Source organism: Crotalus tigris, unplaced genomic scaffold (assembly GCF_016545835.1).
Source record: "Crotalus tigris isolate CLP2741 ecotype Arizona unplaced genomic scaffold, ASM1654583v1 scf7180000023637.1517150, whole genome shotgun sequence".
Classification (NCBI taxonomy): Eukaryota; Metazoa; Chordata; class Lepidosauria; order Squamata; family Viperidae; genus Crotalus; species Crotalus tigris.
The window spans coordinates 160,831-368,207 of NW_024100094.1; the positions used below are offsets into that span (position 1 = coordinate 160,831).

A 207,377-nucleotide genomic window follows, 5' to 3' on the forward strand; every position below is an offset into this window, starting at 1 on the left:
ATCCTAGAGTACTCCATTCTGTGAGCTCTGCTTCTGCTGCAAGAGTGAAGCAAGCTTTGGCTGTCCTCTTCTATTGGAAAGTATACAGACCTGACCCAAACCTTAATCAATTTCTGTTATGATAGACATTCAGAAGCTGTTCCCATCTTGCAGCAAATATGTACCATTTTTAAGCTACCGAATGATAACAATTTTTGAGGTGGAGGCCCATCTGCACTCAGTTTTCCTTTGAACATAAATCACTTGCTATATGGCATTTCCACAAGGTTAAGCAGAGGTAAATACATGCAAATATAGCATGGCAGAAAGAAAAATAGTTTTACATTCCTACTAGCAGCAAGCTTACATCAAATCCCCATCAAGAATAACCTGGATCCCAGTATGTTTTCTGAGTTGCTTCCTGGCTCAGAACACATTCTTTATTTTATTTTTACCCTGTAGAAACTATTTTAGTCAAAAGCTATTAGTAAACTTATTTAGTCAAAAGGTATTCTTTGATTTTGATCTGGTCCTGTGCTTTGCTCCTCACACAAGTGTCTAATCAAACCACAGAAGATTAATGCAAGACGAGCAAAATGAACTCCTAGAAATTAACCAATCAAGCCAAGATTGTTCTGCTCATCTGTTAAGCTGGTATTAGCACACCTTCAACAGACAGCGCGTATCTAGAATTAACCATGGCTTGGTGAAATTTTGAAGTAGGTCATTCTCTACATTTGCTTATTTATAGTCAGGGACAGTGGGGTAATCTAGTAGTTTCTTATAATTTCCTTCTTTCCTTTAAAATATCTTCACCACTGTTTCTTTCTTAAGGAAGAATCCCATTGTCAGCTGTCACCTTATGCTTGCTGTGCTTTGCTGTTATGTGGTGAAAGACTGCCATGAGCTGTGGGAAGGGGGGATGAGAAGGGGGATCCTTGGGGAATCGATCGTAGAGACTGTACCCCCTTGAGACGCTGCCCCAAGATCATCCAGCTAGAAGAAGGAGGGAGCCGTATACAAAGCTGTGTTTGGACTGACTGTTGTGAAAACATATTGCATGGATTTGGTTGGTTACAATGGGGTGGGCAGCAAGGAACAGTTGGGCAAAAAAGTAGAACTTAGGGATTTTGGCACGCAATTCTCAGTTCTGGCTTTGCAATACTGCAATACACTTGATCTCTAATAAAACAATACCTTTCTCAACAAATGGAGCCAAGGATCATTTCTATTTAGAGATTTAGGTTGTGGCCAGCCTGACATGCATGTGTCATGGCCCCCTCAGAGGCTGGTTTGGAGGAGGAGGAGGAGGAAGAGGAGGAGGGGAAGGAGGGGGAGGGGACGTTGGAGCTGGGACCATCCGAGAGGGAAGGCACGCCAGGGGCTGAGGACGATACTGTCCTAGGCCCCTCAGACATTGGGAAAGGTGGTCAACCAGATGGAGAGCTGCCTGCCCAGACACAGGGGAGAATTGGATACTGACCAGCAGTAGTGCTGATAGGCAGCCAATCTCCTCTGATGAGGAACAAGGGCAAGGAGAGTGGAGCATAGGCAAGCCCAAGGAAGGGCTGGAAGGCCACTCCGGAGGAGGTCACCCCATCCCTCCTCACAAGGAACATATTGTGTAGTGAGCTTCAGTAGGCAAGGAGCAGACCAGCATAGTTAACATTATTTATTGACTCAAATTAGAACTGGAGAACTGCAGACAATTGCCTGTAATTTATACTCTGAGCCCACAGGGCCTTAACCAATCACAATACTTAAAAAACCCGCCCAGATATGAATGTTCAAAGTTTCCCTCCAAAACAGTTGGAGTTAACAGTCAGGGTCATCTAAAGGTTAGTTTCATTTTAGCAGGGATTAACACAACTTTATATATATTCAATACATAACAGAACACATGGAGGGGAGTAACTTAAGGAGAAGCCGGGCGGAGTTAGTCTTTGCCAGGAACAATTGTTTGCTTTGGCTTACACCACCCTGGCTTTTATTCATGCCTGTTGCTGTTTGCCTTGCCTCACTTGGAAGGTTGCTCTTTGCATTTTGTTTTGGACCTTGCCCTTCTCTTGTGGCCTTTGCTTCATTGGAGTTTTGGAACTGCTTTTTTTTTGGGACCTGTTTCTTGTCCTGAGGACTGCCCTGGTCTTGTGCCTGGACCCTGCTTGGTGGATTGGACTTGGAACCCTGGGCCTTGCCCTATGAGCATGCTCCTACTCTGTGGACTTTCTTGGCACTGTAGGGGTTGTTTGGGGGGACTGTTGTTGTTTGAGGGACAACTGTTGTTGTTTGGGGGACTGAGGGTGGCTGCCTTCAGGGTAGCCTGAGGGTGGAGCCTCACTGCTTAGCAACGTGCAATCTTTAGCTGAAAGCTTTCTTAAAAAATTTGATGAACTCATAAAGATGCTGGAAAATATTCAGAGGAAACTGACAGTAAATCAATTAAATCCACAAAAGGAATGTGATCTCAAAGCAATAGATTTATTAGGAAGAAATATGGACTCAGAAATAACTGAGTTGAGTTCATACACCTTCCTGAAGTTCAAGTCAGTATTTCTATACAGCATAATAGCAGAAAACTGTCTAGATCAGTGGTGGCGAACCTATGGCACGGGTGCCAGAGGCGGCACTCAGAGCCTTCTCTGTGGGCACGCACGCCATCGCCCCAGTCCTAGGCCTTCAGCTGGGTTTTATAAAACCTTTTCACTTTAGACCTCCACCGCCGTGTGCAAAAAAAAAAAAGGTTCAATCAATCAATCAATTTCAACTTCTCGTGGGAAAAAAAAGATCTTGCAAAGTTGGAATTGATTGATCGAACTTTTTAGTCCCACCTAGTCTGCTGTTACCACCCAGCCATGCTCACCCAATGGACCACATCCACCCAATAGGCCATACCTACCCAGCACCTGACAATGCATAAGTTGGTTTTGGGTTGCAGTTTGGGCACTCGGTCTCTGAAAGGTTTGCCATCACTGGTCTAGATGGTAAGTGGTAAATTGATCTTTGTTAAGTGGATTGAAGAGGATTGGGGAATGGTTTTTATTGCCTTTAACCGGGGGACAATTTCATCTGGACTTTTTTGGGAAGATAGTGTGGCTTTGGAGATTGGATTTACTGAATTCAATCAAACAAATAATTGATAAGAGATGGCATTAAGAAATAAATGTGGATATTCGGTTGGGGACTAATCGGGCTTAATTTGGGAGATGATTTGGGATAGTTAAGAAGCTGCGATAAATTTGCTATGAGTTGTTTACAATAACAGTTTGTTAAGAGAGGGTTTTGGAATTTTAATCTTGTCTTTTTGAATTATTACTGTTCTTCCTGTTAACTATTTTGTTACTGATATACTATATAGATGACAGGTTAACAATTTGTAAAATAGAATTAGTAGTTTAGTAACTTAAAATTCTTTGGGCCTGTTTCGCAAGGGATGGGAAACTAATATTGTTGTAATATATTAATCAGCATTCAACTAGGGACGACAATATGCGTCTATGTGTTGGTCTATTTTTTTTTAATGCACCTTTTTCTTTTCAATGTTTGTTGCTTTTTTCTTTGTTTTTTTCTAAAATATTTTGGTGTTTTGCATTTTAACTTTTTTTTTTTGCATAAAATAAAAATAGTTAAAAAACAACAACTGCAGTGATTCACTTAATTGTGGCAAGAAATGTCATACAAAGGGCAAAACTCACCTAAATACTGCTTCGCCTAGAAATTCTAGCCTCCATCATCGTTATATGTTGAGGATTACCTATATTCTCAAATGGATTCTGCCCAGGATTAGACTGCTGGGGCTCGTTCTTATTCTTGCAACAATAGTGTGCAAGCATCGCTGAAGTAATGACTAAGAGCAGGACTAATCCAGTAGTCTGAAACAGGTAAGAAGAAAGTCTACATTAACAATATAAGTCTGGTAATATATTCCAGAATTTGAAAGCAAAAGCAACCCTGTCTTTGATATCCCAAGTGCCCAATATTCACATAGTTCCTAATTTAATTTAATTTAATTTAATTTATGGGTTAAGGTCATCAAGAAAGCTAAGGCTTTCCTAAAAATATGTGCAACAATAAATTTACCAAGTTAATATTTATTTCAACAGGCTGTTTTTAGTGTACATTTGGGAAGCAACTTTTCATGCCAGCCTTTCAAATCAGGACAAAAAGAAAAACAAACCACCATAAAGAATCTAATGAAAACCAGGCTATTACATAACAGTTGTGCGCAGAAATCGATCTGCTTGTATCAGAATTATTGAAGTTCCATAAGGGCTAAATTGTGATATAAGATTCAATGGAATACAAACCACTTTGTGATAAATACATCATGGACTAGAATACTGGTAGCTATAATCTGAAGAAGTTTATTGCTAAAGACCAATCTGTTGGTTGTGTGAAAAAGCTAAAAACAAAAAAGTTGAACAGGTTTCCAATTCCTTTCTTGACCTGAGATGAATACTCATCTATGTGCTTTTCCTCTGCACCCCCATATTTATCCATTTGAATATCTAATAAATTAATGTTTCCCACTTTCCAGTTACAACAGAACGGGAAAGCATCTAGAAGAGAAAGGATTAAATTTCTTTTTCTTTCTCTCAAATCTAAAATATCCTGAAAAACAGCTTCTTTTCACAATATCAAGCATCTATTAGTTCAATATGAGCTCCAGGTTATGCAGCTTAGCTTTTCTTTCCTCCTGAGTGAACATACAAACAAATGTTATAGTTTCAAACCAAATTTCAAATTTATGAGAATTTTATCAGGATTTTATGGCAAGTGTCAGATGACATATAAGAAAAAAAAACCACAACAGCTTACCTTAGATATTGCTGACATTTCAAAATTAGTTAGCCTTATTGATGCATCGTGATCTGTACTCATTGCACACTGAAAATACCTTCCATCCAAAAAAACAATCACAAGCCACATGCAGGGGGGGAAGGAACTCTGCCATAGCCTGCAGCACCATAGCCTGCAGCACCTGCAGCACCATAGCCTGCAGCACCATAGCCTGCAGCACCGTAGGCTGCAGGAACTGTAGCACCATAGCCTGCAGCACCTGTCGTCTTTTTTAACATCAAACGAATTTAACATATACATCTGAATAATAAAATTCAGGATGAAGAAAATGAAAAATGGCAACACTAACAATACTATAAAATAAATTAGATTCCATGGCGGTGGGGCGCAGGTATATTCAAGTTCCGTAATTTCTTCAATCACTGCCAAGATAATTGTGGCAATGAAATTTAGTGCTATTCTGTTCCGGAAAAACTCCCCAATAATGTATTTAAACTTCATTTTGAAAGTTTTGCTCCAGCTGCCTGAAGGTTTCTGAAAAGTTCTCACACAGATATCAAGCACAACGGAAAATGAAAGGAAAAAATAGCTGTGCTACATCATGTCATGGGAGAGAAATCTTCTACAAAACTCCCACAGGAAGTCAAACACAGCAGCACACAAAGTGCTGCCTCTTTCAGCAGCCACTTTCTGAGGTGGTTGCAGTCCTCCTCCAGAAAAAAAGTCACATCTCTTAGGTCCTGTTTTTCCTTCAGGAGCTCAGAGCAGGACACATAGTGCTCCTTTTCCATTTTTCCTGCAGTGACAGCCCTATCAGGTAGGTTGGACCGAGAGAGAATGAATTGCCCAAAGTCACCAAGGCAGCTTCCCTGCCTGAAGAGAGGCCGAAAGCTGAGTGTGTCACTGCTGAGCCAACACCTCGATCACTAGCTCACATTGGCTGCATCCTTTATGAGCAGCTTGATTGTAAGTCAAAGTAACAGCCAAGGCTTCTTTCTCAGATCAATTCACCAAGGGAACAAGTCTAATTCACTCCTTTTATCAATCAGGGACAAAGGTTCACAGAAACTAAACTTCCATATGACTTGTATGAAGGTAGTAAAGGAAATTACAAAGGTAGAGCACTTATGGGACTTGATTCTAAGTTCAGTTTGGCAAAGCAGGCATCAAACCACATTCCTTACTCTCAATTCTCTAAATTTCTGGGGAAAAAAGCATGTAATGCTTTAACAAAGGCCCCAGACTGGTGAGTGGGTTAGGCTATTGAAACTTTAATTGTGGCTTGGAGAAGGTTTGTGCAGGATTCTGGTGAGAAAAATTAGTCCTGCATAATGTGTGTGGCTAGCCTTCGATGTCACCCACACAGCTGCTTCGCTGGGCTCCCCTCCCATTTCAGAGCCAGCAGGAAATCCTGCTGCCTGATATCACGTTGAAGCTTTATGCTTTCACGAGGATAGGAAGGGAAGGAATTTCCTGCCAGGCAAGCTAAAGAAACAGAACAGGAGAATCCTTTCAATTACACTTCTAATTAACCATGATAACCAATAAAGGAAAATGTTTGTAGCTCAGGGTTGACATGAGAGGTCATTGGTGTTCTCTGAGCTTGTTTGTTTTCTTGCAAACATTTCATTACCCCAATGATGTTATCTGGTTAGAGTAATGAAATGCTTGCAAGTATTCCTGAAACTTGGTTGGATCCCAAAGAGGGCATTCCCCTCTTGGAAATGTACCCACCTGGCATCAATTGAGCGGGGGTGAAAGTGTAGTACTTACCTGGGAGGCTGTAATGATTTTCAAGGGCATTGCTCTGCATGTTACAGGATGTGAATTGCTTTTCTTTAAGTTGGGATCTAGGAATAAGTTAGGATTGTCCCCACTGTACCAGTCTTCCTGCTGCATTGCAATCTCCCAGCCTAAGCTACTTGACTTCAATCCTGGATTGGCAGAGGAGTTTTCCAGACTAATGGTCCTCCTAGAAGAGTGGTTCTCAACCTTTTTAATGCTGTGACCCCCAACCGGTCATAAGTCAAGGACTACTCAACTGGTCGTAAGTCGAGGACTACTCAACTGGTGCAGCAGCGTTTGCAGAATGGGACTTTTGGCGGGCTCAGCAGGGCAGAGACAGCCTGGATAATTCCTATTGGCTTTTGAAAGCCAATAGAATTAGACTCTATTCAAGAGAGTCTATTCTATTGGCTTTCAAAAGCCAATAGAATAAAAGGGAGTAGCACAGCTAAGGAAAAGGGGGAAAAAATGGCAGACTGCATTGTTTGGTGACCCCCGTGAAATGGTCATTCGACCCCAAATGGGGTCCCGACCCACAGGTTGAGAACCACTGTCCTAGAAGATTTCAATTTGCCTTCTCTGGGAGTGAGATCTGAGTCTGCTTGGGAGTTCCTGGCCATCATGACAGCCATTGGGCCATCCCAGATCATCTAGGGCCCAATATGAGGCAGGAGGCTCTATCTACCAAGGAATGTCATCTGATATGGCTCAGGAGAAGAGCCTTAGGGAGAGCAAACAATGATTTTGCCTGTGTTGTTAGAAAGGGGAAAGTGTTGTTTGACTACCCCAAAATAACTCACAGGTTATTTCCTCCTTAGTGATTTATGGTGTCATGCAAACATACCGTAGTTGCAATGTTATAAAAGCCTGACTTCAGTATGGATCTAACCATGTAGGCATAACTTGATGATAGTAGAAGATGTATCCAATCATAAATGAGTTTTGTTCTTGCTTTTCTTGTGCTTTGATTTATCCCTGAGAATTGCTAGTTGCTAATCTTGACTGTACAAATAACTATTAACTAAACAGTTTTATAAAGTGATGATGAGCTGAGTGATAAGCTTCTTAACCCTTTTTTGTTTTTGATTCATGGAGCATAATAACTAAACTTGTGGGAAAATAGCCTCTGGTGGCAGGAAGGGAGCAAGCAGTGCGATGGGCAAGCTGCTGCAGAAAGAGCAGCCATTGAGTTTCTTGCTTCTCTGGGTTTAGCAAATGGCAGCTCAGGAGGAGCAGTGACCACTAGGCTGGGCTCTCTTCAAGCTGAACACTTCATTGTGTACGAAGAATACTGTTCAGATGGATGCTAAATGCCTTTCAGAAACATGAGAGAAGAATATAACTTGGGAAAAATACAGCTTAGCTTCGCTGCAAATTTTGTCCACTGAAGTGAGGATGTTGCGTGGCACAGCTCTAGAATTATCATCCACAGCCAGTGGTACAGAAAGGCCATTGGTTTTGTAAGGAGACAAGAGCAGTCTCTGACTAGCTATCTCAACCCCCGTGGACCAGGATTTTATTAGAACCAGGAGCATCAAAAACATCAATATAGTGGCTTCAATCATGCAGCCATGGTTGCCATCTGGACTATTTGTACCTCCTTATGGATAACTACAACTGGAACATGTTTCTCCAAGTTATCTGAGGAAAGGAAAAGGGGGGGGGAGAGAGAGAGATTAATTGAGCAACTATGGAAATGAAGCCAAAGGATATTTTACATTCCCTGGGCCATATCTCAGGTACTATGCTGGTTCTGGGATTTCTGGATCTTCATGCATCATTCTAAGCTGCTTTTAATAAAGTTATTGTAAGAAACCAGGGTACTTTGAATTCTATGGGTTTGTTGTAGCAGTGAATGTGTGCTAGAAATGTGTTAGAATGTGTGATAGCCACTACTTTTATGAGGTTTATTGAACAACATTGTGCTTTATAATATCAAAATTAAAACTGAAAAAGCACAGTTTTAAAAAATTGCCTGACTTGCTCTAAAGGGCTCTTCATGTTCCTTTGACAAAAACACATCCAAATTTGAACACAAATCTCACAAATCAGATGTAATTTCTCCTTCCAATGTTCTGACTTTGGAGAAATTGAAAGCCTGGCTAGTATATGTGAAGGAAAAGTAAGGCTTGTGTCAGTTCTTGGGGTAGCATTAGTCTTCTTCCAGTGGTGGGATTCAGCCAGTTTGCACCACTTTGGCAGAACTGGTAGCTAATTTTTTTTTGCCCAGGTCCAGAATGGACTTCCAGAAGCAGCATCCACACAGAGAACCGGTTGTTCACCACTGCCTTCTTCACACTGTCAGTGTGTCCAAAAATCAGAGTACAGGTTCCTCCAATGGGTCCTCCTTTTGCCTCCTTACGAACTCAGCATTTTGATATCAAAAAACAAACAAAAAAAATACCCCTAAGTTTGAAAATTGCCAAGGATGCTTCCTAATCTGGGACTCAATCTCATACCTCAAGAGGTGGAAAAAAACTCAGGTTTGCAAACCACAAAAGACCACAGGATTGCAACACGAAACAAACAGGCACAAGAAACAATAGCAAAGCAAAGAAAGGGTATTTTCATGTAACCATCAGTTTAGTGTTTATTTGCTTTTTCTAATGTAGGAATGCTTGACACATTAAGCCTAGCCCTACTTTTCTTCAGTTTCAGTTTTCCTTTTCTCCCCAGCTGCTTTCCTGTGAAACAATGCGTGCTATTTATATAAGAAGGGAAGTTCAATAATGTATTTCATTACATTTTAATTACATTATGAATCCATTAGATGTGTAACCCTGACAATTAGATGTAACCCTGACAATTAAGCCCTTGTTAAAACTCATCTAAAAACAAACAGTTCTTTTCCCTCATAACTAATTTCCTTCTCCCACCCAGACTTCTAAAGCTGTTAGATTGCATTGATTAAAAAAATGAACATTCAGAGAGAAGAACATGAGGAAACACTTTCTTAATTTAAGAAAAAGAATTTATTGGACAGCCTTTTCCTCAGTAAATGTTCCATTTCTCAGAACAATGTTTCTCTACTTTGGTGACTTTAAAATAGATGGACTCAACTCCCAGAATTCCCCAGCCAGCACCAGGACTGAGAAACACTATCTCAGGACATTTTTCTGAAAATGTAGGTCTGTGTTCAGGCTGACTGGATCGCAGCAAAGGAAGTTAAATATGTCAGGCTTGCTCACTTACCGTTTTTCCTGTGTTAGCCTTTCTTCGCCTGTTTTTGTTTGAGTTAGCAGATTTGTTCAGAAAAAAAGTCCATGTTTTCAACATTGATTCTTACATATGCATTTTAATTGCAATCTTCCCAATATACAGAGCAAATCTAGTGTATGTTTTTAAAAATTCGGCACCCTATTTATGTTGCCTAAAATCATAGTGTAACCATATGAATGGGGTATTCCTATTAGCAAGTACGTTTTTGTGCATATTTCCTTGATCTGCAGAGATCCAGATTCAAAGGTCAAAATGTGATTCACACACACACACACCAACCCATCAAGAATACTTTAAAGCAGATGCACCTTTTCTTGGCACCCATATGGGCCATTCTAGAAAAAGTCACATTTAATTTAAGGTGTTCCCAAAACACCTAGATAACTGCTTGCTCTCAATGCTCCCAGTCACATTTTGACTATTGACTTTGGCCTTCTGCATAAGCCTATAACATACATTGCTTTGTTCACAACTGCAAGTCAAGTGATGTTTTTATAAAGGGAGATTTTTCTTTTCTGCTGCCTCATGAACTAAGCTGTGAGAAAGATCCCAAATATAACATTTTACCTATTGGTGCTCAATTCACTATAGAAAGCATATCCATGCCTCATCTGCACTGCCAATCATAGCAAACAATGGCCTGCGATATTTCATGTGGGGCCATTGTGGAAAAACCTCAGGGGCAAGGCTAGACTTGTATTCTCTTCACAACTTTGTTGATCCGGAAGTAGGAGAAAGCATAGGAAGTATCAATTGTGAATGTGTGCAGATGGCCCTGCTGTCTTTGGGCACTTGCAGAGTCATGGATTCAGGGTTATGAAAGGACAGCAAGGAAAACACCCAATGTCCTAACCCACCCGGGAATGTACAATGTCTTTAGGGAAACACCGAAAAGGGAACATTTTTAGTTACTTCTGCTTTCTCCCTTCTTATCTACAGTGTGCCAGACTTACTGGGTGAAATCTTTATCTTATGTGTGTCAGCTTTGCTGGGTGGACTGCTTATGTAATCAGAAAAATAAATACAAGGATTTCTTGTCATTCGGGGCTTCTCTCTTTTAGAGGAGCCCGTCTTTGTTCAGCTGAATAAAAATGTAAAGCTTAAAGGCAACTTCTGGTTTCCTGTATTTTTTTATATATATATATACCTCAGAACCTGCACAGCAACTTACTCTATTCCCAGACTTTACAATCTAGGTAATGGACAAATTTTGCATTGGTGTCTCACCCCATGACTCATACAATATGATTCCTTCCACTAGCTAAAGGTTTTCAGGACCATCAGAAGAAAGGTGGAGAATTCTGGTGGATGTCTAAACTTCACAAGACTCTTTTAACTAGATGAGGATAAAAACAGAGTGTTTTTGGTGTTCTGGAGGAAGCAGCATTCACTGAGCTAGGATTACAACATCACATAAATTCCCAGAAACAGTGCTGGCAGGATGGTGAGCCTAAAGGAGAAGAAATTGCAGGATGGGATTCCTTTATTTCACAGTAGATAAGCAGCAAATAAGTCAGATATAAGATTGCTGAAATAGACTTAAAGGAATCCAAATAAAATTAAAGAAAAACAGAAACCGGTGGAAAACTGGAATTGGTGGGAAAACCTAAAATAGGGAGGGTTACTGGATGGGGAGAAAATATAAACAACGCAGTGTGGGAGGACAGCACCCCCCCCCTCAGAAAAAGACATATTTGGGGAATATTTAAAAGGCAGAATATAATATTTCCCCAAAGGATCTTAAAGGTAGAAACCAACCGCTCCACTCCAAGTCTCTCTGCCCCAAACAGAAACCAGATCTGCATAAATGCCAGGGAAGCAGGATATGACCTTTGGGACATAATAGGATTAACCCACCACCATCAGAATACCAGAAAAGCGCACTCAGACTCAGGTCAAAGTTCATGCCACAGGAACAACTCAAAACAACCCCAAGAAGGTATAAAAACCCACCACTCCCTATTACATGTGGTCAACTTTCCCAGAGCCATCTTTCTCTCTGGCTCTATTCTTCAATAAACTACAACTTTCTTTCTAAAGCAGTCCCCATTTTAATTATTCCCAGCTTGAACTGGACTCTGATGAAGATTTTTCTTTCAACAGCAGTATGATTACTGGAAATCAGGATAGCTGCTGGAAGCAAACAATAAGTCAACAAAAATAAAATCAGGCTGAGTTCACCCACTGTTCAGGCTACAATTTGCTTAAGCATGATTTAATATTGGCTGAATCTACATATTATTATCAACTGCAAAAATGCTTGACAGAAACAAACAAATGTGTTATGGTGTAGAACAGACTAAATCCAACCAAAGTGTAACCTAACAAGAAGGTGGAAAAATGGAAGACCCAAAGGAAAAACAGAGCTATTGTGTATACCCCAAAACTTCCATAGTGTGGAAGACTTCCGGGGAATGTATTCAGTGGCTAGTGGGCTGAGTAATCAAAATGTAAAATTCCCCTGTGGAGCTCAGGACTTGTTTTCTTAGTAACAAGACAATTTACTGCGGGTTGCTGGGGAGGAGAGCACTCCATATCTGCAAATGCATATTTCCCAGCCTAGCCCTGCACTGTTTGTTGTTCTTAGGAAAGGCAGAAAAATGGAAGTGTCTTGGGTCCCCAGAGCTATTGTTTGTGCTATTGAATTGGTTCTCTTCCCAGCAGAGTTGGCTGGAATATGAGGTTTGATGACCTCGTTCTGGGTTCCTACCTTTTAACTCTAGAATGCCCAAAGTTCCTGTAATACTCAAACGCCTGCAAGTTACATGCTATATGGCATGTCCTTTTATGGATATTCTATCTATTTCCTAGCAATGAACCGATAGACCGTGTGTTTCTTTTGTCAGCTTCTCCCAATTCATGCCCTCCTGTATCTTGCCAGGTTGCATTTTTTTTCAATAAATATTTATTTTTTACTCAAAAAATAAAATACAAATTGTAAAAAAGGGGGGAAATACAAAACAAAGAAAGAAAATGAATTTGCATTAAAAGTAAAAACAAGAACAAAACATAATTCCCCCCCCCCAGTTTGAATACAGATAAATATATTTTGAAAATAATAGTTTCCCTCTTCTCAGGTAAGTCACCTGAGGGTTATGTTGAGTCATTCCTAGGAGCTTCTGTTCAAATTTAGGGAACATGCCACCAGAGAACCAGCTGTGGTGGCAAAATTAGCTTTTTGCCAGCAGGAGAGAAAAATGGCCCTGTCACTTAGCATGCCATCTTCGAAGGACCACCCACCCCGGTTGCATTTTCTACAACAGGGGTCTTCAAACCTGGTCCATTTAAGACTGGTGGACTTCAACTCCCAGAATTCCTCAGCCAGGCACATTGGCTGAGGAATTCTGGGAGTTGAAGTCTACTAGTCTTAAATGGGCCAGGTTTAAAGACCCCTGTTCTACAATATATATTTACATGTGAATGTTCCAATAATCTCCTCTGTCTTACTGATAATTCCCCAGTTTATAATAATCTCCCAAGCAGCCAATGTCTGCCTTGCCTACCATGTAAAAGACATTTAGGCAATTCTGGCCCTAATAAATCACATAAAATTCTGTTGAATAACATTGCTATATAAATATCACAATGTTTTCTTGCTCAGCCCCTCGGTCATTGCCAATTGTTTGCGACTGTTTGTCTTGGGACTGCCATGTAACATGGGTGAACTAAAAATTGCTATTGACATTTGTGAAAATCAAGGAGCAATATTTGTAAAGGTGTTCAGCATGATTACATTATGTGCCATACCAGGCACCGCAAATAAAACATAGTTTTAGAAGCCAGAATAAAGTAATGTCTACATCTGCTACTCTGACGAAAGATTATAGACAGTAGGAGAAATTTGATGAATACAATTTTGACTTCTCAGGTTTTATTTCCATGGTGTTATTTTTCTTCAGATCATGATGGAAACTAGTAAAAAAAAAATCAACCATAAAAGAAGTTGCAGAATATCCTATCATAGAAAGCCATGCCGTCGTTACATTTTATTGAAATCTGTCCCTGAATGAGTGCTTTTTTTAACCATACCTGTGATAATAGCAGCTGCAAAGAGGTCATCCTTTAAATTTAAAGCTTGAAAAATCACACATCCCAAAGCAACATCCCAAATGTTGGTGCTGCCAATGGAGAATGAGCTGCCACAAAACTGTTTATTCTAAAGTTAATCACTCTATCTGCAGATCAAAAGGGAGAAAAGAGAGAAAAAATGAATCACCCTTTACAACTCCTTCCCACCTATATACAACCAAGATAACTCCTGTCAGGCCCCAAACCTGATCATCCAGCAGTCAAAAGGGATACAGGTAGTCCTCGACTTCCAACAGTTCATGTAGTGATGTTCAAAGTTACAACAGCACTGAAAAATGTGACCTATGACCGATTTTCAGACTTACGACCTTTGCAGCATCCCCACGATCACGTGATCAAAATTCAGCTGCTTAGCAACTGGCTCATACTTATGACCGTTGCTGTGTCCCAAGGTCATGTGATCCCCTTTTGCAAGCTTTTGAGCAGCAAAGTCAATGGGGATGCCAGATTCACTTAACAACCAGGTTACTAACTTAACAACGGCAGCAATTCACTGAACAACTGGGGCAAGAAAAGTCATAACATGGAGCACAACTCACTTAACAAATGTCTCACTTAACAACAGAAAAGTTGGGCTCAATTGTGGTCGTAAGTCAAGGACTACCTGTATATGATTCTTAGGTTGCGCAACGTTTCAGGCGTCGCAATGGACACTGCTCTGGTTAGCAGGCTCAACAGCTTAGAGTAGACAGAAGAAAAGAAAAGGGAGAGGGGAAGAAGTGCCTTCCAAAAAGGAAGCTATTGCCATTTTTAGTTTGTAAAAATTTGGTTTTCTTTGATCTGACATGTCATTTATTATTATTGTGCTATATGCAGTCTCTTAGATTCAGTCAGCTTTTTAAAGGCATTTAGTTTGGTTTGATTCATAATTCTTCCAGTTGAGAAGGTTGGTCGACATTGTGAACAGAGACCCAGGGAAGCAATACATGACATTGTTGGGTTGGGTTGGGTTGGGGTTGGGGATGGGTTGGGGTTTGGTTGAATAAGAGCATTGTTTGATACTGTGCTCTGTGCATGCTTTTAACCTCAGTCTACATGATATGAGGGGCCCATCTTGCTGTCTTTATCAAAGGCCCTTTCTATCTTAAATACATTCCTGGTCAGGTGGTGAGGGGTCCTTGGTGCTCTCTGAGCTTGGTTGTTTTCTTGCAGACGTTCCATTATCCAAACTAGGCAGCAGCATCAGTGCAATGATCAGCACTGATGATCTTACCTAGTTTGGGTAATGAAACATCTGCAAGAAAACAACCAAGCTCAGAGAGCACCAAGGACCCTTCATTTCAACCCCAAGCTACAAATATGCTCCTTTATCCGATCAGGTATTGGGGGATGTCTGTTCATTTGCTTGCTTTGTGTTAAAGGATTTACCAAAGTCCCTTTTTTGTAATACACATGGGCAATTGACAAAGTTGCCGAAGTGTAGCCCTGGAAGTGTAGCCCTGGATCCACTTTACGGGATAGACTCCTTCAGCAACTCCAGAGCGTTAGCCATTTGTTTTAGCACTGCAGGGACACCCACTTTTAGGTCTCTTGTACCCTTAACAACTGGTCAGGTGTCAGGTTTTCAAGCCCCAGTGGCACTATGAGTGATGCCACAATCAGCACCTGCCACAATTCCTCTTCTCCATAATTCTTCCAGTTGAGAAGGTTGGTCGACATTGTGAACCCAGGGAAGCAATTGTGACATTGTTTTGAAGAATGTGTAGGATGTTTGAGTATTCAGTGAGGGAAAAAATCCTTTCCTGGGGGTAGAGGAATACTGGCACATAATCCTACTATGTGGGGCAGCTGGGCAGCTCCATCTCCTCCCTGCAGCATATAAAGAACCGTGTTATGTTTCCCCAATCATCATTGCAGTGTTGAAATGAAGACTCCCTACTTAGTTCTTCTTTTTCTCATTGTTGCAGGGGCAATGAGGAGCAATGCTATCATCTTTGACAGATGCAACCTCTCAGCCATCCTGAAGGACAATGGATTGGAGGGATTTTCAGGCACCACAATAGCAGAGTGTAAGTGCTCCTCATTTTGTTCTGCTTGTAGCCTCCTCAGTTATGCTGAAATATCCTGATTCCCCACATCAGCTTTTCATTTTATGCCTTTGGTGTATTTGTAACACTACTTGTCTATTTTCGAAATGCAATCTGTTAACATTTGGTGATCCTTAAATGATGCTTTTTATGAAATGTCTTTAATGCAGCTATGTAGCTCCATTCAGCCCAACTGTCTTGGTAGTAGATAACTAAATTTCAGCCATGGAATTCTGGACGCTCTAGAGAACTCATTCATTCTTTGGGCTACAAGTAGCTCTCTCCTTCCATAACTGGTTCCTGCTATCACTCTTTGATGGGAAATGGTGAGTCAGACCATCATATGATTTTTTTTTTGAGCCTGCTTTCCTCTACCTCCAGGGATTTGTTTGGTGTTTCATAGCAGTGGCTTTGATACCTCAGCCCTCAATGTGGGACCAAGGGCTACCAATCATGGGATCTTCTTGCTAAGTGCAAAGTGGTGGTGTGACGATTTCAAGACACCACATGCACGCAACTATTGCAACTTAAGTTGTGAAGGTAAGAAATCATGACTTTCCATGATCCCCTTACCTACTTTAGCTTCTCCTTACCTACTTTATCCACATCTTGTGTATTTTTATACACCTGAATCATGTCCTCTCTTATTCACCTCCTTTCTAGATGAAAAAGGCCCAAATGTCACAACCTTTTCTGATAAGGAAGTTGTGCCAGTCCCTTGATTACCTTAATTATCCTCTTCTGAAACCTCTTTAATTCCACTGTATCCTCTGTGAGGTTGACAATGACCAGAAAAAATCCAGATGAGATGCCCCTTTGATTAATATAAGAGCACTATAATATTGGCATCTCGTTTTGCTTTGTTTTCTTTAGTTTTCCTATATTCTTTCAAGGGCTACCTCTTTCAAAATATTCACTCAGAAGCACTTCTCTTATTTTTTTCTTATCTTCTTCTCAAAACTAACAATATCCAGGGCTCACAGAGTCAAATGCATTGAGTTTCATAGTGCTGTAGCAGACAACAAGGACTGAATAGGCTTTCAAAAGGAGAATATACCTCACTGCAAGTCTGGAGGCATTGGAATACTCTAGTATGAGTATGCAACAGTCCAACATTGTAACCCGACTTTGAGTTGGGTTTACACATTAATGTTTACACATTGATGAGTTTATACATTGATTTAAGTCTGGCTTGTTATTACCATGATGGTTTGCTCAATAAGTCATTGGCTAGGTTCATACTATAATGGGTTAGAAACTTTGATTGCCAGACCAGAGTGGCTGTGTCTGGAGTCACACAACCTACATTAAGCCACTAAACTAACCACATATTGGCACAGACAAAATATGAACTTATTCAAGAATCAACTTACTTTACCTTTCTCAATTTATTACTTCCTCTGACTTTAACAATAACTATGCTCAAGTAGACTTTTTAATTCTCCCATCCTTTTCTTCTTCAGCCCTGCGGGATGATAACATTACTGATGATATTCAATGTGCCAAGAGAGTTGTCCAAAAAAGCATGGGCTTTGCAGCATGGTAAATGGATTATTATATTCTTATTTATTTTGTTATCAAGCACATATACCAAAAGGAAAGTAAGGTAGTTCTGGAACAAAACTGTCATGAATTTACTGGAGAGGTCTATATGTTGCCTGAATAGCTCCACAAAGGGCTAAAGTGTGGGGTGATTATTTGTAGTTGCCATTGCTCCTGTTCTCCAAAGAAGGCAGGAAAGCAAAAATAGAAGTCATTTCTAAAGCTAGGAATTGTGCTTGCCTCTCCTCTAAATGTTGCATTTTTGATGCTTTGCCTATGCCTAAAGTGAAATAAAGCAAGAAGGCCAAATTCAGTTCAGGAAAGCTCACCAAAGGAGAAGGAAGGTATTATCACCAGACTGATCTTGAGCAGAACATTAATGTAGTTTTTCTAGTCTGGCTTTCTCTAGAAATGTTTGAGATGCAACTCACAGAACTGAAAGTTGTCCAACATACCTGAATCTGAGACTAGAGTCATTTGTTCACCTGCCCCAGCAGGCAAAATGTCATCAGTGAAAAAAACTTAAGGGGGAGAAGTCCTGTCCTCTGTGTGAAGGCCTTTTTCTTGGAATCCAGTTTTTCGTGGAATCCAGTTCTCTGTGCAGAACCCAGGAAATCATTACATTGCTTTTTCTCCTGTGATGAACAAAGCAATCTGTGCAGGACAACAGAGGACACCATTACTTTATCCAGAATTGCGCATTTTCATGGTGGAACAAGAAACGACACTTTTGGCTACCAAAGTCAGCATTTCAAGGGGAAAATTATTTTTAAAAGTCTATTGATATGCTTATTTTAGGACTTACACTGCAATTATCAGGTGCTTCTCACCTCAGAACAGGAAATTGTGCTATCAGTTTTCAGCAGTCATGACCATGGGGACTGTAAAGACTTGAACACTGGACACTATCTAACAAAATGAAATTCAATGGTGAAAAAGTAAGGTTCTACATTTAAGCAAGAAAAACCAAATGTTCAGGTATAGTATAGGGCAGGGCTTTTCAACCAGTGATACGGGTACCCCCTGTGGTACATTGGCACCTGGCAGGTGGTACGCAACTATCCTAAAAAAGTGATAGTAGGGGAGGGAAATGAGCTGAACCGGTGGCAGTACCGCACAAGGCTGAGTGAGAGATGGCTGGAGCTGCAGGGCTGTCAGAGCTCAGCAGAAGTGTGAGGATCAGCACCAGGCTCCAGCTGGAGCTCAGGCACCAATCAGCTGGAAAGCAGCACTGATCCTGGCGCTTCTGCTGAGCCCAGAAGAAGCGCCGATCAGCTGGAATGTTGCAGCATCTCCAGGGTCTTGTGACTTACATTCAGATGCTTGGCAACTGATTCATATTTATGACAGTCACAGTGTCCCAGGATCATGTGAAGTGATCAAAACCTGCTGCAACCACCCAGCAGACAGGGGAATTAAAACCAAACACCCCCCCACCCCACCCCCACTGCCAATCCTCAACAGAAATGCTCATAACAATAAAAACCTCGGACAGGAGGAAGAGCACAACCAGGCGGGCAGGCAGGTGTCTTGCTCAGCTGTGGCTTGGGGGGCACTTTTTTCAGTGCCATTGTAACTTTGAACAGTCACTAAGCGAACTGTTGTAAGTTGAGGACTACCTGTACTTTATCACTTTTTTCCTTTTTTTTTTTTTTGATCATCACGTTTTTGACCCCTTGCTAGGCGACTGATGGTACTTGGATATTGCCATGTCCTAAAAGTGGTACAATGGGTGAAAATGTTGAAAATCCCTGGTATAGGGGGTACCTTGCTCAATAGTAGTAACTGTGAGAGACATCTCAGAATCCTAGTGGACAATCACTTAAATATGAGCCAGCAGTGTGCTGCAGCTGCCAAAAAAGCCAACATAGTGCTAGGCTGCATTAACAGAGGGATAGACTCAAGATCACGTGAAATATTAATACCACTTTACAATGCCTTGGTAAGGCCATACTTGGAATACTGCATCCAGTTTTGGTCACCACAATGTAAAAAAGATGTTGAGACTCTAGAAAGAGTACAGAGAAGAGCAACAAAGATGATTAGGGGACTGGAGGGTAAAACATATAAGGAACGGCTGCTGGAATTGGGTATGTCTAGTTTAATGAAGAGAAGGATGAGGGGGGACATGATAGCAGTGTTCCAATATCTCAGGGGCTGCCACAAAGAAGAGGGAGTCACCTAAAGGCAGGACAAGAAGCAACAGGTCCCTTCCAATTTTATTATTATTATTATTATTATTACTATTATTACTATTACTACTACTATTACTACTATTATTATTATTATTATTATTATTATTATTATTATGGGATTGAGAGATTGTTTGAGGCCCTGGGGCTATAGGCTGGCTACCCTTTCTGCATATCATATTCAGTGACGATGGAACAGAAAGATTTGTTAAGGGAACGATATGAATTATGGAGGGATGAAACATGATGCCTTGATTATTAGTACAATAATTTGGCAGTTATTTGGGGGCTCAGGCTTCCATGTGGCAACATTCATACCTTGGTCTTCCCAGGTACATGTCTAGTCAACTGAATGGCAGCAATATTCTGACCAAGAATTGTTCATTACAGGACTTCCTGGAGCATACACTGTAAAGGACAAGATCTGAGGAAATATATTGCAGGCTGTGACTTGGAAGAAGTCACCTCTTCACCGCCAGTCTCAGAAAAAGTCTTTACTGGTGACCAGAGGCCAAAGACTACCCATCCAGGAGTAGATCTTCTGACTACTCCTTTCCAAGACATATACCCTGAAGAATCTACTCTCCCATTAAAAAAATGGCCTAATTCTGAGCTTCCAGCCATGGGTTCTTCAAAGCCTACAGTTTCTATAAGAAAGTTCCCAAATACCACCTTTCTATCTGAGAATCTTCCAAAATCCAATATTTCCGTCAAAGAGCCTCCAGGATTCACCCTCTCGACACATAGTCCCTTAAAGCCCTCTGTTACATTAGGGGAAGCCCCAAATTCCGTCCCACCCAAGATTCCTCCAGAACCTATAGCCTCCATCAATGAGACTTCAAATTCCACCCTCCAAGCAGTTGATCCCAAAAAGTATTCGGTCCCATCGCCTAACCCAGCATTTTTTAACAACGCATAGAAGAACAAATGGTAAAACTAGGGGTTTTTTTTTTAAAAAAAATCATATTGTATCAAAGTTGCCATGAATGTGCAGTGAAATTGCAGCATCTTTTCCTAGCATGGAGCCATAACACTCTTCTTTGGGGATAGTGGTGTCATTTATTTATTACATTCTTCATTTATAAATGATATTCTATACATGAAAATAATGTTCTCAATAGCATTAGATAAACTGATATGGTTAGAAAAAGCAAGGTTTGTGTGTATAATATGAAAACGTATGACATTGCTTTAAATAAAAAAAATGCAAAACTCTGAAAACTGTTGAATCATCAGTGATCTAACATGACTATTACATTTTCAATTATCCCAACATTGACAGATCTTGGTGATGTGTGTATAAATATACCAATTAAAATTCTTTCATATTTAATTGGTATAAGTATGTTGTCGCTAAAATTAATTCAAACCACAGAAGAGATGTCCTCTGTTAATGGCATCTATCCACCCTACAAAATAGGAAGTGTTACTGCTGTAAAATAAATCAAATTCATCCTGGAAACAGTTACAGGGCAGTTAAGGCCAACTTTAGAAGACTTGACAAAATCTGCTTGTCTTCTTAGAGCTGAACTACATGATTTGTTACTAGTTTGCCTTTGGTTTGTTTTATCATAAAACCTAATTGTCTGAGTGCACATTCTTTAAAGGCAGTATTCCTCAAAGTGTGCTCATATATGGAAAGTTTTCAGAAAGTACTTTCTTCACATTCTTTTCTGAATAGTCATATCAGTGTTCTGATTGCAAACCTAGGGAAGAATTCCAGAGATCCAGATGAAGCTTCAGCTATCTTCTCTTTTTTTCAACACAAGTGCTTGCCTTTTGAAGGAGAAGAAACCACAGTGGGAGTTTATGCAGCTTCTATGCAAAGAAGCTGCATAAGAGAGTTATGACGGGGGGGGGGGGGACAGAAAGAAGGTGGTCCCTAAGTTGCCTCGCGGAAAAAAAAAAGCATCTTTGGGATAACTATGACCTGGATGACTGAGAATCTCCACAGACAGAAAGAAGGTGGGTTGCCATAGTAACATCACAATGCCTGGTAACTTTTCCCACATTAAAACTCTGAAGGGGAAAAAATGGCTTCTTTGAAAATCCGTGTCAAAAATTGATATTTAGTAGAACTACCCTTTTATCATGTGGCATTAAGACCACACCTTATAATTGGGCTTTTAGTCAAGTTTTTATATTATTTTACTGTTTGTAAACTGCTCGGAGTCGGATGAGATGGATGGTGTAGACATTTTATGAATAAAATGAAATAAAATTATAGACTCTTTCCGAGATAAATACCTGGTTTACTCATCCCTAACTGAAGGATAATTTCTCAGCCTCAGGGAAGCGCCATCTCCTTTTACTATGTCATTTACCAGTTCATAGACCTTGCCAACTATCAGAGCAGAAAAAGGTACTTCATTTTGTAAGATGCAATCCAAACCAGAACTTTTGGTTTGCAAATGGATGGCTTTGTGGTGAAATTAAACAGTTATATAATATGCCTCTATCCTTATCTTTTAAAAATATAGATTAGATCTTTTTGCAGTTTTATGGTAAAATTTATATAATGCAATTTTTTTCTACCTCCAGAACTAATATGGTCACTTTTCCCACACTAAAATTCTGAAGAAAAAAATTGCTCGGTTGAAAATCAAAATTCCAAAACCTGATATTTAGTAGAACTACCTTTGATCATCATAATAGTAATCAATGTTAATTATTCATAAATTAGCAACACCAACAGGCATCAAATACCCTGCAAAATTTCTTTTGCAAATTGATCTTACCTGTATTTGGTAGAATACTATCAAAAATCTTAGTTTCGGAGAAACTCATTTCTAGCTTTTCATCATGGCAAACAAAATATTGCCAGAGTTTAGAGATTTTGCTAAAGGCCATTTGCAATCCAGGAGAGAAAGATGGCGCCATCAGCACAGGAGAAGATAGTAACAGAATAAATGATGTGAGTCTGTGAAACTGACATTGGAAACAATATGTTCCATGGATTTAGCGTAAAAACTAAAAGCAAGCAAGTCCACTCTCTAACTCCAGCGGTGAAAGACATCCCTTGGGATGCATATAGTATTTTTAGGCAGCATCATACAGCAATCTAGTGGAGGAAGTGAATATTTAGATTACCAGTTATCAGTTTCCTAAGTGACTAACTACATCTCTACCTAGAGTTGCTCTGTGAAGGCAATGGATGGTTGGTCTTTGATCTTTATTAAAATAACCCATTTCCTTCATCATTTCACAAATGTTTCTATAAAGTTTCCTTCTGTTCCACCTTACTTCAAATGAGCATGCAGAACCAGCCAAAGTATTCTAGATGAGCTTTAAATCATGCAGAATAAAAAGTGATTCCTTCCAGCAGCTTGGAAACATTGGAATCAATGCTTAAATTATCCTCCCATGCAATTTCCACGATCATAACCCTTCATCCCATACCTGTGTAAATGTTTTGCATAAAATAAGCGTGAATGTGTCTCACTTAATATTTTTAATTATTTCAATTCATTTTAAGATCTCTCCCTCAATTTTCCCTGGTATTGTTATCAGAGGAACTTGTCCATAATATTCTGGATCCTCTAGATGGCAGCATTTGAACGTCTCCAATCTTATACTGGGTGTCCCCAGTAATTACAACAGTTCCACTTCGGTTCAGACAGATTTCTAAAATATGTTGGATACTTTGTATTTTTTTTTTGGTAGAGTAAAAGGCCAATACTATTTAGTATCACCATTATCAAACAAAAATGTGCATTAATCTAAGACTGTTAGATACTTCTGGCAATATAATAGTAGTAGTAGTAGTAGTAGTAGTAGTAGTAGTAGTAGTAGTAGTAGTTGGATAGAGTCTAATTCTATTGGCTTTCAAAAGCCAATAGGAATTGTCCAGGCTATCTCTGCCCTGCTGAGCCTGCCAAAAGTCCCATTCTGCAAACGGTGCTGCACCAGTTGAGTAGTCCTCGACTTACGACCGGTTGGGGGGTCGCGGCATTAAAAAGGTTGAGAACCACTGTTCTAGAGTCTCAACATCTTTTTTACATTGCGGTGACCAAAATTGGATGCAGTGTTCCAAGTGTGGCCTTACCAAGGCATTGTAAAGTGGTATTAATCTTGATCTTTCACTATTCAAATTATTTTTGCAAGTTTGGATTTAATTTCCCTTTTAAGAGAAAAATAGGGAAAATCCACTCACATATACATTCATATTAGAAAGAATCTATGCAGCAGCTGGTTTAAACAACACTGCCTTCTAAACAGTAGTGATGTGCATCAACATAGCATACATCTGGGTTTGTGAAACCTGAAAACGGATACATATTTTTAACCTCTGAAACTTGGAAATGCAACGTATCACAATGATGAGGTTAAGAATGTTAAGGGAGGGAACACTAGGAAACTTCTAGAACCTGGAGGTTGCCATGGAAGATAAATGGATGTTATCAGAACAAAACATCAGAAGACAAAAGGCTTTGTGTACAGAATGTTCTGTTTCTGGGGAAGGCAGAGACTGGATGTCATCTGAGAGCTAAGGTGCGTGCAAAACCATAATAGAGCCAGAAGTCAGGTGCAGTTGAGAGAACAGTCCTGAGAAAATCCATAGAGTTTTCTAGAAGAAAAAAGAATCTATGTAATATATATTCTTGTATTAGATTGGGGGGGAATAGAATCAAACCTGGGATGGCACAAAAAGAGCATTGATTGCACTGTTGGATGATATCTGGCATGAATGTTGTGTATTCATCCTTCCCTTTTTTGATCTCTCAGTTGCTTTCAACATCATCAACCATTATATCCTTCCAGATCAATGCTGGATGGGGAGCAATAGGCTTCACCTAAACCCTGGCAAGATTGAGAACCCTGGCAAGATTGAGAAGCTTTGGGCTTTGGAGTTCTCTGGTTCTGGAAATTCTCTTTGGTGTTGGGTGGGATTGCATTGCCCCAAACAAACTCTGTGAGCAATCTGAGAGTCCTGGTCTCACAACCTCTGCCTGATGAACAGATGGCAGTAGTGGCTAGGAAGGTCTCTGCACAACTTCATATTGGGTGCCAGTTGTGCCTTTTCCTATATTGAGACCCATACTCACAGTCACTCACACACTGGTCACCTCCTGGTTGGGCCATTGTAATGTGCTCTGCATGGGGCTGCCCTTGAAGAGTATCCGGAAACTTCACTGTTGCAAAATGCAGCAGTACAAAGTTATGTGTGTTTCTGATAGAACATGTTACACTTCTAAGTTGCATGGGTTACCTATTTGTTTTGGAGTCCAATTCAAGTTACCGATGTTGGATCTTTAAACCCCTATATGGCATGAGGCCAGGTTCTCTGGAGGAGGATTACCTCTCCCCAATCACATCTGCCCATCCCTCCAGATCCAGCATAGACAGCATGTAACAGGTTGTCATCTAAGGAATTACATATGTTGGACGGATGTAAGGCCACTGGGCCTTTCTGCTGTGGCATCGCTTTGTGGATCACTGCTGACCTTCCAAAGGTCCCTCAAGACCTGATTGTGCCATCAGACCTGGGTACCCCAAAGTCCTAGTGAACCAGTGAAGTGGCCTCTTTATTATTAACATCCTTTTGCCCACTACATAATTTATCTTTGCTTTTATAGTTTTTAATTTTTTTAATCAAAAACTATTATTTTAAGTATTTATTAACTGTTCTAACCATTGTTATATGCCCCCCAAGTCACCTGTTTTGTGAAATGGCCAGCTACATAAATTTGACAAATAAATAAACTCCCAAGACAAACGAAGAACTTCTATATAAGAAAAGACCAAGAACTGTAACCAGTCATGAAAACATGATCTTGTGAGACCCCACAGCTTCATTTGAGATGCCACCACTTTATGTAAGCTAAAAACACTCTCACTACAATTCTGAGCCCATGTGCATTCAGTAGGGAATTTGTGAGTTGATGGTCAGTGGGTCACCCTTGCATACATATTGAACAGTCACAAAAAAATGAAGCTATCAAGACTTAGGAGAAATTTACATAGCAGTCTTAGCTACTCTTCTCCCATGTTCTCGCAAACCAGTTTGAGGATTCTCACTTTGAACAGAAATAAGAACAACCAAAGACCATTTGCTCTGTCAAATTTTTAATATGTTAAAAAAAATAGAAGCCAGTTCTGATTTTGTTATTTCTTTGAGGATAGTTTCATTCTTTTCTTCTGAAAGAAAAATATCATACATCATGAGAGTCAGACAGACTGCAAAAAGGCATAGGGGAGGGGCAGAAGATAGAGGTTGCTGTGACCGCTGCCGCCAACTACATTGAAGGAAGACATGAAACAAAACCACAATTTAGCAAGTGACAAACAGCTATGGCTTCTGTAGAACTTCCCTGAACAGAACATGCTGGAATCTCTCAGCATATAGAATGGCAGCTCACCAACTTCCTCTCAGGCACCATTTGTAGGACCTTTCCTGCTCCCCAGAGCAAAATTCTTGCAGATCCTCAAACATAATTCCCCCATCCAAACCCCACAACACGAAGCAAAGGAAAACATGTTTGAGGCAACAATTCAAATTCTAAACAAATCAGGGGAAATGTCTAGCCCGTAGGGATTCGTTTGAAGAAGGAGATTCTACTGTAAAATCCCATTTTTCCTGGGTTTGGTGAAGATCATACTGTAGGAGTGCGCTAGATACGACAGAGTGGGACTAGGCAAGCAAAAACAATGGAAACAGGATCCCAAATGGATGCATAGCCCATCTCCACATGCCTATCGTATCAACCTGTAATACTACATTGCCAAACACATAAAAAAGCTTTAAAAGTGCACAAAACTGGTGGTCAGCCCAGGCTGCTGTGATACACACTGTCCACCAGGTACCTTTCTAGCAGGAAATGAGTAAATGACTAAAGCAAGACTGGAATTTAGTCGCCAAAAGAAACCTCTCTGAACACCAGAAGTGCAGAAGCAGATTATCGGGGGGGGGGGTGGTCAATACAAGAAGGGATATATATATATGTTTTCGCAGGTGTTTGTATGTAAGTCTTTGGTTATTCGGGTTTTCTCCCGCGTAAAATTGGAAGTGTCTTGGCGACATTTTGACGAAGTCCCATTCGTCATCTTCAGGCTGGTGTTTTAGGCTTCATGCTCCTAGAAGCACGAAGCCGAAAACACCAGCCTGAAGATGACGAATGGGACTTTGTCGAAACGTCACCAAGACACTTCCAGTTTTATGCAGGAGAAAACCCAAATAACCAAGCCAGGTCCAGTGTCAAAATTAAACTTAGATTAACTGCCCATTCATAGATCAGGGGGAGCTGAATCTGCCTCCAAATTCCTTGCCCAGCTTGGTTCTCAGTGAGTGCTGCTTCCTGATGGCCAGGGGTTGAGCCGGCAATGTGGGCAGCAACCTGAATGAACAAGAACATCACAGGCCTCAGACCGTTCTCCAGCAGGCCACCCTGCAGGCCAACCCGAACAAAGTTGGTAGGCCTCCAGATCGCAGATCAGTTCCACCACCTCATCCACCGTGGTCAGGCGGGCAGGGTGGCTGGCATAAAGTTCATGTTCCTGAGGCACCAGCAGACCTTGCACTACCACATGGAAAAAAAGGCCTGGGCGGATGTGAATGACTGCGGCAGACATGGTGGAATGTTTCGAGTGCTGGACGAGACGCAGGTCTGGGCTGCCAAGTGGAGGCAACACTTCCCAATGAGCAGGGAGAGGGATCTCATTCAGCTCAGCTAAAAACTCTCGCAAGACGCTGTCCAACTGAGAGAGGGGCTGCACACCGCCCAGGCTGTAGACCTCCATAATCTAGAGAGAGAAAGAGCAAAAAAGTCCAGTTTAAGTATCCTTTTGGTACAGGTAGTCCTCGACTTACAACCACAATTGAGCCCAAATTTCGGTTGCTAAATGAGGCATTTAAGTGAGTTTTGCCCCATTTTACAACCTTTCTGTCATAGTTGTTAAGTGAATCTGGCTTCCCCATTGACTTTCCTTGTCAGAAGGTTACAAAAGGTGATTAACATGAACCCAGGACACTGCAACCACATAAATATGAGTCAGCTGCCAAACATTTGAATTTTGATCACATGACCACAGGGATGCTGTGATGGTTGTTAAGTGTGAAAAATGGTCATAAGTCACCTTATTCAGTGCTGCTGTAACTTCGGACAGTCACTAGTGGACTGTTATAAGTCAAGGCCAGTGATAATCAAATAACTTTAGATAAGCTGCCATTTTCTCCAGTTTGGCTTAAATAGGACACAGGAGCCTCTATTTCAAAGCTATTCCTTGTCATTAAGACAATGACTCAAGGTTTCAACTAATGTAGCAGTTCAGTCTCAGATATGTGTAAACCACAAGTAATCTTAGGTCTGGGGTGACCTAATTTAAGAATCTGTCCAGAAAAATCACATTTTACATATTCTGAATGTAATGACATTTGCAGTAAAGAACCAGTTTGGCATTCTGAGGATTCATCCAGTCTCCGTTGGGCTTCTGGACATTCACATGGCAGGAAATGTCTCTCGGCAACAAATGAAGGTCAGAGACAATTCTATCTTGACAAAGCGAGTCAAAGCATGGGTAACCTCCAGGTTAGATTACTACAATTCGCCATAGAAGACCCCTTGTTTGAAAGCTGCCCCAAAACTGCCATCTGTAATCAAGTACAGGCAGTCCCTTGGTTAACAACAATAACTGGGACCAGCGACTCTATTACTAAGTGGCACAGTCATAAAGCGTGATATCCCGTGACTGGCTCAACTGAGAATGAGTTGTGGCAATTCCAGGTATCATCATTAGATAAATTCTGGATGATCGCAGCATCACACAATCAAAGTTTTGAGACCTCCAGATCGTTTCCCTATTTATTCTGCTTATTGGAAGCCAGTAGTGAAGGTTGCATAATGGCGAAGTTCACTCAAATGGTGAACTTCAAATGGCAAAACTAATGCAGACAAGATTCAGTCGATTTGACTGAGGAGTACAAGAGCTCACAGAAGAAGCTAATATTTTGAGAACTTGCCTGTGACAAATTCATCATCAAATAAAAATTGATGGGCTTTTTTTTTTTTTACTAAAGGAAACAGCAGGTACAGGTAATCTTCGATTTACAAACCACAAGTGGGACCAAAATTTCCATCGGTAAGTTGGTGTGGTCATAAAGTGAACCTGGCTTCTCCAATTGACTGCTGCCAAAAGTCAGCTGGGGAGGTCACAAATTGTGTTCATAGGACCCACAAGATGCAGCAACCACCGCAAATAAAAGCCAGTTGCAAAGTGTCTGGATTGCAATCACATGATTATGGGGGGCGTGGCGTGGTACAACAGTTATGATTTCAAGGACAGTTCATAAGTCACTTTTCCCAAGATTATCAATAACTTCGAGCTGTCATTAAACAAAGAGTTGTGAATCAAGTGAACTAGAAGACCTCCAAGGTCCTGTCCAACTCTATTATTCTGCTTTCTGTATTCAAGAACTACCTGTAATTTAAATCCTTCTCTAGCTTGGACAGATGTGTAGAAAACAGGGAATTATTTTCAATCACAAATGACTTTTGTATTTAAAGAAGAACTAGCCCCCAAAAATGAGAGAACAGATGATGTTATCTTGAGAGAACCTCTATCTGTGATTTGTGTGAGGAAAATGCTTCCCCAAAAGGTTTTAGGTATTTTATCGCTATAAGTATTTCTTCACACTGAGACACTAATTGCTATGTTTGATCAATCCATGGTAGTTAGAAAAATATATGGGTGAATTAAAAGATATCCACTGCATTGTTTGACAGAAATACCCAAGACTTCCTCTATAAAAGTAGAGCCTTTGGGCTGATACTAGCCAGCCTTGAGATGAGCTAGATCAGTGATGGTGAACCTTTTAGAGATCGAGTGCCCAAACTGCAAACCAAAACCCACTTATTTATCACCGGGTGCCAGGTGGGCGTGGCCCAATGGGTGGGCGTGGCTGTGGTGGTCATGGCAGATTGGGTGATGTGGCCAAGGTGGCCGTGATCACCTCAATGTTGCTCGTGGGGAGGGGCATCTATGGGGGCTGGGCAGGGTTGGGGGAGATACAGGGGGTCTCTGGCAGGTGGGGCAGTGGGCAGGAGGCTCGTCCTGCGGGGTGAGGTGAGGCAGGCGGGGGTGACGTTGTCACAGGGCAAGATGAGACGGGCTGGGGCGGCTGCTGACTGACACCATCAGCCCCTGCACACAGAGGCCAGCGAGCGCATGGGTGCTGGGATGCATCTGGCCATGTGGGACTTCAGTGAGTTAGCAGGCGGCTGGTTGAAGAGGGACAGTTGCCATCTCCGGGGCATGGCGCGCGTGCCCACAGAGAGGGCTCAGAGTGCCACCTCTGGCATGCGTGCCATAGGTTCGCCACCACTGAGCTCAATAACAGATTCAGTCTGTGCCTAAGCAGGAACCAAACAAAAAACCTAGACAAGAAAACATTATTCACTCATTCAAATGTAACCAGATTATAATTCTGGTTACACTCAAAAGAGTTAATAGAGGACAGTGTTCTAGAAATATAACTGCATATTCACTGAATCAGTTTTCCCATGAACATTTTGAACACAGTGATCTGATTCTAGTGGTGTGTTTGTCAAGCTCAACAGGAAAGAAGAGAATTTTGCTAATACTTAATCATACTTAGTTACAAAGCAATACCACTACTACTGTTAAAAGTTGAAATCAGTGCTATTTGCCTTTCAAAATTTTTTAATATGGGGTTCAGGAAAAGGAAATACTCTCTATGTTCTAGATCAGAGATCCCAACCTTTTGGATACCAGGGACCGGTTATGTGGAGAGGTTTTTCCGCGGACTGAAGGGGGCGTGGCTTTGTGTGCTGCCTGCGTCCTGTGGATGGGGTTTTCCTTGTTTGTGCGGACCAGCTGCTGGCATGCCACAGCCCGGTACTGGTCCACGGCCCAGGGGTTGGGGACCCCTGTTCTAGATAGCACTAAATTGGCTTTTAGATATCAAATGTGGGAGTCTGAATTTTAGAGAGATGATATATGGTACATGGTATCTTCAAAAAGTCATAGCCAGAGACAAAGAGCTTCAGCTCTATTGCTCTCTTACAGAAATTTGCATTTCATAGATGTTACCTGAGCACATACATACAAGAAGCTGGAGAAAACTCAAATAAAACCATCAGGACAGCCAAGCACAGAAAAGCAACCAAAGCAGCAGGCAAATGGGAGGAAGCAAGGAGACGGAAAGCAGATTTCCCACAAGCAGCAAGGAAAGACAATAAAGCTAACACTTACAAGCAAGTGTAAGATGACTGCTTGAAAGGCTACCCCTGCGAAGTATTTCCACCAAAGGATTTGAATAACATTTATTGCTCATAAAAGCATAGTCAAAAACAAAGAACTGTCTGACCGATAAGGTGTGAAGAACAGAGGGTGAGAATAAACAGAAGAGCTGTATACCAGCAACAAAGAGGCCCGACTTCCTCAGGATGATGAGGAAAGGAAAGTAGAAACAGCACCATCCATCCATCAGGAAGACGTTGTGTAGGCAATGAGCCAACTGCCCTCCAAAAATTACAAGGCTTAAGGGGTTGAAACCATCGCTGCAGAATTTCTTAGGCCTGTATCACCCATAACCACCATAGCCTTGTACTGGAAAATTTGGGAAACAAATACAAATAGCCACAGGATTGGAAATGAGCAGTGTTTATTATACTAACAAAAAAAGAGCAACTCCAGGGATCGCTCCAATTAATTGTACAACTGTTCCTCATCCCATGTGCTAGCACGTTTCTCCTTAAGATTGTACAGTTTATTTTGAAACACACACCCCCCCCCAATTTAAACCACACCAGAAAATTCCCTAAGTGAGAAGAAATCCCATGGAAAATATCTCTGTACCTCCGTTTTCATTTACACTGCTCATTGCTGACCACCAGTAACATTTATTGCTGGACAGACCTTGTCTCCATTAACAAGGTACATTGTTTCATTGCTCAACTAAGGCAGAGATACAATGTGACCTCAAAAAGCCACGGAATGGCAATAAACTCAAAGCTGTGGGATCACTCAAAGCAACTGAGACCATAGACAGACAGAGACTGATCACAGAAAGAGAACCAGATCAAAAGGCATGAGAATTTCACACCTATCCTCAAACGTCTTACATCCAAGAAGGACAGTGAAGAGAACCATATGCTCCAGAGGAAAATCTCTACTGATAAGGAAGAACAAGCAAGATAACAAGCAAGATGGTTCTTGTCCCTGTCCTCCTTGGATGTAAGAGATTTGGCGATAGGTGTGAAATTCTCATGCTTTTTAATCTGGTTCGCTTTCTGTAATCAGTCTCTCTCCCTGTCTATGGTCATAAAATCATACTTCACACTCACATTTCCTTCACAAACATAACACAAAGGGCCTCAAATCCCACAAATATCTCACTAAAGTACCAGTTAATAGCCAGCTACCCCAAAAAACAAACTTTGTTATTGTTTTTGGAATAAAAAGAGAGACTGCTTTGCCAGCAGTTCATCTTGCATCTTGATCGCTGGTACTTTTTTCCAGCTCGGAAGAAAAAGGGACCCAGGGAAATTCACCCAACAAGATCATACAATAGCGTCTGGTGCCATCCATCAAAAAATAAATTATTAGATATTCAAGCTGGTTTCAGAAGGGATCATGGCACTAGTGACTATATTACAAATTATTCTGGATCATGGAAAAATCTCAACAATATCAAAAGAACGTCTATATCTGCTTTATTTACTACAAGAAAGCCTTCCATTATGTCAATAATGATGTGCTTTGGAAAGTCCTAGGATAGACCCCCTGTCTATGGACTGGCACCGGTCTGTGGCATGCCAGAAACTGGCCTACGCAAACAAGCGAAGCCCCATCTGCGGGATGCAGGCAGCATCACAAGACTATGCCTCCTCCGGTCCACAGAAAAACCTCTCTCCATAGAACCGGTTCCTGGATGGATTGGGGGCCGCTGTCCTAGAAGACCTGGGGGTGCCAGCACATCTGGTCAAATTGATGCAGCCTCTTCTACACAGATCAGGAAACTATTGTGTAAACACCATAGAGAGACACTGATTGGTTCAAGACAGAGAAAAGAGTGCAGCAAGGTTGCATTCCTTCAATTTTCTTATTCAACCTGTATGCTGAAGGGATTATAAGGAAGCTGGAATTTGAAGAATCAAAAATTGGGGTAAAGATTGGAGGAAGGAATATCAACAATCTTTGATATGCTGACAACACAACTCTCCTTTCAGAAACCAAAGAGGGTTTGAAAGAAGATCCAAAGGATTAAAGAAGAGAGCAAGGAATTTTGCCTCTTCCTGACCACTGTGAGGAACGAACATTTTCAAAATAATATCTGACAATGAAAAGATTGAAAGTCCGCAAGTACACTTCTCCAGGATCACAGATTGATCAAAGCAGAGAGAGCAGTCCAGAAATAAAAAGTTAAATTGCACTGGGTCACACAGCAATGAGCATGAATCGCCTAGTAACTAAATACAGATTAGTCTGTGCTATCTGGTTTCCCACAGCTACCTACAATTGTGAAAGTTGGATTATAAAAAAAAAAAAAAACTAGACAGGAGGAAGATTAACTTGTTTGAACTGTGCTGCTGGAGAAGGCTCCTCACATTCCTTGGACAGCCAAAGTGACAATCAATCAAGTACTGTGGAGAATATAAAACCAGGCATATTGCTGGAAGGCAAAATCACCAAATCCCACCTTACTTATTTCAGCCATGTCATGCAATCAAACTGATTGGAAAAGGCAGTTTTGCTCGGAATGGTCAGTGATAAAAGGAAATAGGATTGCCAAAAAACACAGTTGCTAGGCATAATCAAAGCCGACACCAGCCAGAGCATAAAACAACTGAAAGAAGCTGTACAAAAATGGAAAACTGGAGACAGCTGGTTCATAGAATATCTGAGAATTGGATATGATTGAATGAATAGCATCATTGTTTAACAAAGATGGCTGGCAAGCTGGGACAATAATATGTATCTTTTCTCTTATCAGGTATTTATTTTTAGGGTTGGTCAAGGACCATAATAAATTTTTCAAAGCAAGGTTTCCATGCTATTATCCCACAATCCATCTCTCTCCCAAATCTCTTATTGTTGAAAAAAACCTAGTCGAAAATTTCTCCTTCACCTCACAGATCTCAGTATCTGTTGCTGTGTAACCATCACCTTCTGCTGGCCATATGTATTGTGATTCTCATCCCCACTATCAGGAACAAAGTTGCCCAGGATCAACAATCAATAAAAATAATAATAAATAATAACCTCTAAAGAGTTATTATCACAGTGCCCAAAATTATCCCATTTCTTACCACTGGAGGCTGGATTTGCTGCAATGGTCCCACTTCATTGTCTTCTGAATCATCAAGAATTACCACTTCTGTGCTTGATGTTCCTGACAGTTTCTTAAATTGGGGGAATCCTGCTGATATCTGCAGCAATAAAAATAGGCTCAAGGTTTAATTTGGAAAAGTCAACAAATAGGTCTTTCTCAGATTTCTCAGCGCCCAAACCCTCAGACAACAAATCTGACATCAGAAGGGAACTGTACATACAGAGACACCTACAAGTGATATTTCAAAGGAAGCTGAAGCACAGATTATACAGACAAATAAAAATAGATGGGATTACAAGGCAACCTACAAGAGACCTCATTGAAACACCTCTTAAAAGCACAGGCCTGGAAATATTTCTTGTATGATTGGGAATCCATGAAACTAAAGCCATAAGAACATAATATAAATAATTCCTTGCTGAATTGGATCCTTTATCCATCTAGTCGAGTAGTCTGTTCTCACAGTGACCAACCAACTGCACCAAAAAAAAAAAAAAAAAAAAAAACACCCACTTGTCTCCCAGGAGATTGTCCTTCAAAGGCAGTCACACTGTCATCAAGTCTAAGAGTCACTGACCTCTAAGAATTGGTCCAAGTGTTTTTTGAAACCAGCCAAACATGGGTGGAATAATACAAAAGCAAAGGATTGAGAAATTAAAATTTTTCCCCAGGTCAAAACTTGGCAAGCACTCAACTGTAATTCAAATTTGTTCAGTTCTGAATGGGAAGGCTTGCTAAGTTTCTACAAAGTCTGTTTCAATTAAGTGGGTGACATCCTTTCCTTTTGTCCTCCATTTCCATATTCATTCTAGTAGGGAGCAGAAGAAACTGAAAATCATTTCACCAAGCCACCGCATTCCCTTAAGACAGTGTTTCTCAACCTTGACAATTTTAAGGCATTGCTGGCTGTGGAATTCTGGGAGTTGAAGTCCACATGCCTTAAAATTGTCAAGGTTGAGAAACACTGCCTTAAGACTTAATGATGCTAGAACCGCTGGCCAGAAATGGTATTGCACTTTGGTGGTTCGAGCCTGGCTCTGTGAGATGGAGGGAGCTCCCATCGCTTGATCCCTAGCTTCTGCCCATCCAGCAGTTCGACAGCATGCAATATTGCAAGTAGACAAATAGGTGGGGGAAAAAACCTCACTGCATTCATGTGTGCAGAGAGCAGAAGCTGGCACTGGACCTGGCCAGAAGCGAGGCATCACGACACAAGACGAGGCAAGGCAAGACCGGTGGAGGAGCCTGAAAGAGCCAGCAACCTGAGCACTGCTACTTAATTGGTATAAAGCAAGTTCTCCACCCCCCTCCCCATAGTACCCCAAGGATAGCCAGCAAGCACCAAACAGAATGAATTAGCAATCTAGGCTGTCAGGACCGCACTGTGTCTAGCATGTGTAGATTTCCCTGATATTGTATGCCATATGCTAAGTAAACGAATAAAAATTTCAGCAAGCAACCAGAACACTAAGGTGATTTGGCAAGGAAAGACACCTTAAACTAGAACTTACCAGAGAGTCATTGGATGCCTGACAATTCCCACCTGGTTCTGCATATTCTTGCCTGATTTGGGGAGAGGTGGCAATAAGGAGATTGACTGCAGGCAATTGGGTATCTGGATCCTATGAGATACATTATACCAAAATATTAGAGCCTATAAATGCAGATTTTAAACCTAAAGTTTCAAGCTACATACAAGGTGCAGTTTTTAAAAAAGAGACATAAGTGCCACAAGCAGTATGTCATTGCTGCTCTTTCTCAAGTCTAATCATGCCATGTCAACATGTTCATTCAATAATTTGTTACTGGAGGGGGGAACCTTGCTCAGGAAACAAACCCCTCTGTGTGAGATCACTCTCTGCTTGACTTTTGAAAACTTGAGGCGATGCACAGAAGAATAAAAAAAAGGTAAAACATACTTCAAATAGGCTACTGAGTGGGAGTGAATGTCAACATTCACTTGCAGTTTCAAAGAAATACATGTGTGCCGAATGTACACTTTTTCTTTCTGTATATTACAAAAAAAAAAAAAGGAAGATGCTTGAAAAATGCAAGTTTGTTTGCAATTTGAAAACAGTATTGGCACAGCCAACAAATTTAGGATGGGACTAAATGTGTGGCTTCTATATGTCCATCCTCAATTTTTAAAGGAAGAAAATCAGTAAATATTAAGGTAGAAAGCATTTTGCAATGCAGTATTTTCAAGAAAAATCAAAACCAAACAAGCTAAGCAAAAGCAGCTTATGTAAACTATATGAACAAAAATGCCAGGTCCAAATCCCTGTCTTAGCCAAAATATACACTGTTAAAAGATGAAAAGCTACTGACTAGTCCATCCAGAAATGCCTTTGTTGTTTAAGTCAAACAACAAAATTTCAGGAAGCTTCTAAAATCTACAAAGCATTAAACTTTCAGGATGTTGTAACCCCTTTTCCAATGTCCTCCCCCCCCCTCTCTCTCTCACACACACACACACACAAACACTTTACCAAACCAGTGATTTTTTATTTAAGTCTATTTCAGTGATATAATGAATTTTGTTTAACCTCTATTACTTTTATTTTTTTCAGCACATATCTATACAGCAGGGGTGTCAAACTGCCAGCTCACGGGCCGGTTTCATCATACTGGAGCCGCGCCCACCCCACTGCCGGCAAGGGCAAAAAAGCTCCGATATGTTGCGCGACATCACGTGACGTCGCGAGTTTGACATGTCTGCTATAAAGTAACATTCTGTTTTTATTTCATTGTTACTCTGTTTTTTGGGCAGTACAAACAAAGTCTAACAAACATAGCAACTCCTCCCGCCCTAAGCATGCAGGCCCAATATTTGACATTTCAGTTGGCAAAACAGGAGAAAGAGTTTAGGGGAGGAACAGTCATACGTGACTTAAAAGGTACCAGCTTTTACCCACCGTTCCTATAACCCAGGTGGATTTAATGGGGTGGTAGTGTATATCTTGCTCTGGCTGGATATATGGTGGCAAGATGGAACACTCCTTTGTAGGTTCGTGGGAGGCAGAGGGTATGGTTTCCTTCCTCAGCGTCACTGATGATGGTGGCTGTGGATGCAGATGTGGCTGCTCCTGCTTAGGCATCTGTAAGCTCAGAGATTTGGGCACTTCAGTCCACTCACTGGTCAAAGAAGATTCCTTCAGTGCCACAGGAAAGGAAAGGAAGAGATATAAGCAACCTTATACTGGCTCAGCCTATTTATCTATCTAATTCAGAATTACACGGGACAATTACTGGAATAACTCTACCACAGTAGTAATGGAGAACTTTTACTACCCTGACATCCACTGGGAAACAAATTCTGCAACAAATTCCGAAGGATAAGACAAGAAGCAAGAGTGGACGTTTGTCAGAGGGAGACCCAACCTGAAAATAAGAAGGAATTTCTTGACAGTGAAAACCATTAAGCAGTGGAACAGCTTTATTTTGTTTTATTTTTTCAAACTTCTTAACCGCCCATCAGCCTCATAAAAGGGTTCTTACCTTCTGGAGTTGTGGGTGCTCCGTTCCTGGAGGTTTTTAAGAAAAAAAACTGGACAACAATTCGTCCAAGATCGTGTGAGGATTCCTACCTTAGGCAGAGGGTTTGACTAGGTCCCCAATCTTTTGGGCACCAGGGACCAGTTCCGTGGAGAAAGGTTTTTCCATGGACTGGAGAGTACATAGTTTTTTGTACTGCCTGCATCCTATGGATGGGGCTTTGCTTGTTTGTGCGGACCGGTTGCTGGCATGCCGTGGCCCAGTACATGGACCAGAGGTTGGGGACCCCTGGACTACCAGACCTCTGAAGATCCCTGGTTCAGCCTTGTGATTCTATGAATCTATGAACTAACAGAGTGTACCAGGTTAGGAAGAAATCACCCCAGTTAAGGGTTGAAAATACAAAAGGCTGAACCTGGAACTGTTCCACAAGCAACTGTATACTGCCCCTCCCTGGACATTTTTTTAAACAGATGATCCTCACTTACCAATGGTAATTGGAACTGGGTAGTCCTTTGCTAAGCAATGTGGTCATTAAGGCACAGTGTGTCATATGACCATGCCAGTTTATGACAGTAGCTCTGGCAGTCCCAGTTGCTGTCAACAGATAAATTCCACAGTCACAACATCCCATGATGGCCATTTACAGCCTCCTGCTGGCTTCCCCATCGACTTTGCTTGTTAGAAGTAAGCAATGAAGGCTGCAGATGGGATCACATGGCAGCAGGACACTGCAATGTCATAACTGAGAGCTGGCTGCCAAACACCTGAACCATGATTCCATAATGATGGGATTGCCTTTTCCTCCATATACAAAACCAAAATTTAGTGCTGGGTGGCAGCATTAGCAACAAGCTGCTTCAGCCATTGAAATTTTAAGCCTAGAAAATCTCCAAAGCCAAAAGCTTGTCACTGAATGGGAAGAGGGGGAAAGGATGGACAAACATCTCTCTTTTTTAATTATTTTACCTCTATAGAGCAAGTATCAGCAAGCTTTTGGAGTGCTATTTTCATGTGATGTCCCAGACATCCCTCTCATCTTATTTCTAAAAATCATCTGGAATCTAACAAGCTTTTGATTAATTCATAAAAATGTGGTGAAATCTTTCAACATTCCAACCGTTAAAAGAAAAAATGCCAAATGAGGAACATGATAAATTGATGCAAACAATGTTTTATTACTCAGATTCCTGTTGCAAATATTAAGCGGAAAATATAGAAACTATAGCCACATTTTTGTTGTCAGTTTAAACTAGAACCGTCTTTTTTCTTTCCCAACCTCCAACTTGCATGATACTTGTGTAGTCCAAGTCAGTTTATTTATTTTAATTTTTTTGCACCAAAGGATTGTGTTACAAATCTTAGTACAAGTATTTTAATTAATTCCAAGTGGCTTTCATGCAATTGAGAGTTTCTTGATGTCTTAGGAAGAGTCAGAAAATATTATCACTTCAAATTAAGGGAAGCAGTTAAGGATTATTTACCGATGAGAAACGCATCTACGCTGTTATTTATTTACTTATATTTAATTAGCCTCCAATCTCATGGAAAAGTGACACTAAATCGTGCACAATAAAAAGAATAAAATCACAATATTAAAACAACTGCAATTAAAAGACAACAACAGTAACAAAATAGCCAAGAAAAATGATGTTAAAAACAATAAAGCCATCTCATTAGATCGCCATTTCCTTGAAATCCCCAAGCCTAATTTTTAATTTAATGTTTAAATTAACTGATCTCCATCTGTATATACCAGATATTCTAACACATATTCCCACCTACCCTTCAGGCAGAACAGAAAGGGAATGAAAAGTGAAATGGGTGGATGGATGGATGGATGGATGGATGGGGAAGGAGGAAGGATCTCCATTTATTGTTACAGAAAGAGTAAAATTCGGCAAACAAGTAGGTATTCAAAGCATCAAGATTAATCTTCAATGATATCCAGGCTTTTCATCTCTCTGTGCTTATTTTTATTTCTGCCCATTTCTCTTGTTTTCAACAGCCTCTTTTATTCTTTTTTTTTAAAGAATGACTGAGAAGCCAGTGCAATATTTCAATTCCATGCAATTTTAACACAATTAACAATTTCCTAATCAGCTAATATCTTTTATATTTGTTGGGGGGGGGAGACAAAATCATCATGAATGGACACCCATATAGAGACAGACAGGAGCATCTTGCAGCTACACAAGCCTGAAAAAAGACGCAGCTACTTTAATGATTTGATGAGAGGAGCTGCTTCGTGCCTTGTACAGTATGCTGCATATGGTATAGAGCTAATACAGAGACTACTTAGCCTGGCCAGTAAGTACATGGAAGATGCACAGATAGAGCAAGTTAAGGTTGGCTAGTTTTAAACTACCTTTGGATTTTTGTTCAGAGCTTAAATTAATGTTTACTTTATGGTTCAGCATATTTTGTGAATCCAGAAAACAATGAAGCCTGTTTTCGACTTTTTAGTTTGAGAAACTAAGAGACATGTAATTTTGACTCTGGGATTGGACGATTAGAGTTGTATGCGATTATAGGCGTCATGTGGACTATTGTTAATTTTAGAATACAAGTTGGATGTATGTTTTATCTACACATGTACCAAAAATGGGAAGCTGTTTTTTTTCTTTCCTTTTTCTCGCATTCTTATCTTGCTTTTTCTCTGATTCTTTTTGTTTCTTTTTTTCTTGCTTGTTTACTTTTTATTCATGTTTTTTAAAATTTAATCACATTAAAAAAACAGGTTAATTCAATAACCAGGTTGTGCTGAGCGAAGGCAGGCGCGCAGTTACTTCAAAAACTGAAATCTAAGCATCTAAGCGTAACATCTTGTAGATACACAAATTGCGGAGCCCTCTTTATGCACGACTGTGAGCACTCCTGTTCTCGGCTGTGTACTTCAAGACTCATCAAGAAGCTTTCCTGATCTTGCAAAGCTCCTCCCTTGCAATTCTGTAAACACTTGCTTTGCCACTCCAATTTTCAGATACAACAACGATCAAGAAATCCAGAAAACTCTCTAAAAACATATTCCTAGCGAGAAAAGTTGCGAGCTTCTTTGTAAGTGGCTGCAGAGGCAGGGATGCATTCCAGAGGCTGGTATTTGGATACAAATTTTCCAGAGCGTGAAACCATTATACAAGCAACACGTTAAAATACAGATTCTCAAACTCTGTGGATTTGGAGTCTGCTAAAATAATGCATAACGCCAATCTGCCATGAAGTATACTTACCGATATATTAGATGCTGGGCTGGTAAGCAAGGCTTTTACCGGAAATCACAGCTGGTATAGCATTACAGGTAGTCCTCACTTTGTTTTGTGACTGTTCAAAACTACAACAGCACTGAAAAAAGTGACTCTTATGACCGTTTTTCACACTAATGAACATTGCCGCATCTCCACGATCACATGATGAAAATTCGGATGGTCGACCACGGACATATTTGTGACAGTTGCAGTGTCTGGGGTCATGTGATCCCCTTTTGAGATCTTCTGACAAAGTCAATGGGGAAGCCAGATTCACTTAACAACTGTGCCACTAACTTAACAACTGGAGTGATTCACTTAACCATTGTGGCAAGAAAGGTGGAGCAAAACTCAATTAACAAATGTCTCACTTAACAACAGAAATTATTCAATTGTGGTTGTAAGCTGAGGACTACCTGTAGTAAATTTAAGATAATCCCTCCTAAAAAGAAAAGAGTTGATAGAAAAAACACACTGACAAAATTCCTATGAAGTTTCCAACTCCCGTGCCTGATCACCCTATGATTGCCCAAGATCAACTGAAATCAGTCCTTGACATTTCCTCCTTTCCTGTAATTACAGAATCTCTATCCGAGAAAAGGGAAAAGGGCCCAGACCATCAATTCCTTCCATTCAGCTCTGGGGAAACTGTAGCTCAAATGACAAAATGGAAAATTTATTATCTGTGGGGCTTAGTTTGTCCACCAGGGACAACAACACAAAAACAATGCCAAAGTAACAATGGGTCTTTACACAGATGAAAAATGTGTAGTAGTTTATCAGAGCCAGCTTGGAGGAGAGGAGGAGGAGGAGGAGGAGGAGGAGGAGGAGGAGGAGGAGGAGGAGGAGGAGGAGGAGGAGGAGGAGGAGGAGGAGGAGGAGGAAAGAAATACTAATAAAAATACGAAAAGGAGACAATGGGCATGAAAGAGAAAAAACTAAGTGTAGATTATTCAGCTCATTCTTTATTGTTCATGCAAACTTGAGAATGAAGACATATCAGCCCACTAGCCCTTACATACCTCCAGGCAGAGCTTAGCTAAAGGTTTAATTTGAGGGGGGAAAGGACAACTGCTGTTTCTTTTTTTAACCTTACTCTTAAGACCTTGCTGGATTGTTATGTTTTGTGAATCATCACCATCACAATCATCACCATTGTCTTCCTTTCAAGATATTGGTTGAAATGAACCATGAGGAAATTCCTATAACAAGTCAAGCAGGCAAAAGGCCTGGCATCTCTTCAACAGCTCTTGTTCTTAAATTTACCTTTCAGCTATTCCAAAGCACATGGAAAATGTTTTCGTTTCCTCACCCATTTGTCTCTGCTTAAAGGCCCTTTGAGGTAGCTCTAACATTGGAAATTTCAACATGAAAAAAGTCAGCCTTGCCTACCAGCCCAGGGAAGAATAAGGCCCCGGTTACCTCTCTGAACTCAGAGAGTAAAAACCAAAGGATCCTATTGGCTCGGATGCTATCCTAAGCAGCATGTAACAGGTTATGTCTTAATTATTTCAAGTCCCAAGCAATAATATATCATCTCACAATAACATATTCAATTAAGATACACTAAAATCTACCTTTACAAATTGTTTCAATGGCCATGAAAAATATATTAAGATGAATGTCATTTACAGTCCTTGGCCTCATATTCTTGCCTATATACCCATAGGAAAGTGTATTGGTTTGTATGTCTTTTGACTGAAAATCACTATTTTTTCTATTTTTAAAAAGTACAAAATGCTGAGCTGAAAACTATATCATTATTATACTTGTCCATTCCAAATTGTCTGCAAGGAAAGCTACACATTTCAAGTTGGAAAGCAGGATTCAGACTGGTAATTTGGATTAGAATTCACAAATAGTTCAAACTAGTAAAGCAATCACTAATGTCTCTTTTCTAAATGGGCAATCAAGACCCTAATCTTACAATAAAGACAGTAAATGCCCAGAAAATTGAAATCTAGCCATTTTGTAGCACCAAATTAAAACCCAGAAAGAATTCCGTGCAATACACTCCAGTCCTGCTTCTTCGATTCAGGCTTTCTAGCAGGGCAGCACACAAGACTACAAAGTAATAGACAGCAGGAAGGAGGGAGGTACCTCATGGAGACAATTCTGGAGAAGAAGGAGGTCATCATAAAGGTAATTAAAGTTATGAAGGAATTGCCTGGAAAAAAGCAGCCTGGGAATCTCCAATTGTTCAGAGTCAGATCATGATCCTGTCAAGACCCTCATGGAAAAAGTTAGCTTATGCTCATTGCCAAATTCAAGCTGGAATAAAGCTGTGCTTGAAGGGAACTTGGTGGAATAACAAGGAAGATATCATTGAGAAATCATGTATTAGTAGCTAGTTCCCATATTCAATGGATATTCAACGGCAGAAGAATCACAAGCAGCAACATTTGGATTGAGTGGGTGGGTAATTGCCTCTGGCTGGAAGCTGACTTTTGCCCACTTGCTTCTGGCCACACCCCTTAGCTCCCTACTGCCCCACCTGCTTGATCCTGGCTGATTTGTGGCTGTGGCCACCGAAGCTGTTCCTCCTCCTCCTCCTCCTGACTTTCCTGCCCGCTGCCACTGTCCCCACTCCATCTGGGCTCCTCTATTCCTTAGAAAGCAGCTGCTTCTAGGGAAAGGAAGGGAAGAGATGAATTAATGAAGAAAAGCAAACTGTGGAGATGACAAGTAGCAGCTACCCACAAAGGAGCCCTATTACAAAAGCAAGCAGTGCACTAGAATGGCCTGCGTCTTCCTGAAGCCACAGACCCAACACAAAACCTTCCACTTCCTTGGTCTGTTCCCAAGAGGCGCATTTTCCCTCAAGCACACTCAAGACATCACAAAACAACATAAATCATGAGAAAGCATATCTTTTCCCTACCATCCTCCTGCCCCACAAAAGAAACTGCAAGGCAGAATAGGGGCACAGCTAGGACAGATCAAGCTGGAGATGTTAAGGCAACTAGGGTATATAAGAAATCTGAACACAAAATGGCAGGATTTTAAAGCTGGTATACACGAATATTTAGATCAGTGGTTCTCAACCTGTGGGTCGGGACCCCATTTGGGGTCGAACGACCATTTCACGGAGGTCGCCAAACAACGCAGTCCGCCATTTTTCCCCCTTTTCCTTAGCTGTGCTACTCCTTTTATTCTATTGGCTTTTGAAAGACAATAGAATAGACTCTCTTGAATAGAGTCTAATTCTATTGGCTTTCAAAAGCCAATAGGAATTGTCCAGGCTGTCTCTGCCCTGCTGAGCCCGCCAAAAATCCCATTCTGCAAACGGTGCTGCACCAGTTGAGTAGTCCTCGACTTACGACCGGTTGCGTAGTCCTCGACTTACGACCGGTTGGGGGTCGCGGCATTAAAAAGGTTGAGAACCACTGATCTAGATCTTAGAACAGTGAAACCACATTTTTTACTAAAAGGCATCAAAAAAATAGCAGTCAAAATAGAGCTGTTTTAACTCATTCAAATATGAGCCATTCACTGTAGCAGACAATCCATATTCCTCTGCTCTCAACAGAGCTACCATAATTTTTCTTAGTTAATACATCTATTTCTAGAAGAAAATCTTTCCAAAGACTCACAACACAAAAAACTCACAAATCTTTCCAAAGGCTCTGTGAAGGAACTTATATGCGAGTTTTTTAATTTGCAAGGTTTATGTCACTCTTAGATCAAAGTTGTGGAATAGAAGTTCTCAGTTTCTGTTGCTGCAGATAAGAATCCCATAATTATATATATCGTGTTTCCCTGAAAATAAGACCAGGTCTTATATTAATTTTTGCTCCAAAAGACGCATTAGGGCTTATTTTACAGTTAGTTTTATTTTCAGGGAAATACGGTACTAAATGCATCCGTCTGGCTGACGATCTTAACTGGGACTTATTTTTGGGGTGAGGCTTATATTACGAGCATCCTGAAAAATCATGCTAGGGCTTATTTTCCGGTTGGGTCTTATTTTTGGGGAAACATGGTAAGAATAGTAAAAGACTAGTTTTGTTTTTTTATACAAAGGCCAGAAGTAGTCTTCCAAGATATATTTCATTTACAATTCTTGTCTTTTTCTGTAAAATACTTAGCTAGCATGCACATTTTCTTTCTTCCAACTCATCTATCTTCCAAAACACTTTTTAAATATTTTTCTTTATCTTTGCTATGGATTGGAGCAGGTCTCTTATTTATATGTCCAGACAGGATAGCAAGTGAGATAATAAAGTCAGGAATAGTGATCAAAGATAGGTCAATGCAAGCCACCCAGGGCAAAGTTTATAGAATATCAAACACAGCTAGGGCATTAGAACAATAGAGTGTTTAGGAATATATGTCCTTGCTCGAGTACTTTTCTGGGTCTCTCCATCTTTATGGTTGAAGAAAAAGACGACAGTATCCAATTCATCTTAGTAGATACCTAAGAGTCCATGCATCTCTTTTTGCATTCCCTCTATGTTGCCGCTTACTTATTTCATCTATAAGAATAGATGTAGCTTATAATGCTTAGTCGTGCATGCAAACATCCGTTCCAAAGTCATGCCAAGTGTAGATATTTCATTATGTAAAGAATTTATCATTTTGAGAATCTCAGCCTTCTATATTCAGCAGATTAAAACTGCTTAGTAAGTGTGCATAAAGAAACACTTCTAAGTAGCTAATCCAAGTTATAATCCAAGCCACTAACGCTGTATGATCAGCTTGCTCAAAAAAAAAAACCATGTAAATCGTATGTGGTCTAAGTTAGGCCAACACAAAATCAAGAGTTTGTTCCTTTCTGCTGTTCTTGTTCTCTCCTGCTGGCTCTTCCTTAGTTTTTACAAATTTTACACTAGTGTACAGCTATTCAGCTCAGAGTTAAAACCCACCATTGCAGTCAAATAAATGGGTGATGAATTCATTTCTCCATAAGGAAGTAAAGAAACTGGAGTTAGTCTTGGTAAGCAATAAAATCCTGCTTGAATTCCTACTTTCTCCAAATCTAAATATTGGCTACATTCAGGAATAAGTACTGAGCTGAAACAACTGGTCAAGCTGATTTTTTCATAATATTTATGCCACTTAAAATAATGTTCCTTGAAAAATGGAAAAACAAAGAAACTCCCACAGAGGAAGAAATACTATGCAAAATACTATCTTGTGCTGAAATGGACAGGCTTACGATGGAACTGAAGGATAAAAGTGGATCTGAATACTTTGAAATCTGGGATAAATTTTACTATTGGTGGGAGTCGAGGAGGACTGTTGGGTTATAGATTAGCATCAATATGGAAATGTACATAATTTTAGGCTAGCAAATAGAGAAATGAATTCAGTATTGTATAAAAAACCTATATGTATCTATAGAGATATAGAACTAAATGTAAGAAGAGAAATAACTTGACACAAATGTTTATACTGGAATGTTACATCATGTCCAATGTTTTCTTTTTTAACTGTATTGTAAATAAAAAAACTTTTAAAAAAATAATGTTCCTTGGCTAATCCTGTGAAGATTGGACTGTATTATGATTTTGCCAGTTCCAGAGCAAGGTATTTAACCTAATCTTGTTAATCTCAATACAAGATTAAAATATAGCAAAAAATCATCCAGATATGATAAACCGTTGGGAAAAGATAATATAAGGTTTATTAAACAAACAGTACTGAGACAGGGAAATATTTTATTGTCTGTCCAAGGTCAGATTTAAGACACCTGGAGATAGAGTCAAAACATGTAAACGCAAGTAGGCTTTATATAACATCAGATAAATCTGCACAAAATCTTCTAGAGAAATCATACATGGCTGGGTTTATACAGTAACAGATCATTAAAAAAAAACACCCCAAATTTTGACATAGCACAATATGGTAATCGTAACTGTGTTTAATGAATGAAATTCATTAATATATATGGCATTGATAATAGTTTACTGAAAAGGCTTTAAAGTCCACTTGGACCAATACTTCCTTACTCTGTTTTACTGAAAACAAAACTAACTTCCAAAAGAAATAACTCTTTCGAGACCAATGGTTTGTTATTTTGTTTTACCGAAAACAAACTTAACTTCCAAAACAAGCATAATCCTTTGAGGCATCCATTTATATCCTTTAGCTGAAGAATGGAATTTTGTCCATCAAAGTGTAAACTCTGGATAGAAGCTGGAATGACCGGTTGCCACACAAATATCTCCTTTTCCTTGTTTATTGAACCAAACCTTATTAGTCAGGCAACCTATCAAAAAGTTTATTTAAAGCTTTCCAACTTAATTTTTTTAAGTTTGTATTCATATAACCGAATTAAGGAATAAAATGTAAAAAAAGACATCAAGAATATAAATCATAGTTCCTGATTAATGATGAAGTTGGTACCCCACTGGGCCGTAATATATATCTGAACACCAAGATCTGAATGACAAGCATAATTCTAAACTGAACTAGGCAGCACTTATTGACTGCAGAAACTATTAATTTCAATCTTTCAATAGTTACAGCATCAATAAAAGGAAAAGTGGACTCTTTCAAAAGTCATTTTATGTATTCATTCAATCATACCATGCCAAATCAGCAGGGACTGCTTCAGAGCAGGAAGTCCTGGATCTAAAAGGAGCAAAGCTTGTTATCTCTAAAGAAAGATCCTATAAATCCAATCCAGATAAATGTGACCAAACTCAGAGAGAGTCCCCAGCATTGCAGGGCAAAGAGTGAGGCTGGAAGTAAAAAAAACGATACCCTCCAAAACTACAGTGTTCCTTTACAGATCATTATTTTTAAAATATATTAAACATAACTGTAAAAATACAAACTAAACAATATAAAAGGAAAAAAATAGAAGGTTCAGAAAAGAAAAAAATAGAAAGAAAAATAGAAAAGAAAAAACAATACAGTATAAAGGGAAAAAAAGCATTTCCCCTTCTTCCTAAGTATAAACAATTTTAATAACTTGTCACTTTCTCTTGAAATACAACAAATAAGCTTCCTATCTCCCATTTCTTATCTATAAACAAATACTTAGTCTCATTTCCATCCTGATGTCATTAAAAGTCCATTAAGAGATAACAATGTATCTATTTCAACCTTGACCAAACAGACCAACATTTTATTCCTTACTTTTACTTCTAACAATCTTGATCTGAAGTCCCTTAGTGTCTAGATTGATTTCCTTTTATTTTTTCTTTGCCTTTTCTCACAAAATTCTTCAGAGTTTTAACAAACCTCTTCAATAAATCCATTGAAGGAAAATTATCCAGGTCACTTCCTTGGTTTGGTATTTATATACCTCATATAATCATTAAGGAATCAGTTTCTTTTGTATAGTATATCCAGTGCAATATCTTTTTCCACGTCATTCTTGTAGCCTGTATTTTTTAAAAATCCACTTCAAATTAATCTCATCTTGCCAAGTAAAATTTGTTCTCCTCCCACAATAGCTTTTAGACCAGTGGTTCTCAACCTGTGGGTCGGGACCCCATTTGGGGGTCGAACGACCATTTCACGGGGGTCACCAAACAAGGCTGTCCGCCATTTTTTTCTCCTTTTCTTTGGCCACGCCCCTGGCACCCGGTGATGTATAAGTGGTTGGGGGTCACCACAACATGGGGAACTGTATTATGGGGTTGCGGCATTAGAAAGGTTGAGAACCACTGTTTTAGACACAGTCTATCTAGAGAGGCACACACCCTTAAATATATTGATCCAAAGAATTACACTGGATGTGTTTGCTTTTAGATCCTATTCAAGGTGTTGAGTGTGACCTATAAAGCCCTACACGGCATGGGGCTCTCAGGCTACTTATGGAACAATTTTTGTCCCATTGTGGTTGGTGCCTTGAGAGTTCTCCCTTTGTCTTTTTAATTAATTTCTAACAGAGTTTAATAATCTTTGGCTCCTTTTAAATTCTACATTTTCTAAATTCGTAATTGTTATGTGGTGTTTTTATATTTTAACAGTTTATTATACACCGCCCAGAGCCTCTCCCCAAGAGAGATGGGCACTTCAAAAATGTGAATAAAAATAAAATAAAATAAATAAATCCCTATTTCCTTCAAACTCGTGTGATCAATCTATATAAACCAAAGGAAGTGCATATAGTGGCAGTATTGCTTGAATTTAATGAGTCTACCATCGTTAATTAATGTATATATTCCCCCTTTGTGCATGTGATCAGAGATAGTTTGTTTAGGCTAAAACAGGAGCACATATAGAGGAGTTACTGACTGCATTCCCTATTACACCTTTAATATTGTCTGGCAATTTTAATGCAGGAATTGATCTAACGAAAAGGGAAAATGAATTATTATTTTTCCTATAGTGTTATTTTGTCACTGCAACCAGATCAATCTTAAAGGAAAAGATTTCAAACGCAAATCAATTAGAATTTGCTATTCACCTCCAGGAGGTATTTATAAACAATTCAATTTCAGGCCGCCCATCTCTGGAATAAAGAAACGCAAGCTGATCAATCCTGACAATATACAGACTTTAGATCTGACAATTCGACAACATGCTTTTGAACAAAATGCACGTACTGCAACAAGACCTACAACATGCAAGGCTTTGTTAGTATGAGCTCTTGATACCCACACTTAGCACAGAGAAGCATGAAATGGCTTACAAAATACTACAATCTACAAGTAGCAAAGTGGAGATAGAGAGCACAATAAAACAGATGAGAGGGTGCACCAACCATTGCAAACTGCAGGCATTGCCTCCAGCGGCACTTCTGGTGCTTGAGGTTCTTCCCTCCAAATTTGGGCTTGTCACAACAGAAATCACAACGGCCACAGTCTGTTTTCAGCAGACAGGCTTCACATTCACCACACGTCCGGTTTTGCTGATTTTTGGAGGAATGCTACAAGGAGAAAAAGGGAGCTATCAAGCCAGGAAGACTATGCTGCCAAGCCTAGGACAATATCTAAATAATCCAGTTATTTCTAAAAGGCGCAAAGTTCATAAACTCTGTACTATGTGAGAATTAGGAAATGAATCTCCCTCAAATGCAATTGAAGCATAAACAATTCAACCAACTTGCACAGCTAAATGTCTATGGGGATTCTTAGTCATCTGGATCATGGTTGTCCCAAAGGTGCTTTTTCAAGAGGCAACTGGACTTTCTTTGTTTTTCCTTGAAGACATTTCGCTTCTCATTCAAGAAGCCCAGAACTAAAGAAGCTTCTTGGATGAGAAGCAAAACATCTTCAAAGAAAAATAAAAAAAGTCCAGTTGCCTCTTGAAAAAGCACCTTTGGGACATCCATGACCGGAATGACTGAGAAGCTCCATAGACAATTCAACCAACTCTATTCTTTTTCAGAAACCTTAGAACCGCTGCATGTTGCAGGAATTTTTAAACAATGAAGCCAATTGTAATTTTTTTAGAAAACCAAGAAAATGAAAATTGTTCCCTGGACCCAGGATGACCAATGTAGCTCTTACAGTCTAATAAGAAAGAGAGATTCAAATCTATACTTCTGAAGAAGATAGCTGCAACATTCCTTCTGAAGAAGATAGCCTTACTATAGCTATACCAGTGATCACTGAGATAAGGACACAGACCTTCATATCAAGTTTTAGCTGCTCAGAGTTATGTAAATTCAACTTGTACAACATGCTGGTTTGGTCTACTATAACTACAGGATGCTGCCTAGAAAATTCACCTAAGTATTAGGATGAAAAGTGACAATCTCCAAAGATTGTAGTAGTCTACACCCTACACTCATATCTTCTTTTTCTTTCTTACGTCATGTATTTGTCAAGAATTACTGTTCAAAAGATTATTGGAATTAGATCAGTTATTTTATTGCTGTCTCTGCCTCTCTGGGGAGTGACAGACTTACGAAACTCTTCAAAGTAACTTCTATAGCTACTCATTTTCCTTCCTCCCACTTTGGATACTCATAGCCCTCTGGATCCCAACATAACAGACATGTCAAACGTCGCGCAACGTATCGGAACTTTTTCGCCATTGCTGGCAATGGGGTGGGCGCAGCTCCGGTGTCATGAAACCGGCCCGCAGGCCGGCAGTTTGACACCCCTGCAATACAAAATCTGTTTTGTGCTTCACCTGGGAGTAGATTCGCTTTGTAATGGATTCAACTAGTCCTGATGAGTTCACCTATTTAACCTGCTTGCCCGACCTGTTAACTCAAAATTGGCCATGTTCCAGATAAATCAGAAAACCAAAAAAAAAAAAAACAAACACTTTTTACCACACTGTTCTTGAGTTTAGCCACAGGATGCTTGGGAGGACAGCCCATTTTCTTCCTCTCTTTCGCCACTCCCAATTGCTTCTTCTGTTGGGAGGAACCCAACATAAGTTAGTGGCTGGGAGGTCTTGGAATTCTTACTTGTTCCCCAAGACATTTTTAATTCAGAAAGTTGGAAAACATTGTGGCATTCTTCTCCCACTGAAAGACTCTTTGCAGTTTGTTTGGTGTACTTTGAAGTACAAAAAAGACCCAGCATTACATGCCTTGTATTACAGCATAGCCAAATGAAATGAGTAAAGGACTAATTAGGGGAGAGGATTCCAAGAAGAGTTATAGAGCAGCACAGTGATTTTGACACATTTTATTGATACCAACTAGATTTTAAACATGTACACTTAATCCTCTATTTACAACCACAATGGAGCCCAAAATTTCTGTTGCTAAGCAAGGCGGTTTCTAAGCAGATTTTGCCCCAATTTATGACCTTTCTTGCCACAGTTGTTAAGTGAACCATCACAGTTGTTCAGTTAGTAACAGTTGATAAGCAAATCTGGGTTCCCCATGGGGATGCTGCAATGGTCAAAAGTGTGAAAGTGTGAAAAACAGTCACAAATCACTTTTTTCAGTGCTGCTATAACTTCAGCCGCTAAACGAATGGTTGTAAGTTGAGGACTACCTGCATACGGTAATCGGTTTTGAAGAACAAAGCCTTGCTTATAGTTATATTTTTGTTTTGAATCAACAACGAAAGGGTTTTCTTCTAGGAAGAATTACTCTCAAGAGAACAAGAGAGAAGTAATTCTAACAGCGAGCTAAATTAAAGGCCAGCTGAATATGGTTTCCAAGAAAGAATTTTGGATTGAAACTGAAATAATGCTTCATGGGAAAGAAATGAACAAGCTCACAATTTAAGTAACACCTTATCAAATTCTATTTGTGAGAGCCCACTGCTCACAACTCAGATTCAACGATTCTGAACAAAAAACCCTTTTTGTTGCCCTCAAACTTCCTCTATGAAAAATAGAAACAATACAGGTATGGTAAAGGGAAGGGTAAAAGGAAAGGGGAAGGGGAAGGAAATAAGGAATTGGGGTAAAATAAGGATAGGTACAATCACATATTTCAACAAACAAGCAACCGTCCGGATCATAATAGTGAGTAAAAATCATATTCAACCATTGTTAACAAAGCTTAAACTGTAACATATTAAAAACAATTAGTAAAGAAATATGTTGATCTATTAAGTAAACACTACTAATAAAGCTCTATGACCTTTTTAATCTCTTATAGTTTAAAACCCTGCTTTATCACATACTATTTTATTTATTTTATGTTCAGATAAAATAAGTCAGTGGGAAACAGGCATAGTGCAAAGCAAATTGCTAGATTATAGCATTGCCTTTGTTTCTAAAGAATGGCTCCAAATTCCACAATTCCACTGAGAAGAGGGGGGAGAAAGGCCGCCATGTCCCCCCTCCATAAAAAGGCATACAGAGTATGTCCTGGGGATGATAAGTTCCCTCTCCACCTTTAATATACATTTTAAATAGAAGCTGTTTTACATTCAGGTACAGTACACTGGGATGCTTTTTCCTCCTACTGCTGCAAGACCCACCCAGACTACTCTTATCAGTTCCTAGCACTGTTGTTCCTAAAACTTGTTAGAGCCCCAAAGTGTTCCAGTGTACAATCCCAACTACTTGGTTGGGCTGTTAAGTAGATGCAGAGAAGTCTGTCCTTTGGGTCCTTAGTGTAGTAGACCCCTGCTTCTATTGATATGGTGTTTTAGTGTCTGTTCTTGTGCTGCTAATACTGCTATGTTTCACTCCAGCCCTTTCCAGCCACTGGAAGAATTTCCCAATGTCTGCCATCTCACTGTCAATGGTACATCCCATGCAGGGTCTTGTTTTGCCCTGGCACTTCCTGTTTGATCTTCCTCTCATGTCTGCTTCTGCTTCAGGCATTTTCTTAGTAGCTTATCTTTGGTGCACTATTAAGGATGTATTCCTGGATGCTCTGAGTTTTATCCAAGATAGTGGACTACTAGACCTAGCCCACCCTCTTTCCTTCTGATATACAGTCCCTGGGTGTTGGGATGGAAACCTCCATACATAGAAGTTTCCAGGTCTCGACATGGGCAGCTTCCATACCCTCTTTTGACCAATTCATCACATTGGCAGGGTTGACCATAAGGTTGACCATCAGGTTGTATCTGTTGATGATATGGATCTTGTTCTTCACATTGAGCTGGCTCTTCATAACCTGTCTTATCTTTGGTGGTATTTGGACGTTGTTATTTTTCTTGCCTCCTCATTGTGATTCCCATGTCACTATGGGATACCAATGTATGTGTAGCTGATCTGTATGTCTGCTATGTGGCTCACTGGTAGTCCCACTGCACAATCTTAACTATCTTCCCTCTCTTTAGTACGATCTAGCCACTTCTCTGAATGACCTCCCAACGTCCTCCCTGTAGATCAATGTCAGGTGGATCTGTGAGTTGATGTCTTATTCATTCGTAGCATACAGCTTTATGTCATCCATATAGAGATTGTAGTTTCATTCTTGAATTGGTAAAATTTGGAACTCTGATTTTATATATATTGACGGCAGCAAGACTACTCTACACACAAAAATGGAAAAATTTCTTGATTCCCACCATGGATGATTGGTTACAAAACCTGATAGAGTTAACAGAGATGTTTAAATTGACTGTGCTGATAAAAGAAAAGAATATAAGTACTTTTGTTTCTACTTGGAAGCTGCTTCTGGACTTTGTGCTTCAGGTGGGGAAAAAATGATACTTTGATTTTGGGTTTTACTGATTAATCTCTGAGTTGCCATGATTTTAGCCATTAACCTCATTTTATGGGAGGTCTGTGACTATGATAGTGGTTATATACTGCTGTTCTTGATCATATAGCCAAGCATCTCTAGGATTACAGTGGCTGTAAGGTATATCAGTTCATTGCTTTGTTATGGTGGTAGTAGGGTGCTAGTGGGAGGTCTATTAGCATCTTCTTATGTACTATTTGATGGTACTTCTCCACTAAGCCTTGGTAATCAGCCGAGAGCTGACCGTAGTTAGTTTATCCATGATCTTGTGCCTCATATTAGCTGCTCTGAGCCATGGTGGAGCAGTGGTTAGAATGCCATATTGCAGGCTAACTCTGCCCATAGCCAGGAGTTCGACCCTGACCGTCTCAAGGTTGATTCAGCCTTCCATCCTTCCATGGTCTGAAAAATGAGAACACAGATTGTTGGGGGCAATATGCTGACACTGTAAACAGCTCAGAAAGTGCTATAAAGCACTAGGACACCATATATAAGTCTAGGTGCTCTTGCTCTTGCTCCTGAGCTTTGTAATGGAGGGGATGACAGTGTCATTCCAGCTACAGGTTGGTTGCATATCCAATTGTTCTTCAAAGTGTTCTTGAGTCTTGGATGTAATGTGTAGTTGGTCTACCTCAAGTTGTGAGAGCAGTTTCCTCTTCACTATGTTGAAGCACTGGGTAACTGTTTCTCAGTTAGAGTGGATACAGGTCTTTTATCTATAGTTCCTTCATACGCTACTGCTGTTGTATTCCATCAGTTCCTGGTTCTCTGGTCTCATCCATATATGGTTTGTTCCAGTAGCCCACTTAATTATCAGATTGTCCTCGTTCCTTAGCATCTGACACAGATTGTATTAATTCAGACAACATCCAAGTCAGCATAACTCTTCTAATTCACGTAGCTCTCATGTCTGAGGTAGGAAGATGAAGCATTAAGGGGTCTTTTTCCAGAGACTACCAGTAATGTAGGGATTAACCAGGATTCAAACCCCAGTCTCCCACATCCGAAGCGGCACTCTAACCACTACGTTATCCAGCCACACTAGAGATATCTGAAGTTCCATCAATTACTCTATGAAACTACTTGGATCCTACTACAATACGAACTTTTGTCAATTTCAGCCAGTTTTAAGAACACAAAAAATTCAAATGAGAGAGAGTTAGTTGGAGCTGAAGCAATACTTGTCATGCAAGAGTAGTCCTTCCTTAAACCTGAATCAAATATACATCTAAGTAATGAGAGAGCTAACCAGATCAAATGTTATTTCATGCTTCATATGAATATCATATTACTTTCCCTCCAAACCTATCAAAAAAGAATTCAGTCTCAGATCCCAGATTATGCTGTACTGAAATGCTGACTTCTCTTTGCTTCAGAATTCTCCACTGAAGACCACTAATACTTTCTTCTCTTTTTCTCCTTCCCATTTTGGGGAAACGTATTATGTTCTGGTATTATTGGTTCAGAAATTCCAATATTTCCCATAATTTCTAAGGGACCAAACTGAAATATACTTTCAACATTTTGAACTGAAGTAACTTCAGTCTTTGCCAAACTAGAAAAGGCCAGAACATTTCATCACTGTTCAAAGGAGCAGAAATATATAGTACAAGTAGGATTAATGTGGGGATGGTTCTAGTTTATAATTCCTTCACTAGAAAGCATTCAAGATTCCTGTGTCCAAGGGGATCTGGTTTCCCTAAACACTATGCTACAGGAATATTTACTGTTCAATTTGCAAGAGAAACCAGCCTATTTGATATATATTTTACCCTATTGCATACATACCCTATGCCTTACAAGAGGATTGCCTCCTGGATCCCTTTGTATGGTAGGTTTCCATTTCTAGAATAAGAAGTAGGACAGAACAAGTGGTAGAATTAGCAAACAGAAATTACAATTTAAGTGGAAACATAGGAGACATCCAAAAATGAGCAAAAAAAGAAGTGGACAGAAAGAAAGCATTGAAGCTGGCTTCCCCAACTCCTGTAAGTTAACCGAATGCATTTTCTTTTAAAGTTAATGAAAGAGAGTTTTTCAAAATTTTATGCATGAGTAAAGAGAAAAACTTAATTTCTAAATGAGGAATAAAAATAATAAAAAACTGCTTTATAATTATATAAAAATTACCCCATCTATTGCACTTAGTTCAGGAAAAAAAAGCAAGTATTTTCAAATGCTCTTCCATTGATATTTGTTCTGCCCAATTTCCAGATTTAACAACTGAACATTTTGAAGAACATTGGGAAAAAAATGATTCTGAATTATTTTATCTTTTAGAATGATTACAGCGTATGTTGTGATTCAATTTTGTTCAACCCACATACATAAATTATAAGTTTTAGTTAAGGCAATTTATATTATAGTACTAATCTAATATCCAAATATGATGGTAAGCTTGTAATACTGTGGTCATATTTTTCTAAATTACACACACACACACACATACACAGAGAAAGAGCATTTTTTTCTTCCTTCTTGAATGGCAATAGCAAAAATGCATGTACTTATGTAGCACAGATGCTACTACATACAACCAGGTACTACCACAATTCTGTTTATCCTTTTTATTCACTTGCAAGGAAACAGCCATATGGCTTAGTTCTTTATGGTGTATAGATAGCAAGGCATTTGTGCCTTTGAAGAGATAATCTTTGATATCTGGGAGTAACCTGTTTCTGCATGTACCAGCCTTTGTCTCTATAGATTGGGGCTTTACCCCAAAGAAGTTCAATGTGAACTTTAATTATCTTCAATCCCCAGTCCATTATGCAAATTTCCCTGAAAGAACAGATATGCAGACCACCTACTGCAGTAGCAGAGTGCCTCCGGTGGGGGTGACCTGGGGCCAACTGAGCCTTTGGAAATTGCCCACCCTGACAGCCAAAGAAATGAAGACAGCAAAGAAAATGAGAATGAAGATAGTCAGTGTGCTCAAAGATATTGGAAAGATCCTTGCTTGAAACTTCTTTATAAGAAAGCTCTTCAATTTTTTCATTAGGTTAATAGTGTGCTGATGGAAATGTTCTATAAAGCACTTTCAAAAAATATATAATATATTGCATTCCATACTGACCTAGAAGAATGACAATGTGAGACCCATTTTCCTAACTCTAGCAGCCTTAGAAAGAGAGTTTATAAAGAACTAGAAACCCATGCTGTTTGGGCCATCATTTCAGAGATATTTCCTTACCTAAACAAACAAAAAACAGAAAGGCAAAAAACCAGTAGGAATAGGAACAACTTCCATGCTCCTACCAGCTTCCCCATTGTGTTTCGTTGTGGGAATATGGCAGGAAGCATGAAAATTTCCCTTCCTTCCTTCCGTCCCTTCCCTTCCCAGCAGGCATCAGGATGAGACTTATTCTAACAGACCGAGGAAGAAAAACAAGGGATGAATAAAGACACACAAAGCTGAAGGAGCAACAAGAACTTCTAACTCCAAGTTCATTATTAGTCAGACTCAATATAATTGTTTCCCAAGAACTTTGTGCTATCCAATATTAGACTAAAGAAATGTGCCTGACTTAAGGCAGAGAAGGACACAGAAACCAAGCTCCTGTTGGTCCAAATACTACAATTTTGCACTAGCTTCCAGTGTTTATCATCCTTGAAATTAATTCCACCTCATAACCTGGTCTGCTTCTAGGATTAACATATATAACTAAGGGCAGGGTGGGAGTGGAGATTCAGATCCCTGTAGAATATTAACTGTCATTTTTATTTGCATGAAGAAGTAGAGCCACTCACTGTGCTTAAAGTTGGCTTTTTCTGCCCACACTGTTTTGGAGTGAAGCCATTCTTTGCTGAAGATTCCTGGGATCAACCAAGAAACACAGGGCCAAGTTGTAGCAAATTAAGGAGGAAATCTATGCATAGACGCACACACCGCACAGGCTTCTTCCCAAAAACAAAGATGGAAAGCCATGCACAAAAGCCACTTTCTGACTCACTACGTGCCACATTCCAATTTGCACAGGCACTATGAACTAAGAAGCAATCCACAATGAAAAGGGATGTTGTTGCTTGGGAGAAAAGAGTTCCCTCTGTAATCCCGCTTGGCAGGCTGTAGCTTTGCCACTCTCTTGCTGCCAATGCATTCAAAAATCATGTTGGAGCTAGAAAACCATGCAAGCAGGAGCAAAAGAGCCAAACAGAATGAAGTGGAATGAAAATGAGCAAATGCCAAAGCCAAGGAAGGTCACATAGCAGGTACTTACTGCTGTAAGTTTCTTCGAGTTGCAGCTGTCCTTCTTGGGTGGGATTTTTTTCTGGAAGGATCAAGAGCCATTTAGTGCTAGAATGACAGGGTTAACATGCACCTCAGATACATTTCATATTTAGGAATCACTCCTGTGGAATCTGTGTTCATTGAAGTCTTTGACCAGGGATCTCAAATTCAGGATAAAAGCATGCTGTGATGATTTCCAGTTAATGCAGCCACGCATTATTAAATTGAATTCTTACATTTCCTGATCGTTTCCATACAGAGCAAAGATTTTTACAGACCCAGAAGGACATTTGAGCACACAAAGGTCTAATCGTTAGACTGGAATCCACAGGCACCCTCAAAATTCACATCAAACGCACCAAAAATTCAAAATGACTTTTATATATCCTGAGGGAATGTTCCTTACATAATTCTTCCTTAGGGATTATATAGCCCAAGATTCTTTTTATGCCTGCATGTTTCCGAGAGAAGGGAATCGGCCAGCATATGGAAACTTTATCTTCATCTTGGTATTCTTTACAAGCAAGTCTAGTTTCTCCTTGGATGTCCATAAAGTCCATGATGACTGTTTTTATGTAGCTTTGGATCATTTTGCTCAGTATTTATTTATTTATTTTATTTATTTATATGCCGCCCAATCCCAAAGGACTCAGGGCGGCGTACAAAATTAAAACAATCATCGAGAATAAAACAATAAAATAATACAATCATACCGCAAGTCCGATCATGTCCCCCCCCCCCCTCGGGGACATCAGCCCCAGGCCTGCCGGAACAGGAGAGTTTTAACGGCTTTCTTAAAGGCTGGCAGGGTGGGAGTTGTTCGAACCTCGGGGGGAAGTTGATTCCATCAGGTCGGAGCCACCACAGAAAAGGCCCTTCCCCGAGGGCCCGCCAGCCGACATTGTCTAGCCGACGGGACCTGAAGGAGGCCCAATCTATGGGACCTCACCGGTCTCTGGGAACTGTGCGGCAGTATGCTGTCCTGTAAGTAACCTGGCCCTATGCCATGAAGGGCTTTAAAGGTGATAACCAACACCTTGAATTGCGTCCGGAGACCCACAGGAAGCCAGTGCAGCTCGCGGAGGATAGGTGACACGTGGGCGTACCTTGGCGCGCCCACAATCGCTCTCGCGGCTGCATTCTGAACCAACTGCAGCCTCCGAACGCTCTTCAAAGGTAGCCCCATGTAGAGCGCATTACAGTAATCCAGTCTTGAGGTGACGAGGGCATGAGTGACTGTGAGTAAAGCCTCTCGGTCCAGATAAGGCCGCAACTGGTGCACCAGGCGAACCTGGGCAAAGGTCCCCCTGGCCACAGCCGATAGATGTTGTTCCAAATTTAGCTGTGAGTCCAGGAGGACACCCAGGTTGCATGCCTGCACTGAGGGAGGTAAATTTGCCCCCCCCCAGGACTAATGATGGACCATCCAGTTGACCTTTGGGAGGCAAGACCCAGAGCCACTTGGTCTTGTCAGGGTTGAGTCTAAGCCTATTCACCCCCATCCAGACCCTCACATCTTCCAGGCACCGGCACATCACATCGACTGCTTCACTGAAAGGACATGGGGTGGAGATATATAATTGGGTATCATCCGCGTACTGATGATACCTCACCCCATGTCGCCGAATGATCTCACCCAGCGGTTTCATGTAGATGTTAAAAAGGAGGGGGGACAGGACCGAGCCCTGAGGCACCCCATGATCGAGGTGTACTGTTTTTCATTCATTTTGTTTAATTGAATTCTCTTTATTTAATTTTAGGACATGTGGAGAACAGGTCACATTTTAGGTTATATTTACGCAGAAATAATTGGAAATTCAAAAGGGTTCACAAACATTTAAGCACTACCTTATTTATAATGCTCTAGTTACTAAAAAATGATGCACCAGGTATCAATAGCTTATCCTCAGCCTCTACAAATCATAACTGAGGTTGCTGTTATAGTGCTACTTACTTGAAAATCAGTTCTATTAAGTCAAATAGGCCTTGTATACAAAATAATCATGAATAATTAGGTTCTTCTCTGACTTCCTTCATGCTTTTCAGTGTAAGTTAGGCTAGAAGCTCATATCTTTATAAATAAAAGCAAAGAGTTTCAGGAGGCTAACATCTTATTTTAGCACCATACACTTTTGTTCCCCTTCAGAATAGCAATATAATTGAGCATACCCCATCTGGTTTATACTAACAGTATTCTTAAACTAGAGGACCCAATAATGGTTCATTCCAAACTAACAAAAAAAGTCACAATTAGGAATAACAGTATGTACAACAATATTGAAAGAAAATGCCTCAATGCCTACGTAGTCCAGAAATAAGTCTGGAAAGAACAGCATAAATTCTGAAAGGCAAAAAGCATTGAACAAAGAATCATACAAGTCATAATAAAGGTGAACTAAAATGTTTTTAGAAATATTCTTGTGTCACCTGGCCCTCTCACAACTGTCTCCCTATTCATGAAAATGCCAGCTACAAGGATTTTGGGGCATGGCAAGATTCTATCTTATCTGGATTCTCAGCTTTCACCTCTTTGCTAAGCTACTCTACCAAGCTACTAAAGACTCTGATTGGGAACCCTTTGAATGGATGCGGGAGTGCCAGATTGACCTGTGAGTCAAGAAAGTCCTTGTGCAGGCTCCTGTATCGGGCATTCCCAAGGTTACTAAGCTGTTTACATTGTATGTGTCTGAAAACAAAGGAATGGCTGCGGGACTGTTGTCCCAGACCTTTTGAAGCTGGGAATACCCTGTAATATATTCTTCCAAGCAACTTGACCCTCTTGCCAAGGCTGCCCAGGGTGCCTCCGGATAGCTGGTTCCATTGTCTGGGGCTGAACAACTGACATTTGGACCCCCCCATAACGGTTGAAACTCCTTACTCTGTACGGAAATTGTTAAATTAAATGGGGGGGGGACATTGGCTAGCAGCAAGTTGATTGGTGAAGTATTAAATTGCTCTTCTCAACAATCCTCATGTTCAATTAAAGAGGAACAGGTAGGGGAAACAGCAGCTCTCCCTATTGGGACTTCAGCCCAAAAGGCTGCATTTATTGCCTTGACTAGAGCCGTGGAGTTATCAAATTGTGTGGCTGTCAATATTTATACTAATAGCAAATTTGCTTATGGTGGGGTACAGTGATGGCGAACCTTTCAGAGACCGAGCGCCCAAACTGCAACCCAAAACCCACTCATGCATCATTGGGTGCCAGGTGGGTGAGGCCCATTGGGAGTGTTTGGTCCCATTGGGTGGGCATGGCTGCGGTGGTAACGGCAGACTGGGTGGGACTAAAAAGTTCAATCAATCAATTCCAACTTTGCAAGATCTTTTTTTTCCCGCGAGAAGTTGAAATTGACTGATTGATTGAACCTTTTTTTTTTTTTTTGCACACGGCAGTGGAGGCCTAAAGCGAAAAGGTTTTATAAAATCCAGCTGAAGGCCTAGGACTTGGCCGATGGCGCGTGTGCCCACAGAGAGGGCTCTGAATGCCGCCTCTGGCACCCATGCCATAGGTTCGCCACCACTGGTGTAGTACATAACAGAATAACAAAATAACAGAACCTTGGAGATCTTCTAGTCTAACCCCAGGCTCAAGCAGGAGACCCTATAGCATTTCAGACAAATGGTTGTCCAATCTCTTCTTAAAAACCTCCAGTGTTGGAGCATCCACAACTCCTGAAGGCAAGTTGTGATACCGATTAATTGTTCTGTCAAGAAATTTCTCCTTCTAACCGTCAGGAAATTTCTCCAACATGCTCATGATACTTTATGGAAGGAGTGTGGTTTGTTAATTGTGCAGGGGAGCCCAGTTAAATATGAATCTGATATGCTATGCCTTTTGGATGCCAATCTGCTTCCAAGCAAGATGCTTGTAAGGGCCCATGGTAAAGATAGTAAACATGGCAGAGGTAATGCTCTTGCTGATCACATTGCAAGGTCTGCTGCTTCGGGTCCCCCTTTCCCCTTGGTACTCATTCCTTTCCAATTACCTGTGCCACACCCTTCATATACTACTCAAAATAGGCACAGTGCTCATAAAATGGGTGCTGCTTTACAAGGGAATTGGTGGGAGAAGGATGGTATGAAACTCATCGCAGTTCACGAGCTATTGGTCCTCTTTAAAAAATTACATGCAAGTAATATATTGGGGTTCCCAGGCCATGGCTGAATTTTTGTTAAAAGATTATATTTATCCTGGGATTTTTGTAAAGCTCAGTGGTCAGGCAATGCGCTGTTTGTCAAACGAACAATCCAGGAAAAACACAGAAGCACCAGCTGGGTAAGCTTAGATATGGTTATGCTCCGGACAGTTTTTGGAAAATTGATTTTACTGAACTGCCCCACAAACAAGGTTTCTGGTATTTGATAGTTTTGGTTGATGCCTTTTCTAGATGGGTTTGGACTCCACCTCTCGCTCTCTTGCAGATGCGGACTAGGCCCAAACAGTCAGTGGGTCTGTCCCCTTTTAAAATTATGTATGGCAGGCCATCTGTTTATCATATCAGTTCTATATCTACCTCCCTTCCTACCTTCAGGGACCATGTCCTTCGAGAATATGTTCATTTTCTGATTAACAATGTTTCTTCCATTTCTGAAGCTGTTTAATACTGTTCGTCCTCCTGATCTAGGTCACTTGGTGCATTCATTCTGCCCCAGAGATTAGGTTCTTGTCAAATTCTGGCATTCTGGCGATCCTTTGACTGAAAAGTGGAAGGGACCTTATACTGCTCTTCTCACCATCCATACTGTGGTCAAGGTTACTGGAATCCAGACCTGGATTCATCACACCTATCTAAAGGCATCTTCTCTCCCTGCTGATGATGAACTTTGGATTGTGACCTTGGTACTGAGGTTGACCTTGGGCTGAAGCTCATATTTAAACATATACGCCCCTCTGTATTGTGTCCAAACACCACCGTGGTTGTTGTTTCACTTCAGGACACTCTGTGACATGAGCGGAATCCTCTATATTGTTTCCATATCAGCCCTGGGACTTTTTGTGCTTCCGGTTCTTTTTCTTCTCTTGCTACAGATTTGTTTGCTCTTCACTGCCATTTACTTCCATGCTGACTCAGGAATTCTGGGAGTTGAAGTCCACAAGTCATAAAAGAGCCAAGGCTGCCTACCTCTTACCTAGATGAACATGATCATCCTCAAAGGGGTAAACACAATACCCGATACCATCATTGGGATTGTGGAGTGCCAATATGCATATCCAGAAGCTGGGTAAAAATCTTAAATGTTACTGGGTGCTGGATTTGCACCCACATTCCCATTGTACAGGTAGTCCTCAATTTACGACCACAATTCAGCCCAAAACGTACGTGGCCAAGTGAGAAATTTGTTAAGTGAGTTTTGCCCCATTTTTACAACTTGACATTTGATAAGTGAATCACTGCAGTTGTTAAATTAGTAACCCGGTTGTTAAGTGAATCTAGCTTCCCCCTTGACTTCGCTTGTCACAAGGTTGCAAAAAGTGATCACATGACCCCGGGGCACTCCAACCGTCATAAATGTGAGTCAGTTGTCAAGCAGCCGAATGTAAATCACGTGACCATAGGGATGCTGCAACGATCCTAACTGAAAAAAGGTCATTTAAGTCATTTTTTTCAGTACTGTGGTAATTTCAAAACGGTCACTAAATGAATGGTGGTAAGTTGAAGACTACCTGTATTTGACCCAAAGAAACAGACTATTATTAAACTTGGAGCACGAATCCAAGATCATGCCACTGTCTGCTTGAAACATTCCAATCCTAGCTCAAAGGCAAAGTTGGAAGCTTATGAGCAGTGTGATTGTACAGTGTCTGGGTGGTCAATATTACCAGTTATTAGACTGACTGAATAAAATGGCATAAGGCCTTTGGGAAGAACACTGATCCCCACCCTTCTGTTTTATGCAATTTCATTAGCACTATGGAAGTAGTTGCATATGAAAATATACATGCCGAGGACCACAACTTGCTGGGCAGCTCACACCCCAATTGGTGGTTCTTATGTGGTAAGTTTGCTTATAAATATTTGCCACCTTTCTGGTCTGGACTTTGCACAGTGGGCACAGTTATCCCTTCCCTTTGAGTAATAAACCAGAAAGAGTAAAACTACTGGATAAGCAATAAGTGTGCCTTGGTGCAGGATTCAGTTCAGGAAAACTCAGTCAATTACAAAACACATGATACTAGAACCGTAGTCGGCCGAGGTAGGATTTAATTATGGATCTATTGTAAAACTGGGAAACTGGGCAGAAAGTACAGTATGTTTAATTTGACTATAAAGAGTATGTCCCAACTAAATAAAGAAGAAGGTGAGATTAGGGAGGTTGTTCTCCAGAACCAGCATGCTCTAGACCAAACATGTCAAACTCGCAACGTCACGCAACATATCGGGACGGTTTTGCCATTGCCAGCAATGGGGTGGGTGCAGCTTCCAGATGACATGTCCAGCCCATGGGCTGGCAGTTTGACACCCCTGCTCTAGACGTGTTAGCAGCAAAAGGAGAGGGAGTTGTGCACTTATACATGCTTATTGTTGTCACTATATTTCAAATTATCAAGTTGATATTAATCATATTATTCACTTCATGGAAAAGATTACAAATAGATTCATGGATGCTGACCTCTCACGATGTTCTTGGGGATATTTTCTTGGCTCACAATTGGCTGCCTGGTTAAGGAAATATTCTTAGCTTTACTCTTCATAGTCTTCTGGATTCTCTCTCTCTCCCTCTCTCTCTCTTTGTTATTATATACATCTTTAAACCAGTATACATGCAGGCTTGTCCTAAGAAATTCTACAGGGCGACTGCACTTCCTATTTTCCGCATTGCTCAAAGTATCGAATGGGGGGATTAAGATGATCAAGATTTCTTGCATTGAAATGGCTGAATAAAATGAGTTGTAATAACATGTACTTGTCCTTAGCTCAGGGGAGGCATGACAAGAAATCAGATAGGGTGCGGTAGACTTGCTAAGTACGGTTCTTTCTAAATGTACTTGGCGAGCAATGACATTGTAGTAGCTTCTGCTTTTTATCTACTTTTGTCTACTTTTGTGCAAACAGCTGTATTTCCTGCTTGTGTAACCAAGTAAACTATAAAGGCATGCTTTGTCCAGATCTGAATAATCATAGGACTTGGAGAGAAGTAGACTCTACCTCTTTGTTTGTGCCAGGCCAGAACTAGGAATCTTGCTTAAGAAGAACTAAACATTAAATGTGTCCTTCAGATTTGGCTTTCTTGCTTTAAGCCAAGCCTCTATGGTTCATTAGAAGTACACACTTTGAAAATTTCCTCTAGAATAATGTTGATTTTTTAAAAAAACTTCAGTTTGCAAAGGACTGCTCCCTAAATGAAATAGGCTGGTACTGCTTTCTCTTTCTTTTATATCCGTTCTAGAAGCCAAGGTGGTGCAGTGGTTAGAATGCAGTACTGCAGGTTAATTCAGCTCACCGCCAGGAGTTCGATCCTGACCGGCTCAAGCTTAACTCAGCCTTCCATCCTTCTGAGGTCGGTAAAATGAGGAGCCAGATTGTTGAGGGCAATATGCTGTAAAGCACTATGGTAGTCTAAGTGCTATTGCTACTTCAACCATTCCTTTTAAAGAAGTTCAAAACTAGTTGGATCAAGCACACACCTTGCGTTTGAGACAACGGCGCTTGAGACATTTCCACTGACGTTTCATGCCAGGTCTCTGCTTCCGCAAACAGATTGCACAGGTCCCACAGTCCTCAGTTATCTTGCAAGCCTGACACATGCCACACTCAAGGCCCTGCAAACCAGAATTGAGAATGGAGGAGAGGTAACTGTTAAAGCTTAAGACCGTCGGTAAGCCTACGTGCAGCTGGGAAGAAGCAGCAGAAAAAAAAGAAAAGCACAAACCATGGAAAAAGGGAAGGGAAGGAAAAGCAGGAAGCAGCCTATGGTACCTTTTTGACAATCTTCAAGCATCGGCGTAGCAAGCATTTGATGCCAGTGTGGAACCTGGGGCTTTGGGCTCGCAGAACACATACACTGCAGATGCCGCAGTCCTGAGACATCTGGCAGGCCTGGCACACACCACAGCCAATTTGCTGCAAGGGCAGAGGGGTAGGGATAAACAAGGTTCCAGGGAAAGCAATCACCTCAGTGGCCCCATCACCTCAAAAGCAGCACAGCTCACCTATCTGACTGACCACATCAAAAGCATTACACAGCAAACCTTTAACTGCCACTTATCAACCTCCATCTCTAAAGACATCAGGTGTTTCTTACTATTGTAAACTACTCGCTGTCACTACGAGATAGGTGGCATGTGAATTTAATAAATTATTATTGTTATATACACAAAAATGCTAAGGCAGTTGCCAGCTCCTTAATTGATATTGGCCTTTATCGGCATTAAGTTATTCCCAGGAACTTAGGATGTTGTAATGTATCAACATAACATATGAGCAGATCCAAGCTGTTATAGCCTTTTATAACTGACAGATGAAAATTTGGTCAATACATAGATTTTCTGGGTGCTGTCCAAAGTCTTTTGGTATGGCACCCAGTATGGTGATAACCACTGGGACTACTACAACTGGTTTATGCCATGATCTTTCAGTTTTGATTTTCAGATCTTGATACTTTGTGATCTTCTCCAATGTTTTGTCTTCTATTGTACTGTACTCTGGTATTGCCACATCAATTGTCCATACTTTCTTCTTTTCAACCACAGTTGTGGTCATTAACCCATGGTCCTCTATCATCTTGGGCCAAGGTTCTCTGCAATAACACAGTACTTAGGACATTTTGGCTGGAGATGGGGGCAACTATAATGCACCACCTGCCAGACTATTTTGTATTATAGCTCTATATTATATTCTGTCATGGTCCCAGGAGTTTTCTTCCTCCAAGAGGCAAACAAAATTTTAATCTTTTCATCTTAAAATCCAATCTTCAGCCCTACTGTTATCAATAAAGTACATGCTTCTGTACCTCTGCAATACTCTAATACAGGTAGTCCTCGACTTACAACAGTTTGCCTAGTGACTGTTCAAAGTTACAATGGCACCGGAAAATGTGACATATGACCGTTTTTCACAGTTACGGCCTTTGCAGCATCCCCACGGTCACGTGATCAAAATTCAGATGTTTGGCAACTGGTTCCTATTTATGACGCTTACAGTGTTCTGGAGTCATGTGTTCCACTTTTGTGACCTTCTTCTATATAAGTTTTTTTATTCTTTTTTTCCATACATACAGTAGTAATTTTTCAACCAACCCCTTTTGCGACCTTCTGACAAGCAAAATCAACGGGGAAGCCAGACTCACTTAACAACCATGTTACTAAATAAACTGCAATGTTTCACTTAACAATTATGGCAAGAAAGGTCATAAAATGGGGCAAAACTCACTTAACAAATGTTTCATTTAGCAATGTAAATTCTGGGCTCAACTGTAGTTGTAAGCCAAGGACTACCTGTACTCTAAATCCAAAATAGAACAACCTTCTAGTTGGGCTGGACAAGCTGGCTACAGATTATAGAAAATGAAGGGGCAAAAACATCTAAGAGTCTCTCACTGGGGGAGCCTCTTCTAATACATTCCAGTATACAGCCAAGTTGTGCTTCAATTACAAACAATCAATTTCAAATTTGAGATGAAATGGTAGCTTTTCAGCTCTTCCATTTTCCAGCTCTATCCTTCTGTCTATCTGGAGCAAAACCATTCTTCCATCAGTTGCAAAGCTGATAGCAAACAGAGGTGCAATCATAAAAAGGCAGCCTAATAATTACATGCATACTTGTATCTTACAGTGTTATAGTAGCATTTCTATTTAAGTACAGACGTATATCTAAGCACAGTACCTTTTCTACTCATATACTTCAATATACTTTCTAAACAAAACAGAAAGTGTATCTGTGTCTTAGATCAGAGTTCCCCAAGCTTTCCAGCTTTGCGAACCACCTGGGGTGGGGAAGAGGGGATGGTTCCGTGTGAGTGGTGGGCGAGCACATGCAGGTGTGTAGCTCCATTTGCATGAGCGGTGGGCACGCCTGCACGTTGCTTGCGCAAATGGAGCATGCTTGCCGAAGCTTGCCTGCTGCTCACGCAAGTGGGGATGCATGCACACATGCTTGCCCACCACTTCTGCGGACCGGCTCCGAAGGGATCGAGGCCAGGTAATGGGCAGCCCAGGGCTTGGGGACTTCTGTCTTAGATCTTACCTTATAATATCTTTGCTCCCTGTTAAAAGCTCTTCTCTGAGCTGAAAAGAGGCAAAACAAGTAAGTAAGTAAAGCTGGCACACAAAAACATTGTCTTAGTGTCTACTAACAAATTCAGCAGTGTAGAAAAGAAGACGATCAATCAAAAGGTTATTAGGCACAATAATCAGACATCTGACAGACTGCCCTGCTTCTCAGGCCGAGCAGAAGATGAGTAAATATTTGGACTAGAACAGCGGTTTTCAACCTGTGGGTCGGGACCCCATTTGGGGTCGAACGACCATTTCACGGGGGTCGCCAAACAATGCAGTCCACCATTTTTTCCCCTTTTTCTCAGCTGTGCTACTCCCTTTTATTCTATTGGCTTTTGAAAGCCAATAGAATAGACTCTCTTGAATAGAGTCTAATTCTATTGGCTTTCAAAAGCCAATAGGAATTGTCCAGGCTGTCTCTGCTCTGCTGAGCCCACCAAAAGTCCCATTCTGCAAACTGTGCTGCACCAGTTGAGTAGTCCTCGACTTACGACCGGTTGAGTAGTCCTCGACTTACGACCGGTTGGGGGTTGCGGCATTAAAAAGGTTGAGAACCACTGGACTAGAAGAAAACAAAGCAAGGTCTCCAGCAGTCTTTCTGATTTACCAAATTGTTGTCTCTGAAACAGACCTAGAGATGTTCAAATAAAGAAAGCAAGGGAGATGGATGCTCTGACACACTTATGGTCAAAAAAAGGCCTTGCAGATTCATACCTTGCCTTCAAATATAAAGTCAGTAATGTTTTATTGAAGAAAGGAAGGAAGAGAATTTATCTTTCCTATTGGCATTTAATTACTTAGATGACTTGACAAGCAGGATAAATTGATAGCCTTGAAAACCGTGTTCTCTTCCTTAAGACCAAGAGGCTCAAACCCTGGGGAGGGTGGCAGGGGATTCCCCTGGACTTGCGTACTTCAAGTCCACCTCAGAGCATCTTTGGTTACATTCACTCTCTTTTTCTCTAGCAAAAGGGAAAGAGGAAACCAAGGGATTCTCCAAGGAACTGCAAGTTGGGAGAGGCCTCCAAGGTACAATCGATTCTAAGGTCATTCCGAGCAATGACCAGAAGCCTGGGTTGAATGATATCCCAGAGCCTCCAGGTGTACCCCAAGTTCCCTCTGGAACCCAACAGGGTCCCTGTGGCAGGAAGCGCCTTTGGAAAACTCTAAAGCAATCAAAGGGTCATCTGATCACGACAAAAAAAACCTGATGTCAATTATTCTCATATCCAAATCATGTCACTATTCTCCCGAGACCAAAACCAGATCCAACATAACCTCCTCTGTGCATCAGGCCATCAGTGATTTGAGTAAGGTCCATGGGTGTCATCGTGCCTGGCAGCATCTTCAATTCCACTTCCAGAAAAAAACAGGTTGAAGGAAATTCCATCACTAACTCAGAGCTGAACAGCAGAGCTCCTATGCAGCAAGAAAGCTAATTTAGTAATAGCAACCCCAACTGATCCCTAATACCCAAATTCAGAAACTTGATCTCATATCCAGTCATCTGTGGCACAGCACACCTGAAACCACATCACTGTTGATAACATAAAAGCAAAGCGTCCATCCTTACAAAAGCTTTCAAGAGATGGTTTTGCAGTCTTTGTCTACAACAGTTATATCATTCATTGTCAAGGGTGGCATTTTCACCTTTGTCACAGCATAGCCCTTGACTTACGACCATTGGTTTAACAATGGTTGTAAGTTACAACAGCCTTGGGAAAAAAGTGACTTTCGATCTGTACTTGCACTTACAACTGTCACACCTCCCCCATGTTCACATGATTGCAATTATTTGGGCACTTGGCAACTGGCTCGCATTTATGACCATTTGCAGCATCCTGTGGCCACTTGATCATAATTTGCAACCTTTTATGCTTATTTTCTGTAAAAAAAAAAGAGAGCAAAAATGCTCTTTGAGAAGCTTAACAACTGTGTGACTCGCTTAACGACTTCCATAAAAATTATCATAAAATTAGGTCTGACCTGATTTACAACCGCACCAATTTACAGCAGAAATTCCAATTGCAATTGCAGTTTTTGAGAACTATATGTATCACCCCTTTCCTTTGAGATATTAATTAGCAGTATGACACTCATTCAGTCACATACGAAAAAAAGAGGTGCTCTGGAGGGAAACTTGCAAAGCAGGAGAGGGAGACATCACACTGGGAGCAATGAAGTCCAAACACTCAGCCACCTGCCTTCTCCAAGGAGTGACTAGGGCTTTGGTCAACCACCCATCAGATCCTCATAGAAAAAAATTTCCTTTCTGGAAATCCATTGGATCCATCAGTGGCCGGATGCAGGTTAAGCAAATAGTTCACATCCCCTTGCCAGGAAGGGTGACAAAAGCAAACCTGAAAGCAATCAGGGTGAGCTCTGCATGACAACAGACTGATGTTACAATCATTCACTACCAGATCATGTCACAATTGCCCTAAGACAAAAACCAGATCATTTAGTCACCAGTGTGTGTCAGATCAGTGGAGACCTGGGACAAGTTTATGGTTGCCATCAACTCCTGAGATGCTCTGGACACAACATTGCCAGAGGGCAAATTGAACCAATAACCTCAGAGACTTCAACATCAGCTCAGTGATAGAATCCCATAGCTCCAAAATAAAAGCAGCTCAGCAGCAGAGAGGGCAGTACAACAGCTATTCCCTATTCCCTAGATCCCAACATCAACCAGAGCACCTCATATTCAATTATCTGCAGAGAATAGCCTCTGAGAGCTTTCAAAAACTCAGAGATGACAACAGCCCTGAATCCATCCTCTCCTGGTTAATACAAAACCCAAAACCACACATCTCTCTGAGCCCACCCACACAATTCAGGCATGCCAGGTCGACACTCTTAGCCTTGGTCAAATCATGAATGAGGACAGCCTTGTCACATACTGATCTGGGGGTTCAACAGCAGTAGCCAGAGCAAAGAGTTATTGAGGATCCAACGACCAGGCATCTAGAGTAGAAACCAAAGGCCAGATAGTGAGAACACTTTCAAATATTGGATCTGGTATCCCCAAGTATGGCCCATCTCCAGATTCTCATCATACCTTCCTCTGCCTGTTACCATTGTAATGTTCCTCCCCACCTTCTCAACTCTCCAACTGCTTCTACAGTAGCTTCCCCTCCCCCCCTTCACACTTCCAAATGAAGAAATGGCCAGTTAATCCTTTAATTGCTTTAGTGGAACATAAGTAAGTAATCTACCATTCTAGCACAGCATCAATGAAACAAATCCTTGTTTCTCATCACTTGAAGTACCAACCTCTGCAGTCTGGGCAGAGCCACCGACAACGTCTCTGAGATGGTAGCATCACTTCTGGGAACTGTCCCTGACAGCTGGCACAGCGCCTGGAAGAAGAGATGGACTGAATCATTCCTTTTCACCCACATCATAATTCTTTGATATTCAGTGCTTATTGCAACCTGCTTTATCATTCCAAGAGATTTTCAAAACTGCTCTCCAAAGATTTCCATTGCGTAACCATGTTCAGCTGTATTAATCAGTAATAACACAGCAATCATATGGTGCCAGTGATTAACTTGGCAACATTTTTATCCAATGTTTGATTTGCTTTGTCATCATTCTCTGGCTGTTACTGGCTAAACAGCACAACTCACCGAAGATCTCCAGGTCAGGGGAATATGGCTTAGCTTATCTGCAGTAAGTGTGACACCATGTTATGAACATGTCATGCTATCAAAAAATACTACAAGCTAAGCCTTGAACACTGAGATTTATGTTCTGAATTTGTTCAAAAGATGCACATTCACATACATAACGTCACTCTGCTAAACAACTAATTCTTACAACACTGTCAAACTACTTAGTAAAGCTGTATTACTATTATTCTCATCTTTTCTATTACCTATCCTTATATTCTTATGACTATAGCTTTGTTGCTTGCATCTTACAATTTATAGTTTTATTAGTAATCCTAGTATGATGTTGTTTGCTTAGCTAGTATCCTATGACTCACTAAGTATTGCATCTTATGATTTGTTATGAATGTGTTATATTTTATGATTCATGATGAATGTATTTTTATGTTGATTATGATCATGATTTATTACTATTGCTTGTATATACACTGAGAGCTTATGCACCGGAGACAAATTCCTTGTGTGTCCAACCACACTTGGCCAATAAAGAATTCTAATAACAAAAGAACGTGACAGGCTGCTGACATAGGATTCAAAGTATGGTTACCCAATTTTTAGCGGAAAAAAGCTTCCAAACTTCAAAGGTCTATGAGTGTCCTATCCTAATGAAAATCAGGTTGTCTGTTTTTAAAACATACATATCTCAAGAACTGACTATTTATTGGAGATTATCCAACTCGAACACTGATCTTCTTAGTCACAACATTCCTTGCCTAGACTATATCCTTTCTGCTTTCATTCTGTTCTAATGTATGATAGAATTTAGTCTAGCATGCACTTCTGATATTCTGTATTCGTCTCAAAGGTGCTATGTTTCTTCAAGATCTACCAAAACAAACATCCAAGATCAAACACAGCGATTGCAATCTCCTGCCCTCTCTTAAAACCAATACTTGAGAATGATATTGCTAATAAGAAAAAGAGAAAAGAAAAATAACGTACATTTCTGAAACAACATACAAAGTATGTTTGTGCTTTATTTTTTAAAAAAGTGTATCAAAGATTCAATGTCCTGTATCCTTCCTACAAGGAGGCTCATTGAAAAGAGATTGATAAGGAAAAAGACAAGCAGCCTACAAAGTTCTGAAGCTTTTAATGAGAGTCAAGGCATAGGCACAGGTGCTTGTAAACTCTTTACAAAGGGAGAGAAAATAGTTATATTCAGAGATTCACTTAAGTACACCCAAGTATTAGGGTCCAGAATTACATAATTCTGTGCTCATCTTCAGCACTGGATAAGCAGACAATTGTTGAGAGGCTGTTTAAGATGGCAAACACACTGTCTGCTCAGGTAAGTATAAAGTAACTATTGTTATCAGAATGAAAGATGAAGATAAAATTATTACCTGCAGGATATTCAAGATTATACATACAAATGTCTTATTCCCTTAAAATGAATAGAACATTGCTTTGAAAACAATGATACTTACTTTGATTTTAAATTGAGATTATTAAATGCTTTGTATTTGTATTTTGTTTTATTTATTTGTATGTGTATGCCTGCTTTGTATTTAATAGACATCTCACTGGGGTAACTAAGGGCTTCCAGCTTTTAGGTGGAAGCTTGAAAATACAGTCCCAAAGTCTGACTTTACCATATGCTTCCATTGCATTCAGAAATTCATGGCGTTGTCAATAAGATGCTATAGATGTTCTTTTTAACATTGTTCATGTTTTCCTTGGTTATACAAGTAATCCTTGAATTACAATGCAATGGAGTCTGCCCGTCATGGCCAGAACTTGTGATGGTTGTAAAACGGGTCATCCCTCTGATCGACCTGATTTTACAGCCTTTTTAAATGAATCGCTGTAGGTGTTAAGCAAATCCATGGTCACTAAGCAAACCTATGGTTCCCTATGGCACGGTTTTGTCAAAAACCAAAAGTAAATATGGCCTGGTTGCTGAGTGTTTGAAATGCAGGTAAGTGATGGGGTGGGAGGATGGGCAATCCTCACAACTTCAAATCTGCGTTGTAAGCATTCCCCAGATAGCTCCGTAGGAACTTCAAACAGTCACTAAGTGACCACTCATATGGCAAGGACTACCTGCATATGAGTATACAGGTAGCATATGGAACTCGTTATCAGACCCACAATTACGCAGCTAAAAGAACTGTTGTATAATTTTGAAAGATTTCACTCCTGATCTGCATATATAAAGGTTACTGTTACCTCTAGAGATGCTTGAAATGGGAATGTTTATTGACAGGGAGGGAAGAAAAAGGTTTTAATTTAATTTCACTAAGCTCTTTGCACTGCAATTACTTATTTTCTCTTCCATCTTTTTTCTTTCCTTTTCAGGCTTTGCTTTCATCATTTGGATTAATTAATTTAATAATTATAATGAACTGTAACAAAGAAAGTAGCATTTGATTTGAAAGAGATCTCACTAAGTCGTAAGGATGTAATTGTACACAGTGGTTAAAGTTCTGGCCTAGAAATCAGGAGACCATGAGTTCTAGTCGTGCCTTAGGCATGAAAGCCAGCTGGTGACTTCAGGCCAGTCATTCCCTCTTAGCCCAACTCACTTAACAGGGTTGTTGTTGCCAGGAAAACAGGAGGAGGAAGAAGTATTATGTATGTTCACTGCCTTGAGTTACTTATAAAGTAATAAAGGCAGGATAAAAGACTTTAAGCGCCAGTTTGGGTTCGTAGTTAAAGTACCAGGTTAGAAACTAGGAGACTGAATTCACTTTAGGCATGAAATCCAGTTGTGTTACCTTGGGCCAGTCTCTCAATTCAATTTACCTCACAGGGTTGTGATTATGGGGAAAAGAGGAAGCAGAAGGAGTATTATGTATGTTTGTTGCTTGAGTTATTTATAAAAATAATAAAGGTGAGAAAAATAGACAAACAAGGTAGTATTTTGTCACATAGATTAAATACGTACAGAAAGAGCTTCCAAGAAAGTAGTGACTCTACATAATCTTAATAAACTCTTCTATATTGCATTATTTAATGTCTGGTGTTACTGCCACTGTTAGGAAAGACCATTAATATATTCAAAGTTATTAATTTGTAATTTATTTCCTAAATAGCAGCCCTACAAAAAAAAAAAAACAGAAATCATTTAAAAATGATGGGAAACAATGTACAGAAGTTTCAAAGTTCGGGCAGTATGCTTTTACCAACATTAATCTAATTCAAGAATGTATACATTGATTTTTTTTTTAGTGACAAAAAATTTACATTATTTGGGAAAGAAGACATTATATCATTTTATCTGTCATACGCAGGGAATTAATTATGAATAATTTGATCAGAAAAAATATGAAATGTATGCAGAAACTATTTGAGCTGTTTGAATTACTAGAGAGTATATGCCTTCTTGCCTATAGGTCAGGCATGTCAAACTCGCGACGTCACTTAACCGGTTGTGCCATTGCCGGCAATGAGGTAGGCGTGGCTTCCACGCAATGGGTCCGGCCCACGGGCCGGCAGTTTGACACCCCTGCTACAAGTAGTCCTCGGGCTTTTATTTCTTGTTTAGTGACTGTTACAGGGGCACTGAACAAGGGGGACTCATAACCTGTCTGCAAAGTTGCAGCCATCTCAGCATGCCCATAGTCAAATGGCTGCAATTCAAGCACTTAGCAAGAAGCTCACAATTACAATGGTTGCAGCCTCCCATAATCACATGGCTGCCATTTGCTTCCTTTCCTGCCAGCTTCCCACAAGCAAAGTCAATGGGGAAGCCAGAAGGACATTGTAAATCATTCATACTACTTTTTCACCCGCCTGCATAATCAAGGCCCCTACCCCTAGCACTGACCCTCAACAACTGCTACACTCCATAGCACTCGCCTGTGGCACCTGTGCATCCATTTACACTCCATACTGCTTGCCAATAGCAACTGCCTAGCCATTCATACGCAGCATCTGCTGCTGGCACCTGCCTGCCATACTCCATTGTGCCTGCCTGAAGCATCCATTCATCCATTGCCTGTTTGCCTGGGACTCCCCCCTTTTCCCATATCATGGTCACATGAGAGCCTCAGTTAATGAACTGTATAGTCCTGAGGTTACAATGGCAGGTGAGACTTCAGGACTGCTGTTACCAAGTGATATGGCCATGTGACACTGCGCTTTATGACTTCACTGCTTAATGATGGAAATTCCAATCCCAACTGTGGTAACTCAGAGACTACCTTTACTTCATATAAACCTGGTAAGAATATTTTTTTAAGCTCTGATACAGGAATGTCAGTTCTGATCAAATTATTGGCTTTATTGACACAATTTTGTAATTATCTAAATTCAATTTTAGTCTGTTTTAATCTGCAACAGAGTTGTCTTTGGGTAAAAGAGAGAAGGAGACCGTACATTTAAAACCCAAGAGATACTTATTCCAGGGAAGTTTGATAATGCATTTCAGAAACTTGAGTTTAGCATTTGGCTGGTTAATGGCTTAGCTAGAATGGAATCACTCTATCAAAATTTATATCTGAATTTAGGAGTTTTGTGTGTGTAAATTTAAGAAAAAAAACATAATCAATTGGTAACCTTTCAGATTAACTATAACTGTCCATGATTTGAGGGCTTCCATGAGGAAGCTAAGAGAGTACAACAATCTGTTGGTAATGGGTCAAGGGAACTACTCACGCTATAGCTTCCTTTGGATTGCTCTCCTGCAATGTCACATCTTCTATATTTCCTGGAGAAGGAATGGGTGGAAGATGCTGCTGATAACGTCGCTTGCGGGGCTTTGATACTGGTTGATCCAAAGTAACAGGAAGCTCTGACTGTTGACTCTGCATATTGACTTGGTTCTCTCCCAGAAACTCTAATTCCAGGTCTGAAGGTTTCTGGTATAGAAGCCCCTGTCCTGGAGAAGGCTGAGGCTCTAGAAACATCTGCAAATAAGGTGGTTTCTTGGAGGGTAAGGTGGTTGTTGCCAGATGCAATAGGTGCTTTTTGCCACTCTTTTTGACCTGTTGGAGGAAGAAACAGAATGTGGTCTCTGCCCTATGACTGCAAATAAAAGCTTACTTCAAGGTTAATGGCTATAGAAGATCCATGCTTCACCGTCACCCAAGTGCCATTTCTGAATCCAAAGACAGGATTCCTATATATCAATTAGTAACCAAACTCTTCCATCCGTGAAAATGTTTGACCAAGGACTAAAAACCAGGGAAATTAATCAATTGTACAAGCCAAGCCATGACTTCTCCAGACCATTTGCTTTTACATTGCTTCACCCAGGCAAAGGACACCTATTAAGTACTTTCTCATTCAAACACTGAAATAAAACATCGTAGGACACAACTTGAAAAACCACGGGTTAGAATCTTCCCTTTGCATAGAAAGAGTGGTAAACAAGTATCCTTATAGTATTTTTAATCACATGGATTTCCATTTGTAACGGTATGTGGGAATGACTTCGGGAGATAGGAGGAAGAGACACAGCCTAGACCAGCGATAGTGAACCTTTTAGAGACCGAGTGCCCAAACTGCAACCCAAAACCCACTTATGTATCATCGGGTGCCAGGTGAGCGTGGCCCATTGGGTGGGTGTGGCCCATTGGGTGGGCGTGGCTGTGGTGGTAACAGCAGACTCAGTTCAATCAATTCCAACTTTGTGAGATCTTCCCCCCCCCCCGAGAAGTTGAAATTGATTGATTGATTGAACTTTTTTTTTTGCACACGGTGGCGGAGGCGTGCCACAGGTTCGCCACCACAGGCCTAGACAAGGGGCTGATAAAACAAAATTTGAGTTGGAAGGAGGAAGAGTGGTGAAGGGGCGTTGTCTTACCTGAACGCCTTTTCTCAGCATGATGATATAGCATCCACCGGTGGGTAATCTCAGCCTTCCTGCTCAGTTGAGACTAAGACAGAACTTTAACCACAGTGCCTTTCCCAGTTTTTGACAAGGCAAAGTATCCATGACGAAGTCTGACGCAACAGATCCTCCTGAAACACCTCTGCCTAGACTGCCCGCTTAAGGGTGGGTGTGGATGCTACATCATCATGCTGAGAAAAGGCGTTCAGGTAAGACAACGCCCCTTCTCCAGCATGATGAATGTAGCATTTGCCGGTTGGACATACCAAAGGCACCCAGACAACATGATGCAGGCCTTCATGAGTAACGACCTGAACAGGGAGGGATCAAATAGACTCGATGTCAGAGTCGGATCTGGAGCCACCTCCTCATCCTCTGACATAGGGATGTCTGTTGTCTCCAAGTCCATAAACTCCCCTTCATCTAACTGAGATGAAGTCTCAGAAATACCAGAGCCTGCTAACTGGACATGTCCAGTTTGACCTGTGGCCAAGGGTGGAGGGGGTGGAATCTGTGAAGACCTCTGACCCATGAAAGAGGCCATAAATTGGTCAAATGCCTGGTGCATGAATGCCTGGAACTGCTGTGACCATAGGTTTTGTTCTGCAGAACTAATACCAGCTGCAGTGGGATTATACGTGACTTCAGGAGCTTGTGGAGTGATGGAAGCAGAAGAAACAGAGGGAGTAGGAAGAGGAGGTGGGAGAATAGGAAGAGGGGAATCAACCTGTTCAGTTCCCCCTTGAGGAGACCAAGCTCTGGGGGCTTGATAAGACAGCACTAATGGGGGCTCGGATGGTGAGCTATCCAGCGAAACAGGGGGAACCACTTCAGCTTCACTGGACCTGAGCCTTTGAACTCTGGAGAATTCTCTCTCCAGTGCCTGATGTCTCCTCGAGGCCTCTCTCTCAGCAGCTTTGGAGGTTTCTTTGGGGGTTAAATGCTTAGTTTTGGCCTTTTTCTTCCCCCCCGCGTCCAATTCAGAAGATCTGCGTTTCGATTGTGCAGGGGGAACATCAGAACCCTGCAATGTCTGAGGAGTTTCACTATCTGCCATTGCGCACTGGATATTCCAGATAGGAGATGTCCAGGAATGGGGGGAAAAGGCATGCAGATCTTGTTGTCAGGGAGGGATGCTTCCCACGCCCTAAACAATCGCAATGGTAAACAGCCAGACAGTCCACTAGAACTGCCCGTTTAGGCCCTGCTGGCACAGCACCGCGAGCTAATAGGAACAGGTAGTTCAAATTCTCCCTCAAATTAATGCAGAAAATCAGATTGTGTATGGGTGATCAAATAATGATCTTTCAATGAGGATCACACCTCCTTCCTTTAGATCCTTACAGGATAAGAATATGCAAGGCATGTAGTATAAACCCCCCACAAGAGCCTAACACAGCAGGCTATAGTTGAAAGAAATGGCCTGATAGCAGACTTAAATCCAAAGGTCCTTCAAAATGGCGGCCACACCCAGTACTGCCACCAAAATGGCGGCCGTGAGTCTCCTTGCCACTGAAAATGGCGATGCCCCAGGGAAAATCCCAAGAATAAATAGTTCTGTTAAGGAAGCCACGAGGGAACTTAGATCAATTTAGACCTCTCTTTCCCCCCTTATTTATAAGGCATAAACTCGCGGTTGTGCTGCGCAGCCCACGCTGCGATCCAATCGTTGCATCAACCTCGTGGCCACGAGGTAGGAACGAGGTAGTAAGGTCATCTAGCCAAATAGCACTTCGAGACCCTGACAATCCAGCCGCGCTTTAATGCTCAAGAGAATCTCCATTTTCACGCAAAACAGCTGATGGAAGCTGAATTCCTCAGCTCCCTGGCGTGGCTTTGACCAGTCCACGGAGGCCTGCAAGGCCCCTAGAAAATGACGACCCTAAGCTGCTCTGAAAAAAATTCTTCTAAGCTTAAACTAACAACAGCTGAATTTAACTAGAAAGCAAAGACTAAATTAAAGAATCCGGCTTCTCTAACTGTCCTAAATGCAACTATTTTAATTATCCTAACTGAGGAGCTACAAAATTTGTGTCTTACTGAGCTGAGACTAAGACAAAAACTGGGAAAGGCACCGCCCAGGAGAGGCGTGGTTAAAGTTCTGTCTTAGTCTCAACTGAGCAGGAAGGCTGAGATTACCCACCGGTGGATGCTACATTCATCATGCTGGAGAAAGTATCTCAAACAGGATCTTCCTTAGTTTTTGGGAAGAGTGAAAGTGAAGAATGGGAGGGGTATTTTCAGGCTTGCAAGAATGTAACCCCACTATAAAGAGAGAGCTAGTACTCCTGGTTATGGTTGTTGTCTGGATAACCTCACAAGGCTAATATCCATGGAGAATAGGAGGCAATTAAGACTGTTAAATGATCCAGAGAACACAACTAATTTACCACTTGAGCAGGACATGTTTTGAAGGTACTTTTTGGAGGCTTCATCAAGTAGCTTTCCAAATTGCTCACTAATTAATTTCTATTCAGCCAAACAAATAAACCAATCATTCTGATGACTTTCCACCTCTTCTGCTATATCATATTTTTCCAGTTGGCAACCAAACTACCAATCTAGATATCATAATGTTCTGGCTTGAGAAGACTATGTACACTCACCCTCTGAGGACTTCCTTCAGTAGGTGAGAGGGGTGCTGACGGCAGGGCCTGCAAGAGGAGATAAGAGGCAGAGGAGACAGTTAACCTTAATATATACTATCACTGCTACTAGGCATTATAGTCTAGTTATTTATTCCTAGTCTAGGAAGTCAACCAATATATAAAATAGAAATTCATGCATCCTTCAGCCGATGGATCACCTCAACTATAGACTTTCTAGCAAAACTAATTAAGCATGGTCTTTCCCCCATAAGACAAGGATAACAGATGCTCACAGAAAAGGATCATCTTGTACAAGTGGAAAAAGCTCACCAGTTAATCATAGATCAACTACTATAGGTAGTCCCGACTTACAACCATCCATTTAAAAACCATTTACAATGGAAATTCTGTTCCAAATGTAATCATAAATTGAGGATTATCTGTATATCTCAGATTAAATTATCTCACAAAGTAATTATGAGGATAAAATAAAGGAAGGGCCGGTACAAACAAAATAAACATAAATAAAAAAAATCTACTCTGGAAAAATAAACAACAAAAATACTTAAAAATCTGGGATTAATTGGAAGGTGGCAGCCATATGACTCTGACCAGAATTCACAGCAACTAATTAGGCTATCACAGCCAGTGTTACCTATAATAATACCTCTGTGTTTGGCTCAACAAAAATTCCTCTCCTGTAATCAAAATCAGTCAGATCCCGTGAGCATCCCAGCAATCTCAATAACTCCACTCTGCTGCGGATCTTCTCTCCTCTGGGGCTGGAGAATAAGTGAAGCTATTATTAGAAACTTTCAGAAAAAAAAATACAATGAAAATAAGAACACCTGATCTGAATAAATAGGAGGCAATGGGAATTCAAAAGCCACCTTATATCAAATTTCCATTTTGTAATAAGTTCTATTAGAAGACCAACGTGGATGCTAAAAATGAATCAAGGTCTTTGTTAGTATATGTAATTTCAAGCTTTATGGGAAGCAGGTCACCTAATATCTTAGCAACAGTAACCAAGAGTTCTGCCTTATTGTTCCCAAAGAAATAATACTAGGAACCATCTGCTAACTTTACCTATTTTCAGAATTCATTTGATCTTGAAGAACCATCTCCTATCCTCACAGCCTTTAAGAATCTTTAGTTGGGGGAAAGGACAAAATTATAGACCCTTTCTCTATGCCCACCTCTTCTGCTCCCCATCCATCCCTGGCTAGAAATCTCTTATTTGGTCTTCATATCCAATTATAATTATATCTAGTTGACCTCATCTGGGCTCAGAAACTGAATTGGATTGGTTGATTGCTACATGGATGGGAGACCAACAAATACAATGGATGGAGATTAGACTGGGAGGTTAGAAGGTATACCCATACTGTTTCTAAAAAGCTTGACATGTTCATAAAGTGTTCAGGAGTCAAGATAAACTTAAGGTAATGCTTAACCTTAATGTAATGTGTATATATTTCCCCCTTGGATCTATCTTTATATAGTTATTTTTCTCAGTGGTGATGATGGGCATAAAGACAGAAGAGAGTTGATTTCCAAATTGGTGTTTTTCACTAACATTTTGACTCTCTAGTAGGAGAAGCTGACCTAGGCTGTATCACTGAATGCCAAGAACCAGGATAAATTAATACATTCTTAATTATGCTGTATGTGGACTTCCAGAGGAAGAAATGGCAGACTTAAGATGGCTCCATGAAAAATGGACTGTGGTGAGCAACAAAGAGCTGGTGAGTAGACCCAGTCTTTGAAACTCTCTAAACAAATAGAGGATGAGAAATCACCCACAAGTACTCCAGACATTTGCTCCTCCCAAGGAGACTGCAAGTGATCAAAGACCTAATTACACTCGCCACATATTGCCTGTAGATGTAGACTTTATATTTATTTATACACAATAAAGTAGCTTAAAATAAACCATGATAATTATATGTGTATTAGAAGTAAATGTATACATATTTGCATATTTGCATCATATAAAATCAAAACTGTTTATCATTATAATACATTATATTTTGATTCCTTTTTCCTTTTTTATTGTATTTTTTTCACCTTTTAAAAGCTCGTTATGCATTTTTTTCCTTTTGGTGATGTGGTGATTTTCTTTGTGTTTTGTTTCTTTTTTTCTGTTATTATTTTTTAAAATAAATAAATAAATAAAATTTTAAAACCTGGAAACTAGAATACATAAACCTGATTAACAGCTATAGAAAGATGCAAAATATTATAATGTTGGAGGATACTGAAGGATACTTAATATGAACAATGTCAAAAACAATGTTGGGTTCTATGGATAAACTATTATATGTCCAAAAGATGTTTTGGAAAAAAGTTTTATCTGAGAAGACAGTGATTAGGTTAGCAGTGAAAGGAGATCTACAAGTGACAGGCTACATGAATGATATGGAAAAAAAATGTTTTGGTTGGACATACAAAAGAAATCAGTTGATTTTTTAAAAAAAAAATCAAAAGGCAATTATAAATAATAAACTAAGTGAGTAACCTAGATAATTCTTTTACATTAGATTTACCAAAAAGGGTTTGTTAAAGCTTGGATGAATCTTGGGGTAAAAAAAAAAAAAAAATCAAAGTAAACCAAGTTCTGTGACAATTTGAATCAATTAAAGATTACAATTGTTAGAAATGAAAGGAAGAAATATAAAGTTGCTTTTTGATCAAAATTAATATAAATGTGTTATTTCTGGCAATATTTAATGAACTGTTGCTGAGAGCACAACGGCCATGACAATGCTTTATTTGTTTATTGATTTTTATATTTGAAATAAAGGTTGGAAGTGACTTCTGTATAGTTATTTTCTTCTTTACTACATTCTTACTTTTCTTTCTTTTTTCTTTCTGTTCTTTACTTTTTTCTTTTTTAATACTTTTTATTCTTTTTTCTACTCTTCATTTAGTTTGCATTAACCTTATTTAAAAAAATTGTGATATACTTTTGTCTTTAATATGCCCGGCGTTCTTTGCAGATATGGCATATAATAATTATAATGGAACCTCTATAAAACATTTACATGCAATCTCTCAATAATCATTACAACAATTCTCTAGATAAGCATATCTGTCATATAGAGTAGGGAAACAAGGTAGAATAATAATTATCAAGGGACAATCTAGTACATTCTAAGTCAAAAAGATACAGGAGTTTAAGTTTGCTGATGCAATATTCATTGTTCCAATTAATTGTTTGTAGAATTTATGCAACTCTCATACATACGACCTTAGATGAAGTAGAAAAAACAAGAGCAACAATTCATGGTAACAAATGACAACAGTATTTCTCTGAATGGAGTAAACAAATGTTTGGAAACAGACCAGTTGACAATTGTTGCCCTGGATAAATTGAGCAACCATGAAACTCCAGAATGCTTCTCCCCCTCAAAGTTTACCAAATAAATGGTTTGGAAAAGATTGAACGCTTTTGCCTAGGAATGAGAAACTTGTATCAGTATCCTTTTTCCAATATGATCCCAAACAGAATTACCTTATATAATAGGTGTCTGAGTGTCCACTCCTTGTTCCACTTTTGCGCAAGACTTCACGACGTTTCCAGCCAGGGCCCAAGGAGGGACAATCTACCCAGCCGTCTGTCATGTTTTCTGCTGGGATGGAAAAACCATTGAAAAGGCCCTAAAATAATAGAGAAATTGAAGGGTCATAACAATGGCGTTGAAGGAGAACTTACAACAAAAATTTACAAATATGCAAATTACAGGAAAAGGAAGGATATACGGATATGCAAATTATAGGGAAAGAAGGAGGAGAAACAAGATGGAGGAAGAGGAAGGGTGATATATGGATTTGCAAATTATAGGGTGGGAGGAGGAGGAGGAGGAGAAGGGGAGGAGGAAGAGGAGGAGGAGGAACAGCAGCAGAAGCAGCAGCAAAAACAGAAGATTCATTACCAGCAATAAAGTATTCAGTGATGCAGAACTGGAAGAGATTTAGGAAAATTGTGAAAATGGAAGACCCCAAAGCAACCTCCTAGGACACATCATAGAGGACCTCTAGTGACTGTTTTTAAAAAGCAGGGCTGTAACTCCACCATCAAGCAACACATCACTGAACTCATATACAGCAGGGGTCCCCAACCCTAGTCTGTGGACTGGTACCGGTCCACACAAACAAGCAAAGCCCCATCCGTGGGATGCAGGCAGCATACAAAACCACACACCCTCCAGTCCATGGAAAAACCTCTCTCCACGGAACTGGTCCCTGATGCCCAAAAAGTTGGGGACCTCTGATATGTAGCACAAGGTTTCAGGCAATCTCAGAATGTGTCAAGAAAGACCATTTGTAAATACATAATTGTTAATTTGTAAGGTAATTATAATCTGCCTTGTATGTAACCTGCATCTGCACAACTAACTAATCTTCCTTTCCCTTTGCTCCCTCATATCACCCCAATTTGAGCTCTATATCAGTCTACCGCTCTATGCATCCGATGAAGTGACCTGAAGCTCACAAAACGTATTCCTTTTAATAAGATGTATTAGTCAGAAACAGTACAGGCAGTCCTCAACTTACAACTGTTCATTTAGTGGAACATTCAAAGTTACACTACCACTAAAAAAAAGTGACGTATGACCGTTTTTCACCCTTACAACCGTTGCAGTGTCCCTGAGGTCATGTGATCAAAATTTGGACTCTTGGCAACTGGTTCATATTTATGACGGTTGCAATGTCCCGGGATCATGTGATCACTTTTTGTGACCTTCTGACAAGCAAAGTTAAAGGGGAAGCCAGATACGAATCTTGCAAGTTTATCAGACGGATGGCATAGGGAAGAAAGCTATTACAGAATCGGGTAGTCCTGCTAGAAATACTTCGAAACCTCCTCCCAGAGGCGAGCAACAGAAACAGACCATAGAGTGGGTCTGTGAGGGTCTCTAACAATGCTCTGAGCTCTAAGCACATAGCGCTTATAAGCAGCATCCTGAATACCAGGGAGTGAGCTTCCTATGATTTTCCCAGCTATCCTTACCACTGTCTGTATGGACCTTCTATCTGAGGCACTGCTGCCACCAAACCAGACAGCGATGCAGTTTGTTAAAGTGCTTTCAAGCGTGCCTCTATAAAAAGTGGCCAGGACAGAAGGAGAGAAATGCGTTCTCCCCGTCCGACGCAGGAAATGCAGGCGGTGGTTTGCATGCTTCACTAAGGATGACGTGTGGAGAGACCAGATTGTTGGTTATCTGCACCCCCAGATATCAGGTTATATTTGTCTAAATCACTTTATATAGATGCATCAGGTATCCAAGAAATTAATATGAAAAAGTCCCTCAATAAGTAAAGCAAGATCAGCAAGTTGTCACTCGAGGCACTTATAGTCTGCTTTATCGCCAATTTTATTCTAACGTTTGCAATATATTGTAAGCTGTTCCAAGTACTGTTTGGACTAGAGTTACATATAAACTGTGGTAAATAAACATATAAATAAAAAGACAAGGTCAATGAATAAAATGTTCATGCAAAAGACAGGAGTGTAAAATAAACTGGAAAGTGAAAGTAGGAAAATATTTCTGCCACATAGAAATTTTAAGAAATAAATTCCTGGTCCAGCTGTATACAAAACAAACCTAATCATAGCAGTTGCTCATAAAAGATAGACTATACTTAAATGAATAACTGTCTGTACTTCTCGGTAAGAAAAAGGTGTGAAAATGCAAAATACAAATAAAATGCAAGATGTGGTTGCTCAATATATACTATTATTGGAACTGCTGCTTTAGCTTTAAAGAAGTTGAATGGAACATGACTAAATATGCTGATTATGTCATATAGGTCAGGGATCCCCAACCTCTGGGCCTCGGCCCCCTACTGGGCCATGGCCTATTCGCAACCAGGCCATGTGAGCAGTGGGTTAGCGCATGTGCGCATGTGCACACAGCTCAGCTTGCACAAGCCAAACTGCACTCACATGTGTGCTAGTCCACTGCTCATGCGAATTTAGCTGCACATGCCCTGGACAGCTGCTCACGCAGTTTGGTTGCCCTCTCCTCCCCCAGCTGGCCTACCTACCAAGCCGCAAATGTTGGGGACTGCTAATATAGGTAGTCCTCAACTTATTGCCAAAATTGGGAGCAAATCTTGGTTGCTGAGCAGACACATGACTACTTTGCTCAACAACCGCATTTCTGGCTCTCCCAGCTATAGTCTTTAAGCAGATGGAATCTCAGATTACGAGTCCAGGGTACCTCAGCATGTTTGTGGGAGACCCTGGGAGGCTGCACTCAGCGGCTAAAAGTTCTCCGTGCTGAAATCCAATAAGGATTTTCAATCTTGAACGGAAAGCCATTTGCATGTGTCAACCCTTCCAGGATTCCATCACCACCACCCAAGCATCTTTGGCTCCTTACCTTGCTGTGTTGCCTCTCTACTCTCTGCTTGAGAGGGATGATGAGGAAAAATCCAGAAGAATTAGCATACAGATATAGCTGTCATTCAGTATGCCTCTTAACAACAACAAGAACAACGAAGAGTGATTCAGTCACAAAGATGACTGTCACAGACGTGGTAAAGTCCTTTCACAAGCATTTTTGTCAAATCTCACACAGCTGGCAAATCCAATTAGTGAGAACTACACAGATTTCAGAAAGGCATATTTAATATTAGTCCCCAGTTCAAATGGGTATAAAGATTTATTGCAAGTTTAAGCTCTCTACAAGAATCTGAACTATTAACAGTTAAGGAAAATAGGTGGTAGATAAGAGTCAATGGAATTCAAGGTGGGCTGAACTTAGAATTCTTGTGGGCTCATATGCTTTTGACCCCTTCCCCTCAGGGTCAGCTTGGTCATCTCATACAATATCATTTCAAAAACTGTAAAAGTAAATTCCCAGAGGGGCATATTGCAAGCCAATGAAGACAAAATCTCTTTGAAACATTCCTTTCCTACAGCTCCCACATTTGGGCTCTCCTGCCTCTTCTCACATCAATTAAACTGCTCCCATGTCTGCTTCCCATATCTCACAATGCTGCAATAATTGCAACAGAGAACCAGGTGAAAAATCAAATTTGACTCTCCCACAAGATTCCTGATGGAAAAAGTTAGCAGAATATCTGTGGTGTTATCAAAAACTATTTTATTCTATTCTGATGGCAGCAATCAAAAAGAAACAGATGGAACTTTTAGGATTCAAGTTCTTAAGTTGGGGCTAAAGAGAAAATGAACTTTAGCTAGTAGTCTAACGAACAGCCTATTTCTGTGGCCTTGAACAAAGTTCAGAGAAACAATTTTCATGCTGCTAAAATTTGGAACTGAGTATAAATTTGAAAAAGAGAACTGTTGACAAATACTGCCTTCAGCTCACCTTCTTGCCATTATTCTCAATAATCCATATTAGGATCAGTCTTTAACTGCAGAAAAAGAAGCTATAACATGGGCATCTAGCAATCAATCATTCATCCATATAACACCAACTATAATAAATGTAAAGGGAACTGTTGATCCATTCAAGACATATAGGATGGAAGTCAGGCCCCACAGGCCAATCACAGTAAGTTTTACTAATTTTTTCAGGGTAAGTGTTATTTAGAAATATTCAAAAGACGTGTAAGTAAGGAAGTATTTAGAAATGGCAACCAATTCAAACATTTAAGATAGTTTATGTAACAAATTGTCTATCTGGCTGACTTTGTCTACATGGGTTGACTTTTGACACACCTTAAATGCTTTAAAAAATCATGTAAACATCAAAATTCAGAGATAAATGAAGCAGAAATTTAGAATTTAATAGCAACAGATGCTTCTGCTGCTGTAGAAAAATATTTTTCTTTCAAGTTATTTATTCAAAACTGAAAACAATTTGGTAACAAAAAACATGAAAATATGTGTATCTTTTACAATGATGCACCATCATCATCCAATTGTTCTGACTTGAACTGCCCATTTTAAAAAAAATGTTTAATTAAATAGTTGGTAAAAATGCATGTGATTGATTTTTCTTAAAACAATTTATACATATTTGCTTGCTGAAGAAATATCCAAAATAAACAAGAAGAGTTTGATTATTCTACTACCTGTGTTGGAAACTAAATCTAGCTTAGTTCCTTCTTATAATTTCATAATTGTATCTGTTTGGTATGAAACATCACTGAACATTTTAAATTGAAAATTAATTAATATTTATCCAATGTAATGAAACCTGCATCAAACTTTATCTCAAGCAGCTTACACAGTTTCATTTGAAACATCATCATCTTCCAAGGTAGTGAAAAAAATTACAATTTAAACAATTAATATGGCTTTTCCCAAATAGTGTTTTAATCAACTTTACTTTAATTAATTGATTTAAAACACATTCACTCTAATTCCACAATAGGAATTTAATCTACGCATACCCACCCATGGAATTTCAGGTTGACCAAACCTGAAAGATCAATGAATGTTCTTGGAAGTCTAGTTAAAGATGAGTTTGGAAGATGCAAATATATGCCAACCCCCAAAAATCCAATGAATGTTTTTACCAAACATAATCCTTTTCTATGCTGTTCTTTGAAGTCTGGTTTTGGCTATATCTCACAAGTTCAGAGCCAACATGTAACTGTATATGCTATCTTTTCCATTTCTCCTGCATGGTATTCCTGATATTGGGCAGCTTGTTGGAACTGTTTACCATATCAGATTTTCCATAAGTGTTGATTCTAGGTCTTGGTTACCTCCAGCTCCCACCACATCTGACATTTAACATAACTTTTCTTGGAAACTTCCTTTTCCATGCTAGGGCTCCTGACCTCTTTCTTGAAAGATGTCATTCTTGGAACTTACTCCTTATCTCATCTCTATATGTTTGACTGCCTATCTATTAAGACCAGAGGAAAGAGGCCACCAAACTAGAAGAGGCCTCCAAATTCAAAGGCAAGAGTGAGGTAAATCTTTAATGAAAGTTTAGATGTCTCAATATATTAAGCATAAGGAATACGTGCAACTATTGTATCAGAAAGATGCAATACAATGCAAACGAACAGACAACCATAGTGTTCATTAAAAAAGAGAAAGCTGTGCATTGAACAAGCTGTCAGAATCTATTTATCACACTATTTCTTCTCCATTCCAGGTGGATTCAAGCGTATTGTTGCTCCTAAACACACAGTGGTCAAGTCAGCTTACCCAGCATTTCATTTTAAATGTTTATGGACAGTTGACAGAAGTGAAAGAAGAAAGCTTGGGAAAACCTAGGTCTGGAGTAGGCAACCTTGGCTCTTTTATGACTCATGGACTTCAACTCCCAGAATTCCTGAGACAGTCCACAAGTCATAAAAGAGCCAAGGTTGCCTAACCCTGACCTAGGTGGAAGGAGGAATCCCGTTTGAATCCTAAATATTTCTTTGCTTTGTAGAGAAGTCACCCAGTGAATAGGTTCAAGCAGCAGAGCATTTTCCAAAGAAATGAAGCAGAAACAGATTTCTCATCTCTTCTCAGTCCTACCACAATCAATATATTAGATAATCAGCAGCCTCACTTAAAAGGAGCTACATTTCAATGTGCCATGTATTACTGAGAGTTCTTCCTGATCACCAACATCCCTTGTTTTATACTGTGCTCACTTGAGTTCCACCAAACACTGTTCCAAAGATTTTTGGCTTGCTTCCATAATGATAAAAAGTAGATTTGTGATCATTTCTCCATGAAAATTCTTGATTGGTGATTGGAGCTGACAAAGAGATTAACTACATTAATCTGAGTGCAGCATATGACACCAGCATATGCACCTAGTAGAAACCAACAGGATTATCATTCAATGGCCACAAAACATTCCTGTCAGGCTGTAGTGGCTAGAAAATTCTAGCCTAATTTGATAGACTTGTTTGAACAGGAGAGCAAGAATAAAGAGATAAAAGGAGTTTCAAGTCTCCTGTTTTGGGATGCAAAAGAACATGAAACGTCATCAGATCCAACTTGGTACATTGTGCATTCTTACACCTACTTGCTCAAAAACCGTCAACTATTTTCTTTGATTACCATTTCCTGGAATATAATAAAGCAGTAATTTCTAGTTCTATCTCTGAATGTGGGAACCTGGCAACTAAACTGTACAAAAACCAGAAAGAGAAAAAATTCAGAGAATATTCCCATATGGTAGCAATGCTCCAACGGACCACCAAGTATATCATGTATACAGACCAAATAAAATTCAGGCATAGCCTTGATAATATTTAATAGTATTGTCTAATATAAATAATAGTTATTACATTCTTTCTAAAACACAATGCCCAGAATTATATGCAATATTCAACATGAAATCTGACCAACAGTAAAATATATTGGTTGAACAATTACAGGCAGTCCTCCATTTACAACAATTCATTTGGTGACCATTTGGAGTTATAACAGCACTGAAAAAAGTGACTTACGACCGTTTTTCACACGACTGTTGCACTGTTGCAGCATCCCCATGGTCACGTGATCAAAATTCAAATGCTTGGCAGCCGACTTATATTTATGACTTCAAAGGATTTTGTACTTCAAAGCACACCAAACAAACTGCAGCTCTGCTTTGGAAGTCTTTCAGGGGGAGAAGAATGCCGCAATGTTCTTCTGTTGTTTAGCAACAGAAAATTTTGGCTCAATTGTGATCATATTTCTTTTCATCTAGTCACAGCTTATTACAAGGAATCCTTGCTTAAGAACCCCAATTGAGACCAGCAACTCAGTCACAACTGTGCTTATGATCTTATTTCAACTTTCCTTTGCTTTCTTTATCTTTACTTTCCTTTGCTTTCCTTAACCTTGATTGCCTTGTGTTAATTGTTGCTGTGATGAAATCCATTTAACAGTTCATATTTGGGGAGAAGACTAAAGCAGGGCTTTTCAACCTTTTCACCAATTGTGCCACTTTTAGGATATGGCAATATTCGAGTACCACCAGTTGCCTAGCAAGGTGTCAAAAACTTGATGACCCCCCCCCCAAAAAAAAACAATGGAAAAAAGTGATAAAGTACAGGTAATCCTTGACTTACAACAGTTTGCTTAGTGACTGTTCAAAGTTACAACAGCACTGAAAAAAGTGACTTATGACTATCTTTCACACTTACGACCGTTGCAGCATCCCCAGGGTCTTGTGATTTACATTTGGATGCTTGGCAACCGATTCATATTTATTAAGGTCACATTGTCCAAGGTCATGTGATCCTCTTTTACAACCTTCTGACAAGCAAAGTCAATGGGGAAATCAGATTCACTTAACAACTATGTTACTAATTTAACAACTGCAGTGATTCACTTAACTGTGGCAAGAAAAGTCATAAAATGGGGCAAAACTCATTTAACAAATTTCTCTCCCCTCTTTATATCCTCTTCTCTCCCCCCCTTTATATCCTCTTCTCTCCCCCCTTTATATCTTCTCTCCCCTTTATGTCCTCTTCTCTCCCCCTTTATATCCTCTTCTCTTCCCACCTTTATATCCTCTCTTCTCTCTCCTTTTATATCCTCTTTTCTCCCCCCCCCCCGCTTTTATATCCTCTCTTCTCTCCCCCTCAACAGGACCAAGGCAGGAAATGCCTCATGCAGCTCCAGCTGAATCTCCAGGAGCTGTGAATGCTCCAACATTGGAAGTTTTTATGAAGAGACTGGAGAACCATTTGTCTGAAATGGTATAGGGTTTCCTGCCTGAGCAGGGGGTTGGACTAGAAGACCTCCAAGATTCCTTCCAACTCTATTATTGTTGTTGTTATTGTTATTATTATAAGAAATCACAATAAGCGGTGTAAAACAATCTATAAAATAATCATTTGATAGACAATTTATACAAAAAAGAAAATAGACTATCCACTGAAAACAGATTATAAGCATGTGACTAAAATACTCAAGTCTTTAATACTTTCTGAATTAGTACATGACATGGAGCAAGAAGTTCTCAGACAGATTTGTAAAAAGCACTGGAAATTATTATTTTTATTTCTGCATTCACTTTTTTTCCAAAGATTGCCTGTAAAATGTATGGAGCATAGAAGTGGGGAAAAATCTACATACCATGAGATCACAAAGTTACAACTAAGCTGTCTTTGAATATTTAAAAGGTATAAGATGCTCATAAAACACAGGGACAAGTGAAACTCTTACTTTTATTAGGGAACAAATTTTCATACTTTTAGATATGTACCTGTTACGACACTTTCAAACTGGAGTTGGTTTCTGATGACTGCAGCTATGCCATTTTTGGCAGATATTATGGATGTATTTTGTCACCATTTCCTTTCAGAATGTTCTTCTGGTTCTCCAGTATAGCCAACAGAACTGCAATAGCCTGTTCCATCATCTAAATAGTAACTAGATATGATCTCATTTAGCTTCAGAGATCAGCCAAGGTAAACTATAGGTAGGCAATAAGCATATTCACAGGCAAAGAGTGGACTGCGGGTTTTTTTTTAAAGAACACCTCCAAACCATTATGCTAGATTCCTGAACATTCTTGAAAATAAAAATAAAAGTTGGGAGGTTGGTGCTTTGTTTAGCAGTATATCAGCCTCTTATTTAAAGCTGTTTAAAATTAGAAAATTTTTAAACATTTTTAAATATAAAGAAGGTGGAGCTCATAGTTAAAATGTCTATGGCAGGGGTCCTCAAACTTTTTAAAAAGAGGCCAGTTCATTGTCCCTCAGACTGTTGGGGGGCTGGGCTATAGTTTGAAAAAAAATAATGATTATAGATTTGTAATTAGCAGGAAAAAATAAATCTAGTACTTCTGAATTCTTTCCCCAAGGGGGAAAGGAAAGTTCACAGCCTGCAGGTTGCTAGCGAAGTCGTCAATGAACGTAGTTATTGCTGCTAAAGGTAAGAATAAATAACAAATTAATTTTGCAGCTCTCTCCTGTTACTACATCATCTTACCTCCAGAATGTGGCCTGGGATTGCACAAAAGGCTAGGCTAAAATCCGTTTGAGTAGTTTGCAGCCAGGTGTTCAGTACAGACCTTGCCAATGTGATTTTAATAGCCCAGGAAGGGATAGCAAAACCCGAGGAAAACTTTGCAATCAATAAACCATGGTGGATTACACTTGTTTTGCCCTATTTTGATTCTCCTCCCCAGCAGCAGCCCATCGATTTTAGAACTGCAGGGCCACAAAGATTTCCCTTCAGCCTCCCAATCCCTGTTTAGAGAGAGATTTGCATTTTGGTGAGGGTCAGGCCATATGCCCCCAATCAAAGGAAAAACCCCGAATTCAGTGGGCCAGAAGGCAGCCCAGCCACCGGTTCCTTCTCCTCACCACCTGGGCCCAGACGCAGTCACTGCTCATTGCCATAACTGAGGCGGGACTTGCACGTACATCCACCTGCCGGCATAGCAGCGGGCAGAAGCACTGGGTGAGCTCTTCTTTGTAGGACGAAGCAGGTGGATCTATTGGCAACAGGCCCGTTGGCATCAGGAAGATTCTGAAGGAGGTAGCTGCCGGGGGGGGGGGGGGGGGAAGAGGAAGAAAAGCAAGAGGCTTTCCAGCAGGTGCTGCCAGGCCTCCAAACGCGGCCCTACCCCTCCATTTTCCAACCCCAACATTCCAGAGTAAAGTTGGGCAGCCTTTGAGTGCTGCTGACAAGCTGCAGATCTGCTATAGCCTCGGCTGCCATCCCCTTCCTTGGCAAGGTGAGGCTGGAACATGCAGCCTTTAGTCGGCGCTGCCAGCATGGCAGCAGGCAGGAGCGCCACTTTGCAGGACGCAGCGGTGGTTTTTTTTTTTTTCATGGAAAAGTATACAATTAAAAATAACTTGTTTTTCAAAATAAGCCTGAGTTTCAGTTTTGTTGTCCATATTTCCTATCCTAGACTTTAAAGAGCAGCCATCTGTTGAAGCTATTACGCGTAGTCTTCAACTTACAACCATTAAAAGTTAGAACAGTCCTGAGAAAAGTGACATGTGACTGTTTTTCACGCTTATAACCACTGCAGCAATCCCATGGTGATGTGATCAAAATTCAGCCACTTGGCAACTGGCATGTATTTATGACAATTACACTGTCCCGGGGGTCAGGCGATCACCATTTGTAACCTTCCCAGCTGGTTTCCGACAAGCAAAGTCAAAAGGGGGGGGGGGAATGGAGCCAAATTCACTTAATCATATTACTAATTTAATAACTGCAGTGATTCACTTAACAACTGTGGCAAGAAAGGTGGAGCAAAATTCACTTAACAACTATTTTGCTTAACAATGGAAATTTTGGGCTCAAATGCGGTCGTAAGTCGAGGACTACCTGTATTGTCAATAATGAAAATAGAAGAGTATGAATTATTATGCATTATTCCTGTAAAATCTTAGCAACATTTTAAAAAAAAAGTTTTTTAGATTAAAGTCTGCTATGAGCAGTTCCAAGTTAAGGTCAAATGGTAGAAATAAGCAACAGAATACAAAGATACCCTTCCATTTCAAGCCTGCTAATTAAACATCATTTCACTTCAAACAGAAACTGAAAAATGCTGCAGTAGTTATTCATTACTTTATATAGAATTTTAGAGTTTATCGCTAGTATGTGTGTATGTGTGTGTGTATTTGCTTTGTTATGCAAATACTAGTCTTTTCAGGGTCAAAATGACACCAATCAAACAATCGTGTACATTATTCTGAAATCCTTGAACAAAGATGTAAGTATTAAGAAATAAAGAAACCTGGGTGAGAAAGAAGGAGATGTGATATATTTTATCTAAAGATTTCTATCTTTTCTCAAAGTCTAATAAAAACAAGAAAGCAAAATGGCTGTCTGAGGAAGCTTTGCAAATAGCTGAGGAAAGAAGGGAAGCGAAAGGCAAAGGAGAAAGAGAAAGATACACCCAATTGAATGCAGAATTCCAAAGAGTAGCTAGAAGAGATAAGAATGCCTTCTTAAATGAACAGTGCAAAGAAATAGAAGAAAACAACAGAATAGGGAGGACCAGAGATCTCTTCAAGAAAATTGGAGATATGAAGGGAACGTTTCATGCAAAGATGGGCATGATAAAGGACCAAAATGGCAGAGACCTAACAGAGGCAGAAGAGATTAAGAAGAGATGGCAAAACTACACAGAAGAACTATACAAGAATGAGCTTAACATCCCAGATAACCACAATGAGATGGTCATTGACCTCGAACCAGACATCCTAGAATGTGAAGTGAAATGGGCCTTAGAAAATCTGAGCAACAACAAAGCTAGTGGAGGTGACAGTATTCCAGCTGAGCTATTCAAAATCTTAAAAGACGATGCAGTAAAAGTGCTACACTCAATTTGCCAGCAAATTTGGAAAACTCAACAGTGGCCACAGGATTGGAAAAGGTCAGTTTACATTCCAATTCCAAAGAAAGGCAATGCCAAAGAATGTTCAAACTATCGCACCATTGCACTCATTTCACATGCTAGTAAAGTTATGCTTAAAATCCTACAAGCTAGACTCCAGCAGTATGTGGATCGAGAACTACCAGAAGTACAGGCAGGATTTCGAAGAGGCAGAGGAACTAGAGATCAAATTGCCAACATACGCTGGATCATGGAGAAAGCTAGGGAGTTCCAGAAAAACATCTACTTCTGCTTCATTGACTATGCAAAAGCCTTTGATTGTGTGGATCACAACAAATTGTGGCAAGTCCTTAAAGAGATGGGAGTACCAGACCATCTCATTTGTCTCTTGAGAAACCTATATGGGGTCAAGAAGCAACAGTGAGAACCGAACACGGAACCACTGATTGGTTCAAAATTGGAAAAGGAGTCCGGCAAGGCTGTATACTGTCGCCCTGCCTATTTAACTTATATGCAGAGCACATCATGAGAAAGGCAGGGCTAGATGAATCAAAAGTTGGAATTAAGATTGCCGGGAGAAATATTAACAACCTAAGATATGCAGATGATACCACTCTGATGGCAGAAAGCGAAGAGGAACTAAAGAGCCTCTTGATGCGGGTGAAGAAGGAGAGTGCAAAAGTTGGCTTGAAACTCAACATTAAGAAAACCAAAATCATGGCATCCGGCCCTCTCAATTCCTGGCAAATAGATGGGGAAGAAATAGTGACAGATTTTATTTTTCTGGGCTCCAAGATCACCTCAGATGGGGACTGCAGCCAAGAAATTAAAGACGCTTGCTCCTGGGGAGGAAAGCTATGGCAAATCTAGCAGCATACTAAAAAGCAGAGACATCACCCTGCCAACAAAAGTGCGTATAGTCCAGGCCATGGTTTTCCCAGTTGCAATGTATGGCTGTGAAAGTTGGACCATAGACATGAGGCCTTTGAACTATGGTGCTGGAGAAGACTCCTGCGAGTCCCTTGGACTGCAAGGCGTTCAAACCGGTCAGTCCTAGAAGAGATCAACCCCGACTGCTCTTTAGAAGGCCAGATCCTGAAGTTGAAACTCAAATACTTTGGCCACCTAATGAGAAGGAAGGATTCACTGGAGAAGAGCCTAATGCTGGGAAAGATTGAGGGCAATAGAAGAAGGGGACGACAGAGAATGAGATGGCTGGATGGAGTCACTGAAGCAGTAGGTGTGAATTTAAATGGACTCCAGAAGATGGTAGAGGACAGGAAGACCTGGAGGAACGTTGTCCATGGGGTCGCGATGGGTCGGACACGACTTCGCAATTAACAACAACAATAAAAACAAACAAAATCTTTATTGCACATCAATGACTGTCGCTTTCTAATATATCTGACATACATCAAATGTTTTGTACCTCATATAAAGACTAGACCTCCACTCCATAAAGACTAGACCTCCACTCCTTTAATAAAAAAAATTTTTTTTTTGCTTTGCTTGAAGTCCTTGTAGTTCATATTATTGGGGAACAAAACGGCCATTTTGCAAAGGTATTGGGTGTTTCTCAAATTCAAAGACTAGGTTCTTTCCAACTCCACATTAACTTGGATACCCAACATTGGAGCAACAATTGAAGTTCTGAGGAAAATCATTAAAGCGAAGCTAATCACTAAAATGGAGCATTCAACTAAAAGACTAGGATTTTGCCACTTCTCTGCTGGCTGAACAAGACAATTTAGGAAAATGTATTCTATGCTGAAGATAGGTTCACCTTCCTAAAGCTTTAAAGCTTTAATACTTTTCCTTGAATGCAAACATTACAGTTCAAATAATGTCTAGCAAATAATTCCTGACACAAACTTTAAATGTTATTTAAATATTAAAAAATTTCCAAGCTTTACCTTATATCTTGTTTCCTCACTGCTCTAATTTCCCCTATAAACAGGAGTGTACACATAGGCATAAAGTTGAAGGAACTTTCTCTACAGAAAATATAATACTAGATTCAACTGTTTTAACAATTAGTTAAGCATGGACTACTACCAAAGAAGTTCCTTAATTAGTTTGACTCATGGATGGAAGTTGCCTTAAAACTGTGGTATATACAATAACAACACCAGTATCATTTCAAAATCAGACCAGAGATTCCTTTGCCACTAAGAATTATATCGTTCCCCTACAATTAGATCCTGAGGGTTACTGTGAAGGTATTCTTCTAGGAAATGAAAGTCAGATTCATATAGCAGATGACCAAACTTATGACAACACTGAATGAATGATACATGTGACTATTCCTCAAACTTACGGTTGCAGCATCTTGCAGTTACATGATTACCACCAGCGACCTTCACTGGAGGTTTCTGATAAGCAAAATCAATGGAAAACACAGCAGCAGATTGCAAATGATGATCACATGATGTCATGCTTAATAACAGCATGGAATTCACTTAACAATAATAATCAAAAGAGCCAGAATTACTACTATTATGCAGTCCCATGATGTTGCATCTTATGACCATGTCACTCAGTAATAGAAATTCCAATTACTGTTGTTTAATAAGGACTTCCGATATAAATATGAAGCAATATAAATATGGTCCAGTCAAACAGACACCAATTGTTGCATAATTATCAATTAAAAATCATGTAATCCACATATACACCATTAAGACCCATAAAAATCCCAAGTATTCGTATCCAAGGATGAAATATATTTTAACAATATTAATACTAAATAAAACAGAAAACCTAAATATTATCCATCCTCTCTGTTGCAGAATTGCTATACAACAATTTATGCTGTTCTGACTTCAACCTTGATACAATATTATGGATACTCATAAAAAACAAATGTAACTTACAAAAACACTCTTAATGCAATGTTTCTATATTTTCTAATAATCCAGAAACATTGTCAAATTAAAAGGTGGTATTCCCATGTTTACATTCCGGCTGTTGCTGTCTAACTGGGAAGCAGTAAAATAATTAAATAATTAGGATTCAATAGAAAGCTACAGTTAAAACACAAACAAAACCAAATATTTCACTATTAGTTCTAGTAAACAGAGACAGAAGAACAGTATGGAGCAATATTAAGGTACTGTGCCCTATAAGGAGCCTTCTGCTATTATTCAGTGTACAAATAATGGTTTAAGACACAAAGACAGGACATAAAAATTAAATCTGAGATCTGATGGTCAGCCACAATTAAAAATGCATTAGAATCAGTGTTTCAGAAACAAGGTTTTTCACTGTGACATGAACAATTTCTGATTGTATAGTTCATTCCATGCAAACTGACTGCATCTATGAATTTCACTGTAATTTCAGGAGTATAGTATTCCATTTAAAAAAAAAAACCCAGGCATTACTTTTCAATAGCTGTAGTGCTGCCACAGTGCAAAATTATAGCTCTGAGAATGTAGCACTATGACCTTCATTTCATATTGGTTTCACCTAAAAATTATGAAGACCCACGAAGAGTTTTTACCCAAGGTGAAGCCGATATACACACACATTTTTAAGACAACACAGTGCCACTTCTGAAAGTAGTTAACTCACATTGGAGAGATTAGATACATGTTAACAATGACTGCCAACAGCTCGCAAATTAAACAGCAGGGGAACATACAGGCAGTCCTCAACTTACAATCACAATTGAGCCCAACGTTTAGGTTGCTAAGAGAGAAATTTGTTAAGTGAGTTTTTCCCCATTTTACAACTTTTCTTGCCACATTTGTTAAGTGAATACTGCAGTTGTTAAATTAGTAACACAGTTGTTAAGTGAATCTGGTTTCCCCATTGACTTTGCTTGTCAGAAGATCGCAAAAGGGGATCACGTGGACCCCGGGACACTGCAATCGTGGTGTGAGCCAGTTGTCAAGCATCCGAATGTATATCACGTGACCATGAGGGATGCTGAAACAGTCGTTAAGTGTGGAAAAAATGGTCCTAAGTCACTTTTTTTCAGTGCCATTGTAACTTCAAAGGGTCAATAAGCGAACTGTTGGAAGTCGAGGACCACCTGTATAAAAATCAGAATAGCACCTTTTCCAACCCGCACCAGCCTTAAGGTGGCCACATTTCTCAACCCCTTGGTTGTGGTGCACCTCTTAGTTTTGAAGGGTCAGATGAAAGAATATATGTGCACATGAGGCCCTGGGGATCAGAAGAAGTTGTTTAATTGTCTAAGAGTAATGTGGAGATAGGACCCAGGTGTGGGTGTGATGGGCATGAGAGTGGGGAAGATGAATTGTGAGAGAAACATTTACTCTTAAACAATTAAACAACTTTTTTTTTCTGCTCACTAGAGCATTTGCAGTACAAGATTGCTAACAGTTGATAGCATTGTGAGGACAGCTGCAGGGGGTGGGGGATGAGGGAGGGGGGCTACAGGAGCAAAGAAGCAGACAGATTCACAGGTTCATCTATCAGAAACCACTGTGAATAGCTCACTTACAAGAAAACCCAAAACCTCATAGCTGGCACAGAAAACTAGAAGCTTTGCAAGATACCCATGACCTGAGGTGGGCACTAGGTGGCGTGACATTTAGCTATTTTGCATAGCAAGCAAGCAAGCTTTAGGGCGCTGCAATCCAGGTAACCAATCAATATTATATATTATGCATATAGTATTGGGGGGAGGGCAAAGGGGTGTATGTGAATCACCTCTGATTATAAAAACTGCTGTAAAACTGTAATTAGGGCCTTGGTAGCTTTCAAAGCCGGAGCCACTTATATCTTGGTACCAAAATAAAAGTCCTTTTGTTTCATATCTTGTGTTTGGTGATCAATTGGCTTCGACATCAAGCTAAGGCCCAGTTTTGGAACAACAGTTTCAGCAGCGCCATCAGGGCAATACCCTGGACGAAAAGCCTAGGGCTCCATCTCGTGCAGAGCAGGCTATCAATGGCCTCCCAAGGCACCCCGGGCGCACAACGTTTTCAAGTACGTAACAGACGCCTCTCTACCCGGAGCCATCTAGAGCCCCAGCTCTGCCCCATTTTCTTTCCTGAGCCCGCCCACCCGCATCTTAAAGGCCCAACGGCAGCCACACTCACCGACCTCTTTCTTTCGGCCGTTGCCCTCGGAATGGCAGGGATCTAGGCGAGCTCCGGGCAAGGAGTTCCGTCGCCCGCGATGCACCGATGCCCCGTTCCTGCCTCGCCAAACGGACGAGGAGAAAGGGAGAAAACACACACCACCGCCAAGAAAAACAACCGTCCGCAGAAAACCCGGAAGCGGAAGTACCTTCTAAGGCCGCAGCAGATGGGGAAGAGGGGTAACGGCCTTCCGTTGCACGTGATGAAGAGAGGCGGAAAGAATGGAGCGTGGAGCGTGAGCTGGACTCCGAAGTAGTAGAAGCGCAGCTTGCTTGACGAAGCAACGGGATCCTCTTTGCTGTGGACGGCGCGCGATTCAAAAGGCAACGCGGGAGCGCGCCTGCGCATCTCCGTATCACCTTATAACATCTGTCACCTTTCCGGGCTCCACAGGTCCACCAAAATCCCTGATCAGCGGTTGCGCGTCCAAGAAAGAGTCCTCACTGTGCCCCACGAAAATTGGCGTTATAACGATACACGCAGCGCTTCTTGGAATGGAAAAGTCGGTTCCACGCCAGGGTTTTGCCCGGGCGCGTCTTCACGTAGGAACCCCTAGCCTAGAAGAAGTTCCGATGCCGGAGCGTGCTTGGTCTGAGTTGTAGGTGTATTGGCCAAGTGCCAACCCTGGCTTTGTTTATGGGCCAATTAATCAAACAGAGTGGAGGAAAGTGGAATCCAAATACAGGTAGTCCTCGATTTACAACAGTTCGTTTAGTGACCGTTCAAAGTTACAATGGCACTGAAATATGTGATTTTTTACAGTTAACAACCTTTGCAGCATCTCCATGATTATGTGATCAAAAATTCAGATGCTTGGCAATTGATTCAGATTTATGAGGTTGCTGTGTCCCAAGATCATGTGGATCACCTTTTGCGACCTCACAAGCAAAGTCAATGGGGAAGCCAGTGTCATTGAACAAATGGGCTACTAACTTATCAACTGCAGTGATTCACTTAACAAACTTTAGCAAGAAAAGTCCTCAAATGGGGAAAACTCACATAACAAATTTCTCACTTAGCAACAGAATTTTTGGGCTCAGTTGTGGTCGTAAGTGGAGGACTACCTATACTTTATTTCTACACAGAAGCAAAGGGCATTTTGCTGATGGCTTCAGCAAAAGCGAAGCCTTGAATCACGTTTACATCAAGCTTTTTATAGTATTTGCACAAATAAGCGTAAAGTTATAATTTCATTTCACTTCGTAGTTCTACTTATGCCTGCATTCCAAGCAGCTGTCTGCTACTTTTAGATCACCACAGTTATTCCAGTTTATTTGATGTACTAGATATGTTTCAGCAACAGTTCCATGTTTTCATATGTTTCATGTATCAATATAGCCAAGTTACTGTAAGGTGTGGAGGGGAGAGTATCCTCACCATGAATGCTCAAATCTGAGGCTGTCAATGATGGCATTGCTTCTGTGGTTGGACCCTCAGCAAGTCCTCCCTTCCAGATCTTTATGGACAGATTCAACATGAAGGTGGTCAATCCAGACCTTGAGCCATATATCTGACAATCAGCATCTTGAATTTCTCCCATAAAGTAACAAAAGCATCTCCCATAGTAGTGGGAATCACAAGACATCCATAACTAACTATCTAGGCTACTGCATGTTGCATCAGAAGCTTCTCAACAGTCCTCAAAAGCAGCCATACGTAAAGCACATTTCAGTAACCTATCCTTAAAGTGTGCTTGAATGACAGTAAATAAAACCCCTTATCCAAAAAGGCTGCAACTACCAGTATGTAAAAATTCTCCTTTCCTCCTTCCCACACACCTCCCAGTTACGGACCACCTTTATCAGAACCACTATCCTATCCAGAGTCAAAGATGGATTATGTCTGGACTCACTTGGCTTCAGAATCCACAACTACTCATCTTGTTAGGGTTTAAACTAAAGCTACTTTTATTGACATTAGCTATAATAAGAGACTCTTGCAAGTCTGATTGTGCTGTACTGATTGTATTCCTTTCTACAGTTCAGTGTTATGGAGTTTCACCTGCTTTTGAATGTTATTGGGATATTCTGGACTTTAAAAAAAAGTGTTAGCCCCTTCTGGCTTGGCAAGTTTTTATCTTCACCAATGTTATCTCCCTTCCGTTTTCTTCCATAGGCTCAAACAGATCCAATATAACTCCTATTAATATTTATTAAATGGGCCTACAGCCTTTTCTACTATTCAGGTTCCATCCACAATTTCACATGGCTATAAACTAGTTTTTTAAAAAAAAATCATGTCATTTTTTAATTAAAAAAAATGATCAAAATCTCATCATGTGAGAACAAAGAATCCTATGAGTTTGGGCTGCTGTATATATACTTTTTAAACACATTTTTCTTTGGTTGTTGGATGCCGCCTAATGGCGTTATTTGCGGCATACTGGCTCCCAAAATATAGTTAATGGTTATGCCAACACTTTAATTATATCAAAATGTAGCATACGGTATATATTTTCTAAATAATGTAATTAAGTAAATGGTGGTGCTGAAAAACGTAAGTACTGTATGCATGTCCTTCACTTTGGATCCAAAGCTAAAAAGGCACTGAAAGATCAAAAGGAGTTAAAAAAAATCCTGGTTATGCAGACAGTTTAAGTAGCCTTCACTATATATCTCACTACTTCACCCACATGGCTTTATGCTAAGCAGTACCAACATAGCTAAAATGCCAGCCAACTGGGGGGAAAAAGGAAGCAAGAAGTTAGGAAATATGTAACTGAAAATAAGAAAACTAAGTTGCTAGAGTATACATTTCTGTACTAATAATAGCGTTAGAAGAGCAGGTGGCTTTTCTGTTTTTTACACATCCTGCTGTTGTACCTAAAATAATAGAAACTAACAGGAAATCTACTAGTACATATAAATTATGAAACTGATTGCCTTCTCTCTATTGAGGCTTTTCTTTGTTACACTGAGTTTTACCCAACAACCATTTTCTAATAAACCCTTTTTAAGTAGTCCTCATAGAGGGTTCACATGGGACTCTTTTCCTAAACAGTGGCTCAGAGTGAGTGTGGAAATGCATATCCCACCTGTAAGAGGCCCCTTAAAGAAGCTGTATCTCCAAGCTCAGAAAAATAGCTATTTAATTTTAGGATGCACCAATATGGTCTAGAGCAGAGGTCCCTAATCTATGGGCCATGGCCCACTACCGGGCTGTGGCCTCTTGGCCACTGAGCTACGTGAATGGCTGGCCAGTGTGCACATACATATGTGCATGCTCACGCCTCCTTCCAAGCTGCGAGTCACGCTGGTGCTACCAGCCCCATTTGTGAAATGCGCCTGCTTGTGGCCCCGACTGCATGCACCCACACGCAGTCACATTAACATGTGTGCACATGCGTACATAAAGGTGCCTGCCCCTCCCTTTCCCACAGGGTCAACCCAGAAAGGTTGGGGACCCCTGGTCTAGAGCTCTTGGGAGGATGCCTTCAGCCCTTTAATTCATACTGTCAAAGTTGACTCTACTCCATAGTTGCCTGCACCTGCTTTCACTCACAGCTTTGCCAAACAGTGATGGGAGGAGGGGGATGAATTCCTAAGGGTAGTGGGGGAGGCTATGGAATGCAAGTGAACCTTCGGTTGCTGGAGAAACATTATCTGCCAAAGCCAACTGAATAATGTTTGATCGGAGCAGATAGTTTTTTTCCCAAAGCAAAAGAACTGAACTCACTGGGTGAACTATGAACTGTGGGTACCACAGAGGGAAAGAGGGGAAGTTACCTGTGTGGTTTTTGTGGGAAAATCCCAGAACTGATTTTGCTTCTGCCATGCCTAGATGGATTGAAAGAGCCGAGGTGGCGCAGCAGTTAGAGTGCAGTACTGCAGGCCACTTTAGCTGTGTTCAGCAGGTCAGCGGTTCAAATCTCACCAGCTCAAGGTTGACTCAGCCTTCCATCCTTCCGGGGTAGGTAAAATGAGGACCCAGATTGTTGGGGGCAATGTAAATATATATATATATACATTGCTTACTGGTGTACACCGCTTAGAGAGTGCTTGCACTTAAAGCGGTATATAAGTCTCATAAATAAATAAATTTCTCAGTAAAACTACACTCCTGGTTAATCTAAAGAGCCGGGAGTTTCTTTGGTTGAAAGTGCCGAAAAGACATATACTTTCATAGGATCGCTTCCTTAAGAGGACATTATCAGAGCCAAAGGAACTTTTTAAATTCCAATCTGAAGGCACAGCACATCTCCCATCGATACTTCCATAAACAGCCAGGCTATCAAAGTGGGAAATAGTTACTCTGACTATTCATATCCAGTGAAGAGCTCGTTACGTATAAAGGCTAGCTGAATAACATGAAGATTGGGTTTTTCATTTCTGTGCTTTGCATAGAACGATGGGCATATGCATACAGGTAACATAATTATGATTTTAAATATAAAAAGTAAATGGATCGAGAATGTTTTTTTAGATGTTGCAGCGGGAACTCAGATCAGGTTTACAAACTGCTACATTGTGATTTATTTAATCATGAACAGTTGAATAAACACAACTGAGTTCATGTTAAACTAATTTGGCTACCAAATTAAACCATACCATGATTTAGCAAATAAATGAACCAAGTCATAAGCCATGTTTATCCAGTCTCACATGAGCACAATTACGTAGTGATCCACATTGCTTTCATATTTTTAAGATGCAGAAGTTTTTCCAGAAGGGAGCAAAGAAGAGAAGTTAAAATATGGGAAGCCGTCCATGTAGAAAAAAATGGAGCTATCAGTGCTTGATGAGACTGGCTTTCTGCAAATTAGTAATTAGGATTGCAGGGATAACTAAATTTGTCTTACATGTAGAACAAAATGGAGAATGGACAGTTGTGAAGTTATGCAAAGATAGGATGAAGGAGTAAAGCAAAGAATTAGTACGATTTTCTTTTTAAAAAAATTACAGTCTCCATCCACAGTAAAACAAACAAAAAGAATATTTCTGGGTATTTTATTAGTTTTTAATTTTTCAAGTCCAGGCAGTAGCACACACAATAGCTAGTAAATCTGTGCAAGGCTGCCTCCTTTACTCTGATTTAACAGCCTCCAATCGCTACTTCCAGGTTCTCAACAGAAAATACACAGAAGGGCAATGGGAATCCATTGTCTATAAAGGTCTTTGCTGCAAATCCTGCTTCAATTACAAGGACCGTTCCAAGCCAGTGGGAGCCAAATGTTTATTGTTAAGGTGGGGAAGGACAGGGAGAGAAAACAAGGAAGACCCATCACTACATTCATTTCTCCAAGACTCTACTGTCAGACTTCTGCCTTAGAACTGTAATAATGTAAAAAATAATTAAAAAAGGACTGATCACAGCAAGGCTATAATACTGACAGAGATTAGGGTCAAGGAAAACTAGATTCTACGGGAGTGATGGGAAAGGTGGCTAAGACCAGACAGTTTTAATGAAAAAAGAGCTTAAGAAAAATAATTTAAAAAGATTCTGGTTCAATTGGCACTGAATCATGAAGGCATCATCCGCAATCAAGAAAGCACCTGTAAAAAAAATGAATATCAAGGTAAGAAATACAGTTCAGATGTTGGGTTTACATGTTGCATAAGCCTTAATTTTAACTATAGTTTGTTAAATAACCAATACTTTGCTGGCACACATGAACCAAAAAACAGACAAGCCACAGTATGGTTTGCCAGAATGTGTGAGCTCACTCTGTATCTTAGCTGAGCCAGGAATTACAGCTGATGTTCCCTATATCTTATTTTGTTAAGTCCATTTTCAGTGCCATAAGAAGTTGACACAATCAGTTCTTAGGCTCAGATTTATGGCAATGGCTGACCTGATCAGGGATAATATACATGATCCCTAAAATATACTGTATATTCCCTATCCTTCCCAGTAGCATAAGGAATTGAAGAATAAGTAATGCACATATGGCCCCTCTCTCCATTTCAAGGAGACATCCAGACATGTCCTAGACCAAGGGTGTCAAGCTGCCAGCCTGCAGGCCGGATGCATCACGTCGAAATCTCACCCACCCCATTGCCGGCAATGGAAAGAAAGTCGTGATACATCACAATACGTCCCGTGACATTTTGAGTTTGACACCCCTGCCCTAGACCTTCTTTGCCCAGATTCAAGAACTCCTTAAGAACTTGGATACACACAATCTTTCCCAACCAAAAGCCAAGAGCAATACCAGGCCAATTAACTCACCAGCTCAACGATCAGTGGTTGTGCGCAAATCTGTGGTCAGGGGATCATGCTGGATTGTCTGATGCAACATGAGGGCAAGTAACCCAGCCCGGTTAGTCATAGCCATCCGAACATTTCGTTCCTGCTCAAACAGCTCATCCAGCTTGTACCACTGCCAGTCAATAAAGACATCCTAGATTACCATGACAATTCTTAGATCAACCCGAGGAAAACTATTTCCCCAACAGGTCTATATATAAAGAGGTTCCCGTGTTCACTCCTCAAACATCCCCAGGTTGATTTGGAGCTGAAAAGCTGAAGAATTGATGCCAGCCCAAATTCTGGACAAGAGAGGCTAGCAATCCGATTTATTTGTAAATAAATACATACATTTTTAACAAAAGGTAAGTCTTTGTGTCCCTAAAGGTTCCTGAACGTACCACACGCACTCGCTCCAAATCCACCTCAGCCCGGCGCAACTTCTCCCAGCAGTAATGTCGATTGCATTTCCGTTTGGACACCCGGCAGAATTCCCCAGTGAGCTCAAACACATCTCTTACCATGGGGCAACCACACACTTCATCTGCCGAAATCTATGAAAAAGTGAAAATCAAGATTCAGCAGGATAAAACAAAGAGTATTGCCCCATCCAATGACATTCTGAAGGCAGCAAAGAAAAGTGCAATTCTAACCGTATTGGTGATTCAGATTTGATTAATTACGTAACTTATTCTGAACAGTAAAATCTTCCTAATCTGGGGAAATATTATTCCACCATGCCCCCAGTTAAGAGTTCAAAAGATACTGCCAGAATCTGTATAAAACAGTTGTACAGGTACAAGTCTCTGTCTTTATGTATGTATATGTATACACACACAACCCCCCTTCCCGTAAGATATAAAATACTTAAATCCTAAGATTTAAAAACTTATTTTTATTCTGAAATGAAATCCAGATCAATGCTTTATATGGCAGTCTACACTTCTCTTGCACTGTTACCAGAATCAAGGAACTCGCTTTACGTAATTTTCTACTGAATTCTGACCAACGGCTAACTTCCACAAAGAACTACCCTGGCCCCTCAAAGGAATGCAACTCTTTATTTACTTTTGGGTCTCGGGAATGCTCTGGGCAGAGGACTTGCAAGCGTTTGCAGTATGTCTTGCTTTGTGGGTTGTAGACATCACAGAAAAGACGAGTAGCTCTGGGAGGGAAAAAAAAAAACCACAACCATACATGATTTTACACGCCTCAAACACATCCCCCACTTACCTTTTTTTTTTTTCCTAAGCTAAAAAGCCTGCAAAGGTATAACTTTTTCTAACGGAGGAATTGTTTCAGCCCTTTGTTAATTTCAGTGGCTGGAAGCATTTCAAATATAATGGCACCAGGGATTCGTATAAATGCATCATAAATTAAGAAATGTGTTGCCCATTGCTTTCCTAACAATCCCAAACATAAGATTTGCCCCCCTTTTCCCTTTAAAAAAAGCTACAAGTTGTGTCAGTGGTTTTTTTTTTTTTTTACTGAGTTATCCAACGTATGCCCAAGACGGGTCTCCTAGTCTTTTGAAGATTTTCTTTATAGAATACATATTCAGTAAACTTGTATCTAGTTGATATTTTTAATACTTTCTACTAGTTTATCCTGCACACACATTCAATTGTCCTCCTTCCTTTCTTGTTTAAACAAGTGCTGTTCACTAATCACTTTCTAATCCTACCTAAAGATGCTATCTCTTGGGCATGTTATGAATTTTACTAGAGCAATAATTTCAAGTTCGGGCAACTTAAGACACCCAAAGAACCAGTTTAGTATCTCAGATCTTTCTCCTGAAATGTAATAGAATGATAAGATTGGAAAGAACTTTGGGCGTTTTTTTACTCCAACCACTTGCTGGAATTCTCAGATAAACCCAAACAATTGGCTATCCAGATTTTATTGGAAAACCTTCAGTGATGAAGAACTCATGACCCCGGCATTGTTCCATTGCTTACTAGCTCTCATGGTAGGAAAATTATTCTTGAACTAAAGAATAAGTTTAGATCTTTCTATATAAAGTTTTCCCTTGATTCTTGTCCTTCCTTTCTATTATAACGTTCTCTTAGGCTAAACGTATCCATTCCTTTTAATTCTTTTTCATAATCTGTGATCTACCAGGATGCCCAGATTTTTTACAAGTATTACTGCCAGTGCTTTTTTTCTAAAAAAAAAAAAAAAAAGGTGCCAGAACTCACACACGTCATACAACCCGCCTTGCCTATCCTACAAGGTTCCATCCAAAAAAGGTGCTGGACCTCCGTTCCGGGCGTTCTATGAGAAAAAAAGCCCTGATTACTGCTGAGTTAGATACCAATCTTGATTTTTCCTATCTGTGCAGAACGCTATTTTTCTCACTGCTAAACTGTATGTGGTTGGGAAAGTTTAAGCACCCCTGGATATCCAGCACTCAAATCACCTACCTAGCTCATTTTTAACTCTTACCTATCCAACCATTTGTACTGTTTCTATCTGGATATTCAGGCAATCTTCAACTTATGACTGGTCACTTAACGATCATTTAAAAAAAAAAGTTATTTGCAACCTATCCTCAAAGTTATGATTGCTATACCATCACATTTTGGGCGCTTGGCAACCAGCTTGCATTTACGACTGGTTGCCGCATCTTGCAGTGACATAACTGCATTTTCTAAAGCTTTCCAGCAAAAAAATGCCCATTAGAGAAGCTTCATTTGGACTCACAACCAAGTGATTCCCTTACACGACCACAGTGACTTGTGCTTAATGACCACTGTAAAAATGGTGGTAAAATCAAGTCCAATCACACAGTGACTCAACTTATGACCAGAACTTACAAGCAAAATTCCAAGGCTCAATGGTGGTCCTAAGTCAAGGACTATTTCTATTGGCAACCTGTTTCCTTGCCTTATTGCTATATCATGCTTTTTAAATTGAGGCTGAACTCTGTTACTAGAATTTGTTTGTCTATATCAATGCTGGCTGTGGAATTCTGGGAGTTGAAGTCCACATGCCTTAAAATTGTCAAGGTTGAGAAACACTGGTCTATATGTACGGCTGGAGACACTTTCTGCTTCTTTTGTAACTTTTGCTAACTTGATTATTTATTTGGTTCACCAGTTTTATAGCTCGTCCCTGTCTACAGTCTCTGAGCAGAGTATAGCAGAGTAAAACTACAGATTAAGCACAAAAAGAATGACATGAAAGACCTGCCACTTGGTCTCTGTCCCCCGCATATCATAATATTCTTACTACACAGTCAGATTAACCTTGGCAAGGCAATGCTTTGTGTAGGTTGGTACGGTATTATATCATGTAGGGTTTCGTTGATCAGCACTTTTGAATTGGTCCCAGACCACCTTCTTGTAATTATTGCAAAAACTTTAGTAGTGGTGTTAATCTACTGTGATAGGAATATTTCATCAATAGTCTAATCATAACATTCTGAATCAGGTTCTGGGTAGTATTCAAAGACAGTCCCAAGAAGAGTGTGTTACAATAATCCAACTGAATGATGATCAAAGTACGCATTATTGTTGTCAAAGTATCCTGCTCTAGGTAGGATCATAAATGGCATGCCAGCCAACACAGGGCAAACAACACAAACACACTCACATCACCATTGCTTATATCTGCTGTTTAAGCAGTAGCCACAAATTCAGGAGAATCCTTGGATCACGAACAACTTCTTTCAAGAGATTGTTACCCCATCCATCCAAAATAAAGTAGCAGGGCTGGAAGTTCCCAAATGCTGACCAAAAAGCACCTAGGTTTTGCAATAATTCAGTCTAAGCTTATTTTGCTTTATCAAGACTCTGACATCAACCTCCAGACATCAATTCAAGCTTTCAACACAATCGCTGGTCTGATTTGGGGTAGCAATGTATAACGCCGATGACACCTCAGCCAAATTGTCAGATGACTTCTCTTAATGGAATCATACAAGTGTTAATTAATGGGGCAGACAGCACCGAACCTTGTGGTACCCTGTATTGTAGTGCTGGCCATCCCCCTTGATTACAGACTGAAATCACCCACACAAGCAAGAGCAGAACCGCAGGAGCTCAGTGCCCTGACTCCAGTGCTTGGAGGCAGTCCAGCAAGATTCTATGACTACCCAAAAGGTCTAACGGTATCAAGGTCCTTCACAAAAATCCTTCACCAAGGGCAAAGAATGTGGTTTCCATCCATTCCTTCTGAATCCTCATTAGCAGCAATCTGAGACAGTCCATTTCTTCTGGCTGAGTCATCATCACCTTTTCAATAACCTTTCCTAAAATGGGAAGTTTGAGGAATGTTCACACAAGCGAATGTGAGCCTAGGATTTTTAGGGGGGGGGATTAACTTGCTGTTCCCCTCAAAGTGGTCCTATAACAGAGAAGACACTTCATAAACAATTTCACAGACAAATATATATATAGTCCCCATCATGATTCCAGTTGAAATAACAAAAATAAAATTAAAAACAAAACAAAACACCAGAATGGCAATACAGTAAGGACATATTGTACTGGGAAGGAAAGGAAATATAATTGGATGAACATGAGGAAAGCGGAAAATGATCACCCTCATTATATAAATAGTTATTTGAAGGGAGAAAATGTCTTTCTGTAAGAGAAATATAGTATTTATCTGAAAGAAAAATGATCCTTAATATAAAAAATTCTCATGCCCCCCAAAAGATTAGTAGAAATAAAAATATAAAGACAGGCAAAATCCTGCATAATCGCAAACTAAGTATGTACATATAATATCCTTTCATATATGTGTGCATACATATAGCTTCCAGAAAACATACTCTAAAATAAAGCAGCATTTCCTGAATTAATATCTGTTGCTTGAAATTGATTGGCTGTAAAATAAGATACCCAGAAGATAATTATAAGATTCATAACATTAATTATACCTGAATATAACATGCAAATCATTCTCCCCCAGAAACACAGAAACCAAATTATGCATGTTGCTCTCTACTCTTCCAAAAGAAGCCGTACCTGTCCCCCACCAAAAAAAAAACCTGAAGAAAAAGCAATGTGGAGTTGAGCTGAAGGAAAGAGAAAGCTGAACTAGGAAAGGAGAAAAGAAAAGGGAAATGGAAGTAGATAAAAAGGGAGATAACTGGACAGGGTGGGAAAAGAAAGAGACAGCTTATCTAGGAGTCACAAAAAGGATTAAATTTAACTAGGCAAAGCAGAAGTTATGGCTGGCTAATCTCATTTTCAAAGGCATCCCAAGTATAGATATATTCAGTGACACGTACTTCCCCCTCCCACCCAGTTCAAATTGTATTTTTTATTCTTAACAATAATTCATTTTCATATTCTCAGCAATAGTAAGACACATTATTGTAGGGAGGCAAACATGATATTAACTTATAGGGAGAAAGAAAAGGAAGGAGAGGGATTTGTATGGTTCTTTTTTTTCCCCGTCTATTCTTCCTGGGCAGGGGATGTCTTAACTTTAGGACCATCTTCTTTTCAGGAAATTAAGGTAGGGCTGAAAGATATACTGTATATAAAACAAACAGAAAGAGTCTGGGTGGCCAGGGTTGGATAGCAATGAACTCATATTTCTTACCCTTCAATACGTGTGGGATACATGGACCCAAAAGATGTCTGGCTCTCATACTGCAGAGGGAAGAAACAGTTAAAGCACAGTTAAAAAGTCTGAACAGAACAAAAAATATCACTGGCATCATTATGTGAGGAAACAATAGTCAATCCTTAGTTACCTAACGTGAAAGCTCAGGCGTCTTCTCATCTCACGTAAAGTTTTTTAAAGCGTGTTGCAAGGTGTTTTTTTTTTTAATTTCAAAAGCAGAAGTACAGGTAGAGTTACCATTAAGTGAGGATTACCTGTATTCATAAGAGGCACTGACAATATAATAGCAGCAGAGGGGAAGGGAAAAGATTGATGGTGAGCGGACCTGTGGAGTATGAGCCATCACTGACAGGGAAAGTTATTGGGAAGATTAGTAGATGAGCGCGAGGGAAAAGGAGATACACACAGTAGTAGTACAGGCTTCACTATCAGCAGCAGTTGCGGAGAGGAAGTAAGGAAGGTGGCAGGAAGACCGAGGGACAAGCAGGAGGTGGGATTACAGCATACTGGTAGTCCTCGACTTACAACCCCAACTGAGCCCCAAAATTTCTGTCACTAAGCGAGACACTTGTGAAGGGAATTTTGCCCCCTTTTACGACCTTTCTGGCCACGGCTGTTACGTGAATGACTGCAGCTTGTTAAGTGAGTAACGTGATTGTTAAGTGAATCTGGCTTGGTCATCACGTGACCTCGGGACGCTGCAACTGTCACAAAAATGAACGTGAATTGTGACCACGTGTCCATGGGGGATGTTGCAATGCTCCTAAGTGCAGAAAACAGTCCTAAGTCACTTTTCTTGGTGCCGTTGTGACTTCGAACGGTCACTAAACAAATCGTTATAAGTCGAGGACTACATGTACCATTCTAGATATACTGACCCTGCCATGACAACAGAAGGATTGACACATGTTAGCTGTAACCTTCACTCCTTCTTATCAGCTACTACTTGGCTTCTTCCTCAATTTGCCCCCCATCAATTTTATTGTGTCTTGTTTTTAATTCTTTGCACGACATTGTTTTATATTATAGTTGACTGTCCAAAGTTCAGAGTTTTAAGATGAGCCACTATGTAAACATTTAAATAAATCACACCTGTCTTCAACACTCCCATTTGTTTCACCACCTGAAAATGTCCCGTACATGGATATTTTACATATCCCTAAAGCAGTGGTGGGATTCAGATATGTGAACAACCGGTTCTCTGTGTGGATGCCGCTTCTGGAAGTCCATTCTGGGCCTGGGCAACAAAAAATTAGCTACCGGTTCAGCCGAAGTGGTGCGAACTGTCTGGATCTCACCACTGCCCTAAAGGTTAGGTAATCTTTTCTGACACATGTTAATCCCTGAAGCCTTACTTAGACAAGCTAGGCAAATCAAAAAAAAAAAAAGTAGCAACAGGAATTTATCTTCATTTAATGAATATTGCTTGAATAAATGATAACTGGGTGATCACATTAAGCCACAATTAAATACCTGTACTTTTATACTGTAGTAATTTGGCATTTAACTGATAATACTCTTCTCTTCCTTTTTTTCTCAAGTTTTTTTTTTTCCCCCATGTTCTTAAATGATTTTCACCATCACACACCACTTTGTATTAAGGTTGAATAAAGAATGATTAAGATAACCACAAACACGTATTTCACGCAAACATAACTAATACGAATGTAGCTGATGTCTGTTAAAAATCATTAACAACGTAAGTCGCTATTGCTGCTCAGCTTGTATATTATTCGTGGTCTTGAATGCTGAGTTAAAAGGCAACTGGAATTGAGCATAGGGTTATTTTTTGCAAATCATGCTAGGCCACAGATGCATTTAAAAATCCATCAATAAACCATGGTTTATTTACTGATCCCTTTCAATATTTCACATCATCCTAACCCAAAGCAAGGAAGGCAACTTACGACTTAGTATAACCCTGACAGTGAGGACAATTAACCAGTGGAATAGCTTGCCCCCAGAAATCGTGGGCGCTCCATCACTGGAGATTTTTAAAAAGAGACTAGATAGTCACTTGTCTGAGATGGTATAGGACCTATAGGTTCTCCTGCTTGAGCAGGGGGCTAGACTAGAAAACCTCCAAGGTCCCTTCCAGCTTCTATTCTATTCTGTTCTGTTCTGTTGTTCTGTTCTATATTCTCTTCTCTTCTCTTCTCTTCTCTTCTCTTCTCCTCTACTCTACACTACACTACACTACACTACACCCCATCCCATCCCATTCCATTCCATTCGTAGTCCTCAGATGACGATGGCAATTGGGACTAGGATTGTTATTGCTAAGGGATGTGGTCATAAAGCAGTGTTAGGTGACCACATCGCTTAGTAATAGCAATCCCAGCTGTCATCATTATCCCAGGACTGCAAAGGGTTGTTAAGCAGGAAGAGGCAAGTCCCAGGTGTGCAGGAGGGTGTGTCAAGGGGGAGGTACTGCAGGCAGGCATTGGGGAGTGCAGGTGGGCAGGCCAGTGTAGTGGGAGGTGCTGGTAGGCTGGCAAAGGCAGCAGGTGGGCACTGGGGAGTACCAGACCAACAAGGGCAGCAGGGAGAGCACCCTGGGCTGCAGGCAGGCATTAGAGGAACAGAGGTAGACAGGAGTTTGTTATAAAATATGAGATCCCAGAGAATCTCATATTCCATAGTGGGGCTCCTTGGAAGAAAATGTGGCAGGAGCGACTTGCTCCCTTTCCTATCAGCTTCCCAACTGATTTTGCGTGGAGATCACCGGGATGTTGCAACAGTCACAATTCTGCAGACCAGTTGCAAATCCCCCCCCCCCGTGTTCAGCACTATGGTAATGCTGAATGTTGCTGAAGGGGTGATTGTAACTCCAGAACTACCTGTACAATGCTTAAATCCTTCCGAATGTAATTCAAGAGCACATGTAAGCAGCCCCGGGAAAACCAACATACCTTGGCATAACATCTTTCCATGTGGCGAAGGGCAACTTTGGGGTTGATGGGATGGCCGCAGGAGACACAGAATATCTGCAAATCTGTGTCATCACTGTCTCCTTCACTGGTCTAAGAAACAAGCAGATGTCAGAACAACCACCTGAATTTTAAAGAAAATAGCATCTTATCCCATCCATGTACAGAACATTTAATCCATCCAGGCAAGCAAAGAAGAATCAAGACTCTGGCAAGAACCCAACGACAGAGAATTTATGCATTGGCAATCATGAGTAAGGTGGGGGGGGGAGTTTTTTTGGTTTTTTTAGTCCAGCTTGTGGAACAAATCAGGCATCATGGGATACACTCAGAAAGCTAGGCCTTAAAGAGGAACCCTTGGCGTAATGATGAATGTGCCGGCCTAGAAACCAGGAGACTGTGAGTTCTAGGCCTTTCTTTGGGACACTCTCCCTCTTTCTCTCTCTCTCAGCCCAACCCACCTCACAAGGCTGTTGTTATGAGGAAAAAATGAGGCAGGAACATTAAGTATCCCTCACTGTCTTGAATTGTATCTTTTAAAAAAAGGTGAGGAAAATATAGTTTAATTAACTATATTTAATTAACTATAATTAACTATATTTAATTAACTATAATTAAACAAATCATACTATCATGAAGCAGCATGGGCAGATCTAACCATTTTCCCAACCAAGCTTGTAGAACAGTGCTTCTCAACGTTTGTGTGACGGCGACCCCCGTCACACAAACGTTCTGCACATGTGCAGCGCCGCTCGCATGGGGGCGGCCCCCCATGCGCAGCGTGCATGCGCAACGCCCATGTGCGGCGCGCGTGCACGGCGCCCGCCCATGCGCAGCATGCATGCGCGGCGGCGCCCTTATGCGCGGCGCACGTGCACGGCACCGCCCATGTGCGGCGCGCATGCACGGCGGCGCCCCCATGCGCGGCACGCATGCACGGCGGCGCGAAAAATGGCAGATCGCCACCTTTGGCGACCCCCGAAAAATGGTCGATCGACCCCAAATGGGATCGCGACCCATAGGTTGAGAACCGCTGTTGTAGAACCAGGTTATTAAGCTCCTTATGGGCGGGTGTTTGTCTGTACGTGCGCTTTAGGTCAGTTCTGATTCCTGGCAATTACCTGGACTAGTCCCTGAACAGGTAGTCCTTGGATTATGATCCTAATTGGGATAGGAATTTCAACTGGTAGGCAAAGTGTATGTTAAGCACAATATTACGTGACCAGGCCATTTAACGACAGCAGTCCAAGCAATCCAGAGTGCAGCTGTTAGGCCAAGACTGTGCAGTCATTAGGCAAGGACCTCACACTTCTCCTGCCCTGTGCAATTGCTTCTGCTACAAGTGCCACCCTCACCCCACCTGAGTGGAAACGGAGTACTCTGCATTTTGGGTACCCTGCATTCCATCTACCCCTGCCATGGCCCCCACCACCCAATGCAGACCTTCCTGTCGTCCTCTCGCTGCTGGCCCAGGATCCAGATACTGGGCAAGGATGCAGTCAGTGAGTGTGGCAGGGTGGTGAAGCCTCGTCTGCCGAACAGAGCTTGCCAGGCTCAGTCAGGGAAGAGGCAGGCAGCACTGCAGGAGAAGCCGCATCTTCTGCCACTATAGCAAGGAGTGATAGCCCACAGACTGTGGCGAGCACAGCAAGATGGGACAGCAAAGATTAATGTGCTGCCTTGCCAGGCAAGGCGGCAGTGGCTGCCTAGGCGAAGGTGGCAGCTGTGCAGGAGGTGCCATTCGGGATGGTAGCAGAACTGGAGGAAGCGGAAGGATGTGGAAAAGGGGTAACGCATCCTCTGCAGCTCACATTGGAAGCGCTCCTGAAGATCTGGCCTGCGGTCTTCCAAGAGGGTTGAGGCAATCCAGTACCAACAGACCCTCTGGGCCAGCCTTCCTCTTGCAAAGCCTCACAAAAGGCCAGAACCTTCCAACAAGCTGAAACCCATGGACCAATTCACCAGGAGCACTTCCAGCACAAGGTTTGGGATGTCTCCTGCACCTCTGGGAAATCCTTTTCCTTGTTTCTTTCAGTTCTGTTGCCATCGAAATGACTGACTCCCCCCCCCCCATAGCTATCTTCACTTGGGGAGCCACGGCCACCTTCCCTAGCAACAAAGTGCACCACGCCTTGCATCCTGTCCCACTGCACTCTCCACTTTCGGCAGACTATCACACGTCACATTGGCAGTGGAAGACGGGGGCCCTTCTCCTGCACTGCTGCCCTTGGAAGCCGGACCCAGGAAGGGTCAGACCCAGCAGACAAGGCTCTACAACCCTTATCGTGCACATACTGGGTCTGCACCCTCATTCAGGGCTTGGATCGCAGGTCAGCAGTATGAAAAAGTATATGGCAAAAGTCAGCCGGGGACAGCAGCGGTGTGTGTGTGTGTGTGTGTGTGTGTGTGTGTGTGTGTGTGTGTGTAGTGCAAGGGCAACCATATGGTGTAGGGTTTCCTGCCCGAGCAGGGGGTTGGACTAGATGACCTCCAAGGTCCCTTCCAACTTTTATTACTATTACTATTATTAATCATCTCAGTCAGTCAGATGTTCAGACTGGATTTGGCATTTTTGTCTACCTATCAATTCCTTACCAAGGACCTGGGATAGGCAGATATGGATGTTTGATGGCATTACAGATATCGTCGCAGGATGGAAGCAATTCCTATTAAGGCTGCCTTTTGCAGTTGGCTAATGGCAAATTTGTTAATGTCAATGATGTTCAAGTGGTGCTCCAGTTGCATTATTATTATTACTATTACTATTATTATTATCGATCATCGCACAGTCAGCCAGATGTTCAGACTGGATTTGGCATTTTGTCTACCTATCGAGTCCTTACCCAGGACCTGGGATAGGCAGATGTGGATGTTTGATGGTATTACAGGTATCGTCGCAGGATGGAAGCAGTTCCTAATAAGGCCGCCTTTTGCAATTGACTAATAGCAAATTTGTCAATGCCAATGGTGTTCAAGTGGTGCTCCAGTTGTTTTGGGATTGCACCCAAGGAGCCTATGACTATTGGTACTACCCTTGCTTGCTTTTGCCACAGTCTTCTATTTCTATTTGTAGGTCTTTGTATTTTGTTATCTTCTCCAGTTCTTTCTCTTCTATTCTGCTGTCTCCAGGCACTGCCACGTACACTATCCAGACTTTTTTGTCTTTCTTATCGACAATTGTTAAGTCTGGGGTGTTATGTTGCAGGTGCTTGTCTGTTTGAATTCTGAAGTCCCAGAGCAGTTTAATTTTATCATTTTTCTATGACTTTCTCTATTTTATGATCCCACCAGTTTTTGCTTACAGGCAAATGATATTTTTTGCAGATCTTCCAGTGCACCATTGTTGCTACTTTGTCATGCCGCTGCTTGTAGTCAGTCTGTGCAATCTTCTTGCAACAGCTTACCAGGTGGTCCATTGTTTCTTCAGCCTCTTTGCATAGGCGGCACTTACTATCTGTTGCTATCTTCTCAATTTTGACTTTATATACCTATCCCAAGTCCTTCAGGCTTGGTCTTGTACAGCCAGAATTAGTCCCTCGGTCTCTTTCTTCAATTTTCCTGCTCTTAGCCATTGCCAGGTCTTGTTATTATCTGCTTTCCCAGCTATTTTTTTAATGTATTGCCCATGTAGTGCTTTGTCTTCCCATGCCTCTATTTTGTTCTTCATTTGGTCTTTCTTGTAGGCCAGTTTGGTCTCTCCAGTAGTCAGTAAGCCTTCCTGATATACTAATTTCAGTGCATCTTCATCATTGTTCTTCAGATATTCTTCCAAAGCCATTTTTTCTTCTTCAACCATCTGATGTACTTGTAGCATTCCACGCCCACCTATTTGCCTTGGTAGATAAAGTCTGTCAATGTCACTGCGTAGATGAAGGGCATGATTCATTGTCATTATTTTTCTGGTCTTCCTTATGGATCATCGCACAGTCAGACAGATGTTCAGACTGGATTAGGCATTTTGTCTACCTATCAAGTCCTTACCCAGGACCTGGGATAGGCAGATGTGGATGTTTGATGGTATTACAGATATCGTTGCAGGATGGAAGCAGTTCCTAGTAAGGCCGCCTTTTGCAATTGACTAATAGCGAATTTGTCAATGCCAATGGTGTTCAAGTGGTGCTCCAGTTGTTTTGGGATTGCACCCAAGGAGCCTATGACTATTGGTACTACCCTTGCTTGCTTTTGCCACAGTCTTTCTATTTCTATTTGTAGATCTTTGTATTTTGTTATCTTCTCCAGTTCTTTCTCGTCTATTCTGCTGTCTCCAGGCACTGCCACGTCCACTATCTATCTATCTGTTTGAATTCTGAAGTCCCAGAGCAGTTTAATTTTATCATTTTCTATGACTTTCTCTATTTTATGATCCCACCAGTTCTTGCTTACAGGCAAATGATATGTTTTGCAGATCTTCCAATGCACCATTGTTGCTACTTTGTCGTGCCACTGCCTGTAGTCAGTCTGTGCAATCTTCTTGCAGCAGCTCACAGGTGGTCCACTGTCTCTTCAGCTTCTTTGCGTAGGCGGCAATGGGCAGAGATGGGGGGATAGGTAGATGGAGGGAGTTCAAGTGCCTCCTGCGATCATAAATTTTAATCATCTGACTGCAGGAGCACTGCAATGGCTGAAGGACTGGTAATAACTACCATTCATTTAATACTGTTGTATCTTTAAATGGTCGCTGAACAAATGGCCGTAACCTGAGGTTGACCTGTAATATTCGTGACAAGATTTTCAGAAGTGGTTTTGCTTTTACCTTCTTCTTAGGGCTGAGAGAGAGAGCCACTAGACGGAGTCATCCAACTGACTTTGTGCCCAAGGAGGGACTAGAATTCAGCGTCACCCCTAGTTTCTAGTCCACTGCCTTAGCCACTACATCAAGACTGGCTCTCTAGGGCATTATATAGGCTAGTAAATTCTGCCGTTTACATCCAGTCAGACTTCCCAATAGGCAATGGTTAATTCTGCTCCAAATCAGTCTTAAGAAAACTCCAATTTTCTCAAATCAAGGTAGCTGCCACCATATCACCACTGGCCATGTTTTTCACTGGGTTCTGCCCACTGCTTTTCGCCCTCCCAGCCAGGAAGCTGAAAAGTTCAGGGTACTTTATCTGCTGCAGCAATATCACACAGCACATAATGGGTTCAGGCTCACAGATAATTCCACTCAAAATTTAGTGCCACACACACATGGCCGGAGGAGGTAGGTAATTCAAAACACTCCACGTACTGGAGTACACTTTTGTTAATATAATTTGGGGAAATGTAAGTGTTTGCTTAGGAAATAAAGGGACAGATGTTCTTCTACATCAGGGATCTTCAAACTTGGTCCTTTTATGACTTGTGGACTTCAACTCCCAGGATTCCTCAGCCAGCATGCCTGGCTGAGGAATCCTGGGAGTTGAAGTCCACAAGTCATAAAAGGGCCAGGTTTGAAGAGCCCTATCCTACGTGCTTGAGAACATTCTGAAATAATTTCCGGTATTAGCTAGGATTCTAACCAAGAACTATTGCTATTACGTGCTTGAGAACATTCTGAAAGAATTTCCGGTATTAGCTAGGATTCTAACCAAGAACTATTGCTATTTTCTCTTACATTTGTGTTAAAAAAGAAACTGTCAAGAGTTTCACTGTTACACTGTTACACTTTAACTTCAACCTAGAATTATACTTCTAGTTTGGCCCAGTCTGAACTAACCAATGATGCTAATGTAAGCTGACTCAGGACACATACAAGTGGACTGGCAGGATAAGTAGCAGCTAGCAACTGAATTCTTTTAGACAAGAGGATAGATTTCCTTTTTTTCTTTTTCTTTTTTACAGTGTTTCCTCTGGGGCTTAAATCAACGGAGCTTTCACAAAGCTATTATTACAATGAAAAAGATTTGGGAATGACTGCTTAGTTCTTCTGATATTATAGAGATGACCTCAATTTAGAGCCGAGGTGGCGCAGCAGTTAGAGTGCAGTACTGCAGGCCACTTTAGCTGACTGTGTTCAGCAGGTCAGCGGTTCAAATCTCACCGGCTCAAGGTTGACTTAGCCTTCCATCCTTCGGGGGTAGGTAAAATGAGGACCCAGATTGTTGGGGGCAATGTAAATATATATATATATATATATATATATATATATATATATATATATATATATATATATATATACATACACAGAAAACAAATATATATATATATATATATATATACACACACACATACATTGCTTACTGGTGTACACCGTTTAGAGAGTGCTTGCACTTAAAGCGGTATATAAGTCTCATAAATAAATAAATAAATTTAATCTGGGAATGCACACAAGCTACTGGAGTTTAGGAATATGTGTGAATGTATATCTATTTATTTCCATTTCTAGAGCCACCCATCTCAATCAATGCCTCTAGATGGTTTACAAACAGGCTCTTCAAACTTGGCCCTTTTATGACTTGTGGACTTCAACTCCCAGAATTCCTCAACCAGCATGCCTGAATCCATGCTGGCTGAGGAATTCTGGGAGTTGAAGTCCACAAATCATAAAAGGGTCAAGTTTGAAGACCCCTGGTTTGCAATCTATAGCTGCACTGGTGAGAAACAGGTGCATGCAGTTCAGATGCCAAAGAGCTCTAGCCGTATCTATCCAAGCTCCCCAATCTGTTCTAAGAAGGTGTCCGTCCAAAGGAGACCCAGCAATTCTGTCTCCTTTGCCACGTTTTCCAGGTACCTCTTCATCTTCCTTGATAGCCTGCTGCTTGGCCCGGACAATTAGAGCTTCCAATTCATGGAATCGGCGTTCCATTTCTTGTAACTTAAGCCGGGCCTGCTGCTGCTCCCGCCTTATCCGCTCCAGCAGCTTCTTGCCATGCTCCTCCGCCACGCAGGGACTTTGCTGCCACTGCTGTATGCGCTGTGGGAGGATCTCATAGATGCGGCTGAGGAGGGAAAGAAGAAGATCACCACAGGTCAATATGAAAGAGCGGGAATCAAATGCGATATAACGTTATTCTACCCAATTCACATGCCTCAAGGATATCGTAAGCTAGGAAGGGACTATTTAAGGCACAAGTGTCTTAGATTAAAGCAACTGTCTCAGATGCGTTTGAAGAAAGAAAGAAAGAAAGAAAGAAAGAAAGAAAGAAAGAAAGAAAGAAAGAAAGAAAGAAAGAAAGAAAGAAAGAAAGAAAGAAAGCCATGAACGTATTTCCTATGTATAGAAGGAAAAAGTGCTTTAAAAGTTCTCTGTGTGCTACCCAACATAGCTCCCCATTGTTCTAGTCTAGAACAGTAACGATCCATGGGAACAAGAAAACAAATTCCAAACCAAAGACTGGCACCAGTGATGCCCATGTGCTCTTCTACCAAAACAGGTTTCTATTATTATGGATGATGACACTCATTCCCAAAACTGTCCCTTTTAGTTTCATCATAACTGTACCTTCCATACAGCTGAAGTTTGGGGGGGGGGGAATGCTCATATTTCACTACCAATATTTATCTTACCCTTTCATCTCACTCCAGCTCCAAGGGCAAAGTTCCCTTCCCCCTAACCCAGGGGTAGGCAACCTTGGCTTTTTTATGACTCGTGGACTTCAACTCCCAGGATTCCTGAGCCAGCTATGCTGGCTCAGGAATTCTGGGAGTTGAAGTCCACGAGTCATAAAAGAGCCAAGGTTGCCTACCCCTGCCCTAACCCATGCTGGAAAGTAAACATTAAGGAGACATAATTCTTACTTGGCTGCCAGCTTCATTCCACATTCATCGGAGCAGTACTTGGAGCTAGCCCGGGCAGCCTGGATGCAGCCAGGGCCCAGACATTGATGTAAGGAAGAAGGATCTTTAGCATCCACCCGTTCAGCATGTTTTGACCTGTCACGGTGTTTCTGCTTCTGCTTGTGTCGCTTATATTTTTCCTCCTTCTGCAGAGCAAGAACCACAAAGAGGGCTCAAGGAAATCTAACCACTTGCAGCACTTTCCCCCAATGTGAAGATTCATAATACGAAGGCCATATTTCTCCACATCAAGACCCACATTGGGCACCCTGTGTTTTTTTTTTTTAATGTTCTTGCTTTGTTTTCTGCATTCAACAGATGGTTGATTGAAAGCAAGGCCAGGCTCAATGTTTCTCAACCTCATCAACTTTAAGATGAGTAAATTTCAGTTCCTAGAATTTCCCAGCTAGAGTGGATTCTGATTGCTGGATACTCTGGGAACCGAAGTTCACAGATCTTAAAAGCTGATGTGGTTGAGAAACATTGGCTAGACTGGAGGGATCCTGACCTGATCTAAACAGGAAACACTATTTCAGACTCAGTATATATAGCAATTTTATGTCCTGGATTTGGGAAGCCCAGATTCTCCATCTTTTTCTTACTAAAAAAATATGGTCATGTGGAACACTGTTACCTTCCCACTGAAGTGGTACCTATTTATCTACTCACATTTGCATGTGTTCCAAACTGCTAGGAAAACTCTTGTATTCTTATCACAATTAAAGACAGGACTGAAAAAATGATATGTGGGCTAGCCATTACACTGTTGTCATGACAAGAATGCTGGATTTGGTATTGGGAGACCCAGGACGAGATCCCCACCTAACCTAAAAATCTTTGGGTGATTGTCTGAGTCACCGTCTCTTAGCTTAAACTATTTCAGATTGAAAGAGGGAGGGAAAGATACCATTTACTTTCTGAAAGAAAAGCAGAATATCACATAGGAACATTTTTTCAGTCCTGTCTTTAACTGTGATAAAAATACAAGAATTTTCCTAGCAGTTCGGAAAGCATGCAAATGTGAGTAGATAAATAGGTACCACTTCAGTGGGAAGGTAACAGTATTCCACATGACCATATTTTTTAGTAAGAAAAAGGTGGAGAATCTGGGCTTCCCAAATCCAGGATTTAAAATTGCTATATATACTGAGTCTGAAATAGTGTTTCCTGTTTAGACCAGGTGGCCTGTTTAAATTATACATTATGCAATTAACTACTGTTGGCTGAGCTCACAAAATACGCTAAACCAAATTCAAACAAAATCTCTGGTTCCAGTGACAGACCCAAATTCGATTTCACATCATTATCCTGGGACACGTATATTTACCTTCCCACGTCAAAATCAAACAGCCCGCATTATTTAATATAATGTCTATACCAGACCCCTGCCTAGGTAAGGGGTTGGCAACCTATAGCCTCTAAGTCAAATTTGGCCTATTACCCAAAATCATCCAGTCCATAGTCTCCCCCCCCAAAAAAAATAATATATCCTAGGTAATGGTGGTCATAAAGAAGAATTCAGGTTTGTCATTCTATCTCAGGCTTGATGCGGAACACTATTTTAATAAATTGTTACAAGTCTGTATACAAATATGTACATATAGTCATAGCATGCCTTCAGATACTGAGGTCCCTTTCTCCTGCCAGCACAAGCATTTATTTCCCCAATCAAGAAGCATTTCAAAATTCTGTGGAGCACGTCCTTGTTTTCTCCTTTGGCTACACCTCCCTTTCTCTCCCCCCCCCAGAAATGCATCACTACGGTTCACCCCAAAGTATCCTCCCAAATGCTAGTATATCATTTGCTCAAGATTGGCTTGCCATCCACTCAACTGTGCCTTTCGTTAACATTTTATGTTCATTATGATGCCATAAATCTCAGAATAGACATCCATCAAGATGAGAGGGGCTGAAGCCTATCCTGGCATGCGGTAAATAACATCCAGCTCTTCCTGTCAAAAAGAGCAAGCAGCAGATGATAAAAAGACCCTCTCTGGCCCAATGATCCCCACAATGCTGTTACCAAAGAATGAAGACAGAACTGACCTCAATGGTGTATCCAGCTGATTGTGTCTTTGTAGCACAAGTCTATCAGGCTAGAGCAGTGTTTCTCAACCCTCGACAACTTTAAAATGTGTGAGTCAACTCCCACCTGGGGAATTCTGGGAAGTCCACATATCTTTAAAAGTTGCTGAGGTTGAGAAACACTGCTGTAGAGCAGGGGTCCCCAACCTGTGGGCCTTGGCCTAGTACCGGCCCGTGGCCTATTGGCCACCGGGCCGCAGCAATGGCTGGCGAGTGCACACACATGTGCACGCATCCTCCCCATTTGGGCTAGTGCCTCCGCAGGTGCTAGCCGCTGTTTTCACATGCGCAGGGGCGCTAGTGCTGCCACCAGCATTATGCGGGCACTAGTGGTCGATTTACACATGTGTGCAGGTGCTAGCAGCCCATTTGCGCAGGCAGGCAGGCACCAGCACCACCATGGGCGTGCGCGGCCCACTAGCACATGCACATGGGTGCTAGCACCGTGCGCACACCTGTTTTGCGCTTGCGCACGTACATTTCCCTGCTCCTCCCTTTCCCTCCCAGCCACCAACCCGGAAAGGTTGGGGAACTCTGCTCTAGAGGAGAGCTCAACATTAAGATTCATTTTTGTTAGGCACCCTCCTTTGTTTACTGTTGTTCTATTCTGTGCATCCAGCACTTAGCTGGTTGCAACTGGTAACCAAGGAAGAGAGTTTTGAGAGCCAATGTGGCATAGCAGTTAAGGTGCCAGGGTAGGACTGAAGAGACCCAGGCTCAAGTCCAACTCTAACAGGGACATTTACTGGATGACTTTGGGTCAGTCACTCACTTTCAGGTTATTGGTGTGAGGGGGGGAAAAGGGAGGATGAAGAACTACGCCTGGTGCATAGAGCTCCTGAATGTAAGGCAAACTATACATCTAATACATAAAGGAAGAAGTACTTCTGTTTCTGATGGAACAGACTTGGACTTAGCAATTTTAAATCAAGGAGGAAGAAAATGAAAAGTAGGTCCCTCCCAAACTGTAAAGAGAGCCAACTTTGATGGACTTGTAAGCGCATTGTGGAAAGGATTACAGCTTTAGAATGTGCTCTTCCCCCATTAAAAATTCCACTTCTTATCCCAGCAACTTGTCATGTTGAGTTCATACCTTCTTCTCTGACTTCTTTTCCCTGCGCTTGACATGCTTCACTTTCACTGCACGTTTCCGCAACACAGGATCAAGGAAGGGCACATCGTCTGTGTCGCTGAGCCATGGCTAAAAGAAGGGATAAAATGGGAGGGAAAGGGGGGGGGGAGATTAACATTTCCAGAACAAGACTTTTAGGAAAAGCCAAAGAGCAGTCAGCTTTGCTTCCTTTTCTTCTTTCAGGAAATACATTCTGTAATTCTATTACTCTGGCCAGCAACGTATTATGTCATAGAACCACTTTGAGAAAAAAAAAAGATACCAGAGTAATCCACTTCGGGATTATTTAAAAAAAAAAGCAACGAAAATGTAAAATAGAAATGTATTTAATACATGAAACTGCATGCTCCAGTTCCATTAATGGCCCTGTTGTCACAGATGTTGACAATCCAAGATGGGTTTGGTTTTTTTTACTTCATGAAGACTGGCATTTAGAAAGGGAAATACATCTGGCCTAGGAGTCAGTGCTGTTGATCTTTAAACTATGAAGCACACAACAAAATCTCAACTTGAGTAGAAATTCAGCAACCTTCTCCATTGGAGGCAATCATGAACCCCCCAGGTTTATGGGAACCATAAGAATGCAACAGCTTTATTGGGCTCACTCTGCGAGTTACTCTATTCACACGTTGTTTCCAGCTTCCTAGGATCTTTCTAATGCTTTTTGGTTATAATTCTGAAATGCCCAGCTAGCACGGCCAACAGACGTGGAAATTCTATACCTAGCTTGCTTAACAACCCTAATTGTAGCTCTGCCACTCAGTAAAACAGTCACTAATTGGAAAGTCATGTGACTGTGACTATGCTTTCCAACTGGAAAGAGACACATCTACTCAGTTTCACACCTTCAGCTTTTGTTTGCCTCCTAACCACTCTCCTGCCTTTGGAATGCTTGAGTGCCTGCTTACTGTCTTGTACATTAAAAGCAATGTTATTGTACTCTAATCCAGGGATGGGAGCTGCATGCTATGGTTTACTCTCTTGAAATCCCTGTCTCCAATCTTTCCGCTCTAAGAGGAGGAGGGGGGGAAAAGCAAGCAATTTATGTAGGCAATCTCCCCTTTGCCCTACCCTTTTTCACTTCCAGAGCAATCACATGGTTTTTGATGCCTAAAAGAGCAAACAGTCTATTCTCTTGAAATCTTTCTTTTCCAATTTTTCCGCTCTGCAGAAGAGACAAGAGCAAGCAAAGGAGAGATTGCCTAAAGAAATTGCTTGCTTTTTTTTCCTTCCACCACCCATAGAAGAGAGATTGGAGAGAAGAGTAAGCTGTTTGCCTAGCACATCTGCAACACTCAGACCTGAACTACCCACATTGCTCTCAATATATAGAAGAACAAACAGCTTACTCTCTTGAAATCCCTTTCCAATCTTTCTGTTCTGTAGGGGGGAGAGAGAGGAGGATCAGGCAAAGGAGAAATTGCCTACAGAAATTGCTTATTTTTTTTTTCCCACCAACTCCCTCATAGAAAAAAGAGATTGAAGAGAAAGAGATTTCAAAAGAGTACTGTAGCACTGGGCTGCTGCCAGAATCACATTGCTTTCAATGTGTAGAAAAACAGCTTACTTCCTTGCAATCCCTTTCTCTCCAATCTCTCTGCTCTGCAGTGTGTGTGTGTGTAAGAAAAACCCATAATTCAGGCATAGATCATTGCATACTGACTGTAATGGCAATCACATGATTGAGGAATGCTGCAAAGGTTATGAATATGCTATAAAGTTATTTTTCTCAGCACCACTGTAACTTTGAATGGTCACTGAATGAGTGGGAGGTGAGTGAGAAATATTTATATTGGAATTACATCAATGGAGCACTTAGCTAACAAAGGCATATTAATATGCTTTAAGATGTGTGGTACTGTCTCATTAAAAGAAATGCCTAACCCAGCATCAAGTAAGCAAAAGTAAGACTGGCTGTTTGTAATAATCAAAAAAATGGATCTTTGGTGCCTATTACACTATAGTTCTTTGTACAGTGGTTATTATACAGATAGTCCTTGAATAATGGTAGTTATTGGGACTGGGAGCTCTCTCTCTCTCTAAATGATGCTGTTGCAAAATGCAATATCATGTGAACATACCAACTTACAATGGCAGTTCCAGCTGCAGGCATTAGGTGAATCCCACAATGTCACATGACTGCCATTTGTGACCTCCTGCAGGCTTCTCCATTGACTTTGCTTGGCAGAAACCAGCAGAGAAGGTCACAAACAGTGATAACATGAGGGGACACTGCAGCCATTGCAATTGCAATTGCGAAGTGCCTGAATTGCAATCAAATAACTGCAGCAATGCTGTCATGGCTTTGAGGATCAGCCCTACATCTCCTCATTCAGCACTGTCGTAACTCTGAACAGTTGCTGAACAAGTGATCCTAACCCAATGGTTACCTGCACTTCCCACTCCAGACTGAGGTAAAAATGCCGTAGTAACCTTTTCTAAGAGCACTTGAAAAACCAAACTAAACTAACAAAATAATTTAGAAACCAAATTAAAGGAATATATTTTCCCAGATGTGTGCCATATGTGGCAATCTGCAAGAGCTTGTCTAACAAAGCAATAGTAGTAACATCTCTGGCCATTTACAAACATTCTTAGTTGTGGGCTAGGTAGGGGAAGAACAGTCCATGGAGCAAAGGATCGATAGTGCAGCTTCTGTGAGAGACATGAAGCGTCCATTAGAAAACCTACAGGCGGTTAGCAAAGGGTAACAGGCAAGCAAAAAGCCTAGAATTGGGAATCTTGGCAGAAAGAGAGACAGAGTAGCCAGCAGAAAAGCAAAGAGCCGAGAGGAAGCAGGGTAGAAGAATCAGAAGGAGAAGATGAAGGAATAAGGGGAAATCCAAGGCAAAAAGATTGCTGGAGAATAAACTGAAGATACAAGGCTCAAGAAATAGTAGAAAGTGGACAAGCAGGGAGCTTTAAATGCTGAGGAAGTGGGTCAAGTCCCATATGAAATGTTGAGCCAAACATTTAGATAGAGTTCCCAACACCTCTGATAGATGTCTTTTCGCAGCACTGAATTACATTAGGAGGGGACCCAGGACATGCACTATCCTAGGGCAGTGTTTTTCTACCCAAGCAAGCATTTTACCCTGCCAACATGACCTAGGAATCCCAAGGCAATGGGTCTACCATAGGTCTCACCAGATTCTGATCATCGAAGGCCCCTGAACAAAGCTCCTGATACAAATCGGGATCTATGTGCAGATCATCATCCGACAGAGACTCAGGTGTGGCAGCCGATTCTAGCTGTTCCTTTAGCATCTGCAGATCATCCTCCCGCCCCCGTAACATCTATTGAGCGATTGGGGAAGTGGGGAGAGAGCGGGAAAAAGCAGTGAGAGAGGAAAAGGGGGGGAAGAAAAGAGAAAGAGAGAGAGAGAGAGAGAGAGAGAGAGAGGAAAGCATTAAAGAAGCCATCTGCCTGGCTTCACGAGCACCAAGGCACCAAGACAGTGCAAACATACCCTTCTGTTCCTGTGCAGAGAGTGGCAAACAAGAGAAAATGGGGCTTGCTGAATGCCAAGCGGCAAAGCACGAGCAGCAAAAAAAAAAAAAAAGAATTCCCAAACCCACTTCTTTTTTAAAAAAAAATAAATAAAAATAAAATAAAAGTGGAGAGGAGAAAAGGCTTAAGAGCTCCAAGAAGCAGGGCCAAATGGCCCAGCAAAACCTGCCACCTAATACAATACATAAATGCATGCAGTCTGGGTTTTCAAGTACCCGGCCTTTCAAGTACGAACCCAACTAAGTGTTACGCCGGATCTATACAGGCAGCAGGATGAGGTGGAAATAAGATGAAAAGGTGGACTGCCGTCACTAAACAGAGAAAGGTATAGAATTGCCTCACTGGGGGTTGGAAGAAGAGGACCAAAAAACCCCTCATCCAATTAAAAAGTTGGAAAACCCAGAGTAGGGCACAGGGAAAAAAAAAAAAAAAATTTATCCCTGCTGTGTTAGTTTTCTCTTAAGTGGGAGATAAACATGGGTGCACGTGCCATGGACAGGTAGTCCTCGATTTATGACCACAATTGAGCCCCCAACTCTCTGTGGTAAACGAGGCGGTTGTTAAATGAGTTTTGCCCCATTTTACGACCTTTCTTGCCACAGCTGTTGAGTGAACCACTGCAGTTGTTATATTAGTAACACAGTTACTAAGTGAATCTGGCTTCTCCATTGGCTTTGCTTGTCAGAAGGTCACAAAAGGGGATCGCATGAACCCCCCCCCAGGGATACTGCAACCGTCATAAACATGAGTCAGTTGCCAAGCGTCCGAATTTTGATCACGTGATCATGGAGATGCTGCAATGGTCGTTAAGTGTGAACAATGGTCATAAATCACTTTTTTTCAGCACTGTTTGTAACGTCAAACCGTCACTAAACGAACAGTTGTAAACCGAGGACTACCTATATGTAAAAGAGATTAGTTTCCACCCACAATCTGAAGTAGTTCAGTCCACCACTTCTAGACTATCACCACCTCATTATACTGGATGTACAGGCCAAGCTTCAGTCTGCTTCCCTATCTAGGGAAAAAAAAAAAATCCCAGGAGTCCCAACTTAGCACTCACCTATTATCTTAATCCTGATTATTAAGATTTTTTTTTTAAAAAAGGAAAAAAAAAGAAAAAAAAGAAAAAAACTGGAGGGAAAAAGGAAACTTACCGAAGCTGGAAAATATTTATAGGACTCCTAGGAAGAAAAGAACGGGAAAAAAAAAATCACGTGTGAGCTACACACAACCAACAGCTTCAATTTGAGGTGGCTGCCTCTTGGGAGTGAGCAGCCAAGGAAGTGCCCCTCTAGAGAAAACATGCAATGATCTCAGGGCAGGGAATGCCCACGACACTCACCCGAGCCCGAACCTGGCACTGCCTCAGGCGGCATTTCTGACGGATTTTGTTAGGCCCGCCAAACTTCTTCATGTCCCGGCAGAAATCACACTGCCCGCAGTCCTCCGTGCGCCGGCAGGCCTCACATTCTCCACACATGCGGGCTGAGCGCTTGATCTGCTGCAAATAGGACAACGGACAGATGTGAGAAGGACTAGGCTGCATTAACAGAGGGATAGAATCAAGATCACACGAAGTGTTACTACTACTTTACAAGGCCTTGGTAAGGCCACACTTGGAATACTGCATCCAGTTTTGGTCACCACAGTGTAAAAAAAGATGTTGAAACTCTAGAAAGAGTGCAGAGAAGAACAATAAAGATGATCAGAGGACTGGAGCATAAAATATATAAAGAATGGTTGCTGGAATTTGGTATGTCTAGTTTACTAGGGGTGACATGATTCTCAGGGGTTGCCACAATAAGAGGGTGTTGATCTATTCTCCAAAGCACCTGAAAGCAGGATAAGAAGCAACAGATGGAAACTAATCAAGGAAAGAAGCAACCTACAACTAAGAAGAAATTTTCTGACAGAACAATTAACCAGTGGAACAATTTGCTTCCCGAAGTTGTGAATGCTCCAACACTAGAGGTTTTAAGAAGAGATTGGACAACCATTTGTCTGAAATGTTATAGGGTTTTCTACCTAAGCCGGGGGTTGGACTAGAAGACCTCCAAGGTCCCTTCCAACTTCTATTCTATTCTATTCTATTCTATTCTATTCTATTCTATTCTATTCTATTCTATTCTATTCTATTCTGATTCTGATTCTAATTCTAATTCTAATTCCATCCCTTAGGTTTGGTATGTAAATATAAGGGGAATAGGCAACCTTCTCATGACTGAGGGCTACACCTAATATTTTTGGGTTGTCTTGGGCTAATAATGGTAATAATGAGTTGGTGAGGCAATAATGCAAAAGGGGAAGGTGAACAGGACTGGGAGAAAGAGTAAAATTAATTGGCAAATCAAGAAGTCTGTTTTTGCAAGGTATGCTAACCCCCATATAAAGTGATTTGTTAACTGTATTCCAACTCATAGTGATGGGGAAATGTGCTACCAGTTTTCAACCCCCATCATCACAGGTGCCTCCAGAGTCATAAGAATGGTGCCTGGGCATCTCAAGTTGCTCGCCTCCCCAGAATAGAGGGGAAAAAGAGATTCTTCTGGCAGTTTTCAGTTACATCTGTTCCTCCTGCTGTTTTATTATGGTCAGTGCAGCAAGTGAGAAATCACAATTTTTTGGAGTCAATTTCCCAGCAAACACGTCCCTGCTCCATCTGCTAATCATGCCTATGTGTTAGCAGTAGACACTTTTCTTTGTGCCTGCTGGCTTCTAAGACTTTTCTTTTTCATAAAAACTATTATATAGAAACTAGCATGTTGCAATGCAAAGCCCTCAATTCCGGCTCCATCTTTATTCTGAGCATAACTTAAGATCCAACACTGACATTCCTAAAATATTAAAGAAGCTGATTTTGTCTTGAAGTTTACCTACTTTCCAGAACAAAAGACAAAAGTAAATTGGAGATGGCAGGGTAAATCCTAAGAGACCACAACAGATGGAAGCAATCTCATCAATTTATTTTCCGCTATATGTATGGCTGGCCATATCCACATGGTGGACACTTTGTGAAAACATAAATATCTAACCCAAGGCAAAATGGGATTGGCCACAACATGCTCACAGAACTCCAAAAGTTGCTTTCAGTCTCTTCGAATGTTAGGTGGAAGGATGAAGATTTAGCCAATGTCCAGATATCCTCCCATGGATTTCATAACCGTGAAGGCTTAGATGACTGCAGAAGTTAATATATGCATGAATCAATATTCTTTTAGATAAAAGTGAGGGCATGCTCCGACTACAGCTATGAATGCCAGGAAGTTCAGTTCAGCAGCTTCCAGAAGAACTCCCAAAATCTGTTCTAAAACTAAAATTGAGAGCAAAAGGCAGGCTTCAACTACAACATACCATTTGCAAAATTCAGGGAAAACTAGGGCTACTTGCACTTCTTCAGGAGATAAAATATCCTGCCAAGCAAACTCTAATTAAAAGTAACAATGGCTTTGTTCAGTTGGAGAACTCGGCTTTCCCCAATACACAGCTAGTACTTTTAAATTTTAATAAAACCTTCCTAGATTTAGATCAAAAGTGACAGGGTTAGAAAATAGGGAGAAACAAATATGATGGTATCAATCTTTTCAAAGCAGCTTTTAAACTTTCCCATTATGCTCTTGCTAACCTATCATTTCTATGTTTTGCATTTTATAAAACAATTGCTACTACATAATTCCATATAGGCCAGTGCTTCCCAAACCTGGTAAATTATCCAGAATTGGGTAGAAGTGGTTTTTCTTTAAATAACGACACATGAACGCATGACCCAAACACAACAAGGGCATTTAAATCGACTTAAAGTATTTGGGCAAAAGGACTTTCTGATCAGTGGTTTTAGCTAAAGAACGGGAAAAAAATGGAAAACCCTAATATAGGCAATACAAAGGGAATTCTAAAATTGCACAAGTCAAAATCTCATGAATCCTGTTCCACTGTGCATTATTCAAAATGGCCTTATGATTAACCTCAGATTTGTAGAAAGAATACAGGAGGAAAATGCAAAATCGAAGATGCTTAAAAATTAAACATTAACAAAGGCAACTAATTATCCCAGCTGATATTTATTCAATTTATATCCCAACTAAAGGCAGCATACAAAATACTTCCTTCTCCTCCTCCTAACAGGAATTCTGTGAGGTGGGTTGTGTTTATTTATTTATTTATTAATAAAATTTATATGCCGCCCAATCCTTAGGGACTCAGGGCGGCGTACAAAATTAAAACAATAAATATAACAATAAAAATAAATGCATTCATACAGCATGTCCCAATTGTATCCCGGCTCCCCCGGGGACATCAACCCCAGGCCTGCCGGAACAGGAGAGTTTTAATGGCTTTCTTAAAGGCCGGCAAGGTGGGAGTAGTTCGAATCTCAGGGGGAAGTTGATTCCACGTCGGAGCCACCACAGAAAAGGCCCTTCCCCGAGGGCCCGCCAGCCGACATTGTCTGGCCGACGGGACCTGAAGGAGGCCCAATCTGTGGGACCTCACCAGTCTCTGGGAACTATGGGGCAGTATGCGGTCCTGTAAGTAACCTGGTCCTAAGCCATGAAGGGCTTTAAAGGTGATAACCAACACCTTGAATTGCGTCTGGAGACCCACAGGAAGCCAGTGCAGCTCGCGGAGGATAGTTGACACGTGGGTGTACCTTGGTGCACCACAATCGCTCTCGCGGCTGCATTCTGAACCAACTGCAGCCTCCGAATGCTCTTCAAGGGTAGCCCCATGTAGAGTGCATTACAGTAATCCAGTCTTGAGGTGACAAGGGCATGAGTAAACGTGAGTAGAGCCTCCCGGTCCAAATAAGGCCGCAACTGGTGCACCAGGCGAACCTGGGCAAAGGTCCCCGTGGCCACAGCTGATAGATGTTGTTCCAAATTTAGCTGTGAGTCCAGGAGGACACCCAAGTTGCGTGCCTGCACTGAGGGAGGTAAATTTACCCCCTCCCCAGGACTAATGATGGACCATCAGGATGACCCTTGGGGGGCAAGACCCAGAGCCACTCAGTCTTGTCAGGGTTGAGTCTAAGCCTGTTCACCCCCATCCAGACCCTCACATCTTCCAGGCACCGGTACATCACGTCAACTGCTTCACTGAAAGGACATGGAATGGAGATATACAATTGGGTATCATCCGCATACTGATGATACCTCACCCCGTGTCGCCGAATGATCTCACCCAGCGGTTTCATGTAGATGTTAAAAAGGAGGGGGGACAGGACCGAGCCCTGAGGCACCCCATAATCGAGGCGCCTAGGGGTCGATCTCTGTCCGCCCAACACCGACTGCGACCTGTCAGAGAGGTAGGAGAACCACCACAATACGGTGCCACCCACCCCCACCTCTCCGAGACGATGCAGAAGGATACCATGGTCGATGGTATCGAAAGCCGCTGAGAGGTCAAGAAGCACCAAGATAGAGGAATGACCCCTATCCCGGGCTCGCCAGAGGTCATCAGTCAGTGCGACCAAAGCAGTCTCAGTGCTGTAGCCGGGCCTGAAACCAGATTGAAAAGGGTCCAGATAATTCATTTCATCCAAGGATCGCAAGAGCTGGGACGCCACCACCTTCTCTACAACCTTCCCCACAAAGGGGAGGTTGGAGACAGGACGAAAGTTCTTCAAAACAGCTGGGTCCAGGGAAGGCTTCTTGAGGAGGGGCCTCACCACCGCTTCCTTCAAAGGTTGCGGGAAAGACCCCTCCATCAAGGAGCCATTGATTATCGCCTTGAGCCAGCCTCGTGTCACCTCCCTACTGGCAGAAACCAATAAACAGGTGGCGGCATTCATCGCCCTCACGGCCTTGTCCATTTCATCAGGGGTCACAGGCTCAAACTCGCTCCAGATAACATGACTAAGACCAGCCCCCGGCATCTCGGCTGGCACTGCCCAGTCGGAGTCCAGGTCTCTTTGAATCTGAGCGATTTTGTCCGAAAGAAACTGAACAAACTCCTCAGCTCTCCCCTGGAAGGGTTCCTCCGCCTCCTCCACTTTAAGAAGGGAGCGGGTCACCCTAAACAAGGCGGCCGGGCGAGATTCTGTGGACGCAATAAGTGCGGAAAAGTGAACACGCTTTGCCGCCCTTATCGCCACTAAATAAGTCCTAAGATAGGCTCTTAATAGTGATCGGTCAGATTCAGAGTTACTGGCCCTCCAACGTCGCTCTAGACGTCTCTTGTGGCGCTTCATCTCCCGGAGCTCCTCAGTAAACCAAGGCGCCCTCCGGGGACCACTACCACAGAGAGATCGCAAAGGCGCAATTCGATCCAGGGCCCCGGATGCCGCCTCATTCCAGGCCGCAACCAGGGACCCGGACGAGTTGTGGACAAAGGAGTCAGGTATTTCCCCAAGCTCCTCCTGGAACCAGTCTGGGTCCATTAGGCGCCTGGGGGGGAACCACCTAATCGGCTCCCCCTCCCTGCGGTGGGGGAGTGATGCTCTGAAGTCCAGCCTCAATAGGAAATGATCTGTCCATGACAAGGGAGAGATCTCTATTCCCCTTAATTCCAGATCATGTCTCCATTGCCCCGAGAGAAACACAAGGTCGAGCGTGTGACCACCCCTATGAGTCAGATCCTGGATTACCTGGGTCAGGTCCATGGTTGCCATGGAAGCCATGAACTCTTGCGCCGCCTCTGAGTGTTCACCAAGTGATGGCAGGTTAAAGTCCCCCAGTACCATAAGTCTGGGGAACTCCACCGCCAACCCGGCTACTGACTCCAGCAGCACAGGCAGGGCTGTTGCAACACAGCAGTGTTGAGAGGGAATGACCCTCTATGCCAAGGGTGTCAAACTGCCGGCCCCCAGGCTGGTTGCATCATATGGAGGCTGCGCCCACCCCAGCTCTGGCAAATGCAAAAAAAGTTGCGATATGTCACGACACATCATGTGACGCGGCGAGTTTGTTACCTGTGCTCTATGCCAAAGGGAGAACTAGAACTTATCATCTCCTGGTTTCTAGTGCAGACCTTAACCACTACCCTAAACTAGCTCTCTAAATATACCCCAAAAAAGCACATCTGATTTAAAAGTTTGTCACGGCAATAAATAATTTGTTTAAGCATTAATATGCGTAACAATAAGGAAAGGGTAGGAAAATCTCAGAAGCTGATTTAGCAATTAACTAAACTAAACGTACTGAAAGGAATGCCTTGAATTACCAATGCAATCTGGCTTCAGGAATCTGTTACTGTCCCATCATCTTCTAAAAGTGACTTCATCTTCCTGTTGTTCCATCAAAGGGAAGAACCACTGGGTCACAGAGGAGCTAGAAACTAAGTATAGTATTTACCTATTTGACTACATCTTGATCCTGTAGCTATGTAAATCTAATAAATGACAACAAAGAGCCTGAGCACGACTGTTAGGGAAAGGCAGTTGCTTCAATGTACGAGTTCAGAGCCCAACAGTTTAAATCACATCAACATTCTGGAGTTGGAATGCCAGGCCCTGTAAGATGGGGTAATCTCCATTGCACCCCCAACCCCTTACTTTGGAATTGCGGCTCTGCTCCAGTGCCAGTTCTTGGGCTTTCACACGCATCTCATCTTTTTCAGCACGTTCCCGCTCACCTTCACGGTCCTTCTCCTTGGACTTTTTGTGCCTATATCGGATTTCAAGGGTGGGATCTCTCTCTGCAAAAGAGAAAGAGATCTAAATTTTGAGAACCCGTATCCACTTTCAAAACATCTGAATGTTAATTTATTTTTTATATTAATACTATACATGTTTTTCTGTGCTACTAGGAAAAAAATAGAATATAACTTTAGGAAAAGCTATTTTACCCAAAGTAAAGCAAAAAGGAATTATGGTCAGAACAGACCTCCTCCTTTAGAAATAAAATAGCAGGAAGCTAAAATCATTTTCATTTGTAACCTGGAATTTTAGGCTTCCCTATTGGCATTTTAAACGTTTACATTAGTATTTTAGCATGGCAATCTTTCTTCTAACTTTAGGGCTCTGATCCAAGGCCATTTCTTTTGATAAGTGAGAACTAGCTTTCTCAGCAACTAAACAATAGGGAGCATTAAATATACTTGCAAGTATTAAGAAACAACAAAGCATCTGGGAAACTGAATGTTATAACCCATAAATTTACCACTTGTAAAATATTATCTAAAATCAATTGTTTATTTAATTGTTTAATTCCCATATCTTATTCAATACCTTTTTGTTGATTAGTTGCTTTTTCATGCTTCACATATACTAAATGAATAGTTTGGTTCTGTACTCTACAAAAAACTTGACCCTCCATAGTAAATGCTTTACACTTTACCTGATGTATTTGTGATTCATATATTGGGTTGGGGATGGTGGTGGTAAAAAAGCCACGTTGCAAAAGTGTACAGGTAGTCCTTGACTTACAACAGTTGGTTTATGACCATTCGAAGTTACAATGGCACTAAAAAAGTGACATGACCTTTTTTTCATACTTCCCCATGGTCCCTATTGCAGCATCCCCATGGTCACATGATCAAAATTCAGATGCTTGGCAACTGACTCATATTTATGATGGTTGCAGTGTCCCTGGATCATGTCATCACCTTTTGTGACCTTCTGACAAGAAAAGTCAATGGGGAAGCCAGAAGGTTACCTATACTGTTTTCTCTCCCAAATTCCTCCAGCTCCATGCTACTCTACTCATCTGCCTGAATTTCAAGGCAATGCATAAACAATGTCTTACTTATATTTTTTATCCTTCCTTTTTATATATAAAGCAGTGAACATACATTATATTCCTTCCTTCCTCCTATTTTCCCCACAACAACCTTGTGTAGAGAGCTGGACTGAGAGAGAGTGACTGGCCCGAAGTCACCCAACCGGCTTTTCATGCCTAAACCACTGTCTCCTGGTTTCTGGGTCAGAACCATTGCACCAAACTGGGTCTCTGTTGTCCCTGGAAACTGGGTTTTTAACCAGTTCATGCTATGCTGCACTTAGCCAATCCTAGTTATTATATAGAACAATTATTCTTAAAAAGTATTTTTATATTCTACAAAAAGCTCTGCTATATAGATTCAAAAATCAGGGGGTGTTGTTTAAAAATTTATTATTGAGCATGTTTTGCCATTTTTAAATATTATTAAATTTGAGGGGGGTGGAAATCTCTATAAATTCTAAGTTTCCACTTAAGGACATGTCCGTATATGCTTCACGAGACACAGATTTATCACACACACACACACACACACGATTTTAAACGTACCTCGGCACTGCATGCAGTACCATTCCCGAATTGCTTTTGCCATCTTCTCAGTAATGTTAATGCAATGGCCATGGAACCATTCATTGCAATGATCACAGCCTCTGGAGAGAGAAAAAGAGGAAGTAAGGATTCATTAACCAAGTTTCTTCTGCATTTGAGAATCTGTACAAGAGGGCTCACCATCTACTTAACCATAGCTGGATGTGTGCCTTCAAGTCAATGCTGACTCCTGGTGACTGCCTGGACAAGTGCCTGCAGTTCTCCTGACAAGATTTCAGAAGTGCTACTGCCTCCTTCCTAGGGCTGACAAAGTGATTGGCCAATGGTCACCCAGCTGACTTTGTGATTAAAGCAAGACTAGAACTCAAAGTCTCCCAGTTTCCAGCCTGATATCTTAGCCAAACTGGCTCTAACTAACTAAGCATAACAGGGAACTCTTAAAAAGCATAACATCTTCTATTGGGAAGGGGTGGATAAAAGAGAGAGAAGGTTGAATAATAAATATCTAGATGAACTTCAGAAGATCAAGAGTTTCTTGTACTTCTCAAATATCTAATAGTGGCAACAAAGATACTTTTTTCGTGATTTAAGGTCCTCATATAAAAGCGCAATTAGGGGAAAAAGTTAAAGTTGTGGTCCTGAAAATAAATTCCCAGGTTGAGCAAAGGATCCAAAGCACTCCGTTCATTAATTCTAGGTGAGCCACAACCACAATTTTGCAACTTACAGAACTTGTCAATTTAATAAAGGAAAAAGTAAAAGTAAACCTTGTCATGTTAAAGTTTGGCCATCTCTGCGCTATCACATATAGTGGCCTTTTCCTGATAGATGAGTCCTATCCTGAATCCATAATAACTTCACAAGATATTCAACATTTGTCGTAGTGCTTTTTTGTGCATTCACCTTAATCTCTAGAAACACTGTTTGGATTTAATGATGTTCACTTGCTATTGAATAATATTCCTTCAAGTTGTCAGACAGAAATAGCTTCTTCAATATAAATGCTCTGTATGCCTCAAGCATAGGGTTCTTAAAGGCTTTAACCTCTGGATATATGTTTAGAATTGACTTAATCTACTGTAATTGGTATTTTTTTTAATTATTTTCTATTTTTTCCAAAATTTGGGAAATATTGGGTAATTTGCCCTCACAATTACTTCATTCAAAAGAGTACTGTCTTTCTTTTTATTGTGCCCTTTGCCTTTCTCTTGCCCTTTTCATCTCCCCCTTTTAATGTGCCATTAGTATCTTTATGTTGCAAAGTATTCTTCAGAATGAACAAAGTTTTTAAATTTTATAATTAAAAATATTCCTTTTTAGAAAGAACATGTTCCAGAAGACCTTGCATAGATAAACCAGCATATATTATACTGGCAAAAGGGTTTTGCACTAGATGCCATCCCCAAGGCAACCTCATAACATGTGAAAGAGCTGTCATGATCAAGTTCCTTTATTCCTTCCAACAATACTCACATCATGAAACAATTGATATCAGGTTTGCGACAGATGCAATAGACAGGAGCATTCTCTCCATTCTCAGATTTTGATTCCTCACCCATAACTGCCAAATCAGGATCAGAAAATTCGTCCTGAATTCCAAGAAAAATAGAAAGAATTAACAATGACATGGACATTAAAAGTAGGAAATTTTGATCTTTAAATTGCATTATTTCAAGTATTTGAATGAAGCAATGGAAAATCTTAACTACATTTTCTAGGGAGATCATGAGATCTTATCCCTGAATGTGATAAAATGGGTGAAATTGCAAGGAAGCCCAATTGTGTTGAGCCCCTGTCCGGGACAAAAGAGGCTGGGGAAAAAAAGGTTTGGAAAATCCTCTTTAAAAATTAGCTGATAACGAAAGAAGCAAGCCTGGCTCAACAGACAAATTGTCTCATCCCATAGATCCCATAAGCCCCATTTTCTTTGCAAAGCTTAAAGTCCAATTTTCACCGTTGGTCAACCCACTGAGCGGTCCCACTAATGGAAAAACTCGGAAAAGACTCCGGAAGACTCTTCCCTCCCCAAGCTGTAACCTTCCTCTTCCACTGCCTGGATCCCGCTGCCCTTCGATCAAACATCCTTGCCGTAAATTGGCTCTGCTCGGATAGGATCAGAGGCGATCGAAATGCAGCCGTAGTGACTATCCGCTCACCATGATCTCTCCAGTCGGCCAGTTCCCTTCTTCCGAATCAAGACAAGGGGCCAGACAGCAGAAAGGCAGATGGCCTGCTCGTATCCGTTTCCGCTACTATTCGCTCAAAGAGAAAAATAACATCCGTGTCACTGAGTCTTTTCTGCCCTTTACAAAGATGGCCGATTCTCGCAGCCATTTCCCGGCGGGCCTGGACGGGTTCTGGAATTATTTCCAACAGAATAGTTAGCGCCCTCTATAGGAGACGAAGGTGAAGTGAGAGTGATAACCTCCTCTCTTGGGTACCGCTTGGAGAGAGGAGCTCAGCTAATCTGTTTCCTCGGATTTTGGGAGAAAAACAAAGCACTCAGACTTTATGGACCAAGCGTAGCCTTACCCACCTTGGGACTGTCTAAGAGGGGTAAGAGCTACATTCTCCGTTGTCCACAACCATTATTGTTACGCTGTGCTACGATTCTCAACGTTCATAATGGTCGAGGCAATCCCATGCTAGCTCAGGATGGGGAGGATTTTACATCCGGAGAACCAAGGTTAGGAGTCTCGCTAAAGTGGAAAGAAATAGAATAACATAGAATAAAAATGAATAAAGTATAATAATAATAATAATAATGATGATGATGATGATGATGATGATGATGATAATGAAAAAAAATCACTAAAAGCAAAATGATGTGTCTGCACAATTTCTGGAAGAAAGCTGTTAGCAAAGCTGTGTTAACTGACCTAATGCATGTTTAGAAACATTGTATAAAGTGAAACTCTCTATTCATTGTATGCCTGTGAGAAACTAACTGAATGTTATACAATGTAGGTTCCATCTTTGCTCCTTTGTTCCTGAAAAAAGGAAACCTATAAAGCTGTAGTTTGGACCCTCCCCCTTGTTTAGAAATTTGCTGTTAATCACTTCTGAACCTTGCGCAAAAAATAAACCTCTCTGTTTCACCCTTTGGAATTCGTAAAAGTCCTTTTTCGTTTTCCAAAAGATTGCTATGCGATTGTTGATCCAGGCTCCACTACATAAGTTTTTAGTTTTAAGAAACACGTGATAGTTTTCTTATTATACAAGAAAAGTGACTAACAAAATCGAGATACTGTTTAATATGACATTCACCGTAATATATTTTAACCTTTGGAAAGCACACACCTTTTCATTTGTTGCGAATAGAATAGAATAGAATAGAATAGAATAGAATAGAATAGAATAGAATAGAATAGAATAGAAGCTGGAAGGGACCTTGGAGGTCTTCTAGTCCAGCCTCCTGCGCAAGCAGGAGAACCTATATTATCTCAGACAAGCGACTATCTAGCCTCTTCTTAAAAATCTCCAGGGATGGAGCACTCACTTCTGAAGGCAGGCTGTTCCACTGGTTAATTGTCCTCACTGTCAGGAAGCTTCTCCTTAATTCCAGATTGCTTCTCGATTTGATCAGTTTCCAACCATTGTTTCTTGTCCTGCCCTCTGGTGCTTTGGTGAATAACGTGCCCCCCCTCTTCTTGGTGGCAGCCCCTCAAACACTGGAATACTGCTATCATGTCTCCCCTATTTCTTCTTTTCTTTAGACTAGCCAAACCCAAGTCCTGCAGCCGTATTTCATGCTGTATGCACAATTAATGAAAATATCAAACAGCGTATCCCATCATATCAAATCTGGGAATAGTGACTACTATGGGAATAAAAATGAGTAGCCTGGGTGAGAAATAATTTTAGCTACAGCAAAACTCTAGTCATGTACATCACAAATATCTTGTATCTTAAATTCTCATTTTACCAATAGAGGAAAATATTTGTAGCTCAGGGTTGAAATGACGGGTTCTGGGGTGCTCTCAGAGCTTGGTTGTTTTCTTGCAGATGTTTCATTACCCAAATTACATCGTCGAGGCTACTAAGGAGTGGGATGCCCTGTCAGGATGCCCTGTCAGTGTTGGTGGGTGTGGTTTTGGTGGTTATTTGGTTGGGCTGTTTACTATTAGCTTGTCCGGCAGTTCCTTGATTGGGATATTTTTTACTTCTTGATTGTTGGTCTGAGGTTAATCTCGGTGTTAATCTATGTTCATCTGGGTGTTGATTGCTGGTAGGGAGGTGTTTTGATTTTTTTTGTTTTCTTTCTGGCTTGTTGATTGTCTCTTTTGTACGGTATGTAGATGTTGTTTATGTCAATGCCTAATGATGGCTGATTTGTCAGAGTGCCAGGCTTCCAGAAATTTTTTAGCATTTTTGGACTTAGCTTGGTAACAGTTTCCCAGATGAAATTACGTCTGTCTGTCCATGTGTTGTAAGATTCATCATGTCTTCTGACTACTAGTTGGTGTTCATGGATATGTTCTGCTAGTCTTCTGTTTGTCCTATGCCAGTGCTTCTCAATTATTTTCTGTCATGCCCCCCTAGGAAGAAGAAAACATTTCGCGCCCCCCGCGCGACTGTAAATAGTATCATTTGTCTATAAAATTGTTATAAATACACCTCTGCATAACACTGTATCCTTATTAACGTATATGAGAATAAAAAAAGAAAGAAATGTGGATCAATTTACAACAAAGAATAGCTTTATTAACTGTAGCAGAAAAGATTTAAAGGAGCACAATATTAAAAAAAAACTTTAACCTGCACAACAAAAATATATAAAATATATTTCCTATTTCCTCGTCTTAACCTTCGGAAGACTTTCTTTTATCTCCTTCTCTCCTTCTCTCTCCGCCTGTCTTCTCATCCCTGTTAAAAAAAAAATTTCTGTACAGAGGACCGATTTCCGGGTTTAAAAGTCACACGGGCGGGTTTGGCCAATCAGGATAGAGCATCATGTCTATCCAATCGGGTCCTTTGCATGTGTCACGTGCGTTGGCGGTCATGTTGTCCTCCGCGTCGGGCTGCTACTGGGGCTGCGCTGGGACAATCTTCAGTGTTCGCGCCCCCCTTTACGGAGCCTCGTGCCCCCCTGGGGGGCGCGCCCCACTATTTGAGAAGCACTGTCCTATGCAGTGGCCGTTGCAGTCTTTACACTGTATATTGTAAATCAGGGGTCCTCAAACTTGGCCCTTTTATGACTTGTGAACTTCAACTCCCAGAATTCCTCAGCCAGACACGCTGGCTGATGAATTCTGGGAGTTGAAGTCCACAAGTCATAAAAGGGCGGTTTGAAGACCCCTGTTGTAAATGATTCATGGGTTTTTTTTCCCCTCCTGGGCCTGCTGGGTCTTTTCGTTTACTTAGGATATTTTGAAGAGCTTTAGTTGGTTTGCGTGCTATGCTGATGCTACATGGTTGTTATAGTCTATTGCTGGTTTCTGAGATGTTTTTGATGTGTGACAGTGTTATCCTTGTAGCTTGTTGTAATGTGTTTGAATATTAGTAGCTCGAGATGGTAGTTGGCCTATTGGTTTGATCTCCAAGCTTGGCGATGTGGCTGCAAATATTTTGTCTCCATTTGGGGGGAGGACACATCTTCAGTGCTGTTTGAATTGAATTCAAAGCACACTGAAGATGTCCCCACAAATGGAGACAAAATGTTTGCAGCCAAATCGCTAAGCTCACAGGTCAAACCAACAGCCCAACATATAGCTTGTGTTGGTTGTGCTATATTGGGTTGAGTGGTCAAGCACTTTTTGATGAAGTTGCATGGATACCCATTTTGTTTCAAGGTGTTATAGCAGTGGTTCTCAACCTTTTTAATGCCGCGATCCCCAACCGGTCGTAAGTCGAGGACTACTCAACCGGTCGTAAGTCAAGGACTACTCAACTGGTGCAGCACCGTTTGCAGAATGGGACTTTTGGCGGGCTCAGCAGGGCAGAGACAGCCTGGACAATTCCTATTGGCTTTTGAAAGCCAATAGAATTAGACTCTATTCAAGAGAGTCTATTCTATTGGCTTTCAAAAGCCAATAGAATAAAAGGGAGTAGCACAGCTAAGGAAAAGGGGGGGGGGAATGGCGGACTGCGTTGTTTGGCGACCCCCGTGAAATGGTCGTTCGACCCCAAATGGGGTCCCGACCCACAGGTTGAGAACCACTGTGTTATAGAGATTATCTGTTTCCTTTTTCTTATGTTCAGGGTTGCTGAGTGTGCTCATCTGAATAGTGTTCTTACACAACTTCTCTTATGAGAGGTTGGGTTATTACTTTGGTAATGAAGTACTTGCTTGGTGTGGGTAGTTTTCTATAGACTTATGTTTCTAGTTTGCAATAGAGGTGTCTGCTGATAAGGATATCCAGGGAAAGTATCATATTGTTGTTTTCTTTTTCCCTTGTGAATTGGATTCTTTTGAAGATGTTGTGGATAGTTTCATATGTGTTCTCTAGTTGGTCCTTTTCTATTATACTAAAGGTATCAACTATGAACCTGATCCATATTTTGGGTTGTATATATGGTGAGTGCTACTGATTCCACTTGAGGCCACTCCTACCAATGCTAACAGGACAAGCCACTAGAATATAAAATGAGACCCAACTCCACTCCATACTATGGTAGTACTAATGATGTTAGTCTGAGTAATGTTTGAGTAATGAAACATCTACAAGAAAACAACCAAGCTGTGAGCACCAAGGACCCCTCATTCTCATTTTAATTTCCTAAACAAGTGATGGATATTCTTTTTTCTAAACTACTTCAGGTTTTTTGTAAGTATTATCTCAAGATATCTGAAATTATAGCAGCTATTTTTGAGGGTTTTTCCATTTTTCCAATGAAATTAAAATATATTTGTTCAGACTGATTTACCTTAGTACCCTTTCATGGTCAGCAAATGTTTTAGTTGGGATGTGACCATGTAGCCAGCATGATACATGATGTGATTAATTTTTCTAATATTTCTCATTAAAATTGGGTGTATGATATTTATCAACAGTCTTGGATTTTGAACTGAATTGTTGACTATTAAATCAGAACAATAACTACATTTTGATATGTTAATCAGGCCTGATAGCCCTAAGTACTTCAGAATAGTTGTGCTAAGATAAAAGGATGTAACATGTTATTTGCAGAATAAGGCTGTAGAGTAATACTTTTTGACTTACTTAGCTCCAGATGAACAGGAAGAAAGAAAAAGCAAAATAATGTCTTCCTGGACCATCAATAAAGACTTTTCTCATACCTCTCCCTTTGCTTCAGTGACTAGAGGTTATTTGTTAACAAATTGGCAACAGAACACTGGGTTGAATTATTTTTCACTGCTGGACTTGACCTTAAGCAATTGAAGTACTGAGTTTCTGATAGGGGCAGTTCACATTTCAAAAAACAACAACAACCCTTACACAAACAAACCAGAATCTCAGATTATGGCAAACCTAATAACTCTGTACAGGTCAACAGGTCGTGCCATGGAAGGATTTCATTCTTCCTGCCTGTTTCGTTTGTGGAATCCATAATGCAAACTACTAAGGATTTGAAACATGGATTCCAATTACAGTATAGTTGTTTTCATGTATTGATTGATTAGGTGCTATCGGGTTGCTTTCGATGCCTAGCAACCATTTAAATTTTCTCCCTGATGCTCCATCCCTAACTTGTTCTTGCAAACCTCCCAAACATTCATTACCACTGTAACTTAGTCCATCCAGCTTATTGCTGTGATTTTACATTTGGAGGTCATTTTTATGTGAATAATTTTTAGTGATAACATATGGGTTTTAAATTAAAAAAAAAATAAGGAAAAAAATACAAGACGTGAAAATTTTGCCCTTGCAGCAATTTAACGCACTTTCAATTTGAATGTACCTTCTAATATTTTTCTTTTCGTTCTTCAAGAGAATTTGATTGTGCTAGCACTTTAAAAAAAAGTTTAAATTGTTTAATTGAAGATAACAGTAATTCAAAAGAGTGCACTATTAATTTTTAAGGAATAGAGTATAATTTTCATAGTTCCTGCCATAATAACCAAATCACATTGCATCAAGAAGATACTTGTTTGGGGAAAGTTTGCTGTATATACAGTACACATAGGCAACATAAATACTAATATAAATTCATATTAATGATTATTTTCTTTGTATGGAAAGGCTATGTAAAGTAATCAAAAGGGCTACTTTGTACTGTAAAGTACATTTGTGCAAATGAAGGATATCTGTTTGGAGCATTAAAGTAGCTGTGTCTTTGCAAATGTGTGGGATGGCTGTATTTTTTTGTTGGGGTCCAACAAGAAATATTGGTGGTATAAACACATGAAATTTGAAACAGGTGTGCAAATCTTGAAAAGAACACTATGCTAATGCTTTGACGACAAATCTTTCATTTATTGTTAATGCACTTTATGCAGCATCTGTTTCAAATGATTTGTAAAGCTCCAATATCTAAATCACTGTTTCTCAACTTTGGCAACGTTAGGATGTGTGATCTTTAACTCCCAGAATTCTCCAGCCAAAATATTAGTCCACACATCTTAACGTTGCTGATCTAGAGGTACTTTGCATCAATAAACGTCAAGAAATAAACAAAAAATCCCATTAAACCATTTTCATGACAGCAGAGGTAACGGAAATTTATTAACAGCAAATGGTTTGCCACAAATTTAAGAGTGAAGCAAGACATCCAATATTTCACGGAGATGATTTCTCTCAGTGCTAAAGCAAAGTTCCTCCTGTACACACAAACCTATCAGGATGGGAATAGAGAGAGATGTAAAATTAAGAAATTATTTCTATAGTCTTTTAATCTTTCCTCTATCCTAGTATGGATCAAGGAAAAAATAATTTTAGCATTTATTAAATCAAGATAGGCCTAAGAACACTGCCACATTACCATTTCCTCAGAAGCAGTTTGAAGATCTGGACTGCTCTTCTGCCAACTTCACAGTGGATCAATACAATAAATTGCTTTCATATAAATTCTCGTATGTTATACTTTTGTCTGGTCATGGGCAAATCCAAGTGGAGAGGAAGCTGCAAAGCCATCAGGGTGTCTTTCCTTTGAAAGATCCACTAAAAGTGGCAAACTCAAGAAATCAGGAGGTAAGGAAAAGCAAAAGTTCCTGCCAATTGAGAAAGACTGTTCACTATCGCCTCACAGCTGCAGCATTTCAATGTTTTATTGAGGCTTTGACTGTATTTATTGATTGATTTGTTTTATGAGATTTATATATTGCTCACCTTCCAGCAATTCTGGTCAATTCACAAATAAAAAGTAAAACAAGGGAAAAAACTTAATAAAAATAAAGGAGTAAAAGATAGCAAAATGACGAAAACAGATAGAAACAACAACAATAAAACCCCCCCATCCACACAACCTAAATGGGACCTTCAATCAGCCTGGCCAAAAGTCTTGGCAAACAACCAAATCTTCAGTGTTTTTCAAAACACCTGCAAGATAGAGACCGTCCAGATCTCAAGGGAACCTTATTCTAGAGGGCAGGCCCTACTTGATGAATGATACATCAGAGTGAGTGAATAGGAATTAATTATTAAAATTTTCAGAAACCAATGTTTCATTTTGTGCCCATGATCTTATATCTAGTGTGGCATAAGATTCCAAACTTTTCAATATTGGTCCTTGAATGCAGGAGTGCTGGCTCCTTTACATTTCTAAGTAGAAAACACTTAGGGCACTTAGGTTGCAGCCTAGAAATTTTGGGATAAGAGTTCATTCCATTCTAATTTTATTTAAAAGTCTTATTGTGTTAACAATCTCTCTTATTTTAAAATTCCAGATAAATGGCTGCTCCCATCCTGCTTTATAGACAGTATGGAAGTACCCTAACTGTTAAATAACAGCTTTAAAGAATGCATTAAAAGTATTACATTTCGGACTTACGGTGGATCTGCGCGCGCGATGGCGGCTACTTTGTAGCTGTCCTCCTGGGTAAGTGTTTGAAGCGCTATGAACAGCGGCCATCAGCTGTTTGGCGGTTCAAAATCCCCCTCCCGGGCAAAGGGGGGGGGAAGAGTTAATCTCTCTTTTTCTTTTGTTTAATTTTTGTAACTTTTAAGAAGGAGTAAAGATTTTTCTAAGATGGCTCCAAAGCGTCCAGTAATTCCTACAGCTCCTAAGATGGTTTCTTCTTCGGTGTTATCATCAGTGCAACAACCTAAATCAATAGCTTCACCCTCTTCCTTGGTACAGCCAATAATTGTGAAGGATTTGCAAGATATGATGGGAAATGTTATATCTCAAATTAGGGCAGAAATGAAAGAGATTTTAGAGGAAAATAATAAGATTTTGAGGCAAGAGATAGTTTTGGCTCTAAAAGGAGTTGCCTCTGTTCTTGAAAAGCTGAACTCTCGTGTAGAAGAGGTAGAAGAAAAAGTGGAATTGATGGAGGGAAAATTTGAAAGCATGGAAAAAGAAATGGAAAATGAGATTCTTATGTTTCAATATAGACAAATGAATTATAAGAATCAGAGGTTTGGGAGAGTCTGTGCAAGGAGATCTGAGAGAGATGGTTGCAAAGGACTTTGCTGTGATTTTGAATAAAGAAAAAGAGGAAATACTTAGTTAAATTGAAAAATTATTTAGAGTTAACTCTGTGGTGGCAGTGCAAAAGAATTTGCCAAGAGATGTGGTAATTTACTTCGGGAAAAGATCTCTGCGCAATGAAATTATACAAGCTTTTTATAAGAAGAGATTTCAAATTGCTTCACAAGATGTTATAATTCTAAAGGAGATCCCATCTAAAATTTTAAGAAGAAGAAAGGAGTTTGCTTTTTTAGCAGATGAACTTAAAAAGAGACGAATCTTGTTCAGATGGGATGTTCCGATTGGAATGGTGGTGAATTACCTGGGGATATGTTATAGACTTAATACTGTTTCTCAAGCAAAAGACTTTTATACTTCGGTCCTGGGGGTATGTTCATCGCCATCTATTAAGTTTAAAGCTTTGGAAGAAAAGAAGGTAGAATTGCAGTCTGAAGAGCCTATACTTATGAAAATTGGGAAACCTCAGTTTGAGGGGCCTCAACAAGTTGAGATGGAGGAGCAGAGGATAACCTGTGCAACATATAACTGTAAAGAAAAGGAGCAACAGAAGAAGGTTAAGGAAGCCTCACAACTATTGGTTTCTGAATTTGTGGGAGAAGTAGGATTTATAAATTTTTTGGAGCAACCTTTAAGGGTAGAATTAAGTCTGAAGAGCCTATATTAATGAAAAATGGGAAATCTCAGTTTGAGGGGCCTCAACAAGTCGAGATGAAGGAGCAGAGGACAACTCGTGCAACATATAATCGTAAAGAAAAAGAGCAACAGAAGAAGGAGTTTAAGGAAGCCTCACAAGTATTGGCTCCTGAGTCTGTGGGAGAAGCAGGATTTATAAACTTTTTGGAGCTACCTTTAAGGGCAGATTTCAAAGCACTTCTTTCGAGATTTATGGACAAGAGAGACTGATAAGGAATGTGTTTATTGTGAATGGAATTTGTTATTGGTAAAGATTTAAATGTGTATAAGGGAATTCTAATGTTTTAAGTAATGTTCAAATTTGTGTTTTGGAGGGAGTTTATAAAGAATGATGGATAATAACATAAGTATGATATGAAAAGGTTCAGAGTATATTATAATGTGTTTAATGATTGGGTTTTTATTATTATTATTATTTTAAGAGAAGATAACTTGTTTAATTAAATGTACCTAGATTTGTTTAGGATTTATATGTCTTTTAAGTTTTTTTTTGATAGGAGAGAAGATTATGGAGATTGAATGAAAATCTTAGATAAGAAGTTTAAGTTTAAGTATTTAGTTTAAGTATTCAAAGAGTATTTAGTTTTAATGGTATAATGAAGGTTTATATGTTTATTTTTGTGTTCTAGGATAAAGAAAGAGGGAGAGATTAGATTTTATATTGTAGGTATAGATATTCAAAGAAAGTAATGTTTAAATTTGTGTTTTGGAGGGAGTTTATACAGAATGATGGATAATAATATAAGTATGATACTAGAAAATGTTTAGAGTATATTATAATGTGTTTAATGATTGCAATTATTATTTTTTAGAGAAGATAACCTATTTAATTTAATGTATTTAGATTTGTTTAGGATTTATATGTGTTTTAAGTTTTTCTTTTCTTTTTCTGAAAAATTTTAATTAAGCCTGTACTCAGCTCTGGGAAGGTTGGGGGAGGGTTTGGGGAGGTGGGGGAGGGTATGGGAGGGTGGGGGGGTTTGGGGAGGGGATTTGTTTTGTAAAATTTAAAAAACTTTCAATAAAAAAAAGTATTACATTTCTTCCTGTGCAGCAGTATGGTGGACAACAAACTAATCTTCATTAATGCTGCCATCCTCCATTCCAAAGACTTCCAGCTCTATTCTTAGCCTGAAGTAAATTAAATACTTGAAGTTAAACAATGTAAATAGGATCAAAATAAAAGTAAATATAAAGGAAACAAAAGGAGACAGAAAGCTAGTAGCCATGTTTTCTTTTTTTTTAAATGAAGTTTTTATAATTATAAATAAAATGTGTAGGAGTAGGAATCCTGGTAGATGCTAGAGGTGGTTATCTTTGTTTTAGAGTACTTCAATAACATAGTGTTTCTTCAATTAAATATCGACTTTTGCTTGTATCCTAATAGATTTTATAGATACGGTACCTAAAATTTACATTTTGAATCTACTTCAAATAGATAATGCACCATAGTCCAAGGATAATTACTCCCTTGCCTAGAAATTCTCATATTTCAGAAATGAATCTATAGAAAGTTAAATTATGCAAAATACATCCCCACTTTTCTGCTCACTTGTTGCATTTCTCTTGCAAATCAGAATTGTACTTTGAAGCTGCTTCAAGATAATCTTTTGCTTTTTTGTTTTCCTCTTGAAATAATTCCCTGGAAATGAAAAGGTGTGAATAAGAGTTCTTATAGGTCAAATCTATCCAGATATTCATTGCTTTTGTGGTGAGAAATTATTAGCATATGCATTTTTATTCCAACAGTCCAAAATTACAAAAAAATATAATGAGGCATTCAACACCTTTTAATAATGTCTCATGTAATTTTGCTCAAGGCATGTATAATTTATTTTATTTTATTTATTCATTCATTCATTTATTTATATCTCCTTTCTAAACTGTCCATCTCCCTCAAAGAAGGGCAGTTAATTAATAATAACTTTACTCTTGGAAAGTTGTTACTTATTTTAAAAAATAGCACTTTTACTTGCTATTATTTGTTGTTGTTGTTAATTGCGAAGTCGTGTCCGACCCGTCGCGACCCCATGGACAATGTTCCTCCAGGTCTTCCTGTCCTCTACCATCTTCTGGAGTCCATTTAAGTTCACACCTACTGCTTCAGTGACTCCATCCAGCCATCTCATTCTCTGTCGTCCCCGTCTTCTATTGCCCTCAATCTTTCCCAGCATTAGGCTCTTCTCCAGTGAATCCTTCCTTCTCATTAGATGGCCAAAGTACTGGAGTTTCAACTTCAGGATCTGGCCTTCTAAAGAGCAGTCGGGGTTGATCTCTTCTAGGACTGACCGGTTTGAACGCCTTGCAGTCCAAGGGACTCGCAGGAGTCTTCTCCAGCACCATAGTTCAAAGGCCTCAATTCTTTTGCGCTCAGCCTTTCTTATGGTCCAACTTTCACAGCCATACATTGCAACTGGGAAAACCATGGCCTGGACTATACGCACTTTTGTTGGCAGGGTGATGTCTCTGCTTTTTAGAATGCTGTCTAGATTTGCCATAGCTTTCCTCCCCAGGAGCAAGCGTCTTTTAATTTCTTGGCTGCAGTCCCCATCTGAGGTGATCTTGGAGCCCAGAAAAATAAAATCTGTCACTACCTCCATTTCTTCCCCATCTATTTGCCAGGAATTGAGAGGGCCGGATGCCATGATTTTGGTTTTCTTAATGTTGAGTTTCAAGCCAACTTTTGCACTCTCCTTCTTCACCCGCATCAAGAGGCTCTTTAGTTCCTCTTCACTTTCTGCCATTAGAGTGGTATCATCTGCATATCTTAGGTTGTTGATATTTCTCCCGGCAATCTTAATTCCAACTTTTGATTCATCTAGCCCTGCCTTTCTCATGATGTGCTCTGCATATAAGTTAAATAGGCAGGGTGACAGTATACAGCCTTGCCGGACTCCTTTTCCAATTTTGAACCAATCAGTGGTTCCGTGTTCGGTTCTCACTGTTGCTTCTTGACCCGCATATAGGTTTCTCAGGAGACAAATGAGATGGTCTGGTACTCCCATCTCTTTAAGAACTTGCCACAATTTGTTGTGATCCACACAATCAAAGGCTTTTGCATAGTCAATGAAGCAGAAGTAGATGTTTTTCTGGAACTCCCTAGCTTTCTCCATGATCCAGCGTATGTTGGCAATTTGATCTCTAGTTCCTCTGCCTCTTCGAAATCCTGCCTGTACTTCTGGTAGTTCTCGATCCACATACTGCTGGAGTCTAGCTTGTAGGATTTTAAGCATAACTTTACTAGCATGTGAAATGAGTGCAATGGTGCGATAGTTTGAACATTCTTTGGCATTGCCTTTCTTTGGAATTGGAATGTAAACTGACCTTTTCCAATCCTGTGGCCACTGTTGAGTTTTCCAAATTTGCTGGCAAATTGAGTGTAGCACTTTTACTGCATCGTCTTTTAAGATTTTGAATAGCTCAGCTGGAATACTGTCACCTCCACTAGCTTTGTTGTTGCTCAGATTTTCTAAGGCCCATTTCACTTCACATTCTAGGATGTCTGGTTCGAGGTCAGTGACCATCTCATTGTGGTTATCTGGGATGTTAAGCTCATTCTTGTATAGTTCTTCTGTGTAGTTTTGCCATCTCTTCTTAATCTCTTCTGCCTCTGTTAGGTCTCTGCCATTTTGGTCCTTTATCATGCCCATCTTTGCATGAAACGTTCCCTTCATATCTCCAATTTTCTTGAAGAGATCTCTGGTCCTCCCTATTCTGTTGTTTTCTTCTATTTCTTTGCACTGTTCATTTAAGAAGGTATTCTTATCTCTTCTAGCTATTCTCTGGAATTCTGTATTCAATTGGGTGTATCTTTCTCTTTCTCCTTTGCCTTTCGCTTCCCTTCTTTCCTCAGCTATTTGCAAAGCTTCCTCAGACAGCCATTTTGCTTTCTTGCATTTCTTTTTCTTTGGGATGGTTTTAGTTGCTACCTCTTGTACAATGTTGTGAACTTCCATCCATAGTTCTTCAGGCACTCTGTCTATCAGATCTAATTCCTTAAATCTATTTGTCACCTCTACTGTATATTCATCAGGAATATGATTTAGTTCATACCTGAGTGGCCTAGTGCTTTTCCCTACTTTTTTCAATTTAAGCCTAAATTTTGCAACGAGAAGCTCATGATCTGAGCCACAGTCAGCTCCTGGTCTTGTTTTTACTGACTGTATAGAGCTTCTCCATCTTTGGCTGCAGAGCACATAGTCAATCTGATTTCTATGTTGACCGTCTGGTGATGTCCATGTGTAGAGCCGTCTCTTGGGTTGTTGGAAAAGAGTGTTTGTTATGACCATCGTATTCTCTTGACAAAATTCTATTAGCCTGTGCCCTGCTTCATTTTGTACTCCAAGGCCAAACTTGCCTGTTATTCCGGTTATCTTTTGGCTTCCTACCTTAGCATTCCAATCCCCCATGATGATAAGGACATCATTTTTTGGTGTTAATTCTATAAGGTGCTGTAGGGCTTCATAGAACCGGTCAATTTCATCCTCTTCAGCACCAGTGGTTGGGGCATAGATTTGGACTACTGTGATATTGAATGGTTTGCCTTGGATTCGAATTGAGATCATTCTGTCATTTTGGGGATTGTATCCCAGTATTGCTTTTCCTATTCTTTTATTGACTATGAAGGCTACTCCATTTCTTCTGAGGGATTCTTGCCCACAGTAGTATACCTGATGGTCATCTGAGTTAAATTCACCCATTCCTATCCATTTTAGTTCGCTGATTCCTAAGATGTCGATGTTCAGTCTTGTCATCTCTTTTTTGACTACGTCTAGCTTGCCTTGATTCATGGATCTTACATTCCAGGTTCCTATGGAGAAAAAATCTTTACAGCATCGGACTTTCCTTTCACCACCAGATATATCCACAGCTGAGCGTCCTTTCGGCTTTGGCCCAGTCGCTTCATTCTTTCTGGCGCTACTAGTACTAGCCCTCTGCTCTTCCCCAGTAGCATATTGGACACCTTCCGACCTGAGGGGCTCATCTTCCAGCGTCATATCTTTTTGCCTTTTAGTACTGTCCATGGGGTTTTCATGGCAAAGATACTGGAGTGGTTTGCCATTTCCTTCTCCAGTGGATCACATTTTGTCAGAACTCTCTGCTATAACCTGTCCGTCTTGGGTGGCCCTGCACGGCATAGCTTATAGCTTCATTGAGTTACGCAAGCCCCTTTGCCACGACAAGGCAGTAATCCATAAAGGGGACTTGCTATTATAGTTCATTTTAAATGTTAAAAGGTAATTTCTTGGCTATCCTTGGGAAGGCCCAAATTTTCTTAGATATTTCTAAATATTATTATCCCAGAAGAGAATGGAAGTACTGTATACTCACAATGCAGACGCAGCTGCCTGGCTTTTCAGAAACTTCCTCTCTTCACTAAAGGCAACCTGGCTCAGCAAATCCAGTTCATCTTGAACATGAGCCAGTTTCTCTTGGATTAGTTTTTCTAAATGGAATATTACAACATATAAGTCCTTTATGGCACATCACATGTAAGAATTCTTACCTGCCTTGAAAACTGAAGGTACTTTCAAAGTACATTAGAAATTAACTTTGTGGCAGCGCTATATTAATGCTGGGAGAGATCTCAGGCATTGGACAAAAGCTTCATTCCTTTATAATGAAACACTGCCATAACCATAGCTTTCCAGAGACAGAAAATTATACTTGAATATAGTTTCAAGTTCGGTATTAGAAAGGAATAACCCATTATGCCAGTATAAATCAGAAACTATAGTGTCTAGCCTTCATATGAGTTTAAAAAGAAGATAGGAATGTGCAATATGTGCCACATTTGTTATACAGCACTATCACTTTATTGACTCTACAGATGGTCCTTGACTTAAAACCATTCATTTAGTGACCATTTGAAGTTACAACGGCACTGAAAAAAGTTATATATTACCAGTTTTCATACTTACGACTGTTGCAGCATCCCCATAGTCATGTGAACAAAATTCGGGTGCTTGGCAATTGACATGTATTTATGACAGTAACACTGTCCCAGGGCCATGTGATCACCATTTGTAACCTTCCCAGGTCTGACAAGCAAAGTCAATGGGGAAAGCAAGATTCACTTAATGACTGCAAGATTCACTTAACAACTGCAGTGAGTCATTTAACAAAAAAAGTCATGAAATGGGCCAAACTAACTTAACAGTTGTCTTGCTCAGCAACAGAAATTTTGGACTCAATTGTGCTCATCGTTGAGGACTACTTGTAGTGCAAAACCATTCAGTTTTCTGTGTATTATGTGTATTTACAGTCAGATCACATTTTCAGAACACCTAGGGGCTTTTGCACTGTGTTCTACAGAGAGCTAGCCCTAAAGGGGATGTGGTGTCATTGAATAGGCAGAGGAAAGCCAGAGCTGAGTGTTGGTCAGGATCAGGGCTGGGAGAGTGCTAGCTTGACAGAGCAGCCTCAGATGAGTTACAGGTTGTGGCTGAGCGAGGTGAGCCATAGCTGCAGCAAATTGGCCAGGAGGTGCCAGGAGAGGACCAGGAGTAGCTGCTGCCCATTAGCAATGAGGAGAAGGTGGAGTCCAAACCTCCTCCTGATCCAAGGACATGTAGAGCAGAGAGGAGACAGGCACAATGCTGGTCAGCTAGACTACTCGCAAGGAAGCAAACTCACCTCTCATGAAGGGCTGCACCAGCATTGCCTATTTAATCCAGCCCTGAGGACTTTGAGGTTGCTGGAGCAACAGGTCCAGTTCTGTGCCTTGTGTGCTTGTGCTGTGTATCCTGACTTGTGGACTGTTTTGCTGGACTTTGTATGTGCCTACTGGACTCTGTTACCCAATGACTCTTGCTGTACTAAGCTTGGAATCCAGACCTGTGCAAAAGTGTGCTTACGGAGGATCTATTTGGGGAGTTTGAATAAACACCTGCAGACTCTTGCTGTACATGCATGTGTGTGATGGGAGTGGGGCAGCACATTTGGAAACCGTAGATGGTCCAGAATGCAACAGTGTGGATAGTTCTGGGCATATCTCAGTACAGTATGCCTGTGTTACAGCAGTGCTTTAGAAGCTGCATTGGTTCTCAAAAGCATCTGGATGCAATTTAAGGTGTGGGTAGTTACCCATAAAACTCTACATGGTGCATGGATAGGCTATTTGGGGGAACATCTGTCCTCAAATATATCTGGCCATCCCACCAGATCCAACAGAATAAGCATGTTTGGGGTCTTTGATCATGATGCTCAGATGAAAGAGTGCCATATAGTAGGACCCAAAAAGCATATTTTCTCTGTCAGAGCACCTGCCCTATGGAACAGTACATTTCCTGAGCTCTGAAAGGTTGCAATCATATTAGTCTTCTAAAAAGACCTGGTTTTTCTCTCAGGCATTAGGCCAGGTTGTCAATGAAGTCCAACACATATTGGGTGTTGATTAGAAAGTAATCTTTTAGGAGCTTCGACTATATTATAAAGTTGTTTTTATAATGTTCTGGGTTCTTATTTTTATTACATGGTGAACTACCTAACGACACAAGGTTGAGATGGGCAGCTGTATAAATTCTCTGAATAAATATTGAATGAAGTCATGTTGAAGGTTTTAAAATGTTAATTTCTTTTCTGCTCCATCACAGATTATGTGATCAAGACAAAATAGATGTGAGCATGAGGCAGAGCAGGACAAGCTCACTTAGCTTTCCAAGCATGTAACCATACCTGTCATTACATTCTTCCAGTCTTGGCATTAAATACCTGATTGGATCAAAAATTATTATCCTTAATTTTATGGCGAGACATCACCTAGTGCTATAAAAAAAGAACCCACACTTTAGATGTGGCAAAGTGCGTAATTATAGTCTATAAATAATTTCCAAATTATTGGAACTTAGTATGAGGGGCACATGACATGGATTTTGTAACTTGCTAACTAACATAGTTACTTTGTATTTTAATTTGCTTTATTTTCTCTCTTTTAAAATGATGTTCAGGTTTATTAGCTTTTAACATTCCTAAATTGATAAACAGGCTGGAGACTAGCTCCAGATAAGAAAAAGGTTGTTAGTACAAATTGGGGTCCGGTTTATATCTTTTGTGAACTCCAAACAACAATTTAAGCCCCTTCTGATGTCAGACCTCATTTTAATGAACATGTGTAATAATATGGGATGCAAATATGTAACATATTTGACTAACTAACTTACTTCCTATCCAAAGGGAAAGTTATTTTTATCCTGTCCAATCAACTTTCCTCTTCCATTTTCTTTGTTAACTATAAAAAGAAATGTAACATAGGGCTCGGGGTTCTCTCTCTCTTTTTTCATAGAGAGATCTCACTATATCAGGGTACCCTAATAAACTGCTTTTAAATGATCTTCTGACTCAGTTGTTGATTGGAGAGGTAAACTGAGGCATGCTGATTTTTTTTCAATATGAACTTTGTTTACACTGATGCTAACAAGAAACATAAAGTATCCTAGTGGTAGTTATCAAATAAAGCTAACTCAGTATACGTTGTAGGAATATAAGATTTGGTTATACTTAATAGAAAAACAATGTATAGAAAAAATAAACTTGTATCTATAATTTGTTTTATCTAAAAATGAATCATCTTCCAAAATGACTGTGCTTTGTGACATGGTCAGTAGACTCAGAATTATTCAAACTTACAGTTGCATTTTGTCAGCCCTTTGAGATTAGCCGGAACAGGAAAATGACCCACAAGCACTACTAGAATTCTACTTTATGGATATAGAACAGACATGTTAAACTCGTGACGTCACGTGACGTTGTGCAACATATTGAGACTTTTTCCCCATTGCCGGCAATGGGGTGGACATGGTTTTCTCGTGACGCATCCAGCCCATGGGCCGGCAGCTTGACACCCCTGATATAGAGTATATACTAATCGAATCTTGGAAACCTGAGAGAGATTCTCCCCCGTCCCCTATATGCAAGAGAATCAAGGAGAGGCAATCTTGAGTTTCTTTCTCATTTTCTTCCAGGGCTAATCTGGTATTTACCTAATGGCTGTTGAATTTCTTCTTCAAGGCCTTAAAGAAATTCCTTCTTCGAGGCCTTCTACTCTACATCTTTTCAGCATTTTAAAAATATATGTGTTATCTAATTTGGCAATTAACACTGGAGTAATATACCAATGGAAAAAAGGTGTCATGCTAATTTTCTGAGTATAATATTCATAGCAAACATGGTGTTTAACTTGCATTGATATTCCCATTGTTGCATATCATTTATGCTGTTTAAATTCTGCATTCATTTAATTATGCAATATTTGACTTGTTTTATACCTGAATCATATTTTAGTTACAACCTACATTTAATCCCTAAGCCTTCAGATGTTCTGTGTATTGATTTAATCTTTAACAATAAAACAAATATAAAACTTTTCAAGAATTTCTCCTTGGAATAAGCAACAAGTCATTGGTTTTAGCATCTTCAAACATGCAGTATAGCTCAAAAGAAGCTTAAAAAATAAGGTAACATTTTTAGAGATTTAACCAAATTTAAAATGCTTATATCACAAACCTCAATGCAAATTAAGGAATTAATTAAAACAATTCTTGCTCTATGAATGAATGAAGTTTAACATTAAGGATATAAACAAATGTAGATTTAAACATTACACTTTGTTACTTATTACAATATTTAATAGGCACTCCCAATAGAGAGCCATAACTTCAGCAGTCCACGAATGTAAAGATCATGGAATCTAAAGAAGTGGAATGGAGATTCAATATTTTTCAGCAAAAACAAAATTAAATATTGTGAATATTTAAAATCCATTAATACAATCTTGAAGGAAGATACACTTGAGTTTCACATGGCTGATTTTAAAAAAACATCACTTGGAATGATTTTAGATTGGATAATCTAAATTACCTAAATGCCCCAAATGGTACGTTCTCTTTCTCACCTTCACGTAGTAACTGCTCCTTACTCTCTTTCATGTCAGCCACTGGTTTCTCTCTGGCCTGAAAAATGGAAGATGATATCATGAAAAGAAACAAGACAACAAAAAAATATGCTGTATATATGAGGAAGGAAATCAATAAAAAAAATCTCCCAACTTTAAACAAAATCTCCAAAATTTAAAGTAAATTATTTAAATATCTATATAATGTGGTCAGCAAAAACAAAAACTAATAGATAAGTGCTATAGCATCAGGAAGAAGCCAACCTTTCCGCTCATGCTATTTAGCCAATTAAACTCAGAGAGAAATTATATTTGTCCCATGGGGTAAAGGATTAATTATATATGGTATTTATTAAATAAATAATTGTTTTAACAAAATGCATATTTAAATACATAAATAGCCTCCAGTTTTACTCATCAAACAAATATTAATATGAGGGAGGAGTATGAAAGGTAGGATGTTAATCAGAAAAATATCACAGTAAAAGATAAAGTAATACAAATAAGAATAATGTTTTTACATTAATTATATGTATTTTAATATTAACAATCCCATCTGTTTACGTGTTAGCTGGATTGAGAGACTGGCAATCTTTTTGTGATCAGATCTATCCCTCTATAAATATTTTGTCTGCTAATGAGGAACAAAGGGATAACAAAAATATGATCTCACTAGAAAGAAAGATTGCATTTGGAACTGTTTCTCTTTCTCTTGAGTTTTTTTTTCAATATGAATTTTGTTTACACTGATGCTAACTCCCAAAGTTTATTCTGTTATTCCTCTGTTAAGAAACATAAAATATCCTAGTGGTAGTTATCAAATAAAGCTAACTCAGTATACTTCGTGAGAATATAAATCTTGGTTATACTGAATAAGAAAATAATGTATAGAAAAAATAAATTGTATCTATAATTTGTTTTATCTAAAAATGAATCATCTTCCAAAATGGCTGTGCTTTGTGACATGGTCAGTAGATTAAATCTATTGTGAATTTATGTACTGTTCTTTTTCCACTAAACATGTTGAATGTTGAATTACTGCTGAATTCAGACAAAGCAGTCTCAGTGGGACATGGGAACTATAAATACATTAAAACCCATATATTAGCTATGAGTTGCCCATTCCACTAAAGAAGACAACTCCAGTGTTACCAAATAATGAAAAACCTATCAAGAGTGCTTGAACTAGCCATACTCTATAGACATAGAGTAAATGCATGTATAGCATTCAGCAACACTCACATGCCATCATCTGTCCAGCAGTAATCGTACATTGGCACAGGAGCCATGGTGACATGTAATCTGGCATCTATGGGGTAACGTAAGTCTACAGGTAGTCCTTGACATACAACCACAATTGAGCCCAAAATTTATGTGGCTCATTTGTTAAATGAGTTTTGTCCCATTTTATGACTTTTTTGCCACAGTTGTTAAGTGAATCATTGCAGTTGTTAAGTGAATCTGGTTTTCCCATTGACGTTTCCTGTCAGAAGGTTGCAAAAAGTGATCACGTGACCCTGGGACACTGTAACCATCATAAGTACATGCAGTTGCCAAGTGTCCAAATTTGGATCATGCAACGATGGAGATGCTGCAATGGTTGTAGGTGTGAAAAACGGTCATTAAGTCACTCTTTGAGGGGCTATTGTAACTTTGAATGGTCACTAAACGAACTGTTGTAAGTCAAGGACAATCTGTATTCCTAAGTTGTATAGAATGATCATTGTGTCTCTTTGTATGTATGTTCTTGCCATTTGGGGTAAATAACAGCTATATAATAGTTTTCTTGGTGCATAATAGGCAGTCTGTAAGCAAATAATATGTACCTCCCTGCTCCTAATACACCCACAGGTCCTTAGAGTATTTCTCCAATGCAAGTAGCTGATTCTCCTGAGAGGATTGTCCATGCCTAATATAGTAATATCCATTCTTTCTATTACACTTTTAGACCTCAGTACGAAACTGTGAAATATCTTTTTGTAGACGGGGCCAAATGTTTTTTTAGCTAATTTGATGTCCCTATTCCCAAAGGCAATAGGATTGGAATTCAAGATCTCTCACTCACAGTTTTGCTGCCTATATTTATTGAATTTTAATGAGTATTACATTAATTAATACAATAAATATTAATAGAATATAATTTATGCTACAGGGAAAAACAGACCCTTACATAAAGTTCCCAGAGATTCTTGTGCTTCTCCATCAACTCATCAAGTAACTGCTCAAATGCCATTCTGAAAGCAGAAAAAAAAAATACAAGACAGGAAGAAGACAGAATTGAATTATTGCGTTGCAAATAATTTCAGCTTCTTGCTGCATTTCTAGAGAATGTCAACTGCAACAGAATGTAGCACATCAAGCACTTGGATGGGCTTTCTTGCAAGGCTGGTCAAGGGGAGGCACTGTCTTAAATGCAGAGCCTGGTCCTCAACTTTGGAAGTACTGAGCCATATATAGTACTGAGCTATATATGTTAGAAAAGGTGAAGCAGGTGCCAGTCGTAAAGGGCATTGCTATGGAGTGGGTGATTGGTGTGGCCATGCCTATTAATTGTGCAGTAAGCCAAGAAGCTGCAAATAAAAGCATCAGCCATGTTACTTTGACTAGCATTGGGTCCATTTGTATTCTAGGCCTGGTAGCATTCTTTAGTAATCCTCTGCCTGCCATGATGTTACTTAACTTAATGGAATTGCAGCCACTGTGCAGTAGGGCAGGGCAAATCTTTCTCAAGGCAGAGCACCATTATTTTTCTGATTCAATCACCAAAGTGCTGGTCAGTGTTGAATCGCCAACGATTTGTGCAGTTCAACGTGCACAAACTAGCTTGATTTTAGAGAGGATGCACAAGATACACACACCCACACCATTCCTGCAAGAGTTTCTAAAAATACTGTCTTGTTCATGTAATACCAACATTATACAGACATACTTGACACACTGCTATAGATTCATCTTGTTCCACATTCAGTATTCAATATTGGCTATTCATTTGTCTTCTGCACCTTGTAATACTGTAAATACAGGACTTCAGAATATTGAGATAGCATACAATTTCCCATCATGGCTAAGGCCTACAAACTATTCTGTCTATCTAAATTATTTTATACCTATTTAAATCAGAAGAACTATCATTACCTATTGTGGTAAGGAATTCCATATACTAAAGATATTAGGTAAAATAGTATTTTTGTTAGTATTAAACTTATGTGGAAAACGAAAATATTGGCTATTGTTCTTTTATGCAAGGTTTAGGCCCAGGTAAACTGAATCAGGCCTCATGGACAAAGTATTGAACCAAAGTCTGTGCTATGCTTAATTTTGTTTTTTCCATTGGGTTTTTCCGCGACATTTATCTACAAACAATTTTATTGAATGACCTAAATGTTTTGACAAAATCAGAGATTTCTTTAGTTGCATTACTATATTATTTATTATTTCAATTAATGCAGACTTATTCTTTACAGAAAATGATTTGCTAGAGGAATGAAGTCTGAAATGTGATCTGATAAATGTAAATGTAATAACTTCTTTGATAATACATGAATTAAGTGAAATCAGAAGATGCTAGCCCATGGACATTTATAGCAAAATTGCAAGATTTTAGGAACCAACCTCTGTTCCCTCTGCTTCAATTTTTCCATCTTAATCTTGGCTGTGATTCCTTCAATTTGTTGCTTACAGTCCAGGTTCAATTTCTGCTCCCTGGTAAATGAGAAGAAGTCAAGATATTGAATGGGCTAATTCTTAATTTTGTTCTGATAATCACTTTGCTCTTGGGCTATATATTGCAATATAAATCATTTTACTGAAAACATATGCAATAGAACAGAGCAGAGCAGAGCAGAGTTCTTTATTAGCCAAGTGTGAGTGGACACACAAGGAATTTGTTTCTGGTGAATAAACTTTCATTGTACATACAAGCAATAAGTAATAATCATGATAAAATACAATCATCATAAATCATAATATATTGACAGCAGTTTTGATATATAGATTTTATTCCAGTAATTTGTTGTATTTCTGTAGTCTAGAACATTGCTCAGCACTTTTTAATAGCTGCTGGTAAGTCCACAAAGTAGGTGGATGAGAGGCCTTAGCTCACCTCTGCATTTCAGCTTCTGTCTCCTTTGAATGCATCTGCATGACTTTTTTGATCTCTGCAAGAAAGGTAAATATTAACTCTCAGCAGTTCAGGTTATTCTCTTTCTGCATAATATTTCTGCAATGGTTTTATGGGCTGTATGTTATCTCACTGAAGTAATTTCTCTACATATGCAATCACATTATGCCACACTTTCATTAGATAGAGCAACAAGGGACTGCAGGAAAGAGAATGTTCTTTTTCTCTTCTATATTCAGCATAGGTAATCAGAAAATTATTTAAAGAAAAAAGGCTCATCAGGAAAGTGTGTTGGGCTTGTGATGACCAGCTTGATGAAAATTTTGGTCCATGAAAAAGTTTAATTCCATCTTATGAAACTTCGAGAAGTAAATAAAAAATAATTAGAATAGAATAGGAATAGAATAGAAATAAAAAATAATATGGTTAATATTGTCAAGTACAGAAATTATTTAAATTATCAGGTGGAGAAAATACATAGAAATTGTTTTCTCTCTGCAGCACATACGACTTTTAAGTGTTGGTTTTTTTACCTTTAATTACAGTAGTATCTTAGTACTCAACTGCTTTGAAACTCATCAAATTTGGTGTTCAATGTATTTTGATGTGAATAAGTGACAGGAATTTGAAATTGGGGGTGGTTTTAAACTATGAGATGTGTATTTTAGGATTTAGTTTTCATCTGCATCTCCTCTCAAAATTTGGGGAATTGTTGTCTTTTGTCAGGGATGGCTCAGAGCACTATAAAAGCAAACTTGTGCTGCATATAGCCTGTGGCCACAAGGTCACACCTTGCCTTAACTCATTGCCCATGAAATATGTCATCTTCATGTAACAAATGGGAATAAGTAAAGCTGAGAGGAGAAATGCTGATTTTTGTAGCTTAAAAAAAAAAATAGGGCAATGCGGTGTTTTAGTATTGCCATTGTCTCAAATGAATTTGATTATTTTTTTCCCCTCAGTTTCTGCTGTAGTTCTGTAAACCATCCTAGAAATATATGCATTGAAGGATGGAATATAAACATATATCGTAACAGCAACAGTAAGAAACTATTAACACAAAACTTAGATTTTTTTTCTAACATTATCAATAGAAACCTATGGTACAAAATGGTATGAGCATGGAAAGATAAATCTTAATTGAATTAATTTTACAATAATGCCAAAACATAAAGCATCTCTTAAAACTGCATTTCATACTGCAATGTATATTTTGAAACTGTATTTCATATTGTAGTCATATTGATAGTGAACTGTCCTTGAAATAAATATGAAATTTTAAGAAATATAATGTGGAAAAGTACTAAAACTGATAATAAAAAAAATCAAGACGGTATCTCCAAATTTTCCATTACCCTTTTTCTCATTCCATATTTCTTCAAGGCTTGACTTCTCAGCATTCACTACAAGAGAAGGAGTTATTTCATTTAGGCATTATTTTTATCATCTTGTAGAAAATACAAACAGAAGAAACCTCAAATATTGGTGCTTATTTTTCTAAAACTGCATTATAAAAATCTGCCCTCTGCTCCCAGGTACTGCACATTTTCTACAGCTATAGTGTCCTCTGTCTACAAGCATGAACAGAAAAACCATTCTATGTAATCTTATTGAATTGATCTTTCGTGTTCTTATATGCTGGTTGTCCAGTTTGTGGTCTCCCTCCTGTTTCTCAGTCGTTCCCATATAGTATACTGTTATATCTCAGGTAATATATTGGTTGTTGTTAAAATAGTTAAATTAACTGTCCTGTACCTGCAGATCAACAGCACTGTAAATCATACATAGCAACATAGCATAATGTGGCTGCTTGCGTAGTGATGTCCACCCATTATTGTTTAATATATATGAACCCATCATTATGATTTAGGTTATGTAGTAACCAGCTATTATGACTTATTCAGCATAGCATGGTTTAAAAATTTGCCTTAATATAGAAGAGACCTCAGAGGAGCAATGGCTGGAGGCAACTGGGGGCAATTAGAAAGACTGGCTGAGCACAGGAAGGCAGTCAAAAAAAGCAAGGCAGAGAGGCTAGAGATAAATAAGGAGCAAATTAAGAAAAGGAAGGATAGGGATGAAAGCTAAAAGCAAATCCCTTGTTGAGGAGAAAGCAGCCTTTCTCTTTGTTATATAGCCCTATCCTAACATTAACTTTTAACTTCAATATAAACTGCAATTTTTTTCCTTTAAAACCAAAGGGCATACCGCCACATACTTTTATCTATACCTAAATAACAAGGCAAAAAAACAAGCACAAACAGGCAGAAAAAAGGGATAGAAAAATAGGCATAATTACCTAGAACAGAGAAGCTAGAAACAAGGCTAACAGCAAAGCACATCCACCAACCAAAAAGAAGGATTTTCAAATAATAAACTTATGGAACAGGTGACTGATACTATTGTGGTATGCAATACATGTTCCATGTATGTGCTTATGCCCAAAGAACACCCAAACTATAGATGCATTAGATGTAAACTATGCAAACTACTGGAAGAAAAAGTAAGGGACTTAGAGGCAACTCTAGCCAAACCCCAACATACAAAAGAAAGCTCTGCCCAAACTGAACCAAATAATAAACAAATAACACCCAGAGGATTTGTCCCTACTGATAAATTCATGGAGGAAGACAAATGGAGGTATGTCATCCACAGAAGAAAACACAATACTCAAAGAAAGAAGCAGCATACAACTAACAAACCCCTTCTGCCCAATCCAACCCAACCAAAAGCAGCCACATTAAAACTGAGCAATTGATTTCTCCCTTTAGATGGAAACACACAGACCCACAACCTCCCTCCTCAAAGAAAACATGCAGACACCTAGCAAAGAAACAACTTCAAATAACCCTAAAAAAGCCATTTCAAATATCCCTAAAAAACAAACACACCTGAGACAAACAGAAAAACACTCCAGACTGAGGCCCCCCAAAAGGAAGGCAAGTGTTGGTAATAGGAGATTCTATCCTCAAAGGAACAGAATCATCCATCTGCAGACTGGACATACAATCCAGGGAGGTATGTTGTCTCCCTGGAGCAAAAATCAAAGATGTGGCTGAGAACCTAACCAAAATAATTAAGCCTACAGATTACTACCCTTTCTTCCTCCTCCACATTGGGACAAATGACACAACAAAGAACCTGAGTACAATAGTGAGAGATTACAAACAACTAGGCAATAGTTAAGAAGCTAGGAGCACAAGTAGTGTTCTCATCAGTACTCCCAATAAAAGGCCAACATCCATTGATGGGAAAAAGAATTCTAGAAATAAACCATTGGCTAAAATGTTGGTTTTGCCAAGAAAACTTTGGTTTCCTGGATCATGGACTGTATTTCCTACGCGAAGGACTCTTGGCAAGGGATGAGCTACACCTCACGGAAACAGGGAAAAATGAACTCGGAAAAAGACTGGCCCAATTCATCAGGAGGGCTTTAAACTAAAATTGAAGGGGAAGGGTGACCAATCTTTAGAATCTCTGGAACCCAAAACCAATCACAAATCCCAAGAAAAGAAATCAAACAATGAGGTAGGCAGTGATGAGAAAAAAGAAAAACTCAAACAACAATCAGGAGATGCAGGAAACATACTCTCGGACAGGCATAAAAGTCTTAAATGTTTATATACAAATGCTCAAAGCTTGGGGAACAAACAGGGTGAATTAGAAGCAATAGTACACAAGGGTGGATATGACATAGTTGGCACTATATGTAAGAGAACACTACATATCTACAGAAATGCACATGATCCAAGATAAAATCTCTCCAGAATGTATATGGGTCAATATAAAAGAGAAAAAAAGTGACATTGCCATAAGGGGGATATTACAGGCCCCTCAACCAATCAGAAGAAATAGATGAAGTCTTTGCTAACCAGTTAATAAATATATGTAGGAAGCATATAACAGTAGTAATGGGAGATTTCAACTATCCAGATAGCAACCGGGAGACAAACTCTGCAGCGAGCGGGTGATTAAACAGATTGCTAACTAACTTAGCTAAAAACTTTGTCATCCAAAAGGTGGAGGAGGGAACTAGACGTAAAGCTATACTGGACTTAATTCTTACTAATAGAGAAGAAGTGATAGAGGAAATTAAAGTTGCCAAAAGCTTGGGTGAAAGTGATCACATCATACTGGAATTTAATATAATGCGAACACTAGCAATAGTAAACAATTCAACCAGTGACTTAAACTGCAAAAGAGCCGATTTTAACAAACTCAGAGAGAACCCAGGAAAGATTCCATGGATGAAAATCCTAATGGGGAAAACAACCTAAGAAGTGTGGGAAACTCTGAAAAATGTGATCATAAAAGCCCATACCAGCACAATACCACTGAAAAAGAAAAACAAGACATTCAAGAAGAAACCAAGGCTGCACAAAGATCTCCCTGACAAATTGAAAGACAAAAAGGACAAATATAAAAAATGGAAAGAGGGGCACATAACTAAGGCTAATTATCAGCAGACAGCCAGAACATGCAAAGATGAAGTCAGGAAAGCAAAGGCTCAGAACGAACAAAAACTTGCAACAGAAACCAAGGATAATAAAAAAAAGTTTCTTTCAAAATATTAACAACAGGAAAAAAGTTAAGGAAACTATAGGTCCACTAAAGAGAGAGGATGACAAGGAAATAAAGGCAACAGGGAGAAAGCAGAGCTGCTTAACTCATTCTTTGCATCAGTCTTCACACAAAAAGAAACTACATCCCAATGTGCCAAAAAAAAAAACACTGCAAAAGACAAACTAGAAACAAAAATTAAAATAAGCAGGAAAATGGTAAGAGAACACCTATCCGACCTTGACAAATATAAATCACCAGGATCCAACAGACTACATCCCAGAATTTTGAAGGAGTTGGCAGATGTTATCTCAGAACCACTGCACCATATCTTTCAAAAACTCTGAAGCATCGGGGAAATACCTGAGGATTGGAAAAGGGCTGATATGGTTCCCATCTTCAAGAAAGGGGGGAAAAACAGACCCAGAAAACTACAGACCAATCAGTTTAACATCAATACCTGGGAAGATCTTAGAAAAGATCATCAAAAAACAGATCTGTGAACAATTAGAAGCAAACAAAGTTATAACTAGTAGCCAGTACGGGTTTGTTAAAAACGGATCATGCCAAACCAATCTTATTCATTCTTTGATAAAGTGACTAAACTAGTAGACCAGTGAAATGCTGTGGACATAGTATACTTAGTTTTCAGTAAGGCATTTGATAAAGTAGACCACAACCTATTCCTTGGTAAGCTAGAAAAAGATGGAATAGACAACATCACCACCAGATGGATCTGTAGCTGGCTGGCAAACCGTACTCAGTAAGTAGTTCTCAATGGCACTCCATCCACATGGAAAGAAGTAAGCAGTGGGGTACTACAAGGTTCCATCTTAGGCCCAGTACTCTTCATTATCTTCATCAGTGACTTTGATGAGGAAATTGAAGGGGAACTCATCAAATTTGCAGATTACACTAAACTGGCAGGAGTATCCAACACCCCAGAAGACAAATTCAGGATTCAAAAAGATCTTGTGAGAGGGACCTTGGAGTCCTAGTGGACGATCACTTGACTATGAACCAGCAGTGTGCAGCAGCAGCCAAAAAAGCTAATCCTGGGTTGTATAAACAGAGGCATAGAATCAAGATCACACAAAGTGTTAGTACCGCTTTATAAACCCTAATGAGACCACACCTGGAATACTGCAGCCAATTTTGGTCACCATGTTGAGAGTTTGGAAAAAATTCAGAGAAGAGCAACTAAGGTGATCAAAGGCCTGGATACTAAAACATACAAAGAACGACTGCAGGACTTGGGTTTGGCCAGTCTAAAGAAAAGAAGAAATAGGAGAGACATGATAGCAGTATTCCAGTATTTGAGGGGCTGCCACAAAGAAAAGGGAGTCACGTTATTCTCCAAAGCACCAGAGGGCAGGACAAGAAACAATGGTTGGAAACTGATCAAAGAGAGAAGCAACCTGGAATTAAGGAGAAACTTCCTGACAGTGAGGACAATTAACCAGTGGAACAGCTTACCCCCAGAAATCATGGGCGCTCCATCACTGGAGATTTTTAAGAAGAGGCTAGACAGTCAGTTGTCTGAGATGATATAGGTTCTCCTGCTTGAGCAGGGGGCTGGACTAGAAGACCTCTAAGGTCCCTTCCAGCTCTATTCTATTCAATGTCTATTAAAAACTAAGCATTCTTCAAAGTGGATTGCATTCTGAAAATAATACTTTTTTAAAAAAAAACTGATTGTGGAGGGGTTACTTAGTGATATTTGATTAATTGGCTTCAATCTGAACAGAAACCTACACTTTTCCAGTTCCATCTGAAGTGTCTTACTGTGTTCATTTGCCTCAGAGATCTCTTCATTTAATATCTTCTTAGCTGAAGAAAAATGCATAGAACAAATAGATTGAGAGCGGGCAGCTCAGGACAAGGACATTTTTGCATTTGAGTAATATTATACTATAATGGTCAAAATACATTTAAACCTTTGTAATATTGTAGGAAATAAAATCTAATCCAGTTCCAAGCTGGGAGAAAGACGCAGGAGCCAATGAATTTGGAAGCAGGCTGTAGGAAATGAGGTCTCCATTTATTTAGAAATCAGAAGCGAAGTGACATAGCAATCAGTTCTGGGACAGCTAACAGCCTGGAATGGCGAGTAGAGTGGTTTTTCTACCCTTTTGGACCTTTGAGATTGAGATGCCTGGTGAGGTTATTTGATTAGATTAATAATGTGCCTTTCTGTATTCTAGTTGTCCCTATTTGTTTCTTGTGGGGTGGCCGAGGTCTAGGCTAACCTTGGGGAAAAGTGGGAAATGTAAATTCTGTGTGGCTGTGTTTTCTGACTCAATTCAGCTTGCCTCAGTCTAAAATGCAGAAGCCACTTCTTGCTACATTCCCCGGTGGCTTTGTTTGCCCCTAATGGATATATAGTATTGTATCCATTGACTGAGTTTCTTCTAACCAGGATTACTTGAGGCCATTCTGGCTGGAAGGCAGGGATTGCTTTAGCTACTCTGGATGATTTTATTTTGCCTTCTTTGGGGGCATGGAAATAAAGGGAGGGGGGATATCTTATAATTCTTCCTACAATATTACTCAGCTAAAAAAAAGTACAACAATAACAATTTTTACTAAGATTGTGCTAGAGTTTCCTGACGGAGGAGTCCTAATAATAACGATTAAATATATTGTGGAGCTATTCTGCTTTTTATTTTTAACAGAAGACTGTAGATAGTAAAAGACTGAAACAGCAATGAGCATTAAATAAAAAGAAAAAACCTCCAATCTTGTAAAATAGGAAGGGGGGGGGAGGTCAAGGCCAGGAAATGTTTCTCCCAGGCTTCTCTATGGAGGCAAGATTAGTTGCACTGATATTAACTTTTCAGGAGTTAGTTAAAACTGAGTTACTTCAGAAGGTTGGGGGGTGAATTGTGACATTGTCAGGATTATGTAATGTTGATTTAATTTTGATTTTATTTTAAATTTATATTTAGCACAGAAATGTTTTGTTTTAGAGAACCTTTTAAAGACCGTGTGCCCCAAAACCACCCTCCGCCTCTGCTCTGCCTCGCGCCCTGCCTGCTCCGCCCCGCCTGCCCCCTGCCCTACCCGTTGAAAGGGCCATGCACTGCCTCCATGGCCCGCCGCAGCAGATTGCCCAGGCAGCCCTGCAGCGCCATGGCAGCCACGCCCTCTGCCCACACCCTGCAGCGTCATCTGCATGCTATGGGGCACGAGGGTGAAGTCTTGTCCCTGCTACCCATCTATGTCCTTGGCTGTACTGCTCTGTGTGGGCCATGCCCAGGGGTGACTCTCCTCCAGGGGGGCTGCTGGTGAGGAGAGGGCCGTGGGGGAGGCAGGCTGGGACGACGGCATCCGTGCCCATAGAGAGGGCTTTGAGTGCCACCTCTGGCACACGTGCCATAGGTTTGCCACCACTGTTTTAGAACTATTGGAAAAGTCTCAAAATACCACAGCATATTTAAATCAAATGAATAATTTCTTCAAATGAAGTAAAATATTTCTACTGCACAATTTATGTTCATCCAACTAACTTTATCAAAGAAAGTATATTAATGTAATCCGTGATGTCTCCAGCCAACCATAGAAACCAACCCTTTATTTTGTGTCCCATTTGAATTGCTTACCTTGCTGCAATTTATTAATTCTTTTTACTAGATCTTCTATTTTTGGCTCTAGATTTCCCACTACCAAGGAAAAGAAAAAGAAGAAGTTTCATTATATTAATACCTTAAAACTGTATATAAATTCACCATAACCACTTTCCTGTGTATTACTGCATATTTTTCCTTCCAGTACGAATGCAATTGACAGCTTCAGAGTGTAAATAGGATAATTTAAAATAATTAACTGTCAAATTATATTGATAGTTTATATTATACTGGTTGAAACTTTTTTTTAAATGAAAATTGGATCTTTAAACCTTTCCCCTAAAATCAGAATCCCTTCTTCCATTATATTTTTCTTCTTGCACCCAGTAAAAAATTCTGCCCTTCCCTCATCATACAATTCTGTTTAAATCAAAAGCATACCATACCCCTCTCAAATGAATCGATCCAGAAGCCACAGAATCTGGCCACTGTTTGGCATCAAAGCAATGTTACAATCACAATACTGTATACATACTGATTACATTTGATAGGTCCCCTAGATTATGTGATACGGTATTTGGTTGTTCCCCTCCCCACCCCGGAAGCATGAAATCAACTATTTCCACTGTACAGGCATAACGTTGCAACATGCTGTATAAGGATAGAAGTGGCAGCCTACTTTACACATTATTTGTTTATAGTCAACAATTACCATACTCATTTCCTACAAATATATCAGGAATTTCAGCCTTCAGATTCTGTCCAACTTCATCTTCTAGTCAGAACAACCCTTTCTATAATAAGAGGGAAAAGAATTCCAAATGTCTCAATTCCCAGCTATTTTCTATATGGTAAGCGGTGTGTTGTCCTCCAGATTTTAATAAATTATCAGCCATAGCTCAAATGTGAAACATCATAGATTTTCTAGAGGACTACCCACTTTAACCATTGATAGCTCACACGTTGCTGTCATGTGCACACTCCAAAATCTTACTAAGGTGTTGTCTAGTGCCTGGTGCCCAGTCTAACTGTTGGCCCTAGCTTCAAAATACCGTTTTGCATTTGTTTCACAAGTGACAGTATCTCTTCCATTTTTGATGCAAAATTCCAGGAATCTGGACAAAGAACAAGAATAAACAGAATCGTTTAAATGTTTCATTAACCCAAATATATATTAACTCATATACAGTATATCAAAATCTGGACAGCATGTAGGGGTTTTGCCCATATGGGAGATTTTTTTCTCTTAACTGAAAGTGTCCACCTGTGAAATGGAAATTGCAGTGTTTTCCCTGCACTTGGTACAAAATCAAAATTATAATATTTTCCACATAGAAAAGGTAATAGCAATTAACTAGTGCAATTTAGCAATATATGGAGTGGAGTAGAATAGAATAGAATAGAATAGAATAGAATAGAATAGAATAGAATAGAATAGAATAGAATAGAATAGAATTCTTATTGGCCAAGTTGATTGGACACACAAGGAATTTCTCCTCAGCAAATTTGTCTTCTCGGCAAATGAGTGCATTTTCAGATTTCTTCATGTGGCTGTCCTCTGCAGTTGATGTGTAGACAGTAAGGAGGATGATCTTGATGGAAATATGCAAGAACTATTATAGTGCTTAGGCAAAAGTGGTTAAATATATCTTAAAACCTGGGAAAAATTCAAAAGATAAGAATATTATAGAGCCATGGTGGCACAGTGGTTAGAATGCAGTATTGCAAGCTAATTCTGATGACTGCCGGCAGTTCGATTCTCACCGGCTCATGGTTGACTCAGCCTTCAATCCTTCCGAGGTAAAATGCAGACCCAGATTGTTGGGGGCAATATGCTGATGTTGTAAACCGCTTAGAGAGGATAAAGCACTGTGAAGCAGTATATAAGTGCTATTGCTGTTGCTATTCAGAAGCATTTCAGGCAGATGCCTTTCTGATTCACTGGAAGGGGATGAAGTACAATGCAATGCAAGATTTTGTTATTATAGATATGAATACAATTGGATAGAAAATTATTGTACCTTCCCTCCAACGTATCCATCAGAGTGAGGGCTTCCTGAGATGAATTGATAGAACACTAGAATAATATTTACATTAATATTATTAATAGTATAGAATATGTCATGAAATATTCTGTAGTTTCTATTAAATATTAATATAGAATATTGCAGAAGTATTTAAGAGTAGAAAAGGATTTGCAGAAAAGACTTTGATTATAATAGAAGAACTTTAGAGTTCAGGGTTGAGACTTAAAAAACTTTTTCTCTGCTGTATCCAGTGGGACCAAACTTTAGCCTTTATTAATATTTCATTCTGGTCACGCTCGATCAAAAACTGAACTGAAAGAAAACAATAAGCTAAATCTTTGGCTACACTTTTTTTTTCTCCACTTGGAAACAAATCTAATAACAAGGATGGACCGAATCAGGGACCTCCCATATAAGTCCAGTTTTAGGCAGCATTCCAAAAGAGCAAATACTCATAGTTAACTTCTTTCAGGGAAGCAAAACCAAGCTTTGCTGTACATAATTTCTCTTCCCTGTATAAGGGTAAAAGACTAGGAGCAAGGAATACCAGTTCCAAGCCCACTCCAGCCACAGAAGCTCACTTGATGACTCTCAGCCCAATCTACCTCTCAGGAGTGTTTTTGTGTGTGCAGATATAGAGGACGAGGGAGCACTATGTATGCCATCTTGAGTCCCTAAAGGAAAAGCGGAATAGAAATTTAACCAATGATAAAATATGTGATCCTGTCATAGCATAATGCTGGATCATACTTATTTTTCTGGATTTTGGTACATAATATTTTGGAAACCTCAACTTAAATCCAGCAGGAAATTCTGAATCTAGAAAGCTAAACACTTGCACCTGGCAAAAGAGAAATTATCTAGCAGCTACTTCTTCCACTGCCCTATTGAACTATCATTTTCCTTCCTTTTGGATTAAGCAGTTGGGGAAAGAAGAAGAAAAACCACAACTCATTTGCCAAATGTCTCTCACTAACGGTAAACCGCAACTTTTTAAAAAAGGAGAAGGGAAGCTGGCTGAGAAGGAAATGTTGATAAAATGGATGAGATTGGGTAAACCGCAACTTTTAAAAAAAGGGGAAGGGAAGCTGGCTGAGAAGGAAATGTTGATAAAATGGATGAGATTGGGGTAGAAACCCCACTGTGAAGAATTTTACCACATCTTGTGAGGATCTCCTCCCTTCTCCTTGCCACTTGTAGAAAGAAATAAAAAAAAAACCCTTTCCAGTATTTGGCTCCAAGCCAGGAAAGAAAATGCCAGATGACACTTGTGGAGAATCGTACTTTTTCTTTATTAGAAGAGCCCCAGCATAGAAAGCACACAGGGCTAGGCAATGGCTGTGCAGGAACACTGCCAAATACCCCGTGTTCATTACTTTTTATCTTTCAAGCCTGTGGCTACTACCGGTAGTTGACAGGTCCTTACTTGGAAATGTGATCTACTTTCTAGCCTGCTTGTCCCTTTTTCTTTTTGTTATGGAGAATTTGTATGATTTGTGATTAGTATTTTAATAAAGGAGATATTTGCATTTTAGCATGGCACCAATGCCACTTTTTGAAGTTTAGGAAATGATGTTTTTCCTTTGAACCAAAACCATTTATTTATGGATTTATTTATTTATACTATTTATTAATCCGATTGATAATAGCCACCCATTTCACCACAGGCGACTCTGGGTGGCACACAACGAACAGGTAAAACTACATATAAAAACATTTCATATATTAAAAATATAAAAATCACATTAAATATTACAAAAACAGAGATAGAAACCCTGGGCAGAGGGAATAAAAATAGCCAGCTCAACAATAAGCATGTCTCTGGTTATTTGGGAGTTCCAGGCCTGATACCGTAACATAACCAGGTCTTGAGGGCCTTCCAGAATATCAAAAGAGATGAAGTGTGGCATCAGGAGAGACTCAGGATGGGGGCTTAATGATTGTTACCAAGAATCTCTTACAGTTTTTAGGGGACCTGCCCCACATGCCCCAAATGGTGAGACCCTATTAATCAAGCTGAACTCTAGGGATCAGCTGGGATCCTTTTTTAAAAAAATTCTTAATACTTTATGCTTTTTAATAATAAAATAATAAATATTTATTCTTTTAAATTTTAAAATCAAATATTTTATTAAATAATAAAACATTAGTAAGTTTTAATATTATATAAACCTGAAATCTCCCTTGAAATAATAACATATATCATGATCTACAATGTTACAATAAAGAGGAAAAATGAGGAAAAAAAGAAATTTACTGTACATGATCCTCCCGCCTTGCTCAAATGGGGTTTCTACTCTTTCCAGGATTTTTTTAAAAATAATTTTTATTGAGAATTTTCCCTTGAACAAAAGAAAAATAAGTAATATATAAAAGAAGAAAGGAAGAAAAAAAAGTATAGGAAACAATACACTTCAAAGAAAAATAATAATTAAAGAAGTGTCTTCCAATCTTTGTTACCGCAATTATAATCAATATTATTATCCCTCTCAAATATAACACTCCCTTCTGTTCTACAAATGGCATTACTTCTGCTAAATATTCTGAAAATAATTGATATCATGATTTACAATATTACAATAAAAAGAAGAAAATGGGGGGGGGGCAGGGAAAGAGTCTGTGTGATCCTCCCACCTTGTTCAAAGTGGGGTTCTACTCCTGTTCTAAAAAATGGGGTTGCTTCTGCTAGATATGTTGCCTCCCCTCTGAAGGATCTGGATTCTTTCCTCTGATGGTCTCCATCTTTGTATCCATCCCCTTCTTACCTGGGTGGATGCCCTCCATCCTTTTCCTCCAGGATGCAGAAGGGTCCTTCCTCCTTCCCACCTCTTCTCAACTGACACTAAACAGGAAAAGACTCAGAGGCAAGTTCTGCTGCTTAGAGACCAATTCAGCTGCAGGCTGAGGAAAGAAAACTAGGCCTCTGTTTATCCTGCCCTTGTGTGCAAAACCAGCATGTGCGTACTGAAGAGTTACTGTGTGGATCTTAGACGTGTTTTTTTTTTCTTTTTTTTCCCTCCATATTTTTTATTTAAAATTTCCAATACAATAAAGTGAAAAAAGTGAATAATAAAGTGAAAAAAAAATAAAAGAAAAAAGACAGAAAGAAAACAGAGAAAAAAAACATAGAATTATGAGTTCCACCCTTCCTTTCCTTGAGCAATTCCATCTTAATTTTTTCCCTTCCTCCTCAATCCCTAAACCTCTAAATCATCAATTCAATATTTTCTGCTTCCAACAAAAAAGTTCATATAAGGTTTCCCATTCTTTTCTTTTTTTTTTTAAAAAAAGTCTTCATCATTTTTTATGCTGGCCAGTTGTGGGGGTTTTCTATGGTCTTGCTGTTACTAATACTGTGAGGAAGTGCATTTGGGCACATTGGGCATCTACTCCAATCTTTTGTTAAGAGCACACAGAAATGCAAATATTCAGACACCAACCACATTTAAGTCTCCAATATTTTATTAGGCTCCTTCAAGTGCAGCTGTTGACATAGCTTTATTATTTATTTACAAGAGCTCAGTTCTTCCTTCAAGACCTCAGAGATTCTGCTAAAGAGAAATACTCTGATGGGGCCAAGGATCCTTTGCTTACAACACTCCATCAAGTTTTCTATAATGTACAAAAGCAGCAAAAAGGAGGAAATAAAGTAATGGTCAAGTGTAACAGTCCTAAAATATTACATAACTAATACAAGATCCTAGGGCAGGTTATACAACTGAAGAGGATCAAAGAAATGCTGTGTCTTAATAGAATACTGGTAAAATGTGGAGAAGGGAAAAAGTGGGGGGAAAGCAAATAAGACTGAAAACATGATACTATACAGTTTTCAAGTTCAAAAAATAAAAGTCAAACACATGTTTCTGAAAAATAAAGAGCTGTTTCAATTAATAACAAAGTAGGGATTACTCTTCATTTAGCACCAAAAAGAAAAGATGACATTTTTTAAACAATCAAGTCAATCCCTTCCAGCTCAGAAGAAATTGGTTTCTAGGATCTGCTCTATTCAGAGTCAACAAAACCTACTTGAATTTCTGCTTTTTAAATTATTCTAGGCTTTATTAAGTCCTGCAGAATACAGAATTTTATTATGCACGATGCACTATTTTAATTAAATTTAATTTAATTTAAATTAGCCACTCATCTTACATTCTTGACTTTAGGAAACTTACAATTAGTGCTATGCCTGAAGCATTTCTTGAATGGAAGTGCTTCTGGCACAGCATAAGATTTACAGCTTTATTGGTCAACACCAGCTCCATGAAACACATTTTGTAAACAGCATGGAGTGAGAGAAGAGACAATCAAGCATACAGGCAATCCTCAACTTACAACCACAGTTGGGACCAGAATTTCTGTCAGAAGTTACTGTGGCTAAGTGAGCCATCACATGACTAAATCCAATTTTACAATCATTTTTACCATGGTTTTTAAGTTGTGGAGTCCTTGATGCTCCCTGAGCTTGGTTGTTTTCTTGCAGACATTGACTATGTGGACAAGATATATAAACAGAAAGCAAACCTCACTCCCTTCTATCACTGAAGATGTTACCTAGTTAGGTAGTGAAATGTCTGCAAGAAAACAACCAAGCTCATAGAGCACCAAGGTCTCCACAGTTCACTCCTGAGCTACATAAATTCTCTTCAATTGGTCATTAAGCAAATCAGACAGTCATTAAATGAATCACATGGCTGTTGAGCAAATCCGGCTTCCCCAGTTAACTCTGTTGGGATTCAGCTGTGAAGGTTGCAAATTGCAGTCATGTGACCACAAGGCATTGCAACCATTGTAAATGCACGTCAGTTGATAAGTTCCTGAATTGCAATCACATGACTATGGGGGCAGTACAATGCTCGCAACTTCAAGGACAGGTCATAAATCGCTTTTTCCAAAGCCATAACTTTGAATTGTCATTAAATGAATGGTCATAAGTTGAAGACTGTTTGTATAGGAGTTTCCTTGACCTTGCAGATGAACACTGAAAACAACTATACTGTCCAAAATCCTATATAAATAATTATTGTGGCTACCTTTATCATTCCAAAGACCTGAATTTATATATACCCATGTTTTCCCGAAAATAAAGCCGGGTCTTTCTTTTTTTTTTTTTTTTGCCTCCAAAAGAGGCACCAAGTCTTATTTTCAGGGGGTGTCTTTTATACTCAACTCCAGCACCGACAGCCCCGCCCAGCCAGCCCACTTCTTCTGACCGAAGAAGCAGCTTCATTCTGCAGCTGAATTCCGGCCTGCATTTTGCAGTCAGGCCTTTCTGGAAGGCCTATGCAGCTGAGTATCGAGCTATGGATTCAATGCATAACTTGGTTCTCAGCTGCAGTGGCCTTCTGGAAAGGCCTGTGACTAAGACATACAGGGCTAGCTGCAGAAGACACCACAGAAGTGGGCTAGCAAGGAGAGGCCTGGCTGCAAGTTGACTGGGTGTGGGGCACGTGGGGCAGCTCCAGACCCCCACACCCACCCTAGCTTGATTTTTAGGTATGCGCCTCGCCCCAAAACTAGGGCTTATTTTTGGAATAGGGCTTATATTAGGCCCACTCCCAAAATCAAGCTAGGGCTTATTTTCAGGGCAGGCCTTACTTTCAGGGAAACGGTATATATAGCACCACTCCATAGTGCTACCACAATTTAATAACAATGCAATTTCAAGAGAGAGGACACATAAAACAACACATTATTTTGCATTAAAGAAATACCAAGGCCACTTTAAAAAACAACAAAATGTATGGTTCAATCCCCTCCAGGGAGATTAACTACATTACTCCTCATGGTGTTGCCCTCAGTGGCTGAAAAAGATAAAAGTAAAAGTATAGCTCTAGGTAGTAAAACTTTGTCCATGTTTCTTTTAAGTTATGGGCTCAAGTCTTTTATACCACAAAGCTTGCCAAGCATTACTTTTTGATTTTGTCTAGATTTAAATACAATTGCCTTGTCTGCTTCCAGTTTCCAATGTATAGTAATGAAAAATTACACATAATTTACATATATATAATACAACATTCTTCCACTGGTAATAGAAAACATAATTTATTCTGCAGGTGCAGGATAACTGTTGAAAGGCTTTATATCAAAGCGAAAAGAAACATAAGGATTATCTTTGTGTAGTCTGGACTGCAAAAAATATCTTTTGAAAATGTTTTCAAAACATGCGCTTCAAGGATACAACATCTTACAACAGAAAGGAGCCAACTCTTTTGGAAGAGATCCAAAATAGTAAGTTACATTCGCACTCATTGGAGAAAGGGAGACATGCAGAAAGAGCCCAAATTGTCTAAATTGCATGGGCCAATAATAGCTGAAGTGCAACCCACCCCTGCAATATAATATACTTATTCCAGGTTTGGTATAGTTTTAAATAAATCAGCATTCAGCAATGTTAAGTTGTGCTCTCCCTATTCCAGACAAGGCAACAGATTCAGTGAAAGTGACAAATAAATGTTCAAAATGGAGTTCAAAACCTACTTCATCTCCAATATAATGGGAGGCAAAGCATGACCAATTTTATACCCATTGCAGCAGCTTTTGGATGTTGTCAGCTTAAGGAAGAAAATAGGCTTTAACAGTACAGCTAAGAATGAGTAAAGCTTGCCTCAGCATGAATTGAGGATGGGATGAAGGCAATACTATGGAGATACCACAAAAAAATGGCATGTTTATTTCATGATTAGGTGCAACAGGGAAAGACCCATCAGGTGACCAGTGTGAGTGGGATCAGAGTGGCATTTGTTCATGAATTCTGGGGCTATAGCTTGCCACTTCTCGTCCAATCCTTGGTCATCTTCATCTGTTTTGCCATCAACCCTAAAGAGCTGGGTATAGCTCAATACTATAAATATTTCAACTGCTCTAAAGTAAGGCTGAAGCAGTAGAATCATGAAGTGGTATTAACAAAATCAGGCTGGAATAATATATAAATCACTAAAATGGAGCAACTCTAAAAATGACAAGATCAATTTCTCCTTCACAGTTACCTCTCAAGCACACCACAAAGGAATCTGGAAGTCAGCATTTATTTTACATAAAGAAAACATGAGAAGGGGAGAGAAATCCTGCTGTATATGACACAGATTCCTTTGTGAGTAGAATCTGGTTTTTTTTTAAGTTTATTCAAAGTGTCCTGTCTGAATAGGGTACAGAAAGAGGACTCAAAAGAAGGTAGACAGGGTCCCATAGTCAGACCTATCTCCCACAGTGCCATACAGTATATTCTTTTAGATGATGATACATGTATAATTTGAGGGTGCAATGGCTCATAGTTAAAGTTGCTGAGCTTGTCACCTGGAAAAGATGACAGCTTAGGTACAAGACCCAAGTGCCACACTCCCATTACTTGCCCCAACTCCTGCGAACCTAGCAGTTCGAAAGTATGCAAATGTGAATAGATAAATAAGCACTACTTTGGCGGGAAGGTAATAGTATTCTGTGTGCAATCTGCATATAGTCATGCTGGCCACATGATCACCAAAGTATGTTCGGACAACACTGGCTCCCTCAGCTAAGAAAGGGAAATGAGCACTGCTCCCTAGAGTCAGACACGACTGGACAAGGGAAACCTTTACCTTTATATATATATAATTTAGTCAACATCATTTGGCAATGACTGCCGAACACACTCAGTAGAGGAAGACTCAGCAATGGGAAACAACAATATTCATGCTAGTATAGAGTTTTTTTTGACAACTCAAGACCAATAAATAGCATTTTAACTTAGTAGTGGAGAAAAGGTAAACAGCATTATACCTCAGCCTTGTCCCATACAATTTTGACCAACTTTCTTTTGTGGCTATTAATTCTGAAAATTAATATTCTCAAATTAGTGTTGACAGACCACCTGGACATCTTCTCCAGAGATTTATTTATCTAAAGAGAAGGTTTATAAATAAAATAATAATTTAAAAGTAAATAAATTAACATCTCAGTGAAATATATGTCGTAACACTACGCATAACTCACTAATGCCAACTAATCTGCATAGGACAGAATAGTTTTTTGAGCCCCAAAGGCTCAAAATCAACTGCAGGAACCAAGGAACAAAATCACATGCAGGAAAGACACAAAGTAGAGGAACAAAGAAAAAAAAAGTCTAAAAAAGTTAACAAAGAAAACAAAATTGTGTAGAAAGGCTCCTGACAATAGTACTATCTTTTTTGGTAAGTGTTTCAGATTTTCTTTTTCTTCCCCAATTGTTAAGGAGAAAAAAAATATTATTTAGAAACTATACTTTACCTCTCTCTAAACTTTGGAGGAGTAAAAGAATGTAACTTTTAAGTTTCTACTTGTAGGATCTCTTCAATATTTTTTATGCCCTTGGTTATCAGTTGAGTGTAGTCTTCAGGTAAATTTTAAAACATTTTAAAACTTTTCTAAGCAGACTTAGAAAAAAAAGTTGTATGTTTCTTACATCTGATAAGAAGGAATCACTTCCAGATAAAAAGGCTGTTTCTTTCAATAAATTAATTACCAACCAAATTACATTAAAAACAGGCAGCCTCATTAAAAGCATTGTTAGTCAACTTTTTGCACATCTTCAATTCTAGTAAAATAATTTGATTAAAATCATTTGCATAGATTAAATAAGTGCCTCAATTAACTATGTATAGAAGTACTTGTATAAAAGTACAAGATATTTAACCTACAAGTACTTACAGAGCACAGCAACTGTCAAAACTCTTCCCCTTCTAAGTAAGAAGAATGCCACTTTTAAGTTTGCCTTGTAAGAAATACATGTTTAAAATGTTCTTCTTTTACAGTAATTGTTTTTTTTACTTATAGCCAGATTTGATATGGGTTTAATTAAATTAACTGATCACTAGACTGCATTCTATTCACTAGACTTTAACATTATAAAGAAACACCCTTGTTATTTGCAACATTACCACAAAGGATCCCTGAAACAAATAATGCAGCTAATCCTTGCAAGTTAAAGATATTTTTTTGCAGAATGTGTGACAGATGGAGAAAGAAACAGATGCATGCCAAGATGGGCCTGATTTTAAAATGGATTTTTGTTGAAATTTAATCAGATGTCCCTAGTTCTCATTGTATCAGCTCAGCTAGAAATATAAGCCTTCATTACCAGCCAGCCATACACAAGCAGTGCTGTTCTTTTATGGGTAGAAAAAAATGCCAGCCAGAAGCAACCAGGCATCACCAGAAAGAACTGATTAGCAACAGATGCACCCTTCAAAACAGCATAATTCCTTCACTGCCTGCACTGTTGGCAAAGATGGTCAAATCCATTTTATACTCAGTTCAAAACTACCAACACACTTACACAGGAATCTCAAGTTAAATTAAGTCTTGCCTCACTATGCACATACATACTATCTCTCCCTTCCTTCATCATAAGATGTGATAAAAGGATAGGATTATATTTCCACATCTAAACCTTAATTTTAATGAATATGAACAGAAACACAAAAAGACCCAGTAAAAGAGCAACCAATTTATACAAAACATACTTTGCACAGCAGAGCAGCAACTGCTCAGGAAGGGAAAGAATACAACTGCTTGTCAGTCATGTCACTTTCCGAGAATACTTTCCCATCTGCTACTACATTCAGACAAAATCCAAATTTGGCAGACATGGGAAGAGTGATATTTGTCAGTACTAAATCTAAAAGTAAATTTATGATGGAGTTATGTGTCTTCCTAATTATGAGGTGGGAAAAGAAAACAGTGGCATGTCAATATAGGAAAAAAAATTCCAGAATCCTTTTAAGAGCAGTGTATTCCAATTGCACATAGGAATTTTAAAACATGAAGAAACAGAGCAAGGGGAAGAGTAAGGAAGGCAGGAAGAACGTTATGAAAGGCAAAGGAACAGTTAAATCCAGTTAGGTTCAAAGTGAAAACATTAAAAGGTAAATCAAAATGCCATCATAATTAATTACATTGTCCAAACTGAGCCATTACATACAGACACCAAATTTCTCAAAGGACTACAAAATACCCCTTACACATTATATACCACATTATATCACACATTATATACTTTCTCATGGTATCAGAACAAAGGGCTGAAGCAGCCTCTCTCATTCAAAGGGTATTTATAGTACAAGATGAAGATGCAATGTGTATGTTCATCAAAAATACTGCTAGATAGTCCCAGGATAAAAGACTCTTTGGAACTGGGCATTTTGACCTACTCCCAAAGTTGCATTAAAATGATTCAAATCAGCTATCTTTATAGAAAATCATCTTGCTAAATTATACACTGTCGGAAAGTGCCAGCCAGCCTTCCAATAAATCCCCACCACTGTGGATCTGCTTTGCACACCCATTCCAGAAGAACTGTGGACAATCAAGTGGTTTATCAGAAAGCAGCAAGTATTTTCAAACTTTTCCTTTTTGTCTCCCACTGTGGCTCTCTTTCCATTATTAACCCATTTGTACTCTTCTTTGAATAGAAGAAGGGGACGACAGAGAATGAGATGGCTGGATGGAGTCACTGAAGCAGTAGGTGTGAATTTAAATGGACTCCAGAAGATGGTAGAGGATAGGAAGACCTGGAGGAATGTTGTCCATGGGGTCGCGATGGGTCGGACACGACTTCGCAATTAACAACACTCTTCTTTGAGACAAGCAAAGCACCCCAGTTTCCCTACCTCCTGATTTTTCTCTGGAGAAAAAAATACCATGCAACCTGAGTAAATTGCTCAGGAGGAAGAGGAAACTGAACAGAGAAAACAAAGCAATTACCCAGTGATAACAGGAGTGGTAAAAAATGTAAACCCACTAGGCTGCAGAAGCGTCAATGTAATTTAAGCACAGTCCTTGTGAAATTCAGTAACTTCCAGTTATATGCCACTTCCAAAGATATATCAGCCTAAGTCTCCTTATCTATTTCCAGTCAATTTCAGGATCTCCATCTGACTTAGTGTCTCCCTAGAAATAAAGACCACAAGTGGAAATAAATATTTAAAAACATCAGGCTAAAGCTTTCTGGATTTATCACCAACAATGGGACCCAGCTCAGCCTGGTAAACTCTGATCCTTCTCTTATCCACCACCCCGTCCTGGTTTAGAAAACAAAACTAGGAGCTCCCCCCAGCTCACGGAACAGTCCATCATCCAGGGCTATCTGTAAGGTGATGCACATTCAGAACGCATTTGAGAGCAGCTGGAAGTCCTTGGTCTAGTGACCTCCTCCAAAGAAGCCGTTTTCAGTACCATCTGTTCGGAGGGGCCTGTTTCCTTTCCCAGGATTAGGTGTAGTGGAATACTTGGGTGGGTAACGGATGAAGAGCCGGTCTTCTTCCTTCTTTATCCAACGTAACAGTTTGGTCAAGACATTGATGGCACCAGCTTTCGTCACCAAAGGATTGAAACAGGTATATAATTCAAATTTACTTGTAACCTGTGAGAACGGAAAAAAAGACAGACCATTCAGGCTGCACAGCTACCACCGGAGAACAAGCGTAAAATTTTAACTGGAGAATGCAGGGGAAGCCAAAAATCCCAATTAGGAAAGAGAGAACTTTTGAGAATAAGCAAAAGCATTAAAATACCCCAGTTCTTTCCCAATTACCAGATGGAACCTTAGTTCATTATAAAACGTATCCATGATTATGGTTCCTAAAATTTCAAATGACCAAATGAGCGCCAGCATTTCCACGAAATGCTTTTGTTTTATAGGACACGGACTTCATTAATATGTATGGTATGGAAAATTTGTTCAATGTTAAAAATACTAATTCTTAGTCATACTGCAGAGCTTTTTGAAAGCATTCAAATACTGCTATAATACATGTTTCACTAGATGTCTAAATATACTGCTATTCCTCAATACTCTGTAAATTAACAAATTGGAATTTATCATTTTAAAGCTTTCACCCTACTGCATGTATACGTAAGCTTGGTGTAGTGGCTAAAGCCCCAACACTGGGGTCTAGTCCTGCCTTAAGCACAAAACCAGCTGGGTCACATAGGGTCAGTCCTTCTCTCTCAACTATAGGAAGCAGGCAATGGGAAACCAAGAATAGGATTGTTTTGCAATTTTATAAATATTGCAAGTAACATAATTTTATGTACTATAATTATGCATTATTTATTTTATGTTTAAATAAGAAAATACTGAACATGTTAACATTTCTCCCATTTTTTAAAAAATTGGAAATAGAATTTTTCTGTCATTGCTTCAAAATACTCAGGATTTTTACATCTTCTCCGAAGAGTTCTTCCTGAGCTTTGATAAAGTAATTTCATATTCTTCCTGAAAGTAATAACTTTCTCTAGCTGATAGTTATTTTTTCTTCCTAAACCTTCCCTTTCCTTTACCACTAGTGGCAAAGATGAAAACTACTTTAACTAGTACAATGCACTTTTAAAAAGCAATATGAGAATCTTTTCCTTCTGCTTCTCCTCCTTCTGCAGCTAATAATTATTTATTTCAGGTTTAGAAAACTGTCTGATGTTACAATTATTAAAACCAATAAGGAGAGATTGATAGTAATTATGACTGTTCCATGTAGTCAGCCAGATGTTTAGGCAAGATTTGGCATTTTTATCTACCTATCAAGTATTATTATGGTTGGTGGCTTATTAGCATTTATGGCCAAAAAAACCTCAAATAAGGATTCATAATAGGGAATCAGTATGGCCAACCCCCCCCAATAAAGATTCATGATAAGGGATCAGTGAATAGGTGAAAGACTGAAGACTCCATCTCTCTAAATACTTTCCTGAAATACTTTCCTGACTTACCCTTTATAATGATCTTATGTAATAAGTCATACGAAGAAAACATGGGTTTAGGAATTGTCTAATGTCCTCATTTAACATAGGTCTAGCCCAGGGGTAGGCAACCTTGGCTCTTTTATGTCTCGTGGACTTCAACTCCCAGAATTCCTGAGCCAGCCATGCTGAGGGGAAAGAGAGAGTTTCCAAGCTGAGCCATGTTGGCTCAGAAATTCTGGGAGTTGAAGTCCACAAGTCATAAAAGAGCCACGGTTGCCTACCCCTGATCTAGCCCATCCATCTGAAAGTCTACCAGAGAGTTACTTCCTTAGTCAATAAAGTTGTCAGGCCTCACCCAAGCCAATAAAGTCTCCTTTTCAGCTACATGGTAGATGAGACGTAGAGGACGTGAGGTACTGTGGATGCGACTGTGAAGGTAGTGGTAGAGGTCAAAGAGTCGGTGCCGTTCATTCTCACTGCAATATGGCCCCTCCAGTTCTGGACTGTAGTAGATGAGAAATGAGATACTGAGGAAACAGGCAGCATACAGAATGCCTTCCACAGAATGAACTCCAGAATTTGTATACAATGAGCTGTTGCTCTACAGATGTAGAACTGAGCATTGCTAGATGTGGCAATGCTCAGCCTACTGCTAATCACTTGCTTTTAATGCCATCAGTTTTTGGAAGCTTTTCAGAATCTTCTGAAGCGACTACAAACCTGGTTCTGAAACAGGCTAAATTTGTGGTGTGCCCTGCTGTTCTATAATATATCGTACTACAGTATATAGGCCAGAAGAGGCTTTCTGGACCTTGGAAGACTCTTAATAGAAGGAACTGCAGAACAAGTTCTCAAAATAAATCACATGGCCCATTCTAATAAGGTAGGGATACCATTCATGCAGTTTTTCCCGAAGCAAATGAAGAGAAGAAAGAGGATTTCTAAAATAACATTTAAGGCACTAAAATACATCAGAGTCAACTTTACTTCTTAACATCTTTTAGATTATGTTTATAAATTTTGTCAGCTAATTGTGATCTTATGATATTCAGCCTTTGATTCCCTTCTTGCAGCCCAGAAGTCCCAAGACAAAATCTCTTTCTACACAGAGATTCCCCGAGGAAAGAAACATCACATGACTGCTCCATTTAAAACAAACTGAATAAATGCAGCTTAGCATTTCCCCCAGTTTCTGGCTGCCAGCTATAAAGAGGGGAAGAGAAAAGGAGAAGGACAGCCTCAATGCAGCAAACTTTAAAAGAATAAAAATCTAAGGTAGTTTTACCACTGAGCATAATTCAAACTGTACTATATGTTTACTGCCAGGAGTGACAAAACCCACTGTCAAATTCAGCTTTGTTTTTGACATCAGAACATCATCTTCACCTGCACATTGTCAAAGCATCTCCACAATTAAGAGGAATATTAACCTGAGATGAAGGAAAGTTACAACAAAAAAATCTCAGGAATTCTTTCTTAGGCAGGTGCAGGCCATTAAAAAAACTAGTCATATTTTCAGATTTTACTCCAAGCATGAACCGTATGCTATGACACATTAAGACATCTGTGAATATTTAGGGGAAGAATCAAAAGACAGATGAAACTGGCCCCTAAGATGACATCATAGATACCTCCTTGCTTCAGGACATATTTGGTCCTGATCACAGTTGATTTCAACCCTCCAGACTTATTACCTGGTGAATTGGGGAAGTTGTCGGTAATTATCTGGTATATCCAGAGGTTTATATATAAAGTGCCGAAGATCTGGCACTCCCACCAGCCCCACACTATAGGATGGGCTCTTTAAGTCACTTGAGAGTGCCTGCAGATAGTTCTGAGTCCTCATGCCTTCCTCGATGCGTTTCTTGCAGCCCGAGACAGAATAGAAAGAGTCCTTGTCCGTAGAGAGAAGGATGAGGCAGACAGTACATTCTGAATCCAAATAAGAAATATAAGCATAAAAGTAACAATCAGGGTTGAAACGTGGCAAACAAATAGGTGTCCAAATTTCCCCAGTTTGGAAGGCAGAAGTTGCCCCAATGAGATTGAGTAACAGGTGTAGGTCAGTAGGTTCTAACCGGCAATCTTCAATGACTGTTTTCTCCTGCACTGTGGTGACCAACTGACTCCGAGCCACCAAAATAGAGAAGACCAGATTAGGGGTGATGGCTTTTTGGAGCAAAGTGCCCAAGGAATCCCGGAGGGAGGTGGGGAGGGGTAGACAGCGTACAGCTCCAAGGAGAAAACAAGGATCTGATTCTACCAGGTTCAGCAAACGGTCAAGGATCTTCTCTGAACCGGTCAACAAGCGCCGGAGGTCATAGTTCTTTTTCCGTTCAAAGATGCGAGTGATGCTGGCCTGAGTAAGCATGCTGATGATCTGATCGTAGACATACAAAAGCTCCTGGCGTAGTTGCTGCTCTGATTGTAGGGTATGCGAAACTGAAACCAGTACCAGGGGGCCCTGCTGCACAAAAACCAGTTTGTGATCATCTGTAGTAAAAGAAAGGAGGAAAAAACAGTCATTGCTTCAGTAGATGAAGTGTGGCATTATTATAACAATTTTGGACACTCAACAAATGCAATATTAGCTTTCTTAGAATCCCCGTTTCCCTTTTCCAAAAAAAAAAGTTAAATCAAGGATTTACTGTACAGGATTTGAGCTGATGGAGCAAATCTGGGCAAAGAAGAAGAATCTCAGTATAAATGCCAGGAATTGGGAAAATAGACCATGAAATAAAAAGTGAGCAGAATGCATTTTTGTTATCCTAAGGATTTGAGGAGTCTGTTTTTGGTCCTGAAATGTATCTTCTACTGAGTAAAACTAGAAACAAATCATAAATGAGATTATATCTAAGAACATTTTAATGACGGTGTGGCAAAGAAATTCAAGGACTGAATGAAGTAACAGTGAAAACTGCTCCTACATTGAAGATGCTGGAAGGAACAGGTCTTACAAATAATATTTTTAATATTATTATTTTAATATTTAATATCCTATTTTGATCTATGGTCAATAGTTTGAAGTCAGATAGTTTAATGCAGTTAAGAAAAAGAGATACATTCCTCTAATTACTCCACTTTTATCAGTACAACCAAGTAATACTAAAAACTTGTGATGGTTATTCTAGAAATGAAACTGGTTCAGCTCCTAATGATTTTGCAAGTATTTGCTTCTTTGATACTATGATACTATTGTTCACTTTTAAAATTAATATGAAAATCTGGCACCTTGAATCAAGTTTAACAACTTGGCAATATTTGTCACTGCCATTTCCATCCTTTTTTGACTGCCCAACTTCATCAACAGTCCTGGAATACCCAGGAAATGGTCGCTTAATCCCATCCAAATACTACACTACTAACGTTTTCAAGATTTGTCTAGATTGGCTATGTGTGACAGGGATCATGTATCTTCTAAATATCTCACTAAGCACTATGTTTTCAGGTTATATTAAACAACAAAAAATAACTTATCGGAAATGAGAATTATAGTCTGATAGTGAAATATAATTTAAATCGTATTTAGAATTTTAAATATGAATGTATTTAAATAAATATAAATATATTTATATTTAAATATGAAGTTTCCTATCTAAAACTTCACACGAATCTGTTTTAAATTAAATCCATCCAGACGTCAATGTCCATAAATCCCAAGCTAGGTTGGCTGAGAATTCTGGCACCAAATCACATATTAGTTCAGTGCATGAACTAATTAGTGCATTTCCCTTAATTAGAATTTGGTGACGTCAGCTGTCTTCTAAACTTTCTGCTGGGAGCGTGAACATGTGGTTGGGAACTTTAAAAGGAAGCATGCATTTGCACCAAGCAGGCACTCGGCTGCACATATCAAAATATTAATAGCATGGCAAAAGTTCCAGAATTAAGATGTGCTCACCGTAAACTACTTTAGAGTTTGGGTTTTTTTCTTTCCTGGATAAAGAGTTGCTCATAAAATCACCTTTCTCTTTGCTCAGCATAATACTACATCATAGTCTGTGGTTTCTACTAAGACAAAAGCCAGAATTTTATCTATTAAACTTAGAACTAAAATCAAATACAAGCTGGAACAACAATTTCTTTTTAAAACAGTCAAAGCATGCTTTCATTCTTCCAGCTATCCCCTTATGTATCTATTCTCCGAGTTCAACTGCCCATCCCACCTAGAACATGTTATAATAATTTTGTCTTAATACAGGTAGTCCTCGACTTATGACAATTGAGCCCAACATTTCTGTTGCTAAGTAAGACAGCTGTTAATTGAACGTTGCCCAATTTTACAACCTTTCTTGCCCGAGCTGTTAAGCAAATCACTGCCGTTGTTAAGCTGGTAACACGGTTGTTAAGTGAATCGGGCTCCCCCATTGACTTTGCTTGTCAGAAGGTCGCAAAAAGTGATCACATGACCTCGGGACATGCAACTATCATAAATATGAACCAGTTGACAAATTTCTGAATTTGGATCAGGTGAGCATGGAAATGCTACAACAGTCGTAAGTGTGAAAAATGGTCATAAGTCACTTTTTTCAGCGTTATTGTAACTTCGGTCACTAAATGAAAGGTTGTAAGTCGAGGATTACTTGCAATTAGCAATGGAGAAAATACAGTAACATATTGCATGTTCTTCTGGCATGTGGAGTTTTAAAAAGTTTACTAAAAAAACCTGTAGCAAAAAGGAATACTGTACATTCTGTTTTCCATGTTATTCTTTCCATATTCAGGAAGGCTGGATATAGCAAGCAGCTACCTGACGGAGGCCCAGGTTGGCCACACCTCTTCAGCAGTGGGAGGAAGAATAGCAGTAGCACTTAGACTTATATACTCCTTCACAGTGCTTTACAGCCCTCTCTAAGCAGTTTACAGAGTCAGCAAATTGCCCCCAACAATCTGGGTCCTCATTTTACCGAGCTCGGACGGATGGGAGGCTGAGTCAACCTTGAGCCGTTGAGAATCGAACTGCTGGCAGTGGGGAGTATACTGCATCCTAACCACTGCGCCATCACAGCTCTGGTGAAAGTCAGCTGGGGCAATAGAGACAGAGGCGTGCAGGGGCAGCAAAGCATAGGGCAGCCAAAAAAGGTGAACTTGAAGGGGGAGATAGCGAGGCAGGAGGCGAAAGTTCAAGTGGAGATGAGTAACACAGAGCAGGAAAAGCATAAGGTCCTCGCTTAACAACAGCACAGTCTTGGCCTAATGACTCCAACTGGCACTATTAGAACTGCCATCACTAAGTGGTATAGTCACATTATGCTTCACCTAATGACTACTTTGCTTAGGGTCAGAAATGCTGGTCCCAATGAGGGTTGTTAAGAGAGGACTACCTGTATATCAATTCATACTTTGCCTTTTGTTCCTTGAATTTCTCATCCTTGACTTTTTGAGAAGTTCATCAGTGTAGCAAAACTGAGATTTCCTTGGTCTTCCTCCTGATCCCTTCACTCTTCCTTTATAGATTTGTTCTTCAATATGATCCTCGTTCATTCAATTTTTCAACATAAACTATCAAATGTCCTGCTTTTAGACTTACATTCCTTTCTTTGGCATTTATTCACACAAACCTATTTAAACCACATTTTCTAAACAAATACCTTTTTCTAAGCAAATATTCACTAACTATCACCATTTTCATTTATTCCTGTGTCTTCAAATGGCCCAGGGACTTTTTCTATGGTTTTTTAATCTTCCCATCTACTTGCTTGTCACTTAAAAATATTTTTTTCCTACCTCACATTTATTCAGAACGGTGCAATATTTTCCCTAAAACTTATTTGTGGTTGATCCAATTTATATTAGCCGATACACTGTTATCCCTTTTATTCATAATTTAACTCTACACTTTCAGTTCTGTACATGAATTCATCAACTCTGCTCTACAAAATTTGATCACCTTCATTCAGATCTATGTCCACCTTCCCCTTTATAATTTCCCAAGACACCTCATAAGTATTTCTTCCTTTCCCTTTCATTTCATTTGTTGATTCATGCCCTTTAAGATATACTTATTTCATCAATGGAGGCTTTTTTTTAGTAAGATAGGAAAAATATCAACTAGGTTACCAGCTGTAGCTATACCCACATTATGCAAAGCATTACCTGCTAACATTTAAAGACTGGTCAGGTTTGAACAGATTTTGGCCAGTATACTAGAAACCTAACCAAAACTCAAGTTTTACATCAAGCAACCCACTATATTCTATGCACAGTAAGATTTCTAATTTAGAAATTACTTTATGAGTTGGCATACATTTCACTACCTACAATACAGTATACATATATACCATAGTATAATGACAATCTCAAGATATTAAGTAGCAAGGGAAATACAACTGTTTTGGGGGAAATGGTTAGACCAGCCTACTTGCAAAGGGTCTCAGACATTTTAATAAACAATATTTATCAAAATGGGCACAAACATGCCAACTGATCCATAAACCAGTGCTTAAATTACGTGGGTGGCCCTTAATGAATTCTAAGCACTGCAATCCCAAGCTTTTCTTATTTTAGATAAATCACAGGCAACATACAACCCTCCTAATAAATTTATTAAGAGCATTACTCCTTTAAAAAAAAATCCATACCAGAATAAATGGAGCGAATAGAGTTATCCCCACTTTGGATGAATGACACCAGTGCCATCATGACACCCATGGTGGAACTAAGGGCTTCTTCATTGCCGTAACGTGAATAAATGGGTTTCCCAGCCTCACTTAAAATGAAGACATGTTTCCTGTGTGCCCGCCAACTCTCTGCAGTCACATCTTCATCGCGGTATGTAGCCAGGCGTGACTGTATCACTGCTTCCTGTTCTCCTGATGGTCCATCTCCTATCACCATTTGTCGGTGAAACTCATTCGAATCTTCCCAAGTGTTGTCAGTTGAGGTTGAATCAGACACATCTTTGTCACTCAATTCCTCTGGGGCTTCTCTCAGCTCCTCCTGCCCGTTCACTTTGTCAATTACCATACTCATGGGTCCATTATTTGGGGCAGCAGCAACTTCTTCCTGCTTTTCTGAGACAGAATAGGACTCATCCCCATCTGGAAAAGCACATTGAGAAATCACAGGAAAAAAAATCCAGAAGTAATCTTTGTCTCCACCCCACCCACATTCCATAAGCTGAGTCAGTAACTAGGGATTCCCATTTATTGGGCAGATTATAAAACTATATCAATGAATAAAGTCTTCACAACAAATTCAGTAAGCTTCCCACAACATATGTATCTCTCCCACTGTCATAAATCAAATGATCAAGTCTCTCTTATTTTTTCATAATGCCTGAATTAATTCCCAGAAAACGGGATACTTTGGGTGGGTGGGATTTGATTGCTGCAAGTGGCTAGGGCTAACCCCTATATAAGAGAAAATGCTTGGGGGGTGTGTGCTTTTTTGCTCACAGCATAATTTTCATGTAGTTCTCTCCTGAAAATGGTAGAAAATTATACTATCAGTTTTTGGCAAACATGGTTAGGATAAGCAGGGGCCAACGCCTGTTTTGTTTCCATTTGTGTGTTAAATGAATGCAGGGTTCATAGATCTTGCTAAATCAATATTTGTTTTAGCCACAAGTTTTTGAATTTCTTATAAATGGTACATTAATACATACCACTAAGATATGGCTGGCTTTGTACAACATACTACGCCAAAAGCCCAATTTCTCCCCCCCCCCATTATACTTTAGTAAGGTGTGTGAATTTAAGTATTATAATAATTTAAAATATTTTATGGATTATTTTGTGTGAAAAGTCTATTGTGGCTTGGTCAATAAACCATACTTAACATATCATGTGAATACGGTGCTCACTATTTTTTTATGAATTGTTCTTCCAAGCCCACTTTTTTTTCCCCATTAGTCCTAGTGCTTTTGAAAATAAAAGGTTACATATCTGCAAATGTGTGGATTCACATACAATTCTTATCTTTGCTTTTCCCTTTGTTGTGCAGAAGTTTAAACTGTACATTTTTGGAGCAAGGAATGTATCATTTTCTGCTTACAGCCTTTGGAACAGTACCACATATATTGGTTGAACCAAATTCAGTTCAAGTGATGATCCCATCAAACTAGCCAGCTTGATCCAAATAGTGACTATAAAGTGAAAAGAATCCAGCGTTGGAATGAAAAGCTCATGATAGCCAATCAGAAGATTTGGAATAGAAGAAACACACTGTATCAAGGTTAGGCCAGGAAAGGTATAATCTTATGTAGTGGGTGCACCGACAAAATAGTTGCCCTGGAAAATCTGCCTGTACACAAAATGCTTGCCACAAATTATTCACTTCCCAGGAATTAATCTACTTCAGACAAGATGCTCTCCATTAAACCATAGAGACCTAAAAGGCAGTTATTGTAAATAAATGTTGTGAGAAGCTGATGTAGCTTTCAGCAAGTGGTTTCCTATTTATTTTTTTTAACAAAATGAATCTAAGTTAGACAATGAATCTAAGTTAGAGCCTGGTGGTCCTCAAAGGGGGGTGTATTTGAGCACTACGCTTTCTGCCCCGCTCTGTAGCTCCAAACCAGATAGCTCAAAGTACTCACTTCTGTCTGTAGGATCCAGCCCACATTTCTGGCCAGGGAGCTCCATTTCCCCTTCACAAGGTAAGCCTGGCTCTTTGTTCTCCATCTCTACATCTCAAACAACAACTGCAAAGACAAAAAGCAAACATGAGGAAATTCTCTGAGTAGCAAACAGGATGCAGGTGCTATGGTGCCTCCTCACTAGGCCCAACCCATTTCTCAAATTAGGAACAGAGCTACAAGTAACACCTCCTAAGAGTCCTGTGCCCTCCACCCTAATAACAAACAGTGTGCAACTCTTCAAGTCGGAATGTACCAACCCCGATTGAGGGAAAGGACACAGCCACTTCCAGGCTCTTTGCAAAACTCAATCTGCGATATGTGCCTGTTGTCCCAGCTATAATCTCAATCACATGCCCAAGCAGGGGTTGCCTCAAAGAGACAGCAGGAAATGTTGTGTGGCCACGAGCAATTTTCTGGAGCTGCATTCCTGGGGGTGGCTGCATCTCCTTAAGCAATCTTCTTTGTTTCTGTACTGGCTATAATTGATAAAATTCAACCAAACTCTAAACTTCCTTTACAGAAGACAGTCCTCAGCCTGAAAAGCTATTTGCCAGAATTCTGGTTTAGAGATAAAGCACCCTTAAAAAGGAGCAAAGACCCTGAAATTGGCCATTAATAATCTGTACAAGGACAGGGGGCTGAAGGGGCTAGTCGCAAAGACATTCACAGGTTAGCTTTCCCCATATTAATGGTATGTTATTTATATAATTATTTCAAATAAGAAAAAAAAAACATGACATCAATAAGCACTGAGTATATAAACAATGTGTAATAAAGTCCAAAACAAATAAAAAACAAAGCCAGTATAGAAAAAATATATTTTGTAATCTTAGAGAGATGAAATCTTAAATATCCATTATTCTGTAAAAACAATTTTACAGATGGAGATACATCTAATTCTAAGTTTTCATCCAAGCATATAAATTCACACAATTTTTACATGAACATATGTCCAGATTTTCTTTGGGGAGAAATATGTTCTCCCTCTTTTGACCTTCTAGTGGATAGACTGTGTTCACACAAGGTATTTATTATTAGCGTCCTCAATTAGTCTGATTAGGAGTGCGTAAACTATAAACTAATTCCACTGACTAGGTTTACACAATAGGTTGGACTATAGTGTACTTGGCTGGTTTGTCATCCAATGTGTCAAATGAATACTGAACAAAAATTGGCTGTGCTCATACTTAAGAAAAAGAGAAAGATTTGAAGACATGTCTACATTTTTTGCTGTTCTATTTTGGTTTAAAGAGAACAGAAATAACCTGGAAATAAGCAGATACCAACAAGGATATATCTTTTTTTACTTTAAATTGTTACAGAAGACATTTTGGTAACTTATCATGTAAAGAACAACTAAAAATGAACCTGCCAGCTATGAAGAATTTTTATTTTTCTAATTAAAATGTCCCATATACCCAGTTGAGAAACAAAGACAAATATTGATATAGACTGAAATCAGATTTAATACACATGGCATTAAGATATTTTGTTAACCATGAGTTAAAAATCATAATGAATAAGCTACACTGGAATAGATTCTCACATAACAGAAAGACAAAACCCCTTACCTGTAATCCATAGCTGTGGAGCAACATAGCATAAGCCAAAACCAAGCGAACCACATTATGACTTAGTACAGCATGTGAACCTAGCCTAAGGAGCTAGAAAACTGTTTGTCTCAAAAGATTAAGACCAGGGGCCATTCAGCAAAGCTGGCTCAAAAAGAGGTTTACAGTCAAAGCTTCTTACAAAGCACATGATCTGTAGAGTGTATATCACAAGACATGATGGTGGCCAATAACTTAGATGGCATTAAAGGTACTAAATAAGTGCACAAAGGACAAGTACGTTGAAAATTATTAGCCTGGAGACTCAACTTAACCTCTCAGCTGGGGACATCATGTCCCTAAATATCAATTTCAAAAGAAAGAAGAAGCACAAGTCTCCATCTCTTATCTGAAACCTGAGGTTTCCCCCCCAAAAAAAAAATTAAGTAAAGGATACAATTGAAGATTTAGACAAGAAACAAGATTACCAGCTAAATCAGTACAGTACAGTAGTTGGTTTCCTATTGTGCACAATCTGTCATTTCAGCTGCTGTTAAACTGAGAAGTTTCTCTTGTAAAAGTATCATTCTCAAATTTACAACAGGCTTGTAAATATTCTTCTGGCTGAGTTAAGAAATACCTTCAGATTATAGCGCAAGAAAATTTTTACTAACTGGAAACAGAGATGAAGGGAGAAGAAAAAATGTACCTGAATATTTCTTTTTGCTTCCTAGGTCATTAGGCCACTACCATAGTTAAACATGGGCAATCGGTAAAAAACATGTCAATAACTTTTGTTAACTGATTTGCAAAGCTGCTGCCTGAATTTCTAGTTTGTAGACAATCTGTATGCCATCTCAAATAGTGAAGCCAACCCAATACCTAAATAGGGGATTTAAAATTGCTGCATTCAGAACAGTCTAGGTCTCCTTCAAGAAATTGTTCAACTCCCTCAGTCCTCGAGATGGGGGGGGGCGGGGGCAGGGCGGCAGCAATATAATCATGAATAGCAATTTCCATCAGACATAAAACCATTGCCAGAAACATGGTAAACCTATATGTATACAAATTAAAATCAATAAAATCAGCAAAAATTCTCCAAATTTTTGAAGGATCTCATGCAAGAACCCTTAAACACTAAACTAAAATAATAATAAACAAATTAAATCATATTTGTTTAATGATAATAAAAAAGTTGGGTTCCATAGGAGACATGGTGTTATGCTGCCAACCCTAGAAAAAATCCTACCCAAACGATGCAATAACACCATCCCTGTCCCAAAGCTGGCATCTGGAAAAATGGAAAACTGCTTCACTCTCAAGTTCCATATACTGCTATCCTCACCCTCAAAGGCTGGTTAGAACTAGTTATGCAGTGCTGGGTGATATTGTTTAAAGTTCAGTTATCATACTGATGACACAAGTACAGCAGTATGGAATAAAGCATTACTGTACTACATAGCTAAACAAATATGAGATGGGTATTATTAACATGAAGGCAATATTTTCCAGAAAGTAAGAATCTCTTTCACAAACACGCTATAGTATCAGAAGCAATGAGGTTACTGACAGCCAAATAAAAAAACAATCTGCTATAGGATTGCTTACCAAATCAGCTTGTCTCAAACAAACAAACAAACAAATAAATCTGAGTTCACCCCAGGATAATTCAGGAATTGGACAATCTCTTTGACAGGCACCTGTGTAAACCAAGCAGCCTGCAAAGAAGATGGTAACCATTTATTAATTTCAAGTAGAAGATGCTGCATGTTTCAAACCAAAAGCATGGAGACATATCCTTTTCACTAATTTCTCAAGCAATTCCTACCAACACTACCTGAGAGAGTTGAAAGATAAGGTATTCCTTTTATCTATGGCCAGGTCAGAACGTCTCTTTATCTCTGTACACAAGCCTACATCTATTTGCAAGGACATCACCATCCAGTATTAGACAGACATCAAGCCATTTAAGAAGTTCAGAAAGGACAGCACTTACATTTTCAGAATGCAACCCCATATTAGCAGGTTCAACAATTTCAGAATAACTCAGCCCCACAAGTTTCCCTTTCACAAAAAGACTTACAACCCCCTTTTCCCCCCCACTACGTGTCCTCCTCTACTATAAGTGAGTGATCCAAGGAAACAAATTGGCAGAAAGTGCCAAGATTACTAAAATGGAGCTTGTTTTGTTTTCTTAGCATTGTTTACAATTAGTGGATAATTCTATAGGTGTTGCTGCTTCTAAAAGATTTTTCATTCAGAGGAGTCAGATGTAGCCCTTTGTTGTTTCCATAAAAACGATTTCCTATCATACCATTGGCATGTTAGCTGTGCTTTTGGGCTAAACCGCTGCAATTCTCTGGCGCCATGGAGGCTTTTGCCACACTCCTTAGAGTGTGAATCCTTAGAAATTCAACAAACGCAGAAATCTATTAGCTTAACTTTGGAGGCCGACAAAGATTAGCTCTATGAGCAGATATTAGTTTCACGGTGAAACCAGAAGCTCCAAGCAGCACCCTTGAGGACACGAAGAGCAGGCCAATCAATACCTTTTCCCCAACTTCCTTGGGATCTTTCCCAGCACATCTGGCCGGATGTTTCGGAAAACAGGATACTGAACCTGATGCGCTGTTAGAACTAGTCCTGCAAGGTCAGCCTTACGTCAGAACCCTTCTCGGGAGCCTTCAGTTCAATCGGAGAGAAGACCTGAGGCCATCCGATTTGGAATGAAGGAAAACCCCGCAGGCTCGCTACCGGCAGCCCCACCCCCTAACCCTGCGAGAGAAGGGAGAGCCGAAAACGGATCCCGCGCTCCCACTCAGTTCCAAAACCACCGGCTTTCTTTCTCACCATAGACCCGGGATCTGCTCGCCTTCCCATCGCAGAAACAGATCCCCAGCACTTCCTGATTCGGAATGGCAGAAGGCGGGGAAAATAGAGACATTGACGGCCACCTCCACTAATCACATAACGCATGGAGAGGAGGCGCGGCTTGCCGAAGTCCAAACGCGAATCGTAGGCCGCACAGTCAGAGCGAAACGGGGAAGACCAATGAAATCCTCGCTTGACAAGTACGTCAATGAAAGGGGGGCAGAGGGGAACAGTGAGAAGCCGGAGAGAGTGACAGGGAAACTGGCTAATCAAAATGGGAAGATAAAAGGAGAGGCGGGGCAATCCTTCCTAAGACTGAATCAGTCATTGAACCATAATATACTGGGTGAGAGGAGAGGGCTGGCTCAAATCAGAACTTCAGCCAATTGCGATGGTCACATTTTCCTCTCCTACCAATCAGAGAGAAGACAATACTTTGGAAAACGAAACCAGGCCGGCGAAGTTGCTGCAAGCTGTCATTGTTTGCGGAGTGCTGGGGAATGACGTCAGCTTGTATGCTTTGGCACCGCTTGTTCATTTGGTAGGAAAACACTGGCGCTTGATTGTTTAGCAGTGGCTGCTGTCATTGTTGTCCTTTGGAGCGAAGTCCTTTTGCACTGCGGTACGATGTTACAGTCATCACAAACTCAGACTCGGACACTCTAAGAATTGATTCTCTGGGTCGTTTCTTGTAAGGCTAGTAACGACACAAATACAAAACCGAACGTTTAAGAAAAACGACAGAAATTAGCATTTTATACCGCTTTCGTTAGTTTCTTCTTCTGGTTCCTATTTTGATTTCATCTCCGTGCAAATGCATATTCCTCCCTGCTTTGAGATCTAGTGTTCGCAACCACATAAAAGAACCGCGAAATGTGCAGAGCCTAGCTTGAAACAAAAGGATACATGGATAAAATAAAGCCTGAATATACAATTACAGATTGGAAGAAGATAATTTTTTTTGTACCCGAAAGTGAGGGTAAAAAAGAAAAACAAGCTGGAGGCTCTTTCTCTTACAAAATGACAGCAGTCGAACATAAGGAAGGATATATAAGAGGGAGATGGGTTGGTCATTGCTTTCTTCCAGGATATTTTTTTTTAAATTCCAGGTTTAGACCAGAGCCTTGGGCTTTCTGATTTTCATTTCAAATAATATCCGACCCTGCTTAGCTTTTATGACTTATTTTCTGTTTCATTTTTGGGGTGAAAATGCAATGAAAATGTACATTAGTAGCCATAAAGTGATTATCCAGTCAAGAAAAAAATATACATAATTATTAAAGTCAGCTAAAACTGACAAGGAAAAAAGCTGCATGTAATAGCAAAAATTCAAACCTTTAACATATTATTCAATGTGGATCCTATAGAAATAAATATAGAGTTCGTTGTTTCATTTTAACTATGTAAAAACATCCCCCCCCCAAAAAAAAATCAATAAAGACACATATCATGAATCCACTAATTTGCTAAGGTCAGCCAGATGCCTACAATGACTTCTCTTCACAGATTAAATTAAGGAAAGGCAACTAGTAACCACAAGCTCCACTGGACCTTTAGCATCTTCTCCAGCTCTTGCCACACCTGCATTTCCACCTTACCATTCTAGTGTGCCCCATAAACCGAACAAGGTTTGTGAGCTGCTTCCAACCAGAGAAACAACTATTTTTTTTTTCTTGAATGAGACTGAGACAGCCATGGAACTGCTTGCCTGGCAGACCCTCTCTCCCCAAAATGCAGTCCCATAAAGCAGCCATCTGGCAACAATTGATCCTGCACACTGAAAAAAAGAGAACAGCCCTCTTATCAAGGAACCAGATCGCTTTCTCCTTCCTGCGGGTCATGTGGAGATATGGTAGAAAAGGTACAGCTCCCCTGCAAGAAGAGCTGATGCACGTTAAAGGAGGACTAGGAGGCGGAAATGAAGTAAATATCCTATATAAATATCAGAAGTGCTGCCTACAACTATTAGATTTCTAAAGTAAATTTTTAGAAAACTAATTTAAAATTCTCTGTATACTAGTAGTCTAATGCCTTACTGTAGCATTTTGCATAATAGACACTAGATGGCGAAATTGGAATCTATAAAACCCAATTTACATTTGGAAAACCTCACTATTTTGTAAGAAGAGCACTTCTAGATCAGAGCAAGGTTTTTTTTCCCACAAAAAAAATTTAGATGGCAACGTTCCTTGCTGAATTTTCACAGTTAAATATTGGTATTTCTGTGTTACAATAAAGAAACTAGTTATTTGCACTCACTGTCTAGATTCTAGAGGATAAGGGAACAATGAATTATTTAGAAAGGTTATATTGCCACTTTTTGTATTTGCTTCCTCCTTTTGGAATTAATGTCATATTGGTATACAGAAACCATTTATTAAGAATGACAATTTGTAAGTAGTTCCTCTCTTTCTGAACATATATTGCATGAAACATTTTGATTTTGGTTTGAAAGGTTAAAAAAAACCAGGCATAAGTAGGAGATAACACCTGTTTCAAACCAACATTTTGTAATTCTGGAATTCCACCATCTCTCTCCTCCCTCAGATACTTAAAGGTATATATGTAACACCCATATGTACATTCATAATCTGAATATTTGTGGAAGGAAATAAGAAAGAAGTGGGAGGTGTGACGTATCTCACAAAATGACAAGAGAATGATCTTCCCCAAAGCTATGGCAAATCAAATATCCATACCTTCAAAGATTTGGATTTTTCTTCTTAACTTCATTAAGATAAAGAGGTATGGAAAGAATGTAAAATATGGATTATTATCAAAAGCTACACTATGCTAGATAAAGCCTAGGATATTGGCTAAGTTCACCAAAACAATTTTGGCTACTTAGTGCCCCCCTCTATTTTGCAAAAACAGCTAGAGTGGTTAGATTATGGTTCACAGAGTTGTGAAAACCCAGGAATTGTTAAGTCAATGAACTATGGTTGAGTTAACCATGATTTAGCAAGTTGGGCAAATCTACTCTACTAAAAGATCTAATAAAAGGACTATTGTCTAGTAAAAAGACAAGTACAAATGCACTGCAGCAACTCACACCAGAAAAAAGGAGACAAATTACCTATATAACATCTTCCAACAAAATGGATACCCACACAATTTTATTAAAAAGTCCCTGACTACTTAACTCACCACAGCATAAGCAACACACACAAGCAATAAAAGGATAACACTACCATACATAAAAAATGCCTCAAAAACAACCAGCAAACTATTACAATTAGCCAACTACAACCCTCAAAAAATTCTTATGTAAAACAAAAGACCTGGTAGCCCACAAGGGGAAAAAAAGGAGTCTTCTAAAATGTAAGGACTGCAACACCCAATATGTTGGACAGGCAGAAGACTAGCAGAGAGCATCCATGAACACTAACTAACAGGCAGAAGACATGATGAAAACCCCTTAATGTCATAACACATGGACAGATCAACCATAGTTTCAACTGGGAAAGTGAGTATCCTAGACCAAGCCAAATCCAAAAATGTTAGGGAATTCCTGGAAAGTTGGCATTCAGACAAATCAGTCATCAGCAGAAACATAGAAATAAATCACATTGATCTACTGTTCAAAAGAGACATTTAAAAAGCTAAGAAGGAAACAAAAAGATTACACAGATCCTCTCTAGCAGCCAACACCCCAATAAGCAGAGATTAACACTTTAGCAAACAATCAAACAGAAAACAATACTGTACCCTAATCAAGAAGCTATCAAGGAGAAAACCCGACCCCCACCAACACTACAGGGCAAGCTACTGCATATAAACAGGGAACAAACCTCATACCGCTAGCACTGATCATGTTATCTAGTTTGGTAAAGAAACATCTACAACCAACTCAGCACCAAGTTTAATCCCGAACCAGTTATATTGTCTTCTATTGGAAATAAAAAAGTTTGTTTAAAAATATCTCAGGTCTAAGAAAAACGAACAATAGGTCTTTGAAACTCTTATGTTCAGTTGGCTATTGTAACGGTATGTGGGGATGACTTTGGGAGTCAGGGAGACAGGAAGAGAAAGAACCACAAACTTGACACAATCAGACAAGTGGCAGCTTTTTCCATAAAAGGAATGGGCACAAGGGAAATATCTCACAAGGGACCCTCCCTAGTTTGTTGGACTGTAAAGGTGAGTGGGGGGAGACATGCACTTTCAGACTTAAAAGATTCTGATAGTGTAACTTTACAGTAGAGGTAACGCTAGTACATCTGGGTGTGTTTCTTGTCTGGACTACCTAACAAGGTTGACAATTATTAATTTACATATAAATGAATACTTTTGAGAGGTAAGCCACACCGTCATTAAGAAGTGCTTTCCATAGTCTGGAATCCTTGTTGCTTATGTGGGGCCTCAACCCAGATAGGAAGCTTTTTAAATAGTTCCTTTCATGGGGAGGCAGTGGCCACCGTGGGTGGGCAAAGGAGACCCAACCTGCAGATATGCTGCTCTCTCGCAGTTCTAACCGGTCACCACACAGGCTGTGTGTTTTCTCTGTGTTTAACCGAGCTAACCTGTCTTCAACCTCATCTTCTGGGTTCACACAAGACATTAGGCTAAAATATGGCTGACTGGGTTAGCTTCACTGTATTGTGCACCCAGGGACAGAATTTCCACACAGAGAGATACTGTAAATTTTCCTAGTTTTATTTCCTGCAGATCCTAATCATTCTGATTTTACGCCATCCTTCTCAAACAGGAATTGCTTTAGCCATCCAGGGTTTTCCGACAAGATATAAAATTTCTCCTCTCTTCATTTCCTCTTTTAGGCTCCCAAAATATATACACCGGACATACTCATTGTTATTTCCAATCCGACTGGAATGTTGAAAAAAAAATGATGTAAAGGAGGTTGGAATTGTTCATCAGCACACAGCTCTCCAAAAACTGAACCGAATGGAGCCAAATTTGGTTTGGAGGAAGAAAATGGGCCCAATTAGGCTGCATGACTTGGAACATTGGTCACAACTCCATTCTAAGACCCCCACCCTCTCCTCATCTAGTCGCATGACCCACAGCAGAGCACGTGCATCTTGCCTCTTCTTTCCTAGTGCATAAAAGCACAAAACTATATGGCCTCTGCTGGTCAATGGAGTGGAAAGAATTCCAGAAGCCAATTTGTGCCTTCTTTCTCTACACCTTGTTTAGGTAAGAAGAAGTAACAACAACCAAGGAAACACATGACAGCATCAACTAAGGTGACCAACTTTTTTACAATGAAAAGGAGGACACAAATAAATTGAAGAAAAAAATATCGTAAATAAAAGAAACATTTTATTCATTGCAACAATAATACAGACAACTTGCATGTGCAAAGTTTGCCAGCCGGGTGTTTTGGCGCGCTCAGCAGCAATTCCTGTTGGCATTCGAAAGCCAATAGTGGGAGTAGCACAGCTTATGCAAAAGTTGGAAAAAAAAAACATCAGAAAAAGGTGCCGGAACGCCGTTCTGAGCGTTCTATGAGGGGAAAAAAAAAAGCCCTGCAGATTAGTCTTCAAATATCGAAAAGGAGGACATGAAGGAGGACACTTTTTGAGGGAGGACAGAACTTATAAAAGGAGGACTGTCCTCCCTAAAGGAGGACGGTTGGTCACCTTACATCAACAAACTACAGCCACGGATTCGTCATAGTTTTCGCAAACCTAAGACTAAGGAGAATGAGGACTTGAACTTATGTAGATCTGGGCTGCAAAAATTCAGTCTGTAGCAAAGAGGGACCGAAAAAGTCTTATTCTTTGATGCCATCATGTGGCCCTCCAGATATTTGCTGTCCAGATCTGGTAATCTTAGCTTAAATCTCAGTAATTCTCACTTTGAAAAGGATGTGCGGAAAATTAGAACTACTACAAGTCTGCCTTATTGGCTTTGCATTCTTCCATTTGGAAGGGACTTTCCATATACAGTCAGTGACCCATGATTAAATACTAGAAAAAATGGATCATATTTTCCAACCCCCAAGATAGCAAAATCTAGTAAATAAATATATTCCTCCTACAGATTCATACAGTTACTGTTTGGCAAATAAAAATTAAAAGGTATAGTAGAAGGAGATTTCTTGCAAAATTCAATAGATTGCCAATGTTCTAAAATTAAAAGGAATAATAAGGTTTCTATTTGAAAGATTACATTCTATTTATTTCTTTAACAAAATTTAAAAGTCACCCAGTTCCATTACAACTCTGAGAGATGTTTAATATACACAATTTTAAAGTAATTCAATACTGTCTGTCATAGCTTTTGGTGAGTAGGAGGAAAGAGTTCAAGACATATTTGTAACTTTTGGCTCTATCGAACCTGATTTTCTGATTTTTCTGTATCCATATAATAAAGTGTGCAGAGGAGCTTTCTGCAACTGTGTTCTCTCTTAATGTGTTGGTCTACAGCTCCCATCACATGCAGTTAACATAGTTTATTATGACACCGATAGCTATGGTCCAAACCATTTAGAACACCCCAGCATGGAGAAAATGGGATTATGGGATTATATTATGTTAAGCCAAGATTTGTTTAAATATAGTTTAGAATAGACTAGAATACAGCTGGAAGGGACCTTGGAGATCTTCTAGTCCAGCCCTCCGCTTAAGCAGGAGAACCTATACCATCTCAGACAAGTGACTGTCTAACCCAGTGGTTCTCAACCTTTTTAATGCCACGACCCCCAACCAGTCGTAAGTCGAGGACTACTCAACCGGTCATAAGTCGAGGACTACTCAACTGATGCAGCACCATTTGCAGAATGGAACTTTTGGCGGGCTCAGCAGGGCAGAGACAGACTGGACAATTCCTATTGGCTTTTGAAAGCCAATAGAATTAGACTCTATTCAAGAGAGTCTATTCTATTGGCTTTCAAAAGCCAATAAAATAAAAGGGAGTAGCACAGCTAAAGAAAAGGGGAAAAAATGGCGGACTGCGTTGTTTGGCGACCCCCATGAAATGGTCGTTCGACCCCAAATGGGGTCCCGACCCACAGGTTGAGAACCACTGGTCTAGCCTCTTCTTAAAAATCTCCAGTGATGGAGCGCCCACAATTTCTGGAGGCAGGCTGTTCCACTGGTTAATTGTCCTCACTGTCAGGAAGTTTCTCCTTAACGGTTTATCAAACCATGATTCACTGTGCTTATGCAAAATGAGCAAATGACATTCTGGATCAATGTTTTATATGCCAAAGATTCTAATTAGATCTATGAAATTCACTCGATTATCTTAGGATAGTTTTCTCTGTCTCTCTCAGCCCAATTTTTCTCATAGCGCTATTGTAAAGAAGGAAAGCTACATGGGTTTTTGGAGGAAGAAGAAAATAAAATGCCTTGAATGATATTTTATTAAATATTAAGTTTCAGAGTCTAATAGATCTTACTCATGC

The 207,377-nt window shown here is 39.9% G+C and overlaps 5 protein-coding genes across 30 annotated transcripts; 1 reads left to right on the forward strand and 4 right to left on the reverse strand.

Moving 5' to 3' along the window:
* The first annotated feature begins 2,906 nt into the window (after positions 1-2,906).
* Positions 2,907-21,049, forward strand: LOC120297596. The gene is made up of 5 exons (XM_039320403.1): positions 2,907-2,960; positions 15,777-15,878; positions 16,278-16,436; positions 17,360-17,438; positions 20,021-21,049. Exons 2-5 carry the CDS (start codon positions 15,782-15,784, stop codon positions 20,547-20,549), a joined length of 864 nt encoding a protein of 287 aa, XP_039176337.1. The 5' UTR covers positions 2,907-2,960; positions 15,777-15,781; the 3' UTR covers positions 20,550-21,049.
* Positions 21,050-26,707: 5,658 nt separating this feature from the next.
* On the reverse strand, positions 26,708-101,277 carry MBD1 (methyl-CpG binding domain protein 1). Of its 16 annotated transcripts, none has more exons than XM_039320421.1 (18): positions 100,665-101,277; positions 83,684-83,829; positions 80,834-80,948; positions 80,185-80,232; positions 76,402-76,730; positions 71,402-71,487; positions 68,094-68,134; positions 65,829-65,972; positions 65,537-65,671; positions 57,899-57,949; positions 57,429-57,494; positions 55,467-55,523; positions 50,844-50,927; positions 49,323-49,487; positions 36,836-37,072; positions 35,432-35,542; positions 33,898-34,017; positions 26,708-27,370 (listed from the first exon to the last, which is right to left on the reverse strand). In XM_039320421.1, exons 2-18 carry the CDS (start codon positions 83,791-83,793, stop codon positions 26,909-26,911), a joined length of 2,361 nt encoding a protein of 786 aa, XP_039176355.1. In that variant the 5' UTR covers positions 83,794-83,829; positions 100,665-101,277; the 3' UTR covers positions 26,708-26,908. The 16 variants fall into 16 exon arrangements, with proteins under 16 accessions (XP_039176355.1, XP_039176351.1, XP_039176352.1 ...); XM_039320417.1 differs by lacking the exon at positions 100,665-101,277 and adding an exon at positions 100,479-100,655; XM_039320418.1 differs by lacking the exon at positions 100,665-101,277 and adding an exon at positions 100,475-100,655.
* Positions 101,278-105,447: 4,170 nt separating this feature from the next.
* On the reverse strand, positions 105,448-141,206 carry CXXC1 (CXXC finger protein 1). 3 transcript variants are annotated; one of them, XM_039320376.1, is made up of 16 exons: positions 141,055-141,206; positions 140,372-140,487; positions 138,899-138,999; positions 137,185-137,327; positions 131,041-131,199; positions 130,853-130,879; positions 129,332-129,481; positions 126,146-126,253; positions 122,929-123,113; positions 121,922-122,129; positions 115,195-115,305; positions 112,259-112,308; positions 107,771-107,867; positions 107,104-107,256; positions 106,685-106,835; positions 105,448-106,008 (listed from the first exon to the last, which is right to left on the reverse strand). In XM_039320376.1, the coding sequence occupies exons 1-15, from the start codon at positions 141,055-141,057 to the stop codon at positions 106,689-106,691; spliced, it is 1,758 nt and encodes a 585-aa protein (XP_039176310.1). In that variant the 5' UTR covers positions 141,058-141,206; the 3' UTR covers positions 105,448-106,008; positions 106,685-106,688. The 3 variants fall into 3 exon arrangements, with proteins under 3 accessions (XP_039176310.1, XP_039176308.1, XP_039176309.1); XM_039320374.1 differs by lacking the exon at positions 129,332-129,481; XM_039320375.1 differs by lacking the exons at positions 129,332-129,481; positions 130,853-130,879.
* Positions 141,207-147,494: 6,288 nt separating this feature from the next.
* LOC120297603 (synaptonemal complex central element protein 1-like) lies at positions 147,495-179,490 on the reverse strand. 2 transcript variants are annotated; one of them, XM_039320414.1, is made up of 13 exons: positions 177,076-179,490; positions 173,336-173,398; positions 172,320-172,379; positions 170,473-170,547; positions 165,513-165,560; positions 164,140-164,194; positions 163,650-163,739; positions 162,208-162,271; positions 160,038-160,095; positions 155,477-155,591; positions 151,698-151,787; positions 151,184-151,276; positions 147,495-147,634 (listed from the first exon to the last, which is right to left on the reverse strand). In XM_039320414.1, the coding sequence occupies exons 1-12, from the start codon at positions 177,092-177,094 to the stop codon at positions 151,219-151,221; spliced, it is 795 nt and encodes a 264-aa protein (XP_039176348.1). In that variant the 5' UTR covers positions 177,095-179,490; the 3' UTR covers positions 147,495-147,634; positions 151,184-151,218. The 2 variants fall into 2 exon arrangements, with proteins under 2 accessions (XP_039176348.1, XP_039176349.1); XM_039320415.1 differs by having other exon boundaries at positions 176,945-179,490.
* An 846-nt stretch (positions 179,491-180,336) lies between these two features.
* MON1B (MON1 homolog B, secretory trafficking associated) lies at positions 180,337-200,065 on the reverse strand. 8 transcript variants are annotated; one of them, XM_039320383.1, is made up of 6 exons: positions 199,985-200,065; positions 195,543-195,647; positions 193,585-194,016; positions 188,698-189,496; positions 187,359-187,506; positions 180,337-185,684 (listed from the first exon to the last, which is right to left on the reverse strand). In XM_039320383.1, the coding sequence occupies exons 2-6, from the start codon at positions 195,625-195,627 to the stop codon at positions 185,463-185,465; spliced, it is 1,686 nt and encodes a 561-aa protein (XP_039176317.1). In that variant the 5' UTR covers positions 195,628-195,647; positions 199,985-200,065; the 3' UTR covers positions 180,337-185,462. The 8 variants fall into 8 exon arrangements, with proteins under 8 accessions (XP_039176317.1, XP_039176312.1, XP_039176314.1 ...); XM_039320378.1 differs by having other exon boundaries at positions 193,585-194,043; XM_039320380.1 differs by lacking the exon at positions 199,985-200,065 and adding an exon at positions 199,684-199,903 and having other exon boundaries at positions 193,585-194,043.
* Positions 200,066-207,377: the final 7,312 nt, after the last annotated feature.

Coding starts and splice junctions, on each gene's coding strand:
- LOC120297596 (XM_039320403.1), top strand. CDS start 15,782: ATGAGGAGCAATGCTATCATCTTTGACAGATGCAACCTCTCAGCCATC. Junction 16,437..17,359: donor TTGCAACTTAAGTTGTGAAG/GTAAGAAATCAT, acceptor TTTCTTCTTCAG/CCCTGCGGGATGATAACATT. Junction 17,439..20,020: donor AGCATGGGCTTTGCAGCATG/GTAAATGGATTA, acceptor TGTTCATTACAG/GACTTCCTGGAGCATACACT.
- MBD1 (XM_039320421.1), bottom strand. CDS start 83,793: ATGACAGACGGCTGGGTAGATTGTCCCTCCTTGGGCCCTGGCTGGAAA. Junction 65,973..68,093: donor GGGAGCAAAGATATTATAAG/GTAAGATCTAAG, acceptor CTGCCCTTGCAG/CAAATTGGCTGTGGTGTGTG. Junction 27,371..33,897: donor AGCAAATCCAGCCTCCAGTG/GTAAGAAATGGG, acceptor TTCTCTCTCTAG/ATTATGGAGGTCTACAGCCT.
- CXXC1 (XM_039320376.1), bottom strand. Junction 107,868..112,258: donor TATCCCACACGTATTGAAGG/GTAAGAAATATG, acceptor TTTCCCTCCCAG/AGCTACTCGTCTTTTCTGTG. Junction 107,257..107,770: donor AGCATTCCCGAGACCCAAAA/GTAAATAAAGAG, acceptor ACTTTTTCATAG/ATTTCGGCAGATGAAGTGTG.
- LOC120297603 (XM_039320414.1), bottom strand. Junction 170,548..172,319: donor AATTAATAAATTGCAGCAAG/GTAAGCAATTCA, acceptor ATTTTTCTTCAG/CTAAGAAGATATTAAATGAA. Junction 163,740..164,139: donor ACAGAAGCTGAAATGCAGAG/GTGAGCTAAGGC, acceptor CTCATTTACCAG/GGAGCAGAAATTGAACCTGG.
- MON1B (XM_039320378.1), bottom strand. CDS start 195,627: ATGGAGAACAAAGAGCCAGGCTTACCTTGTGAAGGGGAAATGGAGCTC. Junction 187,507..188,697: donor CAACTTCCCCAATTCACCAG/GTAATAAGTCTG, acceptor CATCTACTACAG/TCCAGAACTGGAGGGGCCAT. Junction 185,685..187,358: donor AGGAGACTTTATTGGCTTGG/GTGAGGCCTGAC, acceptor CCGTTCTCACAG/GTTACAAGTAAATTTGAATT.